Genomic DNA, 208,452 nt, shown 5'->3' with positions numbered 1-208,452 from the left:
GCCATAAGAGCATAAGAGCATGAGGCCCAATCCAGGACCGGTTTGTTTCCCTCCACCCCTTCTACCGTGAGCGGCAGGGCTGTGGATGCAGTAGTAACTGCCACTCCACAAAGCTGCTTCACTTGTGTGTGTGTGAAATTTAATATTGTTCCTTTAACCTATTGGTATTACAACTGCATCTTGCAAAGGAATCAAAGCTCATCCGAATGAAGCATTATTGATTGTTTTTCAGATAATATGATAAAAGAAAAAATCAATCTATTTGTCGAAAACTAAACCAAGGCATAACAAGACAATTTTATACACACTGCATAAATAAAGCAAACAGGAATAGACAATAAACAAATAAATCATTGAACCAACTCTAAATAAAATGGTTTTGGCAATTGTTTCAGAGAAGAAGTCGGAGGAAGCTCCTTTCTGGCATAGAGCCTGTCTACTTTCCTGGGCCCTTTCAGTAAACATTTGCAGCACTATCCCTATGCCTCTCTTGACCAGATCATGAGTTTCAGTATTTCTCGCTCCATAAGGCGCACCTACTTTTTTGGAGGGGAATTCAAGAAAAAATATATGCGGCTCTTGGGGGCTTTTGCGGGGGGTGGGGGAAGTGAGAGAGCCTCATTCTGTCCCTTCCCCCACCTCCCGCAAAAGCCAGGGATAGCCACGCGAAGCCTCCTCAGGGCAGCAGGATGAAGGCTCCCCGCTGCCCTGCAGAGGCTTTGCGGGCTACCCAGAGCTGCTCAGCAGCTTGTGGGGTTCGTGGGGGAAGCCCGGGTCCCCCCCCCCAGCCCCAGGGATCACACATTTGCTCCATAAGACACACAGACATTTTCCCTTAGATTTTAAGAGGAAAAAAGTGTGTCTTATGGAGCAAAAAATACGGTATCTTATAATCTTACCCAGGAGAGGTTTTAACAAGGGATGCTATCCTGTATGCATATATTGTTACAAGACTTGCCAACTCATTGCTGTGGAGAGGAATATCACTTAACATGTTTACCAAGAAGCAATGCTGGGACACCTTTGGGATTCCTCCACGGAATGCTCGTGGTTCATGCTGGCTAGGAAATAGTAGGAGATATACCTGGCATATGTTGAATGGAAAATGTGATTTTCCCCACCCCAGCTAAAGGGAGGGAGCAAAGGTGTGTGTGTGGATGCACACACACGCTTAACTGAGAAAGAGAAGCATGACCAAGGCAGTAGCTGTGCAAGAAAGAAAGGGTTTGGGTTTGGGTTTGTTTGTTTGTGTTGCAATATTTTTGATTGTTTTGAGATAACAATAATAATTCACAACTACAAACAAACAATCCAGTCACAGATAATAAGCTATTATCATTGTATATTGATTTCCATACTTTAACAAGTACATTTAACAATATTCCACAGATTTCTGAGCTGTAATATACCTCCATTCACACTGGCTCTTGAGTACTGGGAGGAAAGAAAAAACTTTACACACACTTTATATATATGTAAAGAAGAGAAAGCAGATTCCATCGAACCTTCTATCTTGGATAGTTCAGCTGGTTAGCGCTTGGTGCAGATAACGCCAAGGTTGCAGGTTCCATCCCCACAAGGGACAGCTGCCTGTTCCTGCATTGCAGGGTGTGGTGATCCTCAGGGCCTCTTCAAACTTGACAATTCTATGATTCTCTCTTGGAATGCCTGTTGTTACTCTCCCATGTTGCTTAAGGGGTGCTCCAACAAAGCCACGGCCCATACATTTTTGCCCAACATCTCCAAAGACAGGGCAAAGAAACTGCAGACAGAGAGAGAGGACTAAGATTGCTGGGGGTCCCACCCCCCTTGCCTGGCAGTCTTGCCCTCTGGTAGTTTCCTGGATGGGCCAAACCCGCCCGCCCCCCCTTTGATAATGGTCCATCCGGCTAGCCCTGCCAAGCTGGCTTGGCTTGGTAGCATAACTAAATCCAGTGGGTTTTGTTTGGCAAAGTTTAATCAAACCTTGATTAATTCTAACATTTACTAAATCCAGGAATTATGGAGAAGATCTAGGGGAATCTGTTCCCTGCCCCCACAAGCCCACAGGATGTTGCTCTGATGCAATTGCCGGCCTTCAATTAGGGATGAAGGAGGAATTCAATTTAGTTTGCATTTAAAGCCAAACCTACCTAATTCACACTTTCTGAAATAATACTGAACTGAAAACATCCTTCAAAATCCACTCTTCTTTGGATTTTGCAGTGCAGTAACTTGTAAAAAAAAAAATTGTATATTAAAGGAATGTGTGCATAAAATGCACATATAAGTTATAGCAACATATGAAAATGCATTATGGTATATTAGGGAGAATTGCTTTGCAAAAAGAGTGCCTATTAGGCAAAGTTATGTACAAACATGTGTATATTAAAAGAAATTCACACTAAAATGTGGAAAATTCTCATGAGGACTTTTTTTTTGGGGGGGGGATTCACAAACTGAGGTAGAAATGTGGAGAACTGAACTGAAAAATGAGAAACTGGGAGAAACCAAAATTGACAAATTTACATGCACTGGATCCCGCTGTTCATTTTCTTCTCTTCGGTGAGCAGGAACAAACAATAAACAACATAAGATAGAATAATAGAATCTTGGAAGGGATCCAAAGGTCATCCAGTCCAGCCCCCTGCAATGTGAGAATCTCAGCTAAAGCATCCATGACAGATGGCCCTCCAAGCTCTGCTTAAAACCTCCAAAGAAGAAAAGTCCACCAACTTCTGAGGGAAACCATTCCACTGTCAAACAGCTCTTGCAGAAAAGTTCTTCCTGATATTGAGTCGGAATCTCCAAAAATCTCAGAAACCTCATCAGGAGGGCTTTAAACTGACTAATGTGGGGGAGGGAGACAGTGCTCCTGAAGGTAGCAGTCTATCAATTGATGAAGATGATCATCCAAATGTCATAGACCAAATGGAGCAAACAGCACGCAGACCTAGTGGTGGGAGGGAAAAATCCTTAAATAAGAGACACGGGGGAATGATTAATGGACTTCAATGTCTGTACACTAATGCGCAAAGCATGGGTAATAAACAAGATGAGCTTGAGCTCTTGGTACAGCAAACTAGATATGACATAATAGGCATCACTGAAACCTGGTGGGATAAGTCCCACGACTGGAATGTAATAATGGAGGGATACAATCTATTTCAGAGAAACAGACCAGACAAGAAAGGAGGAGGAGTGGCGTTATATGTCAGGGATGTGTATACCTGTGAAGAGATCCAAGATTTAGAACCTCAAAGCCAAACGTCTCAGGTTTGTAGCAGGCAACCGCAGGGATGAGGGGCAGCAAACTAGTGTTGGCATTGCTCAGGCCCTCCAAATGTTTCAGCACCCATCATCCCTGACCATTGGCCATGCAGGCTGGGGCTTACGGGTCAAAATTAAGGGAGAGAAGAATAACAGGGACCTCATTGTGGGAGTTTACTATAGATCCCCAAGCCAAACGGAGGACATAGATGATGCCTTCCTGGAACAGATGGCCAAGCATGCAAAAGGAAGGGAGATAGTAGTAATGGGGGACTTCAATTACCCGGATATTTGCTGGATGTCAAACTCAGCCAAGAGCATAAGGTCAAGCAGATTCCTCACTGGCCTTGCAGACAACTTCGTTGTCCAGAAAGTGGGAGAAGCAACAAGACGAACAGCCATTTTAGATCTGGTCCTAACCAATGTTGATGACCTGGTTAGTGGGGTAGAAGTGGAAGGATCATTAGGCGCGAGTGATCATGCTCTTCTGAAGTTTACTATACAGCGGAAAGGAGCAGCCAAGCATACTAGGACTCAATTTCTTGACTTTAAGAAAGCCGACTTCATAAAACTTAGGGAAGTGCTGGGTGAGATCCCATGGACAGTAATACTAAAAGGAAAGGGAGTTCATGATGGCTGGGAGTTTGTTAAGAGGGAGATAGTAAGAGCACAACTTCAGGCAATACCAATGAGACGGAAACATGGAAGGTGCCTAAAGAAGCCAGGGTGGCTATCTAAAGAACTTTTAACTGAGTTAAGATTAAAAAAGGATGTGTACAAAAAATGGAAAAGGGGGGAAACCACCAAAGAGGAATTCAAACAAATAGCCAGCACGTGTAGACACAAAGTCAGAAAAGCTAAAGCACAGAATGAACTCAGGCTTGCTAGAGAGGTTAAAAGCAACAAAAACGGCTTTTATGGGTATGTTCGTAGCAAAAGGAAGAACAAAGAAACAGTGGGGTCACTCAGAGGAGAAGATGGTGAAATGCAAACAGGGGACACAGAAAGGGCTGAACTCCTCAATGCCTTCTTTGCCTCAGTCTTCTCCGATAAAGAAAACAATGCCCGACCTGAAGAATTTGGAGCAAATGATTCAGCAGAGGAAACACAGCCCAGAATAACTAAGGAGATAGTACAAGAATACTTGGCTAGTTTAGATGTATTCATGTCTCCAGGGCCAGATGAGCTGCATCCAAGAGTATTAAAAGAACTGGCAGATGTGATCTCAGAACCACTGGCAGTCATCTTTGAGAATTCCTGGAGAACAGGCGAAGTCCCGGCAGACTGGAGGAGGGCAAATGTTGTCCCTATTTTCAAAAAGGGAAAAAGAGAGGACCCAAATAATTACCGCCCAGTCAGTCTGACATCAATACCAGGGAAGATTCTGGAGCAGATCATTAAGCAAACAGGCTGTGAGCACCTAGAAAGGAATACTGTGATCACCAATAGTCAGCATGGATTTCTGAAAAATAAGTCATGTCAGACTAACCTGATCTCGTTTTTTGACAGAATTACAAGCCTGGTAGATGAAGGGAACACAGTGGATGTAGCCTACCTTGATTTCAGCAAGGCATTTGACAAGGTGCCCCATGATATTCTTGTAAAGAAGCTGGTAAAATGCGGTCTTGAATATGCTACCACTCAGTGGATTTGTAACTGGCTGGCTGACCGAACCCAAAGGGTGCTCATCAATGGTTCCTCTTCATCCTGGAGAAGAGTGACTAGTGGGGTGCCACAGGGTTCTGTCTTGGGCCCGGTCTTATTCAACATCTTTATCAACGACTTGGATGATGGACTCAAGGGCATCCTGATCAAATTTGCAGATGACACCAAACTGGGAGGGGTGGCTAACACCCCAGAGGACAGGATCACACTTCAAAACGACCTTGACAGATTAGAGAACTGGGCCAAAACAAACAAGATGAATTTTAATAGGGAGAAATGTAAAGTATTGCACTTGGGCAAAAAAAAATGAGAGGCACAAATACAAGATGGGTGACACCTGGCTTGAGAGCAGTACATGTGAAAAGGATCTAGGAGTCTTGGTTGACCACAAACTTGACATGAGCCAACAGTGTGACGCGGCAGCTAAAAAAGCCAATGCAATTCTGGGCTGCATCAATAGGAGTATTGCATCTAGATCAAGGGAAGTAATAGTGCCACTGTATTCTGCTCTGGTCAGTCCTCACCTGGAGTACTGTGTCCAGTTCTGGGCACCACAGTTCAAGAAGGACACTGACAAACTGGAACGTGTCCAGAGGAGGGCAACCAAAATGGTCAAAGGCCTGGAAACGATGCCTTATGAAGAACGGCTAAGGGAGCTGGGCATGTTTAGCCTGGAGAAGAGGAGGTTAAGGGGTGATATGATAGCCATGTTCAAATATATAAAAGGATGTCACATAGAGGAGGGAGAAAGGTTGTTTTCTGCTGCTCCAGAGAAGCGGACACGGAGCATGGTTCCAAACTACAAGAAAAAAGATTCCACCTAAACATTAGGAAGAACTTTCTGACAGTAAGAGCTGTTCGACAGTGGAATTTGCTGCCAAGGAGTGTGGTGGAGTCTCCTTCTTTGGAGGTCTTTAAGCAGAGGCTTGACAACCATATGTCAGGAGTGCTCTGATGGTGTTTCCTGCTTGGCAGGGGGTTGGACTCGATGGCCCTTGTGGTCTCTTCCAACTCTATGATTCTATGATTCTATGATTCTTGTAACTTGAAGCCATTGGTGTTATGTACTGAAGTTCTCACCCTGGGCCAGCAGGGGGATACTGTAGATAGTTTTCACTCAGGTCCACGTCAGTTATTTTAGGCGGGAAACCCTGGGTTGTTGTTGCTACAATGTTGACAACCGGCTGCCTATAAAAGCAGGCCGGCTGAGCTGTTTGCTGTTCAGTTCTGCCAGCGTACAAATAAAGAGCTGCTCTGGAGAAATTGCTGTGTCGTCTGCTATGTTCACCCACAACTTAACAATTGGTTTGAGTTTTACCCTCCAGAGCAGGAAAAAACCAGCTTGCTTCCTCTTCCATGCGCTGGCAGAGGAAGGAGGGGGAGCGCACCGCCCCCGGCAGCGCAATCTGCCCCCCTGTGCCAGAGCATGAAGCTCCGCCACTGCTTCCATGTGACAGACCCTAAGTATTTGAAGATGGCTATCATATCTCCTCTCTTTCCCCCCCCTTTTTTATAAAGGTTTTTATTAATTTTCAATACAATATACATATAATACCATATCTAAAGTTTATCACAAATTATATATTATGGACTTCCTTCAGCTTATCTGCCAATAATCCATAATTAAATTTTAGTTACACATTTCCTAAATTTAATACTGCCTTTTTATATACCTTCCCAATCTTATTTTCTTTTTTACAATACTCCTCAACCTTTCACAGAGCTTCTTGAAATCCCACAAACTTTGTTTGTTCATCACATATATTTTTCAGATACTCTACAAATTTTCCCCAGTCCTCGATGAACTTATGGTCTCGTTGATATCTAATCTTCCCAGTTAATTTGTCCAGTTCTGCATAGTCCATCATTTTCATTCTCCATATCTCCTCTCAGTCTCCACTTTTCCAGGCTAAACAAACCCAGCGCTCCTCATAAAGCTTTGTTTCCAGACCCTTGATCATCTTGGTTGCCCTCCTCCTCTGCACAGCTTCCAGCTTGTCAACATCCTTCTTAAACTGTGGTGCCCAGAACTGGACACAGGATTCCAGGTGTGTTTTGACCAAGGCAGAATAGAGTAGTACTATGACTTCCCATGATCTGGACACTATGCTTCTGTTGATGCAGCCTAGAATAGCATTAGCTTTTTTTGCTGCTGCATCACAATGTTGACTCATGTTAAGCTTGACCCCTAGATATATTTTTGCACAGATAAAATCAGCCAAATATAACCATGAACACAAAATTATATATCTGGGTAGGTTTGTTGATATTTATTTATGCATTATTTGTACTGATAGCCTCACCCTTTGCCAAATCATCCCAGGGTAGGTTACCACAACATCAGAGTGGAGAACATGGGGGTCTGCCTCCCACTCAGTCCATCTGCCTCAGTGCTGCTGGCATTCGCTGGCAGCGAGTCCGCAGGGTTTCAGACTGAATCTCTCCCAGCCCTTCCTGAAGATCACAGAACGAAAGGAATGAAGACATCCACTCCATCAAATAATTGAGAGGCATCTTGACCAGGCATTTAGCAGGCATCTAAACTGCTATAGTGGAGGTGCCTGCCTCAGGATAATAGGTTGCCACCTATTTTGTCAGCTGAACATGCACTTCTTAAGTTTTTCTTAGAATCATAGAATCATAGAATCATAGAGTTGGAAGAGACCACAAGGGCCATCGAGTCCAACCCCCTGCCAAGCAGGAAACACCATCAGAGCACTCCTGACATATGGTTGTCAAGCCTCTGCTTAAAGACCTCCAAAGAAGGAGACTCTACCACACTCCTTGGCAGCAAATTCCACTGTCGAACAGCTCTTACTGTCAGGAAGTTCTTCCTAATGTTTAGGTGGAATCTTTTTTCTTGTAGTTTGGAACCATTGCTCCGTGTCCGCTTCTCTGGAGCAGCAGAAAACAACCTTTCTCCCTCCTCTATGTGACATCCTTTTATATATTTGAACATGGCTATCATATCACCCCTTAACCTCCTCTTCTCCAGGCTAAACATGCCCAGCTCCCTTAGCCGTTCTTCATAAGGCATCGTTTCCAGGCCTTTGACCATTTTGGTTGCCCTCCTCTGGACACGTTCCAGTTTGTCAGTGTCCTTCTTGAACTGTGGTGCCCAGAACTGGACACAGTACTCCAGGTGAGGTCTGACCAGAGCAGAATACAGTGGCACTATTACTTCCCTTGATCTAGATGCAATACTCCTATTGATGCAGCCCAGAATTGCATTGGCTTTTTTAGCTGCCGCGTCACACTGTTGGCTCATGTCAAGTTTGTGGTCAACCAAGACTCCTAGATCCTTTTCACATGTACTGCTCTCAAGCCAGGTGTCACCCATCTTGTATTTGTGCCTCTCATTTTTTTTTGCCCAAGTGCAATACTTTACATTTCTCCCTATTAAAATTCATCTTGTTTGTTTTGGCCCAGTTCTCTAATCTGTCAAGGTCGTTTTGAAGTGTGATCCTGTCCTCTGGGGTGTTAGCCACCCCTCCCAGTTTGGTGTCATCTGCAAATTTGATCAGGATGCCCTTGAGTCCATCATCCAAGTCGTTGATAAAGATGTTGAATAAGACCGGGCCCAAGACAGAACCCTGTGGCACCCCACTAGTCACTCTTCTCCAGGATGAAGAGGAACCATTGATGAGCACCCTTTGGGTTCGGTCAGTCAGCCAGTTACAAATCCACTGAGTGGTAGCATAGTCAAGACCGCATTTTATCAGCTTCTTTACAAGAATATCATGGGGCACCTTGTCAAATGCCTTGCTGAAATCAAGGTAGGCTACATCCACTGCGTTCCCTTCATCTACCAGGCTTGTAATTCTGTCAAAAAACGAGATCAGGTTAGTCTGACATGACTTATTTTTCAGAAATCCATGCTGACTATTGGTGATCACAGCATTCCTTTCTAGGTGCTCACAGCCTGTTTGCTTAATGATCTGCTCCAGAATCTTCCCTGGTATTGATGTCAGACTGACTGGGCGGTAATTATTTGGGTCCTCTCTTTTTCCCTTTTTGAAAATAGGGACAACATTTGCCCTCCTCCAGTCTGCCGGGACTTCGCCTGTTCTCCAGGAATTCTCAAAGATAACTGCCAGTGGTTCTGAGGTGACATCTGCCAGTTCTTTTAATACTCTTGGATGCAGCTCATCTGGCCCTGGAGACTTGAATACATCTAAACTAGCCAAGTATTCTTGTACTATTTCCTAGTTATTCTGGGCTGTGTTTCCTCTGCTGAATCATTTGCTCCAAATTCTTCAGATCGGGCATTGTTTTCTTTATCGGAGAAGACTGAGGCAAAGAAGGCATTGAGGAGTTCAGCCCTTTCTGTGTCCCCTGTTTGCATTTCACCATCTTCTCCTCTGAGTGACCCCACTGTTTCTTTGTTCTTCCTTTTGCTACGAACATACCCATAAAAGCCGTTTTTGTTGCTTTTAACCTCTCTAGCAAGCCTGAGTTCATTCTGTGCTTTAGCTTTTCTGACTTTGTGTCTACACGTGCTGGCTATTTGTTTGAATTCCTCTTTGGTGGTTTCCCCCCTTTTCCATTTTTTGTACACATCCTTTTTAAATCTTAACTTAGTTAAAAGTTCTTTAGATAGCCACCCTGGCTTCTTTAGGCACCTTCCATGTTTCCGTCTCATTGGTATTGCCTGAAGTTGTGCTTTTGCTATCTCCCTCTTAACAAACTCCCAGCCATCATGAACTCCCTTTCCTTTTAGTATTACTGTCCATGGGATCTCACCCAGCACTTCCCTAAGTTTTATAAAGTCGGCTTTCCTAAAGTCAAGAAATTGAGTCCTAGTATGCTTGGCTGCTCCTTTCCGCTGTATAGTAAACTTCAGAAGAGCATGATCACTCGCGCCTAATGATCCTTCCACTTCTACCCCACTAACCAGGTCATCAACATTGGTTAGGACCAGATCTAAAATGGCTGTTCCTCTTGTTGCTTCTCCCACTTTCTGGACAACGAAGTTGTCTGCAAGGCCAGTGAGGAATCTGTTTGACCTTATGCTCTTGGCTGAGTTTGACATCCAGCAAATATCCGGGTAGTTGAAGTCCCCCATTACTATTATCTCCCTTCCTTTTGCATGCTTGGCCATCTGTTCCAGGAAGGCATCATCTATGTCCTCCGTTTGGCTTGGGGATCTATAGTAAACTCCCACAATGAGGTCCCTGTTATTCTTCTCTCCCTTAATTTTGACCCAAATGCTCTCACTTTGGCTTTGAGGTTCTAAATCTTGGATCTCTTCACAGGTATACACATCCCTGACATATAACGCCACTCCTCCTCCTTTCTTGTCTGGTCTGTTTCTCTGAAATAGATTGTATCCCTCCATTATTACATTCCAGTCGTGGGACTTATGCCACCAGGTTTCAGTGATGCCTATTATGTCATATTTAGTTTGCTGTACCAAGAGCTCAAGCTCATCTTGTTTATTACCCATGCTTTGCGCATTAGTGTACAGACATTGAAGTCCATTAATCATTCCCCCGTGTCTCTTATTTAAGGATTTTTTCCTCCCACCACTAGGTCTGCGTGCTGTTTGCTCCATTTGGTCTATGACATTTGGATGATCATCTTCATCAATTGATAGACTCCTACCTTCAGGAGCACTGTCTTCCTCCCCCACATTAGTCAGTTTAAAGCCCTCCTGATGAGGTTTCTGAGATTTTTGGCAAAAACATTCCTCCCAACCGTTGTGAGGTGCAGCCCATCTCTTGCCAGAAGTCCATCTTCAAGAAACTGCAGTCCATGATCTAAGAATCCAAACCGTTCCTGTTTACACCATTTGCGAAGCCAGCTGTTCACTTCCACTATTTTTCTCTCTCTCCCTGGGCCACGTCGTTCAACTGGGAGGACAGATGAGATGACAATTTGTGCATTTAATTGCTTCAATTTCCTGCCCAGAGCCTCATAGTCTCTTTTGATCTTCTGGAGGCTATTGCTTGCAGTGTCATTGGTTCCCACATGAACCAAGAGGAAGGGGTATTTGTCAGTGGGTTTTATGATTCCTTGCAGTCGTTCAGTTACATCTTGGATCTTAGCCCCGGGGAGACAGCACACTTCCCGAGACATATTGTCAGGCCCACAGATCACTGCTTCTGTTCCCCTCAGTAGGGAATCCCCTATCACCACTACACGCCTCCTCTTAGGTTTGGTCGGGGTTCTTCCGTGATCTGTCCGTTCCAAGGTCGCCTGCACATTCCCTGAGGACTGACTTTGTTGCTCGTCTTCATATACCTGATCGACTGTAACGAGGGAGAGATCCTCAAATGGAGTCTGCTCTTCGTCTTCCATTCTAGGGGAGAGGACCTCAAAGCGATTGTGTATTTCTAAACAATCAGAGCGAACCCTGGGCCTCCTACTTCTTTGAGTCACGTTTCTCCATATATCTGGCTCCTGTGCTGGTGAACTAGCCTCCTTCTCAGGGGAGTCCCCTGTCTCCTCCTTGGTGGAGACGGTGTGCTCTGTTGCTTCCAAGAAGTGCTCCAGCTCTCTAATTCTTCTTCTATGCCCTCTCTTGCCTCCCCATTGGAGTCTCTTCTGAACCATCTTAACAGCAAAGTTTTAAGGGACAGAGACCTTGAATACAGAAAGGGGGGGGGAGCTGCAACAAGCTCTGCACATCTGTCCACCTTCCCCTCCCTTCACAACCTCTGCAATGCTCCGAGCCTCACGGTACCTTGAAGATAACATAAGAAGAGCTGGATCACCTAGTGCAGCATCCTCTTCTCTGACCAACCTGCACAGTGCAGGTCAAACCTAGCAGATGGTGGAGCCTTGGCCGTCCACTCTCAGCAAGCACAGGAACGGGTGGGCAACCTGTGGTCTGAGGGGGCTTGGTTCCACTTCAGACATCCTCTGCAAGCAATCAGTTCGGACCACGGGCAAGAGTTATATAACTCCCATGAGAGAGAACCTGGTGGCAGAGAGGGGGGTGGGCAGCAAGGGGGTCCTTATTCAACTTTCTCTCTGGCCACTGCCAGCTTTGGCCCTGTCCAACCGGCCACCCTGCGTTACAAGAAAATGCCAGGGCAACTGGCGTGGGTTAAAGAAAAAGAAAATGCATTTGGTTGAGCAATCATTTCAGTTCACAGGCATAATTAAGAACTGGAGTACAAAACCTTACGCAGATGAACACTCTTCCTTGACAGGGGCATTAAAAGAATTGGAAGGGAACCATTCTGAGGAATTCAAATCTGCAAAATAAGCCGATCATTAGTGGGCGGCATAATGAAATGTTTTCTGTCCAGGCAAAACTTCAAAAGGCTCTGCCTGCCTGCTCCGTGCCGGCAGCCGCAGTCTGAAGCATCAAAGCTTGGAGCACAGGGCTGGCCCTTCCAGGCGGTGCCAGCCAAGTAGAAATGAACAACATGGGCTTGAACTTCCGAACTCTTCCAGGCCAATGTGAATTTTTAGCCCCTGACAGAGAACAATTCAGCAGGAAGGGTGAAAGGGCACATATCTGAACACCCCCCCCCAAAGGTTCCCTGCACATAGAAAACAACCCCTTCGTTTCCCTGATTCAGAAATACCGTGGAGCAGGGAGGGAGCGGTGGGTCCAGCAGTGGAGCAGCTCAGGCAGAGAGATTCCACTGCAGGCTCCACATCTTCCAGGTCTCAGTCAGTCCCTGATCCTTGCAGGTGCTTCCCTCTCCTCCAAGCTTCACTGGCAGCTAAGCAGGCTGCTCCAGGGGCAGCCAGAACTTCCAACTTGGTCTGCCAGCCCCTCTGCTCCTGTGCCCTGAGCATGATGGCGGGGGGCGGGCGGGCGGGGGGCGGGTTGGTTGGTCTGAGAGTCAGCCAGGAATCCACTGGCCCAGAGATGGAAAGAAGACAAAGTCCCTACCAGAGAGGAATGGCAAACCAAGCTGTTGGACTACGCTGAAATGGCAAAGCTGACCGGAAAGCTCAGGAACCAAGATGACAAAAACTTCAAGAAAGAATGGGAAAAATTTGTAGTTTATTTATGAGACCACTGTAAGCAGATGAAAACATTAGCAGGATTTTAACAACATTTGTAATGTAAGAAACATTATGGACAATATGGAGGGATACAAAAGATGGATTATGAAATAATACACACTTGAAAATGTTGACAATAGAACCCATGGAGGAGATGGTGGGAAGTTTGGAGATTCAGAGAAATCTCTAAATATGGTTACCGGTATGTATTTGGTACTGTTATAACTTTACACTTGTAAAATCAAATAAAAAATATTTCAAAAAGAAGAAGAGAGAATCAGCCAGGAATCTGTGGCTGGTGTGGAGACATCTGCTCCTCAGCTGCAGAAGTCTAATCCAGCAGCTCCTCTGAGCCCCTGGCAGTGTGGGCGTGCAGGGATGGCAACAGCAGGTGGTGAAGGGGTGTCCCTGGGGCCCCCGCTCTCTTCACTCACTCACAGCCAGGACTCCTCTCCCCACTTTCCCATGGTGGCAGCAGACCCGGGTCTCCTTCACTTGCCGGAGCGGAAGAGCAAAGGTGGTCCAGGACAGAGCAAGGGAGGGAGGCAAGGGGGCGGAGGGCTGCTAGGGGACACAGTGAAGCCATAAAAGGGAGGGAAAGGAGCGACTGGGAAGAGGGTCCAGAGTGGCTCACCTCAGGCTGCGCCAGGCCGAGCATCCGCTTTGGAGAACTCCTCCTACTCTTCTTCTGAGGAGGCCCCAGGGCCCAGGTTTGAGCAGGGCTGAATGCCGGCAACGAGAATTCAGCCTAATCTCCCTCGCAGGCCAGTTGTCTCTGCCATTTGTCTGGGCCCAGCCTCCCGTCTCCCTCCCAAGTGGAATAATCTGCACACAGAACCCAGCCTGAAATGGAATGCTCCAGTAACATTGCAGTGTGTGGCTTTCAGGCTAGGGGTTCTTCCTTATGTTCCTAATCTGACTGAGCATTCATCCTGATTTGTGGGTAGATTAGATGGCATTGACTATTTAAGGAGCACTTAGCTTGATGTTTTTGTGGGGAGGTTAGAAGACCTTGCATCAAAGCAAGCATGATCTCATACTTCCCAGCACATTTTCCCTATCACTCTCCTTATTGCAAACATCCCAAACTTTGGGGGAAGTGGGTTTGTTGCGCAAGACCTCCCAGTCAACTATAATTTACTTTTATGAGATTAAATGGCACCTGGCAATAGCAATGGTCTGGCAGTGCCTTAGCTCAGTGGCAGAGAATCCAGGTGCTTGATCCCATCCCTGGCATCTCCAGGGAGAGCTGCTGCCGGCCAGAGCAGACTATACTGAACAAGATAGGCGATTGGTCTGACCTGGTATAAGACAGCGTCCAATGTTCCTAAGCAGCCTGAGCCCCTGCTCTAGTTTTAACTCCTACGTCTTATTTTACTGCTTGTGTTTTCCACATTTCTATAGAACATTTGCAAGTAAATAGTATTTCCGCAGCTAGCAGACTTTATTTTCTCAGTCAAGCTTTTTGTTTCCCTACTGAAACTTTTGCTAAAGAGCCCAACAACCCAAACAATCGTCTGTAGAGATTCATCTCCTTCCTCCTCCCATGAACAGGAGTGGAGGCATCAACATTTCCAACATGTGGGCATAAGCTGTGTAGGCAGCGTCTGTTTTTTATTTCCTTTGCCACCCTCTCTTTGATTTCTTTTACATTCACATCTTAACATTCCCAGCCCACGGGCAAAGGATTTAATGGGTATTTGTTGACACTGGAAAGGCAACATTTTTGTCTCTGTCTGGAAGCTCAGTTTCTCCTGATGCTGAATTCTTAGAAACCTAAGAATTACAAACACAGGGTGGAACATTGATGGACAAGAACTCAGAAAGTTTCTCAAAACTTTCCCATCCTCCCTAAGCCAAACTCTAAGGCCACATCCACTCTATAAATTGAAAGCACTCTCAGTCCACTTTAAGAGGCATGTCTTCCTCCACAAAGAATCCTGCAAACTGTCCTTCATTAAGGCTCTCCCAACAACTCTTGGCATCCAAGAGTTTCCAGGAACCTTTGTGGGGTGGGGAATGATTCCTAGGGTAGAATAAGAGTGCTTTAAATGCATGATATGGGTGTGAAATGTGACTCAGGCACAGGACTTTCACTTATTTATTCTGAAAATCTACCCCACACAAGATTCTCAAGGCAGCCTATAAAACTCACACATGGACACATAACCAACATCTCCCTGTCCTCTGGCTGATGGTTAGGGCTAGATCTTGAGTGCCTCTGGGGCTGCAGTCCCAAGGCAACTGGTGGTTGGAGCAGAGTGTTATTTCAGGCAGGAAGTGAAAGATCTATTACAGGGGTCAGCAAACTTTTTCCGCAGGTCCACTGTCCCTCAGATCTTGTGGGGGGCCGGACTATATTTTGAAAAAAAATATGAACAAATTCCTATGCCCCACAAATAACGCAGAGATGCATTTTAAATAAAAGCACACATTCTACTCACGTAAAAACACACAGATTCCTGGATCATCCGCGGGCCGGATTTAGAAGGTGATTGGGCCAGATCTGGCCCCCAGGCCTTAGTTTGACTACCCATGATCTATTATATCAGGGGTCCTCAAACTACAGCCCATGGGCCAAATCCGGCCCGCCAGGGTTCTGAACCCAGCCCACCTGGTGAGGGACAGGGTGAGCAGGCGGGGGTGGGGTGGGCTGCGTGTCTCCAGGTTCTCATAATAGAGGCACTGCGCTTCCTCTGCGGTTTCGTGTGGGCGCCTGGCTGGGCGGTGTTTGCGGGGCTCCTGCCTGCGTCTCTAATTGCCAGCGCTGCCACCGCCACCCTAATTTCCTGATGCTCCCAACCTGGTGCAAGGGAAGCTCTTGGGTGCCTGCGCTGCCTCCTGCGTGCCAAGGAGCCATGCGTGCCCTACACCTCCACGTAGTAAGTTGCACCTTGCCCAGCAGGGGTAGGGGGTGGCAGGGGAGAAGGAGGAGATCCACGCGAGGAAAGTCCAGGATGATGCAGGATTGTCCCACATTTCAGTGTGGTCCAAATAAAGGCATGGCCCAGATATTGGGATCCTAACTATGTCTACTCTGAAGTAAGTTCCATTGCTGAGTAAGTGCCTGTAGGATTGCAGCCTTCAAATGAGACTCTTAAAGCTCCAATACTCACTTATCTGGCAAAAAGCCTCACTGAATTCAGTGGGATTTACTTACGAGTAGACATGTATAGTATTGCTCTACTTTGCTTTGAGCAGTCTGTGATACTCCTGAAGAAATAGCTGGAAGTGTCACTTATTGATGATTCCAATCTCCATTATTTAAAGAACTTGCCTCCTGTGAACAACAATAGTTCAGTCACCTGGAGGCTGTAAGTGGCTGCTGTCATATGACAAAGGGTTGCAAATCATCTCTCCCCTGCCTTAGCAGGCTTTCTGCTGCAGAACAGGCAGAAATATAACAGGTGCAGCTCTTTGCATCACACTTGCATCACTTGCTACGACTAGCAGTGACAAATATGGAACCGGATATTGACCATTGGCCAAAAGCAGGCCCATACTTCCAATTGAAATAATTATAACCTCTGGTTGCAAACGGGATCCATTCTGGAGCAACCTGAATGGAATGCAACCCACGTCTGCGCGTCTGCACACGCGCAGGTTGCGATTCACCACTTCTGCGCATGATGTCATTTTGTGCATCTGTGCATGCGCGAGCAGTGAAACCCAGAAGTAACCCTTTCCAGTACTTCCGGGTTGCCATGGGACACAACCTGAAAAGACGTAACCTGCAGTGTTCACAACCCGAGGTATGATTGTATTGTGTAGCAGGAACCCCCCACCCCAATCATTCTGTTTGTACAAACTTCACACACACTCACACTCACACACTACATACGCCACACTTCTGTTATAAATTCATAAGAAAATCAACCATACATCGGATTTGCACTGTTCCATTTTTATTTTACTCCATGAAGGAAGGACTACAAAATGGGGAAGGTTTGATACAGGGCAGCCATAATCCCTTCACCATCCCAGCACATCTACAGGAGCCCTGCCCTGTTGCTATGCCAACCCTGATGGTCCTAGACAGAAGACAATCAAGATCACAAAGAACTTGCATATGGGAGTGGATTCAGCATGGACTGAAACAAAGGACACTGATCAGATCTTCCCTCAGGGGGCAGGAAACTGCAAACTCCCCTTTGTCTCCTGGAAGTGACTCATGGGGAGGGGGAGAGAAGGGAACCAGCCAGGTGACAGGACACTCAGGTTACCACCACAACTCCTCCCTCAACCCCTCCTTTCTGTAATGTATGCATGATGTTTCTGGGGGTGGGCTTGACCTAGAGGAGGGGAATTTCAAAAGTTTTTATAAGGTCTTGCACACCATTTTTCTGTGTCTTTTCTCTCACCTGCAAGTGAGGGGAGCACCCTGTTGCAACAGTCAATAAAGGCCAAGCCTACAGGCTGCTGATTTGCTCCAATTTACTCTGGTTGGTGTCTTTACTTTTTGTCCAAGGGAGCCCTCGGATTTTTTCCGGTAACAATTGTATTTCCCCCCTGTTTTTTGTGCACTACAAATAAAATATGTGCAGTGTGCATAGGAATTCGTTCATTTCCCCCAAAAAACTATAGTCCAGCCCTCAACAGTGTCTGAGGGACAGTGAACTGGCCCTCTGTTTAAAAGGTTTGAGGACCCCTGTATTCGATAGACATCTGACAATGGCAAAACCAGCCAAGCATCAATATGCACCTCTGGGAGACTTCTAACATATATAAAAACACAATAAAACATTTTAAAAAACCTTCCCTAAACAGGGCTGCCTTCAAATGTCTTCTAAAGTTGGTATTGTTACTTATCTCCTTGGCTCGGGGGCTGCATAACTCCAGACCCTCCAACACTTATCCTAAGGAAAAGTGGGACATTCCGGGCTCAAATCAGAAACCAGGACGGCTTTCAGTAAATCTGGGAATGTCCCTGGAAAACAGGCACACTTGGAGAGACTGCAGTTGGGGAGCAGTTGAATAGAATATTGTGGGGGCCCAGGTAAGCCCCGCCCTGCAGAATTGATCACATGACACAGTGCACACACACCATTTGAATGGGAATGCCCATCCACATTGTGGGGGCCTGGCCCCCTCAAATATTTTATTGTGGGGGCCGAAGCTCCCACAGCCCCCAAGAACTGGCTCTTATGTGGGGTGGGCAATACTGAGCTCTAAGGACCAAGGGCTTGACTAGGGTTATACTTTTCAAACATCAAGAGCTGCGGGACACCAAGTCAGACCGTCTTGAAGGCATCAGGTCTGGCAATTAACTCTCCAAAGGCTCTTCTCCTCCCGCTCTGGATTTCCCCGAGTTCAAACTGAGGTCTCTGTGTGTTTTCCTTCTCTTTCTCTTGAGAGCTGCACTGGGAAGGAAGGGAGGGATGGAAGGGAGGGAGGGAGGAAGTCTTTGAGGCCTGGCTGTGTGTTCTCTGGAGTGAGATGATTTAGCAGCTGCCTTTGGGAACAAGCTAAGTAAGGAGAGGAGCCAGAACCAGATTGCTAAGCAGACCTGAAGGAGATGCCCTTCCTCAAGGCCAGCTCCTACTATTGGGCAGAGTGAGGCAGCCAATTCAGGCAGTGGATGTCAGGGTGGGCAGCACACCAACAATGAATCCTCCTTAAGCTGGCCTGCTACATCCAGGCTGGGGTCTAAACCACTGAGCCTCTTGGGCTTGCCAATTGGAAGGTTGGCAGTTCAAATCCCTGCGACGGGGTGAGCTCCAGTTGCTCTGTCCCAGCAGACTAGCAACCCCCCCCATTCCTGCTCCCCAGAAACTGGTATTTAGAGGTGCACCACCTCCAACTCTGTATGTGGCGCACAGCCACTGAGAGTCTTATTTGCCATGCATTTGTCTAAAGCGATCCAAGTTGGTGGTCATCACCAATACTTGTGATATGAATTCCAGAGTTTTAAGCATGCAATGTAAGAAAAATACTTCCTTTTCCGAATCTTCCATTATTCAGAGTCATTGGATGGTCCCAGGTTCTAACATTATGAGATGGGGGGGGGGCTTCTCTCTATCCACTTTCTCTGCACCAGGCATAACTATGGCCCCCTCTATCATGCCCCTCCCACCTTTTTTCTACATTGGAACATAGGAAGCCACCTTGTTGACCATTGAGCCACACAGCCCAGCATTGCCTACTCTGACTGGACTGCAGGCAGGAGTCTCTCCCAGCTCAACCTGGAGATCCACAGGAGCTTGCGCTGGGGACCTCCTGCATGCCAAGCAGGTCTCTATCCCGGAGTTTTGGCGTTCCCCTAAAACCCCAATCCGTGTAACTATTGCACATAAGGGACTTGCTCTAGCCCCTTGGTTATTATGGTTGCCCTTTTTTGTTTGTTGAGGAACAGCTGCATGTCCATCCCCAAGCCTGTTACACCTCACTGTGAATGCACCTGTGGAAAATGGCCAGTAATGAAGCTCTCCTGACTAAAAGCTTTGCTACCTTTGGCTGATATTCCAAGTGAGGGTTCAGGTCTGCATGGTCACCTTTAGACCATCAGTGTTTTGCAGGAGGAATTAAAACGTGCCCTGGAAATTAAAGTATGCACAAATAAAGTGCATTAAGGTGCTCTGTTGCCCTGGTAGAACAAATCCGCCTTGCAGTTAAGAAAGTGAAAGTGAAATGCACCGGAAAGTGTGGGATAAACAAACCATAGACATAATAACCTCCCTCTAAACAGTTGAAACTTCTGCACAAGGAGATCAGGATAAATGCTGGATACAGAGGCTGCACTGAGGAACCCCTGGTGCCCTTCCAAGGATGGCTGTAAGTTGCAAGGCAGAGTTGCTCACTTTTGCAGGCACAGAACGTGAGGCTGATAGTGATCAACAGGCTAACGCACATCTGCACAGGAAAATAAAGGGAACCACAAGAACACGATAAGTGGTAGTGTCTTTGCTCATAAATGGGGACAATGTTTAACTCCAGTGCTTTTTTTCTAAATGTTTACGGGTACTCTCATTTTGACTCAAGAAAATCACAATTTTATAGTTCAAATTGGGAAAAATAAATACAGTAAATGGAAAAAGTACAAAGATTCACAAAATGTTTAGGGGTATGCATCCCCCCAGAAAAAAGCACTGTTTAACTCTAGCAATGTGAATTACTATAATCTTAGCTATAAAGCTATAAAGCAAAAAAGCACAAGCCAAGGCAGTTCCCCACACGCCAGTGTTGCATATAAAATGAAACAGCGCCAGGCGTTGCTTTCAGCTAGGACTTGATTTTTTTGGTTTGGATATGACTGTGATTAAAACACACTATTCTGGATCTGCCAAATGCTGAAAGAGCAATGATTTGGTTGTGGTTTTTTTTCTACAGCTTAAAGCAGGCCAATTGCCCGACATGCTTAGGAAAAAGCATCTCAAGTTCATTTGAGAGACCAAAGCAGACAAACTCCTGAATGCTGTTGAAGAGATTCTGTCCTTTTCCATTATCCTGTATTAAATGGGATAAGATGTCCTCTTAAGATACATTTAAAGGCTCTCTGAGAGAGCAGCTTTCAAGGAAACTTTATCCCTTTGCAGGAAATTAAGGATATTATCTCAGTAATTTTCTGCTCTTTTTCTTGGAGGAAAACCGGAAAAAACGGACCAACAAACTGAAACTTAAATCCCAGTTCTTTGGTATTCTGAAAATATTATAATTTTATATGCAAATAGCATTGGCCTTGTTCAACAGAGGCACAAAGACCAAGAAGTGGGTCTCTCAGAGCTGGAAACTATAAGGAGCCGGTTCACACATAAAGCTAAGCCACATAGTGTATAAGTGTGAACTCATGAGTGTGCGGCTACTCTGTAAAAATCGCAGCTGCTGTGCTCCTCCCTTGGACATCCTGCTGCTGCATTTACAGGAGCAAAGCCATGGTTAGGTTTAGCACTATGTTGAAACCCGGACTTGTGTAATATGACTGCCAAGAATGTGAATCTGTTTAAGGATAATTATGAAAAATGTTGGATTGAAGTGAAAAAGGACTTAGAAATAGAGTCAAATTTGAAGCTATCATTGTTAGGCAGAATTGCTGTGATAAAAATGAATGTATTGCCAAGGATGTTGTTCTTGTTTCAAACATTGCAAATCATAGACAAGACGGATTGTTTCAAGAAGTGGCAGAGAGACATTTCCAGATTTGTCTGGCAGGGCAAGAAGCCTAGAATAAAATTTAAGATATTAACTGATGCTAAAGAAAGAGGTGGATTTGCCCTGCCAGACCTTAAACTTTATTATGAATCAGCTGCTTTTTGCTGGCTGAAAGAATGGCTGCTTCTTGAAAACACTGATGTGCTGGATTTAGAAGGTTTTAACAATGTATTTGGTTGGCATGCATATTTGTGGTATGATAAGGTAAAAGCACATAAAGCATTCAAAAACCATATTGTTAGGAAAGCATTGTTTAATGTTTGGATAAGATATAAGGACTTGTTAGAAAATAAAACCCCAAGATGGTTGTCACCAATGGAAGCGAAGGCACAGAAAAAACTCAATATGGAGGCCAAATGGCCGAAATATTGGGAAATTTTGGAACAAGATGGAGACAGGGTAAAATTGCAGAGTTTTGAAAAATTAAAAAACAAAGTGCGAAATTGGCTTCATTATTACCAAATAATGGAGGCATATAATTTGGATTAAAAAGTTGGCTTCCAGGTGGAAAAATCAAAATTGGAAACAGAATTGTTAGATCCCAAAATTAAGAATTTGTCAAGAATGTATAATTTGCTGTTGAAATGGAACACTCAGGATGAAACGGTGAAATCTGCTATGATTAAATGGGCATAAGATGTTGGACATAACATAATGATAGCTGACTGGGAACAGTTATGGACCACAGGTATGAAATTTACGGCATGTAATGCCCTAAGAGAGAATTTAATGAAAATGATTTACAGGTGGTACATGACACCAGTCAAGCTTGCAAAAATTTACCATTTGCCCGAAAATAAATGTTGGAAATGTAATGAGACTGAAGGTACATTCTTTCACCTTTGGTGGACATGCCCAAGAATTAAGACATTCTGGGAGATGATTTATAATGAAATGAAAAAGGTATTTAAATATACCTTTCTGAAGAAACCAGAGGCCTTTCTCCTGGGCATGGTCGGCCAATTGGTGCCAAAGAAGGACAGAACTTTCTTTATGTATGCAACAACAGCAGCAAGAATACTCATCGCGAAGTATTGGAAGACACAAGATTTACCCACCCGGGAAGAATGGCAGATGAAGTTGATGGACTATATGGAACTTGCGGAAATGACTGGCAGAATCCGAGACCAGGGAGAAGAGTCGGTGGAAGAAGATTGGGAAAAAATTAAAGATTATTTACGGAAATATTGTAAAATTAATGAGCTTTAGAAAAATGGTGGAATGAAGTTATATGGCTTTGGCAGAAATGTTATAAGGAACTAGGTACAGATAGACTGTTAATGTATTAAAGGGAAAAAACAAGGTTAGAATATGTTAAGATTAATTACAGGACAGAAAACAGAGGAAGATGGAAAGGAGTTGCTGAAACAGTTAATTGAAGTGGAATACAAAAAGGGAGGCGCGAGGAAGTCAATGAAACAAGTGAATGAAAGATAAGCTTGAAAATATTGGAAGTGTTTTTAATTGTTCTTGTTTTGTTTTGTTAATTCAATGTTTTATGTAGTGTTTTTGTTTTTGTTTTTGTATTGTATTATATTGATTTGTTTAATTCTTTTTCTTTCTTTTTGTAATCTTTAAACTCTTAATAAATATTATTTTTTTAAAAAAAGAAACCCGGACTTGTGGTTTGCCTCCCTCCCTCCAATAAAAACCACAAGTGGAAAGCTATGGGTTGACTGTGTGAACTGGCCCTCAGAATAGAAGAGAATGAAACTCCATCTAGCAGAGAGAGTCTTTCCCAGTTTGGCTGAGGTTCTTCTGAGAGATGCCAAGGATTGAAACTGGGACCTTGTGTGTGCAGCTGGGACTGGACCTCCGGACTAAGGTTCAGGCCCCACCCAGCCCACCAACTGACCAGCCAGAGAGTGGCAGATGATGGGGGCAGCAGCACTTAGGCCTCCTGTTGGCTGAAGGTCCATCCTGGCAGACCACGCTGGGGCTGATGCTGGTCATAGCAGCAGCTGTGTTTTCTTCTTGTTTATAAAAAACGATTTATAGTTAGGATATAGCTGGCCAGGTATGCATCTGGTTACAGGTGCTCATTGTATTATTTTTACTTTTAAAATATATTAACTTTTTCTATGACAATAGTGCTTAATCCCAATTCAGTGGTTTTGGTACTGGGGCAACAGAAGCAAACTCCATTTTGTTCCTGTAGCCAGAATGGTGCAAGGATTTAAAGTGAGTTTTACATGCAAAATTGCACGTGCTCAGAGTAGTTCTTAAAAATAATAATCAGGGCTGGCGAACTGTTTTATTTGGGTTTTTGTTCTAACCTATCAGGAATGTGAAGGCAGTTGTAAAGCATGAAATGGCAGCAAAGGGAGGCGTAAGAGAAATGTGAATTCTCTGCTTCTCACCTGATGTAATGTATGTGGCTCTTGCCTGAAATACCATGAAATCCAGGGTTGAAATTACCCAGCTGCACTACTGTAGGGGAACAGGCATATCTCGGGAGCCCAGTGCATGCTTTGCATGCAGAAGGTCCCTGCTTCAAGCCCTGGCGTCTCCAGACTCCTGGAATTATCCCCACCTGGAATCCTGGAGAGCCACTGCCAATCCGGGGGTGGAGAACCTCAGGCTGCGAGTCAGATATGGCCCTTCAGCTTCCCTGTTCACCCTCAGGGCTGACCCAGGGCCACACCTCTCTCCTAACGGGCCTACTCTGCACCCTCAAGTTCTCTAGCCAGGTTGGAGTGTGTCTGCGAACTCTGATAATGCCTCTTTTTTGCACAAAGGAGAATGGAGACACGTGTGTGAGTGTGAATACTGCCTTTAGCATAGCTGCAAGGAGAGAGATGCACCTGCTGCTTCTCCCACTTTTGCTTCTGGCCTCACCAGCCACTTGCCTGTGGCCCCTGGAAGATTACCCACAAGGGAACGAAGTCCTTGGGCTGAAAAATATTCCTCCCCTTTGCTGCAGACAATGCTGAGCTAGAGGGACAAATGGTCTGAGCTGGTACAGAGCAGATGTCAAGGCTTCTGCCTGCCTGCACAACATGTAGTGTCTCCAGGAAGCTGTGGCCCCCTGGTCTCCCCCAGGATTGGGTGTGCTGGCTGACAGTGCCTCTCCAAGAGGTCCCAGGCAGAGGCCAAGGCAGCCCTGCAAAGGATTCTGGGGGACTTTGTGCAGGCCAGCGTACCATCATCCCTGGCTTCATTTCTGCCTGCAAAGAGCTGCACTTGGGGGTGAACAGATGGGTCAGCTTCAGGTTCTCTTAGTTTCTAATTTTTCCAATCGTAAATTCATTTTGCCACATTTCTGAATCAGTTTCCTTTTTTAAAAGCCCTTGTGGAAATCTCACAATTATAGCGCACATTTCTCCTAATACAAACATTTTTTAATACCATTTTGCCCAATAAAACATTTTAAAAGCAATTTTCTGTATCATAATGCATTTTTGCATGCTGTTTTTGCTAACATATGCATCCTTATGCACAGTTTCCCCTAATATACACATATGCAACTGGAAAACATCATCCAAAGATTGCAAAAGTGCAAATTTTGAGGAATTGCTGTGTTTACATGGAGATTGTTTCAGGAAGTGTGAATTATGTTGTTGTTGTTTAGTCGTTTAGTCGTGTCCGACTCTTCGTGACCCCATGGACCAGAGCACGCCAGGCACTCCTGTCTTCCACTGCCTCCTGCAGTTTGGTCAAACTCACATTAGTAGCTTCGAGAACACTGTCCAACCATCTCGTCCTCTGTCATCCCCTTCTTCTTGTGCCCTCAACCTTTCCCAACATCAGGGTCTTTTCCAGGGAGTCTTCTCTTCTCATGAGGTGGCCAAAGTCTTGGAGCCTCAGCTTCAGGATCTGTCCTTCCAGTGAACACTCAGGGCTGATTTCCTTCAGAAAGGAGAGGTTTGATCTTCTTGCAGTCCATGGGACTCTCAAGAGTCTCCTCCAGCACCATACAGTGGTACCTCGGGTTAAGTACTTAATTCGTTCTGGAGGTCTGTTCTTAACCTGAAACTGTTCTTAACTTGAAGCACCACTTTAGCTAATGGGGCCTCCTGCTGTTGCTGTGCCGCCGGAGCAGAATTTCTCTTCTCATCCTGAAGCAAAGTTCTTAACCCGAGGTACTACTTCTGGGTTAGCGGAGTCTGTAACCTGAAGCGTCTGTAACCTGAAGCATATGTAACCTGAAGCATATGTAACCTGAGGTACCACTGTAATTCAAAAGCATCAATTCTTCAGCAATCAGCCTTCTTTATGTCCCAGCTCTCACTTCCATACATGTATGGAAGTGAATTATGTAGGCTTCCATTAAAATACAAACCAAACCTATTTTCTTCTGTACCTCTAGTTGTACCTGGGCTTACTTTTATTATCTGAAAACTCATCTGCTTTCTGTGCAAGCCTTTGGACAGTTGCTTCAGACCTCACCACACTGCCAACAATGCCATTGGACTTCACACTTGGACAGAACCACAGAGCAGGTGGCAACAGCTGCCTTGACCAGGCATAGGCAAACTCAGCCCTCCAGATGTTTTGGGACTACAACTCCCATCATCCCTAGCTAACAGGACCAGTGGTCAGGGATGATGGGAATTGTCGTCTTAAAACATCTGGAGGGCCGAGTTTGCCTATGCCTGGCCTTGACAGCCCTCAAAACCCTGTTTCAGCTTGCTCCTCCACAAAAGCTTTAAATGAACAATAGGAGACAGTATAATGCCAGCAAGAAGTACATACTGTATTTCCATATCAATGGAAGGCCAAGTCCAGGTTTTTATCTGGGGGCATTGTGCAATCCAAACCTCCTTTGAGTCTCCCTCTCTCCACAAGAAAAAGCATCAAAATCTTCAAAAATTACATGGAAATTTACACGCATTCTGATTTTATTTTATTGCTCTTTCAGATCTAATAATAATTAAATACGCTTTAGTACAGCCAGTGGCGTAGCGTGGGTTGTCAGCACCTGGGGCAAGGCAAGTAATTTGCACCCCTGCCAGGTAGGGGCAGAGAGGTGCGAGTGCGAGCGCGCCTCCCCCAGATGTTGCGCCCGGTGCGGCCGGCTCCCCCTGCACCCCCCACGCTACGCCACTGAGTACAGCATTACTAGTATAGCATTTGAAATCGCCTTTTTTGATCCATTTCACCCTCTCAGAGGCTTCCTAAAACATTTTATTGGACGACTCCTCAGCTCATTAAACAAGCTCTGCAAAGTCTAAACCTCCAGATTACATAAAAAAACCCCCTGGAAGATCTTAGCTTCTCTGCTTGAGTTATGTAAAGCCGCCCAAAAAGAAATAAAAACAGAGAGGCACATTTGATTATTAACATTAACTCAGACTTCCTTTCTAAATAGCTGCATTAAAGTATTTTATGCTGCATCTTAATTACAATTCACTTTCCAAAATCAGGTTACATAGTTCATCGTCTCTGAGTGGAAGTAGAGAGACGGCAGCTGTCTTTGTTTATTAGAGTGTGAGAGAAGATTCACTGTTCAGCCATAACTCCTGGAGGTATAAAGAATGTTAATTCATCTATTTACCAGTAAGGTCTCAACTGATGCTAATACCAAACATGCACTTTTAAATTTCAGACCAAGAATCCCCTAACAAACTGTGGGTATCAGAATGCAGAGTCTCTTTGTTTATTTTGCCTTCTGTCTCACTAAAACGGCCGGAGGCAAGGGAGGGCAGGCCTCCCTGTTGCTTCATGTTTTTCTCAAGAAGGGTAATTTCTGGGCGTGGGGGGGGGCAGTTTTGTACAAGCTGCATCCATGAAAAATCCCTCTTCCTCCCAACCCTGAAAGGTATATGAATTCCGCTCTCTCTCTTGATCTTCACCATGCCATGGCCATGTTCAGATCTCAGATGCTGCATTCTGTGCTGTCAGAACTGAGCTGCTCACTTGGTGCATGGGGGCACCACAATCCACGGCATCCCCTCTGCATCCACTCAACTTTGATGTTGAGCTGGAACAGAAGATTAAATGGCATTTCTATAAATCAGGCAGTTGGAGCCACCTTGCTCCTTTGCAGGGAGCATCCATCTTTCCTGGATAAAAGTGGGATAGGCTAGGAGAGGGAGGCATACCAGAATCTTCCCAGGAACAGCTCTCAAAAGGCCATGGCTCACTCTACTTGAGTAACTCCTTTCCCAGCAGCTCAATAAATCTATCTTGTGTGTTCATTAGTTATTACTACGTAGGTCAAATTTTATAGAGATCACAGGGTCTTATTTTCCCCTTTTGTTTTAGAACATTAAGTCTCTCTCTCTCTCTCTCTCTCTCTCTCTCTCTCTCTCTCTCTGTGTGTGTGTGTGTGTGTGTGTACACCTATTAAAACAAGTCATGTTGATATTCACCTCCCCCAACATTCATTCATTCATTCATTCATTCATCCATCCATTCATTTAACTTAACTTGTATTCTGCCCTTCATTGGAAGATCTCAGGGCAGTTCACAACATAAGCATACAAGATAAAAACACAAAAAAGACATAATTTTTTTTTAAAATAATATTTTTATTAAATTTATAAAATACAGAAAAAAAGAATATAAGACAAATATAAGAAATAATATAGAAAAGTTGTGAATTTCCATGATCTTTTTTTCAGCAAATCTAATGGACTTCCCCGCATCTTCCTAACCCTGCGTTCTCTGTGATACAAAACATCAGCAATTTGTTACAAAAAAGACATAATAAAAGCAGGAACAAAAACAAAACAAAACATTGCTCCCCACCCCCTATTCTTCATCTTTCTTCTTTGGCGATCACTCATAGCCGAGTAAGATTGTCTTCAATAAACACGGTTTTAACAATGAGTCCGTAAGTGACTGTGGAGGCCAATTCTGGACCCACACATCCTTCCACAGTGGGGACATAGGTTTCCGGGTGGGAGCTGATTACAGTGTGGATTTGCAAAATGTGCCCTCCTCTTAGCACGTTTCTCCCTTGTGTTCTGAGTTCGAGTGTCTTCAAAGTCCATGACACCTTTGGCAAAGGCTGTTCTCCAACTGGAGCGCACGCAGGCCAGAGTTTCCCAGTTGTCCATATTTATACTACATTTTTTAGATTTGCCTTGAGACAGTCTTTAAATCTCTTTTGTTGACCACCAGCATTACGCTTTCCATTTTTAAGATTGGAGTATAGTAGTTGCTTTGGAAGACGATAACCAGGCATCTGCACAACATGACCAGTCCAACGAAGTTGATGTTGAAGAATTCAACTCCATCTCATCCACTCCAATATTCCAGAGCTCTGGCAGTGGAAGCTGTGGTGGTGGGGGATTAGGATATTCCTTTACAGGAACATCCCAATTCCCTCTCAGTGGCCAAACTCTCCTTTCAGACCCAGCACCACCTTGCTGTGCCCACTCCTGGCACCTTCACCTTTGCGTCCCCACACAGCACTTGCCTTCAAACGTGAACTGAATCCGTTTTCTTCTCCATAGCTAACTATCCAAAGCCAGTCACGTTATTTCGGCACCTGAAAGAAAACCCTACCAGTACTCTCTCCACCAACCACAATGGCATCCCAGCTGCCAGAGGGTTAGGTTTAGCAGCCACACCAATTCTTCTTGCTTAACTGCTCTAAGCATTTCTGTATTCACCCTGAGGTTTTCTACATCAACCTCTATTTTGCATTTGTGGAGTGCAGTCAGGGGGAGCTTTACTACAGATACGCAGAGGGATTCCCAACTGTGAGCAGCTCCAGTTAATGTTTCCTGGCGCACAATAGCCTCTACCCGCCTCTGGCCTAACAGGTCCTCCATTCGCACAGCTGCCAAGGAGCTGAAATGTCGTCTACTTTACAGTCTGTGCAATGTGAGCAAATCACCTTCTGCACTGCTGGCAAAGGCAAAAATTGAATCTTGGACTCCTCAGCTCACATGATAGCAGCTGTTTCATACATGCATGATTTCCTCACATTTTATCCCCCCCCCCCAGCTCCTCTTCCAGGAAGACTGCACACTACATTCTACAATTAAAAATCATGTTGTGGTCATTGTATGTGTTTGGAGTGAAATGGGGAGACAGACCGGGATATATTCCTCCTTTTCTGTGCATGTCTCACCTTAAAAGCTCACAAAATAATTTTGAGTGCAGCAGCACCAGCCCCAACATTTTTGCACCTGAGGCAAACCACAAAAGGACTGCCCCCTCCCTGCTAGGGAAGAAGGGGTGAGGGAAGATCTACCTCAGGAACAAGCAGGGAAGAAGGATCTGCATTGGGATATGCTGTCCTAGTGGCTCCTGCCACCTGAGGCAGTCACCTCAGCTAGCCTCATGGGTGGACTGGCCCTGCAGGAGAGACACTTTCCGGAATGTTCTAGGCAGCACCCACAAAATTGTTGAGCTTTTTGAGGGACTGTTTTTGAATCTGTTTCCGCTGCTTTTTCCATTGCATTGCCAATGCAGCAAAATTCTCCCCTGACGCCATTTTTACACCCGAAAACCAAGAAATGTCAGGAATTTTCCTGATATATGACAAGCCTACTCCTGGCCAAAAAGAGGCAGCTGGTGGGAAGGCAAAAGAAGCTTTAATCTTAGCTGTAGCATTAGAAGGCATGGCAGGATAGTTCCAGAAATCCGAGCATAGAACAAAGGATGCACAAAGCATTTATGCAATTGTAGTAAACATACAAATGCATGATCTCTCTTGGCTAGGAATGAGCTTAAATCACACATTCTTCTACCTGGCTACAGAGCAGTGACTTCTTGACCCTCCCTTATCTCATTCTCAGACCAGGCCAGCAAAACTGGCCTTGCTGTTGCAGCTGTGGAAACATCTTGCAGTTGTTGTTGTGGGAATGTGTTTAAGCAGACTCAGCACTCAGCAGGCTGAGGTGAATGTGACGTGCCAACTTCAGCATTATGGCACCTCTGAGTTATGGCTCTGAGTTATAGCTTTCAGGTGTAATCAGAAATATGTACTCTGTCCACAGAGTGTGTGAGAGATGTGAGCATACAGATGTACCATGTTGCGCCTGCGGGTTCTGGCATCTACCTAAGTCATGGCTTCCACCTGGGTTCCAAATCATTGTGCACCACAGGTTAGGGCTGCCCACTTCCAATCTGAGCATCTATGTTTTTAAAAATGTGCATAACAGGTGGAAATTCAACAGGTGAAGTGGTTCCCATCACCTTGTGGATCAGGAATTGGTTCAGTAGCAGGAAGCAGAGAGTTGGACTAAATGGACAGTTCTGTAAACAGGATTTGGAAAGCGGAGCCCCCCACATGGATCTTTTCAGCTTCTTCATAAATGCTCTAGGAGTTAGGGGTGAGCAAGGAGGCAGCCAAGTTTGCTGAAACAAAAGAGATTGTGGAGAGCTCCTAAAGGCCCTCTTCAAACTGGGTGAATGGGCGATAAAAAATGGCAAATGCCATTCAATGTAAACAAATGTAAAGGGATACATGTTGAGGCAAAAAAATATATCTTAATTTTACATATACAGTCATGGACTCTGAACTAACCGTGACTGATTAGTTGTTATTTTTATTCTCTTCCTCTGTACAGCTGTGTTCACACCACACATTTAAAGCACATTCCTTATCCCCTGGCGAAAAAATCCTGGCAACTATGGTTTGTTAAGGGTGTTGGAGATTGTAGGATTTGAGGGGGAAACTAGCACACTTGGAAGCGGGGATGTGCTTTTAATGTTGGATGTGGAAACGACATGAGTGCATGAGGCAAGCCTGTTCAGCAAGATTCCCCGGTCCCATCAGCCTTCAGTTGCGGTGAAGGGAACCTGCTTCCTTCTCAAACTTTCCAGAGCAGAGGCCACAGTCTGAGGATCCCTCCAGACTGTATTCTGCAGGAGGGATTCCATCCATCCATTGCAGACTAGAGCTAAACCATTGTGGCGTTTGCCCACTCATTATGGAGATGTCGTACTGGGGGAGAGAGAGAAAGGGTTAATAGGCTGACCAATAAGAAAGCCCAGGGGCGGAGCCTAACTGAGTTTAAGGCTCAACACAGGGCTTTGGGCAGTTCCCTCGGTTGGTTTCTTGTGGGTGGGAAGCACAGGAGTCAGAGTGAGTTAGAGACAGAGGGGAGACTAGAGAGTGAATCGGATTACAGTGTTTCAAAGCATTTAAAACTTGTTTGTGTTCACAATAAACTGGAATCTTTGTTAATACGTTACAACCTGACTAAGTCTGAATATATTACCAGGGAAACCTGGTTGGTGGCAGTGGAAGAGATAAGCCGTGGTGGTGCAGAGTCAATAGTCGGTGGAGCGAGCGAGGCCACAACCATGAAGCTCACACTGCCTTTCAGCCTCACACAGGGGGGCTGAGGGGATTCATTGAGAAGGGGGGGAACCAGGTACATCGGCCAAAGATCCTTGGAGACTAGGTGGGATATAAATAATAAAATAAAACAATAAAAAACAAACCATGCTCAGACTTTTGAGGTTGGAAAAGTGCTGAGGAAATGCTTGAAAAAGTGTGGAATGAACGAACAGGAAGACTTATAAATACCTCACAAGCAAATGGGGTTGAATGCAGGATGAATATTGTATTCATTATTATATAACTGTCCTGCCCCCAAGCAAATCAGAATGAATATTGGATATAATTCCTGCACTACACTCCATGTCGGGCTCCCCTCGCATGGGATCCAGACACGGCAGTTGGTGCAGAATGACGCAGCACAATGGCTGACAGGAGGTCTTGCCAGCTCAGAGATCTGCACTGGTTGTCCATTTGCTACCGGGCTAAGTTCAAGGCATTGCTATTATATTCAGACTGACGGGGTGTGGAGTTTGGCACCTTCAATTGGATAATTTATTCTTCTCCTAGAAATACATTTTGTATCCAAGTGGAGTGATGCAGGATCAAAATTAGCATATTTAGCAGCTCTCTTGTCGGCAAATAAACAGGCGAGCCCACCATCAGGGAATGAAGATCTCACCTACGACAAGCAATTCCCTTGGAAGACAAATATTTGCATACACCTTCCTTTCCTCAGTTCCATTTAGGATTGTGAGCAGCAAGACCAGGGATGTATAGTTCTGTCCTTGCTAGGAAAAGCCCTGTGTCACATCACATGTCACATCACAGAACACAGGGCTTTCTCCTTTTAACGCACGTGCACATCACTGCTCAGCTGCAGGGCTGATGGGGTGGGGTGGGGTGGGGGGTCAGCGAAGGTGAGTGTCGCAAGAGTCCCGTCACATCCTAGTGCTGGGCAGGTTAATGGGAAGGAGTCAGCAGCTTACAGGAAAGTGATTTAGCTTGTCCTGGCCAAGAACATAAGGCTGAGGAAGCACGTCCGTCTGTGCAGCAGCAGCAGCAGCAGCAGCAGCAAGAGACAACACAGTTATATGACCAAAAGAGATTGGAAGAAGAAGAAGGACATTTGACTGCCCAAGGGGACGTGAACCTTGGAGGTATTCTGCCTTCTGGTCCAGGAGGGATGCAGTTAAACTGCTATGCTCAATTGGTCACATTTCAGGATGCAAACAGAGGCCAGCTGTCCTTGGGATGAAGCTATTCCATGAGAGAGAAGCAAGATGCAAGGCACTGCCAAAACATCTGGCCCTCACAGGCCATGGCTAATTTTCCACATTTGTCTAAACATCCAGGAGGGTCAGGGCTTGGCTGATGGAAGGAACACTGGAGCCTGCATTCCCTCTGCTGAGCTGGAAGGGGGTGCACAAATTAAATTTTGATCTGTCCCATAAGAACACTACAGATGGTGGAGTTGGCCCTCATGGACACAGACATCAATCTGAGGAGTACAGGCCGTCCTATGAAACAGGTTGCAGAGCTGGAAGAGACCCAGAACTTGTCGGAAATTTCTCAAGGGGTGACGGCAGAATAAGTTTGGAAGAGATAAATCAGGAAACGTTTGTGAGAATGCAACTGCAAAGCCACTACAGCGGCTCTGAAGTTGAAACCTGTTTGTAACGTCAGAACTTGGGTCAGAAGTTAACAGATGGAACATGAAGATGATGTCCTGCCCCCAAAAATTACAGAAACAGAAGATACTGAGGAAAAGGGGAAGTACTTGACCTCAGCTGCAGCCTCCATTGGACAGGAGACTGGATGGGGCAGGCTACCCACCTTGGGGGGCACATCTGAAGATATAATTAAAAAGCAGAAAATTGCTCCCCATTTTGTATTTAATGGGAGATGCAGCTTTGATTTTCTAGTGCAGGGACCAGGATGCTACGCTCTACCTCTGGGACCCTGGGGATCTTCCAAGGCATCCATACCAATTCTGTGCATGCTTCCCTGGATGTAAGACTCATGTATTTGGTCTGGATGTATTGCTACACTTTGGCTTAGTGCATCTTCTTCCCTCTCCATTCTCCCCCTACATGGCTGGGAGAAGGAATTCTGCAGCAATTCAGTTTCATTTTCCATGAATTCTGCCTTGTTATGTATGGATTGAGATTTCAAACAAACTCTGGTCAATTTCTAATGAAGCCTCCCTCAAACCATGGCCTATGAAGCGGACTTATTAAGCTAACCAGTTTGTTTGAATGCAATACAGTGGTACCTCGGTTTACAAACTTAATCCGTTCTTAAACTGAGGTGTGCTTTCCCTAATGAGGCCTTCTGCTGTCGGTGCCCTTGCACCGTTAGGTTTCTGTTTGTAGACCGAGGTAAAGTTCACAAACCAGAACACTACTTCCGGTTTTGCGGAGTTCATAAACCAAATTGTTCGTAAACAGGACTGTTCTTAAACCAAGGTACTGCATTCATGGAAAGTGAAATGAAAATGTTACAAAACTCTTTCTTCTGGTCATGTGGGAGGAAATGAGGTGAGGACACCAGCACCAGCATGAAACTCATGTAGTGTTACGTACAAACTAATCTCTCAAGTAACTATGATTTGCTTAGTTTAAAAGACTCTTCCAAATTCAAGGCTAGTTCATGATGTTAAACCATAACTTAGTGTTATGTCTGCATGAGAACAGTGTGTTCAGCTAATTTCACTTCCAATAAAATCTGCAGAGGATTTCAATTTAAGTGCTATTCCTTAAGCTACAGTAATCCAATTTGTCCATGACAGTAAACCATAGTTAATTGCTCCTTCCCACTCATGCTGGGAGAAAACAAACCATGATTTCTGGCTTAGTGTTGCAGTACTTCAACAAACCATAAACCATGCCTTGGAGGGAACAAAACAAACCACGATCCCTGGTTTGGACGTAATGCTAAATCAAGGATTGTGAACTCTCTCCTTACAATGTGAGCAGGGAGCAGTTTGTACATAGTAAAGAAGGGCTGTAGCTCATGGAGAGAGAGGCACTGCATACTAAAGGTTCCAGGTTCAATCCTTGGCACTGCTAAGTAGGTCTGGGAGAGACTTCTTCCCAAAATCCTACAGAGCTGTTGCTGAATTAGATGGACCCAGCTTCCCATGTACTGTGACAGTGAGATTTGTAATAAATTTACTTATCAGAGAACTACAGCTCAATCTCTTCTTGATTTGCAGGAGTTCACTCTCTGGAGTGTCCATTCAGCTATATTTCCCCTTTCCATTACAACTGGATTTTTATGAATGTGACACTTCCAAATTGCATTGGAAGATGCAGTGGGAAAGTGTGTGCTATGAAGAAAATGTAAGTAGCACCATACGCAGAACCCCTTATCAGTTTAAAAGCAGACATCTTCTACTGACAAACCAGTTCTATTTAATTTCAGCATTTCCCACGAGGACAGAGTTTTAAGTTTTCAAATCTTCATTCAAAATAGTGACACTCCCAGTCTGTTCCATCTCTACCCAAATAATGCACATCTCCCAATAGCCACAGTGAGATTGATTCACAGGGAGATTGATCCAGAGTGGCTGGGGAAACCCAGCCAGATGGGTGGGGTATCAATAATAAAAGTATCATTATTGGTCAGAGCACTGTGCTGATAATGCCAAGGTCGCAGGTTTGATTTCTGCACGAGACAGCTGCATATTGGGCGAGATGATCCTCAGGGTCCCTTCCAACTCTACAGTTCTGATATTATTATTATTATTATTATTATTATTATTATTATTATTATTAATCTTCTCCCCCTCCCAGTGATAACTTTCATTCAGCCCCGCACACCCTGCATAGAGAAAGCAAATTAAAGAATATATATATATTGGTAAAGGCTTCAAACAGAAGTGGAGAGCCATTTTTTTTCCTGCCAAGGGCTGAATTCCATTGGCGGTGATCAGCTGGGAGCTTCTTCCTGGTGGCAAGGCCACCCCCTCTTTCTCAGCTGCCCTTTTCTCTCTCTCTCTAAGGAAATAAAAATTCTTACGTGCTGTAGCCCCCAAAGGCGTGAAATCAAGGGGGGAGGCTTTGTGTTCATGTCCTGCTTATGATATGACCTGGCCAGAGGCAGCTGGCCGGCTGCTCTGAGAACATAAGGCTAGACTAGATGCCACCCCTTGTTCCAGGAGCAGCAGTTGAACTTGGGATGGCTGGGGACACCTCCACCTGCCACCACATGCCTCTTCCTGACTGCTCTGGAGGCCCGTGGCTGCAAGAGAGGTTGCAAGAACTTGGTGCGAGCAGAGTGCCAAGGCATTTCCAGGGTGCAGGTAGACAGAGAATCCCTTTTCTTACGTCTTTTGTGCAGTCTGCAGGTCTTCTCCTGTGCTGAGTTTGCTATGGACAGGTTGCGAGTATGTATGTCTGGCTCATGTGCACATTTATACCCGTGCCCATCTGTCTTGTGGCTTCACTGCTTAATTCCTTAAGCACATATAATGCATGTGTTTAAGTAGCATCACAGTTTGTTGCTTGGCTCACTTTTGGAGTTATCTGCTCTGCCATGGATTCAATTATGGTCCTTGGGACTAGCCTTATGTTTAAGGCACACTACCTTTCTTCCATGGGATGCGGGTGGCACTGTGGGTTAAACCACAGAGCCTAGTGCTTGCCGATCAGGAGGTCAGCGGTTCGAATCCCCGCGACGGGGTGAGCTCCCGTTGCTCAGTCCCTGCTCCTGCCAACCTAGCACTTCGAAAGCACGTCAAAGTGCAAGTAGATAAATAGGTACCACTCCAGCGGAAAGGTAAACGGCGTTTCCGTGCACTGCTCTGGTTCGCCAGAAGCAGCTTAGTCATGCTGGCCACATGACCCGGAAGCTGTACGCCGGCTCCCTCGGCCTATAGAGCGAGATGAGAGCCGCAACCCCAGAGTCAGCCACGACTGGATCTAATGGTCAGGGGTCCCTTTACATTTACCTTTACCTTTCTTCCAAGGAGCTGAATATGGTGTGTATATGCTCAAAACAACTTTGTAAAGTAGGTGAGGCTAGAAGACAGTGACTGGCCCAACATCACTTTCACAGTGCATGGAGATTTGAACCCTGGTCCCCCAAGACCTAATAGAGCACTCTTAACTGCTACACCTGACTCTCTTTCTGCTTTCTAAAATGTGTTAATTTTTCTAGAAAGACTTCTAAATGCTTAGCTTCTTAACAACATGCATTATTGTCATGTGTGGATTGTTAGGTTGATCTGCTGCTGCTGCTGAGATGAACAGAACATTTAATGGCCTTTCTTTCCTGTGCCCCAAGCAGTCGTTCTGCGAGTGTCTCCTCCTCTGTGCTGCCCTGCAGTGACTATACAGTACCATGTCATGACTTCTTCCAACTGGTAGATCGGGGGCGGGGGGGGGGGAGAGTGGATCCCCCAAGCCAGAAGCCTAGCTGCTCTTGGCTTCCAGATGTTCAAGTCCACAGGCTGAAACCCACAGATTCTGGACTTCAAATAAGATATGTAACATTTACATAAATTTGCATGGTTTATTCTCATTTTCCCCATAAGAAAAAGAAGGCACACAAAGGGGAGAGGGAACAAGAATATCAGCTAATGTCAAGGATGGTTGCAGGACTCTGTTAAAATCTTTAAAAATAAAAAAATAAATTACAATACCACCAAATTTGTTACAGAATTTTTTAAAAGCACAATAATCTGACTCTATACAAAGGCAGGGCAAGCTTTCAAGTATGACTGGCATGGCTCTGGCTTCCAAGATACCACTGAGGAACAGAAAGCAAACTCTTGTTTCTTAGTCTAGACTGGGGGAGAAAGCAGGAAGAGGGCTTGGGAATCTGCACGCCATTCTGGAAGCCAAGGGCCATGTCGATTATTTGGGGAACGTGAAAATTAGAGCAGTCTTCCCAACATGGTGCCTTCCAGATGTTTTTGGCTGTAATGACCATCAACCCCAGCTGATGGCAGCTGTAACCCAACACATCTGGAGGGCACCAGGTTGGCAATGGCTGATATAGTGAGTGCTGGAAGAGCTTAAAGTATTGGTGCAAACAGGGCTTTTTTTCCAGCCGGAACTCAGTTCTGGCCCCTCTCAGGTGGGCACCATCGCCGTTCTAAGAGAACACAGGATGCATTCATGGTAAGTTCTGGTGCCTCTTTTTCTTGAAAAATAGCACTGGGCACAAGGAATGGTCTTGCCCTACCTCATGGCTCAAAATGTGCAGTTCTAGTTCAGGTGTTCCCGGCTGCTTTAGAGGAGACCCGGATAAGGCTTCAGGGCCAAACTAGCTATTGGAAAAGAACTGGTAGGAAATGAAGAATTCTGACTAATTTGCTAGGTTGCTCCCATGGAAGAGAGGGAGGGAGGGAGGGAGGGACGAGTGCACTTCCTCTCAATCTTGTATGGACATGCAAGTTTCCACAGCTCATTTTAAGGCACTCGTGGAGTTCTTCCTTGGCACTGCCTTGGCAGGGGAAATGTTTGTTTGGACAAAACGAGACGCTGGGGCTGACCCAAGCATCATGAGAAGTCTGAAGCAGGGCCAGAGGCAGCTCTTGAGCTGGTCTTGCTCTGGGTTCCAAGTTGCCAGAGCAAAAGGATGTCAAAACTCAGCTGGGAAGAGCTTGCTCCGGCAACATCACTTTCTACCCCCCAAAAGGGCAAGAGCCATTTCTAGCTGCAAAACATCAAAGAAATGCACAGACATGGCTGGAACAAAGTTCCTCGTCCTCATGGGGCTTCAGCCCCACTGCGGACCAAGATTCTGAACCTAGAAACTGAACCACTGGCACACAGACACCCCTTTCTTGCACCAATAAGGTGAACTGACTGTCCTCCTGCTGGGCACCAAATCCAAAGGCTGCACTCAGTGGCCGGGGCAGAAATCAAAGGCAGGGAAGGGAGGAGGAGCCTAAGAAAGGAGGGAGATAATTTCATAACAGCTTTCCAAAGGGAAATCAACATTAACCAACAAAAATCACTGTTTAATATAACCCCATATAAAACTGAAGCAGCAGCAATTTTATTGAAGTACCTAAATTGAAATAAGTTTTAGAACATAATTTAAAACAAAACAAAAAACCAGCAAAAGTAGCAAAATATATGATTTGTTTTATAGCAACTGATACCTACCAGCCACTAGTAACTTACTACCAAAGTGATATTAACTCTGGTAAACAGCAAATTTTCTTTTAAAAAAAAGACATGTAAATATATATTTCATATTTATACATTTTGCAGCTATGTACATAATAAGCTTGTTTAATTATATAAAAAAGAGACTCTTCCGAGCACTGGCTTTGTTGGGCTGCAACCTCTCTGTTTCGCGTCAAGTGCTGTGAAGATACCGCAGGCCTTGGGGTTCCTGGTCACTTCCCAAGTTTGGTCCACAAAGCACAAACCAGGGCTGTGCCCTATGCCTGTTTTCCTGGGAGGAAGTCCTGCTGGGCTAGAAGGCTTGGTCCCAGCACAAGCATGCGCAGAAGTGCGCTGCGCCATCCCGACTGGCATCACAGACGCAGCAGGCCCTCCAGCCACAGGTTGAATTTAAGACTTCCCAGTTGACAGCTGAATCCAGAGTGTCCTTGGGCCACAGGCTTTGCACCTCAGGCTTAGCTGTCAGCTTCTTGAGCTGTGAAGAGGTTTTGTTGCTTGCATTTGGAAGTAGAGAGCAGAAAATGCCCACTCTCTTCAAAGGAATGTTGTTCTCCCCAGAGTCCTTTTCAGAGAAGTGGGAGCAAGTTGCTACTGAAGCCCAGGTGTCTGGCTCTGCCTTTTTGTTTTGTCACTGGCCAAAAGGGGGGCAGGGGATGCAGTTCAACTCAAGTTCATGGGAAATATTCAAGCACAGATTCCCTGTGAGCTCCTCTTCCAGAGGTCAAGGACTTGCAATCATGGCAGCTTTGAGAAGAAGGGGGCGGTGTGGGTTTGGTTATTCAAAATGGAGTCTCTGCAGATCATGACTATGGCAGCTGGAAGGGGGCTGATGGCTGCCCCATGTGGTGCTCCACCACCAGTCCAGCTGGAAGCGAAGTGCGCGCACACACACTCCTCAAAACATGCACACAAACACGCTACGCTTGTGTACACGGAGGGTTTGCAAATGTCCCACAGAAGTTGGAGTCTCAGCGCCTTTTGAGTCCTCCATTGGCAAGCTGAGGTGGGTGCTTGGGGAGGCAAGGTTCATCGGGGAGGGGGTCGTGGGAAAACACAGAGTCCTCTCCTGAAGAGCAGGTGGAGCTGCGGGTGTCTGGAAAACTAGGAGAATACTGGTCCAATGGCATGGAAAGGTCCAGGTATTCCTAGAGGGAAGGAAAGAGCCATGAGGGCTTAAGCACTGGCCACCCCAGGGTCTGGAGGCCTCGGAGAGGAGAGGGGAGCCCCAAGAGGCAACAGTGAATCACTTCACCCCGAATTTTCCCACACCCAGGGAAAATTGGGCCTATCAGAACAAAGGTATCAAAACAGAGTGTGCTCCAGCGACTCTCGCCAAGAAACACTGGAATTAGTTGCAGCACTCAGCAGCAGGAGCCAAAGCCAGACAGAAGACCTGGTCGGCCCCAAAAGCCAGAGTCCCCAGGGGACTCAAAGCATTGAGCTTTGAATCAATGGTTAGTCCAGGAAGCGGCTCCCTGCAACCTTGCAGACAGACAGAATGACACCCAGGAGCATACAGTCTTTGGAAAAAGATGTATTTTACCTGGTTAGAGGTCATGGCCACAATCCTGTCCAAGTCTTCTACCAGTTGCTTAAATGTGGGTCTCTGGGAGGGAACAGCATGCCAGCAATCTCGCATCATCATGTACCTTTAGGGATAGAATAAGAGAACCGGATGAAAAATGTTTAGCACAGAGTTGCAGGACACGTAACAGAACATGGACAAGCCCATGAAATGGCTATTTTATACACAGGTTCAACAAAAGCAACAGATTCCATCAAAGCCATGAAGCTAAAGGGAGGAAGTAGACTTCTGAATATCAGATTTGGTGGGCATGGAGCATAAGAAGGCAATCACCCCCAGGTCTGGTATGGATGCCAGGGAATGCTCTGTACATCCCCTCAGGCCATCAGCTGTTCAAGGCAGCAACAGAGGGGGAAGAACAAACCTCTGGTGTTTTGCAAAACCAGCAACTGTAGCTCATTAATCCGCAAGATCAAAGCAGAGTGGGAAATGACACAGGAGCACATATGCAAGAAGGGCCCATGCATTTTGTGATTGCATGCATGCAATTTTCGGGATGCAACTGTATTTTGAAGTTTTAGACTGCAGTTCAGCTGTGCGTTGACGTTATTTGACAATATTTTTTACATATTTTGTAAAAAAAGAAAATTGGAGAGAATGGAAGGTGAAACTTGAGTAGAGTTGGCAAGAATTAAACAAATGCCTCTGTTTCCATGGGAAATAACCCACATGTGTGTCTGTGTGAAGGGTGTGGGATTTTTTTGCTGGTCTGACAGCCTCCACTACTGGAATGCAATGCCCAAGAGCTTTCCACCAGGGTGATGTGGCTTTTGGCTCCAAAAAGATTCCCCATCCTTCCTGCAGACTTCTCTGGGGCACTTACGTTTGCCACCGTTGGAAAGAGGTTGTTCAACGAGATGAACCAACCCAGTCTCAGCACTTTCTCCTGACGCCCTTCTCCATCCCACTTGGTGCCCTGCAGATGTTTTGGACAAGTTGTGGTGGCGGGGATGGGGGTCCAAAGCACCATCTGGAGGGCACCAGGTTGGCCAAGGCTACCCTGACACTTGCACTTTACTGAACTTGCAAACACTCCATGATCTTCCTGAGATCATAAATCCTACAAAGAATGTTTCAGATGGAAGCTGAGACACAATGACGAATTGCATAGAACCTTGAAACAAAGTCCTCCACCCTCATCTAAGTCCAGGTTTCTGTCCACCACCTCTGACATGTGACAAGTCTTTCCTAGTCTATCATAGACTGTTTATTTCTCTGTTACATCTACGCCTGCCTTTCTTCTGCATGTGGGGTTCACAGGGGGTCTCCAGTGCAGACAACTGAGACCTGCTTAGTTCCACCCTTGCGCCTAAAGCAGACCTCTTGGCTCCAGGGGGAGACACAGGCCTGCAAACTGTAAACTTCATTTTCACTGAAAGCACGTGACAGGCTTGTATCCCATCAAGTCCTTGTGTGAGCAGGACTGCTTGTGCAACGGAAATTCCCCTCCCTCTCTTCCCCATACGTTTTTAAACTGCTGTAAATAAATGCACACCACTTGTAAATCAAAGGTTGCTGCTTTTTATAAATAAGAGTCAAATGAACCAATGACTGTTGATGAACATTTTGCAAGGCACTGAAGGCAAGTCTAATTTCTGCTATTAACATGCAGACTAATGCAAAAGGACTGCATATTTAATAGCAATTTAGTATGAAGCAGGGTCTGGATCTTTCAGCTGGGCTGTCTCTGCATGCTAACCAAGGGAACCCCGACACCAGAAGGTGTTTGTTTGAGCCTGCAGCAACACTTGCTCACTACACTTTGTGTAAGCCCCTTCTTAGGTCTGAGCACCACAATCCTCCTCATTGTGTGGCGAAGGAGGGAGGTGGATCTGTTGACAGCAGCCACTGGCCAGGCTGGCTAGAACAAACTGGGAAGGGACTGAGAGTCGCTCAAGACAAAAGACCAAGTTACCCCCCCTCCCCCTCCCCCTATTTGGGATATTCTCCTGCTGAGAAAAACAAAAATATAAAGAAAATGAAGTCTTGGTTTATTATCACGCACAGCTTTCAGCAGGGCTGGGAAAATAACGCTGAATTCCTGCCAGTGCTCATAATATGCATCTGCCGGTCAGCGGGGGTTCTGTTCTGCTGTGCCAGGCGGCTGCGCTCGATGGGGCTCTCCAGCCGGCCGGCCCTGCAAGCCGGGCAAGGAAAACCATCTCTGGGAACTCATGTCATAGGAACAGGCTGACCTTGGGATCAGAATTGCTCAAAGCACCCCTCTTTCCTTTTGCTCCCACGTACCAAGCCACTCTGCTTCAGGTGCTCTGGCGTGGCAAGTTCAAATATCTGGAGGAAGAGAGACGCCACGGCTGCAGCCCCGAGGCTACGGAAGGGCCTCCAGCAAGAGGCCTGGTGGCACCGACAGCTCTCTTGACTTCTGGGAGGGGAAAGCACGAGCCCGACTTGCTTGGCATTTGGGTTGGAGGAGAAGGGAACCCCCGGCCGTAACGGCCAGGGTCAGAGGCATGGCTTCTGTGAATGCCGATTGCCGGGAATTGCAAGTGGGGAGAACGCCGTGAGAAACAGGGCGCTAGACGAGACGGCCTTTTCCAACATTTTATCTGTTGTGTTTAGGGATCACTTGGATATATGCTGTGTCGATTTGAAATGCCAGTATTGTTGCTGTTGCATTCATTTTAATGAAGTCTTTGATTTAACCCAAGCTGCCCTGGGCACAAGGAGAGGCAGCAAACAAACAAACACTGCTGAAACAGGGATAGCCCCTAACATAACCACTGAAGATTAGATCACATGTAATCTCCTCCAGGATTTCTGTTCACCTGGAGGTTTTTGGGGAAGGGCCATAGCTCATGAGACATCCCAGGGTGGGCTCGGCAACCTGCCCCTCCAGTCTGAAATCCCGGAGAGCCGCTGCCAGTCAGTGTAGACAATCCTGAGCCAGATGGTCTGGTATAGCTCAGTCAGTAGAGCCTGAGACTCTTAATCTCAGGGTCAAGCCCCACATTGGGCAGGAAGATTCCTGCACCGCAGGGGGCTGGACTAGATAACCGTTGGGGTCCTTCCAACTCTATGACTCAGTATAAGGCAACCTCCCATGCTTCCACAGAGACCATAAGGGGCTGATCCTTGACAAAGCAGAATTCTTGCTGAAGCTTTCTGAACCATTTTGCAGGTAGGTATTTTTAGACTCTGGATTTAATGGTCTTACATGGCATTCCTCTTTAGCGGGTAATGGGTATTACTTCATTGGCTTCAAGATATGGTGAACGAGCCCTGGTATGTTTGGAGCACCTCCCGCTCATTCTGCAACAAAGTCCTTGTCAGTTCCCTTGACAGATTAGAGAACTGGGCCAAAACAAACAAGATGAATTTTAACAGGGAGAAATGTAAAGTCTTGCACTTGGGCAAAAAAAATGAGAGGCACAAATACAAGATGGGTGACACCTGGCTTGAGAGCAGTACATGTGAAAAGGATCTAGGAGTCTTGGTTGACCACAAACTTGACATGAGCCAACAGTGTGACGCGGCAGCTAAAAAAGCCAATGCAATTCTGGGCTGCATCAATAGGAGTATAGCATCTAGATCAAGGGAAGTACCGTACTTTTCGGACCATAACACGCAGTTTTCCCTCCCTAAAAGATAAAGGGAAATGTGTGTGCGTGTTATGGAGCGAATGCAGGCGGGAGGAGCCGCTCTTGCTGCCTTTTCGGCAGCCTCTCCTCTCCTCCTCCGTCGCTGGGAGGGAAGCCGGCACAGCTGAGCACAGCCTGTCTGCCTGCTTGCTGGCTTGTCTACTCTATGGCTTTTCGGCAGCCTCTCCTCTCCTCCTCCGTCGCTGGGAGGGAAGCCGGCACAGCTGAGCACAGCCTGTCTGCCTGCTTGCTGGCTTGTCTACTCTATGGCTTTTCGGCAGCCTCTCCTCTCCTCCTCCGTCGCTGGGAGGGAAGCCGGCACAGCTGAGCACAGCCTGTCTGCCTGCTTGCTGGCTTGTCTACTCTATGGCTTTTCGGCAGCCTCTCCTCTCCTCCTCCGTCGCTGGGAGGGAAGCCGGCACAGCTGAGCACAGCCTGTCTGCCTGCTTGCTGGCTTGTCTACTCTATGGCTTTTCGGCAGCCTCTCCTCTCCTCCTCCGTCGCTGGGAGGGAAGCCGGCACAGCTGAGCACAGCCTGTCTGCCTGCTTGCTGGCTTGTCTACTCTATGGCTTTTCGGCAGCCTCTCCTCTCCTCCTCCGTCGCTGGGAGGGAAGCCGGCAACAGCTGAGCGCATTCAGATTCTCAGTGTCTGCCTGCTCTATGGTTCTCCCTTACACACATGTAAGCGGCTCTGCTTTCTTTACAATGAGCTGGAAGGAGGGACAAAGAGGGCATCCCCTTCCGTCCATCCCCCAGCACCTCACCGGTAGATTAAAACAAAGCGGCTTACAAGGCTCGTGTCCCTGTGTCTCCTCCTCCTCTTTTTGCTCCCGTTCGAGGCAAGGCAGCTGCACAAATGTGAGTTCCCCCTCTCTCTTCCTTCCCTCCCTCCCTTCCTCTTCCAACTTAAAACAATATTGGGGGGCAGCCAGGTAAGCCCCACCTCACATACCACAATGGGGGGTGGGGGATGACTCCCTCAAATATCTAATGGGGTGAAAACATAATGGCACTTGGTGAAGGAGGAAATCGTTGCACAGTCATTCAAAAAATGTGGCATTAGCAATGGTTTGGATGCAAAAGAAGATGAGATTTTATATGAAGATGGCGAAGAAAGTGATGCCAGTGATTGTGAGCAGCTGAACTTCATAGATTCTGACTCTAGCACTGATGAGTTCTTGGGGTTCACAGAAGACTAGAAGAGTACTCGAACCTAAAATTCTCTCTTCATTTGTTAATGACAGTGATGATGGTTCTTAATGCCACTGTTGACTGCTGTTCACTTTACATGGTTGTAATATGATTCTGATATACCGGTTGTTTATTAAATAGTTTAGTACAACATTTGATTCAGAATATTTTTTTTCCTGTTTTCCTCCTCTAAAAACTATGTGCGTGTTATGGTCAGGTGCGTGTTATAGAGCGAAAAATACGGTAATAGTGCCACTGTATTCTGCTCTGGTCAGACCTCACCTGGAGTACTGTGTCCAGTTCTGGGCACCACAGTTCAAGAAGGACACTGACAAACTGGAACGGGTCCAGAGGAGGGCAACCAAAATGGTCAAAGGCCTGGAAACGATGCCTTATGAGGAACAGCTAAGGGAGCTGGGCATGTTTAGCCTGGAGAAGAGGAGGTTAAGGGGTGATATGATAGCCATGTTCCAATATATAAAAGGATGTCACATAGAGGAGGGAGAAAGGTTGTTTTCTGCTGCTCCAGAGAAGCGGACACAGAGCAATGGTTCCAAACTACAAGAAAAAAGATTCCACCTAAACATTAGGAAGAACTTCCTGACAGTAAGAGCTGTTTGACAGTGGAATTTGCTGCCAAGGAGTGTGGTGGAGTCTCCTTCTTTGGAGGTCTTTAAGCAGAGGCTTGACAACCATATGTCAGGAGTGCTCTGATGGTGTTTCCTGCTTGGCAGGGGGTTGGACTCATGGCCCTTGTGGTCTCTTCCAACTCTATGATTCTATGATTCCTGTCCAGACAGCACCACTATCAGAGCTGGTAACACTTGAGAATCTCTCTGCCCAAAGCAGGAATAGCCTTTGAGCCAGGAAAGGGCTAAGAGCTGTAGAAATGGCAAATAAAATAAAATAAACACCCCACGAAACCCAATGTACAATATATTGGCCTCATGCTGTGCTTTCAACACTTTAACGAGAACTGAAGACCAGGGCTGGAAGAACCCCATCTGTGTTCCTTGTCTGAGTCCAGCACAATGCCAGCCTGGGAAAGAGCCAGGAGGTGACACTCACAGCTCATTGGTGCAGTTGCTGGGCTTGTCCATTCGGTGACCCTCTTTCAGCAGCTTGAAAAGCTCTTCCACTGGCACTCCTGGGTATGGCGACCCTCCCAGCGTGAAGATCTCCCACAGCAGTACGCCGAAGGACCACCTGGCCAAAGAGCAGAGACACAGTGTGTGGAAATGGGGTCTCCCACCCAACTCACCTGCCCAGTTCTCACGGGGCTCCTCACAACATCTGTGTGGCAGAGAAGCAGGGCACCCCCTTCTGATGTGACACTTCTTGCACATGCAGCCTGGCTCAGCTCATCCAGCGCTGACATGGGGAAGGGAGGTGTGGGAAGACACCAGGACGTGAGAGTTCCCTTCTGCAAATGGTCTCCAGCTAGCGTTTGGATTTTTGTAGCTTTTTCCTTTTCTTTAAAGGTATGTATTTTAAAAATGTGTTTTTCCAACCATCCCCCCCCCAGCTCACCCCTATGATCACATCTCTCCTCACAGTGCTATTTCTTTCATGGTTTTTATTCTTTAAGTTACAAGGTTTGAATAATGATTGGAGAGCCATGGCCAGACAGTGTAGCCAGTACAGAGCTGGCTCAGAGGAAAGGAACTTCCTACATTCTAAATTGAGCATCGTGTGCACATCAGGAATCACAGCAGTAGCAGTGTAGTTTGGTTATGCTTGCTTGGCTGAGAAAGAAAAACCTGCTGGATAGCTTATCTTAAAATGTTATTTCATAAGCATTTAGGTATGTTTTTTGAACTGGAAAAAAACTGGAAAATTCTGAGAAGGGAAAAATCCAAAAGACAACTGTATTGCAATCTGCACATTAGTCCAGGCCAGTCCCTATTGGAATTTGCAAAAAACCAAATTATTCAAGCACCCCTAGCTCCCTTGACTGTCAACAGGCCTGCTTCTCCATGAAATGGTCTCATTAAATTTTTTTTAAGACTTCTTGTGGAGGTGGAAAGGTATTGGGCTGACAATAAGGCTGGAATCAGTAGCAGGATTCAAACAAACCTGAGTGCCAGACTGAAAACCCTCTTCCTGCTTATAATAATTAGCATTTCCTTAAGCAAAGATGAACCACATCTGATCTATTTCATCTTTGGGAATAGTATCCAGCACACTGGGCTTAGTTGGAGATGCCAGGAGGCTTAAGGGGGTGTTGCCTGCATACCAAGGTTGTGTGTGAATTGGACCACAAGCAAAGACACACTCCTTGGAGGAGCCATGAGCACAAGGAGCCATTCAGGAGTGGGTTGCCAGAGCGGTTGGTGTCTTGGAGCGCAACTGTGAATACTGTGGAACCAAAAGTGTAGCGGTGACATTTAACAGGTTGAAGGCAAAGCAGCCCGGTGCTCTTTCCCCAATCCCTCCACCCTCGAGGTCTGAGCAGATGGCTAGCAGGAGCAGAGGCTTCAGGGCTTGGACAGGAGGTCCTTCTTCCAATTCCTGGCCCCTCCAGTCTGACAAAAGATTGCATGGGTCTCTGCCTGAGCCCTGCAACCAGTTATGCCAGACAGGACAATCTGGATAGTTCCATGGACTGGCTCAGGTTAGGTTCGTGTCTAAAGTAGCCAAGAGATACTCACACGTCACTCTGGTGCGTGTAGATCCTGTCAAATAAAGCCTCAGGGGCCATCCACTTGACTGGCAAGCGACCCTAGGAAATAGGAAAGACAGCTGCATCAGCCCAAAACTGTGGGAAGGAGAGAAAGGCCAGGGTCTGTGTGCGTGAATAATGCAAAAAATAATAAATATGGAGGTGTTGTGTTGCTATGAATTTAGCAGTTCAACTTTGTTGGACTGGTCATGTTGGGCGGATGCCTGATGATCGTCTTCCAAAGCAACTACTCTATTCTGAACTTAAAAATGGAAAGCGTAAAGCTGGTGGTCAACAAAAGAGGTTCAAAGTTTCTCTCAAGGCAAATCTTAAAAAATGTAGTATAAACACGTACAACTGGGAAACACTGGCCTGCGAGCGCTCCAGTTGGAGAACAGCCTTTACCAAAGGTGTCATGGGCGTTGAAGACACTCGAACTCAGGACAAAAGAGGAAGGCTTGCTTGACAAACCCTCACCGTGATCAACTCCTGCATGGAAACCTCTGTCCCCACTGTGGAAGGACGTGTGGATCCAGAATTGGCCTCCACAGTCATTACAGACTCACTGTTAAAACCGTGTTCATGGAAGACCATCTTCCTCGGCTACCAGGGATCGCCAAAGAAGAAGAAGGAAGAAGAAGAATTTAGCAGAGCACTTCAGGGTTTGCCCTGTGATGCAGGACTGTCCCACTATCCTTTTATTAGAGTCCACTGATTATACTTGGGGGATCTGATTGACTGTCAGTTTTTAGGTTAGGAAGGAAACTTCCCCCAGCACAAAAGTGTCTGAAGATCTGGAAAGACCTTTCAGTTTCCCCTTGAAGTATGTGCACTGTTAGATGCAGAAGAGTTTATTTCTCATGATGTTGCACCATAGCAAAACAATACAAATATATATATAAAATCATGAAAAAAATAATCACTTCTGAAAAACAAAATCAAACATGTGCACAGCTTTAAATAAGGGTGTGAGCTGGAAGCGCCCAGTGTAGTTTTGACATTTCTACTTCTAGCAAAAACTGCTGTTTAAATCTTGTTTTCCTTATATATAGCACATTAAACAAATATGGCAAGCACCCCACAATCTCAAAATCAACTATGCAATGTTGAAAAGTGACTATACGCAAGCAGCAATAGTGCTCTCCTAATTGGATACTCAAGGTTGTTGTTGGGGGTTTTTTAATTGGGTTTTATAAACAAGAATAATGTTTAAAAATCCTTCCATAATCATTAATCAGTTTAAACATATAATACTATGGGGCATCCTGCCAATCTAGCAGTTTGAAAGCACGTCAAAGTGCAAGTAGATAAATAGGTACCACTCCAGCGGGAAGGTAAACGGCATTTCCGTGTGCTGCTCTGGTTCGCCAGAAGCGGCTTAGTTATGCTGGCCACATGACCCGGAAACTGTATGCCGGCTCCCTCGGCCAATAAAGCAAGATGAGCACCCCAACCCCAGAGTCGGTCACGACTGGACCTAATGGTCAGGGGTCCCCTTTACCCTTTTACTATGGGGCAGCCCTTTACATCAGATTCCATGAATACATCTTTCAATCCATCTTAATACGGTTTAAGGTCAGCCAAGCAGGAGAAAAGCCTTCAGATTGAATTAAAGCCTCTGCTTCCTCTGCTTTGAAATTTGCTCTTGAATTTCAATGTGTGATCTCAAGCTAGGGTTGCCTTCATGGTGCCCATACGTGCAAAGGCATCATTGAGGTCTTCTTCTGGTGCCCACAAAGCTTCTGAGACTCCCCCTCTCTCTCCCTGGCTTCTTGGTCATGAGGCAACAAGATGTCCTCACCTCATTCTCTAGTTAATTGTGTGGAGAAAGGAATGCCTGAAGTAGCACACAATCTGCTATCCAGGTAGAGGCCAGGCCCAGACTTGGACCTCCTCAGCTTCAGAAAGGTTTCTGCACAGTACCACATACATGACATCCACACCTTTTATGTGCAGAATATAATGATGAAAATAATCAATATTTTATTTTGGTCCCTTTACCACATTGTCTGGGGGTAGACTTCAACAATTAAAACACAATATTAAAAACTGTTTAAAACAACTTACTATGACAGAAATAAGGTGGAGCCTAAAAATATGCATCTCTAGAGTCATGATTCTATGATTCTATTATGTCAGGAGTGCTCTGATGGTGTTTCCTGCTTGGCAGGGGGTTGGACTCGATGGCCCTTGTGGTCTCTTCCAACTCTTCTAGGATTCTATGATTCTATGAAAAGCCACGGTTCGGAGGTGTGTTGTCAGCAGTCGCCAAAAGTTGTACAATGAAGGTGTCAGATGCACCTCTGTGGGGAGAGCACCCCGAATTGGGCTCAGAAATGAACGGAGGTTTTATGGGATCTAAACAGAACCCCAGCTAGAAGTCTGGGTGCTACACTATGGACCGATGGATGCTTCCGAGCCATTGTCACAGGCAGCCCCATGCAGAGCGCATCGTAACCATCCAATCTGGAAGTGACTAGCAGCCAAGTCACCTCTGTCGAAAAGGCGCCATCGCTGGCAAACCAGTTGCAGCTGAAACAAGGCACTTGTAGCCCCTGAGGCACCACCTGAGGCACCACAGCCGTCCATGACAGTGTGGGATCTAACAGCCTCACAGACAGTGACCCTGTTCTTCCTAGGGGAGGGCAACCTTGTCCAGAATACAGGCTGGCCGTGAGACGTGGTGACCAAAACCCCTGAATCGGCTACTCACGTTGGTTGTCTTTTTGTAATAGTCTATGTGATGAATGTCTCGAGCCAGGCCAAAATCAGCAATCTTCATCACACTGTCTTCTGTCACCAACACATTCCTGGCAGCCAGATCACGGTGAATGCACTAGCGATGAGACACAAATTGTTAGGGACCTGCAAGAAAGAAGCAGCAGCCCTGGGAGGCCTTGACTCCTCCCTCAGAGGAATGCAGGGGCATTTTCAGCTTAAAACAAAACAGGGAACATAACAGCAAAAGAGGGCAAAATAATTTTTGACCAAGCTAACTTGCAGCCTGCATATATGACGTGAACCAAGCAAATCTGTGTGCCTCCTCCCATGCGAGGGACCTACCCCGTTGTTGCAAGAGAAAGAATCTCACTTTTTAAAAGCTGACTTCTTTGCCTCCATACCCCATCACACATTTTTCGTCTGTGGAATTCTGAAGCCCATACAGCCCCCCCCCCCATTATAACAACAACAAAGTTACAGATCCAGTCAAACAATAAGCAAAGGGCTTCTGCATCCAAAAAGGGAGTATCCAATTGTCAGCCTAACCCTTCTGCCTTTTTCTGCAGCAGACAATTTAAATAATTCCCTGGCCCTTCTATCCCTCCTCAGCCCCCGTCCTCCTGTATGAACTGCACACCCACCATTCCTGCTGCGACTGCTCACCTTCTTGGACGCCAGGTATTCCATGCCTCTGGCCACTTGGTACGCGCAGGACACCAGGTCTTTGAAAGAGAGCTGCTCCTCTGGGATGTGGGTGGGGTTGTAGCAATATTCCATGCCTGGGGGGCGCCGAGCCTGCAGGTATTCCCTCAGGTTCCCTTTGGATGCATACTCCACGATCACATAGAGCGGCCCTGGCGAAGAGGAGACAGGCCTTGGGTTCAGAGAGCACAGCAGAGCCTGTCCTCAGGCAATCTTCCACTCAACAGGGCTCCTTTCTGTTGTGAGGATTTGTACATTTGAGTTGTAAGACATGCTCTGGTAACCTCTGTGCTGGATTACTGCAGTGCGTTGTTCTACGTGGGGCGGCCTCAGAAGACGGTTTGGGAACTTCAGCTGGTGCAACATGCAATGGCCAGGCTGCTGCTCACCAGAACTAGATGCTTTGAGCAAATTACACTGATCCTGGCCCAACTGCAATGGGCTGCCAATTAGTTTCCGGTCCCAATTCAAGGTGCTGGTGTTGACCTAGAAATCCTTACACGGCTCAAGACCTCAGGACCTTAAGGACTGCCTCTCCCCATACAAACCGGGCCAGACCCTGAGCTTGCCATCTGATGCCCTTCTCTATGTACCTCCTTCCAGAGAGGTTCAGAAGGAGGCAGCAGGAGAGTGGGCCTTATCTGTCGTGGCTCCCCACCTGTGGAATGCTCTTCCCCAGAGAAGCTCACCTGGCGCTATCATTACATGTCTTTAGGCACCAGGCAAAAACAGTCCTCCTTACCCAGCCTTTAACCATTAAATAATCTATGGCCTGTTAAAGATTGGGGGGGGGGGAGACTGTTATTATTATTATTTTATTATTATGCTTTTTATTATGTTTTTTATTACTGATGATCCGTAAAATGTGTTCTTACTGTTGTAATCCACGCTGGGATCTTTTGATAAAGGGCAGTATATAAACTGAATAAATAACAATAAGAAGAAATTAAAGGACAAGCACTTTACAGAGTTCAAAGCCCAGCACACAACTATTCGTCTTTCTAATTGACTTGGCAACGACCTCACATCTATTCTCAAGCAGGAGGGAATATAGAAAGCTTTCTTACACCAGGTCTAACCACTGGCCCATTAAAGCTCAGCACTGTCTCCTCTGACCGGCAGCATCTCCCAAGGGTCACAGGCAGAAAAGGGTTTCCCCATCACCTGCTGCTTGAGATTCCTTTCAGGGGAGATGTCAAGGGTTTTTTTCATCTTAACAAAATATATGTACCTTTTTGTAAGAAAACCTCTAAGTGGCTTACAAAAAAAAATAAGATAATTTTTTAAAAATTCTCAATAAAAACAGTTAAGAACAGGTAACATTCAAGAGATGATTAAACATTCAAGAGATGATAAAAATCAACGGAAGCTAAAAAGAGATAAAACACATAATAATAATAATAATAATAATTTATTATTTATTATTTATTATTTATTATTTATTATTTATTATTTATTATTTATTATTTATTATTTATTATTTCTTATTTCTTATTTCTTATTTCTTATTTATTATTTATACCCCGCCCATCTGGCTGGGCTTCCCCAGCCACTCTGGGCGGCTTCCAAAAAATATATTAAAATACTGTACATTTAACTAATGGATAGGCTTCAGCTATTTTTAACTGGGGACATTCTGCCGTCCTCTGCTCTTCCACGGAACCACAACTGCTTCCCTCAAAAGAAGTGCTCAGCCCTCACCATCCTGAGTACAAGCTCCCAGGAGATTGATGATGTTCTTGTGCTTGCCAATAATCTTCATCATCTCCATCTCAGAGATCAAGTCAGACAGATCTTTTTCCGTGGCGTCGGCTGAGGAAGAAAAAGACATTGGTGCTGGCAGGTCGAGATTAAGAGTGGCTCAAAAAGGAATCAGCAGCTAAGGCTCATGGGCACCGCCCCCCCCCCCCCAAAGTAGTGCCTGGCCCTTCGATAGAGACAAAGGAGAGAAAAGTGGCCATGTGATAAAGGTGTCAGCAAACTGGAACATGGCCAGGAAAGCAAAGCGGAAGGGTTTGGGTATGTTTAGCTTAGAGATAAGAGATGGTGAAGGTGTTTTGATATCCATCCTCAGATATTTGAAAGGGGAAAGAAGATGGGGAGAAAATTTGTTTTCAGTCACTCTAATGGGTAGGACATGAACCAATGAGTTCAAATGACAGGAAAACAGGATTTATACAAAACCTTAGGAAGAATGTTCTGATGGTATGAGCTATTTGGAGCAGGCTGCCTTGGAAGACCTCAGCAGTTTTTAAGTAGAATCATAGAATCATAGAGTTGGAAGACACCACAAGGGCCATCGAGTCCAACCCCCTGCCAAGCAGGAAACACCATCAGAGTACTCCTGACATATGGTCGTCAAGCCTCTGCTTAAAGACCTCCAAAGAAGGAGACTCCACCACACTCCTTGGCAGCAAATTCCACTGTCGAACAGCTCTCACTGTCAGGAAGTTCTTCCTAATGTTTAGGTGGAATCTAGTAGAGGTTGGATGGAGGCTATCAGGGATGCTGCAGTAGAGGGTTTTCAATACTGATAGGGGGTCTGAATATAAGACCAGCTCTGAAGTCCCTCCCAACTGTATGATTCTACTGCCCCTCTCCATGCCTTTCTCAAGATGCGTGGCCCTGAAGGAAAAGCAAGCGCGGGATCCATAGGCCAAGTGGGGAGCATCTCAGGCGACAGCACTCCTGAAGCGAAGCAGCTGTGGACTTGGGCAGCTGCTCCCTTGGAGGGGAGCACACTGGGAGCCCCACACCAGAGCAGGATATAAATGGAACAGCAATTGAGTAATTCTAAAATGTAGCTGCCAACCAGAGAGTTCAGAGGAATGGAAACATGGCTTGTGGAAGCTTCAGAACACATTTCTCTTCTATGATATCATAATTTGGATAGATACATAAACCTCTTGGCCAGCAGGCACATATAAAGAAATATATTTTTAAAAAACCTGGAGTGGTGGCAAGCAGAGCCATGATGTCTCAGTTGGTGATATTGCTACATACAGAAATGTTTTAATGCATTTTCTTTCTTTTCTCTCTCTCATTTAAAAAAACTTTTTATTTACTTATTCTGAAGGGAACAAATAAACATCATTAAGCTGGCCTCAATGGCAAAAATATTCTATCCATCTTGATTTAACTGTTTAATTAATATAGGTGTAGAACTTAATCATCAGTCTTGTTTGGATACCTTTTTGGACACAGGATTGCCTATGTGAATGCATTTTCTTTCAACTGAACTGGAGAGTCTTGCCGTTATCCTGTTCATATGTAACACAAAGCAAAACCATGGCTTGGCAGAAGCAGGCAGGTGCTCAGGGAGGAAATCAAAACTACTTTGCTCCTCCTCAGACCCTGCAGTGAGCTAAGGTATGGTTTGGCTTAGCATGTGGTCTGGACCTAGGCTTATAGTCTGCCTTGTTCCAGACAAGTCATGAGTTTGCTCGTGGTTTGTCTGGACACATTCCAGGCAAACAAAAGCACTTAAGGAGGAGGCAGCAAAGTGGGGCAGTTGAGAGGTGTGCCCTGGAGGACTCCATTTGGCCCCTGGGTCTAAGTTCCCCCCATCCCTGCTCTTAAGGAAGGGATGGGATCATTCACTGCCCTTTTTGGTACAAGCTATGAAACCCATTTTGGGACACGCCAGTCACCTGATATTGCAATCATCAATGGATGAACATAACAAATGTGAACAGATGAAAATATTTCCAAAAGTTAAAAACACAGACTTAAGCCCCTCAATGGCAGAAAGTCAGCTGTTGTTCTTCAAGAGGCCCTTGGAACAAAGGACACATGCAGGTCTTTTGGAAGGAAACATGGAGCTGCCTGAAGAGAAGCTACAGGAAAGCCATTACTTACATTTTAGCATCTTCACTGCCACTTTGGTCACTCGGTTTGGCTTGTCTTTGTCTAGCCCGATGGCCTCAGCAAGCACCACCTGCCCAAAGCAGCCTTCCCCCAAAGGTTTGCCCAGAATCAGCCTAGAGGAGAGCAAGAGAAAGGAGGTGATGGCAGGGAGGCTGGCCCTCTTCAGCTCAAATGCACAGCTCCAAGTCCTCACTTGCCCTTGGCTCAACACCCAACAGAAATTTCTTTCTTCTTGTAGATGGTTCTGGCTTTGACAATCTGGACCTACAGTGGCACCTCTGGTTACGAACTTAATTCGCTCCAGAGGTCCGTTCTTAACCTGAAACTTTTCTTAACTAGAGGTGTACTTTCACTAAGGGGGCCTCTTGCTGCCACTGTGCCGCCAGCACATGATTTCCGTTCTCATCCTGGGGCAAAGTTCTCAACTCGAGGTAACTCTTCCAGGTTAATGGAGTTTGTAACCTGAAGCATTTGTAACCTGAGGCATTTGTAAATCGAGGTACCACTGTAATAATTTGTGGTTGGGATGGAATTTTACCCTTCAGACGCAGCTGTAAGTGGTATTTTTGCGTTCTGATAATGAAAATGTTGAAGAGTGGCAAGATATTGCAGTTTTCCAGTTTTCTGGAAAACCCGTGGTTGTAAGATGGGATGGGGGACTTGTGGCCTCGTCATCCCTGACCGCTGGCCATGCTGGCTGGAGTTGACGGACTTGGGAGTCCAATGTCTGTCAGGTCACATATTCCCCATCCCTGGACTACAATGAAAGTTCAGAATTGAACAGTTCAGGTACTGACTCCACTTAAAATGGGGAAAGAATAACTTAGTAATTCCACCTTCCTTAAGCACAAGTTAAGCAATTGTTTATAAGAGCTTGTTAATACAAATCAGCAGTTAACTGGTAAAACTTTTGCAGGACTTCACCACTTTAGGCTACAGGGAAGGGATACATGCCTGAATGCTCCCTTCCAAAAACAACAACCTACCATGCACACCCAAAACTATCATGCCAGGGGGAAGGTTTCAGCCTAGTGTTTTCTCTGATATACTGTTTTTCTGTGTGTAGAGTTTTTTGTTTTTGTTTTACATGCTAAAGTCAGCCTGTTTGTTTTTACAGTCCTAGGCAGGCAGCAGCCAAAACAGGAGGTTAATCATATCCCTGGTGAGACACACCTGCTCATTCGAACCAGTTGTAAAGTGATTTCGAATTACATTAGCAGCACATGATCTTGCTAGTTGCCCTTCCATCTACAGTGGTACCTCGGGTTAAGTACTTAATTCGTTCTGGAGGTCCGTTCTTAACCTGAAACTGTTCTTAACCTGAGGCACCACTTTAGCTAATGGGGCCTCCTGCTGCCACCGGAGCCCGATTTCTGTTCTCATCCTAAAGCAAAGTTCTTAACCCGAGGTACTATTTCTGGGTTAGTGGAGTCTGTAACCTGAAGCGTCTGTAACCCGAGGTACCACTGTATATCACATCAAAAGAAGGGCCAAACCAGATGAGACTTTAAGAGATACATTATTCGGCCTCCTGTCCCTTTAAATCAGGGATGGGAAACCTTTTTCAGACTGAGGACCACCTTCTCATCTGGGCAGTTTTCTCAGGGTCAGAGGAAAAGTCGGCAAAGCAAGAAATGTGCATGTTGCCTCTGTAGAGCAGGCTAGTTTCAAGACACCCTCGCACAACCCTCTCTATCCTCCAGCCAGGAACCAAGAGGCATGGTCAGAGTTCAAAGGCACATTGGAGCCAGGAAAAAGCAGAAATGGGGGTAAGAAGTAGGGCTGGGGAGGGTCTGGGGAGGCAGGTTGTGGCTGAAGTAGCATGGCCTGGAGTGACTTGAGGGCCAGGGAGGTTTCCCACCCCTGCTTGGAATTGTGGGTGAGCCTCATCCTGGCTCCAAAGTACTTTGTTATCAATAGATAAATGGGAATCTGCTACACTTTCTGTGGAATAATATTCTGTCTCCAACAATGGTGAGAGATGCTACCACTTTCATAGTATCATACAACATTACTAGAGCTTTTCTTGCTCTGCTTCTGAAATTTCTGGAAAGTTTGCAGAAATCTCCTTTGTGCAGGGGAAATGGGTTTCCTGCTCACCTCTCCCCAGAGGACCAAAACACCAAGTCATGAGCACTGGCCTTTTCCAACTGAAAAAAGAGAACGGACCCCCCAATGAAAAAAGAGAACGGACCCCAAGCCAACAAACACAATAACTTCTTCCCCACCAGTATCTGAGGGCACAGAGTAGAAAAGGTGTCAGACATCCCTGCTTGGCTGAGAAAGAGTAGAGTTTGTCACCTGTCTCTGGGAAGCTCCCAACGGGGGTCTTCTGGCAGCTCGTATTCAGAGACACCTGCCAGCATTGGGATCCCACTGGAGGAAAGCCGTGAGGGGCGCACAAGCATCACACCAGAGTTCATGGAAGAGCTTGAATCAGCTGATACCTGCAGTGGGAAGAGTGGAAGTTACCTTCGGCAAAAAGACCCCATGAGTTCAGCTCTGGCAGGGAGAAGAGTTGCTCACCTCCAAGGAGACTATATTTATCTGTCCTGGGACCTGGGTCCTTGCTGCTGTAAAGAAACTTTGCTCACTCAGGGCTTGCAAAAGTACCACAAAATCATAGAATACAGAGTTGGAAGGGACTCCAAGGGTCACCTAGTCCAGCCACCTGCAATGCTGGAATCTGAATATATATGACTGAAAGCCATCCAACCTCTGCTTAAAAACCTCCAAGGAAGGAGAGTCCACCACCTCCTGAGGGAGTCTGTTCCACTGTCAAACTGCTCTTACTGTCGGAGTGTTTAGTTGGAATCTCCTTTCTTGTAACTTCTTGGTTCCATGTGACAGCCCTTTAGAGATTTGAAGATGGCTATCCTGTCACCTCCCAGTGTCCTCTTTTGCCAGCTAAACATAATCAGCTCCCTCAACTATTCCTCATCAGGCTTGGTTTCCAGACCCTTGAGCCTCTTGGTTGTCCTCCTCTGCACACCTTCCAGCTTGTCAATATCCTCCATAAACTGTGGTGCCTAGAACTGGACACAGGACTCCAGGTGGAGTCTGACCAAAGCAGAATAGTGTGGGAATATTACCTCACAGCCCTACCCAGTCCCTGTCATCCTCCTACGGCCATGTCAAAATTCAGAGAGCCCAGTCATCAGGGCTCCCCTGCATTTTGTAATCTGCACTGTGGAAATGCTGAATTTTGTATTCAGCATCCAGAAATTTTTGAGCTAACTTTTCAAAACAAGCTGCTAGGCATTATGGTTTCAATGGCTGGGGGAGGGGTATATGCATATCTGTTTAATTTGCATTACATTATACTGGCTACAGGATTCCGTTTTCCATGGCAGAGAACCTAGGTTTGTTTTTACTTTTGTTACATGATGAGGTCAGGATTGCAACAGCTGCATGCAGTTAATTAAAAGTGTGATGTAAATTACTATAGTAACAATTATGACTATGCCTTCTTTTCTCTGCTCCTGCCTCAAAGAAGAAGATCTTGGTTGCTACTGCACTTGCCTCACTTGTGACCTCTCTTTCTCACAACCAGCGCGGTTGGGCCTTCTGGCCCAGACACATGGCAAACGAAGAATGAGGAAGTCACCAGAAGACCAGATACTCTAACACTGTTTAGATGCAGGGTAGCCTACATACCACATCTCATGGATCAACCTGCGTAATTCAGACCACAGCAGGTTCTGCTGCAGAAAGGGGCCAGCACACAAGTAGTTCTGGGTGCCTCAAGGGAGAATGGGTTTCCCCACACCTCTCTTTCCAGCAGCCATGGCCTCCTCCTCCACTCCTTGGTTCTGCTGATGAGCTACCTTGCTCCCACATTGTGGCTGGGAGAAGGACTTGGAAAGAGGCCAGGGTATGTCATTTGCACATTGTTCTTGTCTTTCTGGCCCCCAGGAACTGCAGTTGAGCCTCCTAGGAGCCAGAACAGATAGCAGAACTCTCTGCTATTAGTTTGGACATTTGTAACCCACCAAACTTAACACAGCCTACCAGTCTACTGCTTGACAACCATTTTAATGTTGCAGTTTCTAATGGGCAGCAAAACAGAGATTTAAATCTGGGCCCTGGTGGGCTGTAGCAACAGAGAATTCCTCTTGGTGGGTCACAAGTTTTGCAGGCCTCCTTTGACCTCATCTGGAGTGCCTTAAGCCACAGCATGCCCAGCTCTGATCTATGCTGACCATACTAGGCAAGCAGTTGTGTCACAGGCATCACCTGCTTCTCTGTTTCCCCTGAGGACAACGGTGGGGACTCTACAGCCCCCTTCCAATGTGACTGGACTCCAATTCTCATTAGACTCCCAAGCAGCATGGCCAACGGGTCTGGGTTGATGGGGGTTGTAGTCGTGTTCCCCAACACTGCCCTAGGGAGTTCATCCACATCAGGAATAGCCAACCTGGTGCTTTCCAGATGTTGCTGGGCTACCAAACCAATGGCCATGTTTGCTGGTGCTGATGTGAGTTGGAATCAAGCCACACCTGGAGGGCCACAGGTTGTCAACCCCTGAATTAGACCTAGCGAGCTTTGCTCAGCATGGAGGCAAGGCTCTTGCGGGAAGGGGGGTAGGAGACAATCAAACCCCCCATCTACTTTCTGTTACCTGTCTGCGCAGGGGGATGCTCTTGGCCAGCTTATGCACAGCCAGCTGGCTGTTGAAGTCCGACTTCTTTGTGGTGCTCTTCATCTTGTATATGATGACGGTCACAATCATGCAGGAGATGAGGAAGCCCCCTGTGCAGTAAATGATGATCTCCAGGTACAGAGAGGAGGCCATCATAGCTGGCTTGTCTTCAATAGCTGGATTGGTGCAAAGAAAGAATCAGCACACTAGGCACTCATTCAGCAGCAACTAAAAACACCACCATAAAAAACCACCACTACGGGGGTCAAGGAGATAGAGAAAAGTGGAGAGAAAAAGCAGCTTTACTTAACTTCTAAAGGTGCCAGGTGTTGTCTGCCCTCACTTCTTGTGGCAGCCAGATGTGCCCCCCAAATAATGCAGAAGAGAAATGGATGTGCGAGCTGAAGCAGGAAGAAGGGCATGCCAGTGCCTTTTTGCAAGCAGCCACTTCTGCAGCCCCCACCCTGGCTTCTAAAAATAGACAAACTCTAGGCAAAAGGGGGATCCCAAACCAAAGCGCCTTCGTGAGTTCGCTTCTCTAGGATCCCAGTCTCTTATGGGACAGAATCCAGCATGGACCACATGGAATTCAGCATCCCTAGTAGATTCCTAGCACTTCCTGCAGACAAGCATTGACTTCATTGTTTAGAACTAAACATGATGAAGGTACTCTATGAAAATAATCTCCTTATGTATTAAAGATTATCCTTTTTAAGGCCACCTGAGACCAAGCAGCCAGAGAGGAAGCAGCTGCAGGGAGTTTGCCTTGTCACTCCCTCCCAGAAAGAACAGCAAAAGAACCCTGCATCTAATAATCAGTGCCTGAGCTTGCTTTTTGCCTTGTCTTCGTCAATCCATTTTTCCTTTTGTTTTGTGTCTTTTAGACTGCAAGTCTGGGAGAATGGACGGACTTATTACTGAGCACTGTAAGCTGCTTTGGGTTATTTTTTCCAGCTGCAGAGCTGAGTAGCTAGTCCTAATAAGTGTAGACCCACTGAACTTAATGGAAATTACTTAGGTTCATTCATTTCAGTGGGTGTATGGGGTGTTAGGGGAGGGGTAGTACCTCCAGTGAGAGACATGCCATGCTCCTTCTGGGGTAGTTTGTCTTACCATTGATCCCCACCCTGCTCCTAGAAGCTGTCAGCATGCAACAGCGGCCACAATCCGAGAACAGCTGCAACTGACTGGTCAAACCAAGTGAGGATGCTCAATGGGTCTCAAACCCTCGGGGAGTCAGGGTCTTCCCCTGCATGCAAAGACAGGCACTGGCAGATTGAGCAGATGAGACCAAGAGTGGCGGTTTCTGCCCATGCTATAAAGGGAAGTGACTGGCAGATGGCTTATCAACCTGGGAAGAAGGAACACTCTGATATCCTAAGCCTCCAGTGCCTTGCAGAATATCTTCAGGAGAAGAAAAGGCTCAGGAGTAAACCGTACACAAATTCAGAGTGGAGTCCTTAAGACAACCGTTGGATGGCGCCTTGTACGCTACTTTCTGGCAATTCCTGCAGCCAAGCTGGTGCCAAACATCTTGCTCTGCCTTCCATTGGACACCATTGGCAAGGCCTTTTGCATTTACAAATGTAAATGCTAAATTCACTGTTCTGCTTATTTTTGTCTTCAACTCTGCCTCCACACTAGAATGTGGCCCAGAAAGAATGTGACCCTTGGGCTGAAAAAGATTCCCCAACCTCATCCAATTGGGTGAATATAATTGGGAGAATAAAAATGGTCTTTATACTCCTCCTCAAGAGAAAGGCCGAGGAAACTGGAAGCAGCAAAGAAGGGGCTCTCATGGGTGTATCTACTTCTTCTAGTCTTTGCCAACTGGGTCCCCTCCAGATGTTTTGGAGGATAGTTTCCATCTGCCTCAAGCAACACGACTGGTGGGAGCAGAAGCCCAAAGTTTCTGGAGGATACCTGGGTGGCAAAGGCTGGCTTGCATGTTAACGGAGGCCAGAGAATTCTGGGGCTACAGGTGTGCTCCAAATAAGAAATTTCATGGAGTGGCAAGTGGGAGTAAACAGAACACATGCAAAATGAGTGCTTGTGTGTGTGTGTTGCTGAACTCTGTTTGTGATTTCCCAACCTATTTCTTTGTAAAAGCCAAGGAGTGTTGAGGACCACATCACAGCTGCCTGCCAAACCTTTCAGAACTACATGAGTAATGCTTGCAGGAGATGAGTCAAATGTGTCGGATTCTGTTGTTTGCTCTGTTGAACCATCTCTTGCAGGTTTTGCCCAGAAACGTTCTCAGCAGGCCTGTCAAGTACAAAGCACTTTCACCTGGGGTCTTCCTAGTTGTATCAGCATCAGCTTAATGCTTGTTTGCAAAGAGAGAACTCTTAGTGAGAAAGTGCAAAGCCTGTGTCACGGCCAGAAACATTTTCTGAACTTGTTTTGGAGAGGGCATTGGAGCTGCAATTTGAAGAGAAAGAGATGAAAAAAGGATGTTCCCTCCCTCACTTTAGTCCTCCCACTCTTAGAAAAAACAATAAGCAACAGAGAGAAGATGGATAGAGCATGTTGTTGGGAGGAAACGGCTGCCATCTTGCCCTGTTCAGATCACAGGGCTCTGAGTGGAAACAGGCTTGACAAGGAAAACAAAAGACTGATAACACAGAAAGTTTTTTTCCTTGTAAGTGTACAAATAGCACATGACCTCAAAAACTTTCTGAAGTTGAACATTACCAGTTCTTGCCAGCCAGCTTTTGATGGCTGAAAAATGAGCCCTGCATCAACCAGGCAGGGTGGAACAAGAGCCCACAAAACAGCAGTTTATGCAAAGTAGAATCCAAAAGAGAATGCAGGAAGAATAGCAGAGACTTCAAATTAAGCAAAGGTCAGATTCCATTCCCTTTCAAGGCAAGGCCACCAAGAAAACAAAGCCATATTCGGGATCTTATGGGAAAGCAAGCACATATTGGGGAGCCCATTTCCTAGTCTCAGTTCTTGGGGGACTGGAATCCAGAGTGTGCTCATTTTATCACAGCCACCTCACAGAGAGATGAATCCAGTTAAGAAAAGGGCCATCTTCACCCAAGCTCTCCAAGGCTTGTGCATGATTTATTTTATCCCCCTTTTTGCAGTAACCCACAAGCAATATGGGTTTGAAGGCCCCCTCTACAGACTTCCTGTCACCAGAAGGAAAAATAGCCACCTATCAGTGTGGGGGTGTCTGCCTGCGTGAGCTACATCGGTTTTCTTTGCATAGATGTATGGATATAAGGGGAAGCTACCCTAAGACAGCTAGTTGCACAAGCCTTCGGTTCTACAACTGGAGCATCATCATAGTGAGACTCCTGTGTCAACTGTAAAGTTTTGAACATTTCCAAAACATAGACAAATCAATTGCCAGACCACACTCAAGTCCCAGGAATGAGTAAGTAGAAGCTCCGTGAAAACGTGTGTGAGAGGAGGAGCTGCACCCCTAATTTTCAGCACCATCAAATAAGCCTACTCTGGTGGATCCACAAGTACCCAGTTATACTGACTGCAGTCCAATAGCTGCCTTTTGACCCCACTTTAAAATTGAAAATCTGGGCTGGGAGTGAGGTCCAAAGAGGAGGCTGTATATATGGAGACCTGTATCCGACACTGGAAACCTGGAATCCCAAAACACCTAGCTCTGCTACCCCTAACTGCAGTATGTGGGTGGTCTATGATCTCCCCCAATGCATCCACATAGGTCCACTGGGCACAGGTGGGGTTCTGTTTTAGCACTCCTTGCTGAGAAGGCAGCAAAGTGCATGGAGAGACTGATCTTGCCCAAGAGAATGGAACCAGCTCTGTCAGAACACCTGGACCTCACTTCTGGTTAAGCCCAAACTGGAAATTCACCATGCCTTGGTCAGCAAGAGCCACCAGATGTGGAGATGGACCATCCCAATGCCGCAGAGAAGGAAAATGGGACCACAACAGGGCAGATGGCTCACTGACTGTCACACCAGGGATATCTCAATTGTTGCTAAGCAACCCTTCCTCTAGGAAGGAACCAATTTGTGGGACGACTCTGCCATCTTGGGGGTGGCTCTTGCGGACCACAGCGTGCTCATCTCCATGCATAGAAGAGGACAGCAAGGAGGCAGAGAAAGGAACAGAACCAGTATATACCTTCCAGAACCGTCAACCATGCAGAGTGGTGGGAGATCCCAATAGAATTACCCGCCAAACATGTATACTGCCCAGCATCCTCAAAGGAGACATTCCTTAAGTGAAGGACTTCCATTTCTTTGTCTGTTGTGTTAACACCAGCCGTCTAGAAAGGGGAAAAAATGGAAGCAAAGGGGGAGAGAGAAAGAAAAAAAAAAAGGAAAATAGGACGAGCAAACGTAAGACCCCTTTAGGAACCAAGGTGCAGGAGGAGGAAGAGGGAAGGGGTAACATGCCCCCCAAGACCTCCTAAGGAACACAGACACCACTGCAGACGTATTGCAACAGAGAGCCTTAGGACAACCTCCGATCCAGGCTGACCTAAAGAGGCAATGTTAAAACAACAACCCTTCACCAAACTGAATTTCCCTGCCCATCTGACATGCTGGCGATGGGCCACATGGAAAAACTAACCTTAGGTGGGGGGAAGAACCAGCTTAGTTTCATGGGATGGGAAGAGGAATAATGGTGGAAGGGAGATGGGAAGACAAGAAAAGGAAAGGGAGCAAGGTCTGGGTCAAGAAGTGGCAGAGCACTAGGGGGAGAGGCCATGCTCCTGTACACAGTCATGAAAAAGAAATTACATTTTTTATTTTGCCAGGGAGAGCAAGGGTACTCCAAGAACCCAAAATCAGATATGCAAAAAACTCAGGTTTCCAGACTTTAATTGGTAGGTCAATTAATTGGTGACAGCCAGTTTAAAATTGGCAGGACTGCACAATTAAATGGTATGGACATGCATTTTTATGTGGCTTTGATTTTGCTGTCTCAAAAGCACACCTATATTTAGATTTTTACAATACTAAAATCAATGTAATTAGCTGGTTACCTATCAGGCGATCAGAGCATTTCTCCGCAGCCTTTGTAAGAAAAATACAGAGAAACCAATGGAATAAAGTTTAGCTTGATGTTTCAGCAAAATAATCTGGGGGATGTTTTCTTATATTGGCTGAATTAATATAGATAGAAAGTTAAGAAAGCTCAAAGAAGGGAATGATCTGTTAAAATGAGGAATGGGGAAGGGCATGAAACTAAACTGACCAGCCCCTTCTGAGGATTTTTCCATGGCTTACTGCACCAGAAACAGAGAAGAAACAGGAGAGCCACAAGAGTTTGGTTTTCCCACCACGAAGGACTGGCCATCCAAGCAAGAGCCCCAAAGTGGCGTTCTCCCCGTTTACCTTCAGCCATGGGTCTGGTGACGGTCAGCCACGCAGACTGGTTAGCCTCACCAATATAATTGGAAACCTTACAAACATACTCCCCACTCTCAGCCTCTGTCACATTATACAGGGTCAGCACCTCCGCATCGGAGCTATTAATTCCCGAGCTCTAGAACAAGACCAACAACACAGGAGTCACTCAATGGCCAACGGACGGGCACGTCGCTCCATGATCAACAGCAACAATCAAGTGGGCATCTCCCTGTGCCCACAAGCCAGAGGTGGGGGGAACTCAAGCTCTCTGCCCACCCCGCCCCCTCTCGCTGCAAGGATATCTCCTGGGGGCACAAACTGCACCCCTCTCACATCTAAAGGAGCAGCAGTACTTAATAGCTGTATGGCAGGGCCAAGTTCATCAGATGCTAGAACCTGGAGAACTTGCTAACTGCTTTACAGTTCAAAAAACCCTCCAAACCAAGCCTTTTTATTTATTAATTTTTAGCATATATAAAAAACCAGTATACCATTTATGTCATAGAATAAGACATGTTTTAGATACATCATAAAAAGTAAACAAACATGAAAGCCACAATACTCTTTTGTTGGGCATACTAACCGCTAGCTTGTAATTAAAAGTACTTTAAACTATTTTATAATATCATTTTGGTGGCATTCAAAGTAGCTTAAATGAGGTTTTATTCATGCATAAAAATCTCTGTCTTAACACTCACATTTTGGTTCTGTTTGCTGGGATAAATTGGTTTCAAAAGCAATGCACTAACACCCATTTTTCTACCCAATTCTCCTCTTTAAGGTGCTTAGCATTCCTTCAATAAACCTACTGTAAAGTGTTTAAAAGGCACAGATATCTCTTGATGATCAGGTTTAAGCATCACAACCAGGTTGGATTCTGCTCACTGTCAGAAGCCCAAGGCATGGGATTTGAGTTTTTGCACAGCTATAAATAGCAGAGCAAGCACATGAGGCAAATGTGAGTTGTGGCAACATATTGTGGGATGCTCTCCCCAGGAAAGTTCGCCTGGTGCCTTCATTGTACACCTTCAGGTGCCAGGCAAAAACACTCCTCTTTAACCAGGCCTTTGGCTGACTGACATTCAATGCCCTTTTAAAATGTGTTATTGGGTTGTCCTTGTTTTTATTTTGATTATGTATTTTGTGATTTTATATTGTGATTTTATCCTGTGAACTGCCCTGAGACCTGGGGGTGTAGGGCGGTATGCAATTTAAAAAAACAAACTCGCTGAAGGCTATGAATTAAATTCTGAACCCATCCTCCACAGCACCAGCAGAACCATATCTGCTCTGTTTATATTTGGAGAAGTTACTGGTGTGCCACCAGTTCTTCCCTAGCCTTATGTTAACTTCATGTAACAGTAAACAGCGCCACATAAGACTCACATCCTCCTCCCTATGGGGGATTGTAAAACTTCAGGAAGGACTTTTGCTCCCACTTTTAGTTAATGCCAGCTTCTTGTTCCATCTGAAGCAGGGATAGTGTTTTAACTCTATTATAGCTTCATAACTCAAAATTTGAAGTTGTATTGTTTTAAAACCACAGTGAGAGCTAAACCATAAATCCTGGTTCAGGCGAAACAACAACCTGGAGTTAACTACAAGCAGAAGCTTTCAAGTTAATCTTCCTGGCCACATGGTTGGGGAAGAGGGAACTGCAGGAGGGAGGCTAGGCCTCTTCACTTGGGGCTAAAGCATGCTTAGGCGTTGTGTCTGAAGGAGGTCAGCTGGTGCTGTGCTGTGCTATGGCATCCCAGCCGTACTCCTTTGGTTGGGAATGGCCAAATTCAGTACCCTCCCACAGCTATTTTTCTTTTGCATGCTTTGCTGTAGAAATCTCACAATGGGGAACTTGGACCCAGACTGAGCTGGCTTGACTTAGTCTGGCTGATCAACCAATTGGAAATAGATTATCCTGCAGCATCAATTTAGAACGGTCTTGTCCCTTGCTTGTAGCCACCTTACATGTCTCCCTCCCAAGGCAGTGGAAACAAGCCCCATGTTAACAAAAATGTCACCCATCACTTGAGACAGTGGGGTTTTCTTTTACCTTCAAGACCTGCACATAAGGCAAGTTATTTGGCCCAATCTTGCTCCCATTGACCTCAATGTGCTTCAACCACTGGATGTGGGGCTGAGGGTCACTGTAGACTTTGCAAACAAATTCAACGTTGCTACCCAGGGAGACGGTCTTGTTAGCTGGGAGCCCAGCTTGTAAGATGGGCCGGTGAGGTGACCTCTCTGGAAAAGACACAGAAGAGAATGGTTTCAGGCAAACTGGAAAAGGAGAGAGATGAAGACCCACTTGCCTATTTATTTAAAACATTTATATACTGTCTTCCAACCAGACAGTTTCCAGGCGATTTTTTTTAAAGTAAAGCAACAAGAACATCAATGATAACTAACACAAAAAACAATCCGTAAGACCAGCAACTGAAATAGCAGTTTACAATGAAACTCAAACTTTAAGAAGCCCAGGACAGCAAAAAGGTGTTTGTCTGGCGCTGGAAACATTACAAAATTGGCGCCCTGTGAGCCTCGCTAGGGAGGCGCAAGCAGGGGGCCAATACAGGGAAGGCCCCTTCCCTGGTCACCACCCGCCGCACCTCAGATGGTGCTTACTTCCTTCCAAACATCCCAATCTAATATGTTTGAACTCCAACAACCCTCAGTTATTCATAAAAGCATTTCTATACAGCTGTATCATAAAATATTGGGGTGGTGTTAAAACATAAAACACAATTAAAAAAAAAAATTTAAAAATATCAAAATACAGATAATCATTAAGTAAAAACTGAACAGTTGCCAAGGCTTGGAACAGAAAGGTCTTGGTGAGACTCTTGGAAGTGAAAAGCAAGGGTGCCTGCTGGATCCTTGCTGGAAGAGTGTTCCACACCATGGGACTGGAAGCACAAAATGCCCAGCTTCTGGCTGAGACCAGTCAGCTCTGTGTAAACACCAGCCTCAGTTTACCAGCCTGCATCCAGCCCATCAGAGCCTCCAAGCCCTGGGCTAACATCTCAAGCACCTCTTCTGATTCAGATGGAGCAGACTGGACAAATGTCACTCCAATGGCCACAAAACACTCAAGAGCTGGAATAGCCTTGCTGAATGATCATGTCTATGTGGTTGGAGGGTTTGATGGAACAGCACATCTCTCCTCTGTGGAGGCGTATAACATTTGCACAGACTCGTGGACAACTGTGACCAGCATGACAACCCCCCGCTGTGATGTGGGAGCAACAGTCCTGAGGGACAGCTTTATGCCATAGCAGGGTACGATGGGAACCTGTTTCTGAGCAGTATTGAGTGCTATAACCCTATCATTGGCAGCTGGGGTGACATCACTGGGAACCCAAGGGTGTGATGCTGGTGTTTGTGTGCTGCGTGAGAAGTGACCTTAGGAGGAAGGCCTTGCAGGAGCTCTTCTGTGGAACAAAGAGACTGGCTCCCTTGCCGCCATGCTCTTGTAGCTGTGGATGCAGTGACCATCGCTATCTGGCCTGTGCTGCAGACCTTCAGGCTCATTTTCAAAGCTACTGATTCCATTCAAAAAAACCAATCCACACACAAGGCACTTTGAACTGAAAACAGAGAAATCACATGCTCATGTAATGATAACCCTGTGAAAGTGAGTTGCCTAGAGCAGTATAGATGTCTATGCCTCTGGCCTGCTGCATCTCTAGAGCATCGGCACACTGAATGTTTCCATGTACCAAATATGCTGCAGTGCAGACTTACTGTTAGTGAGCATTGTGTGGGCACATGGTATTTGTTTTTGGAAGCTTTTTACGTCCTGCACAGACTTGCCCATGGTGCTGGGTAGAAGAGCCAGAAACCCAGGCTGATACATGCAACTGATAAAGACTCTGTGTGTTGGTGTAAGCAATCTGGCCTTCCACCATAACGGAAAAGGGGGCAGTGGAGACTATAGCTTGCTGGAATATTCAGTCTTATCTGCCGGGAAGAAAGGCAAGCAGACGGGCAGAAAATACTGAATTTCATGTTTTTAACAATTTTACCTGAAGAGAGGGTGTGTGTCCTAGTACCTGTGAAGAAGAACCTGTTTACATCTGCCATCTAAGCCAAGTTTTTTAGTGTTAGTGGAGCAGTAAAGTAGCAAATCTTGAAATATTGGAGGGAAAGAATATACCGTATTTTTTGCTCTATAAGACTCACTTTTTCCCTCCTAAAAAGTAAGGGGAAATGTGTGTGCGTCTTATGGAGCGAATGCAGGCTGCGCAGCTATCCCAGAAACCAGAACAGCAAGAGGGATTGCTGATTTCACTGCGCAGCGATCCCTCTTGCTCTTCTGGCTTCTGAGATTCAGAATATTTTTTTTCCTGTTCTCCTCCTCCAAAAACTAGGTGCGTCTTGTGGTCTGGTGCATCTTATAGAGCGAAAAATATGGTATATTGTGCTCTGGAAGGCGTGCATCTGCCCAGGCCACTTAGGCTGCATTGCAAATGTCCCTCCAATCTCCACAAATCACCGAACATCTCTTCTCAACCCCACACTGGTCTCAGGCCTTCTGCATGAGCACTGTCAGCACAAGTTGTCTTACACACAGTTTTTATTTTCTTGTGCTTCTGCTTTAGCACCAAAGTAGGAGCATGATACCGTTATACAGTGGTACCTCGGGTTACATACACTTCAGGTTACAGACTCCGCTAACCCAGAAATAGTACCTCGGGTTAAGAACTTTGCTTCAGGATGAGAACAGAAATTGTGCTATGGTGACGCGGCGGCAGCAGGAGGCCCCATTAGCTGAAGTGGTGCTTCAGGTTAAGAACAGTTTCAGGTTAAGAACGGACCTCCGGAATGAATTAAGTACTTAACCCGAGGTACTACTGTATTTTGTTAAGAGCACACTAATGTTTACACTGCATTGTCGTTTTACCTACTGTCATTTCTCTCCAGACCCAATTACAACAACAAGGGTTTTAAAAAGTCCTCTTTCACATAAACTGGAACATTTGCTCAAGGCATCTCTTTCGTGGCATATTTATGATTCTCCTTACGTATTTTAATTTCCCCTCTGGTGTGTTATGCAGCTTATACTAGATATGTGAATTCATACCACATTGCTGAAATGGACATCTGAGCCTGCACCTGCAACCCCTCACGGATGTGCCCTAAACATTCAGCATGATCCTGGAGCGCTCTCTCTCTCTCCCCCATGACCCTCTGAGCCTCTCCTGTGCCACACAGGGGTGAATGCATTTATTTGCTGGTTGATACTGGTACGTAGGCTGAGACCCTATCTGCCTGCGGACTGCCTCGCCAGAGTGGTGCATGCTCTGGACTCCTGCTTAGACTACTGCAATGCACTTTACGTGGGGCTCCCTTTGAACGTGACCTGGAAACTGCAACTAATCCAGAATGTGGCAGCTAGACTGGTGACTGGGAGCGGCCACCGAGACCATATAAGACCTACATTGGCTCCCAGTACGTTTCCGAGCACAATTCAGAGTGTTGGTGCTGACCTTGAAAGCCCTAAACGGCCTCGGTCCAGTATACCTGAAGGAGCGTCTCCTCCCCCATCGTTCTACCCGGACACTGAGGTCCAGCTCCGAGGGCCTTCTGGCAGTTCCCTCACTGTGAGAAGCCAAGTTACAGGGAACCAGGCAGAGGGCCTTCTCGGTAGTGGCGCCCTCCCTGTGGAATGCCCTCCCACCAGATGTCAAAGAGAACAACAACTACCAGACTTTTAGAAGACATCTGAAGGCAGCCCTGTTTAGGGAAGCTTTTAATGTTTGATGTATTACAGTATTTTAATATTTTTTTGGAAGCCGCCCAGAGGGGCTGGGGAAGCCCAGCCAGATGGGCGGTGTATAAATAATAAATTATTATTATTACTACTACTACTACTATTACTGACTCCTTGCTTTGGGGATATTATAGCATGGGATAATGATGCATTTTCGAACATCACATCATCCTATCACATCAGTGTTTGTGATTAATTTCTTATGTATTTTTTAATAAAAGTATCTCTGGTACGTGGGGGGAGGGGCGGAGATGGAGCAGCGAGATGGAGCTGGGAGTCACCTGCCTACCAAGGACGCTTCTCTCCAGATCTCCTGGAATCTGCTGCAAGAGGCTTCACACAAGATGATGTTGAATAGCCTGGTGGACAATCCAGACCCCCCTTGGTCTGCAGTGGGGCAGCCTGGCCTCGCTCCCCGGTCCCGCGGGGATGCTGCCTTCCCATGGAGGGGGCAATAGCTTCCATTCACATTGGAGTGGGAGAAACAGGGACTGCTCTGTAAAAAGTCTTCTCCCTGCCTGGTTCAAGAAAGCTGTGAAGCAATCAAGTGAGCATGAACAACTAGTCAGGTGCAGATCAGAAGTTGGACCCAAACTTCCCAGAAACAAAGAGAATTAGGCTGGCAGGCCTGGAACTGAAAGCCCCCGCCCCGCCCCGCCCCGCCTGTGAACCTCGCATCTTCACTTGTGATGTGACAAAGCAGGGATTAAGAAGTTATTTCCCCCTCGACGTTGCAAGAGGCTAGAGCCAAGATTTTCTTCTACTTCATCCTAGTCAGTCACTTATTAAAAATACAAAGGGCCTGCTTCCTCCTCTAATCCCTCTAGCTAAGGAGTGGGCCCTCCTATATCCTAAAACCATATTCCACTTCCTGAAGTAAACATCACAGGACCAGCCCTCTCTCTGCCAAAGGCTGTTCTTGCCTGGATTTAAGGAGCATCTTTTCTGCGGTGCTTTATAGGGTTTCCTGACCCAGAAAGGAAACAGACCTTGCCATGCCCTCAGCCCCCAGCCCTGGAGAGAGGATCAGAGCCAGAGTCGGCCTCTTCTACACTTAAGAGGCCTGTGCCAAAGGGGCTAAGATCACACCTTTTCCCTTTAACCATCTTATTCAATCCATTTTCCAAAATGCAAAGCATAACATTAACTGTACGCAGGAAACAGACATCAAGTAAAACATTAACAATTAAGAAACAGATGGACAAGCTAAAAATACTGTAAATGAAATCACATAATTTGAAGATCAAACTTGCAGCAAACTTGCCACACAAACTTACGTTTCAAAAGATCTACGCACAAACAATACATTGTGAGATGGTACTGACATAGCAATGATTTGTTTGGCATAGATATAATTACAAATATATGCAAGCTCCTTATTCTTTTATTTAATATTTATTTTGTTACATTCTCTATATATGCTGTACATTGTTTAGCTGTACTTGTTTGCTAATTTTTGGTGGCCTATTGCCGTCTAGGTCTTCTTTCCTTGTATTGAGAATTCCAATAATAATAATATTAATAATGTGTTGTTGTTTTTTAAAAAAGATGTGGGGAGTATTTTGCTGTTCAGCTTGGGAAAAGAAGGGAGATCAAATATTGGAGAAAGGGTTCCTGCTGCTTTAGATCACAACCTTATGTCCCCTGCTAAGAAGATTAGGAAGAACTTTAAAAGTTCCTTGGTTTCACATTCTTAAACCACTAACATAGTTGAGAGCCCCAAGCTCAGACTCAATAATCATATTATACAGGAACTCAGCCCGTTTATCCAGTTTTAGGAACAGTTTTGACAATACTACTTCCTTGTCTTTGTGTGTCTTATCAGAACTTACACTGTCTTATATGGTCTTATGTTTTTAACTGGGTGTGTTTTGTTTTGGAAACTTTCTGTACAGTATACACAATTTCATAAAAACTTTTGTCCTTTTGTCCCCCTGGTGGTGTGCATGGGGCTGGGGGTCACAGAGGCACCCCTGGGCAGTCCAGAGGCACCATGGTCTCCCTTTCCGGTGAAGAACCCTCTGTCATCTGGGCTCAGCTGACCCAGGTTACAGCTTGGAAAGGGCACTTCAGAAGGTTCTGACAGTTCTTAACACCATTTGACCCAGAAAAAATCCAGGTCAGATGCAGGCAAATAAAAGAATGAATAAGCGCCACAGTGCTCCCCACGGCCTGCCAAATGCTCTGGGGATTTCCATTGTTTCTTTGGAGGCTGTCTTACAATACCCTAAAAAGGCAGCTCTGACACTTGGAATTGAGTTGGGGTATAGAGAAGGAAGGAGGCCACAATGGTGGGATTCGTAAGCAGCAAACAACCAGGTGGCAGAGGAGGGGGTTGTTAAAGCAACAATCTCTGTGGGGCGGTTAAGGGTAAGAAATAAATAGAAGTTCCCAGGTTTAGTTCCCAGCATCTCCAGGTTGGGGCTGGGAGAGAATCCTGCCTGAAATCCCGGAGAGCCACTTCCGCCCCGTGAGATGGACGTCTGTCTGTGGAAGCTCATTCTGCTGAGCGCAGCCCTGGGCGTCTGCCCCAGAGCCCAACCCTAAAGACACCCCCGCAGGAACAGCGTGACTGTCCAAGCAGCTTATCCCTGGATGGCCCAGCTGAAAGCCATCATTTTTTGAGAGCAGCCCAGAGAATTTAGGCTATATGACTATAAAGATACAGCAAATGAATGAATGAATGAATGAATGAATGAATGAAACAAGTAAGCTTGTTTCTGGTTCAGGGGCCAGAGTCCTTGGTGGCCCTTCCTGTAGTCACACATCCCAGGCCACCTCTTCTGGCCAATGGGCCCCCAATTGCCCGGACACTGAGGTCCAGCTCCGAGGGCCTCCTGGCGGTTCCCTCACTGCGAGAGGCCAAGTTGCAGGGAACCAGGCAGAGGGCCTTCTCGGTGGTGGCGCCCGCCCTGTGGAATGCCCTCCCATCGGATGTCAAGGCGATGGACAACTACCTGACATTCAGAAGACATCTGAAGGCAGCCCTGTTCAGGGAAGTTTTTAATCTGTGATATTTTAGTGTATTTCTGGTTTTTATGGAAGCCGCCCAGAGTGGCTGGAGAAACCCAGCCAGATGGGCGGGGTACAAATAATAAATTATTATTATTATTATTATTGAGAGCACCATGAAGCAACATCCGTCAAAGGCAGCAAAGGTGAAGTGGGCAGGTGAAGTTCTTGTCACGAAACTTGGGTTTGGGTTTGGGGGTGGCTAGCTAGTCATCAAAGGTCAAAGGTCAGACAAACCTAATGAGGGCATAGCTGATTAACAAAGGGCCTGCCAGTGTGGGGAGTGAGCATTCACAACCCCCTTTGTTCCCCCTTGCAGACTATTCCCTTCAGTTTGCTCAGTGTAATCAAATTAAATTGCATTTTTAATGGTTCATTTAGTGGCATTTAGAGCAACTCCACAAGTGGAACGGCAGAGATCAGCCTGCCTGGGTTGGGAATTAAGGCTAATAAGGAGATTAATTGGGGAGGGTGGCAAGGAGGAGAGAGAGTTTCCGTCTGGCCTCTAAAATTATCATAAGTGAAAAATGAAGTACAGCTTCATGCTTGGGCGGCACAGCCAGCTGCTTGAGCCCACTCGGTGCACACCTCAGGACAGCCAGTCTGAACAAAGAGACAATTCAGAGCCAAAAAACAAAATTCACCCAACCACTGTCTCCTATCCCCTCCTGACACTGAGCCACATACATCCGGCTACTTGCAGAGAATTCCTGCCTACACAATCTTTGCGTGTACCAAGGAGCAAAGGAAGTGGAAGCAACCCAACCCTGCCCCCTTAGTCCTGCTGCTGCATTTTCCTGGGGGGAAAGCTGTACACCGAGAGACTGGCTAACACAACCCCCACCCCAATGGTGAAGCACACAAGGAACCTTTCTCTCCACCCCACCATTCCAACTCTCCATGCTGTAAAAAAACAAAGGCATCAGAACATCCCGGCAACCTGATATGTATTAAAAATAACATCTGTAGCCACATAATTTGTAACATAGCACAGGCAAAGAAGTGATGAGACACCGGAAATAAAGCACTCCTGATTTTCTACAGCAAACCAAAAGCCAACCTTGATTAGAAAAAAGTACCCTGAACACGTCCAGTTTCACATTTTAAACTCATGTAACTCATCATGGTTTTGCTCGCTTCCTGCCTTGGGCCAGTCACCAAAACTTAACCAAAACTACTTCATATGGCTTATGCGAAGCTCCAGAGGAGAGATAAAATGGCTGCAAGAAGGACTTTGTGCTTGCATTACAGGCATCAAATGTTGCTTCCTTGTAATGCCTCTTTGTAAAGAGACATTTTTCCCACCCTCCTAATTTGTCTCCATTGAGGCTCTGACCAATGTGGCATCATTACTGTGTTACTGCACTCTGACTTCTGAACAGAGATAAACTCTCTAGGAAAGCAATTTATAACTAACCCCTCGGATTCCACACTCCTTCCAGCCTCCCATTTCCCTTCCTTTGTCCAGGTCTCCTTACCAACAACGTCAAGCTGGTAGGTATGGTTTAGGGTTCCGTACTTGTTCTCCACAATGCAGGTGTAGTTGCCTTTATCTGATGGCACAACCGAGTCCATGATGATGCTCCAGGTGGCATGACGGACCTGTGGGGAAACAGACACAGGCTGATCAGGAAGGTTACCTGCTGATTGACGGCTGAGGCGGAGGGAGCAATGGCTCTGTCCCCTTGGGCTTTTTCATCTCAGGAGCAGGGCCAAAGGTCTTGCCTGCTCCTGTGCTGCATGTTCTAGGCTGCACATAATTGCTGTTCGAGGTCATGTCCCCCCCCCCTTGCTATAGAGAGTAATTGCTGCCAGCTGCTGGGCTGACAACAGAGCCGGCTACATCTGGAAACTGGGATGATGGACAAGTGGGACAAGTTTCGTTGGCCAGTACAAGAACCGGTCTTGGAATTCCTCCAGCTGCTCTCCCAGATTTCACTGTGCCCAAGTCTAGCCAGGGTGGTATATTCAGGGGTGGCCAACTCTCAAGAGACTGCGATCTACTTTCAGAATTAAAATCTGGCAGCGATCTACCCCCTTTTGGGGGGGTTCACCTCAAAGTTGTAGAGCTTTTTTAGGGAGGAGGAAAGCCCCGTTTGGGGGGGGGAGTTCTATTTTTTTGGGGGGGGGGGTTAAAGGCAAGGGACAAAGGGGGAAAGTCACTCACAAAAAGATCACTATGGATCAAAACAGCAGCAAAGAGAAAGATCTGTCTTCTCTTCCAGAGATCATACAACAATGGAGGGTGCGGCAGGGGGCCATGGCAGGAGTCAGTTTTAGCGACGCTAAGGAAAGGGAGCCAGAGATTGACCGTGATCTACCATAACCTCACAGTGATCTACCAGTAGATCACGATTGACCTGTTGGGACATCCCTGGTGTATATAATGTGTGCCATAGGTGAACTCACTTGCACAAGCACAAAATTCGGCACAGAATTTGACATTTAGACAACCCCACTTTATATGCTGTGCCTTGCAAACCCTCACAAGATGGCTTATGAAACAGCTGGTAAACAGCAAAAATTTAAAAACAGACCAATAGGTCAAAACAATTAAAGACACCATGAGCTAAGCTGGAAAAAAAATATCCTAAAAACAAACATTAAAACAGTAAACCTTATGTTTTTGCCCACTTCCTCCCATGGTCCAGTCAGCAAGTCTCAGCCTAGTCTACCTCACATGGCTGTTGTGAAGATATCTAAGAAACTCTAAAAGGGCTGCTAGGGGGAATTTGGTGCTTGAAGGCATCAAACATTGGTTCCTTTTACCATAGTGGCACATCTTTGTACTATAAAGAGCCACTTCCATCCAAATCAGCAAAACTGCAAGGCTTCAGCCAATCTAAGTCTGGCTCAATGCCTGCATGTTCTAGATGCTTCAGTTCTATTATTTTCAGCTGAGCTTACTCCCAGGTTCATGTGCACAGGGGACTGACTCCTAAGGAGTTATTTTAGGCCTGTAGCACTGGGGGTGCGAGCTGTGGGAAGCAGAGTGATTTGTTTTCCTTTTTTAAATGGTGTATGTGTGTATTTGCTATTTAAATTTTACATGCAAGATAGTGAGGAAAAGCATACGGTTCGTATTTTTCCTAAGTGCTCAGTAAAAAAACAAAGTCCACTCTCAACTTTTCAGTGTTGTTGTCCAACAGCAAAATCACTAAACACAGTGAGACTTAATACTGAATAAACATACAAAGGATTGCATGGCACAGGTTGAATATACAGTGGAACCTCGGTTTCCAAGCATCTCGGAACCCGAATGAGTCAGAACCCGAACGCTGAAAACCTGGAAGTGAATGCTTCCGTTTTCAAATGTGCCTTGGAAGTCGAATGGCTTCTGAGGTGCGTTTCTCCATTGTAATTGCCGACTGGCAATTGTGCCTCGGTTGTTGAACGTTTTGGAAATCGAACAGTGATAGAATCATAGAATAGAATCATAGAATTATAGAATCATAGAGTTGGAAGAGACCACAAGGGCCATCGAGTTCAACTCCCTGCCAAGCAGGAAACACCATCAGAGCACTCCTGACATATGGTTGTCAAGCCTCTGCTTAAAGACCTCCAAAGGAGGAGACTCCACCACACTCCTTGGCAGCAAATTCCACTGTTGAACAGCTTTTACTGTCAGGAAGTTCTTCCTAATGTTTAGGTGGAATCTTCTTTCTTGTAGTTTGGAACCATTGCTCCGTGTCCGCTTCTCTGGAGCAGCAGAAAACAACCTTTCTCCCTCCTCTATGTGACATCCTTTTATATATTTGAACATGGCTATCATATCACCCCTTAACCTCCTCTTCTCCAGGCTAAACATGCCCAGCTCCCTTAGCCGTTCCTCATAAGGCATCGTTTCCAGGCCTTTGACCCTTTTGTTTGCCCTCCTCTGGACACGTTCCAGTTTGTCAGTGTCCTTCTTGAACTGTGGTGCCCAGAACTGGACACAGTACTCCAGGTGAGGTCTGACCAGAGCAGAATACAGTGGCACTATTACTTCCCTTGATCTAGATGCAATACTCCTATTGATGCAGCCCAGAATTGCATTGGCTTTTTTAGCTGCCGCGTCACACTGTTGGCTCATGTCAAGTTTGTGGTCAACCAAGACTCCTAGATCCTTTTCACATGTACTGCTCTCAAGCCAGGTGTCACCCATCTTGTATTTGTGCCTCTCATTTTTTTTGCCCAAGTGCAATACTTTACATTTCTCCCTATTAAAATTCATCTTGTTTGTTTTGGCCCAGTTCTCTAATCTGTCAAGGTCGTTTTGAAGTGTGATCCTGTCCTCTGGGGTGTTAGCCACCCCTCCCAGTTTGGTGTCATCTGCAAATTTGATCAGGATGCCCTTGAGTCCATCATCTAAGTCGTTGATAAAGATGTTGAATAAGACCGGGCCCAAGACAGAACCCTGTGGCACCCTACTAGTCACTCTTCTCCAGGATGAAGAGGAACCATTGATGAGCACCCTTTGGGTTCGGTCAGTCAGCCAGTTACAAATCCACTGAGTGGTAGCATAGTCAAGACCGCATTTTACCAGCTTCTTTACAAGAATATCATGGGGCACCTTGTCAAATGCCTTGCTGAAATCAAGGTAGGCTACATCCACTGCGTTCCCTTCATCTACCAGGCTTGTAATTCTGTCAAAAAACGAGATCAGGTTAGTCTGACATGACTTATTTTTCAGAAATCCATGCTGACTATTGGTGATCACAGTATTCCTTTCTAGGTTTCACAGACTGTTTGCTTAATGATCTGCTCCAGAATCTTCCCTGGTATTGATGTCAGACTGACTGGGCCCTCTCTTTCCCCCTTTTTGAAAATAGGGACAACATTTGCCCTCCTCCAGTCTGCCGGGACTTCGCCTGTTCTCCAGGAATTCTCAAAGATGACTGCCAGTGGTTCTGAGATCACATCTGCCAGTTCTTTTAATACTCTTGGATGCAGTTCATCTGGCCCTGGAGACTTGAATACATCTAAACTAGCCAAGTATTCTTGTACTATCTCCTTAGTTATTCTGGACTGTGTTTCCTCTGCTGAATCATTTGCTTCAAATTCTTCAGGTCGGGCATTGTTTTCTTTATCAGAGAAGACTGAGGCAAAGAAGGCATTGAGGAGTTCAGCCCTTTCTGTGTCCCCTGTTTGCATTTCACCATCTTCTCCTCTGAGTGACCCCACTGTTTCTTTGTTCTTCCTTTTGCTACGAACATACCCATAAAAGCCGTTTTTGTTGCTTTTAACCTCTCTAGCAAGCCTGAGTTCATTCTGTGCTTTAGCTTTTCTGACTTTGTGTCTACACGTGCTGGCTATTTGTTTGAATTCCTCTTTGGTGGTTTCCCCCCTTTTCCATTTTTTGTACACATCCTTTTTTAATCTTAACTCAGTTAAAAGTTCTTTAGATAGCCACCCTGGCTTCTTTAGGCACCTTCCATGTTTCCGTCTCATTGGTATTGCCTGAAGTTGTGCTTTTACTATCTCCCTCTTAACAAACTCCCAGCCATCATGAACTCCCTTTCCTTTTAGTATTACTGTCCATGGGATCTCACCCAGCACTTCCCTAAGTTTTATGAAGTCGGCTTTCTTAAAGTCAAGAAATTGAGTCCTAGTATGCTTGGCTGCTCCTTTCCGCTGTATAGTAAACTTCAGAAGAGCATGATCACTCGCGCCTAATGATCCTTCCACTTCTACCCCACTAACCAGGTCATCAACATTGGTTAGGACCAGATCTAAAATGGCTGTTCCTCTTGTTGCTTCTCCCACTTTCTGGACAACGAAGTTGTCTGCAAGGCCAGTGAGGAATCTGCTTGACCTTATGCTCTTGGCTGAGTTTGACATCCAGCAAATATCCGGGTAATTGAAGTCCCCCATTACTACTATCTCCCTTCCTTTTGCATGCTTGGCCATCTGTTCCAGGAAGGCATCATCTATGTCCTCCGTTTGGCTTGGGGATCTATAGTAAACTCCCACAATGAGGTCCCTGTTATTCTTCTCTCCCTTAATTTTGACCCAAATGCTCTCACTTTGGCTTTGAGGTTCTAAATCTTGGATCTCTTCACAGGTATACACATCCCTGACATATAACGCCACTCCTCCTCCTTTCTTGTCTGGTCTGTTTCTCTGAAATAGATTGTAACCCTCCATTATTACATTCCAGTTGTGGGACTTATGCCACCAGGTTTCAGTGATGCCTATTATGTCATATTTAGTTTGCTGTACCAAGAGCTCAAGCTCATCTTGTTTATTACCCATGCTTTGCGCATTAGTGTACAGACATTGAAGTCCATTAATCATTCCCCCGTGTCTCTTATTTAAGGATTTTTTCCTCCCACCACTAGGTCTGCGTGCTGTTTGCTCCATTTGGTCTATGACATTTGGATGATCATGTTCATCAATTGATAGACTCCTACCTTCAGGAGCACTGTCTTCCTCCCCCACATTAGTCAGTTTAAAGCCCTCCTGATGAGGTTTCTGAGATTTTTGGCAAAAACATTCCTCCCAACCGTTGTGAGGTGCAGCCCATCTCTTGCCAGAAGTCCATCTTCAAGAAACTGCAGTCCGTGATCTAAGAATCACTGCAGTCCGTGATCTAAGAATCTTCAGTCTTCCAGAATGGATTATGTTTGGCAGCCGAGGTTCCGCTATATTACAAGTTGTCTTTTAGGTATTTCCCCCCCCCCCCAAGCACTGCATGGATATCATAGGTTTTCATGCTTTCTGTAACTTTAGAACTCCACCACTTCAGACAGCCTCTGAACCTGCAGCAAACCTGGCTAAATATCCCGTGATGGACACTTGTCTTTCTCCGGGTCTTTGGGGAGCCTACCTCTGCTGAGGGAGCAGAGACAAATCACAGAAAAGAGCAGCTGGCCTCCAACCTGCTTATGGGATGTGTGGTGCATCTGGCTGCCATTGTGGGAAGCACAATGCTGATCCTGCCTCCCCCCCCCCCGTGCTTTTCCTGGCTGGAATGTGCCCCTGGACTGCATAATGCCTCTTCCTTGTGTCTCTGTGTAAATGTATATCCTTTGCTCCACCCACTTTTGCCTCTGGCCCCACCTACCACTGGCATTTGGCCCTCGGAACGCTGCCCAGAGGGGAATGCAGCCCTTGGGATGAAAAAGGTCCCCAATCCAAGGTTCAACTCAAAACGATTCTGGCCAGTCTTTGGCACCTGGTCCTCCACGCTGGAATGTGCTAGGAGTATGAAGCCAGAGTCCCAGCCAGGTAGCCAACGTCTCTGCATCACACCTCCCCTTTCAGCTGCTACCAACGTTGGCTGGCAAAGGCAGCACAGAGAACAAAGGCAAAGCCGCAACATGGGCAGGCAGATTAAAACTAAGGAAGCTGCAGCAATGACTATTTCTGGAAAAAAACCATTACTTTCAGGAAGTGCCCGGGAGCTGTTGCTTGATCAGGTTCAGCCCAGGAGAAAAATGACAGGGACCATCTGATTCATTAAAGCCACTACTGATTCTTCAGGCACAGCTCTTTGACCAGACATGAAGATTAAAAAAGGGGAAAGTAGAACAGGATGGTTCTTGTCTGCGTCAGTGGCTGCTGCTAAAGGAGTTTTATTTGTAGCTGAGGGTCCCTGGCTCTGCCAACAGTGGGAGGTGCAGAGACCACGCTCTGCTTGTGAGTCACTCCAGATGGAAACAAGTTGTTCTAACTGGAGGCAGCAGCGCCCGGCAGCAAGCGCCAGAATGACTTCTGCATTGTCGCACTTTCAGCCAAACGCCTCCGCCTGGCTTTGGAGAGGTTCGGAGATGATGAGACCACATCTAGCTGGAGGCAGGCCCTATTTGCAAGACATGCTGAAGATATTTTCCCAGCTGCAACAGGCACGTAATTTGGGGACGTAATCTGTGATGTGGCATAAGAAGTTCCAGGAAGGAGGGAAAAAAGGACCATCAACCAATTTTGAAGCTTTTTGTCTTGATCAATCACCTGCTTTTCAGTCAGTGAGCTAATTGTTGTTGTTGGCTTCCATGTGTCTTGGGAGACGATGCAAGAGAGTGCCTTCAGAAGTCAAGTCAAACTGTCAGAGAGTTACAGCACCTGCTGTGGCTGTAGAGACAGACTTTACTGCAGGTGAGGCACCTGAAGGCAGCTGGTCTTGCCTCTACATGTGCACCATGACATCCCACACCTGTGGCGTCTGCTTGGTGGTGGTGGGTTGGCACCTCCCTCACTGGGGGCTGCTTAAGAAAGGCACCTGGGCCCCGGGGGAGCATGCATCTCCCCGAGGACACTCCTGCTTTGTATTTTATATAATGCCAATATATCGTCTTCACTACTAGTATGCTAATATCCTGTTATATCCTGTAAGGAGCTCAAGGAGACATATATGGTTTGCCCTTTCTCCATTTGATCCTCACAAGAACCCTGTTGAGAGACAGTGAATGGCCCAAGGCCACCCAGTGAGTTTTCTGATTTGAACCCGGGTCTCCCAAGCCCAACACTCTAACCCAGGGGTAGCCAACGTCATTCTCTCCAATGTTATGGGACTATAGCTCCCATCATCCATGACCATTGGCCATGCCAGGTGGGGCTAGTGGGAGAAGGGAGTCAGATCATATCCGTAGGCAACTGGCTGCAATTGGGAGCCCCCCCCCAAAGCCTGCCATCCTGCAGCCTTAGGAACTGGAGTGCTTCCTCCTGCTTTAGAGAACAGTTAGTGCCATTGTAACACCGTCTGCTATTTTCCACTAAATTAAGGTAAATGAAGGCTGCTGGTGCACTGGAACTTGTGTGGAGGAGGGCAGCCAGGATGGTTGCATGTCTGGAGACTGTGCCTTGTGGGAAGCAGCTGGAGGAAGGATGTGTTTGGCATGGATGGGAGGAGGCTTGGGGGACGTGTGGTGACCATCTTCAAAGGTCTCCCATGGAAGATGGAGCAAGCTTGTTTTCTCCTGCTCCAGAGGCTAGGACCCTAGCCAATGGTTTCAAGTTGCAAGAAAGGAGATTCAGGCTCAACATCAGGAAGAACTTTTCTGACACCATGAGCTGTTCAACAGTGGAATGAACTCTCTCGGAAGGTTGTGGACTCTCTGTCAGGAACCCAGGCTGCTGTCTTGATAACACAGCACGCAAGTTGCAATTAGCTTGAAGATTTATTGTAATACAATTAGTCTCAGACGTCTAACTGAGCATCCGTCCGCTGCTAACTGTATCTGTTCTAGCTTGAGAATGTGCCTCTGCACGGGGGCAGCCTCCTCTCCCTGATATTCTGGCTTCCGGGAAAGAGGGTCTGCTCTTTGGTTCTGAGGACCCGACACACACTGCACTCTAAAGTTGAATCTGGCAAAGAACTGCGCCCACCTGATCTGCCTCTGGTTAAGGTGTCCAGCCGTCTGCCAGTGTTCAAGATTCCTGTGGTTGGTGCGCACTATAACCTGATGTTGCGCGCCCTCTAGGAAATGTCGCCACGTGTCCAGAGCGTGCCAGATAGCAAGCAATTCCCTCTCTCATATAGTGTAGTTCTGCTCTGACGGCATCAGCTTGCGCAAGTGGAAGGCACACAGTCTGATGGCCCCGTTCTCATCCTCTTGCAGTAGCACTGCCCTCAATGCCCTGTCAGATGCGTCAGTCTCTACTATCATATGTCAGTGTGGGTCGGGATGCGCTAGGTACTCTTCTGAGGCAAACATGGCCTTGAGGCTCTCAAACGCCCTCTGTGCCTCTTTCGTCCACTGGCAGGGTCTCTTACCTCTTAAGCAGTCCATGAGAGGAGCCGTCAGCCCTGATTATCTTGGTATGAACTTACGGTAGTAGTTCGCAAAACCCAGGAATTGTTGCAAGTCTTTCTTGGTTCTGGGTTCCTGCCACATCACCACTGCCTGCACTTTGGCAGGATCCATGTGTACTTCCTCAGGGGTGATGTGGTAGCCCAAGAACTCCACCTCTGTCACATGGAACTGACACTTTTCTAACTTGGCATACAACCAATTTTATCTGAGCCACTGTAGCACCTCTTTCACATGTTTTACATGCTCTTCAGGGGTGTCTAAGTAAATCAAAAGATCATCTAGATAACACAACACTGTAGAGTCCACCAGACCCCCCAACACATGATTGATGAACGCCTGGAACGTCACAGTTCCCAATTGTAATCCAAATTGCATGACTAAGTACTCAAAACTGCTGTATCTTGCACAAAAGGTGGTCTTCTACTCATCCCCCGCTGTCACCCGTTTCAGGTAGTAAGCCCCCCTCAAGTCGAGCTTAGTGAAGATCTTTGCCAATCTCAACCTCTCCAGCAGGTCCCCGATGCGTGGCAGGGGATAGTGATTGGGGACTGGTACCTTGTTCAGAAGCCTGTAGTCATTGCAAGGCCTCAACTCTGAGGTGTTACATTTCTTCACGAAGAGCACAGGGGCACTCTCTGGGGCCTTGGGTGAGCGGATGAAGCCGCATGACAAATTCTTCTCCAGAAATTCATTTAATGCTGCCAACTCCACCTCTGACATGGAGTACAGCCAGCTGTTGGGTAGCTGAGCCCCCGGCAACAAGTCGATTTTGCAGTCGTAAGGCCTGGGGGGGGGGCAGTCTGTCCGCTTCCTTCTCACAGAACACATCTCTGTAAGCCTTGTATGGTGGGGGCAATTGTCCTTCTTCCCCTGTGAGGAGCCTAAGACCTCTGCCCTCTAATCTCCACTGAATCTGGTACTCTAGCCCCTAGACAGTGTAGGTGGCAACAGGCCGACGCGAAAGTTATGGATCTCTGCCCCCATGAGATCACAGAATCGTGTCGGGACAGCCATGTCATTCCCAGTACTACGGGATAGGTGGCTAACCTTGTGATGTGGAACGATATTGTCTCTTGGTGGCCAGGTAACTCCAGGCCTACTGGACTCACGGCATCTGAGATGCGCCCCGACAACAAGGGGTGCCCATCGGTGGTCTGCTCTCCCTGGAAAGACTCTTAAAAATCCACTCAAAAGCATAGAATTATGACCTCAATGGTTATTAGCGCCCTAATATTACAGTAAACAATAAGAGAAAACTAGAGCTTAAATGGTGGTCCAGGGAGCCATTAGTAGGCTCTGATATATTATCAGATGGGCTCTGAGGTTATAATGAGAGTAACAAATGCAAATACTGAAAAAAATGTTTGTCTGTTTTTAAGTTTCCACCACCTGCTGAAGAGGCAACCCATTTCAACTTAACAAAAACAGTTTGTCTCTTCAGCAACAAAAGCATCTTTGGTGGGCACTTCAAAGAAATCCCATATTTTGAACACAAGCATGGCAAATTGGTTTTAATTCAGAGGGGAAGACAATGAAGAAAAAACAGACCAGAATAGCAAACAGCACAACAGAGTTTAAAGTCTCTGCACAGGAGCAGGAATTGCCCCTTTCTATATTCTCAGATCTGCCTCTGATCTCCAGACAAGCAGGGATCCTACCTTATATCCACCTATACGATGGTCAGGCTTGAATTCCCTGCCATTCTTCAGCCAATGCAGCGAAGGAGTGGGTGTCCCACTTGAGGGGCACCTAAACTTCACGGTCTTGGCAGCGGGAACAGCATGAAGCTTCTTCTCCATCTTCTCAGGGTACGTCCAGTAAGGCGGAATGGCTTCTACAGGAGACCACCCCAACCACAAAAAAACAGACAGAGAGACAGATATGCGAGTAAGTTGGGGCTTATCAATATTTAGCACATTGTGAAGGGGGGAAAGCTCATGGCACCAGGAAGAACACATCCCGTAACTAGAAAGTAGCACAATTCTCCCTTCACAATTGAATTAGGAGCCCTGCTGGCCGCTGGGTTCTGGCTCCCTGCACCCCCAGGACAGCTGCTCAAGGGAAGCAACTTCTAGATGTTGAAAATGGGACACTTGCCCAGCTTTCTTGGTCCCCAAAATCAGGTGCCACTGTGGAATTAATCCTGTCCCACTTCTGTTGCTCTACTCTCAGAAGGGACAATTTACTGCTGAGGGAGAAGACGAGGTCTTTGCCAGCACTCTGGGTGCCTGTTTCCTACCTAGCCTACCGGTAGGCACTAGGAACCTGCTGGCCCTTGGGCACAAGAGGGGGGCCAGAGGCTGGAAGGGGTTGCAAGAGCCACACTCCCCACCACCAAGGGAGAATGAGTAACTGATCCCCCACAGGAGGTGGAAGCATTGCTAAGTAGGTTTAGGACACTTCAAGGGCAAAAAAAGAAAGGCATCACAGGCTTCATAGAATATTGCCAATGGACAGATTCCAGCTGGAAAAGCATCACTGCTACCAAGAGAATTTGAAAAGTAAAAATCCTGGCTATGTTCGTAACTGACAAGTTACATTAACTGATTAATGTCACACGTACGATTTGGTCTGGAGTTATCTGCCTCCTTCTCCTCCGAGGAAGAATCGTCATCATCGTCATCGTCTTCAGCAGATGGAAGAGCATCTAGAAAAGGAAGTGGCTGGAATCATTTTTGAGTGGGCAGCATGCTAGCCTGCAATGATGCAGGAGAAGGGAAGCTGGCTCTCTGAGCCCCACACATTTACCGTCCTTAACAAGGATAATGGTGGGCACTTGCCTGTGGGATTGTATTAGTTACACCAATTATACAACTGCACTCATTACCTATTTGCTTCCAGACCCAATTCAAAGTTTTGGTGATCACTTTTAAAGTCCTGCATGCCTTAGGTACCTCTTGCCCCTCCCTAAGATCATGGGCCACTCTTCTCTGCATCTCATCTAGGGTGAAAGAACATTTGAGGAGAGAGAGAGAGAGATCCTTTGCAGTGGCTGCACCCAGATTGTGAAGTGTGCGTGGCTCCCTCCCTATTCTGCTCTGCTTCTTGAATACAGTTTTGTTCCAGAAGGCCTTTTCTGAATATGACGGCTAATGTGTTTATGTTTTGATTTTAACTGCTGACCCCTGACACCTTGGTGAAATGTTCTTTTGGTAGAATTCCCATGGTTAAATGTTGTATGCTGCCCTGATTTGTGCTTTTGCACCAAGATGGCAGGACAGAAATTTTAATAGGGGAATCTGTCCTGAGTACCTGGATCTGTTGGGCTGCTTGGTATGAAAATAAGTGGGACTTGGGAGGAGAAAGAAAACCCCAGGACACCACTGAGGAATACATGAGTGGGACTGGGGCCCCCAATGTACTTCCCAGCTTGCCCCTTTTTTCATTCTTCATTCTGAGATGACCCCCTGCAGGCAAACTTGCTGGCCTTGGGGGCTTTGAGTTCATCCACACGCACTTACTTTTTGCCCATCTCTTTCCAGACACAGCTTCTTAGTACTGTACTCAATCAGAGCAAACGTCCATTCGGATTTCCCATGGATTACTGTATGCTCCAATGGAGTACTAGAGAGACGGTTTTTGTGGGAAAAGCTCTCACACGGAGCTTAAAAGTGCAGGCTGTGCCTGGAAGGAGCGGATGAAAGTTATGTTTGGACAAGCCCTTCTTTCTGCTTTTAGGAACTCTGACAGGCTCCTTGTGGTAGGGATAGGGCCTTACCACTCCTCACCTGCCTGCCTGCCTGCTTCCTGCTAGTCCAGAAGGTTGGCAGGTTGCCCTGGAAAACTCAGCAGGTGAGGAGTGGGGATGGGGGACACAACTGGAAAGAGTTGGCTCTGCCTGTCATTGGCTCCCCCTACTGTTGGCCTCCTGGCCTTCCACCCTACCCAGTCTCAAGCAGACATTTTGGCCAGCTCCCAAAGCCAGTCAAAGTCTGTGGATCTTGTGGTTGGGTTGGTCATTCAATATCCTTTCAGGAGTATCTCGTCTGTCACTCTGTATTGATCAGCAACCCTATCAGCTTGAGATAAACAGCTCAGTACAGGAAAGAATTAGTCTGGGTCATACCATCTCAGACTGGAGACAGAAGATCACACGCTTCTGGATTTATTTACTTACGGGGGGAGGGAGGGGGAAATCCATAGCTTGTCACAAGGTGTCTAGAGTTCTCCTTTGCTATCTGTTTTTAAAAATGGGAAGGTGTTCTGAAATGAAAGGTTCTCCTCATCCCCAGTCTGCTATCAGAAATTTGAAGCAGGGTGGCCCAAGAAGAGTTTTATCTTGTGATAAATTGCCTGTCTAGATAGAACCTTGCAATGGCCATGAGAGTCAGCAAAGAGATTTCCCCACAATCTGCAGCCAGAGTGGGACTCAGTGTTAGTCCTACTCAGAGTAGAACCACTGAAGTTAAACTTGTCATAGTCTCTTCAATAGGTCTACTCAGAGCCAGACTTAGTTGAATACAACTCACAGTTGTATTGTGAAATGTGGTATCCTGGCACACTACACAACTCAAGCAAATCTGTGTAATCCCTCATTCCGCAAGGAATTATTTGTGGGAAGAAGAACAGAACAAGGCAGAAAGCTGAAACTTTACTCACAACCAATGGAATTCTTATTCAATTACCCCACCCCGCTGTCTGAGCTTTTGGCAGGATTTGCCCACTTTGTAGCCATAAGGACTATAAACTTGAGCCTAAATAAAAGAAAAACCAAGATTCTCAAGAAATGGAGTTTTATACAGTTGGCACTGTAGAGCCATGATAATCACATCATGCCCAATGCTTTCCGCTCCACCATAGCTTCTCCTCAAACTGGGTTTGCCAGTCTCTGTGGCACCTTCATAGAGTTGGAAGAGACCACAAGGGCCATCGAGTCCAACCCCCTGCCAAGCAGGAAACACCATCAGAGCACTCCTGACATATGGTTGTCAAGCCTCTGCTTAAAGACCTCCAAAGAAGGAGACTCCACCACACTCCTTGGCAGCAAATTCCACTGTCGAACAGCTCTTACTGTCAGGAAGTTCTTCCTAATGTTTAGGTGGAATCTTCTTTCTTGTAGTTTGGAACCATTGCTCCATGTCCGCTTCTCTGGAGCAGCAGAAAACAACCTTTTTCCCTCCTCTATGTGACATCCTTTTATATATTTGAACATGGCTATCATATCACCCCTTAACCTCCTCTTCTCCAGGCTAAACATGCCCATCTCCCTTAGCCGTTCCTCATAAGGCATCGTTTCCAGGCCTTTGACCCTTTTGGTTGCCCTCCTCTGGACACGTTCCAGTTTGTCAGTGTCCTTCTTGAACTGTGGTGCCCAGAACTGGACACAGTACTCGAGGTGAGGTCTGACCAGAGCAGAATACAGTGGCACTATTACTTCCCTTGATCTAGATGCTATACTCCTATTGATGCAGCCCAGAATTGCATTGGCTTTTTTAGCTACCGCGTCACACTGTTGGCTCATGTCAAGTTTGTGGTCAACCTTCAAGCACAACTGAACAAAATCTGAAACACTCTCCTGGAAGCACAATTAGCACTTCCTGCCTTAGATGTGTGCTCATTGTACTGTGACTATCCTGGGAATCTATTAGGTGTAAGTAATTCCTTTGACATGAGCGAGCACACTTTTGCCCTGCTCTTAACAGCTGTGCTGTCTTTTGAATGGACAACAACTCCATCCCTGTTCTTGGCTTTGTTGGTGGACAGTCAATCCACTTGGAAAATTTCCACGGAGACCTGAACTATAACAGCACCTAAGGAAGCCTCCTGCAACCACTCTGGGACCAGCAGCCAAGAAAGGAGCAAGAGGAAGCCGCCTCTCCAGGAACTACAAGGTGATGGAGGTCTGAGCTCCATCAGAGGAGGGGAAGGCCTGGTCTTCACCTGCTGGTCTACCAGCAAGGAAAAAAGCCTGCAAAGATGCCATCAAAGATGCGCCTTGGAACTACTCCTTCATACTCCCTCATACAGCTCCCTTATACATCAGATCCAAGGAAGGACTTGAGTCAGAGCAGGTGACTTGCACTCAAGCACTTTGCATGTGAATAATTGAGCAACACCCCAAACAACCCTGCAAGAGGCAGATTAAGCTGAGAAGCAGTGAGACTTGCTGAAGACCAAGAATCCAGAATGGGGTTTCCTTGCAGCCAGACTGGATACTATCTGCTTGTGGCCTTCCAGGTTTTATTGGATTCCAACTCCCGTAAGCCCCAGCCTGCATGGCCAATGGTCAGGGATGATGGGTGCTGAAACATTTGGAGGGCCTGAGCAATGCCAACACTAGTTTGCTGCCCCTCATCCCTGCGGTTGCCTGCTACAAACCTGAGACGTTCACGGAGAAGTAGGTGGTCTCGCTTCCAGAGGGGCTGTTGGTCATGCAGGCATAAAGCCCTGAGTCCTCTGGCACGGCGTCCCTAACCTCCACCTCCTCCCCTGTGATGCGCGTCCGGTTGTTCTCCGAGAGCTGGACCCCATCTCGTACCCAGTTGATGCTCTGCACATCATCCCGTAGCCGGCAGCGCAACTGGAGGAGGTCACCAGGGTGAGCTGAATAAGACTCCACTTCAATGCTTGCTTTGGGCAGAACTGGAAATGTTAGAGGAGACAAAGAGACAGAGAGGGAGGGGGGAAACAAGGGGGAAGCAAGGTGTGAGTGGTTTATCGCAGATGCATTACTCTGGCAGCATGCAAACACTGGGGAAGAAGGCATCCCTCCTACAGTTGTAAAACACAGCCCTCAGCTGGCATGCAGGTCGTTTGGAAGAGCGGAGGGAGCAAGGGTTGGGGGAGGAGGTTTCCATTTTTATTACTGACACAGGGCCATCAATGTACACAGTGCTCTGTTTTTAAAAACTTGTTATCAGAAATGAACTGAAGCCACAAAGCATCGTGCTACAATGGGCAAACGTCTAGATCTGACCCAGCCCAAGACTAGAAGGCAGGACGAGATGGGAAACCCAACTCTGGCAGGAGGGGCACCTACCTGAAGCTCAGCAGCTGGAAAGCTGGCTGCTCTACAGCCTTCAGAGCAAGGAGGGCATAGAGGCAGCAGGGGTTAAAAGCAACGCAAAGGATTAAAGCCTGACCAACTGCATGGGCCGCACTTGGATATAAACTTCCCCATTAAGTCACTGTTTGCTCAGTGCTCTTGGTTTCCTTGCACAATTGTGGGGCAATGTAGACATATGCAGATCAGCATGTTGTAAAACTGTCCCTGAACTACATTGGTTCATTTGCAGGTGAGGAGGCAGGGATTGCATGTTTAAGTATTTCTCCATAAAAACAATTAAATGCACATTGAAAAGTAGATTTCAGGGAGATGAGTTCTACTCCTGCTTTCTTGCCTGACACATGAAAGGAATTGTTTCCAGGGAAAAATAGTTAACCTTGTCACCACAACTGCACTGATACACTCTAAGAACAGTTTTACTGTCGCATCTACTGTTTGCTAGAAATAGGACCTGGCAAACAAGGAAATCACCAGTGTTTGGCTGGAACACTCATTTCACCATCATGAGTTATTTGCTGGGTTTCTTTATTGAACTGGGAGGCAGACTCACCATCAATCACAACTCTGCTATTACTTACATGATCATTTAACTCAGGATGAAAGAGGTAGAATAAAAACAGCTGATTTTGCTGGGTTAACCAACTCAAACTTACTTCAACCTCCATATTACCTTTATGCCCGTCAACATTGTACTTTGAAGTGAATTCAGGTGGTGATATCCCAAGGCATACTGCAAGAGGGTAGGAATATTTTATTTAATGGAATTTATTGACTGACTGAACCCTAAGTGCACTCATTAATGGTTCCTCGTCATCCTGGGGAAAAGTGACAAGCAGGGTGCCGCAGGGTTCTGTCCTTGGCCCATTGTTGTTCAACATCTTCATAAACTACTTGGATGAAGGAATTGAGGGGATGCTCATAAAATTTGCAGATGCCACCAAACCGGGGGGGGGGGGGGTGTGGCTGGCTAATGCTGCAGAAGACAGAATCAGAATTCAAAATGACCTTCACAGATTGGAGAACTGGGCCCAAGCTTAAAAAAAAAAGAATTTCAATAGGGACAAATGTCAGGTTCTGCACTTAGGCAGGAAGAACCAGATGCACAAATATAGGATGGGGGACACCTGGCTTACTAGCAGGACATGTGCAAAGGATCTAGGGGTCTTAGTGGACCACAAACTTAACATGAGTCAACAGGGTGATGCAGCAGCAAAAAAAGCTAATTCTATTCTAGGCTGCATCAACAGAAATCTAGTGTACAGATCAAGGGAAGTAAGAGTAGCACTCTATTCTGCCTTGGTCAGACCACATCTGTAATACTAGGCACCACAAATTAAGAAGGATGTGGATAAGCTGGAAGATGTGCAGAGGAGGGCAAACGAGATGATCAAGGGTCTGGAAACCAAGCCTTATGAGGAATGGTTGAAGGAGCTGGGTATGTTTAGCCTGGAAAAGAGGAGACGGAGAGGAGATCTGATAGCCAAGTTCAAATATCTGAAGAACTGTCACATGGAAGAGGGGACAAGCTTGTTTCCTCCTGCTCTGGAGAGTAGGACTCGAACCAATGGCTTCAAGTTACAAGAAAGGAAATTCTGACTAAACATTCAGAAAAACTTTCTGACAGTAAGAGCTGTTCAACAGTGAGAGGCGGAGAGGTGGACTCTCCTTCCTTGGAGGTTTTAAAGCAGAGGTTGGGTGGCCCTCTGTCCTGGATGCTTTAGCTGAGACTTCTGCATTGCAGAATCTATGATTCTTTACATTTATATCCCACCCTCTTCTGGAGTCCAGGGCAGCATGTAACAAATAAATCTTGTGGAACAATATTCAATACCGTGGCACCTTGGGTTAAGAACTTAATTCGTTCTGGAGGTCCGTTCTTAACCTGAAACTGTTCTTAACCTGAGGTACCACTTTAGCTAATGGGGCTTCCCGCTACTGCCACACAGCCGGAGCACGATTTCTGTTCTCATCCTGAAACAAAGTTTCAGGACTTCTGTTCTCATCCTGAAGCAAAGTTCTTAACCCGAGGTACTATTTCTGGGTTAGCGGAGTCTGTAACCTGAAGCGTATGTAACCTGAGGTACCACTGTAATTCAAAAGCGTTTGGAATTCATATTCCAAAATGGAGAGGTTTTTTGATTCTACAGTTTCTGAAACAAGGCTCCCACCTTTTCCCCTTTAGTATCTTAAAACCTATCTAGTTAGTTGGACTCTGCCCCCCATGCCTACCTTGCACACCAAATATGAAGGTAGAAAAATCCTGTAAGCTTATAAAAGTTACCAACTGCTTACCAATGTTAGCTATTTGTGGTGTAACACAACACTGATTTTCTGGGTCTTTAGGCTGCCTAAATATGAATTTTATTCCCCATATTCAGCACAATGCAACACTCAAGGAAGAAACAGCAAATACAACAAAGCTTCTTCCTCTTTTTCTGGTGGAATCCATCATTTTAGCCATTAATTGACAGAAACCTGACTTTGGTGCTTGGGATACTGATTTCTGAGCCACTTGCTGAATTATTTGCCTCCCTACAACTCTAAATTAACTCCTGCTGAAAATAAGAGGGAGGCAGCATCCTAGGCTGAAATCTGATGCCAAAATTATTTGACATTATTTGAGAAAGGAAGGAGAAGGATTGCCATTAGGCTTGGGCTCTTGACTGCAATCTCAAACCTTTTACAGAGCAGAGCCTGCCAGATAAGAGCCAGCCTTCTCAGTGGTAGAATAAATGCTCAATTCTTGGTATCTTCAGCTGGAACTATCTCAGGTAACAGGGCTGATAAAGTCCAGGGCTGGAGGAAAGAGGTCTAGATCAGGGTGAGGAACCCATGATATGCAGATGTTGCTGGACTATAGCTTCCACTGTCCTTGACCATTGGCCATGATGACTGGGGCTGGTGGGGAGATGTGAGCAATTGACCCTACCAGGGCTCTGGGGCCAGGGGCACTGCATGTTGGCACGAGGCCTGCCTTGGCTCACCTTGGGGCTGCTTGCGTGGCACTTTGTCCTTGGGAACATCAACAGGAGGGGAGCGAGTGTGGGCCTTTTGACCTGCACGCTCCCTCCCTGCCCATGGGAAACTGAACAACATGAACTTGGGCAAGGGACACAACGCTGCACTTGCCAGTTCACTTGTTCTGGTGAGAGGCCCGAGGGAGCGGTGTGCAGAACAGAGAGCTTCTCCCCCATCACTCCCAAACTGTGCCCCAGGAGCAAAGTATCACCCAAACAGGCCCCCTCTCAGCTCCACTGTTATTCCTCCTCTATGCCGGGTTCTGTCCAGAACCTTAGAAGTTGAGCTTCCCCATCTACCCTTTTGAGCCTGTTATCACAAGAGAACAGAGCGTGGGACAATGCAACCCTTTCAAGATCTGGCATGCTGGTGTTAAAAACTTATAAAAAAATGGCCCCATTGCCGGGAAAGGTTGGCTTCAGGGAAGTCTGCTGTTATTAGTTTGCCGTCCGGAGAATCCCAAGCTTGAGAACAGATGAGAAGCAGCTGCCACAAAACCCAACATTTGTTTGGAGAGCACAAAGATATCTTTTTTCTTTTCCTTCCACAGCTCGCAGCTTGGCTCTGCTTGCCCTCAGTCTGCCTTGTTCCTTTCTAAACCCAGAACGGAGGTAAAAACAGAAAGAGAAGAAAGTGGAAGAGAGGAATGCTGAGATGGTGTATGACTCTGTTCCAGCTGATCTTGCCATTGCTCCACGGAATGAATTTTCACTTCCCTCAGAATCCCCAGATTCCATTGCTTTCCTTTTTTTTTTTTTTAAAAAAAACAGAGTTTCTGTCCCTTGTGGGGCTATAGAAAAGTATATTAATATGAAGCCAGGGCCCACAAAAGTCAGAGACTGCAAGCCAGAAGGATCTTCCACATGGCTAAAAACACCTGAACTGCAGGGTGGTGTGCAAAAATTGAGATCAATGTACAGTGGAACCTCAGGTTATGTACCGTCCTCCTTATGAACGTCTCGGGTAACGAGCTCCCCTAACCCGGAAGTAGACGCTCCTTGTTGCGAACTTTGCTCCAGCATGCGAGCGGAAGTCGTGCGCTAGCGGCGCAGCAGCAACGGGAGGCCCCATTAGCAAAAGTGCGCCTCATGTTAAGAATGATTTCGGGTTAAGAACGGACCTCCGGAACAAATTAAGTTCATAACCGTAGGTACCATAGTAGAACAATAATATTTCTCCTGTGTGTGTTTCTTGTGGCTGATTAGCTGCTCTCCCTGTGCAAAGGTCAGAGGGGGCAGGGTTTCTGTTGAGGTAGGTCTGTTGATCTATCTTTAGATTTAGGGGAGCTAGTCTCAAACGTTTGTTGGGGGAGACCTAGGGGTTTTTTGGGGGGAGTTACTTGTCCTGTCTGCACGCTTCTTATGATGGAGGACCACTGCAGCCAGCCCCAACGACACGTTCTCAAGATGGAGAGTGAGGGAACAGCTGCAGTCGCCTGCGGTTCCTGCACAACGTTTGCCATCTTGCCAAAGGTTGCAGGCAGCTTTACCTGCAGCAATTGCATGTTGATTGCCCTCTTAAAAGACAAAGTCCAGCAACTGGAGGAACGTGTGGCTACCCTCCAAAGAATTAGAGAGCTGGAGCTCTTCTTGGAAGCAACAGAGCACACCGTCTCCACCAAGGAGGGACAGGGGACTCCCCTGAGAAGGAGGCTAGTTCACCAACACAGGAGCCATATATATGGAGAAACGTGACTCAAAGAAGTAGGAGGCCCAGGGTTCGCTCTGATTGTTTAGAAATACACAATCGCTTTGAGGTCCTCTCCCCTAGTATGGAAGACGAAGAGCAGACTCCATTTGAGGATCTCTCCCTCGTTACAGTCGATCAGGTATATGAAGACGAGCAGCAAAGTCAGTCCTCAGGGAATGTGCAGGCGACCTTGGAATGGACAGATCACGGAAGAACCCCGACCAAACCTAAGAGGAGGCGTGTAGTGGTGATAGGGGATTCCCTACTGAGGGGAACAGAAGCAGTGATCTGTGGGCCTGACAAGATGTCTCGGGAAGTGTGCTGTCTCCCCGGGGCTAAGATCCAAGATGTAACTGAACGACTGCAAGGAATCATAAAACCCACTGACAAATACCCCTTCCTCTTGGTTCATGTGGGAACCAATGACACTGCAAGCAATAGCCTCCAGAAGATCAAAAGAGACTATGAGGCTCTGGGCAGGAAATTGAAGCAATTAAATGCACAAATTGTCATCTCATCTGTCCTCCCAGTTGAACGACGTGGCCCAGGGAGAGAGAGAAAAATAGTGGAAGTGAACAGCTGGCTTCGCAAATGGTGTAAACAGGAACGGTTTGGATTCTTAGATCACGGACTGCAGTTTCTTGAAGATGGACTTCTGGCAAGAGATGGGCTGCACCTCACAACGGTTGGGAGGAATGTTTTTGCCAAAAATCTCAGAAACCTCATCAGGAGGGCTTTAAACTGACTAACGTGGGGGAGGGAGGCAGTGCTCCTGAAGGTAGGAGTCTATCAATTGATGAAGATGATCATCCAAATGTCATAGACCAAATGGAGCAAACAGCACGCAGACCTAGTGGTGGGAGGAAAAAATCCTTAAATAAGAGACACGGGGGAATGATTAATGGACTTCAATGTCTGTACACTAATGCGCAAAGCATGGGTAATAAACAAGATGAGCTTGAGCTCTTGGTACAGCAAACTAAATATGACATAATAGGCATCACTGAAACCTGGTGGGATAAGTCCCACGACTGGAATGTAATAATGGAGGGTTACAATGTATTTCAGAGAAACAGACCAGACAAGAAAGGAGGAGGAGTGGCGTTATATGTCAGGGATGTGTATACCTGTGAAGAGATCCAAGATTTAGAACCTCAAAGCCAAAGTGAGAGCATTTGGGTCAAAATTAAGGGAGAGAAGAATAACAGGGACCTCATTGTGGGAGTTTACTATAGATCCCCAAGCCAAACGGAGGACATAGATGATGCCTTCCTGGAACAGATGGCCAAGCATGCAAAAGGAAGGGAGATAGTAGTAATGGGGGACTTCAATTACCCGGATATTTGCTGGATGTCAAACTCAGCCAAGAGCATAAGGTCAAACAGATTCCTCACTGGCCTTGCAGACAACTTTTAACTGAGTTAAGATTAAAAAAGGATGTGTACAAAAAATGGAAAAGGGGGGAAACCACCAAAGAGGAATTCAAACAAATAGCCAGCACGTGTAGACACAAAGTCAGAAAAGCTAAAGCACAGAATGAACTCAGGCTTGCTAGAGAGGTTAAAAGCAACAAAAACGGCTTTTATGGGTATGTTCGTAGTAAAAGGAAGAACAAAGAAACAGTGGGGTCACTCAGAGGAGAAGATGGTGAAATGCAAACAGGGGACACAGAAAGGGCTGAACTCCTCAATGCCTTCTTTGCCTCAGTCTTCTCCGATAAAGAAAACAATGCCCGACCTGAAGAATTTGGAGCAAATGATTCAGCAGAGGAAACACAGCCCAGAATAACTAAGGAGATAGTACAAGAATACTTGGCTAGTTTAGATGTATTCAAGTCTCCAGGGCCAGATGAACTGCATCCAAGAGTATTAAAAGAACTGGCAGATGTGATCTCAGAACCACTGGCAGTCATCTTTGAGAATTCCTGGAGAACAGGCGAAGTCCCGGCAGACTGGAGGAGGGCAAATGTTGTCCCTATTTTCAAAAAGGGGAAAAGAGAGGACCCAAATAATTACCGCCCAGTCAGTCTGACATCAATACCAGGGAAGATTCTGGAGCAGATCATTAAGCAAACAGGCTGTGAGCACCTAGAAAGGAATGCTGTGATCACCAATAGTCAGTCAGCATGGATTTCTGAAAAATAAGTCATGTCAGACTAACCTGATCTCGTTTTTTGACAGAATTACAAGCTTGGTAGATGAAGGGAACGCAGTGGATGTAGCCTACCTTGATTTCAGCAAGGCATTTGACAAGGTGCCCCATGATATTCTTGTAAAGAAGCTGGTAAAATGCGGCCTTGACTATGCTACCACTCAGTGGATTTGTAACTGGCTGACTGACCGAACCCAAAGGGTGCTCATCAATGGTTCCTCTTCATCCTGGAGAAGAGTGACTAGTGGGGTGCCACAGGGTTCTGTCTAACACCCCAGAGGACAGGATCACACTTCAAAACGACCTTGACAGATTAGAGAACTGGGCCAAAACAAACAAGATGAATTTTAACAGGGAGAAATGTAAAGTATTGCACTTGGGCAAAAAAAATGAGAGGCACAAATACAAGATGGGTGACACCTGGCTTGAGAGCAGTACATGTGAAAAGGATCTAGGAGTCTTGGTTGACCACAAACTTGACATGAGCCAACAGTGTGACGCGGCAGCTAAAAAAGCCAATGCAATTCTGGGCTGCATCAATAGGAGTATTGCATCTAGAGCAAGGGAAGTAATAGTGCCACTGTATTCTGCTCTGGTCAGACCTCACCTGGAGTACTGTGTCCAGTTCTGGGCACCACAGTTCAAGAAGGACACTGACAAACTGGAACGTGTCCAGAGGAGGGCAACCAAAATGGTCAAAGGCCTGGAAACGATGCCTTATGAGGAACGGCTAAGGGAGCTGGGCATGTTTAGCCTGGAGAAGAGGAGGTTAAGGGGTGATATGATAGCCATGTTCAAATATATAAAAGGATGTCACATAGAGGAGGGAGAAAGGTTGTTTTCTGCTGCTCCAGAAAAGCGGACACGGAACAATGGTTCCAAACTACAAGAAAGAAGATTCCACCTAAACATTAGGAAGAACTTCCTGACAGTAAAAGCTGTTCGACAGTGGAATTTGCTGCCAAGGAGTGTGGTGGAGTCTCCTTCTTTGGAGGTCTTTAAGCAGAGGCTTGACAACCATATGTCAGGAGTGCTCTGATGGTGTTTTCTGCTTGGCAGGGGGTTGGACTCGATGGCCCTTGTGGTCTCTTCCAACTCTATGATTCTATGATTCTATGATTCTATGATATGAGTAGTTTACCACAAAAATAACACTTAAGGGCGATGCTTAATACTTCCTTTTCCAGCCACCATTACAGCAACATCCCAGAACAAAACAGGCTTGAAAAGCAACAATGTGCTCCTTTACGTGGAACCCCGTCAATTCAAATTTGTTAATCAAACTTTAATTCATTAAACCGCCAATGAAATGGATTAATGCTTGGTTTACAGCTGCAATTTTAAGATCAGGATGAAGGCACAGCACCCAGCCCTTAGCTCCTTATCTCTAGAAGTTGAAACAAACAGTGACCTCGGATCATGAGGCTGGTTTGGATGAATAAGCAATGAGAGATACACAACAGAGTTTAAAGTAGTGAACACACAGAGGCTGCATTCAGAATCAAGGTAAATGATGGCTTATCACGATACTGGGAACAAGCCACAGCCTCACTTGCCATGCAACACTAAGCCAAATCATGGTGTATTGAGAACACACAAGTGTACAGGCTCACAAAGAGGAGATTGTGATTCTTTTGGCCCTTCTGCAGTTCTGTGGCTGCTGTTGCGAGTTAAGCAATGGTTTGGATTTGCATGTCACCGAAACCCAGGCTTGTGGTTTCCCTCTTCTAGGCAAGCCATTAGCTGTAAACCAAAAACAAACCTTGGTGACAGTTTGTGTTTTGCCTGGAGTGGCCCCAAACCATGAGAACAGACAACATGCTAAGCCAAACCATGGATTAGCTCACTGGAGCACAGCAGCACGGCTGGAGGAGGAGTAAAGCAGTAGGGTTTTCCTCTCTAAGTATCTGCGTGTTCATGCTAAGCCATGGTTTGGCTTAGTGTTACATGTGAACCAGATGACACTGAGCCCTGGACTCACATGTGCCCCTTCGCATTTCAAGATGAAAAGGAACATACTGGAGCCCAATATTCTTGGTATACATTACAAAGCATCTCCTGCTCCCTGGTTTACACCAAACTGCAAGACTTCACCATTCAAATTTCTTTACAAAACCTTGTCTGTGACTGTAACTTTTTCCGCTGAGTCCTCTAGCTTCTCTGTGGTTCTTCTTATGGTCAATCCCTTCATACCCACAGGGACTAACAAGGATGCTGCTAGTTAAATGCCTCTTAATCTCTCTGTGTCTGTGTCTGTCTCTCTCTCTGTGTAATACTGGTATATTAAGCAGTTTTAGCCTTTTCAGTTCCCAAAGAGACCTGCTGTCCTCAAACAGAGCTGTCAAGGGCATCCGATTCCTGATGTACCCTCCGCCCCTGCAGACAATGTCTGGGGAAGAGCACCCCTCCCAGAAGGACATGAATTATGTACCCCGTGTTCCAAAGTAAGATTTGAGGGCCTCCTATTGCAAACATAAACATTTGACACCATTTGAGCATTTAGCAATGCCTGGATGCTTTTTTGATTTGCAGACATCAGCTTCAAGGAGCACAGGTGGGGTCACCATGTCTCAAAAGTCAATGAAGCTTCCCTTCCCAGCACTGTTCTGTACGAAACTGCCATGATCAATGCCTTTTCTCCCTGTGATAGACAGCTGTTCTCTCCCAGCACCAGCTGATGAGACAAGGAAGTCAGAGGGCAAAGGCAGGCCACAGAGTGCAGGCTGGTCAAGAGGCACAGTGGGAACGCAGAGAGAATGTCGTCACAGGTTAATGACCATATCCAGCTCCACCAGCCCCTCCCGCAGAAGGGAGACAATGCCATCGAAGCCAGAAGGTGCAGCCTCAAGGTGCCTTAAATGGATTAGTGGTTCCAAAACATCTCTGCTCACCATCTCTGCTCAAGGGACTACTTCATAGTGTTGCTTGAAGACCAGTGAGATATGGTTGGAAGAGAAGAGTTTGGATTTGATATCCCGCTTTATCACTACCCTAAGGAGTCTCAAAGTGGCTAACATTCTCCTTTCCCTTCCTCCCCCACAACAAACACTCTGTGAGGTGAGTGGGGCTGAGAGACTTCAAAGAAGTATGACTGGCCCAAGGTCACCCAGCAGCTGCATGTGGAGGAGCGGAGACGCGAACCCGGTTCCCCAGATTACGAGTCTACCGCTCTTAACCACTACACCACAAACAGTGTAGAAATAAAATTGTCAAAAAATTAAAGTCACAGCCACCGCTGCCACATTGTCCTCAGAAGCCAGCAGCTACTCAGCATCTTTTCTCTGCAGCTCCACAAATGAGGTCTTCCCCTCTTTCTTTGGGTGCTGACCATTCTCAAAGAAAGGGTCATCAGAGTCCCTGGGCTGGCAGTGGAGCCTCAGTCTGCTCTTCAGGTTGCCTAGGTGACGGGCCTACTTCCTCTTTGCAAGGTACCAATCCTACACTGGAACTAAGCCAACAACAGTGGTACCTCGGGTTAAGAACTTAATTCGTTCTGGAGGTCCATTCTTAACCTGAAACTGTTCTTAACCTGAGGTACCACTTTAGGTAATGGGGCCTCCTGCTGCCGCCACGCCATTTCTGTTCTTGTCCTGAAGCAAAGTTCTTAACCCGAAGTACTATTTCTGGGTTAGCGGAGTCTGTAATCTGAAGTGTCTGTAAAGAGCCGACTGGACCGACTGCAAGCACACCAACATGCCCCTTCCCTTCCCCAAACCCTTTGAGACAGGCCAGACCCAGGAGAAATGCTGTGGCTTTTTCACTTGGGCACGCTAATTTAGGGGAATCCCCTTTGATCGCTGGGCTCCATCAGGCTCCAAGGGCTCTTTGCAACTTAGCGCAGCAGCCAGGTGCAGCTCTGATCGGAGCAGCGCACAGTCCACTGGTGGCCAGAGACGCCAGCCCCCTCCTCACAGATCCTCCTCTGGCGGCTCTTGAACAAGCCTGCCCCCCCTCGCCCCCTTCCCCATTTCCAGCAATTGTTTAATAAGCCAGATGATCTCTCTGGGCTTTTGTGTTCGCCCCTATTGTGCAGAAAGACTCAAGAGACGCCTCAGGCAGATCCAGGCCTCTGAGAAAAGCTTTCGTCCTTAACAGAGCCTCTGGTAATCACCAGACAGTTCGCATCTAGGAAATTACCATAACACTGGGCAGAAAGCAGGACTCTTCTCTCATTCCCACAGATTTTGGGGGGTTGGCAGGAAGGGGGGAACTGGTAGGAGATAGGAAGAGTAGACTAGTAGTATTTGTACTTTTTAAATAAACTGTGCCTGCTTTCCTATTAAATGCTATCAAGAGTATACATATGACCAACAGGAATTTAAGTAGGCATCATTTTCCTCTCTGTTCTGTATTTGATACATGCATCAGTTTCTATACTGCTGCACTTAGTTTTCCACCAAAAACGACATTGTTCCTCTCACTGTCCACAGCATTGAAATTATGTAATTTATGCAATCAATTATGTAAACTACAATGTCATTACATTATCCCACCCTGTTCAGCCACAGTGCTAGACTGATTTCCATTCTGGACATGGAACGAGTAAGAGAAATTCAGCAATCTCCACTCCGGTTTTCCTTGGAATTCACCAACATCGCTAATGACCCAGCATGTCCCACTACTGGGATTTGTGCAATAATAATGTCAGCTGTGGGTTGGGGGAGGAGGGAGAGGAGAAAATGCCACATGTGCCTTGAGCAGGTTCTGGCACTATGGCTTGTCCTCTTCATCTGAGCCCCATCCACATGACTGCCTAGAGGGGGAGGTGGAGAAGGAAGGAAGAGACTCCTGCTCCCTGTCGCTCTTCCAGTGAGGAGCTGTTTCCACTATTCAGGGGTGCCCTGCTGCCGGATGCTCTGGGTGGGACCCTCTTCCCATGCCTAATTTGTTTGCCTCTGGGCAGAATCCACACCACCTCCTAGAGCAGGTTTTCAAGCTTTTTGGGTCCACGGTTCCCCTGACCAACTGCATTCTTTCTGCAGCTTCCCTGTGGGGCTTAGGAGCTCAGTTATGTTCCCCTTGCCTGCAGAGCCGGCAGCCCCTCACCCCTTTTCAAACACCCTCCCTTGCGGAGTGGTCCCTCAGCCCCCTCTCCCTGGGACTCCTCTGGGCAACTGCAGCTGCACCCCCCTCCCGCCCCACAGGGGCCTGGGAAGCACCCAGGGTGGATTTGATTTCAATCACTGGTCAGTAAGACTTGATTTAAATACTTGTTTTTTTACAGAAAGACTCATTCTTGCTGGTATAATCTTAATATTTACAACCAGATTAAAGGTTTCATTTTTAGAATAATACATTTTCAGAGTAGTTTTTACAGTTATACCAAAAATTACTGATTTCATGATACTAGTAGAAATACATTGACACATAATTAAATTATTGTGAGGTTTAAAAAGTTAAATGTTGATATTTGGGCAACTTTTCTGCTGTACTTTATTGGAAGGAGAAAAAAAATCATTTCCTTAATAACAATTTAAACAATTTATTTAACTAAAACAATAACATAGAATATGTATCCATGTGTGTTAACTGATGTGGTTAAACAATTTTTTAAAAAACAACAACAACCTTAGACTGAATTTTAGCACACATGAAAAACTTAAAACAAATCCTTATTTCCTGATGAATAGCCTTTGGACTATAATGTAACTTAAATTGAAAACTATCTTTAGAAAGACTTTTCCTCCAAAAGCATTTTATTTTAAAAATTGATTTAAATTAAAAAACTGTTTTTTTATCTTTAAATCATTGATTTTTATCCACCCTGGAAACACCCCCTGGCCATTCCCACAGGCACCATTTGCCTGGGGAGCTTGGCAGCTGCAACAAACAGCTGTGCAAGCCTTTGGGAGGCAGAGACTTGAGAGGGCATCAGAGGAAGGGAGGGAGGGAAAGAGGGACAGAGGTCAGTGTTGCCCGCGGCACCCCTGGCCATCATTCAAGGCACCCCAGGGTCTTGGAGAAAAGGGGCAAGGTGAACAAGGATTGTTGTGACTTCTGCTCCTCTCACTGCTTGCTTGCTGGAGGACAGGTGGGTAGGAGCAGCAGCAAGGCCAGGAGGTCCAGGGCCTCAGCAGGTGCCCAAAATAATGCCAAGTCGGTCCCGGGGAGGGGAATAAGCAGCAACACGCAGCAGAGCCAGGAGTTGGCAACTGGGCTCCTGCAAGGGCATAAAAGTCAGCCCTCCTGACTCTCATCCCATGAACAGCTATAAGAGTTGGGAAGTAGAGTAGGAAACATTGTGAGGTCTATAAGTTCAAATCTCACCTATGCCACAAACTTACTCTGTCAATGTGGAAAGCCACCAGCCAGCATCTCAGATATCTACACTTGCAGCTGGTAGCCAAAGTTGTGTGCTGGAGATGTTGTTGGCTTTCAGCTCCAATCAGCTTCAGCCATCATGGTCTATGGTCAGGGACGATGGGAGTTGTAGTCCAAGAACTCCTAGAGGGCACCCCACTGCTAAGCATATTTGTGAATGTTAACATCATGCCACATCCGAAAAAGGAATGGCTGCAAATCCGTAAGATGCAGACCCTATCTGATTAAGAAAATCCAGCTGATAATCATAATTTCTATGGTGTTATTTCATGAAACCCAGAATTCCAATGTTGAATCAACTACAAGACATACACAGAGTATAAGATATGTAAAGAACAAACTAATCGAAATGTGGACAGGAGCTGAAATAATTTAGATAAATCCTTCAGGTCAACAAAACAGGCCAGAGTTTCTCAAACTTGGGTATCCAGATGCTTTTGAACTACAGTCCTCATCATCCCTGACCACTGGTCCTGCTAGCTGGGGAGGAAGGGAGTTGTAGTCCAAAAACAGCTGGAGACCCAAGTTCGAGATACACTGGCACTAGGCACACACCATTCATTTAAATGACACCCCCCTCCCCAAAAGAATCCTGGAAAGTCGTTTGCCCCTCACGGAGCTACAATTGCTAGCACCAGTAACAAACTTTTTTTCTGTGATCATCATAATGGTTTCCAACCTTATGGCATTGTTGTAACCATTACTGAGTTAATGTAGGCGAAATGTGCAAAATAGATCCAAGTCTACAACTCAGATTTCAGTTTTGCACTCTGAAAGCAGAATGGGGAACATAAAACCTACCTAGATTTGTGCATCTAGCTCAGTACAGTGACTGGCAACAGCTAACATAAGGGTAGAAGAAGGTCCCTGCTGTATCAAATCAAAGTCCTAGCTAGCAGAGATGAACAAGTGCTCCCCCCCCCCCTTTGATTCAGTCCCTGATTTAGTCCAGATCAATTCAGACCCAATTCAACTCAGACTATGAATCCAAAATGAAAACTGAAAATATGAATCATTGTTAGTTCCATTCATATGCACTGGAAACCAAAAGAGTCATAACTGCAGCTCCCCATTTCACCACCCTTCTATGTGCTCCTTCTATGGGATTGTTTTACACTTTTGTAACATTTTGGAGAAAGGCTGTCTGGCATTCTTACAGAGTGTTCTGAGATGCAGACTGGTCTGAATCAATCCAGGCCTGATTCAGATTCAGTCTGGAAACTCAATTTAGTTTGGAATTCAGCCAAACTGGTTGCACAGTCCTCCTGTCTAGTGTTCTGTTCTCATGGCAGGATGCTACAGGACGCACACAAGGAGCACTGTCCTACCTGGAGATGCTGTCCTTGCCTGTAACACATGTGATGGCCTTTCCCTCTTGCCACACCGTTAATGCTTTGCAATACAGAGACACTCAAACCTCTTTGCAGCATCTGGTGGGGCCACTGAGGAAACAGGATGCTCAGTTAGAGGGACCTTTGGTTCGACCCAACCAGGACTCTTCTTAGGTCCACCCCTGCCCTTTGCTTCATATTAGGACGTAATGGGCCAGTGAAAGCACAAACCCATTGTTCTCACCGAACCCAATGAAGCAGGAGAGGCCCGGTTTATCCATATAAACAAAGCTTACGTAAACTCACCCCAGGGCAAACAAACAGGCTGCCGCATGCTCTTTGCGGCCATTTACACATACTTCAATGACAGAGAAATTGAAACAGAGATGATTGATGGAAACCACAAAAAACCCATCTACACTGCATCCCCCAGGGGATTTGGCAGAGGGTGTCCATTAATACACAGTGCCTGAGGCTGAAATACAAGAGCCTCCGCCTGCTTGGAGTACGCTGGGGCACACACAGCCACCACAGGGCTGGATGAAAGGGGCAGATTCTTCCAAGAATAGTTACATAATGGTTTTGAAACAAGCCTAAAAATTACAAGCGTGATGTAACGTCCAAAAGCTCTGTGCTGCACTTCTGGTGAATTTTACTGCAGCTTTGAAATGGAATTAAATCTGAGTTTAGTCTGGTTAAGGCCTGACCAGATGGCAAAACTCAACAGGTTCTTAGAGCTGTCATTAGCTTTCCAGGGATTTCGGCAGGAGGGGAGGGGGAGGGGGAGAAATTTCAGAAGAGGGGAGGGAAATAAGACCCCCCCCCCAGCCCAAGCCCAAGCCCAACTCCAGGTGGGAAAAAGCCTGAGAGCAGAGACCTCATTGGCAAAAGAGAAGGGGGGGGGTGTTTGGGGGTGGGGAGAGGAGAAGCACTAAGATTAACCTTTAGTCTTTCAGTATTTATCCAGGGCCTCAATACAGGCATTTTTCAGGAACAGATTTTTACTTTTTTTGCATGCAAATGGCCCTGTGCCAGACTAGGCCATCTGAATGTTAAAAAACAAAACAAAAAAACCACCCTTCTGCATTCAGGGCCCTCACAAAACAGTGCAAACTGCTGTTATTTGCCAGGACGGATTGCAATAATGCAGCCAACAAAGAGATGCAGCCAACAATAAAGAACTGAATAGCTGAGATCAGCAGGTCCCCTTGCCGGTTGCCATGGGAACCCCACCAGGGCTTACTAAAGGTATTTCCTGAAGAAAAAGCACACACATGCCCAACAGCTCTGCTAATCCCAACAGGAAGCGCTTACTGGGCCTCTGGGGACTGGCCTCTTTCTAGGGGGGGGGGTCCCCTCCAAATTGGCCTTTCCTCAAGGCTAACTATGATCTGTTTGCTGGGAAGTGGCTGCAGATTGCCTTATCCAAGCCCCCGCCCCCCCAGCTCCTTTTACACAGAGACTCATGCACACAACCTCTGTCTCTAGTAACAGCAAGCAGTTTCAGTGCTTGAGGTCGTCCTGCGGGAGGGCATCCTTCACTCTGCTCTCCCTCACAACACCGCCTCCCCACATTAGAACATGGACACGGTCTGGTTTATAAACTCCAGCCTCTGCCAAATATTAATGAAGGGAAGTTGTTGGACACATGAGAGTGCGCAAGAGCAGGAGCTCAAGGGCAAACAAAAGTTCACAAGAGTTGGAGCAGGAGTGACAGTCCAAATTATGTGGGAATGGATCCCGTATTGCCAGGGTGGGGGTGGGGGTTCAAGAACCTTTCAGGTTCTCATGAACAGAGGGTGGTCCCTTCCTCTGTTAGCCAACTTCTTGTATCATAAACAAGTTTCAAACTGTGTTCTGGGGACACCCAGTGGGTTTGGGGTCTTCCCTGGAAGCTTATTAGCCATTACTCCATGATAAGTTTGGCAATGGTGAGTAACCTTCCTGAAAGCAGCTTGCCTGCCGTGTGAAGTGCTGGGGAAGATGCTCGAGGCACATGTTTCACGCAGCAGTGAGGCCACAACTGTTCCTTGTGTGAACCAAGGGTGTCCTTTGGCAACAGGCGCAGCGCTTACTTGATGGCATGTAGTGACGAGTATATGTTTTGGGACTACAATTCCCATCATCCCTAGCTAACAGGGCCAGTGGTCAGGGATGATGGGATTTGTAGTCCCAAAACATCTGGAGGGCAGAGTTTGCCTATGCCTGGATTAGACAGATTCAGGGAAGAGGAGAAATCTAAATGGTGATGTGCACCCCTCCAGGTTTACAGGCATTTTAATGCGCATTGCTCTGAACACATTTTTGTATGCAGCCTTCCTTTAATACAGTCATACCTCGGGTTGAGTGCGCTTCGGGTTGAGCGCGTTCGAGTTGCGCTCCACGGCAACCCGGAAGTAAGGGAGCGCGTTACTTCCGGGTTTCGCCACTTGCGCATGCGCAGATGCTCAAAATGACGTCATGCATGTGCACAGGCGTGCCATCGCTAGTTACGTTTGTTTCTGGATGCGAACGGGGCTCCGGAACGGATCCCGTTCGTATCCAGAGGTACCACTGTATACACTTTTTTGCAAGCTGCATTCCCTCTATATAATGCTTTTTGCATGTTATTTTTATTAATATACACATATTATGCACACTTTCCACTAATATATGGAATTCTAGACACCTTTTGGTTTGAAAAACTGCACAGCAATTCAAGGCATAGCCACATTTTTGTTTGAATTGTTTTAGGAAGTGCAAATGAGGTGGAAACACATTCAAATTGAAACTAAACTCAATTACTCCCCCTTCCCATCCCCTATCAGTCCACAGAATGCAATGGGCTGGTCTGGACCGTGCAAAGCCTGAATTACAACCCTTGCAGATGCCATTCCAGAGGAACCAAGTGCTTCCCTCTGTCTAATGGCATAGGGAGAATGCTAGGCAAAACGCAACAGGACTGCAGGTCATGGGGTTGGCTCTTTGAGAATCACAGTCTTTGGGCTAAGGGAGTTGAGCCTGGGAGAGGCAGACTAGAGGAAGAGACACATATGGCCTTGGTCCACCTCCACCCTTTGTTCGGGCAAGTTTCTGCCTTGACCTACCTGATACAGATAGCTCAGAGAAGTGGAAGGGTTTTCTGAAGGTAGCAAGCATTAAAAAACCACTGCTGTAAATAATTATATGCGCTCATGTACTTCATACCCATCAACTGCCCGGGGGAGAGGGGGGGGTAATCCCATTTTTTCTTGCAAGAGGACAGCAGCCCAAATGGCTGCTGGGATTTGGGGCTGCACTTTTTCAGACGCATGAGTGTAGCACTGGAAGATGGTGTCCCAGTTTTGGGCTGCTTCATATGGGAAGATATGGTACTTAGGTGTGCATGAAACAGGCACAGCCCGGACCCCTTTGCTCTACATGTGCATGCAAGCGAGAGAGAGAGAGAGAGAGAGAGAGGGCGCAATAGTGATGAGATCTAAATACTTAACCACAATACTCTTAACGCAGTAGTCCACTCTACACACAAAACCTGCTGCAAGAGAGATCTAAAAGCACTGAAAGCTCCTTTTAGATCCTATAGGGGAGAGTGAATTCCAGTTTTCTGACCTTAGTCACTTAGAATACTTCTTTCTCATTTTGCAAACGTACTTCTGCTTTTTGTCAAAACAAAATAAAAAAATTCCTTCCAGTAGCACCTTAAAGACCAACTGAGTTAGTTCTAGGTATGAGCTTTCGTGTGCATGCACACTCATACCTAGAACTAACTCAGTTGGTCTTTAAGGTGCTACTGGAAGGAATTTTTTTATTTTGTTTTGACCATGGCAGACCAACACGGCTACCTATCTGTAACTGGAACTTCTGCTTTTTGTGTTCATCCACAGGACAAGCCTTTGAACCAAGCCACTATTATTCCTACTTTACAAATGGAGAGTGCAGCAGACATGCCCTAGTCCTCTACAAAGGAACTGCAAGGACAAAGTCTGGCTCAACTGGTCATCTATTGGACATAGTGGCTGGGCTTGTGTCTAATGTTGCGCAAGTGTTTCCATTTGCAGAATGGGACTTTCCCACCCTTGTCTCCTCCTGCACATGCCCCATGCCCTCCCATTGCACAAGTGGAAATCCTTGCACTGACAGGACAGTTGCTTAGCATTACAGGCTACCACTGATTTACACGCGCCGAACTGATGCACAACCGTACATGCGTGCATTGCAACAACCCAGAAATGGTCAGGAAAAGGGGCGGGAATGGAGAAATGGAGCATAATGGGAGCATAATGGGCTTATACATGCTCTACCATCACATGTAATGATGTGGAACACAACCCCATGTTTCCAAAGACAACACTGTGAACGACTCCACAAGATCATGTGTGTGTTTAGAAAGAGATAGGAAGGAAAATACAGACAGATACTGGTCTTCTCATGGGCAACGTTCCCTGTGAGAGGTTGAAGAAATTGGGTGAGGGACAATAGTAAAATAATGTACCTGGGAAAGGGGTTTGTGTGTGCATGCCTTGATCCTTGAGCCTGGGAAGTCTTCATGTTAATCAATCCCCTGTTTGGGGTTTTGCTACTTCACAGTGCTTTGATTGATCTGTTCCACTTTTATTTTTTGTATTTCACTATGCAGGTCCCTGCTTTGGGAGCCTTTATGGCTGAAGTGAAGTGTACAAAAACAGCAGAAAGAACAGCAAATCAATACATGAATAAATAATAGGATGAATTTGAAGGAAGAGTGGTTGAGAAGAGACTGGCCTAGCACACTCATGGACATTACTTTTTATAGACTTCTCTGTAAAAGGCATGGCTTCCAGTACCTTTCTCATGTTTTATGGCATATCATCGCTCATGGCAGCAAGATGCTTTCCATTTTTCAACATTAATAGCAGTGAGGGTCCATGCTGGGCCCCTGCAGAGGTCCCTCCTATCATGGACTCCATGGCTTGAGCTCAGTGGCAGGACTTTGGGACAGACGCCCATGTCTCCACTCAGCAGAATTAGCAGCAGCCCCCCAAGTGCAACAGAGCTAGCTTGTCTCACTTACTTCAAATGCAGCAATCAATATACATTACCATCTTAAGAGGGAGCCCCTGTAGGATCATTAAGTCCTTCTTGAACTGGGAGACTTACAGCCTGGGGAACATGGAACAAGGCTGCCTTCCTAAGCTTAGCACAGGGGCAGTCAACATGTTGTGGACTACAACGCCCATTATCCTTGGCCACTGGCCATCCCTGCTGGGCTTATTATGGGAGTTGTTGCTGAACGGCCTCTGGTGGGCTCCCCATGCCTGACATAGGTTGGACAACCCACATCTCAGTATCAAAGGAAGGAAATGCGGTTTCTTTGCTAAGCGGTCTTTTCACGTGCACTTTCCGCATTTCTTGTTTAGTGTGGCAGCAGGAAACTACCATATATGGACATCTCCTAAGATTTGGAAATAGTTAAATATACTTTGTAGAAAGGGTTAGAGAGGGTTTTGGAGCAGGGTTATCTAGGGGCAAGATCCAACTGAGAATGAGCTTATTGACAGGGGAAGGCATGCCGAATACTCCACATCATCTCAAATTTCCAGTCCAGAAGAAATATTTACTCTGCAAGGACTGTATACATAACACCCCCTGTCCCAGCTGCCCACTGGGCATCTGCCTGTGCCACAGAAACCAGGAGGCACAAGTCCAAACAGCCTGCTGAAACCATGCCAACAAAAAGGAGTTGGAGGGGAAAGAAATAAAGGGTACCCTTTAAAAAGTAAGGGTATCACAACACAAGGTACACGCCAATATTACAAACCACTCACATTTATATAATGAGATTTATAGAATAAATATTCCCACATATAGTAAGCTGCATTAAGGCTAACTGACACGGAAAAACACACATCATATGTCGGCTAGTATGATGTTTCCCAGAATCCACAAACCGTCAGGCTGCTGGATTTAAAGGCACATATCCATGGTCCAAGAAAGGATTCCAGAAAGCTGTGAACCAGAGGAAAGAGGCCTCAAATGTATCCAGGATAGGGCTAATGACAGGTACTGCCACTGACCTCACTTATCTCCAGGTAAGCTATAGACCAGCAGACTACTCTGCAAGGCCCACAAGAAGAGGAGAGTTGTCAAAACATTGCCCCAGCTGCTAAGCACAATCCTCAAAAAAGCATACTACAGATAATTGAAAGAATATTAGAATTTGGGAAAGTAGCCGGCTTCAAGTTAAGCAAGAATGAAACCAACATTATAGTCAAAAATATGACCAAGCAAGAAAAGGAAGAACTACAGGAGATATCAGGATTAATAACAGTAAATAAGACCAATTATTTAGGAATTTGGCTGACCGATAATAATAGTAATCTATTCAAAGATAATTACATAAAAAACTGGAAAGGAATCAAAAGAGATTTAGAAATCTGGAATAAGTTAAGATTATCACTTACTGGCAGAATAATGGTGGTTAAAATGAACGTGTTGCCGAAAATGATGTATCTATTCCAAATGATACCGATAATTGGAAGAATGGGAAGTCTTAGACTATGGCAAAAAGAGATATCCAAATTCATATGGCAGCATAAAAAAACCAAGAATTAAACACAAACTTCTAATAGATAAAAAACATAGAGGTGAACTAGCACTACCTGACCTAAATTTATATTACGACACTGTCTGTTTAAATTGGCTAAAAGAGTGGATTGTATTAAAAGATGGTGATTTGTTAGATCTAGAAGGATTTAACAATTGTTATGGTTGGCATGCGTATTTAGCTTATGAAAAAGGGAAAGTACACAGGGGATTCATGAACCATGTCATAAGGAAATCATTATATAAAACATGGACAAAATATAAGGATCTCCTAGAACCGAAAACATCATGGTGGGCATCACCTCTAGAAGCAATTACAATAAAAATGAAAAATATGGAGTTAGAATGGGCCACATATAAAGATCTGATTATGGAAAAAGACAATAAATTGGTAATTAAAGATTATGAGGAAATTAAACAACACCTTACGGGTTGGATCCAATACCATCAATTGCATGAAGTGTTCAGGACAGATAAGAAAAAAAGGTTTCTCAAATGAACCTTCATTATTAGAAAAAGTGTTATTACAAAACAAAACCAAGGTAATGTATGATACATTATTGGAGTGGGAGGTCAAAGACGAACAGGTCAAGGAGGTAATGATCAAGTGGGCTTTAGATATTGGGAAAACTATTAACTTAACAGCATGGGTGAAAGAACTGAAAATTTACAGCCTGTGAAGTATTGAGGGAAAACCCAATCAAGATGTTTTATAGATGGTACTTAACACCTACCAAAATAGCTAAAATGTGTAAGACAAAAACAAATCTGTGCTGGAGGTGTGGTAAAACAGAGGGGACACTTATACATGTTTGGTGGACCTGTGAAAAAATCAAAAGCTTCTGGAACACAGTATATGACGAGCTTAAAAAAATGTTTAAGTATAACTTTATGAAAAATACAGAAGCTTTTCTACTAGGGATAATGGACACAGGTATAGCAAAAGAAGATCAGAAAATATTCCTCTATGCTACAGGAGCGGCAAGGATCCTAATTGCTAAAAACTGGAAAAAAGAAACTGTGCCAACGAAAAAAGAATGGCAAGACAAACTGTTAGAGTATATTGAACTGGCTAGATTAACAGAGGCAATTAGAGATCACACTAGACTAGAGTTTCAAAAAGCATGGGGAAAATGCAGAGAATACTTCACAAAACAGTGCCCTAAAATACATACCTGGACCTGTTTCAATTAATGTCTGCAGGAGACTTTGTGGATATTTAAGTTATAATTAGAAAAATCTTAATAATTATTTAATAATAATAATAATAAAGGAAACAGTTTATAAGAAGTAAATAAGGAGGCCAGATACAGGATATTTCATTGTTTGTATTGTTGTATGTTATGCTTACTGTATGTTATGTTCCCGTTTAATGAGGGTGGATTGTGTGTTGGGGGATGGGGGATTTATGTTACGTTGTAAATAAAATTCCAATAAAATTTATTAAAAATAAATAAATAAGCACCATCTCTGACCTTTGGGCTACTCAGAAACTGCTTTCTCTCCCCACACTTGCAGTCTCCCCTGAACACAACCTCACCTTTAATCACAGCATCAAACACAAATCAGTAGCTGATGCTCTCTAGCCCTTGGTCCACACACTATTGCAAGCGCAAGATTTACATAAAGTGTGGGGTGGCTCACAGAATGCAGAAAAACAGGAAGAATGAGAAATGTTAAAAGCTAGAAATGTCCAGAGGAATGAAAAAAGGACTTCTGAGTTGTTTGTTTTTAAAAATATTATATTTCACCTTGGGGGCCGTGTGGACAAAAAGGTGATTCATCATTTTTATTAACAAATATTAAATTCCCAAACAAATTTGCAACAGAATAAGAGCTAGAAAAGAATTAATAACCAATAGAACACTTGAATGTGATCCTTTATTCTTTCTATTCAGCTGTTCTATATCAGCTATGTGGTACAGCCATCTCAGAAGGTCCCAGGGTTGATTCCTGGCAACTCAATGTAGGGCTGAGAATATCCTCGTTCTGGAGAGTCACTCAGGGCAGGCGCTGGGGATACTGAGCTAGACAGACCAGCCGTACGACTCAGTATAAGACATTTGTGTGTTACAGTGGTACCTTGGGTTACAAACACTTCGGGTTACAGAAATAGTACCTTGGGTTAAGAACTTTGCTTCATGATGAGAACAGAAATCACGCGGTGGCAGTAGGACGCCCCATTAGCTAAAGTGGTGCTTCAGGTTAAGAACGGTTTCAGGTTAAGAACGGACTTCCAGTTGACAATGTTTCTTGGGATTTCATGAAAAAATTGCTTGAAGAAATTAAGTTTGGATCTAATTTTTAAAAGGAATACAAGCAATATATTCAGAACAAAATGCCAAGTTAATTGTAAATCAGGTGATAACGGATGAATGTAAGATACAAAAAGGAACTAGACAAGAATGCCCGCTATCACCTCTGTTCTTTATTCTGGTGCTGGAAGTACTTGCAAGAAATACAAGAGAAGATAAGGAGATCACAGGGATAAAAACTGGAAAAAGTGAATTTAAATTGAAAGCATATGCTGATGATTTAGTAATTATGGTGGAGGGTACAAAAAATTCTCCTCCTAGAGTGATAGAAAAGATTCAAGAATTTGGGGGAAGTGGCAGGATTTAAATTAAACAGAAATAAAATTAAGCTGTTAGTAAAAAAATTGAAGGAAGAAGAGAAAAAAGAGTTGATGCAAAGTGGGTTAAACCACTTATAGGGCTTGCTGATCAGAAGGTCGGCGGTTCGAATCCCCACGATGGGGTGAGCTCCCGTTGCTCAGTCCCTGCTCCTGCCAACCTAGCAGTTTGAAAGCATGTCAAAGTGCAAGTAGATAAATAGGTACTGCTCCAGCGGGAAGGTAAATGGCGTTTCCGTGCACTGCTCTGGTTCACCAGAAGCGGCTTAGTCCTGCTGGCCACATGACCCGGAAGCTGTATGCCGGCTTCCTCAGCCAATAAAGCGAGATGAGCACCGCAACCCCAGAGTCGGCCACGACTGGACCTAATGGTCAGGGGTCCCTTTACCTTTACCTATTGAGATAGAAGTTCATAAAAAACTAAAATACCGTATTTTTCGCTCTATAAGACGCACCAAACCACAAGACGCACCTAGTTTTTGGAGGAGGAAAACAAGAAAAAAAATATTCTGAATCTCAGAAGCCAGAACAGGAAGAGGGATCGCTGCGCAGTGAAAGCAGCAATCCCTCTTGCTGTTCTGGCTTTTGGGATAGCTGTGCAGCCTGCATACGCTCCATAAGACGCACACACATTTCCCCTTACTTTTCAGGAGGGAAAAAGTGAGTCTTATAGAGCAAAAAATACAGTACTTAGGGATATGGCTAACAGCAAAAAACAAATATCTACAAAAGCAATTTTGAAAAAGCGTGGTCTGAGATAAAAAGCAATTTAGAAATATGGAGCAGAATGAACCTTTCCCTACTAGGAAAAATAGCAGCGATAAAAATGAATGTATTGCCCAAAATGCTCTTTCTGTTCCAGACAGGCCCAGTAATTGTGAAAGACGATTGTGTCAAAAAATGGCAGAAGAGACAAAAAGTTAGGGTTCCAGGTGGAGAAATCGAAATTGGAAACTGAACTGTTAGAACCTAAGACTAAGTTACTTTCAAGAATATAACTTGCTGTTAAAATGGAATACACAAGATGAAATGGTTAAATCGGTTATGATAAAGTGGGCACAGGACATTGGGTATAATATCATGTTTGAGTACTGGGAAAGGTTGTGGACCACTGGGTTGAACTTCACTGCATGTAATGCTTTGAAGGAAAATGTAATGAAAATGATATATAGATGGTACATGACCCCAGTTAAACTTGCCAAAATATACCATTTGTCTGATAACAAATGCTGGAAATGTAAAGGAAATGAAGGAACATTCTTTCACCTCTGGTGGACCTGTCCTAAAGTGAAGGCCTTTTGGGAAATGATATATAATGAGCTGAAAAAGGTATTTAAGTATACCTTCCCTAAGAAACCAGAGGCCTTCCTTCTGGGTATTGTCGGCCAGAGGGTGATAAAGAAGGACAGAACTTTTTTCCTGTATGCAACAACGGCAGCAAGGATACTCATCGCTAAGCATTGGAAAACTCAAGATCTACCCACACTGGAAGAATGGCAGATGCAACTGATAGACTATATGGAACTAGCTGAGATGACCGGCAGAATCCGAGACCTGGGAGAGGAGAGGGTTGAAGAAGACTGGAAGAAATTTAAGATTTACTTACAAAAATACTGTAATTTGGTTGAATGTTAAGGAGGATGCTAGATCATAAACAACTGTGCACCATTAAATTAGATGGAATCAGGATGATAAATGAGATCGAGGGAAATATAATCTTTTTGGAGAATTATTGATTATATTTAAATGAGCGGGACACAAGAATGTAAACAAGATGATAAATTGCTGGTAAAAATTTATAACGATATAAGTGGGAGCGGGAGATGTGAGGGAGTCCAAAGAAGCCTTGAAACTATGTTATGATACATGTTATATTGTTTATTATTTTTGCATTTGTATTTGAAAACCTTAATAAACATTTAAAAAAAAAAATGGCAGAAGAATATTTCGAAGCTTGTCTGGGGGAGCAAAAGGCCAAGGATTAAACACAAGATACTTACAGATATAAAAGAAAGAGGCGGGTTTGCCCCCCCTCCCCAGACCACAAATAGTACGAGGCTGCATGTTTAGTATCGATTAGGGACTGGAGAAAACTGGAAAAGGAAGAAGCATTAGATCTGGAAGGTTATGATAACAGATTTGGATGGCATGCATACTTATGGTATGGGAAAGGGAAAGTCCATAAAGGATATTACAATCATATAATTAGGAGATCACTAATGAGGGTGTGGGAGAGATATAAAGACTTAATAGAACAACAAACACCCTGGTGGGTATCACCAATTGAAGCTTCATTACTCAAACCACTTGGCAAAAAAGGGAAGTGGCCTATATATAGAGACTTGCTTAAGGATCAAGAAGGGAAATGGAAATTAAAAGATTACAAGGAAATTAAAGACCATTTTCAGAGTTGCTCACACTACAGACAACTACATGAGATGTAAAAGGAAGATAATAAGAAAGGGTTTAGTTATACAACTTCTAGATTTCAAAAGGAAGTAATAGAAGAAGTGAAGCTGCTGAAGAAAGCATATAGTATTTTGCTAGAATGGGAAACAAAAGATGAGGAGGTCAAATTGGTCATGATCAAATGGGCACAGGATATAGGACATAATATACAATTTCAGGACTGGGAAAAACTGTGGAAAGTAAACTTGAAATTTACAGATTGTTCTCTCTTAAAAGAAAATTATATGAAAATGATGTATAGATGGTACATTACACCAGTACAGATCGCAAAAATGTATAAAACCGGGTCAAATATATGTTGGAAAGAAGAGACTTTTTATCATACATGGTAGGAATGTAGAGAAATTTAAAAATTTTGGGAAATGATATACAATGAATTGAAAAAAAATGTTTAAAATGACATTTGTAAAAAAAATTAGAGGCATTTATGTTAGGGATTGTAGGACAAGACCTGCCAAGAAAAACAAAGAATTTATTTATGTATGCTACAACAGCGGCAAGAGTCTTGATAGCACAAGGATGGAAGAATGAGGAAATCCCGACAAAAGAACAGTGGCAAGAAAAATTGATGAGCTATGCGGAGTTGGCTAAATTGACATATAAATTGTGGGACAAGGACAACTATGGCTTTAAGGAAGAATGGGAGCTTTTAACAAATTATCTAAAAAGACAACAAAATAAACTGGACTCCTTGGCAGGTTTTGAATAAACATACACAGATTTATTGGTTGATAACATGTTAGATAGATAATGTAAGGATATGTGCAATTTTATAACATGCAGAGAATAATATGTGCTGAGAAATCAGAGAGGAGGAGCTGAGGGAAGTCTTTGGTGGGGGAGGGGATGGAAGGAAGGGTGGGGAAATTATGTATGCGATTATATGGTTTCATAATTTGTTATGTTGAAATTGCTAATAAAAATATTTTTTAAAAAAAGAAAAAAATGAACCTCCAGAACGAATTAAGTTCGTAACCCGAGGCACTACTGTACAGAGAGCTGGCCTGGCCTGCTCTTATGTGCAAGGCAGCATAGCTCAGCGTGGCTGAAATGGCAGGCCAGGCCCAAGAAAGTCTCCTCTGGCTTGCTCTCCCCAGAGGGGGGTTTGGAGGGGTGGACGAGTGACCGATGGAGGGGGGACGGGGTGGAAAATGGAAACGTCCAGCCTTTTCCCTTTAACAACTCATTGGCCACCGTCGCATTTCAGCAACATACAGAGTAAACACAGAGGTTTTTTTACTTGTCCCACCATTTTCAAAAGAAAAAAGCATTGATAAAAAGCAGGGGGTGGTACCCAACTAAGCAGCACTTGTTCGTAATATCCATTAATTTTAGTGGGTCTACTCTGAGTAGCTGGCAGTGTATGAGAGCCCTTTGCCTACTAAGAGCACCCACCCCCAGGAGACTTACTGTATTTTTCGCTCCAAAAGATGCACTTTTTTCTTTCTAAAAAGTAAGGGGGAAAGTCTGTGCGTCTTATGGAGCGAATGCGTGGTCCCTGGAGCCGAATTGCCCAGGGGCGAAAAGCAGATCATGCTCTTTTTTTTAGAAAGAGGGAAGTGGGTGTTGAAACAAAGCCGCTAAGCAGCTGATCGGCAAGAGATCGGAGGGAGATAAGGGACGCTAGCGATAAAGGGGGCTGCCTGGGAGCGGGGAGGTAAAGACAGTGAACTTGGAAGGAGAGGAGATAGGAAGACTAAAGCAACAAGGAGTGAAATTAGAAGAAAAGGAGGAGCAAAAAACTGCTCCAGCTAAGGAAAAGACACTAAGGCAAACAAGAGGGAAGGGAGTGTTGAAAGGAAACAGCTGATTGGTGGGATCGGGAGAGAGATAAGGGATGCTAGCGATAAAGGAGGCTGCCTGGGAGGGGGGAGGTAAAAGCCCATGGATCCTCAGGATTTTTACATTGGGTCACCCCAAATTCACCATCAGATCACATAGCATGTCCATGGCTACAGCCTGCACCCAAAAAATCACGCATCCACTGTTTCCTGGGTCTGCAGTGGTGCAAAAATGTGGATCCTCAGGATTTTTGCATTAGGCTACCCCAAACTCACCATCAAATCACATGTCTGTGGCCACAGAATGATCCACAAAAATCATACATCCACTGTTTCATTCAGAATATTGTTTTCCTCCTCTAAAAACTAGGTGTGTCTTATGGAGTGAAAAATACGGTGATTATGTGGGGCTCTCTTCTCTTTGTGGAAGCCCCACAGTTATTAGGTCTCCCAGTGAGGTGTGAGGAGGTTTTAAAAAGTCATTTGTTAAAAAAAGAAGCTGAAAATACAAGAATAATTTCAAAAGTAAGGGATAGCTGGGTTAGCTAATAAGAAAACTCTACAATTCACCATTCAGCAGTATCTATTAGGCCTAGCCAAAATGTCACAAAATAGCAGGAAGCTTTCAGTTCTCTAGAACTAGTGATTAGGCGAGGTGCTACCTAAAGTAAGGAGAAAGTTTCAGGCTACATATATCTCCGGTGGATGCTACAGGTATCGGTTAACACCTCTATGAATCTGGGATAAAGAAGTAATGCTGCCCCCCCCCCCCATTTGCGAGAACCTAAAGGCCTCCAGAAATGTTTTGAGATTCAGCAAACGTGAGGAGGGCCCACAAGCAGCTGATCTGGCACCTTCATGCACACCTTGTGACACCAGCCACTGGCGGTGATGGAGCAATGAGGAAGAAATAGGAGGGGATCTGGCAGCCTTATACTGATTGCACAGTTGCTGGAGCGGAAGTCTACAGAAAGTGGAAGAGGCGACATGCAGATAGCAGGGGCCTCAGTCAGGGAGACTTTTGTGAAAAGACTCTGCTATTCTGCTACAAGGTGAAGTGAGACAGGTCTCAACCTGCTGTGTTTCAGGTAGTTGATTTGGGGTGTTGCAAAGGGAAATGCAGGAGCAAACATAGGAGATGAGAAGCTGTTTCATACAGAGTGAGACCACTGGGTCCATCTAGCTCAGTGCTGCCTGCACTGACTGGCAGTGGCTCTCCAGGATTCCAGGCAGTGGACATTATTAGCCCTATCTGGATGTGGTTGGGATTGAACCTGGGGCCTTCTGCAGGCACAGCCAAAGCTCTACCCTGCAGCTATGGGCCTTCTGCAAGGGGCAGAGGTCCCCCAAGGGGAGAGAGACACCTGGGGCACAACCCACAGGGATGTTCTCCCATACAAGCCCCTTGGCATGAAGCAGGAGCTGCAGAGGAGCACAGTGCCTTGTATCTGGCCTTGAAGAGTGAGAAGTGGCCACCAGTTCAATGTGATGCATCAAGTCCCAACATTTTTGAAGGCTGACCGTGTTTGTGTGCAACTGAATTGGCTGAACTGGATTGATCTTTATGCTACAAAAAGCTTTACCTGCTGGTGTTAAAGGACTCGTAACCCTACCTATCGGACAAGCAACCAAGAACAAAAAGACCACAGAATCATTAGGGCACACTTCTCATGAACTATTACACCCTTCCCAAGCTTACTTCAGATTTCACCCCAAAACAAATACTTAAATTGCTGCCCTGACCATATATACACTTTCAAGCAGATCTGATTCTTGTCTTTTGCACAAGTCTTCGTATTCTTTGGTGATCACTCGTAGCCAAGTAAGACCGTCTTCCATAAACACGGTTTTAACAATTCTGGATCCACACGTCCTTCCACAGTGGGGACATTGGTTTCTGGGCGGGAGTTGATCATGATGTGGATTTGCCAAGTGTGACCTTTTTGCACAAGTATGACCTTTTTGATCACTTGCCTTCCATCATCATTTTTTCTCATTTAAATATCTTATAGGCATAGTAGTCACATGAAGATTTTAAGTACTGATTTCCACAGTTTATCTGAATTCCTGATGTTCTAATTTGAAGGTTCAGATACATTTAGATTAGAATCTAGATAAGTCAGGTATGAGAAAATATAAACTGTTGATCCTACTTGCTCCTACAGTGCACAGACAAGATTAACTTTATTTTTACACAATTGCCTTATCAGGACTCTTGAGGTTCTTCACTAAAGATACCAGATTAGGAACTCAAAGATCCAGACACTTAACTGCTCAACTCAGACCAAAAGGGTTGGTGACCCAGAAACAGAGACAGTTACAGTATAAGGTTCAAATTTGCAGTGACATTATAAAGTGGCCCTTCAATCCAATGAACATGCTATGCCTAATGAACCCTCTTCTGCTGCAGCGTTTTCAAGCTCCTGATCCAACCACTGACCTCAGGCCAGAGAACAGATTGAGGTACAGTTGTCTACACCCCCAGTGGGGAAATGGACCAAAGCCATCCAGGTGCAAACCTCTGCTGTGCCATTTCATCTACTGCCAGCCGTGAACAGGATCCGACTTTCTCTTAAAACAGAAGAACTTCTTCCAAGGTACCATTTGAAGAACGTGCATAGTCAAGAGGATCAGCAAATCCCAGCTACCAACCCACAGTCTCCTGACTCCAAGACAGACATATAGAAGACACCCAAGACATTCACAAGTTCAATTCGCAATGAATATATGCATCAGATAACAGATTGCAAAACAAATAGCTTTTGTTTTCTTTCATTTTTAAATGAAATTCCTTTCAAAGTGTCCAAAATTTATTAAGTGGTTTGTTTGCTGTTTGAAACTGCATGTCTAAAATTCTATTTCAGAAAATAAGAATTAAATTTAAAACAAACAATTAAACAAAGACATAGGGGGTATTCTCTTAGCCCCATCATTTATTGCAGAGCTTATAAACTAAGTTAAGTATCTACTTGAATTATGCCTGTTACTCAAATGTAAAATTTTTGAAGAGTGCATTTACTCTTAATGTTCTTGTACATGCAGATAGGACAAAATATGTATTTATTCCTGAACATTTCTGGAGCGATGCTAAAGGCAATTCAGCTTTGTTCTTGTGAACGCTCTACCACGTTCCTTTTGATTCACCAAGAGAACAAAAATACCACTGAAAACTGAAGCACATCTACAGCTGGCAATGGCACAAGAGCACGCCTACCTTGCTCAGGCAGAGTTTGTGCTGGTCTTGCCGTGGACAGTGTGGCTGTGACCAGCACAGCCCAAAGAATGAGGCACTTCCAGGTAAACATCCCAGTTCTCCTGCTACTGGATGACCACTGAGCTCTCAGACGCCATGAGGGTGTGCAGCTTCGGTGCCTGTTTGCAAAACGAGAGAAGGTGGTGGGGTCTCACTTGTTCTCCAAGGTGCAGACTTTCAAACACTGTAAATTCAAAAACAACAATTAATGTACAGGAAAATAATTATACTACTGTCCTCAATATCTCAATTATTTTCTCCAATAGACTAAAATCAGGACTTTTTGTGCAGTGTTTGTGCGCTTTTGTGTCTGAGCAAATTTAAGGAGTGAGGCAATCACACTGCAGATTCAAAATAGTGGAAAGGAAGGGGACTGAAGCTATGAATTGGGACTGGGGAACCTCTGGCCCTCCAGATGTGGCTAAACTTCAACTCCCATCATTCCTAACCACTGGCCATGCTAGTTGGGGCTGATGGGAGTTGGAGTCCAACAACATCTGGAGGGCCACACTTTCCCCATCCCTACAACAAATTCCCGAAGCAGAAATCTCAGTTCCTCACTCAACTAAAATTCCCAGGCACCTTTGGGAGAAGCCATGCCTGTTAAAATGGTGGCAGGGAGTTGGTCATGTACACTGACATGAATTCTATCAGCAAGTAAGAGCAGCAAGCAATTGTTATTAGGCCCAAATAAAAGTAAATGCTAAGACTGTGTATAAAAAACATTATTTTGTTGCAAAATAAAATAAATATTCTGCTATTGCTGCTTTTGGAATTTTTTCTCAATGGATCAGCACTGCTGGTTGTGGCTTTTATAGTTTAATCCACAGTAATTTCTTTGTGATGGCCTATTTATACATGGTATCACCCAGTGTTCAGAGTCAAATTATAAACATGCATACATAAACAAGCCCCAAACTCCTATGAAGAGGGTGTTTGCAGAAACAAAACTCACAAGATCACAATACAACCACTAGCCTGAGACCCACTGAGATGGCTCCACTATTCTAACAAAACAGAATCAGAACACACTGTCTTCTTTTTGTACTGTAAATAAGCCTGACTACGCGGTTCACTACAATTTTGTTGGTTGTCACTTTCTTCTCCCAGCTGTAATGATGGAAGTTCTAGCATCTGGAAGTTGTGAAACTGTGTAGATCACATCTGGCAGTACTTTTATTTATGTCGTGCATTGATAGCCTCACATCAAAGAACTCCAGGTGATACAGCTGAGGTTCGCAGGTTCCCCTTCAGACCAGACCCATGCGCTACACCTTGTACTGTTCACCATGTCCTCAAGCCAAGGTATAAGTGAACAATAAATTCACACACAGCACAGCAGAATAACCAGCTTAGACATATTGGAGCACCGAGTCCAGTGCGCCCTCCAGATGTCTTGGACTACAACTCCCACCAGCGCCCAGCTAGCACAACATCCACAAAATCTGGAAGTTGGGGAAGATGACACTAAATTTTTGTTCTTTCAAAAAAAAAATTCTTATTCCTAAAGATACAAAGTTTGTAAGTTGCTACCTTATTCGTCACTGGCTAAAGAAAACAGCACAGGATCATTTCTATTAGAGATGCCTTGGTCTATTCTACCAACTTTTAAATTTGTTGTTGTTGTTGTTTTATGACTCATTCTACAGCCAAGCAGGCCCTCAAGGCAGCTCACAAAAAATAAAATTAAAAACCAGTACAATGCCAAAGGACAAATAATTACTATTTAAACTTAATATAAACATTCAGTGGTTAGCCCATACCAAAGACTCTCTTTCAAACTCCCTTTGCCAGCCTCCTCCTCTCTCCCCAGGCCTCCCCTGCCTCAACTCCAGCGGAGGCACTCGGAGGAGCAGACTGTTGCCAGAGGCCTCTGGGCATGGGCAGGTTGCTGCAAGGTCTAGGTCCCTACGGGTGGGTGCCAAGCCATCTTTGCACAGGGACAGTGGGGAATCGCCTGGGTAGAAGCTGGATGCCAGACCAAAGTCTGCTTGGTTATCAAAACAGAAGGAGTTTGAATGAGAAAATTACAGATCAAGAAATAGAGGGTGCCATTCAGGATATGCAACTAGGGAAATCACCAGGACCAGATGGGCTAACCGCGAGATACTACAAAGCATTGAAGGAATGGTTAGTACAACCATTGAAAGAAGTTTGTAACCAAATTTTGAAGGGGAAAAAGGCTCCCGAATCGTGGAAGGAAGCATTCATCTCACTTATACCGAAGACAGAAACTGAGAAACATCAAGTTAAGAACTACCGCCCTATATCACTTTTGAATGTGGATTACAAAATTTTTGCAGACATTTTAGCAAAAAGATTTAAAAAAGTCTTGTTAGAGGAGATTCACAGGGACCAAACAGGCTTTCTACCAGGCAGACAAATGTCAGATAATGTGAGGAACATTATAGACATTTTGGAACTTTTGGAAACTGACATAAATAGAAAAGCTGTGTTGATTTTTGTGGATGCAGAGAAAGCCTTTGACAATATTTGCTGGAGCTTTATGAAGAGGAATCTTCAAGGGATGGGGGTAGGCCAAAATTTTGAAAACGGTATAGGTGCAATATATTCTGAGCAAAAGGCTAAATTAATTGTAAATGGTATGGTCATGGACGAGATCCCAATTGAGAAAGGGACACGACAGGGATGCCCAATATCCCCCCTATTGTTTATATCGGTACTGGAGGTTTTCCTGAATATGATTAGAAGGGACCAGCTGGTTAAAGGAATACAGGTCGGAACTAAACATTATAAGTTAAGAGCATTTGCAGATGACCTAGTTTTGACATTGCAACAGCCAGAAGCCAGTACAAAAAGAGTTCTGGAATTAATTGAAATATTTGGTCAAGTAGCAGGTTTTAAATTAAATAAACATAAGACAAAGGTGCTGGAAAAAAATCTAACGATGGGGGAAAAAGATAGTTTCCAAAGAGAAACCGGTTTGGAAATTGCAAAAAGAGTGAAATATCTGGGGGTGAATTTAACATCTAAGAACGTGAACCTATTCAAAGATAATTATGAGAAATGTTGGTTGGAAGTGAAGAAAGATTTTGATATATGGTCTAGGCTGAGACTTTCCTTGTTAGGCCGAATTGCTGTTATCAAGATGAATGTATTGCCGAGATTGTTATTTTTGTTCCAGACACTGCAAATTTTAGACAAGATGGACTGTTTCAAGAAGTGGCAGAAAGATATATCTAAATTTGTCTGGCAGGGCAAAAAGCCCAGAATAAAATTTAAGATTTTGACTGATGCAAAGGATAGAGGGGGCTTCGCCCTGCCGGACTTAAGACTTTATTATGAAGCAGCAGCTTTTTGCTGGCTGAAACAATGGCTACTTCTTGAGAATACAGATATCTTGGATCTGGAAGGCTACGATAACAACTTTGGTTGGCATGCATACTTATGGTATGACAAGGTAAAGGTTCATAGAAACTTTAAAAACCATATTGTCAGGAAAGCACTGTATAATGTATGGAATCGATATAAAGATTTGTTGGAGAGTAAAACCCCCAGGTGGTTGTCACCAATGGAAGCTAAGGCGGTAAAAAGACTGAACATGGATTCAGACTGGCCAAAATATTGTGAAATTATAAAATATGATGGTGAAAAGTTGAAACTACAGAGTTTTGAGAAATTAAAACCTAAAGTCCGAGACTGGTTACATTATTACCAGATTAATGAGACATTTAAGCAGGACAGGAAACTAGGATTCCAGAAGGAGAGGTCAAAGCTAGAAACAGAATTGTTGGAACCCAATACTAAGAATCTGTCTAGAATGTATAATCTGCTGCTAAAATGGAACACACAGGATGAAACGGTCAAATCAGCTATGATTAAGTGGGCACAAGACATTGGTCATGATATTATGTTTGCTGACTGGGAGCAGTTATGGACCACAGGTATTAAATTTACGGCATGTAGTGCCTTAAAAGAGAATATAATGAAAATGATCTATAGATGGTACATGACCCCAGTCAAGCTTGCAAAGATATATCATTTGCCCAATAACAACTGTTGGAAGTGTAATGAATGCGAAGGAACTTTTTATCATCTTTGGTGGACCTGCCCGAAGATTAAGGCCTACTGGGAAATGATCTATAATGAAATTAAGAAAATCCTTAAGTGGACATTTGTAAGGAAACCGGAGGCTTTTCTCTTGGGCATGGTAGGCCAAATGATTCCAAAGAAAGATAGAACATTTTTTATGTATGCAACAACAGCAGCAAGAATTCTCTTGGCAAAGTATTGGAAGACTAAAGAACTACCTACTCTGGAAGAATGGCAGACCAAGGTGACTGAATTTATGGGACTGGCAGAGATGACCGGCAGAATTCGTGACCAGAGGAGAGAGACAGTGGAAGAGGACTGGGAAAAATTTAAAATTTATCTTAAAAACTGTTGTAAAATTTCGGAATGTTAAGATGTCAAGGGATTTGATATAAAGAATTACAGCTGTAAAAATTTAAGATTAAGAAAATTTTTAAAGAGAATTAAATATAAAAATGGATGAAGGATTGCTAAAGAATTTTAAAACAAGGATGCAGTGAAGGGGAGGTATGGGGAAGTCGTGTTATGTTTGTTTATTTTTTGTTTGTGTTGTAAAATTAATAAAAATTATTTTTTTTTAAAAAAAAACAAAGTCTGCTTGGTTATCTTGCCCTCCCAAGCCATGGCGCCTGGGACATGTGTACTGATCCCGGCAGTTAAACAAACACTGGCACCAGACCTCTGAGCAAAAGAGCTGCCGCCAGACCCAGATCGTACATTTTAAAAATAGCTGGCTTAAAATGTTAAACCGTTTTGCTAACGAGTGAAATACTTGGCTGAAGGGTATCTGGTATTTTCAGGAAACAACCGCCCTCTCTCTTAAAAGTTTCCCTTGCAACCAGGGCTCTTCTCTAAGAGAAACCTGCTGGACAGAAGGAGAAGGGGAAGCTCAGGGGCAGAGCAGGCTCCAAACCCTGAATTTTTGTCCCCTGAAACAGCTCACGGATGGCTCAGGGAAGAGTCACAGGGAAACCTGTCCTGGCTTCCCCGAGTGCCAGGTTCATACTTCCAGCATGAATCCCAAGGACAAGCCACGAGCCGTGATGTGGCCGTCCTTCAGGCTGCACAGAAAGAGGCCCTGGAGACACTGAAGTGGCGTCAGCAGGAAAACATGCACTTCTCAGCCAAACTGGAAGGCGTGTGGGAGCAGGGGGTGTGCAGAGAAAGGACATCAAGGCTCAGTGGCCTCCTCCCCCGGAAACAGCAAAGAAGGAGGAAAAGGAGCAGGTCCTCCTGGGGAGATATTAATGACAACTGCCCTTGCCCAAAGCACCACAGAAACCAGCTTTGTGAACTTTGTGCAACAGCTAAAAGGAGGGCAGGCAAAGGAAAAGAGGCATCATAGAAACCTGGGGGATTTACATCTTGTGTGTGTCTACTCAGAAGTAAGCCTCACTAGAGTTCAATGGGAACTGGTCCCAGGGGAAGCAGGCATAGGATTTCAGCCTATTAAAATATTTAGGAGATCTATCATGTGTAGAACAAAGTGTTAAGTGGAGTGGAGGATATTGGCCGCATTCTCGATGAAGTAGCAAAGCTGAGTCCAGGCTGTAGAATCATAGAATTGTAGAGTTGGAAGGGACTCCCAGGGTCATCTAGTCCAACGCCCCACAATGCAGGAATCTCAGCTGAAGTGACCGCAGGTGGTGAATCACTTGACAAAAGAATCACCCACTCTCCCAGAATTCCCTGCATGTATTAAAGTAGCATTCCAGGGAGAAAGCTTGCCTAGAATTGCCTTCCCTAAATTTGCGTGGAATATGATTCCCTCTGCCGTCTTAAGTGGTACAGCTAGACCAGAGCTGGCTCCAGATTGTGGTGCCTCCTTGGGCAAGATGCCTCAATGGACCCTCCTCCCCTAGAGAGGGAAACGTAGAAAGCCTCCTCACACGAAGACCAACCTCTTGCCAGGGGTAGGCAACATAAGGCCCAAGGGCCGGAAGTGGCCCAATCACCTTCTCAATCCGGCCCACGGACAGTCCAGGAATCAGTGTATTTTTACATGAGTAGCATCTCTGGGTTATTTGTGGGGCATAGGAATACATTCATTATTATTTTTCAAAATATAGTCCATCCCACCACATGGTCTGAGGGACGGTGGACTGGCCCACGGCTGAAAAAGGTTGCTGACCCCTGCTCTGAGTACTGCCTGCCCCGTGGCAGCAGCTCTCCAGGGTTTCAGGAAGGGGACATTCTCAGGGATTGAACCTGGGACACCTCCCATGCCAAGCTAAGGTCTAGCTCTTTGCCAGCATTGCCAGCACCTGCTTCTTTTTCTCCCCCTCATTGCTACCACCTGCCTGCTTGCTTGCCTGCGAGACAGAAAACCAAGGAGTGAAATCTCTGCTCTTCCTTTCACCACCACGATTGCCCAGGAGCAAGAGGCAGACAAATAAGCAGATGACGAGAAGATGCAGGGGGACTTTGCCAAGGGCCCCCTGTTGGGTGTGCACCCTCAACAGACGCCCAGTCCAACCAGCCACAGATACCACTCCTGAATGGGCCAAAGCTTCACCATCTTAGAAAGACACTTCCTTTGATAGTACGCTAAAATCAAGACAGGCCAGTCTGCAGGCATGCTTATAAAGCACACGCAAACACTTTTGAATTGTCTTTCACACTGCAGTTAAAGAGAAGTCTAAGCCAGAGGTCTACAGCTGAAGTGACACACTTATAGAAACTCTGTCCCTATGGGACTTATGGGACAAGGAGAATTCTTTCAAAAAAGGGATACGTGGAATCTCACAGAAGGGGCTATGCAAAGTGTAAAAGGTCCTGGAAATGAAGGCTGCACATGCCCCCCTCCACCCAATTCGGATCCCAATCCAATGCTTTGGAGCAGCACAGACCTGAACTGGATCCAGGACCTGAACTGATTCCTACGCCTTGCACAGAGTGTTGCAGAGCTGTCTGGTGGCAAGAAGAAGGGAGAATAAGATGCTCTGGCAGCCTGCATGGCTCTCCTCTCCCTCCCAACTGCATGTGTGATCAGGGGTTTAAACCCTAATGAAACATATGATCCAGAGGGGGAGGAGGAGATGTCTGCAGGCAGCTGAGCATCTCTCCCCTCTCCTAGCCACCAGGTGGCTTCTTCCCTTTGAACAGCGCTGCCTCAACTTGACCCATCCAAATCCTGGACTGCCGCAAATTGGCCCAATTGGGATCCAGAATTTGGCCCCATCTGAAGTCCTGCCAGCATAGAAGCCACTTTTAGGATTCTGTGCCTTTCGAGGCAAAACCCTCCCCATTGACGCCTTCATGTAACACCCTTGTTCCTAGACTATTCTGCTTGAGGCTGCAGGTGGGGGAGATTGTGCAGGTTGGGTTGCAACCATCTTCCACCCATGCAAACAATTTCTATGCTGGCTTTCCCCCAAAAGTAGCCTTCAAGGTGGCAAGCAATGCTAAAAATAGCATGGATTGCAACTTGTGCATCAACCACCACCATTTGCCACCCGATTAAAGACATCAGCTGATGTGCTTTAGTTGATTAAGGCACTTACTCGTGAGAAAAGGTGGGGGTAATTTAAAGAAAAATGAAGAAAAGTTATCCGATGGCACATGCATGCCCTGGCAGCCTTCATCTAAGAACTGCTCAGCCTTTTCGAGAATGCTTTGTTCGCGATCTTGCTCCCAGTACAGTCTCTCCCCCCACCGCCACCTCTACTGAAGCAGCACAAGCCATCTCACCCTTAAAGGGGGACAGGCTCATTTTCAACGCCCCATCCGCCTTGCATCTTCTCTTGGCTGCTTTGTAATTTAGCTTTCTAATGGTTTCTAATTGTTTAAATATTTCTATGTAAACCAGTTTGCGAGGTTACTCTGAAAAAGAGCACTTAAAAAACACACAACCCATTTGGCATATTTATCCATTTATAGGTTCTAGCTCTCAAACAAGATAGCCCTTAAGACTAATCCGGGGGCATCTTTTCAGTTGAGGTGTCCGTTTCTCCCCAATTAGCTGACTAAACTCTGCTGTCCTCAAAAGGCAGTACTAGGTGGGGTGGAAGTGGGCAGGAGGCCCCCACTTGGGGACAAAGGCCCCTCACGGGTCGGTGCAGAGTGTAGCTTCCCCTCCCTTCCTCGCAGCCTGCTCTGCAGAAGGGCAAGGGAACTCAGAGGAGGCTTGTGGGCACATGAAGGCGCAGCTCTTCTTGGTGTTTACACAGCCTTTATATATACACCTGTAGAGCACGACTGTTCCTTTCAGAGGGGCATGGAGTGCAAACACAGCGGCCAGTCAGTTCCTCCCTCCCTCCCTCCCTCCCTCCCACGAGTGGGAATCTTGCCTGCTGCTCCCCTCCAGCTTCCCTTAACCCCCAGGCCCTGCACATCCTCCTTGTTAAAAAAGACTTCAGTGGTTAGGCAGACATTTTAGAAGACCACAGGCTGGCTCAGAAATGGGCCACGACAGCTTCTCCCCTTGCCTGTCCCAACGCGACGAAACAAGGTGCATGTGCAACCCACTGGCGCATGGATGAAGCACCAAGGCAAGCACACATGCACAGCAACGCACCTTGCTCCTGCATAGCACAGTGTTCCCTGGACGTTCAACAACAAACACAGGAAATGGATTAAAAATACTAGAGCCACATCATTCCAGGCCCTGTGTGGGCTTGGAGACGGAGGTAGCCCACAAGGGAACCGACACACAGGCCTCTCATCGCAAGTTTTGCAGGGGTGCCAGGGATTCTCCGTTGGAGATTCTCATTTTATTTATTTTATTAATTAATAAAATCTATACACTGTTTCATTGCAAAAACCCAGTTTACAAAAATAATAAAATCATGAGTAAAAAGAGTTAAAAGGCAAATACAGTGGTACCTTGGTTGTCAAACCAATTGGCTCCCAAACACCGCAAACCCGGAAGTGGTCCAGTTTGTGAACGTTTTTTGGAAGCTGAACTTCCAACGCAGCTTCTGATTGAGTGCAGGAAGCTCCTGCAGCCAACTGGAAGCTGTGCTTTGGTTTTCGAATGGTTCCAGGAGTCAAACAGATTAAGTATGACAACCATGGTACCACTGTATTTAAAACATTCAAAAATATTTAAAGTCTTCAGTAAAAACAGATGAAAACATACGTTAACATTCTACGTATCTGGGTAGGCTGGTCTAAACAATAGTTATTATCAGGCACCAAAATAGTGAAAGTGATGCCACACAAAAACATGGATTTCTTATGAATGCAGGAGGAATGTTATGTGGCACCTAGAACAGTGCCAGCTTCTGCACAGATCAAAGTGGACGAGCAGATACACATGGGGGGAAGGAGGTAGACTGGCCCCATGTTTTTCAGGGCTTTATATACTAACTATAGCACCTTGAACTTGACCCAATAGCAAGTTGGCCACCAGTGCAAGCAGGTCTCTGAGCCCTGGTGTCATACTGCATGAGGAGAAGGTCTCCTTTCTGTCAGGAATCTGCACTAACTGCAGTTCCTGGAACAAGTGCACAAGAAGCCCCACACAGTGTGTGTTGCAGTAATGAAATCCTGAAGTAACCAATGCTTACCTTTCCTGATCCAGGAAGAGTCGTAGCAGATGGTAAAAGGTACTTCTAGCCACTAAGTCTACCTGGGTGATCCAGAAGCATCCCCAGACTGCCAACCTGCTCCTTCAGGGGGTCCAACCCCGCCCAGGATAGGCAACTGACCGATTTCTGAGACACCAGAACCACTCACTGACAGGGCCTCTGTGTTGCCAGGATTCAAGGGCAGCTTGTTTGCCCTCATCCATCTCACCAAGCACTGACCCAGGAACTGCATGGCCACTCCTGAGTCAGATGTCCTGAGTCAGAACTGTGCAGAGGGCCTTCTCGGTAGTGGCACCCTCCCTGTGGAACACCCTCCCTTCAGATATCAAGGAGATAAAGAATTACACAACTTTTAGAAGACATCTGAAGGCAGCCCTGTTTAGGGAAGTTTTTAATGACCGATGTTTTAATGTATTTTTAATCTTTTGTTGGAAGCTGCCCAGAGGAAATCCAGCCAGATGGGCTGGGTATAAATAATAAATTCTTATTCTTATTCTTATCTGAAGGCAGCCCAGTATCGGGAGGTTTTTAACGCTTGATGTTTTTATTTTGTTTTTAGATATGCTGTAAGCCGCCCAGAGTGGCTGGAGAAACCCAGCCAGATGGGCGGGATATAAATAATATACTTTGTTGGACTGGTCATGTTGTGCGGATGCCTGATTATCATCTTCCAAAGCAACTACACTATTCCAAACTTAAAAATGTAAAGCGTAATGCTGGTGGTCAACAAAAGAGGTTTAAACACTCTCTCAAGCCAAATCCTAAAAAATGTAGTATAAACTAAGGTTACCAGATTTTTTTTCAATGAATCCGGGGACACTTTTCAGCTTCAATGGATTTTGTCAGGGGACTGATTTGTAAATCCAGGGACTGTTCCTGGGAAATGGGGATGCCTGGTAACTTTAGTATAAACACCAACAACTGGGAAACTCTGGCTCATAATCTGGTGAACCAGGTTCGTTTCCCCGCTCCTCCACCTGCAGCTGCTGGGTGCCCTTGGGCCAGTCACACTTCTCTGAAGTCTCTCAGCCCCACTCACCCCACAGAGAGTTTGCTGTGGGGTGGAAGGGAAAGGAGATTATGAGCAGCTTTGACACTCCTTAAGGGGAGTGAAACACGGGGTATCAAGTCCAAACTCCTCTTCTTCTTCTTTTGAAAATGCTCAAACTCAGGGCGAAAGGGAGAAATGAGCTAAGAGGAAGGCATGCTTGGCAAATCCACACCATGATCAACTCCTACCCAGAAACCTATGTCTCCACTATGGAAGGGCATGTGGATCAAGAATTGGCCTCCACAGTCACTTACGGACTCACTGTTAAGACTGTGTTCATGGAAGACAATCTTACTTGGCTACAAGCAATCACCAAAAAAGAAATAAATAATAATAATAATAATAATAATAATTATTATTATTATTATGAAGATGTTACGGACAGAGCCCCGTCATCAGCATAGTGATGGCACCTTGCCCCCAAACTCCTAATTCTTACCCAGAATACATTCTTATTTATCCTTCATAGAACTACAGTTCCCATAGCTCCTTGGGGATATGAACATACTAGACCAGTTTCAGATAGGACAGCGTTCTAGGAACAGCAGGTGTGCCACTCTGCGCCGCTGAGGCCACCTGAGCCTTGAGCAACAGGAACGCATCCAGGAGCACCCCTGAGGAGTGCAACCCCATCAAGAGCAGGCCACCTCCCAGCCATCTGGTCTAGGGAAGCACCCACTAAGAGGGCCTGCGTCTCAGTGCCTCAACTGGATTGAGCTTCCATTTGTTGGCTCTCATCCAGTCCGTGAGCAAGACAAGACAAAGGTCCAGGACATCCCCAGCCCCACCTGCAGGTGTAAAGGAGAAGCAGAGCATATTGCTGATGACATACTCCAAAACTCTGGATGACCCCACTCTGCCGTTTCATGCAGATGTTAATAATAATAATTTATAATAATTTATTATTTATACCCCACCCATCTGGCTGAGTTTCCCCAGCCACTCTGGGCAGCTAAACAGCATATGTTAAATAGCATAGGGGATCAAAATCGAACCCTGGGGAACCCCACATTGTAAACTGTCCTGGGTATATGATTGAAGGGTGGGATAAAAATAAATGAACAATCAAAGGTTTGACAAAAGCTTACAGAATCCTTTAACTGTAGAGATGGAAGGGGCCCACGGGTTATCGAGTCCAAGCCCCTGCGAATCCCAACTAAAGCCTCCAACAAAGGAGAGCCAACCACCTTCCAAGGGAGTCTGTTCCACAGTCAAATGGCTCTTGCGGCTCAAAAGTTCTTCCTGTTTACAGTGGTACTTTGGTTTACAGCCTTAATCCGTTCCGGAAGTCCGGTCTTAAATAAAAGTGGACTTAAACCAAGGCGTGCTTTCCCATAGAAAGTAATGGAAAATGGATTAATCTGTTCCAGACGATGAAAAGCAACCCCTAAAACATGAATTTTTCTATCTAATGAGACAATTGATCCATAAAACGAAAGCAGTAAACCAGGCTGCAATCTATTATCCAGTATCAAAAACTGGCAGTGATCTACCCATTGCCATTGGAGGGACAAGACGGGAGGGGGAAGTTTAAGGGGTGTGTGGAAACAGTCAAACTGGAGGGATGAGGAGCGCGCATGGGGTGCGTGTGGGGAAGGAGATGGCTAACTGGATGCAGGAGAGGAGAGTTTTGGGGGGAGGGAGCAAAGGGAGGCAAAAGTTATCTCCCCCTGCCCAAGCCAATCCCCCCCCTCTCTCTCTCTCTCTCTCTCTCTCTCTCTCTCTCTCTCTCTCTCTCTCTCTCGTCAAAGCAGCTGAGCTGCAGATTGCTGAGAGGGCGCTTCCCCCCCAAGCCCCTGCAGGGACTGCTCTCCTCCTGCAGCTGCAAGGGAGAGAGTTGCAAGCCCACCAACCTTGCCGCTGAGGGAGGAGAGCAATCCCTGCAGAGGCTTGGGAGGGAAGTGTCCCCTCAGCGATCTGGAGCTGAGCTGCTTTGACGAGAGGGAGATCTCAAAAGATCTGGTTGGCGGGCTCGCCACTCTCTCCCTCGCAGCTGCAGGAGATGCCATGACAACCCCCTTCTCCGCTGCCGGACAACGGAAGTGTGGCATTCAAAACGGAAATGCACCTGTGAACAGAGTACATTCGTAATTGTAATCATCATCATCATCATTATCATCATCACCACAACCCGGAGCACTCATTTCTGGGTTGTACTTGATCATAATCCAAAATGGTCGACTGTTCATAAACCGAGGTACCACTGTAGTTGGAATCTCCTTCCTCTGGAGCATCAGGAAACAGGCTCCATCTTCCGCATGACAGGGACTTGAGGGGGGCTGATTTCTCCAGGCACACTTTTACATTCATTCATTTAAAAGCATTATATGCTGCTTAAAGTGCTGCTTGAAGCAGCCCAAGCATTTCTCCGGAGAACAGGGGGACAGCAGCAGTCATCACATGAAGCCTAGGGCTGGCCAATATCTGGTTTTCAACATCGTGCTATATCACCAGCTAAACAGTGTGATATACCGATATATCATGATGTCTGAAATAAGGATGAAGCTATTGGCTGGTTTCACGGTTTCTCCCACATTGGGATTTTTGCATAGGACACACACACACACACACAACATGATTCGTGATATATTGCCAGGTGAAATATTATGAAACCAATATGCTGATATGGACTTCAAACTGGTTTTGGATAATGTATCAATTTATCACCCTGCCCTAGTGAAGCCTGAATGAAGTCATAAGATTGGCAGGTGGGTGGTCCTTTGCACCAACCTGAAACTGGACGAGAGACACACAAGCTAGACTTCTATGGCAAAATTCCACCAACGGGCGCCACAGCAGAGAAGGCCCTTCCTCATGCCATTGACATGGGTTATGCTCCTCAGCAGAATTACACAAATGTCCTCCCCAGAAGATCTCAAAGCCCAGGCTGGCAGTGGCAGGAAGGAGTCATGCAGGAACTTGGTTCCCAAGCCATTTGAGACTGGGGGGCCTCTTTGGCCGCTCCCCAGGTCACACCTCCTTCCCATCTACATCCCTTGACTCTCATAACTACTCTTTCTTGCCAGGATGAGGTGCAGAAACCAACCGACTGTCAAAAGGATCCTGTACATTCATTGCTTTGCCTCCTGGCCTGCCCCCCACCAACTTGCTGCCTTGGGAAGGCCGCTCAGAAGGTAATATGGCCCCCGAGTTCAACAGGGTTCCCTAATAATAATACTATAATAATGTTATTATTTGTCCCCTGCCCACCTGCTGGGTTGTCCCAGTCACTCTGGGCAGCTTCTGCTACAGACCAAGGAAGCCTCGGGGCACTTTCCCTGGAGCAGAGCAGAGTCTTGGCTGAACTCGGGGCCGGCAGGTCCAACCTACACAAAAAGAGCATTTCAGATGCTCCAGTGCAAAGCCAGGAATATAAAACGGATAAATCCAGCTGACGTCTGTTGCCAACTCCTCCCCACCCCAACTGTGTACCTTGAACACAAACAGCCTTGAGGCTTGCTTTTGTTTGGTTACAGAATTAGCTCTCCATATTTCACACAGCGGGAGGAGGGGGGAAATAAATCGAAGAGAAGCTGCTGGGTGATTCAGCTGCAATGGAAACTTCAGCTCACCATCAGCCTCCTCCTATGTCACCCGCCGGCTCCGTGGGCTCAGCTTTGTGACACTGTGCTAAAAACACAACTTCCAAACAGACCCACAGGAAGCCTAAAATCAGGCCATGCCAATTACCACAGGTCAAAAAAACGTCCAGGACTATTCTGAGGCAGAAAGAAGGGCGGGTGAAAGAGAGACACTGTAGATTAACCTCCTCCAACCATGCAGCCTCCCGACAGATGTTTGGGACTGCAATTCCCATGAGGCACAGGCTGTGGGTCTAATGGTGGGGAATGAAGAAGTGGTGGTCTGGAAGCATCGGAGCAGTGGGAAGCCCACAAACAGGGCCTGGGCACCCCAGCATCAGTTGGGGGAAGGCTGGCACAGGGGCCCCTTGATTTGAGGACGGGGTTTATCCTTAACACCCACTGACAGGGACTCATCCCTAAGCTCACAGAATCAGAGAATGTCTCCAAAAGAACTGTACCTCTGAACAGGCACAGAGTTTATTTCCCCTCTCCCAAGAAGAGCAGGGGTGGCAAACATCAGCCTGGAGGCCAAATGCAGACCTCCAGGCCTCCCTGTCTGGCTCTGCGCACTCTCGCCAGACCACACCACCCACTGGCCCTCTCCCCAAACTCTCGGGAAGGTGTCCTTCCTCTAGCTGAACCAGGTGGAGAAACCTCTGACACTTGTGTGGATGAACCAAAGCAAGAGATGCATTTGTTGCTCTGCAAAGTTTTCATTTGCTTCTTCCCACCCCTGGAATGGGACCCCCTGCTGTGGCAATGAAAAACCCCAGACTGGAAAAAGTTCCAGGCAGGCTGGGGCTGGTGGGAGTTGTAGTTCAAAACACGTGGATGGCACCAGGTTGAAGAAGGGTGCATGCACTTGTAATCTTTACAGCAAACCTGTAGGGTAGGTCACTGTTATCACCATCCCCTGACCTGCGGCAAAGCAAGCCGATTAGGTGCCTCGGGCAGCGTGCGTACCCTGTGGCCGGAGGCGGGGCCAGCCACCCAAGGGGGCACCGCAGGACCTCCAAGGAGTCTGCCTGCCTCCTCCCACTCAGCCGCCCTACAGCTGAGGGGGAGGCGGCGGGCGGACCATTTGGGCAGCACAGAGTCTGCGGGGACTCAACCCACCGCGTCACTCCCAAGAGAGATGCATGGCTCAGGCAGGCCCCGCAGTGTGTGCCGCCCACCATTTTGTCACTCCCCCCCTCAGTGGGGACACCCGGGGCGGACCGCAGCTACCACAACCCCCTTGCTACGCCCCTGCCCCTGTCTTAAGATGAGCGAGAGTGAGAGACAGTTGGTTACTTAAGGGCACCTAGTGAGTGAGTCTGTGACAGAGGTGACATCTGAATCACTTCTTCCAGGGACAACCCCTAGATTAAGGGACTTTTCTTCTTTAAGTTCTCAAAACGCTTAACCCAGCTCAAGGTAGTCATCTGAACTATCCAGGTGTTTAACTGAGACTCAATCACAGTTAGTCCGTCATTGGAAAAATAAGACTTTAGAGCCATCTAGCCCCAAAATGGCAACGAGACATTGTGTTTCGACAGTTGAAACCTTGGTTTAAGGAGGCATTTGGCGCCTAGCTTATATATCTGAGTTTTTAACATTGGCCCTTGATCCATATCTCAGTATTATAGCAATTATGCTATACCAATCCTCATTAGGAACCTAAAAAAATATGCCACTCCTTACCAGTTAACAAAGGTTTCCTAGTCAACTGGAAATGATAACAGTAGAACACCACAGAAGCAGTCATTTACATACTTGCTGAATTCATTCCATGCACAAAAGGTTAGACTAGATTTCCCACTCAAGCTTTTACCAGACTGCACGCCCAATAATTTATGCAACAATTAACAAGATCACTTAAAAACTAGAGGCAGAAAAAATCCTCCCTGAGAGCTTCGTGCACCTTTACATGTCAGGCCAGAAACAATTTGCTTAAATAAAACCTATTTAATTACACTGGGAACAGAGGAAGGAAACACACAAATTAATGGTTAAAGCAGATTCAGAAAAGTCAACATCCAGGTATGCAAAAGCAAGCAGCAGCCTCCTCCCAGCGCTGCAGACTCACACCTAGCAGGCAGACCAAGAGCACAAGCAGAATACTGTACTCGGCGCTCATGTCTCACAACAAATGTAACTGATTTGTAAGAAAGACTGTACAACCTGAAAAAAGAGACAAGGCGTGTACTTTTGTAAACCAAGAATATATATATATATATATATATATATATATATATATATATATATATATATATATTAAAGAAACGACCAGCAGATACCTCCCCCAAAGCAGCCGCAGCACATGGGGTCTGCCATGTATAGCCATGTGGCCAGCTAAAGACCTCTGGGCCACTTGGGGGGAGCCGAGGTGGCTTCGCATGTGCTGGGGTGGGGACATTTCTTGCCTAGAGCAGTCAAGTTCAACTAGTTGACCGCGATCAAACAGGTCGACCCCCTGTTGATCCTGGTCGATTGTGGGAACCGTATTGACCGTTGGCTGATGAAAACTGCGAAATGATAGTTTCTGCCCCCCTTCCTCCGTTGTGTGAAGTGGGCGGAGTTTGTCATTCTCTCTTTGCGTTGGTGAATTTGATTATTGCCTTTATTGCTGCGTGTGTCTGTAAGTGGTGTAGTTTGAGGTGAGCGTTTTTCTCCCTTAAAAAAAGCTCAACAACTGTGGTCAATCCTCAATGACAATGGGTAGATCACTGCCAGTTTACTTACAGAAGTAGATCACAGTCTCTTGGGCGCTGGACAGGCCTGGCCTAGAGGACCAAATATTTATCTTCCCCATACCCACGAGCCTGCACATGTGAAGCCCATCCCGTCAGGATTGCACCTTCTGTTCCCCAGCTGGCCAGGTGCAATGGAAGTTGTGGGAGAAGAGAGGGAAGCTAGAGAAGCAGGTGGTTAGAATCAGCTCTCAGGTACACCTGCCCACCCACTGCAGTGGAGGGACTTCTTCTTCTTCTTCACAGGCCGCAGATGCAACTGGCTGGCACAGAAGACGACTGGGGAGAGGGATCCCAAACATCACCCACTTGCTTTCTCCTCCTCCTAACGGAAAGCCCAATTCAGAGCCTTCCTCTTCCGTGTGCTCTAGAGCTCATCCTGCTCATCCCAAAGGGGCTTGCACAGCAGGATTGTGTCCCAGGACCGCCTCCCACTCTGCTGCCATTAATACCATCCAAATGGCCACCTCCTTGGTTCATCCTCAAAAGACGTTTTGAATCAGCTTCAGTTTTAAAAAATGGACAGATGATCCTGATCTACGGGAGACTGATAAAGATCCTGTCTCTCCTGAAAGGAAGAAAGGCCTCTTCAGCAGAGCCAGGCCCTGTCCTCCTTGGAAGAGGAATTGCACGTAATGGAGGGCTCTTCCCCAGCCCACAGTCTTGTTCCCAAGCGGAGGCTTCTTTCCATTCCAGTCAGCAACTGTCTTGATGTATTTTAATCCTCTCTGAAGACGACAATGTAGGGGCACCAATGCATGCCAGCCCCCCCCCCCCCCGGTTACAGAAGCGAAGCGCTCCTGTGGGGCAGTGGAGAGAAATGGCCTCCTGCCAAAGAAGAGAGAGAAGGGAGAGACCTTGAGACAGCCAAGGCTTGGCAAGCTCCCCATTCCTCTCTTACTTCCCCTGATCGTTTACATCTACTAAATCTGAGGGAAGCAAAAGGTCCACAGAAATCCATCTGCTCAAGTCGGACGATGTGTTTCAAATCTCCTCTCCTTGTGGGGCTGCTTCTGGAATATATATATGTAGAGAGAGAGAGAGAGAGAGAGAGAAGCAATTTCTCCATGGGACTTATGGGTCGACCCCCTTTCTGACGAAAGGCACCAGAGGTGAGTTCCAACATTGAAGCCCAGAAATGCAGCTCTTTATTCCCTACCCTTCGCCCAACACTCACATCTTAATCACGTTTGGGAGTGAAATGGCCGCAGGCTGCCGGCCACCAGGAGAGTTCTTTTCCCATGCTCCCTCGCAAGTGGAGCTGTTTTTTCGTTGTCGTTCCTGGGAACTCTGCAGTTCCAATGAAGCTTTGCAGTTCTTCTCTGAAAGACAGCTGGTCCCTGGAATCCACAGGTCCAGAGGAAAGTGGGAGCATTCCAGGGCGGGGTGGGGGGCAGGGATCGGGGATAGATCTCTGGGTGATTTGCAGAAGATCAGCCATGGTTTTCTCACTCCCAGCAGTTTAACAACAAATATGACTTTTTCTACTACTACTTTTTTGAGGCTCTTAAATCAGGCTCTTGGAAGCAGAGTAAGATGAGAAAGAAACTGAGCTGAGTTCTGGTATTAAAAGAAATTTACGGGGATGAACACTCTGCTCCTCGATTCTATGCTCCGCACTGCGCACAAATCACTATTTTACACCTGGTTGGGCCTTGGGGTTCTTGTAAAAAGATCTAGTAGAAGCCTCAAGCCTGAAGTCTGCCCCGTCCTGTCCTACACGGAGTTTGCTTCACGAAGGCATAATATGTTTGGGTGCAGACAGTGATGGCCATCTTAGAGATCGCTCCCCAGAGTCACCCTCAATGTGCAGAAAGTCCAAGGCAGACAAATCAATGTGGAAGGGTTGGGGTTGGACAGCTACTGCCCCAACTTTTTGGCTTCCCTGGCAATTACTCAGCTTGGAAGTCCCCTACCTGCAACCCAGCTCATAGGTGGGCTTAGGCAAGCTTCCACATATCAGAATAATATTGGCCTACTTTGCAGGGTTGCTGTACTTAAGTGCTTTGAAAACTTAAAAACTTAAAAACACAACAAGTATTTTTACCATAATCCCAAACTTATTTACATGGGAAGGAAGCCAATGTTTTCAACTGGGACTTCATCCCCAAAGTGAAGCTCTCTGAAGAAAGTTGCCAGCACTACACACTTCAGGCAACAAGGCTTCCTGGCAGATGGGCTTGCCAAGGAGTGCCAAACTTCCACTAATATTACAAGATTAAAATTCCCCGAGTTCCATGGGGGCAACGTCGCAGCAGTCAATGGGGTTTAAGAGCAGAGTAGAGTCGTAGTGTGAATACAGTGGTACCTCGGGTTACATACGCTTCAGGTTACAGACTCCACTAACCCAGAAATAGTGCTTCTGGTTAAGAACTTTGCTTCAGGATGAGAACAGAAATCGTGCTCCGGTGGTGCGGCAGCAGTGGGAGGTCTTCAGGTTAAGAACAGTTTCAGGTTACAGAACAGACCTCCGGAACGAATTACAGTGGTGCCTCGCAAGACGAAATTAATTCGTTCCGCAAGTTTTTTCTTCTTGCGAGTTTTTCATCTTGCGAAGCACGGTTTCCCATAGGAATGCATTGAAAATCAATTAATGCGTTCCTAGGGAGACCGCCTTCAGACCAGGTCCGGGGACAGTCTGTCCCCGGACCTCTTCTGAGGGCTGGCGGGGGGAGAAGGACTTTTCTCCCCACCGCCAGCCTTCAGAACAGCCTTCTGAAGGCTGGCTGTGGGAAGAAAAGCCCTTCTCCCGCCGCCAGCCTTCAGAAGAGTTCCTGCAGGGCTGCCTAGGCTGCGAATAGCAGCCTGCTGCCGGGTGCGAGGGACGCTCTGAAGCAGAGCGCCCCTCGCCCGGGGCAGACATCTGCAGCTTGGGGAGCCCTGCCGGACTTCCCCACAGGGCTCTCCAAGCTGCGGATAGCAGCCTGCTGCCCGGCACGAGGGGCGCTCTGAAGCAGAGCGCCCCTTGCGCGGGGCAGACATTCGCAGCTTGGGGAGCCCTGCAGGACTCTCCAAGCTGCGGATAGCAGGCTGCTGCCCCGCACAAGGGTCGCTCTATCTGCAGCTTGGAGAGCCCTGTGGGGAACTCTTCTGAAGGCTGGCGGGGGAGAAGGGCTTTTCCTCCAACCGCAAGTCTTCAAGACAGGTCCGGGAACAGAGGAGAAGCGCTGCCGCCTTCCCCTCTGTTCCCGGACCTGTCCTGAAGGCTTGCGGTGGGAGGAGGGCTTTCCTCCCCACCGCCAACATTCAGAATGCTGTTCTGAATGTTGGCGGTGGGGAGGAAAAACCCTCCTCCCACTGCATGCCCCGGGAACAGAGGAGAAGCGCTGCGCAATTGCCAGCCTCCCGCAGAGGTTGGCAGGGAGGCAGACAGAGCCGCTCCTACAGAGCAGGCAGCCTCTTCTAGGAAGGGGTAACTTGAGAATCAGAGAGACATTTGGTTCTTGCTTCTTGTGGTACAGACATTTCTGCCACAACAGACTAGTTTGCGAATTAATGCTCAATGGGCGTGTGGGTAGGTAGATTTTTTCGAGAAAAAAAACGTGTGGGGGGGTCATTTTTATAAGTTCTTTAGTAACAATGAATGGGTGACAATCACAAACAATAGGCAAAGCTTGCCAGTTTCAAAGAGGGGGGTTTTTTTGGCTTTGTTTGTTAAACACAAGTAAAATGAGCATGCTAAATTAAATAATTCTGTAGGGCATCAGAAAATTTTCCAATGCAAACTAATTTCCCCTGGATGCAGATTACTCTATAGAAATTACCCCAATTTGCATAGGAAATAAATCAAACATGTTTTCAAGTCCACTTCATCCGATGTTGCCAATGTTCTTGAATTTTATGTATCTCATGAAAGGGACTTTTGTCCACAAAAGCTAATGCCATAATAAATTTTATAGTTTTTAAGGTGCCACAAAACTCTTGGTTGATTGTAATAAGAGAAATCCAAAGGATCTTATTCACACAAAGCAAAATGGCTCAGAATTCTACCCCCAATATCTAAATGCATAGCCACCTAACCCCCCCTGGACCTCACTCCGAGACCAATGTGCCAGGTGAAGGCATTTTGGTTACATTCTTAACCCAGTGTTTTTGTTTTCAGCCCACTCTGTTAACGTCCTCTTCCCTCTCTAGTTCTCTCTTTTCTCTTTGCCCAACCATCTGTTAACCTTTAGCCCTTTTCTCTCCCCATCCCAGGACACTCTCTCTATGCAGGTCACCCACTCCTCTGTGCCCACCCCTCTCATTGCCACAGGGGGTCTCTCTTCATCTTTACCTTCCAATAGTCTTGATACATCTGGGGCAGCTGTGGCTCTTTCAGAGCACCATCCACCCTGGGATAATCTAGATTGCAAAGTAGCAGCTGAATGTTCTCCTTTTTCGCAAGGCACAATTACACAACAACTGAAGCTGAAGTCCTAGAGCAGGGATGTGGAATCTGGTGACCTCCAGATGTTGCTAGAGAACAACTCCCATCATCTGTGACCACTGGCCATGCTGGTTGTCATGGACAGGTTGGACACAGAGAAATGCTGGGAGGAACCAGCTGGGGAACCCTCAAGGGAAGACGGCTCAGAGACCAGGGAGTAGGGGCAAGGCAACAATGAGAGGTGAGAGGGATAAGAAGACTGGGAGGAAGAGGTGGTGGAAGCTGAAGAGGGAACCGGGTTGAGTGAGTGGGGAGAGTCTGTCCAGAATCAGAGGCAGAAGCTGAAGCATGGGAAGAGGGAGACTAAGAGGCAGAGATGAGCCAGGCTGGTGAAGACTCACGGATGTCTCTGTCTCCTGCTGCGACAGGCTCCCCTCCCCCCTTGTCTCCCAGAACCAGAAGAAGTATGAAAAGGGCGGAGGAGAGGTTGGTTGCACACAGGCATAGTCTCTGATTGCTTGGGGAAAGCCCTGGAGAGGAGGGGTCTTAGCTGGCTGTGGGGAGGTTGGAACTTTCAGTCTAGGCAACTGATCTTCATGGAGTAAGACCCCAAGGAGTGTGAACTGTGTGCCCAGTAGGTCTAACACTGAACCAACTCTGTGGAGGTTGTGCTTTTGCTAATAAAGAGTTGACTGACTGCTCCTGCGGCACAGGGTGGGGCTAACTGAAGTTGGGAGCCCAAGTGCATCTGCAGGGCCACAAATTCCCCAACCCTTACTCAGAGGTAGGTATAAAATACACAAACCTTTTTCACAAATCTGCCAAGAACCTACAACCCTCAATTCCCAGTGGCTGAACTTTCATCCCTTAAGCCATGCTGGATAAGTCAAAGAAAACCCAGGAAAATCTGAACACTGGTCAAGCAAGTTCAGTCGGTAGAGAATGAGACTCTTAACCTCAGGACTGTGGGTTCAAGTACCACGTTGGTCAAAAGATTCCTGCAATGCAGGCGGCTGGACTAGATGATCCTTGTGGTCCCATCCAACTCTGTAATCCCATGGTTCTAAGATTTAGATGGGTTCAGTTTAAACAGAAGTGAACAAATCAAAACTGGCTGAACAATGCAACAACAGAATTATGTCTTTTATAGGTCTTGTAATATGTTCCAAGAAATACTCTTCAGTTACAGAATGCCAAACTTCAAAAGAAGTGCCAATTATCATTTGGTCTGTTCCCACCTTTTCAAGATAGAAGTATCAATGGGATAAATTTATAGGGAGTGTATTTATGATCTGGTTAGGATCTGGTGGTATTTGGAATCTTTCCTTAAGAGTTCCCAGGATTGTATAATAGCCATTTGGGGCTGGAGGGATATGTGCAGTGAATAAAAATTAAATTGCACATTGACAAAGGATGGAAGCTTGCAGGTTTGAAACATATACCAGTTTTAGCTATCCCTCACTGTAAAACAGTTCTGGTTCTCAAACTCTTGAATTCAAGCCCAACACAACTTGAGAAAAATCCCTGCCAAGTATTTAACTCACACTTAACCTTATTTGTCGTGCAAGAGTCACTTCCTGCTTAGTCAAGGTGCAGGACCACTGATCCACTCATGCCGAACATGTGAAATGATTCCATGAAAAAGCCCTGCTTTTGAGGCCATGCATGAAGCCATTAAACTTTTCCTTGGATGCTTGATCTGTGATAGCTCATTCACACACAAGTCACCCTTCTGAATCATCAAGTGAGAAGCTCACAAAGAAAAGCAGCTCAGAAACAGTAGGAACTGAAAATTCCCATCAAGCCAAAAGTTCCATCCTGTCAAGGAGAGAACAATCCCCCCCCCCCGACAACGCCAAGCAGTTTCGCCAGGAACAGCCAACTCCTTTCAGAGCATAGCAAGAGCTCGGCTCTCACACACCAAAGGCCTCCCTAGTCCCCCTTACCCCACGGCCCATGGGGAGCCCCAGGCCTCTCCTGATATTCCTCTCCTCTAGTAAGCCGTTACTCAGGGATGCTGATCCTGGAGGCAAAAGTAGCCATTAGGACCAGCAGCCACTGACAGCCCTTTCCTCTATGCATCTGTCTAATCCTGCATAAAAGCCATCTAAGTTGGTGCCCATCATGGCACCTGGTGCAAGGACCCTTGAGCTGTGTCTCCCGGAGCTGGATTACCAAATAGGCAGAGTAGGCACTGGCCTATGGGCCCCAAACCTTTTAGGGGCCCCATGACAACAGATCAAAATAATATTGATTTGATATTGAAAGAAAATTACAATCAAGCTTTCTTAGTTCAGTGTTATCCCACTAGAGAGTCCCCCCCACCCAAGATTTTGACTGTCATGGGGTCTCCACAGGGTTTTATCTGGCACTGAAGTCTTCCCACTCCCTTTCATCTTTCTGCCCCCCAAAGCTAAAACGACCCACACATTGCAACCTTTCCTCAAAGTGGAATTGCTCCAGCCTCATGATCATTTCAGCTGCTTTTTTCTATTTCTCCAATATATTCCCTTTCAGATGCATCAACCTTTCTTATTATCCCCAAAGGGGGACTTTGTTCTTGGGACACCAGTCAGGTGACCAGAATTATCCGATCCCTTTCCCAGATGCATATAGTTCTGTAATAAATTTAGCATCACTTGGGAACTTGGCTGTCACAGCTGTGAAAATGTGTCCCTGGCCAGTGTTTCCCTAAGAGTGGGCTTGGGACCAATTTTAGGTAGGCCTTGGGGCCATAGCGCCCCCCCCCCGCCCTTCCCCATAGCCATGCCATGAGGGGAAGAGTCAGAAGGGAATTAGAGAGCGAGATAACAGGCTGTTGCTGTTGTTATTGTTTCATATTAAATAAACTGGGGTAGGAAAGGAATGGGGCTTTCAGAGGACAAGGGATGACAGGATCTGGTGGTTGAGGAGATGCAATTAGGCACAAGGCAAGTGGGGCTGGGAAGGGGAAAATAGAAAGGAACAGACTCCCTCACGCTGAGCTTCTGCATCAAGAACTTCAGCCTACAATAAGGCGGCTACATACGTCACAATACCTCCAAAATAAATGTCTATCTTTAACTTGATGAAAGCTGAGCTTTGGAACACCTTGCCATAAGGAAAATGTTGCGGCAAGGAATTTAGCACTTTCTAACAATCCACAGGTTAACAGAGCATAAAGAGATGGCAGGACTTGCCAATCAGTTGTGCCAAAGGTTGCTTCCACCTGCCACCATTTAGTGACTGCTCTTCCCTACACCACCATTTGTGGAGACAGAATTTTTTAATTATCACATTTCTATACTGCCCTTCATCAAGAGATCCGCGGCTGGTTCAAAGAATAAAATGCAACATAAAACACAAGTGAATAATTAAACCAAAACAAAAAGCCCACCTTTGAAAAGCTGTAGGATAGGCCTGGTTGAAGAGGAACATTTTTGCCTGGCACCTAAAATATATAACGAAGGTGCCAGGCCAACCTCTGGAGAGCATTCCACAAAACAAACTTATCTTAGGGGTTGCCTATGAGTCACTTGCAGGTGGAGGTGCACCCACAAGGTCACCCTTAAAAGCAGCATTCATTGTAGCTAATAAAACAGAGGGTGGTGGGCTGTTTCAGCAGTTGCTCAGTTTTGCAAATGTGTGCCAGGGTCCCAAAAGGCTTTACCCTGCTGCCTCTCAATTGCTAGGCACTTGCCATCTCTTAAGTCCTTCTGGGCATGAATTCCATTGTATCAACATTCTGGCCAGCTCATAGCACACAGTTGGCAAGAAATAAACGTTCAAAGAAGAACAATCATAGTTGTTATATTGCACTATGGCTGTCCCAGGATGTGCTCTGAAGGTTCATCTTTTTTGCTTTCCATAGCAGTGGAAGTCAGCTTGCAGCTGAATTCCTGGACATGCTAGGAAAGCAAGGGAAGAGAATATTTTACAGCTGCAGGGCCACATTCACTCCTGGTCAGCCTTCTAGGGGCCACATGGCAGTGGTGGGCAGAGTCAGAGGCAAAAACGGGAAGAAAAATCTAACTTTGTAGGCTAGCCAAGTTTCTATGCACCCACCAGAGGTCAAGGACACATTCTAGCCTGGGGAAAACATTCAAGGAGGGTGTGGAATATGGCTGGAGGAGGCATGTGACCTGGGAAGAATTGTAAGGGCCAAACAGAGACCTGGAGGGCCACATCTGGCTTGGGACCAAGGTTCCCCAGCCCTGTAACTAGAGAGTAAGCCCCACTGAACTAAATAGGATTTACTTTTGACTAGATGTGCTTTCATTTGCACAACATACGGTTTCGTCAGCTCTCCAAAGCAGGCACTCTTCAGTCTGTTTGTGTCAACAAATTCCATAGGAATCTTAGCGCTGAGTCTCTCGCAGGCAGCTAAGAGTCCAGCGGTACCTCAGCAGATTTACTGTAACTTAAGCTCCTGGGATGAGAGCCAAACCTGTGCACAAGATAAGAAGAGGTGACCCTGCACTTTCCTTGAACACATTTGGGCATTGCACAGAAATGTCACAGACTTAATGTAGCTCGTACATTTAGGGGCTTTGGGCTCCCCCCACCCCGGAGCCCACTGCTGCCAATGGAGGAGAAGGCCTCATGCAGCTAATGGAGGCAGCTCTGGAGTCCACAAAAGATCACAGCACAAGTAAATCTCTTAGTCTTTAAGATGCCAGGAGGCTCTCAAGAGCAGTCTTCCCTCCCCTTCAAGCCAAGCAGGGTGCAAAATAGCAAGGGGAGAAGCGGGGCTCCTTCCTCTGAACCAGCCTTCATAAGGGAAAGGACGGGGTGTGGGGTTGGTTTTTTTCCAGGAATCCAGTAATAAACAGGCATCTCAGAGGGATTCTGGATGCCTGCTGGCTCACACACCTCACCCTTTGTCCCAACCTTTCAGAGCAAATAGATTTCAAACTTTAACAGGTGGCAGCTTACAGCATTTCTTAGGTCTGTGTAAAAGGTGCACCAACAGTCACATTGAGCAACAGGGACAAGCAAGCTCAGCTCCTGGCTTCCCAGGGGTCTGCCCCCAGGGCCCAATTCCACAGACCCTGCAGCTCTCCAGTTTGGCGACTGGGAGGGCAGCTGATATTCCTAGGATGTGGGAGGGGGTGGTGTGGTGCTGGGGCCCCCACCTGCTGCTGATCCTTTGCCTTAGGCAACCCAAGCACAAGCCACAGAAAGATCACACCTTGCTCTGGCGCAGACAGGAGTCATTTCAGAATAACTACCCCTCAGCTGCCGCAACTACCCATCGGCTGCCTGATGCGCGGCAAGAGAGAGAACACTCTCTGCCCTCAAGGAGCTGACAATCTTCCTTCTGAGAGCGGAGAGAGAAGGCCGGCAATTCAAGCTGAGACCGCGAGCCAAGGCAGCTCCTCCTGCCGACGTCGCTTTCGCGAGGGGTCGGGATTCGGGGGTTAAAGCAAAGGCTTCGGCGGGCAGCGCCCGGATGCCCAGGTCGCCCATAAAGGGGTTTGCCTAAAAACCAAAACGTACCAAGTCGACCCCCAGAACCAGCTCAGCCTCTGAACGGAGGGCGACTGAGCGTGCCAGGAGCGCCCTTGCCTCCCCGGCCCCGTCGGCGATTCCCAGCCAGCAGGATGCGGCCGCGCAGCTCGCAGCTCAGTCCGCGGCGGCGGCGGCGGCGAGGCGGCCAAGCCTGCTCCGCTCCCCCGACGGCGGCGAGTCGCCTCGCTCCCCCCCCCCCGCCGCCGCCCCCTTCCTCCCTTCCCGCCCCCCCCAGGCAGCAGCCCCAGGGCGGGCAGCTGGCCCCAGGCCCCCCCCCCCGCCCGCGCTGCACCGCCGGGAGCCCGACGCCGGGGGCGATGGCGGACCCGCTTCAGCCGCCAAGCCGCGGGAAGCCCCGCCGCTCCCCCTCGCCGCCCGCGCCTGGATCCGCGTCTCCCGGAGGCCCCGGCGGCCCAGCGCCAAGGTGGCCGGGAAAAGTTTCTGCCGCCGCCGCCGCCGCCGCCGCGCTGGAGCGACTTACCGCCGGGCTGGGTCCCTCCTGGGCCGGGCGGCGGAGCGGGAGCCCGGCAGGGCCGCGCGGGCCCCGGGAAACAATGGGCGGCCTCCTCGACTGGCCTAGCCGTCCCGTCCCGTCCCGGCTGGCGGGCCAAGGGCTGCCTCCTCCCGGCGGGCCACGAGCTGGCGGCGGCGGCGGCGGCGGCTTCTCGCTGAAGCAGCCGGAGCCCAGGCGGAGAGTGGCTCCCGCAGCGCCGCGCCGGAGCCGCGAGGGAGCCTCGTCCCGCCCCCGCCCCGCCCTCCGCCCTCCGCCGCTCGGAGCCCCGCCCCACGTCTGGCCGCCAGGCTCCCCCCACTTACCGGGGAGTAAACCCCACGGACTCCAGGAGGACTTCCCGCTGAGTAGCGAGGAGAGGCGCGTCCCCTCGAAGCCTCACTGCTCCCTCGGGGCTGGACTTGGGGCAGGAGAGCAGGGACCCCTCGGCCCCCGGAGCAGCTTCCGAAGGAAGGGAAGCCGCCTCCCTCCCTCCCTGCCTCCCTCCCCACAAAGACCGCTCAGTCTAGAGCTGGGGCGGAGAACCAGGAGAGCGAGGCTCCCGCGCCCTCCCGCGCCCCTTGGGCCAGTCGCTCTCAGCCCAGCCGACCTCCCGAGGGGGCTGAGAGGACAAAAGGAGCAGGAGAAGCAAGGACAGGATGTCACCTTGAGCTCCCTCTAAGATGGGTGATAAATGCAAGAGGTAAGTAAAATTGCAGCTCATAAGGCTGAAGTCCTGGCCATACTTGCTTGGAACAATCTCATTTCCAAGACAGCGTGTCTAGGATCAGGCTGCAGGTTATGTATTGAAGTTCTCACCCTGCCCACCAGGAGTATCCTGTATATAGTTTTCACTCAGGTCCACATCAGTTAATTTAGGCGGGAAACCCTGGGTTGTAGTTGCTACAATGTTGACAGCCGGCTGCCTATAAAAGCAGGCCGGCTGAGCTGTTTGCTGTTCAGTTCTATTCCAGCTTACAAATAAAGAGCTGCTTTGAAGAATCGCTGTGTCGTCTGATATGTTCACCCACAACTTAACCCTGGTGACAAAGGTGGGATTGATGGACATCAGAGCACAGCCAGATGCGGCCACCCTCTGAACTGAGCTGAATCACTGAGCAAAATCACTGAACAGAACCAATTCAGAGCTGACCATTCTGGCTAGAGCACGGTGTTCCATCCATCGCCTCCACGTCGGCATCGGAACCATGGCTTCACTTGTGCCTCTACCGCCGTTTGCGCCAGCCTCTGAATCATGGGACTCCTACCTCGCTCAGTTTGACTGCTACCTCCAAGCCAACAAGCTGACAGAAGTATCAAAGGAGCGGAAGCGGGGCCTATTCCTCAGTCTCTGGGGGCTTGAGGTGTTCGAGACGGCCCAAGCATTGGTTGCGCCTCTAGCAGCCCAGGCAGAGCCGTGGGACACGATCCAAGAGAAGCTCCGCAACCACTACGCGCCAAAGCCGTCCAAGATTGCTGCCCGCCATGCGTTCTACCACCGGAACCAGGCAGAGGGGGAGTCAATCAACAACTACACCGCCGCCCTCCGACAGGCTGCAATGCACTGTGAGTTCCGAGACTTAGACAATGCCCTGATGGATCGAATCGTCTGTGGGGTCCAGGACATCCGTCTGCAACGGCGTCTCCTTGCCAAGCCAAACCTCACACTGCAGAAAGCCATTGAGGGGGTCGTGGCCTCGGAAGCTGCTGAACGCTCCGCCCAGGAGATCCACAAGGCCAGCAGCCTTGCTAGGAAGCCAGTTCCACTGCATCACGAAGAGGCCAGCAGTGTCGAGGCATCCTCCAGTGAAGACGATGACGTGCACCAGACAAAGTGGGAGCGAGGGAAGTTCAAACAGAAGTCCACAGGCCAATCAGGATGTGCCAGCTGTGGAGGCAACCATTCTCGTGCCAAGTGTCGGTTCAGAGACGCCATCTGTCAGCGATGCTCCAGGAGGGGCCACATCGCTAAGGTCTGTCGATCGGCTCTGTCCAACACCCCCCCTTTGCCATCTCGCAAGTCCAAGTCTTCCCCCCGGTCCACCAACTTTGGGTCAATATACAGGCACGCCCATATCCTTCAGCCTAGTTCCACAAGTTGCCCCCATCAAACTAAAGCCATGCCGGGTCCCGTTTGCTCTCAAGGCTAAGGTGGACGAATTTGATAAGCTGATCATCCAAGGAGTTTTGGAGCCAGTTGACCACGCCAAGTGGGAAACCCCCATTGTCACCCCCGTCAAGCAAGACGGGTCGGTACGAATCTGCGCCGACTACAAGTGCACGATCAACAAGGCACTTCAGCAGCACGCTTACCCAGTTCCTGTTGTCCACCACCTGCTGCATTCCCTGGGTGAGGGTAAGGTCTTCACTAAACTGGCCTTGCCCAAGCCTATCAACAACTGCCTGTCGATGACTCCACTGCTGAAGCTGAGACGATCGTCACCCACTGAGGGGCGTTCCGGTGCCGCTGTTTTCAGTTCGGAGTGAGTGTGGCTCCTGGCATCTTTCAAAGCCTCATGGAGCGTCTCCTGCAGGGGCTTCTGGGCATGGTGCCATATTTTGATGACGTCTTGGTATCCGCAGACTCAAATCAGCAGCTGTTCGAGCGCATCCGCGCTGCTCTGACCAGGTTCCAGGAGGCCGGGCTCAAGGTGAAAAAAGAAAGGTGCCAGATCGCCGTTCCACAGCTGGGCTACCTTATCGACGCCTCTGGTCTTCACCTGACGGCATCCAAGATCCGGGCCATTCAGCAGGCCCCGATTCCAAAAAGCAAGGTGGAGTTGCAGGTGTTCCTGGGGCTGCTGAACTTCTACAACATGTTCCTGCACCACAAAGCAACACTAGCCGAGCCTCTACACCGCCTCCTCAGCACATAGGTACCGTGGTCCTGGGGTCATCGGGAAATGGCGGCTTTCAACGCAGTCAAAGCCCTCCTCTCATCGGACAGTGTGCTGGTACAGTACAGTGAAGCCAGGCCGCTTGTCCTCGCCTGTGATGCCTCGCCCTTTGGCATCGGCGCCGTCCTCAGTCACCGGTTTCCAGATGGTAGGGAAGCACCGCCTGCCTATTTCTCCTGGACGCTGTCTCCAGCTGAATGGAATTACAGCCAGCTCGACAAGGAGGCACTGGCACTTGTGGCTGGAGTAAAGAGGTTCCACAAATACCTCTATGGGAGAACCTTCTATCCCATTACTGACCACAAGCTGCTCCTGGGCCTCCTCCCTGGTGATCGACCAACTCCACCAGTCCTCTCACCACGCATGCTGCGATGGACTGTTTTTCTGGCAGCTTACAGCTACCGGCTCGTCCATCGCCCTGGAAAATCAATGGGCCATGCCGACGCTCTCAGTCGTTGCCCTCTTCCAGCGCTTGTGGAAGACCTGCCTCCTGCTTCATCACTCCTCCTAATTGAGGACCTCCCAGGAGCGCCAGTATCGGCTGCCTATGTAGCCTCCGCATCTGCCCAGGACCGCACCATCAAACGAGTACTCAACTGGGTGTGGAGGGGGTGGCTGGAAGGGTCTTTCGCACCAGAATTCCAGCCGTTTGCAACCAGACAGCACGAGCTCTCAGCTCATCACGGCTGCCTACTGTGGGGAGACCGAGTAATGGTTCCCCAAAGACTCCGCCAACGCGTCCTCGAGGCTCTGCACATCGGCCACTCAGGGATCGTAAAAATGAAGGCGTTGGCTCGGTGTTACGTCTGGTGGCCTAACATGGACGATGCCATCACTTCGTGGGTTGCCTCCTGTCAAGCACGCCAAGAGTCAAGACCTGCACCGCCGGCAGCTAAGGGTAACACCTGGGAGATGCCCAAGGCACCCTGGTTGAGGGTACACATCGATCTTGCTGGCCCCTTTCATGGCTGGACCTTTATGGTAGTGGTGGACACCTATTCCAAATGGCTGGAGGTGGCCCTGATGCCCTCCACCAATACTGAAGCCGTCATCTGGGTGCTGCGGGGCCTGTTTGCAACTCATAGGTGTCCTGATGTCCTCGTCTCAGACAACGGACCTCAGTTCACATCGGGCACCTTAGAAAGGTACCTCTTGGGGCTGGGCATCCGCCATGCCCTAACGGCACCATTTCACCCGGCCAGCAACGGGCAGGCAGAAAGAATGGTGTGCTCAGCAAAAGAGGCACTGGTGTGCCTGGAACAGAGGGACTGGCACAAGCGGGTCACTGAATACTTGCTCGTGCAGCACATCACCTCTCATGCAGCCACAGGGTGGAGCCCTGACTGGCTTGACTGGCTACACCCAGACTTTGGTGTGGCCGAGCCCCCGGGCTGTACTAACACGCCACGGTCCTTTATTCCGGGGGAATCAGGTTTTTGCCCGGAACTTTGTGGGGGACATTCCTTGGGTGCCAGCCATGGTAGTGGGAGTCACAGGGCCCCATTCGTACCAGGTGGCACTCGAGAACGGATACTTCTGGCGCCGGCACATAGACCAGCTAAGGTGCAGGGTTGGGGATTTGGACACTACCGTTGTGCCCCCAATTGTGGCCCCAGCTCCGGAGCAGTCGTTAATGGAAGGCGAGGCTCCACCTACATCTTCCTCACAAACTGAGGGCATGGAGTCAAGCCGAGCCATTTCGGTGACCATCGCCGTGCCTGACCGTCCGCTGAGTCCACTCGCAGCGGTTCCTTTGACAGCAGTGGGGCCAGGGAACTCGGGCTCAATGCCACATTCTTTGGTGGTATTCTTGCCCCCTTTCTATTTAATTTATTTTTATCAGACTTGCCAGATTACCTTCAAAAAATAGAATCACATGCCCCTAAACTTAATCAGAAACCAGTTCCTCTCTTACTATATGCAGACGATGCTGTCCTACTATCCTTAACGAGCTTGGGTCTGAAACGTCTTATATCTTCACTGATTCTCTATTGCGAATGTAACAAACTCTCTATAAACTATGAGAAGACAAAAATTTTGGTCTTCTCGAATGGTTGGAAATTAGAGAAATGGAAAATAAGAGGGCAAGAAATCCAACAAGTGAAAATCTATAGGTATCTGGGAATCTTATTCCAGAGCAATTTAGGGTGGGCAACCCATCGCACAAATGCCATAAAACAGGCAAAGTGCATCTCATCAGCAGTTGCCCGTTTTCATTATCAGAAAGGTAATCAATTTATTCCTGCGGCAAATCAGATATTTCAAACAAAAGTGCAATCCCAGATATTTTATGGAATCCCGCTATGGGTCCAAGCATATAACAATGATTTAAAAAAGATTCACTCTAGCTTTCTGAGACGTATTCTTGGACTCCCAGCTACGATCAAATATGAAACAATGTGTGCAGAAATAGGCATACACACAATGGAATATTGGGCATGGTCCACCTCAATAAAGTATTGGTTACGCTGCCACTTTCGCTGCCCTCCATCAAGTCTGCTCGCTGATTTGCTCAAAGACTCCTATAAATCAAGATGGTATCAGCACCTCGAAAAAAAGATTGAATCTTTAGGCATCGAGCTGGAGCCCCTGTACAATTCTAATGAGCAATATATTTCCCATAATATCCTAACTAGACTAAAGGATGTCGAGAGACAAAATATTATGGCAGCTGTAAACAAAATTTGCTCCCCCATATTCTATGAATTAAATATCTTAGATAGCAGAGCCAATTACGTCACTAAACTAATAATCCCAGCCCAACGTAGGGCTTTTATGCTGGCCCGTTTGAATGTTTTTCCCTCAGCATTTGTCAGGGGAAGATATCAAAACATTCCTAGAAACAAGAGACTCTGCAGATGCTCTATGAATGTCCCGGACACTGTAGAGCATATTCTCCTTCATTGCCCATTGTACAGTACGCTCCGTCAACGCGTGCTGTCCCCTCTTTTGGGTGGTCTGGAACCGCAGCAAGGTGAATGTGTGGGATTCTACCTATCCGACGTTGACCAAAGGGTAACGGCGGGGGTAGCCGAGTTTTTGGTAGCAGTCCTCCAAGGAGCAGGTTAACAAGGAAAACCACTGACTCTATATGTATATATATATATGCATTTAGCAAACTGCTGCCTTTTTATATATATTTCAAGGCTTTTATATGTTATTTTCTCTTTTAAGGTTTTATTTCCATAATGCCTAATAAAGGTTTGATAAAGTAAAGATAAAGTAAGCCACATTTGGTCGCACCACAGTCGCAGACAGAATTGAGTGGCCACCAGGACTCTGGTACTGGCCCTCGGCAATCCAGCAGGGTTTTCAAGTGCCCAGCATATTTAAAAGACTATGTTCACTGGACAAACTGCACATGTAAAGCTGTATGGTGAACAGGGTCAATTAATATGCTTATGTGCCTTACTGAAACCAGTAAGGGTATTGCTGTATGTAATCGAATCACTATGATTGTAACTAATGCCTTATCTCGGTGGGGAGGGGTCTTATGTATTGAAGTTCTCACCCTGCCCACCAGGAGTATTGTGTAGATAGTTTTCACTCAGGTCCATGTCAGTTACTTTAGGCGGGAAACCCTGGGTTGTGGTTGCTACAATGTTGACAGCCGGCTGCCTATAAAAGCAGGCCGGCTGAGCTGTTTGCTGTTCAGTTCTGTTCTGGTCTGTGAATAAACAAGAGCTGTTTGAAGAATCGCTGTGTCGTCCGATATGTTCACCCACAACTTAACACTGCATGTCTGTACTAAACCAGCAGGCAGTCAAAGGAGTGGTGGGCACTGGCTTACACTGAAATGGCTTCTCTGCCCTGACTGGCAGTAGCTCTTCTGGGTTTCAGGCAGGGGTCTCTCCCAGCCCCACCTGGAGATGTGGGGGTTGAATCTGGGACCTTTGGCTTTCAAGGCGGGTGCTCCACCACTAAGCTATGGCCCTTCCCTGTCTGACACTTGCTTCTTCAGATGTAAGCCCTACTGTGTTCAATGATACTCCATAATAAGTATATGAGTAAATATCATTTAATTCCTCGGGACTTATTTCCAAGCCAGTAGGCTCAGGATCAAGTCTTACACCTGGGGAAAAGACCTGAGGAAGTTGGCAAGAGTTTCTACCATGGCAGGTGCTGAACAAAGCTCACGGCTGCCTAGAATTGCTGCTATTTCTGTACGTGTGTGTCAGGGAACTGCCATCGGAGAGACAGGTGGTGGACAGGCTACAGGAGAATAGGAGAGAATCTGCAGTAGAAGAGGGAACCAGCAGGGGGAGTGCAGGAGTCACAGCGGAGGGGAGGCTCTGGGATGCTTCCAGTGAGAGTAGTGGAGAGGTAACGGGACCCCCGTTGGGAACGCCCACCCTTCGCCGGAAACTGTCACGCAGAGAGTCTCGAAAGCGCATGTCTGTCAAAGAGCTTTTATGTTGGCGTAAATTCCGTAGACGCCCACTGTCAGATTCTACCAGCGACTGACGGAGTCATGCTTTGGGGGCTCCGTTAGTGCATCGGTTTGGATGACCAGCCAAACCCCAGAGGGATCAAGGTTTTACGCACAAGCAGCTCACTATCCCATCACAGCAATCTGACAGTCTTTGAAAGCAGCTTGTGCAAGCAGAAGGCATCATGAGCGAACCATCCGGAACCGGAGGAGCAGGAGCGGGAGCTGGCGCAGATCCAAGCCTGGAACAAAGGTACAGGGCGTTGGAGGTCCAGCTGGCACTGCAAACGGCGAGGCTCGAGGAGAGGAGGGCTCAAGATGCAGATAAGGGGGAGACCACCCCACTTGCCAGACGGGTGCCTGGACTGGTGCAGAAATTTGGGGGGGATCCCCGGAACTATCAAGCCTTTAGGACAGAGATGCAATATGCTCTCAATCTACTGTTTGATGACTTCCCCGACGAGAACTCTAGAGTGGCGTACGTGATTGGCCATCTAGAGGGAGGGGCGAGGGACTGGGTTCGGCCCCTGATGGCAGCCAATAATGAAATCTTAAAGGACACAATGAAGTTTTTCCGCGCCATGGACTTGATGTTTTCCAGCGAGATCGAGCAGGGAGTGGTGCGCAGGCAGTTAATGGCGTGTAAACAGGGGAGCCGATCTGTACGTGAGTACTGGACTGAGTTCACCATGCTGATTCATAGACTTGGGTGGGACCTTGCTAGTGAACCTATTCAAATGCTGTTTGAAGAAGGTCTCTCTCCGGCAGTGAAAGATGAACTTTCCCGGGCGCCTAGGGCGGAGTCTATGGATCAGCTGACTAAATCAGCGCTGTCCATTGGGGCACGCCAGGAAGCTAGAGCTATGGAAAAGCGGGAAGGAAAGGGGGAACGTTGGAAGGACTTCCGCATTCCAGAGATTCCGGAGCAGCCTTTCCCGCCAGCAGAGCCGATGGAACTTGGAACAGCGCGCGCGCGCGCAGTTTCAAACACCAGTGAAGGGCGGAAGAAGGAGGGAAAGAGCGGCAAGAGATGCTATCTCTGCCAACAGCCAGGTCACTTTGCCAGAGTCTGTCCGCAAAGGAAGGAATGGCAAGGGATGGCGGGAACTGTTGGGGGGAAGGAGGAAGAAGAAATCACGGAGCCAGTAAAAGCCAACGCCTGGTTGCCAACATCAGGGCACAGCAGCCAGGCCAGGGAGTAATGAATGTGCCCACGCCGGAACCTCCAAGACCAGCGCTTGTGATAGAGGTGTTGCTGGAACTGGCAAACGGACACCCACTGAAGATAAAGGCGCTATTGGATTCAGGTAGCTCATGTAATTTCATGAGCAAAGAGTTTGCAGCTGCACACCAAATACAGACTATCCCATTGAGTAAGCCTTTGCAGGTTACCACGATTGATGGGAGGGAGCTGTTGGGAGGAGAAGTGAGCCAACAGACTGTACCAATGATAATGAGGGTGGCACGACACACCGAACTGATAGCGTTTAACGTAGCCACCTTGGGAGGAGCTCCTATTATCTTGGGTATGAGCTGGCTGGCGCTACACGATCCGCTAGTAGGCTGGCATCAGAGAGTGGTTTCCTTTGGATCAGCACATTGCCTAGAACACTGCAAGGAGGGAGAGGCTCAGGCAGGCGCCAGGGGCACTCTAGCAGGGATGGAAGTGATGGACAAAGGGAGGGTGCCACCACAATACGCTGACTTGCTTGACGTATTCAGTGAAAAAGAAGCAGATAAACTGCCCCCGCACAGACCCTTTGATTGTCAAATTACCTTACTCCCAGGAGCACAATTGCCAGTGGGCAAGCTGTATGCAATGTCAGACAGTGAGATGCAGGAGTTAAGGGAGTTCATTGACAAGAATCTCAAGCGAGGTTTCATCAGAGAGTCACGAGCGGTGGGGGGCAGCCCAGTGTTCTTTGTGGACAAAAAAAACACTGGCAAGCCCAGGCTTGTATGTGATTTCAGGGCCCTAAATGCAGTGTCAGAACCAGTGACTTTCCCTATGCCCAGAATTGATGACATTCTAACACGGGTGAGAAAAGGGAAAATTTTTACCAAGCTGGACCTTAGGGGGGCATATAACTTGATACGTGTGAGAAAGGGGGATGAGTGGAAGACCACTATGTTCACCCCCTTGGGGGCCTTTGAGTACACCGTTATGCCTTTCGGATTACAAGGGGGCTCCGCCTGTTTTCAATCATTCATGAATCACGTCCTGGGGCCACTGCTCTACAAGAACTGCGTAGCGTTCTTAGATGACGTTCTGGTGTACTCAGACAATGAGGAGCAGCATGTGCGAGATGTAAGAGAGGTACTGAGCAAGCTGCGAGAAAACCGGCTGTGGGTGAAACTAGAGAAGTGTCAGTTTCATACGAAGGAGGTGGAATTCCTGGGGTACCGGTTGTCTGACAAGGGATTGGCCATGGATCCCAGCAAGGTTCAAGCGGTACTGGAATGGAAAACACCAAAGACCAAGAAGGACGTGCAAAGGTTCCTGGGCTTCGGAAACTTCTATAGGAAGTTCATCAAAAACTTTGCCCATTTAACAGCGCCCATCACGGATTGTCTTAGTAGCAAAAAGAAATTTGTTTGGACGGGAGAAGCGCAACAAGCGTTCGAACGCTTAAAGCAGGCGTTTGCGTCGGAAGAGCAACTCTTGCACGTGGATCTACAACAACCAATGAGAGTGGAGACTGACGCGTCAGACCGAGCGGTGGGGGCCGTTCTTCTCCAGCCGGGAAAAGATACGTCTGAATGGAGACCGTGTGCATTCTTCTCGCGGAAGTTGAACAAATCAGAGAGGAACTACACAGTGTACGACCGAGAACTGCTCGCCATTCATGAAGCATTCCGGAAATGGCGGCACTTGCTGATTGGGGCGCAGCACAAGGTTCAAGTCCGAACTGACCACAAAAATCTGGAATACTGGAGAACAGCCCGAGTGCTGAACCAGAGACAAGTGAGATGGGCCCAGGAGTTCTCCAAATTCCACTTTGAGATTCGTTACGTGCCCGGCTCCGAGAACGTGAGGGCGGACGCTCTTTCCAGGAAACCTGAGTACTTAGAGGGGGAGGGAGCGCCTGAGGCAAGGCATGTAATCCCTGAAGACCGCTGGGTGTGTGGGGCGGCATTGGTGGGGCAGAGGGAACTGATAGAGGGTACGGAGAACGATGAATACGCCCAAGAGAAACTCAGAGAGCTCCGGAGGACAGAGGAGAACACAGGGGGGTTCGAAGAAAAGAACGGGGCGTTGTATTACAAAGGGGCACTGTACATACCCGACGGGGAACTGAGGGGCAGAGTACTCAAGCAGTTGCATGACAGCCCCACAGCGGGACATTTTGGACAGCACAAAACCATGTGGTTGGTTACCAGGGAGTTTTGGTGGCCCAAGGTGAGGGAGGACGTACGGGAATATGTCAGGGGTTGCGACAGGTGCCAGCGAGCGAAAGGAGAGAGGGTGGCGCCAGCGGGGCTATTACAACCCTTACCCACACCCGAAAGGCCATGGGAGGCAGTATCCATAGATTTTATGACGGACCTGCCAAAATCCAAAGGCAAAACAGCTGTCATGGTGGTGGTAGATCAATTAACCAAGATGTGTCATTTTATAGCTTGTTCACATGCAGTCACAGCGGAGGAAACCGCCAAGTTGTTTGTAGAACATATTTTCAAGTTGCATGGCGCCCCCTTGAGGGTGGTCAGCGACAGAGGGAAACAATTTACTTCCAGGTTCTGGAGGAAACTTATGAGCTTACTGCACGTAGAACTCAATTTCTCAACTGCCCGGCACCCAGAAACCAATGGGCAAGCGGAAAGGGCAAATGGGGTTTTACAACAATACCTGAGGTGTTATGTAAAAGACAGAGAAAATGATTGGGTGGATAAGTTACCTCTAGCAGAATTTGCCTACAACAACGCGGAGAACGTGTCCACAGGGATGAGTCCCTTCCTGGCAAATTATGGGTGTCACCCCCGGGCATTCCCAGGAGAGGGAGGGGAGAGGTGGAGCGTGCCGGCGGCGGAATATTTTTTTGAAGAGATGGAGGCGATCCACCGTCAGCTTCAACTTAACTTAGAGAAAGCCAAGGAAGAATATAAGAAGCAAGCAGACAGAAATAGGAGGGAAGGTGAAACTATAAGGGTGGGGGACCGGGTGTGGTTGTCCACCCAAGGGCTACCGTTCAAGGGCGGGAGTAAGAAATTGAGGCCCAAAAGATTGGGACCCTTTGAGGTCATACAGCAGGTCAACCCAGTGGCATTCAAACTCAGGCTGCCCAGTCACATGAAATTACACCCAGTATTTCACAGGTCATTACTGTCGCCGTACCGAGAGGGACGCGAGTGGGGGGAGCGTGAGAGAGAGGCCACCCAAACGCCCGTGATAGAAGAGAGAGAGCGCGACATGAACGTGGCAGGAATCATTGATTCCAGGTGGAAGGGGAATCAGGTGGAATATCTGGTAGAATGGGAGGGGGAAGCAGAGTCGGAAAACACTTGGGTACCAGCAGAGGTAGTCAATGACGAGGTTTTAATAGAAACATTTCATCAGCGTTTCCCAAGAAAACCGCAACCCGTGGCTCGATTTAGAAGGGAACACTTTGGGACCACCGATGAGGAAGGAGAGTTTGAAGGGTTCCCAGAGTCAGGGGTGGGTGAAGAAGCCGACTCCGACGAAGAAGAGGAAGACGGGGAGAGAGACGGTACGCCGTGGCTGGAAGTGTTAGAATCCTCGGACGACGAGGAGAGTTCCTTCAGGGGCTTTCCGCCCTCACCGCCAGTGGGAGAGGAGGCGGGAGGGGGTGAAGGGGGCCCTGGGGGGGAGGTGGATGTCAGGGAACTGCCATCGGAGAGACAGGTGGTGGACAGGCTACAGGAGAATAGGAGAGAATCTGCAGTAGAAGAGGGAACCAGCAAGGGGAGTGCAGGAGTCACAGCGGAGGGGAGGCTCTGGGATGCTTCCAGTGAGAGTAGTGGAGAGGTAACGGGACCCCCGTTGGGAACGCCCACCCTTCGCCGGAAACTGTCACGCAGAGAGTCTCGAAAGCGCATGTCTGTCAAAGAGCTTTTATGTTGGCGTAAATTCCGTAGACGCCCACTGTCAGATTCTACCAGCGACTGACGGAGTCATGCTTTGGGGGCTCCGTTAGTGCATCGGTTTGGATGACCAGCCAAACCCCAGAGGGATCAAGCTTTTACGCACAAGCAGCTCACTATCCCATCACAGTGTGTTACGCAGAGTGACATTTCTGCTCTGCTTCTCTTGAGCTCAAGCAGTTTACAACCTACTATAGAAATATCTTCCCTTAAGGCTAGGTGTATGGAAGCTGGTCAGGGGCCAAGGAACTCTGCACATGATGGTTGCCTTAAACTCTAGCAAGGACAGGCTCCAGGACTAAGCCTAGGGGAACCCTGCTGGTGGTTTGTACAAGGGCGTGTGGCAGCATGTGCAGTCAAAGCCACCGACTGGCAGTATCTTGCCAATGTCCTGGTCTTCCTCTTCCCTGCCTGGAGAGGCCAGAGATTGAGCCTGGGACCTTCTGCATACAAAGCATGTGCTCTGCATTGACCTCCCTGCTGCCACAGTGAAGAGTGACTTCTTCAGCCTGGTCCTTTGCATGTTTACTCACAAGGTCCACAGAGTTGGTTAGACCTGCTCTTGGGTATGTTCGTGCATCAGGTGGCACCCTGCGTGAAATTTCAGTGCAGCAAGTCTCACCCTTCTGAGGGTGGTGGTGCAGAATAGAGTTGGATAAGGGCATTTCTTTGCTTAGGTAAACAAGATTTGTTCAATGTCTGCAGGTTGTGTGGCTGTTAAAAACACAATAAGAAAAAGACAGACACCATTTCCTACTCTTTCTCAAGAGTAAATGGTTCCCAGTTAGGAATTCCTTGCCAGATAAAACCCTGACCGGCACCATTTTTTACTGCATCCTAGGCCCGTGCTGAGGTGGAGTGGGGTGGGGAGGAAAGGTCTAGAGTGTTTGCTGAGCCAATACTGCAGTTTTTATTTGGCACACTATTTCTTTTTCTTCCATTAAAAGAAAAATCAATATTCAGGCATAAATCAGAAAAGCTGGCTGTATAAAACTGAACCCAAGTCATCAAGCCTTTTAGCATGAAGCAAGGCTGCATATTCATTCATTCTTTCATTCATTCACAGCAGGGGTCACCAAGCTTTCTGGAGCCCTGGGCACATTGGCAAACTGCAGAAACTGTTGTGTGCAGCACAAATACACCACAACCAAGCACACACCAGGGAGCCAATTCTATTGGCTGCAATAGAATGCTGCTTTCAAGCCTTTTTCCCCCGGGGGGGGGGCAGCAGAGGATGAGGGAAGTTTGTAAATGCCAGGGAAGGCGTTCAGGATGCGCCAACAGCCAAGACAGTGGAGCTGGTGATTTAAAGCATTTGCTCTTCAACCCCAAAGGCTCCCAGAGTGGCTTACACATCACAAAACCAAACCCCCAAGCAGTTCCTGCCCTCTAGCCTGCTGTACGGAAGGGGACACACTAAAAAGGGGGAAAGGGGATGGGAAGGGAGGAGAGAGGTAAAGCAAGCTCAGAACTACAGTTATTGATCTTATAACAACCAACCAGGGTGGAAACTGGTCAGGTGTCCTCATGGAATAATCTGTGCTAGGTGGCAGCAGGTTTCTCAGCAGAGCGAATTAAATCTCTCTGCTTCCCTCTTCTCCCTTGATGAAATGGCTGTGCCAGCATTGTTGAAGAATCCATGTGAAATTTGGTTGTGCAAAGGGGACGGATACCCCAAGAGGAAGGTGTGGGGAGTGCCAAGGGCCCATGGCCCCAGGTGCACAATTTTTGAGGGGGTGTGAACCAGGCACCTGACGCAGTGTTCCTCTCTGCCTGCCAAAGGCTGTGTCAGCCAGCTCCCCCCGCGCAGGGGGCTCAGCGCTGCCCGGCTTTGCTCCTGTGGGGATGGGGTCGCTCCAGTGGTGTCAGTGGTGAGGGCTGGGCTGGTGAGCACCCCTCCCTCCACTGGGTGCTGGCAACAGCCACTACGCTGCCGCTTCTGAAGGGAAAGTCCCCATGTGAGATCCCTTGAAGCTGCTGGGACTGGCAGCAGATTTTAGCATCCTTTAGGGTGGCAGTTTACTTCCCACTGCCCTCCTCATGAGCCTACCATCACCACTCAGGCTACCAGTCCTCAAGGACTAATAAACCTTTTTAAATGAAAAGAATAAAATAAGGAGTAAGAGAGAAAGGAAACACACCAACCAATATTGTCTTGCAAATTATATGGAGTAGATAGGACGCTCACATGTTGTTGCATGTCTCAGTCTAAAGGGCTACAGGAAGATTGACCAGATATTGTGGAACATTTCCAAATAATAAAATGTTATTTGTTCCAAACATTTCATGTAACCCCCCTGGGGACCCCCTCCCCCAGACTGAAAAACGGGAAATGTTTTCAATAAATAAACACATGCAGAAGGAAAAGCTCCCTAGAAGACTCTGGGCCCAAGTCTTATAGGGGCTGGCTATATACAGTCGTACCTTGGTTTTTGAACAGCTTAGTTTTTGAACATTTTGGCTCCCAAATGCTGCAAAGTGACTATTCCAGTTTGCGAACTATTTTTGGAAGCCGAACCTCTGACGTCTGCAGGAGCTTCATGCAGCCAATCAGAAGCCGTGCTTTGGTTTCTGAAAGTTTTGGAAGTCGAACGGATTTCTGGAAAGGATTCTGTTTGACTTCCAAGGTATGACTGTTCTCAGTGGTAGAGCATCTACTTTGCCTTCAGCAGGCTCTGGGTTCAATCCCTGACATCTCCAGGTAGGGCTGAGAGGGACTTCCTGTCTGAAACCCCAGAGAGCTGCTACCAGTCAGTGTAGGCAAGAACGAGCTGAGTGGACCATTGGTGTGACTCAGTAGAAAGCAACTTCCTACATTCCTGAGTTGGTCCGGTAAAGAATGCAGTGTAGATCTTTTAGAAGAGGGGCAGGAAGTTCATGACAGACCACATCTGTTGACAGATGGGAAGCAGTGTTTGGGTGTCTGTTGGGGTTTCTGAACTACTCGAATAATCAAAGTTGTGCAAGACAAGAAGAAACTTGCATGATGATAAATAAACCTGCATTGACTTGGAGGACCACAGCAGCTTCTCCCTGCAGGCAGGTGGCCCAGGTGCTTTGCACAAACCCGAACCAAAAGACGCAACATGCCAACAAGTGCCAGAACTGTTAACATGTGTGCTTCCTTGCCAACTTGTGCCTTTCTTTGCTGATTGCCCCTCAGCAGCAGTTTTTCTTTTTTTTTTTTTATAAAATTTTTATTGGGTTTTTACATTTTATAAAGACACACACACACACAAAAAGACAAAGACAACACATATACAATTTCATACCCTTACTTTCTTTACCCTCTTTCCCTGACTTCCCCCCACCCCCTCTTCATACATCCCAATTCCGATAATTAGTTCAGCAAGTTCTTATCTATAATCTTAAACATATTATTATTATTTTTAAAACTTAGCTCTTTTTACTTGTCCACATTTAATTTATCCAATTCTCTTATAAACATTAAATCCTTTTTCTAAGGTCGACCTAACTTCCCTTCCACGAATTTCTCCCTTTATTATATTAATTATAGGTCACAATGGCCAAATACAAAAATCATAAAATTTTGAAATTCTATTCTCCCCTCCCTCCCTATCCCGGTTTCCATCCCTTCCCAAGCAAATGTCCACAAAAACAGTGATAAGATAACCAAGGCCTTCAATTCTATCTTAACAATGATAAGATAACCAAGGCCTTCAATTCTCTGTCAGTCTCTCTCTGCCGATTTTGTTGGTAATCCTTTTTGTTGGTCCTCAGGTCTCGAAGGAGTTCTGTCACAGTCACATCAAATTTTCTTCCATCCAAAATGTTTAAAAGCAATTGCTGCAAAAGGTCAGCTGCTCTCCCATACTCAAAGAGGAAGTCCCGATCATGTTTCTTTATTCTTTTAAATTCCAGTATTCCAAGTACTCCAGGGACTTCCTTCCTCATCTTTCTCATCTTTCGCAGATTTGTAATCCAAAGATCTTCTTCTTTATTTTCTGACGATATAGGCTTCTGGTTGGTATTTTCCACCTGTACTTTCTCCACTCCTTCTTTCCTCTCCGCCAATTCCAAAGATGTCTCTTCTGGTTCAGCTGCAGATTTTTTATCAGTCGAATCCTTTATGCATTCAGCAGAGTTGTTTGTTTTAGAATTCAAGGTCATAAGTTCTTTGTTCATAGCCGTACTCTGCTCTTGCAAGATTCCCACGAGAAAAAACATTTTTTCTATCTCTGCCAGTAATTTTCCCTCTGCAGCCATTGTAATGTCTCTAGTTCCCCCTAGGGGGATTCCAATTGCTTAATAGTCCTTTTCCAACAATCCGTTACTTTGTTGTTTATTACTACTTTGTTTCCAACCACCTCAATTCAAATGTAACACCTTTAGTTCAGAGAGTTATTAAATAGCAAAGTTCTTGACTTTAACCGCCCGTTTGACAGCTCCTTTGACAGCTGTCAAACTCCTTATTCTTTTTCCTCCGGCACACACACAGGACGCTCCCGGGTTCGGGGGGAGGGGTTACACAAAAACTTCCAAAATTCCTCCCCTTCTCTCCAGCACAAAGACTTCTTCTGTCAAATTCATGGAAATATCTTTTATCTAGCACCAAAAAGACAGTAATCTCTCCACCTTAGTTCTCCAATCCTTGCTTTAGATCGTTTGTAGGTAGGGGGGGTGCGGACTTCCCTTTAGCACATCCCCCGGTCGTGCCGAATTCAAAGGTAAAAATTTTAAAGTCCAAATTCCATTCTACTCACGGGTTGTTTGTTTTCCAGTCCAAATTTTGGGAAAAAAGTCAGCGCTCTCCGGCCATGGCTCGCGGCTTCACTCCACTGAAGTAGCGGTCTACTCACAGCACCACGCCGCTCTCCGTACCCTCTCCGTAGCCTTTAAAAAGGCTCTTCGTGGGTCGGGGAAGGCGCTTAAAGGTGCCCGCCGAGTCACCAAGTCCGCAGGCTTCCGCACCTGCGGTTTCTAAGGGTCCCCGCGTCGCCGGCGCGGTAAGACCCGTTTTCAGCAGAGCCGATTCCCTCCGGAGCTCGGAGGGAATCCGCCATTAACCGATCGCGCTAACCCGGAAGTCCCTCAGCAGCAGTTTTTCAACCCTTTTAGAAATTGGATACAGCTTGACAGAATACAATAAATAATCAGAAGGGAAAGGAGAACTTTGAAGCAAATAGGCAGAAGTTAAAAAAGAAGTCAGTTCTTGAGAGACATTGCAAATTGCCTCCTCCTCTGTAGAAAGCTGGTATTTGCAAGAATCCTGGCAAGAAGCTCTAATAACATTAATTCCCAAACAAGGGACAGAATTGACAGAAACCAAAAACTATAGACCAATTTCATTGTTGAACATTGATTATAAGTTATTCACGGAGGTATTGGCAAACAGATTAAAGAAAATTTTGAATAGAATTATAAATGAGGACCAAGCGGGATTCTTGCCTGGAAGACAAATGCAAAACAACATGAGAACAGTAATTGACATCCTGGAGTATTTAGATATGAGACCCGATAAGAAAGCTGCGCTAATATATGGTAAGTTGACGCGGAAAAAGCATTTGATAATGTTTCTGGGAAATTTATGGGAAAAAACAATACAATTTTTGGATTTAGGAGAAACATTTGGACGTGGGATAAAAGCAATATATAGAAATCAAAATGCCAAATTGATAATCAACAATGACCTATCAGAGACTTTTACAATTTCAAAAGGCACTAGACAAGGATACTCCTTGTCACCCGTATTATTTATCATAGTTTTGGAGACATTAACAACTGCCATAAGATCTGATCCTAGAATAAAAGGGATCACACTGTAAAGCAGAGCATACAAATTAAAGGCCTTTGCAGATGACCTAATTATAACAACAGAAAACCCCATAGAAAGTACATTGAAAACAATGGAAAGAATGCACGAATTTGGCCAGATATCTGATTTGAATTAAATAAAAAATAAAAAAGCTTAGTGAAAAATTTGGAAGATCAGGAAAAACAGGAGTTGCAGTGGTACCTCGGGTTACATACGCTTCAGGTTACATATGCTTCAGGTTACAGACTCCGCTAACCCAGAAATATTACCTCGGGTTAAGAACTTTGCTTCAGGGTGAGAACAGAAATCGTGCTCCGGCGGCGCGGCGGCGGCGGGAGGCCCCATTAGCTAAAGTGGTGCTTCAGGTTAAGAACAGTTTTAGGTTAAGAACGGACATCCGGAACAAATTAAGTACTTAACCCGAAGTACCACTGTACAAAATAAGACAGGTCTATTGATAACAAAAAAAATCAAGTATCTGGGAATTTCGATCTCTGCCCAAAACAAAAATTTATTTGTTGATAATTACAGTAAAGTATGGAGGGAGATTAACAGAGACCTAAAAATTGGGGGGGGGGGGAGTAAATCTATCACTGTGGGGCAGAATTTCGACTAGCAAGATGTCCGTGTCACCAAAAATGTTATTCCTATTACAAATGATACCAATAATAAGTGGGACAAGCTGTTTCAAAGAGTGGCGGAAAGAACTAGCAAAGTTTATACGGCACGGCAAACCCCCCAGAATTAAGTACAAATTACTGACCGAGATAAAGGATAGAGGGGGCTTCGCTTTGCCAGACCTTAAACTATATTACAAGGCAGCTTGTCTTTGCTGGATAAAGGATTGGATGACTTTGGAAAACAAGCATATTGGATATAGAGGAGAAGGATAACAGATTTGGCTGGCACAGGTATCTGGGTTACAACAAAGTGAAGGTGCATAGAGGCTTCCTTTTTTCTTTTTTTGAATGTTCATGAGGGCTTTTCCCCCCCTTTTTTAAAAATTTTTTTATTCAAAGTTATAACAAAACATATTTTCCAGAAACATATCCTTATTTCCCCCCATTTTTCTTCCCCCCATAAAACCCATCCCCCCACCCCCGACTTCCCTCAGTTCCAGTCTTTGATTTCTCCAATAATGCTGTTTTCTGCATGTTACAGAGTTGTATAGATCCTCCAACTGTTTAGCTAATTATTATCAGTAAAAAAATTGTGAATGTTTATTCAAAACCTGCCAAGGAGTCCAGTTCGCTTTGTTGCGTCAAGGTTCCCATTCATCCTTAAAGTCCCAGTTATCCTTCTCCCAAATAGAGGCTTCCTTAACCACATAATTGGAAAATCTTTATACACAGTCTGGGAAAAACACAAAAAGTTATTAGAACCAAAGACACCATGGTAGCTATCACCCCGAAAGCCTTCACGGTAAAAAAGAAAAACATGACTAGCAATTGGGCGACATATAAAGATATACTGGAGGAAGAAAATAACTAATTAAAAATTAAAAGTTTTGATGAACTTAAAAAAATTAGGTTTGGATTGGCTATAATATTACCAATTAAAGGAGGTCTTTAAAAAAACAACAACACAGATTTGAAACACAGATATCTAAATTAGAGAAAGAATTATTATCAAACAACAGGAAAATATTATCGAAAACTTACAGATTATTATTAGATTGGGAACTCCAAGATGAAGAAGTGAAGGATGTTATGGTTAAATGGGCACAAGATTTCAGATTTCCTATCTTACTGAAAGACTGGGAAAATTGTGGAAAACAGACCTAAAATTCACAGCGTGTTATTTGATAAAGGAAAACTTTATGAAAATGATTTACAGGTGGTACTTGACCCTATCTAAATTGGCTAAAATATCTAAAAATAATAAGAGCACATGTTGGAGGTGTAAGCAGGGGGAAGGAACACTATTTCGCATGTGGTGGACCTGTCCCAAAATTTTAAAAAATCTGGGACATGGTCTATGAAGAACCAAAGAAAATGCTCAAAGAAACATCTAATAAAAGTCCAGAGGCTTTTTTACTGGGCATTATGACAATAAACATCCCTAGAATAAAGAAAAGTGTATTTCTTTATGCAACAACCATGACTCAAGTATTAATTGCCAAGTATTGGAAAGGAGACCTGATCCCAATTAAGGTAGTGTGGCAAAAGAAATTATGCGAATATGTTGAACTAACCAAAATGACAGAAGCAATAAGAAATCACCCGAGTTCAAGGGTGAAAAATGAATACAATTGTTTTAAAAATTACTTTAGTAAACATGGTTCCCAAATCTAAACTTGGGTGTGCCTAACTCACAAAATAAAAGTTAATTGGAGGAGATATCCTATACAAAGAAAAGGTTGAAGGTACTGGATACTGGGAATACACAAGATGAAACGGTTAAATCTGTTATGATTAAATGGGCACAAGATTTTGGATATAACATTATGATGGCTGACTGGGAAAAGTTATGGACCACAGGTATTAAGTTTACGGCTTGTAATGCCTTAAGAGAGAATATAATGAAAATGATTTACAGGTGGTACCTAACCCCAGTCAAGCTGGCAAAAATTTACCATTTGCCCGATAATAAATGTTGAAATGTAAAGAGATTGAGGGCACATTCTTTCACCTTTGGTGGACATGCCCAAGGATTAAGGCCTTCTGGGAGACGAATTATAATGAAATGAAAAAGGTATTTAAATATACCTTTCAGAAGAAACCAGAGGCCTTTCTACAGGGCATGGTCGGCCAATTGGTGCGAAGGGAGGATAGAACTTTTTTTATGTACGCTACAACAGCAGCAAGAATACTCATCGCAAAGTATTGGAAGACACAAGATCTACCCACCCTGGAAGAATGGCAGACGAAAGTGATGGACTATATGGAATTGGCTGAGATGACTGGCAGAATCCGGGACCAAGGAGAAGAGTCGGTGGAAGAAGATTGGGAAAAATTTAAAGTTTATCTTCAAAAATATTGTAAAATTAAGGTTTGTTAGAAAGATGTTGGAAAAAGAAAATTAGGTGGTTTTGGTAGAAATGATATAAAGGATTAAGTAAAAATGAGCTGATGAAATTGACAAAAGAGAGGACGTTAAATTATAATATATTGAATTAAATTACTTAAATGAAAATAAGGTTGGAAGGATTTGCTGAAATAACGATTTGAACTAGAATACAAAATTGGGAGGTGTGAGGAGGTCAAGGAAATAAGTAAAGGAAGAAAGTTATGTAAAGGTTTAATCTGTTTCTTTTCTTTTTTAAGTGAATGTATTTTTATTTTGCTGTTGTACTCTTTTTTTGTATTTTGTATTGTTCTTTTTTCTTTTTGTAACTTTTAAACTCCGAATAAATATTATTATTTTTTTTAAAAAAAGATACTGGAACACAGTACAAAGAAAAGGAAATAAAGAGAGAAGATGAAGCTGTTAAGAGGTAGAGGGAAGTTAAGCCTTATAGAGAAATAGATGAATTTTACAGAAAGAAAAACAGATTGTGTATGTAACGGTAAAGAAAGAAGACGCTGTTATCTGTAAAAAAAATGCAATAAAAATTATTTTTTAAAAAAGAAAGCTGGTATCTGCAATATCAAGCTCAAAATAATAGGGATTTCCATCCCTTCCTTCTTTCCTTCTCTTTCTCTTTCTCTTTCTCTTTCTCTTTCTCTCTCTTCACACACAGGCACATTTTGCGATATAATTGCTGAAACGTGCAGAGTAAACAAACTCCACTGAAAACTGTTGAGCCAGTGAGCAGCTGCTGTTAAAAAAAGAAGCTAATTCAGATCTGGGGATCATTAGGAAAGGGATAAAAAATAATAATTAAAGACTCCATCATGATGCCTTTTTTATACAGATCTATGATGTGGCCCTAGCAGTTCGAAAGCACATCAAAAAAAGTGCAAGTAGATAAACAGGTACTGCTCCGGCGGGAAGATAAATGGCGGGGGTCTCTTTACCTTTACCTTATGATGTGGCCATGCTTGGAAGGCTGTACAGCTCAGGACACCACAAAAGATGGAGAAAGTGAAAAACAGCAACCAAAATGGTCAAGCAGCTGATCCATTGTAGACAAAAAGGTACCAATTGGGCTTTTAAAGTTTCATAACAGCGGTTGGGAATCTTTTTGACACAGTGGGCCACATCTTTATTTACCCCACCCTCCTTGGATCAGCTCTGGCATTATAACCATCTGACTTACCAAAAGTTGAGTGAGTTTCTGCCCAGGAAAGTAGAGTGAGTTTCTGCCTAAATGGGACTGAGCTTCCCCCACATCAGCTGAAGAGCAGGGAGTCCACACCTGCTTTCTGCAGCTACTTTCTAACTGTCCTACCCTTGGCATGTGGCGCAAGGTGTGAGCAGGTGCGCATAGTGTGGAGAAACTGGATTAGTAGATTTGGAAAAGACAAAGCAATTCTTCCCAAAGGGCATAGCTAAACTCTGGGATTTGGCCCCGGAAGGTGTAGTGCTGCCTGCCTGCTTGGCCTGCTTTAAATGGGGTTTAGACTAGGCCTTAACAGAGGATAAGATTATCAACAGCTACTAGTCATGATGGCTACGCCATCCTGCTGGGGAACAGGAATAGGAGGGGGCTATTGCACTCTGTTTTGGGGCTTCCTAGAGCTACCTGGTTAGCCACTGTCAGGACAATATGCTGGCTCAGGGACAGCTCTGGTCTGGTGGCACAGAGCTCCCTTGTGCTGCATTGCAGGAGGGAAAGATGGCTGCACACACACACTTGGCTTTTCCAAGACAACAGGGTAAAAACTGGATTCAGTAAAATATGAGCCACATCACAGAGCTGTCACGCTTCCAGCTTCCTTGTTCAGATCCATGTACTTTTCAAGGGAGAAGAGGACCCCCTCATGTCTAAGGGATGGGTGAACAACAGAGAATCATCTGGATGCCTGGATTCAGAACACGGAGTAGCACACAGAGAGCCCCATGAGCAGAGTATTAAACTCATAAAAATAAACAGCACAATGTAGTGTTAGGAATGCAGATTGTTAAACCTTTAGATCCCATTCAGCTACACACAGCAGCTGACCTCTTACTACTCCTCTTGCAATGAGCAGACAACACACTGTTCAGTAAGTTTACTTACAGGTTCAAAATATCAGCCATGCAGTATTCCATGCAGCAGCAAGGATAATGCAGCCAAAATAATACTAGGTAAGAAATACAGCAAAGTAGTTTCAAACATGCAGTCTGTGCTTAGGAAGAAGCACAGACACATTCTTCTTGGTAGATTACATGATGGGGAAGAGGAGGAGGAGGAAGAAGGAGAAGGAGAAAGGGGGCATGACCTAGCTGAGTTTATCTAGCAATACAACTCTGTGGTCCTTTATGTTAAATAGTGGGTAGACATAGCAGACGATGCAGCAATTTCTCCAAAGCAGCTCTTGTTTATTCACAGGCCAGAACAGAACTGAACAGCAAACAGCTCAGCCGGCCTGCTTTTATAGGCAGCCGGCTGTCAACATTGTAGCAACAACAACCCAGGGTTTCCCGCCTAAAATAACTGACGTGGACCTGAGTGAAAACTATCTACACGATACTCCTGGTGGCCAGGGTGAGAACTTCAATACATAACACTTCACCCCTTCATGCACCAACTCGCAGTCATGCATAGTTCTGTTTGAATGCAATCTCCCACAATTTGAATCTCTTGTGTTGTGGTTTGTCCTGCAGATCTTAGAGACAAGAAATGGCTTGTAAGTGGTTTAGAGGAGGTTTCAGTCCTTTTCTTCCCTTCTTGCTGGTAGTGGCCAAACAGGTTTTGCTTTTGCATGGTTTTGAAACAACACAAAAACCTGCACAACCAATTTGGATATAAACAAAAGTGAGATGAGGGCTTACACCAGTGGTAGGCAAACTAAGGCCCGTGGGCCGGATGCGGCCCAATCGCCTTCTCAATCCGGCCCACTGACGGTCCGAGAATCAGCGTGTTTTGACATGAGTAGAATGTGTCCTTTTGTTTAAAGTTCATCTCTGGGTTATTTGTGGGACCTGCCTGGTGTTTTTACATGAGTAGAATGTGTGCTTTTATTTAAAATGCATCTCTGGGTTATTTGTGGGGCATAGGAATTCGTTCATATATTTTTTTCAAAATATAGTCCAACCCAGACATGGTCTGAGGGACGGTGGACCGGCCCACGGCTGAAAAAGGTTGCTGACCCCTGGCTTACACCATAAGCAGCAAATCTCATTTTCAAATTACCTTCAATTCTAGATATAGAAAAGCCTCCAGAGCCTTCTCTTCCTTCCTTGAAGCGGAGCACCAAGTGCCACATTATTTGTATGACAGCTAATATGGCCAGCTGTCTACTGCAGGTGTGGGAAACCTTTTGTCCTCCAGATGTAGCTGAACTACAATTCCCATCTTGGCTCTGCTTCCCAGGGATGATGCAAGTTATAGTTCAGCAACATCTGGAGAGCCAAAGGTTTCCCACAGCTGACTTGCTGAATGGCAGTGAGCCTATTATTATCCTTCTGTGCCATCTGAAACCATCTGAAAATCCATATTCTTCTGATTAATGCAGGGTATGACTAAAGAGCAGGGATACATTCAATTCAATTTACATTTAAAGATCAACCTACATAATTCACAGTTCCTGACAAAATATGCAAGCTGCAAATGCAGCCATCTTTTGAAATTTGCCCTTCTTTGAATTCTCCAACCAAGTAATGCGCTTTCTATGGGGAAATTGCTTGCAAAAATGTGTGTAATAGAAGAAATCACACCCAAATGCCGATGAGTTTCATGAGGACTTTTTAATAAAGGAATTTACAAACTGATGTGATATGCATTGTATATGCATTATAATGTGTTTGAACCAAACATACTCAAATCTGGAAAACTGCAAAAACCCAAGGAAAGCTGCTTTTCCATCCACAAATTAGTATGGAAGAAGTAGATCAGTTCAGTTCCTATGGGAAGTAGCAAAGAACAAGTTTCTAAAGCATCCCAACCAGCCTAGTTGGCCACTCTGCAAGGACAGAATTGATACTGCTTTGGTCATTGGCTCCGAGACTTTGGGGGCTGCTCCGCACAAAGCTGCCTCACTCCGCTCAGCTCCTACTGCCCTTCTTCCTTCTCATCCCCAAATCCAGCTCACTGGGAAGACTCTGCAGCCTGCAGGCTGTCTCTGCCCTCTCCTCACAACACCCTTTCCCCTGGTAGAATAAGGCAGCAGCTGACAAGAAGATGAAGATCACAGGACAATGGAACTCTTTCCCCCCTCCTCCCCAGTCCTGACCTTATGGTGCCCAGGGAGGGGTTCTGCTAAAAGGGTCTTTTCAATCCCTTAATTTGGAATTTAAAAACCAAAAGCTGACAAATAGAGGTTCCTTTTGGAAGTGGGGGTGGGGGTGTGCATGACAAAGGTCTCTCCATCACCCCAAGATCAGAATGACAAAAGACACTCTCAGTTTACTGCTTCCTCCTCAGAAAGGCCAGGGTGCAGACAGGGCCCCTCTTTAAACAGAAGGGGGGGGGCTTGTTTGTGCTGAAGCAGTCTGCACACCCAGAGTGCCCTGTTTGCCGGATCCCGCTCCAGTGCTCAGGGGGCTTCCAAATGCATTTTGAAAGCAAAGTGGGTAGCCCCCCAGGTGCTGTTAGGCACCCAAGGAGGGATGAAGGAGAAAGCTGATTTTCTTTGCATTTTAATGAGAAATCACATAGTTAACATTTCTCAAAGTAATATGTAAAGCCAAACATGGGGGGAGGGCATATTGCCTACTGCCGCAATATGTCCTGAGTTGCCCACTCTTTAGGGAGACTCTAGAGAATTTTTTTCAAAATGGTTTACCCCACTAACTTCTACTCACAGTAGATCCATTGGCAGGGCACCTTCTGGCAGGCTTTCTTGGGGGACAGTGGGCCCCAGCTGTGTGCTCGCCAGGCGGTGGAGACTGTAGGTGGCCATTTAATTGTCCTCCCTGAAGCATTGTGAGAAATGAGAATGGCGGACCTGAGTGGAGGTGGTAATTTTAATTCCCTGCAATGCCCTACAGTTACAGGACACTGGGTCACTGTTTGAAGTTTCAAGGGCTGCCTGTGGGCTTGGGCCAGTGAGCCCTGCCAGTGAGCCCTGCCAGCTGCCCAGAAGTGCCTGGTGCTGTATCTGGGCCTGGTAGAACAAGGCTGACCACAGCCTCCCAGGAGATCCGGGCACAATGCTGTTGTAGCCTCTCGGTTGGATTCCTGCAGTATGTTCCAGACAGGTCTGCCTGGCAAGGAGTGGAGGCTGGGAGAGGGGGAAAGGCAAGCATTCAGAGTGAAAGCAAGCAATTTGAAGAGAGAACAGGAATCAGCTTGGCCAGGCAGGAGGTGAGTTGCCTGCTCCCCCTGGAATTGCTAGCCTGCAATTGTCACATCCCAAGGAGGTCATTAAGTAGCATCACATGATGGTTTATTGTCTGCAGACAACAATCAGACCAGACAGTTACACGGTGGTGTTTGCAGCCAGACCAACACTTAATGCTCTTCTCCCAGTCTGAAGTGCCTGCGAGGGGAGCCACTTATTACACCGCTGTTTGCCTTTCTTGCAGCAGCCTTAAATGTTCATTATCCCTCTTTGGACCTTTCAAAATAGCATCCATTGTCTGGGCAGGGGGTTGATTGAGCACTCCAGCCTGCACTTGGAAGTAGCCCACTGCTGCCAACCAGGCCCACGTGGTCCAGCCGACAGGTGTGGCCACACAAAACTCCTTGTACGTGGCACAAATGTGTCGTGGCACTTGGAAAAGTGCACGTTTTGCAGACTGAAGTGGTTGTATACACATGCACAGGGCAAGGCGATCCCTTTAATGAATGGGTCCCAAGTCTTTAGATCACATATATATTGAGCTTGCCTTCTGGTTTCCACCCTGGCTCTCACAGTTGCACTTATACATTTTGCTGCCTGTGGTCAAGGACAAGATGGCAGCCCCCAGTTCCAGAAACAAGCTGACTGGTTTGGCACCTGCATCTTATTTCAACCTCTGGGAGCAGCAGGCTGCCTTAGGGGGTGCGGTGTCAGTTGTCAGTCCTGCAACAGAGGACTGCTGCCTGAAGTACCTGCCTCACTCTGCCTCACGGGAGCTACTGTTTTCGAAGCTATGCACTTTTTGTTTTCATTTTGTAAACCGCCAAGTGATCATTGGATGAAAGGCATACAGAAATTTAATCACTGCTAATAATAAGCTTGGGACGCGAGTGGCGCTGTGGGTTAAACCACAGAGTCTAGGACTTGCCGATGCAAAGGTCGAGGGTTCGAATCCCCGCGACGGGGTGTGCTCCCGTTGTTCGGTCCCTGCTCCTGCCAACCTAGGAGTTCGAAAACACGTCAAAGTGCAAGTAGATAAATAGGTACCACTCCAGCAGGAAGGTAAACGGCATTTCCGTGCACTGCTCTGGTTCGCCAGAAGCGGCTTTGTGCTGGTCCCGGGGGTGTTAACGTGCGGTCCTGGGTCGAGGGTCTGGAGGCAGTCTGTCAAGGGCGAAGCGGGGTCCAAGGCAAGGAGCCGGGCGTGGACAGGAACTCCAGAAGAGCAGGTCAGGGTGTTGGCAGGAACAGGTTTCCCGCAACCTGTGACTGGGCTGACTTGCCTTTATCTCCTCTGGGGCCTAGGGCGGTCCCGGCCCACAGGTGACTCGCCTCTCCTGGCCTTAAGGCGAGCACTCCTCCTGAGAGAACTTAGTTCCCTCCGCCTTTCTGCCCTGAGCCTCTGCAGCTCAGGAGAGGCTGGAGGGTTACTGGACCCAGAGGCAACCTCACCTTCCCCTGACAGGGCTGGGAGAGGAGCACCTGCAGGCAATGGGTCCTCAATCACCCCCAGAGCCAGAGTGGATTCATCTGGTGTCTGCTCCTGAGGATCCGGCACAGGTGAGGGCCCTTCAGATTCAAGGCCCTGCCCCGGCTCAGCCGGCCCTGGAGGCGGGGACTCCTGTGCAGGCTGAGATTCCTCCGGTTCAGCCTCTGAATCAGATTCCCAGGCCATCACAGGCTTAGTCATGCTGGCCACATGACCAGCTGTACACCGGCTCCCTTGGCCAATAAAGCGAGATGAGCGCCGCAACCCCAGAGTCGGCCACGACTGGACCTAATGGTCAGGGGTCCCTTTACCTTTTTAATAATAAGCTTAGAGCTGGCCCTGCTGGCTCCAGACAGTGACAGACTTTGGGCCCCCAAATTTCAACATAGCCCCGTGCAAGGCTAAAACTCTGCGCCCCCGTGTCTTGCGCTTCATTTGACACCATTGTCATGGCGCCTCCTGCAGCGTGGCACCCAGGGCGGCTGAATCAGTCTCACTACCTTAAAATCCCCTCTGCTCCAGCCTCCCTTCACATCACTGCTCTAGCCAGAACAGATCTGCAACCAGCTCAGCGATGCCTGGATACCTTTGAAGCAATTATCCAGATCTTTCTGATCTGTAAAAGCAGGTGGGCAGCATCCAAAGTTGCCCCCTAGGCTCCAATTCAGTCATTCCTGCAATCCATTGCCTCAGTCCCCTCTCTCCCTCCCTCCCTCCCTCTCCAAGCCCCATCCATGCTGAGCACAGGAGGAGTCTCTTTAATTTGCTCTGAGGTTAGCAGTGAACGCCAGGATACGTGCTCTGTGGCTTGCATCCCGGCAGATAATTATTCAGTGCAGTGTACTTTCTGCTTGAGAGGAGCCTGACTTCTGGCCTCTCATTGATTTGCAGAAGGAAATTAATTATGACAAGGATCAGCTTGGATGCCTTAGTGTCATGCACTCCCTTCCTTCACTCTCACTGTTAGCTCAACCTTGCACAATGCTTGTCAGGACAGACCAAGGAAGCTCTGCCTTTTCCCGTCGAGTGAAGTCTTCTTTTCATGACTAGGAGTGGCAAGAGTTGTGGAGCATCACTGCAAAGCTTAGAGCAGATGGGCACCACCTAACGCTAAGAGATTTTAAAGATTCAAAAATATTAGATTAAATACTGACTAAAGGTCAGTATCCTGTGAACATACAAACTCCTTATTTGTTTTCATTGGAAATTCTGGTATGCACAGTGTGGCTTGCAAATTTGGCTAAAGAGCAGACTTTACCTGTTTCAATCACACACAGAGATATGCTTGTAGAGGAAGAAAATAAAGTTATATATTTTGGGAAGTACATACCTTGGGTAGAACAGTTTGTAGTTTTGAGCTAGAGAAGACAAAGGCAGCCATGCTTGATCTATGTTCTCAGATCATCCAAGATGGCCTCTTATCTTGAGGTCCAAGAGAGAAGTGTGAGGAGGATGTAAACAGGATGCAACCTAAGATGTCTCCGTCTAAACTTTAGCGGATAGGGAAGTCAGCACATGGCAAAGGTGCAGCAATAGTCTGGCAATTGTAGGGGACTCTGAGGCTTCAGCCACAAGGCTGGGAATGTGACCTCAGTGCATGCTTCGGCCCCAGGAAGGATTCTAGGTACGCAGCCTCAAGCTCCTGTGATTGGCAGGCAGCAGGCCTGCATTAGCCAAGCCTATGTAAAAATAGAGCAGTATATAAATTCAAATAATAATAATAATAATAATAATAATAAATAATAATAATAATAATCCAGGGAGGCAAATCCCCATAACAGGGTGAGCTCCCATTGCTCTGCCCCAGTTCCTGCCCACCTAGCAGTTCGAAAGCACGCCAGTGCAAGTAGATAAATAGGTACCGCTGTAGCAGGAAGGTAAATGGCGTTTCCATGTGCTCTGGCTTCCATCACGGTGTTCCGTTGCACCAGAAGCGGTTTAGTCATGCTGGCCACATAACCCGGAAAGCTGTTTGTGGACTTCTCCCTCGGTCTGAAAGTGAGATGAACACTGCAACCCTATAGTTGCCTTTGACTGGACTTCACCATCCAGGGGTCCTATTATTATTATTATTATTATTATGTTGTTGTTGTTGTTGTTGTTGTTGTTGTTGTTGTTGTTGTTGCTGCTGCTGCTGCTGCTGCTGCTGCTGCTGCTGCTGCTGCTAAAAATACTGTTTCCTCTGCTTGGAGACTGGGGAGGGATCTACTACTAGAGATCGTTATGACTGGCTAAGCAGAGAAGATGGCCAGAAGCCCCCCAGTTATGTGAAATGCATTGATATTATTATGGGTGACAGGATAAAGACTGGACCGTGCAGGTTTCGGAGGTTTGGGGAGCTTAACAATCTCAGCCGCGCTGCACCCCACTTTGCCCATGAGAGGAGCCTCCCCTGCTTTTGCTGAGTTCTGGCATGCAGACAGTGGAAGCCCCGCAAGCACTTTCCTGCCGCTGTAAATATTCCATTGCACGATAATCTGATAATAGCCTTTTATGCACACTGTCATTTTGGAGTTCAACTGGCTCTTCCTTTCATCAGGAGAAGGACTTTAATTATGTGTCTTTTGCTCCTGGGCTGTGATTTCTCTCCTACTGGCGGGAGATTGGGATCCTCCCTCCCTCATGCTTTCTTTCTAACCACCCTCAGATATTTATAGTGAAAAAACCACAGCTGAGCAATGAAAACAACTGGAGGACGGCCTTTCCTCTTGAAGGTTAAGATGACAGCAAGACAACAACACACAGAAAAGAACTCTGGAGACAGGATGGGGCCCTTGGGGGGATTTCCATTTGGCCTCCTCACATTATCTCAGAGCTATATCCCATGGACACGAGCGGTGATGGAGAGCAGCCCGTCAGGATTAGAGAAGGGGATAAATTTGATTCAGTTCTCATCGAAAGGCAAATCTACCTAATTCACACTTTCCAAAACAATATGGGAACTGAAGTGCAGTTCTCTGAATTTTGCAATGCAGCTCTCCAACCAAATGATGTGTAAAAATATGCATTACTGGGGCAAAAAGTTCATATAAAGGCATATACTACGGAAAATAACATACAAAAATTCATTATATTAGAAGAAATCAATGTATCGAGAACTGAGCTTCAGAAAGTTTAAGAAAAATGTGAAACAAAGAGAAGCAAAACTGAGAGCAGCTTGACAAATTTGCCCATCCCGAGTCAGCGACTAACTTCTCTCTCTCTCTCTCTCTCTCTCTCCAGACAGGGCCTCTCCAGGCGGGACCCGTTGCCTGAAAAGCAGAAATTTGGCAGGAAACCTTTCCTTGGAACATACTGGCGAAAGCTTTAACTGTGGGATTTCTGCTTGACAGACATGTTACAGGCAAAGGAGCTGAGCTGTAAAAACAGTCATAGTGAAGGCTGAACAAAATGGAAGGCAATTGGCGCCAGGGCTTCATGGGAAATGGGCAAAAAAATGCACAGGGAGGGAGGGAGGGGTCTTTTGCAGGCAGAGCTCATGGCAGGGATGAACAAATCTGTCCATTTTGCTTTTTCTCAGTTCCTCATTCTTTCCCGGTCTCCACATTTCTGCAGCAACTTGCATTTGAAAGGAAAAAACAAACGAACAAACACTTCTGAAAATTCACCTGCCTTTTATTGCATTTTTCACCAAATAATGACATTTTTGTGTGCAGTTTTCTTTTTTGCTTTATTTGTGCTTATGCACCAACAAAATAGGAAAAAGAAGGTATTTACGTCATTTATTACAAATTACACCATTAACCCAAAAAGATAAATTTATATAAAAAGGTAAAGGGACCCCATTAGGTACAGTCGTGGCCGACTCTGGGGTTGCAGCGCTCATCTCGCTTTATTGGCCAAGGGAGCCGGCGTACAGCTTCCGGGTCATGTGGCCAGCATGACTAAGCCGCTTCTGGTGAACCAGAGCAGCGCACGGAAACGCCGTTTACCTTCCCGCCGGAGCGGTACCTAATTATCTACTATTTATCTACTTGCATTTTGACGTGCTTTCGAACTGCTAGGTTGGCAGGAGCAGGGACCGCGGGGATTCGAACCGCCGACCTTCTGATCAACAAGTCCTAGGCTCTGTGGTTTAACCCACAGCGCCACCCGCGTCCCTAAATTTATATAATTGACAATAAATCTTCTTGTAATTCATTGGCTTCATGTGTTCTCCATACTTTATTTCTAGTTTACTAGCTTTTTGCATAAACCTATCTATTCATTTTACAGTAAAATATCATGTCTCCTGTATCTTTATTTCTTACTTGGTACAACTACAGAAGTTATACAAAAGCAGCAACCGAGTTTAGACTTCCACACTTGTTTTTAAGATATGTTTTAAGAGGTTCCCATTTTGTAATAAATACTTGTTTGGACTTATCTTTCATTCCTTCAGTTAACTTGGCTAATTCTGCATATTTGACTAGTTTCTGCAGCCATTCTGACCTCGAAGGGGTTTTATCACTTTTCCAATTACTCTCAATTAAAATTCTCGCGGCAACAGTAGCATACAGTGGTACCTCTGGTTGCAAACGGGATCCGTTCCGGAGCCCCGTTCGCAACCTGAAAGGAACGCGAGCGGTGAAACCCGGAAGTAACCCTTTCCGGTACTTTCGGGTCGCCACATATTATGAAGGTGGGTAACGGAAAGCAACCAAACAACAGTGCAGGGACAATGATGATACTACTAAAAGTAGCCTTTCCCCTGATTTCCCCCTCTGGTGCTCTCATACCACAGGGTCCAGGGATAGGCAACAGTGGTATGCTGTTCCAGTGATGAGTGAATCTGTCTGTTTAGGTTTCTCTACGTTTCTAATTTTTCCACTTTTCTGATATTCACATTTCCACATCAGTTTCCACCCCCCACCTAAAAAAAAGGCATCATGAAAATTTACCAACATTTGAGTGCAAATTTCTCCTAATATACACAGTTGTAGGCATTTTTGTCTAATAGGCACATGTTTTTCAAGCAATATCCCATATACATTGCATTTTTGTAAAGTTATTTTCAGTTAGATGTGGATTTTTATGATAGCATGTATTGTTTCAGGAAACATGAATTAGTATATTTGCTTTTAAATGCAAAGTGTACTGAATTTATTCCCCCACCCACAACAGCCTTTTAAACGAAAAACAACAATGTGTGTGTGTGGGGGGGGAGTACTCAGAGTGATACTAATGATTTGGCTCTTTTAGAAAATGATGACATGGAATTAGGATAATCTGCATCACAATTTTTTGTTTGTATTGGAAAATTTTCTGATGCCCCAGAAAATGATTGAATTTAGCATTTTGTTTTACTTGTATTTAGTAAACAAAGCAAAACACTTTAAAACTGGCAAGCTTGCCTAATATTTTATCTGCAGTTGGCACCCATTCATTGTTGCTAATGAACTAATGAAAATTATATAGAAAAACAAAACACTGGAGAATTCTTGGCCATTGAGTGATGCAGAGAGATTTTGCCTTAGCCAGATTTATTTTATTGCCTCTGGGGGAATAGCTGGGTTTTGTGGGGAGAGGAGGGGTGTCTCTGTGTGTAAACGCCAGAAATATTGACCGATTGCCAATAATATAATAATAATAATAGTTTATTATTTATACCCCGCCCATCTGGCTGGGCTTCCCCAGCCACTCTGGGCGGGTTCCAAAAGAATATTAAAATACTGTGATACATCAAGCATTAAAAGCTTCCCTAAACAGGGCTGCCTTCAGATGTCTTCTAAAAGTCTGGTAGTTGTTGTTCTCTTTGACATCTGGTGGGAGGGCGTTCCACAAGCCGGGTGCCACTACCGAGAAGGCCCTCTGCCTGGTTCCCTGTAACTTGGCTTCTCACAGTGAGGGAACTGCCAGAAGGCCCTCGGAGCTGGACCTCAGTGTCCGGGCAGAACGATGGGGGTGGAGACGCTCCTTCAGATATACTGGTCTGTTTTGACTCAAAAGTTTGTTTTGACTCAAAGCTGTCATTTTTACATAAAAGCAGAAGCGTCCACTCCACTCCAGGTGATGGCTTGAACTATGAGGCCAACGCAGGCAGATGCTGGAGCACAACTCCCATCAACTGCAGCATAATTCAGGCCTGCTGACGGGGTGCATGGGAGCTGCACTCTAAAACTAGATTGCTGGATTACTGCAATGCGCTCTCTGTGGGGCTTCCCTTGTGCTTGATCTGGAAGCTGCAGTTGGTGCAGAATGCTGCAGCACAAATGCTGACAGGAGGGAGGCCTTGTCAGCATCTAACGCCTGTGTTCAGAGATCGGCACTGGTTGCCCATTCGCCACAGGACCAAGTTCAAGGTGTTACTATTAGCATATAGAATCACAGAATCATAGAAGGGTCATCTAGTCCACCCCTGCAATATAAAGCTCTTAACAACTCGGGACCAGTTTACCTGTGAGATCACCTTACCTCACATGTGCCTGCTTGATGCTTCAGTCGGTGGAATTTTCCCATTTTCCACATTTGCAAGAACTCTGTCATTTAGTGTGGCAGCACCTGCACTTTGGAACTCCTTGCCTTTTGATACCAAGCAGGTGCCTTAACTGTACTTTTTTCAGTGCCTGCTAAAAACATTCTTGTATGTTATGGAGTATATTTTAAAGTAGAGTTGCACATTTTTCTTGATTTTACTGTTTTATCTTTTGCAGTCTGTTTTGAGGTTTCTTACAATCAAGTGGTGCATAAATTTTAGGAAACAAACCAACAAATGAACAAACGAAACATCTGGTGGCCACCAGGGCTGGATGGCTGCTAGGACCCTGCACTCCATTTTAGCTGTTGCTGCTGGTAAGATAACCAGATGCACATGCCGGGTTCCTCCCTCTTGCCTTCCTGGTCTTGGCTGAGCCAAGGAGGGCAGGAAGGGCAGCCGCAGAGCAGCATGAGGATAGGGCAGTAGACAGCTTTAGATTTAAGAACAAAAAAAACAAAATCTGGAACCTGGTTCAGAGGGAAGGGTCTGGGTCAGGGCCAGGAACTGGTTGACCTAGGAAAGTGGATTCTCACACCTGTGTGTCACCCATTCAGTGTCCTGCCCTAGCTCAGTCCCTCGCCCCACCCAAGTAACAACTTGAAAAAGAAAAATCAAATGTTAGCAGCCCTATGGAGGCTCTAGGCAAGAAGCCATTACTTTCTGTTATTGATCTGATGTGTTATACAGCATCCATTATAAGACTGAAACCCCTATATAAAAGAGCACACACACAAAAGTAAGTAATTAGAGCACTAATGATGTCTACTGCTGTGTGGAAGCATTAGCTGAGAGTTCTTCCACACCAGGCGTTTAATGTGGAATTGCCATGCTTTTCCCCCAGGGCTTCCACACAATGCTGTTCTCCAGTCCTCCTGCATTTTCTCTGTGACTCTTCTAACTTTTCTCAGACTGCAGAAAGTCTGACATTTTTTCAGACAAATGGAAGAGCAGCATAAACTCCGCAGGTGAAGATGCCCTTAGCTGCCCTTACTGCAGCTCTGTCATGTCCCCCAGCGTGGATGGAACATAATGGGAGGCCCACATAGTAAAACAGCACAGTGCTGCTGAATAAGGGGGAAAGTCACTTATTAACAGGTAATGGAGATGATTCTGCAATACTGTACTCTTGCTCTGCAAACACAAAACCTTTCCTTGGGGCTGTGTACATCTTGTGCTCTGGAGTGCCATAGTGTCAGGATTTTATCAAAAGCAACAGCGCAATCCTAACTAAGGGCTTGCAGGTATGGAGCGGCCAATTCTCCACTGCGTGGGAAGCTCTGGCAGCTCCTGTTGGCCAGAGCAAAAGACCAGGGCTGGAACAAGACATCTGGCACCTGAGGTGAACTACAAAATGGCCTCCCCCATGCCAGGGAGTGAAGAGCTCCATCAGGAACAAGGGAGGATCTACACTGGGAACAAGGGAGTGAAATCCAATCAGCCTTACCCAATGGTTGACTCAAAGGCTCTCATGACGGGTGGGGAAGGGGTTCAGGCAAGTGCAGAGCCCAGGAGACCCCAGAGGGCAGCCAGAGGCGAAGCAACCTGCACTGGTACCCAGAGCGGTGCTTACCCCGGGGGCGTGGTATGAGTGGCGCGCCCCCCAGGGGTTCCGCCGATCGGGGGTCGGCATCTTGTCCCCCTCCCTTTGGAATGGCACCTGGGGTGGACTGCCGCCCCCGCCCCCCTTGGAACGCACCTGAGGGCAGCCCTTGCCATTTCCTCCCTTGGGACAAGAGGAGACCAGCAGCACCTCCTATTTTCCAAGATGCCACTGTAGAGGCAGCATTGGAGGGGGTTGCTGAGGAGGTGCCAGATCTGGTCTCTAAGGAGTATGCTGTAGCCATTGCTGTGTCAGGGAGCCAGCAAGGAGAGCAGGTCATTTGCAGATCAGAGAGAGAGTGAAACACTTGGCTAACTTACATTTACGGTAGTTTCTTTACTAAGGAAGCAGAGCAAAGAACACCCATAGACTTCTAATGGTTGCTCCTGTCTAGATGAAGCCATAGTCCAGACTGGCTTGTAGCTCCCCTTTCACTCCCTCGTCCTCTGTGTATAGTGAGCCCCAAGGGAGCCTCTCTGAGGCTCGCCATGCCATGATAGGAACTCTCCCCCAGGATCGTGGCATCATGCTGATTGCGCCGCACCTTGAGCGGTTCACCCCCCTCCACTGTTCTGGGTGCAGGAGCGGCTAGCTCTGCCACTGCTCCAGCTCCTCCTGCTGCCATGGAGGGGAAGGAGGGTCGAAGTAGCCTCCTGCCAGGGGAGGAGCCACTGGCCATAGAAGCCGTGTGGCTGCCACAGTTGGCTCCACCCACAGCTCCTCCCAATGTCCTGATGGCACCTCACAAGCTGGCACCTCTGCTCCCAAGTCAGTTGACTCTGCAAAAGATGATGGGTGTGTTCTCATTTGGGTCTTCTTTGTTGCTGTTGTTGCTCCAGGTCTAGCCAGAGGGGCCTGGCTGGAGCCCCTCGTCCAACGCAGGGCCGGCCTAGGTTCCAGCAGATGCCTGAGTGCCCAGCTTTGTTTTGGACCCCTGCCATGCTTTCGGGAGCCACAGCACCCCCAGCACACCAGGGGACACCCTAAGAACTAGAAATGGTATTTTTTAAATGGTAGGTAGGTTAGTTTCACCTTCTAATAAAGCCTAATTTTGCAATCACTATCACATTTCACATTTTTTCTGCCTGCCCATCCAATCATGGCCTACAGACGAATCTGCCCATCCCGGAGGTGCACTCCATTGTCTCTCGAGACAGACACATGTCAACAACAACAACCCCTTCCACAGAAAATCCCATGTTAAAAAAACATGCAGCCAACAACCCGTTGGAGGTATATGAGCAACCTGCTTGCATTACTGAGCACACCCTAAGTTCAGGCACACCCTAAGTTCTTATGACAAAAAGCTACAGGTCACTGGAGGTCACACACTCCCTAGCCAGGAAATGGCACCTTCCCAGCACCATCCATTTTGCCCTCTGAGGGATGTGAAAATGCTGTTTACTCGCCCCAGAAGCCCTACCTTGAGGAAAGGCATTTGGATTCTCTGCAACAACGGAGCCAACAGCTGTGCTGCTTTGAAGACAGATGTCTGGATCCTCCACAACAACTGAGCAACAGCTGCACATTTTTTGGTGCTAAAAATGATTGTATGGAAGATGTCAGTGAGGGAAGGACTTGAGGGGTAAATTGTCTTATGTCTATCTATCTTAAAAGGTAAAGGTACCCCTGACCATTAGGTCCAGTTGCAGAAGACTCTGCAGTTGCGGCGCTCATCGCACTCTATAGGCCAAGGGAGCCGACGTTTGTCCTCAGACAGCTTCCGGGTCACGTGGCCAGCATGACTAAGCCACTTCTGGTGAACCAGAGCAGCACACGGAAATGCTGTTTACCTTCCCGCACACGAAAATGCTGTTTACCTTCCCTATTTATCTACTTGCACTTTGACGTGCTTTTGAACTGCTAGGTTGGCAGGAGCTGGGACCAAACAACGGGAGCTCACCCCGTCGCGGGGATTCGAACCAAGAACCTTCTGATCAGCAAGCCCTAGGCTCTGTGGCTTAACCCACAGCACCACTCGAGTCCCTCTATCTATCTTAGTAGTGGTTAAACTGAGCCTCTTGGGCTTGCCGATCAGAAGGTCAGCGGTTCGAATCCCTGCGACGGGGTGAGCTCCCATTGCTCAGTCCCTGCTCCTGCTAACCTAGCAGTTTGAAAGCACGTCAAAGTGCAAGTAGATAAATAGGTACCACTCCGGCAGGAAGGTAAACGACATTTCCGTGCGCTGCTCTGATTTTGGTGTTCCATTGCACCAGAAGCGGCTTTCAGAACTCTTCCAGACAACCTATTCCAGGCATGCTGATTTGTTTGCACAAAATGCACATGGAGGTTGCATGATGCTGTTTGTTGAGCATTCAGATTTGTTTGTGGGAAAGTTGTATGATGTCACCCAGCGTCATGTTTATCTCATCCTTTTTAGTAAACTTGCACATCACTATACTTTAAAATTCAGGGGGGGGGGTGTTTCAGGGTGTGTGTGTTGGAAGTGAGTTTCTCATGCAACTGTCAAGAGTGCCAAATCCACTTTAATTGCACACCTTAAATTTGCTAGCAGGGATGGGCAAATCTTTCAATTTTGAGTTCTCCCAGTTTCTCACTTTTCTGTTCTTAAGTTCAGTTCTGCCCAGTTCCACAAGAGCTTGTATTAAACAAAAAAGTCCTCCTGAAAATTCACCAGCATTTTAGCACAAAGCTCACTAATAAACAAATTTGTGTGCAATTTTTACTAGACAATTTGCCCTGATTTTATACTTTATTTTCACTAGTGCACTTCTAAATCTGTGATTTTATCTTGTGAACCATCCTGAGATCTGCTGGTATAGGGCAGTATACAATTTTTTAAAAAAATAATAATTTAATGCAACCTTAACCCAGTATATGAATTTTTAAAAAAACAAACACATTTCTTGGCTGGAAAACTGCATTGCAAAATTTGGGGACGTGCAAATTCCAAAGACTGGGTGCATTTCAGTTGTCATATTGTTTCGGAAAGTGAGAATTAGGTAGATTCTCCTTTAAATGAGAACCGAATCAAATTTCTGCCAATCTCTATTTGCTAGTATTTGATTGTATAATTTACATCGAAGAGTGACATTCTGGAAGAGGCCTCAGACAGGAGTCTTCCTCAGGAGACCCAGAGACGGCAGACACTAAAGCTGGAGTCCTATTCTGCATGCCAAGCAGGCGTTGGCCCACTGGGCTATAGGCCTTCCTTTGCCAAAGGAGGTGATGTACAGCCAGTTTAAAAGTCTTCTTCAAGTCTTTGTGGCTCATTGTCTTAGGTCCTCAACACACCCAGGTTTTGAGGCTGATTTCCACCTTGTGCTTGTGTGCCAACAGGCCCATAGTTGAGTCAGGGGAGTCCCATCTTCCCTTCCTGACCCCATATTGTGTCACTGCTTTGCAAGAGTCCTCTCCCAACATTTCACAGCTGAAAACAGGGGCACATGTGTTAAATTTGTTTGAAATGCCAAGGCCACAAGGAGCATCACTCGCTCCACTGTTTCACACTGCTATTGAAGGCTCTTTCCTGCCTGCTGCAGTCGTTTGCTCTCCATTAATTTTATTTATTTAGGCAATTTCTACACAGTGGTACCTTGGTTCTCAAACTTAATCCATTCCGGAAGTCCGTTTGTTGGATGTTCGGCTTCCGAAAAACGCTTGCAAACCAGAACACTCACTTCCGTGTTTGCGGCATTCAGGAGCCGATTTGTTTGGGAGCCAAGCCGTTCGAGTACCAAGGTACCACTGTATTGCTTAATATTTAAAAATATTCCTAAGGAGTGCACAGCAAAGGAAAACAACCCTTTTTTTTTACAAAAATAAAACCATTAATACAAATTGCTAATAAACAACTGCTGATCTAAATTCCTTCTTCTGACACATTTCCCCAGCCTCCTGACTCTCCCGCAGGGCACAAACAAACATAGCTCATTTCCAGGCAAGAGGGTCCCTGGGACCCCCTAACATCCCTCTTGTTTCTCTTGCTGGTTCTTTTGGTGAAAGATATGCAAGAAGATCCATGTATTGTCAACTGGTCAAAGGCAGCTGCGCCCCACTGGCTTCCGTAATGTCCAGACATCTGTGCATTCAAGGCAAAACGTGCCCAGCCATTGGGTCAGAGGTGTGACTTCTAGAGACCCTGGGAAGGGAGCCGAACCCTGGAGAAGAAGAACCCTCACAACTTCTTAACAAGGCATCTCCTACCAAAGGCAAACTCTGGGCTGTGATTTGCCAGGAGCAGGTATCAGAAGAGAGGAACTGTCTGTGCTAAAAAGGAATGGTCAGAGAGTTTGTACAGCGTCTCCATATATTCACACATGAGAAGCATGGAGCTGCATGTACAAACATGGAAGGTGACTAATGTCCACAGTAGGTAACATAAGCAGATCTCTGCCACAAGGAGCCTACAGTGTACCTCTTTTACAACTGGGAAGCAACAAAAGGAGGAGCGGGAAGGGAAAGACAAAGGGAGAGGATGAACAGGAGCAAATGCAGCTACCTGTACACAGGCTTCATTTTATTTGGTGTGACTGGACTGTTAAGACATGCATTCCAGTGGTTTCTGCAGGGGTGGATCTACTATGAAACAAATGAAGCTTAAACTTCAAGACCTCTAGTCCACATTGCTTTAAAAAAATTGGGTCTAGTAGACCCCATTTAATTTGTACGACTCAGATTTACTCTGCTGCTCCTGTGATTCTGACCCGCTCCCCCTCTGGAGTGCCTCCCTTGAGAATAAGAGGTCTCAGGACATCTGAGAACTGGGTAAATTTGCCTCCTTCTGAACAGAACAGTGACTCATGCAGAGACATAAGGGGCAAGCTCCTATGACTATAAGCAATGCTCATTTATTCACACTTCTTTTGGAATGAAGGGCAAAGTGTCCCTCTAATTTTAATTTGGAAATAAACAATATTTATTAGCTACCAGATGGTCTGGAAAAGTGGTGCTACACATTGGGTGGAAATTTGACATTTTTATTTAAAGCACCTGGTCTTTCTGCAATATGAGGTTTGTGGAGGAGAAAGCTGTCTCCCTCCCTCCCCGCCCCCCTGCAGTTGGGCTGTGAAGAGAAGGAGCTGCAAACAGGGTGGGGGAGCACTGCTGGGCTTGCACTCACTATGTCCTGTGGCCGCTGTTGTGCCAACAAAGGGTGCCTATGCAGAGCACTGAAGGGAGGAGAAGGCAGCCCAGGATTTTCAGGAAGCTCCTGTTGACAGATTTATAGGGATGCTGCCCTTTTTACTGGAGTTCACTTTGAAAACGATCCTCAAATGTACTCCTTCACTTTAGCCTGCAAAGACCCCAGATTTACTGCTGATGTCTCAGGAAGGAGTCTGGCATGCCAGCGGCAGATGTGGATGGCGAGGGCAGCTCTGCAGGCCGCCTCTGCTTGCCTCACTCATCACAAGCAGGCCAGCTGCGGCTGGTCAGGATGATGGCTGTGCCTGCAGTTGCCTCCGGGCCAAGGGAGGTGTGCTTGCCTGCTCTACACTTAGCATTACCAGCATTGTTTCTTGCGCATCAAGGGATGCTATGCACAGCCTCCCCCAGTTTCGGATCCTCCAGCAGTTTTGCACTACAATACCCATCACCCCCAACATCATCTGGCTAGTGGTGATGGGAACTGTAGTCCAAAACAGCTGGTGGGGGGAGGGGGGAATGCTGGCCACGTACCTTGTGAATCGACCCTTGCCTTCCATTATTTTCCTGCTCTGTGATACATTTTTATTTTGTTAAATAACAAAATTAAATATTTTCTGGGGCTTTCCCCTTCCTCTTTTTAAAAACATTACCCCCAGTTTTACAGCAGACAAAACTTGCTGCTCTTTCAATAGCCTTTTGCCATTCAGGTTTTTGGGAGGAAGGTTTAAGGAACGTAACAACAGATGAGTCTGGCTGCTGCGTCCGTCCTGTGGCCCTTCTAGTCCAGCACTCTGTTCTTGGGGGGCCAGCTGGGAAGCCCCTGCGCAGGGCCTGAGGGCAAGGGCCCTCTCCCAAAGGGCACCCAGGGCTTAAAAACCTCCAAGGAAGGAAAGTCCACAACCTCACGAGGAAGTCTGTTCCACTGTCAATCAGCTCTTAATGTCAGAAAGCTTTTCCAAACGTTTAATCGGAATCTCCTTTCTTGTAACTTGAAGAGTCCTACCTTCTTACAGAGCTACAGTTTCCAGCTGCCTTAACAAACTACAGTTCCCAGGATTCATTGGGAGAAGCCATGTAAATGTGTTTTAAATATATGCTGTGGCTGTGACAGGTGTGCAGCTGAAATAGCCATTCTTCTGTTTTAACCTCCGCTTTCCACGGTATTTCTACTGTGTTAAGTTTTAGTTTGGAAGCTCCTTGGGGCAGAGACGAGGCACATTTGTTGTGAGGCATCTAATAATAAGCCTGCATTTTTTATCAAAGCTTATATTTTTTTGATCAGGGCTTGTATTTTAAAATGAGCTTAAAGATTTTCAAATGTTTCATGCCAGGCAGAAGACCAGCTGCCTAAGAACCTTGGCAATGTTTATCCTCCTAGACAAAGGGGCCCCCTGATTTATAGCAGAAAACAATTCTCAAAGTCGTAAAAAGGGAATTACAGGCTGAGAGCGAGGACACTGACCTTGCATGTTACAGAATATAAAAAAGGCTGAGAAAACAAAATTAAGAGTTGATAAATAGTAAAATAAAACCATGTGCCTCCCATTAAACTTGAGCCATATTTTCCTAAGGTTAAAAGGTCAAGAGCAAATGGAAGAAAGCAACTGGCTTGGCTGGAGAAGAAGAGGCTTCTTTCTATTTTTATTTTGAGGCTGTAAACCTTCCTTTTTACTTTGAGAAGGTTTATTCTTCTAAAAAGCTACCTATGATAATGTATTAAATATATTGGCTTAAATGTAATTATGCAAAGGATTTAAGAAATGATGGATTCTTATTTCATATAGTTGTAAGAGTTGTAACTATCCTGAAATTAAGTCAGCCATCAGCCCAGCCCCCCTGCCAAGCAGGAAACATCATTAGAGCACACATATGGTTGTCAGGCCTTTGTTTAAAGACCTCCAAAAGAAGGAGATCTTTCAATGATGATGTGAACTTAAGATCCTTGACATCTGTCTAAGATAAAAAGTTAAGATTAACCATCTGTTTTGGAAGGCAATAGGGCAAGGAGGGCAAGAGGTGAGCTGGTAATTAAGGTTCCTTGTTGAGACACATGTAAGATATATTACTACTTATTTGTCATTTATAGATAGAAGAATATATAGCTTTTTGTTTCCCATAAAAGGGAAGGGAAATGGGTGTATCTTTTGTGATTGGTTCTAGCAAACAGCCAATAGGAATTTCAACCAGGCTGATTGGACAGAGGCAGCCACAGGAGGAGCAAGGGGGCTGGATTAAGGAAATATAAGTGCTGGCCAGAATGGCAGGAGGCCAGGCCAGAGCTTGGTAACCATATACCACTGTGCCTCTCATTTATTTGTCTGACAAATAAATTACTATTTTAATTTCTCTATTGCTGCGTTGAATATTTCATTCCAGCTAAGCGTTAAGCACAAGCAGGGTGCTACATTTTATGGTGCCCCTGTGACTCGGATAAGTGGTCTGCTGGAACGCAGCCCCTTCGCCCTAGCGGGCAGGGTACAAGAGAGAGGACCTCTAAACTGCTTACCCAAGCGCGCACTGGAAAATTTTTCCAGGGGAACGCAGAAGACTCGTCTGTCTGATACCCTGCTCACTGGCGGCGACGGACCGGGGGGAACCAGAGAAATAAACAGGGAACCAGCCAAGGGTAAGTGCACAAAGGGATTTGAGGCCCTCCAATTAATTGGGAGGAAGAGAAGTCTTGATCAAACTTCTGCGTCTCAGTAAGGGGGAACTGAGTACGCTAGGTGGTTGGGTACATCAGATGTTGGTCTGGTGGAGGAAAAGGGAAAGGTTGGGAGGTAGAGTGTGGTGAAGTATCTAGCGCATTGTATGTGTGAGAAAGTACAGAACAATCTGTAGCTGACCTGAGTGTGGAGTCGGCAGTACTTTGGTTCCCAGTAAGGCGACTTCATCTGGGCAAGGATCCCCACAAGGCGCGTGTGTGAGTCACTGAGTGGATACTTCATAGGGCCATACAATGGGAGTTGGGGGTTCAAAGGGGGAAAATACACCTCTTGAATGTATGTTAAATAATTTTAAGAAAGCCTTCTCAGGGGCATATGGAGTCAAAATGACGCCAGAGCGCTTGAGAACGTTATGTGAATTAGAGTGGCCAAAACAAAATACTAGATGGCCATCTCAGGGAACCTTTGATATAAATTTAGTAAGCAAACTTTGGTCTAATATCGCCAAAGAAACTGGAGGGTGCCCAGAACAATTTTCATATATAGATTCTTGGCTGAGCACATTAAATAATAATCCTCCATGGATAAGGAAATGCAAAGTCAAACGATGCAAATTATTGGCTGTAAAAGCCGAAGCTAGGAAAGGAATCTTGCCAAATAAACTCAAACCCATTTTTGAGGGGCCAGAGGAAGAGGTGCTTTCACCTCCACCCTATGCGCCACGCCGAGGGGAGCCTAATCCAAACACTCCACCAGTTGTAACCCCAAGGCAAGAAACTGGAATGAATAATGGGGGTGGAGTCACAGAGCTTGATTCCTTGATAGATTATGATAAATATCTTCAGGAGGCATTGGAGTCCTATAATAAAGCCCAAGCAGAAGTGGTTATTCCACCTGTGACTCCTAATAGACCTCCATCTACAGTCTCCTTTAGTGGAACAACTGATTGCCCACCCCAAACCCCTGTACATCCAAGTCCCAGAGAAATATTACAGAAGTTACAGGGAGACCTTGATCGGTCAGCAAGCAATACAGCCAGGCGTATAAAGTTGCTAAAAGAACGCCTTGGGACAGATACCATCCCCTATGATTTGAGGCCCCTAGAGCAAAGTGAAGAGAAAGGTCACGTAGTAGCCCCTCTTAGAAGAGTATTTGATGCACTTGAGGAGCCTGTGCTGGTTAACGGGCAACCCGGACCACGGCCACCTCGAACTTCGACCCTGCAATATATTACATTCACGACTACGGATCTGATGAATTGGAAAACACACACCCCATCTTTCGCAGAAAAACCTCAGGCTATGATGGACTTGGTGACTTCAATAGTAAATACTCATAGTCCTACTTGGACAGATTGTCGCCAGCTCCTAAATACTCTTTTCACCACTGAGGAAAGGAGAGACATAATTGAAAAGGCACAGATATATTTGCGTGAGCAGGCCAGAGTAGGAAATATTTTTAATATTGATCGTCATCTTCAGGACAACTTTCCCTTGGAAGATCCTAATTGGGATCCAAACAATGCAATCCACCTGGCCAGACTTACCACCTACCGCCAGACACTTGTGCAAGGTATCCGCAGGGCATGCCAGAAGCCCACTAATATGTCTAAAGTCTCAGAAGTAGAACAGAAACCAAATGAGAGTCCAGGAGACTTTTTAGAGAGGCTGCAGGAAGCCTATCGTATATGGACTCCTTTTGACCCTGAAGCCCCTGAAAACAGCAGAATGATTACTGCTACATTTGTGGCCCAGTGCGCTTCTGACATTCGTAAGAAAATTCAGAAATCAGAAGGATAGGAAGGGATGCTGATGAGCCAAATTATGGCCATTGCACACCGAGTTTATCGGAATAGGGATGAGGCTGAGAAACAAGAGAAGAAGAAGTGGCAGAAGGAAAAGATGGTAATGCTAGCCACAGCAGTGAAGCAAGACTACCGCCCCTTAAATGGAGGGAGAGGGTGGGGAAGGAATCCACCACTGGGAAGGAATCAATGTGCAAATTGCAAGAAGGAGGGTCACTGGAAGCGGGAGTGTCCTGAACCCCTGAGGTTGGAAGAAGTACGCCCAGGCCCAGGCCCAGGCCCAGGCCCAGGCCCAGGCTCCGGCCCAAGAAACCAGGGACGGGGACGGGGAATGATCCGAGATGGAAGATATCAGAGACCTGGACAAGGACGGAGTAGAGACAATTTCATTGGACTGGCAGAAGAGGATTTTACCCAAGACTAGGAACGACCGGACTCCATAAAGTTAGGCTTCCAGGAGCCCACGGTCACGATTCAATTAGGGAGCCATTTAATAGACTTTATGATTGATACTGGGGCTGAATACTCAGTACTCCCAGAACTATTGCAGAAAAAGGCATCCAAAAGTGTAGTCATTAAAAGTGCCACTGGACAGTCAGCTAAGAGGTCTTTCCTCCAACCTTTGGAATGCCAGATTGGGGGACATCGTTTAACCCATCAGTTTTTGTATATACCTGAGTGTCCAATACCTCTCTTAGGCAGAGATATGCTGTCCAAATTGCAGGCCCAAATCACCTTTACTCCTCGAGGTCCAGAAATGAAACTGCCATCAAAAGCAGCAGGAATAATTACCCTCTCAGTACCTAAGGAACAATCATGGTGCCTAATGTCAGCCTTGCAAGTCCAACCCACATTGGATACAGAATTAAACAAGCTCCTCCGAACTCTACAGGTGCCACCAGGAGTATGGGCCGAAAATAGCCCACCAGGAATGGCTAAGAATATAGCTCCAATTGTAAAAAAATTCCTTCCAGTAGCACCTTAAAGACCAACTGAGTTAGTTCTAGGTATGAGCTTTCGTGTGCATTGCACTCTTCAGTGTGTGCATGCACACGAAAGCTCATACCTAGAACTAACTCAGTTGGTCTTTAAGGTGCTACTGGAAGGAATTTTTTTATTTTGTTTTGACCATGGCAGACCAACACGGCTACCTATCTGTAACTAGCTCCAATTGTAGTAACCCTAAAACCTATGGCTACCCCTGTATCTGTAAAGCAATATCCCTTACCCCGGCGAGCAGCAGAGGGCATCCAGAAACATTTGGACCGCCTATTAAAATATGGTCTGCTTAAGCCCTGCCAATCAGAATGGAACACACCCCTTTTGCCTGTTCGAAAACCTGGGACAGATGAATACAGGCCAGTACAGGACTTGAGGCTCGTAAACCAGGCTATCGAGACCTTGCACCCAAATGTACCAAACCCATATACCTTGCTGAGTTTGATCCCACCAGAAGCAACATTTTTTACTGTATTGGACTTGAAAGATGCATTCTTCTGTTGCCGGCTGGCACCACAGAGCCAACCTATATTTGCCTTCCAGTGGGAAGACCCTTTGACAGGAACAAAAGGCCAGCTAACCTGGACAAGATTGCCCCAGGGATTCAAAAATTCCCCAACTTTATTTGGCACTGCCTTGGCGAAGGATCTAACAAGTTACCCCTCAATACCGGGAGAAAAGGTGGTTCTGCAATATGTGGATGATCTTATACTAGCGGCAAAGGATTTTGATACCTGTAAAGAAGGGACAGAGGAACTGCTCCACTTGCTCTGGGAAGCTGGCTACCGAGTTTCCCAGAAAAAGGCACAGATATGTTTAGAAAAGGTCAAATACTTGGGCTTTGACATCTCACACCAACAACGAGCATTGAGACCAGAGAGGAAAGAAGCTATTTGCCTTATCAAGGAACCTACCACAAGAAAACAACTTAGAGGATTCCTGGGAACAGCAGGGTTTTGTAGACTATGGATACCTGATTTCAGCAGTCTGGCCAAGCCCTTACATGAAAGCACTCGAGGTGCAGAAAAGGACCCATTTGTATGGGGACCTGAGCAGAAACAAGCCTTTTTAGTTATCAAACAACGACTTATGGAGGCCCCAGCCCTTGGATTGCCTAATTCGGAAAAACCCTTTCAGCTGTATGTACATGAACAGAATGGGATTGCAGCGGCAGTCCTGACCCAGAGATTAGGAAGTTGGAACCGTCCAGTAGCTTATTTGTCTAAACAATTGGACTCAGTAGCAAAAGGATGGCCTCCATGCCTAAGGGCAGTAGCGGCCACTGCAAGCCTTGTCAAAGAAGCTGATAAATTTACCTTCGGCCAGACGATGTATGTGAATATACCTCATGCTGTTCTGACACTCATGGAATATAAGGGTAGTTATTGGCTAACGAACCCAAGGATGGCTAGATACCAAGGTCTATTGTGTGAAAATCCCAGGATTCATCTACGAGTGGTGAATATGTTCAATCCAGCGACTTTGCTGCCCCTACCAGAGGTAGATGATGAAGAATCACATGATTGTCTCCAAATAATGGATGAAGTTTATTCCAGTAGACCCGATCTGAAAGATGAGCCATTGAAAAATCCAGATGTTGTATATTATACTGATGGTAGCAGTTACCTGCATGAAGGTGCCAGACGAGCAGGATATGCTGTGGTCACCAATGAGGAAGTTGTGGAAGCTGAAGCTTTGCCTGCTGGCACCTCAGCACAAAAAGCTGAACTTATAGGTTTAACTAGAGCTCTGCAATTGGCAGCCGGATGTAAGGCAAACATCTATACTGATTCTAAATATGCCTTCTTAACCCTGCATGCACATGGAGCTCTATGGAAAGAAAGAGGTCTAATCGGAGCCCACGGGAAGGCCTTGAAATATGGACCTGAAGTAGAAATCCTGTTGGAAGCAGTATGGGCTCCAGAACAGATTGCTGTAATGCACTGCAAAGGTCATGGACGAGGAAGGGATCCAATAACCAGAGGAAATCATGCTGCTGACAAAGCAGCCCGAGAGGCAGCCCAAAAGCCTGTGGGAGGATTTATAGCAGCCCTCATACCAGAGGTAGTTCCAGAAGAAGTTAAACCTCACTATACCCCAGAAGAGAGGAAGTGGGCTGAACAGGAAGGAGCGGTTGTGAAGGACGGTTGGATGATCCTGCCGGACAATAGGATTTATGTACCTCATCATCTAGCAGGCACAATCGTAAGAAATTATCATGAATCTACTCACCTTGGCGGTACTGCAACCAGAGAGAGTCTCAGTCGGAAGTTGTATATTATTAATCTATCACAATTAGCAACTTGCATTTCACAGAAATGTGTTCTTTGTGCTAAAAACAATCCCAGGCAGGGACCAGTACAACCTCCTGGAATTCAGCATGTGGGATACGTCCCCATGGAAAGCCTAATTGTGGACTTCACAGAGCTGGTCCCTTCTAAGGGATTCAAGTATCTCCTTGTGTTTGTAGATACTCTTACCGGATGGGTTGAAGCTTTTCCCACCCGAACTGAAAAGGCACGAGAGGTAACTAAGAGACTCCTCACTGAATTGATCCCGAGGTTTGGATTACCTAGATGCATTGGAAGTGATAATGGGCCAGCATTCATTGATCAAGTAGTACAAGAAGTATGTCGAGTCCTACAAGTGAAATGGAGACTGCATGCAGCATATAGGCCTCAGAGTTCAGGGAAAACTGAAAGAATGAATCGGACTCTGAAAACCCAATTGGCAAAATTAACCCAGGAAACGGGATTGGGATGGGTAGATGTGTTACCCATAACACTGTTTCGTGTTCGGTGTGCACCCACAAAAAGACTTAAGTTGTCACCTTTTGAGCTCCTGTATGGGAGACCGCCCTCCTTTGTTCAGGATATTCCAGCTGACCTTAAACAAATAGGAGACCATGTGACACAGGAACAAGTGCAATCTCTCCCGTGTTTTTGTTTCTCTTAACAGGTGGGCCCTCGAACGCACGCCGTGCAGCATTGCCGAGCCGATTCATCAGTTCCAGGCTGGCGATAGCGTATGGGTGAAAGAGTGGAAACGCAATCCACTTGCACCTAAGTGGCGTGGACCTTACACCGTCTTGCTCTCTACTCCAACAGCGGTGAAGGTAGCTGAGGTGACCCTCTGGATTCATCACACCCGTTTGAAGAAGTCCGAAGGCAGTTGGATGTGCAAAGGTGACCCCTCTAATCCTTTAAAACTCTCTCCAAAAACCCCTGTATATAGCCCTACCGGGAACGGGCTAGGTCCCGGGCAACATTTAGACGACCGGCCTGCTGCAGCCACAACCTGGAAGCTGGCTGACCTGCGCACGCCTGAAGCTTGAGGAGCGTCTGAACCAGCGACTGTGAACGGGAAGATTCTCTTATACAATTGATTGACTGCCCCCTTGTGGAACAATTATAAGGGATATTACTCATTGGGGATCCTCGGGATATATGTTTTGGTCTTGGTGGTTCCCCATTTCTGTCACTGGGGGAATTATATTGGGGCTAATATTTATTTGCTATCATAATAAGGTAATCTTTTGTGGAAGGAATGCATATGCTAGACATCAACATGATTTTATTATTAATCCTGATCCCTTGGGAAGGGGAAGGGTCCTTGAATCTGACCAAATTTGCTAAATATGGATTCCGCCATGACCACAATATGTGGGTAGGCTTAGCTGAGATGGTAGCCAATGTTGCAAATAGGACTAATTGCCTTGTTTGCTCTCTTGGGCCAGATGATTCAGAGGGAGGTATGCCCTTATTACCGATACCATTAAATGCCATTGGTATGGTAAGCGAAATGCCACACCAAACAGAAGTACAGAATTTCCCCGGATGGAACTCAACTAAACTAATACGAGTTATACCTGTGCAAGGGGAATTCTGTGTGCATAAATCATCAGATGCAGCTGATTCTACCATGATAGGCTCTTCTCACTGCGACTATACTTGGGATTATATTAAGAATAGTCAAACCTGGGCAAACGGTACTACCTATCGAACTCGGAATACCTTGCCCTGTGCACCTCCTTTTATTCATGCATGGAAAATGGTGTGGAACATAACTGTGACAGAAAAAGGCAATCTAACATACTGCACAGTGAATTCTGTACCCCTTTTGATATTTCGCCTTATGCACTCCACGTACCAAAAACCTCAGACCCGATGGTTGTGGTGGATATGTGGAGAATGGGCATACAAGAAACTCCCTTCCAAATGGAGTGGGACTTGTTTCTTGGGATGGGTATTACCACCAATGTGGATTATGCCCACTAGTTCAGCTAAGCGTACACGAAGAAACGCTGATATTTCTCATATAGCAGGAGGAAGTACCCAAAGTTGGAGCGATACTGATGATTGGCCACCAGAGCGCATCATAGCCTATTATGATCATGCCTCCTGGAATCCTGATGAGCTCATACAAGGGGCACGGGATCCTATTTATAATCTAAACAGAATAATTCGATTGCAAGCAGTAGTGGAACTTGTAACCAATGCAACGGCCCAGAGTTTGAGACTTATTGCACAACAGTTGGATGAAAGTAGAGCCGCCATTTTGCAGCTGAAAATGGGAATGGATTATGTACTTGCCAGGCAGGGAGGCCTATGTGGAGTCTTGAACTTGACAGGGAATGCCTGTTGCTTTAACATTTCTGATAATGGTGAGGCAATCCGTGTGTTGGCCACAAAGATGGAGAATATAGCACATGTCCCAGTACAAACATGGGAAGGATGGGATATGGGATGGCTCACCAATTGGTTACCTAATGTCGCAGGACTCAAAGGGATACTATTGTCTTGCTTGTTTTTCTTGACAGTAGTAGTAATGGTTTTATGTATGGTGCCATGTATCATTTCATGTTTTAGAAGTACAATTAGCAAGATGATTTCAAATGAAACTCTACCTCATATCATGGCCCTATACAGAGCTTTACCTCAGGAATATGATGAAGGTCAAGCTATCAAGGACACTTGGGATGAAGGTCCTTGAGCTTGAAAGGGGGGAATGAGGCATCTAATCATAAGCCTGCATTTTTTATCAAAGCTTATATTTTTTTGATCAGGGCTTGTATTTTAAAATGAGCTTAAAGATTTTCAAATGTTTCATGCCAGGCAGAAGACCAGCTGCCTAAGAACCTTGGCAATGTTTATCCTCCTAGACAAAGGGGCCCCCTGATTTATAGCAGAAAACAATTCTCAAAGTCGTAAAAAGGGAATTACAGGCTGAGAGCGAGGACACTGACCTTGCATGTTACAGAATATAAAAAAGGCTGAGAAAACAAAATTAAGAGTTGATAAATAGTAAAATAAAACCATGTGCCTCCCATTAAACTTGAGCCATATTTTCCTAAGGTTAAAAGGTCAAGAGCAAATGGAAGAAAGCAACTGGCTTGGCTGGAGAAGAGGAGGCTTCTTTCTATTTTTATTTTGAGGCTGTAAACCTTCCTTTTTACTTTGAGAAGGTTTATTCTTCTAAAAAGCTACCTATGATAATGTATTAAATATATTGGCTTAAATGTAATTATGCAAAGGATTTAAGAAATGATGGATTCTTATTTCATATAGTTGTAAGAGTTGTAACTATCCTGAAATTAAGTCAGCCATCAGCCCAGCCCCCCTGCCAAGCAGGAAACATCATTAGAGCACACATATGGTTGTCAGGCCTTTGTTTAAAGACCTCCAAAAGAAGGAGATCTTTCAATGATGATGTGAACTTAAGATCCTTGACATCTGTCTAAGATAAAAAGTTAAGATTAACCATCTGTTTTGGAAGGCAATAGGGCAAGGAGGGCAAGAGGTGAGCTGGTAATTAAGGTTCCTTGTTGAGACACATGTAAGATATATTACTACTTATTTGTCATTTATAGATAGAAGAATATATAGCTTTTTGTTTCCCATAAAAGGGAAGGGAAATGGGTGTATCTTTTGTGATTGGTTCTAGCAAACAGCCAATAGGAATTTCAACCAGGCTGATTGGACAGAGGCAGCCACAGGAGGAGCAAGGGGGCTGGATTAAGGAAATATAAGTGCTGGCCAGAATGGCAGGAGGCCAGGCCAGAGCTTGGTAACCATATACCACTGTGCCTCTCATTTATTTGTCTGACAAATAAATTACTATTTTAATTTCTCTATTGCTGCGTTGAATATTTCATTCCAGCTAAGCGTTAACCACAAGCAGGGTGCTACAGTTGCACTCTGTAGACAAACAAGTTCCTGTGATCAGCAGCTTCAGAGAGATCAGGTGTTACCTTCCTTTTGATTTCTTGGGCAGGCCCTTGATCTAGGGATGGCACATCAAAGTGGAACGTTTCTTGGTATTTGGGAAAGGTCTGATGAAGGCTCTCAGCTGTGGGAAATATGGCAGAGCTGGATCTGATTTTGCGGCTCACAGCCTAGAAAGAGTGACAGATTCCAAAATAAAATTTAGATTTGAAAGCTCACTTTTTTATTCTAATGAAAACATGTGTTTGCAGAGCAGTACCTACCACATGCTTACTTTAACAAATGATTGACGTACAGTCTGTTGGGCCTTATTGCCATGTAATAATAATGTATACAAGAAATTAAAATAAAATAGAATAAATTTTAAATGGACAGAAAATCCATCTTTAGTCAAAACTGCAAATAGGTCCCAGGAAAATATATATGTAAACAAGTATTATTGTTGAATTTTTCAAAACTGCCTGCAATAAATATTGCAGAATATAAACAGCTGAGCATTGCAGGGGTCCATTTCCAAAACCCACTGCCAGCCAAGCCGGCTCAGAGTGCTGGGCTCAGAACCGAAGCTGCCTGAAGCTGTAAGGAGGAAGAGCGGAAGAAGAAAAAACAGGAGGGAGGGGACAGAAGAAAAACACATTTTATTGCATTGCATTTATATCCCTGCTTCCAGTCAAAGGGTGCCGGCTGGGGCAGAGTTGCAGAGCCATCCTGCCAACAGCGGCATCCCGGCTGCCTCCCTGCGCAGGAGGGCAGCAAGACCAAGACCACGCGAAGGCGCTCATGGGACCAGCCTCAGGAAAGCAGCAGCCATGTCGACCACGCGTGGCACTTCCGCTCCCTTCTTCCCTCATGGAGCGGAAGGCAGCCGACACGCAGGGTCTCCCACCCAGAGAAGACCCCAGGAAAAGCCCCGCAGGGCAGGCCAGTGGCCCATCCGGTCCCATACCCCGTTCTCACTGTGGCCAAAGGGGCGTCTCTGGGAAGCTCACAAGCAGGACCTGAGGGCAACAGCGTTCATTCCTCCCACTGGCAGCAGAGACAAATGTCATGGCCGCAGATTGCCTTATCCTTAGAAGTTTAGGAAATGTTGTTCTTCCATATCAATACCTGCTGTTATCTCTTCATTTCCCAGTGGGAGAGGACAGTGCAAACTGGGCCTTCCCTGGAAAAGTGGAACTTCAGCCTACTTGGGCCTACACTATAATTAACTCAAATTAATTCAAGCTGCACCCACAACTTGGGAAGGGCACCTGAGGACTTACTCATCTGTCATCCTGAATAAAGATGCTCAGCAGCTCAAAACCTGCCCATCAGGTGCTATATTTCTTTCAGTTTTTGAAAAAATAAGTTATACAAAGTTGAAGCCTGTAGGAGCATGCCTTACCCCAGAGGTAGGTAGGCTTGGCTTATCAGACCTACTTTGGGTATTTTCTCTGCATTAGAACCCCAAGATCTGTCAAGAAGAAACTCAGGTGCAAAAGACATACAGCAAGAATGAAAGTTCACGGGTGCATCTGAGCACCTTCTGAGCTTACAGAATTTATTTTCAATAACAGAACTGAACTGAGTTCACACACCTCTCACATAAAAGCCCCTTTCTGATCAGCTGTCTGCATTTTAGCAGTCTAACTTAGATGAGAATTTTGGTTTTGCCATTGTTAAGCAACTTTTGCTGATCGGCCAGAAATGAGCAGTTCAGTTCTTATTTAGTAGTACATTAGAATCATAGAATCATAGAGTTGGAAGAGACCACAAGGGCCATCGAGTCCAACTCCCTGCCAGGCAGGAAACACCATCAGAGCACTCCTGACATATGGTTGTCAAGCCTCTGCTTAAAGACCTCCAAAGAAGGAGACTCCACCACACTCCTTGGCAGCAAATGCCACTGTCGAACAGCTTTTACTGTCAGGAAGTAGGGTTAGTAGGGTTTCTTGTAACTTGAAGCCATTGGTTTGAATTCTAACCTCCAGAGCAGGAGAAAACAAGCTTGTTCCCTCTTCCATGCAACAGCCCTTGATATATTTCATCATCATCATCATCATTTTATTTGTATGCCACCTTTCCACTGTTAAAACAACGCTCAAGGTGGCTTACAATATGAAAAGATTTATATAATTACAAACATAGCAAAGTAGTCATAAAATAATTAAAACACATTAAAAACTACATAACCAAACGGAAAAATTTCCACATAAAAATAAAGATACAAAAAGTTAATATCAGTAACAACAGCAAAAACTCCCAACAAAACCCCAGTCCTTGCTGGGCAGCAGCCGCAGCAGCAGTCCTTATGAGGCCAGTCAGGCTTCGCCCTTGGGCCAGGTGGAGAGAGGCAGGAAGGAGGCACTCAGCAGGGGAGTCCTTCCTGGGCAGCTGCAGCAGCAGTCCTTATGAACATTTGAACATGATGATCATATCTCTTCTCAGTCTCCTCTTTTCCATGCTAAACATACCCAGCTCCTTCAACTGTTCCTCATAGGGCTTAGTTTCCAGACCCTTGATCGTCTTGGTTGCCCTTCTCTGCACACGTTCCAGCTTGTCAACATCCTTCTTAAACTGTGCTGCCCAGAATTGGACACAGTCTTCCAGGTGTGTTTTGACCAAGGCAGAATAGAGTGGGACTATTACTTCCCTTAATCTGAATTTCATAGAATCATAGAATCATAGAGTTGGAAGAGACCACAAGGGCCATCGAGTCCAACCCCCTGCCAAGCAGGAAACACCATCAGAGCACTCCTGACATATGGTTGTCAAGCCTCTGCTTAAAGACCTCCAAAGAAGGAGACTCCACCACACTCCTTGGCAGCAAATTCCACTGTCGAACAGCTCTTACTGTCAGGAAGTTCTTCCTAATGTTTAGGTGGAATCTTTTTTCTTGTAGTTTGGAACCATTGCTCCGTGTCTGCTTCTCTGGAGCAGCAGAAAACAACCTTTCTCCCTCCTCTATGTGACATCCTTTTATATATTTGAACATGGCTATCATATCACCCCTTAACCTCCTCTTCTCCAGGCTAAACATGCCCAGCTCCCTTAGCCGTTCTTCATAAGGCATCGTTTCCAGGCCTTTGACCATTTTGGTTGCCCTCCTCTGGACACGTTCCAGTTTGTCAGTGTCCTTCTTGAACTGTGGTGCCCAGAACTGGACACAGTACTCCAGGTGAGGTCTGACCAGAGCAGAATACAGTGGCACTATTACTTCCCTTGATCTAGATGCAATACTCCTATTGATGCAGCCCAGAATTGCATTGGCTTTTTTAGCTGCCGCGTCACACTGTTGGCTCATGTCAAGTTTGTGGTCAACCAAGACTCCTAGATCCTTTTCACATGTACTGCTCTCAAGCCAGGTGTCACCCATCTTGTATTTGTGCCTCTCATTTTTTTTGCCCAAGTGCAATACTTTATATTTCTCCCTATTAAAATTCATCTTGTTTGTTTTGGCCCAGTTCTCTAATCTGTCAAGGTCGTTTTGAAGTGTGATCCTGTCCTCTGGGGTGTTAGCCACCCCTCCCAGTTTGGTGATCATCTGCAAATTTGATCAGGATGCCCTTGAGTCCATCATCCAAGTCGTTGATAAAGATGTTGAATAAGACCGGGCCCAAGACAGAACCCTGTGGCACCCCACTAGTCACTCTTCTCCAGGATGAAGAGGAACCATTGATGAGCACCCTTTGGGTTCGGTCAGTCAGCCAGTTACAAATCCACTGAGTGGTAGCATAGTCAAGACCGCATTTTACCAGCTTCTTTACAAGAATATCATGGGGCACCTTGTCAAATGCCTTGCTGAAATCAAGGTAGGCTACATCCACTGCGTTCCCTTCATCTACCAGGCTTGTAATTCTGTCAAAAAACGAGATCAGGTTAGTCTGACATGACTTATTTTTCAGAAATCCATGCTGACTATTGGTGATCACAGCATTCCTTTCTAGGTGCTCACAGACTGTTTGCTTAATGATCTGCTCCAGAATCTTCCCTGGTATTGATGTCAGACTGACTGGGCGGTAATTATTTGGGTCCTCTCTTTTCCCCTTTTTGAAAATAGGGACAACATTTGCCCTCCTCCAGTCTGCCGGGACTTCGCCTGTTCTCCAGGAATTCTCGAAGATGACTGCCAGTGGTTCTGAGATCACATCCGCCAGTTCTTTTAATACTCTTGGATGCAGCTCATCTGGCCCTGGAGACTTGAATACATCTAAACTAGCCAACTTCAGCATTTCAACTTCAGCATTAGATTTATTTGCAGCTGTATCACACTGTTGACTCATTTGAAGCTTGTGGTCCACCAAAACCCTTAGATCCTTTCCACATGTAAGCCAGATGTCCCCCATCCTGTATTTGTGCATCTGGTTCTTCCTGCCTAAGTGCAGAACCTTATATTTGTCCCTATTGAAATTATTTCCATTAGCTTGGGCCCAGTTCTCCAATCTGTGAAGGTCATTTTGAATTCTGATTCTGTCTTTTACAGCATTAGCACCCCCCCCCCCCCCCGGTTTGGTGTCATCTGCAAATTTTATGAGCATCCCCTCAATTCCTTCATCCAAGTCATTTATAAAGACATTGACTAACAATGGGCCCAGGACAGAACCATGTGGCACCCCGCTTGTTACTTTTCCCCAAGATGATAAGGAACCATTAATGAGTACTCTTTGGGTTCAGTCAGTCAACCAGCTACAAATCCACCTAACAGTCACCTCGTTCACCCCACATTTTACCAGCTTCCTCACAAGAACATCATGGAGGACTTTGTCCAAAGCCTTACTGAAATCAAGATACAGGTCAGGCAAGATACAGGACAGGTCAGGAGGGGGGGAATTTGGGAACTAAAAATTACTTTACCTGGTTCAGAAATGCATTCAAAGCAACCCGTTACAATGGCACACATGGTTCACATTTTTTTCAATTAAAAAACAAAAGCAGTACTGCATATTGCACATCCTCCTGTTATATGGATAGCTGGGCTTTGTAATGCTAATTTGTGTGATGGCCTGGGATTTGGACTCGGAGGCTGAACCTGAGGAATCCCAGCCTGCACAGGAGTCCCCGCCTCCAGAACCAGCTGAGCCGGGGCTGGGGCTTGAGCCTGAAGGGTCCTCACCTCTGCTGGATCCTCAGGTGCCAGCACCAGCTAAGTTTGCTCTGGCTCCTGAGGTGATGGAGGACCCATTGCCTGCAGGTGCTCCACTCTCAGCCCCGTCAGGGGAAGCTGAGGTTGCCTCTGGGTCCGGTAACCCTCCAGCCTCTCCTGAGCTGCAGAGGCTCAGGGCAGAGAGGCGGAGGGAACTAAGTTCCCGCAGGAGGAGTGCTCGCCTCCAGGCCAGGAGAGGCCTGTGGACTGGGGCCGCCCTATGCCTTGGGGCAGATAAAAGCCAGCCAGCCCCAGTCCCAGGTTGTGGGAGCAACATTGTTGGTAGCCTGTTCCTGCCTACACCCTGTCCTGCTCTTCTGGAGTTCCTGACCTCACCCGACTCCCTGCCTTGGACCCCGCTTCAGCTTTGACGGACAGCCTCAATACCGTACCCTCGACCTTGGACTGGACTCGGACCTCGCTGCACGGTTAACCCTCGGGACCAGCACAATTTGTTTGACACAAACCAAGATGAAACATAACATAATATGGCATTTACCCCAAACAGTTGCAAGCTATCTGTAACTACAAACAATACTGGAAAAAAAATTAAGCAAAAATGACACCTGTGCTTCTGTAAAAAGGCTCAGCCAGTAAGTCCCTCTGTGTAGAACCAAAAGTCAGTCTCCCTCTCCAGAGGCGAAGCAGCCTGCTCTGGTACCTGGAGTGGTGCTCATCCCAGGGGTGTGGTGCGCATCACGGGGGCGCGTCACGGGGGTGTCGCCGATCGGGGGTCGGCATCCTGTCCCCCCCCCTTGGAACGCCCCTGCCTCTCTCTCCTTGACCTCCATGAGCACTTTTTCTCGCTGCCTTAAGCAGTGGTTTGTCTTTCTGGTTCAGCTCCTGTGCACTCTCAGCACTGCTGTAGCTGAGGTTGTGTTTAGCAGTGGGATAAACATGTGTCAAGTGCTCTGCAGCAGTTACCTGGAGAAAAGGAGTCCTAATATTAGAAATATATGCATGTGAACTAGGCTTTTTTTTAGAAAAGAAAAGCAAGCTTTTGGATTGCAAAAGCTGGTAGTCATTTAGCCGCACTATGTTGTACATTGACATATTTAAATGATGTATCCTATTCACTAATTACAAAATTACTACAGGGGAAGACCATAATAAAATCTAAGAGAATGTCTTAAGTAAGCAGGATCAATTTGCACAGATGGGCCCCCTCCCTTCAGGATGTCTATGCCAGGTGGCTGCTTGGCTGGGAGTAGGCCTTTGGAAGGAAGCACCAACTATTGCCTGAACATGCGGCTCCTCTGTCTCTTTCTTGTGTCCTCAGATGCCAGGAGGAAAAGTACACTTTGCCATCCTCCTGCAATTAAGAGCAGAGCAACCAATAATTCATGGGTCAGCAAACTAAGGCCCGGGGGTTCAATCCGGCCCAATTGCCTTCTGGATCCGGCCACGGACGGTCCGGGAATCATAGCGTAGATCGTCATGGATCTGATTCTGACCGTTCGGGCTGTGCCACCCCCCCCCACAGCGGAGCTTCCTCCCTCCCTCCTCCTGGCTTCTCCCCGCCCTGCCTAAAGGAGGAAGGGGGTGGGCTTTGTTGGTGCCAGCCCCTCTTCAGAGCCCTTGCGCTGCTGCCAGCCCCTGCCGCTTGCAAGACACAGGCTGGCTGAGCAGTTGCCATTTAAAGCAGTCCCTCTCCGGAGCTCTTTCGCGTGCCCCTCATCGTCCCTTGTTCACCCCCCCCAAAAAAATATAGTCTGCCCCCCCAAGGTCTGAGGGACAGTGGACTGGCCCCCTGCTGAAAAA

At 46.3% G+C, this 208,452-nt stretch overlaps 1 protein-coding gene and 1 long non-coding RNA gene across 8 annotated transcripts; one reads left to right on the top strand and one right to left on the bottom strand.

Annotated features, from left to right (window-relative positions):
- Positions 1-36,716: 36,716 nt before the first annotated feature.
- FGFR1 (fibroblast growth factor receptor 1) lies at positions 36,717-148,852 on the bottom strand. 7 transcript variants are annotated; one of them, XM_081843880.1, is made up of 18 exons: positions 148,699-148,852; positions 121,369-121,591; positions 89,514-89,777; positions 85,759-85,842; positions 84,854-85,029; positions 74,940-75,063; positions 66,730-66,920; positions 64,665-64,815; positions 59,302-59,504; positions 56,988-57,133; positions 54,678-54,799; positions 52,521-52,631; positions 50,781-50,971; positions 50,110-50,232; positions 47,386-47,456; positions 45,803-45,940; positions 39,902-40,007; positions 36,717-39,503 (listed from the first exon to the last, which is right to left on the bottom strand). In XM_081843880.1, the coding sequence occupies exons 2-18, from the start codon at positions 121,457-121,459 to the stop codon at positions 39,327-39,329; spliced, it is 2,469 nt and encodes an 822-aa protein (XP_081700006.1). In that variant the 5' UTR covers positions 121,460-121,591; positions 148,699-148,852; the 3' UTR covers positions 36,717-39,326. The 7 variants fall into 7 exon arrangements, with proteins under 7 accessions (XP_081700006.1, XP_081700008.1, XP_081700007.1 ...); XM_081843882.1 differs by having other exon boundaries at positions 59,308-59,504; XM_081843881.1 differs by lacking the exon at positions 64,665-64,815 and adding an exon at positions 63,445-63,589.
- On the top strand, positions 97,330-173,710 carry LOC309331625. The gene is made up of 2 exons (XR_014151911.1): positions 97,330-97,678; positions 170,950-173,710. It is a non-coding gene; the product is annotated as an uncharacterized lncRNA (long non-coding RNA).
- The last annotated feature ends 34,742 nt before the right edge of the window (positions 173,711-208,452 follow it).

This window comes from Podarcis erhardii, assembly GCF_964252035.2.
Source record: "Podarcis erhardii genome assembly, chromosome: 16".
NCBI classification, from domain to species: Eukaryota; Metazoa; Chordata; class Lepidosauria; order Squamata; family Lacertidae; genus Podarcis; species Podarcis erhardii.
The sequence above is the reverse complement of the archived record's forward strand: the minus strand, read 5'-3'. Positions and strand labels throughout refer to the sequence as shown.

Bases quoted from the DNA above. Each gene is read 5' to 3' on its own strand.
- FGFR1 (XM_081843880.1), bottom strand. From the start codon at position 121,459: ATGTTTACCTGGAAGTGCCTCATTCTTTGGGCTGTGCTGGTCACAGCC. The intron at 89,778-121,368 runs GTAGGCGTGCTC...TAACATTTCCAG, and splicing joins ACAAACTCTGCCTGAGCAAG to TTCTGCCCAAAGCAAGCATT. The intron at 85,030-85,758 runs GTACGTGTGACA...GGTCTCCTGTAG, and splicing joins AGATAACTCCAGACCAAATC to AAGCCATTCCGCCTTACTGG.